This window comes from Caretta caretta, chromosome 6, assembly GCF_965140235.1.
Source record: "Caretta caretta isolate rCarCar2 chromosome 6, rCarCar1.hap1, whole genome shotgun sequence".
NCBI lineage: Eukaryota > Metazoa > Chordata > Testudines > Cheloniidae > Caretta > Caretta caretta.
In genome coordinates, this window is record NC_134211.1 from 8,653,847 (window position 1) to 8,935,170 (window position 281,324).

The following is a 281,324-nucleotide window of genomic DNA, read 5'->3' on the forward strand; positions in this document are numbered from 1 at the left end:
GTGCCATGTTCATTTGATGCCAAGCCAGATGGGGCCCTTGGTTTGCTCCAGCCTGGCAATGACTTTGTGTTTGTAAGGACCCCTTTTCACATAGGCACTAGTCCAGTGGTTTTCAAACTGCGGGTTGCGACCCAGCACCGGGTCGCAAAATGTAAGGCACTGGGTCACGGTGGCTCTGGTCAGCACCGCCAACCGGGCTGTTAAAAGTCCCGTGGGTGGTGCTGCCCGGCTAAGGCAGGCTAGTCCCTACCTGTTCTGATGCTGCGCTGTGCCCTGGAAGCAGCCAGCAGCAGGTCCGGCTCTGAGGCGGCATGGCCACGGTTCCCGGCCAATGGGAGCTAGGGGGTTGGGGGTGGTGCCTGCAGGCGAGAGCCGCGCAGAGCCGCTTGCGTGCCTCTGTCTAGGAGTCGGACTTGCTTCTGGCAGCTTCTGGGGCACAGTGCGGTCCACGGTGCCTGTCTTAGCTCCCCTACTGAGCTGCTGACTGGGATCCGCCCGAAGTCAGCCCATGCCCCAACCCCACACCCCTATTCCCTGCCCCAGCCCTGAGCCCCCCCCAAACCTGGAGCCCCTTCCTGCACCCCAAACCCATCATCCCCGGCCACACTCCAGAGCCTGCACCCCCAGCCCAGAGCCCTGACCCCCTCCTGCACCCCAACTCCCTGCCCCAGCCCAGAGCCCCCTCTCACATCCTGAACCCCTCATTCCTGGCCCCACCCCACAGTCCTCACCCCTGCACCCCAACCCTCTGCCCCAGCCCTGAGCCCCTCCCACACCCCAAACCCCTCATCCCCAGCTCTGTTGGGTCATGGGCATCAACAGTTTTGTTCAACTGCGTCGCCAGAAAAAAAGTTTGAAAACCACTGCACTAGTCTGACTATCACTGTGATGGGATATCTGTGCTGTTCCTAAGCCCCCACTGCCCGTGTGTAGGGGGGAATCCCTCTCCTACAGAGAGTACAGGCCATCTTCCCCCAGGCATCTCGTTACCCGAAAGGATCCCTGTGAACATTTTCCCTTTGCTTGGATCCCACATCACCCAGACTGAGAATAGGGCTGGGGTTAAAATCAGGGCACATTCTCTGTACAGAATTCTTTGGGGGAGATTTCACTAAGCGCCACCTTGCCTGTTTCCTTCCCATGAGCAGGATTCCCTGTCCCTGACCCAGCTATAATCTCCCAGATGGAGCGAAGGGAAGAGCCGAGCATCTCAGATCTCCAGGGCTCCAAGGAAAGGGAGATCCTGAGAGGATCCCACACAGATAAGGAAAGAGTGACACCATCTCAAAGACTGTCTGGGACTGAAAGGAAAAGCTGGGACCCCAGTAAGGCCACCAGGAGCCCCCCAGTTCTGTCTCATCTCGCTCAGTATCATTCCCAGCAGGTTCCTGTTCTCATGGCAGGCGTCACTCCTGGATCCCACCCCTGGCAGGAGCCCTCCCATCTCCCAGCCTTTCTCTGAGGCCTTTCCTGGGCTCTTGGGACAGACCCGGCCCTTCCTTTCCCCTCAGGGAAGGGTTTGGGGGGATTCGTTTCCTGCCCATCAAGTTTTCTGCTCAGTGACAAACCCCTTTGCTGCCCCCTCTCTCCCCAGCACAGGGAATGAGCCCTGGCTGGATTCTTTCTGCCTCCCAGCAGGTGCCAGGATGGAGGAGAATCACCAGCAGGAAGGGCCTGCAAGAGCAGAGCTGCATGGAATATCCCAGAGCCCTGAGCTAAAGATGCAAGCGAGTCAGGACAAGATGGACCCCAGGCCAGGGGAGGAAAATCTTGCTTAGAAGGAGAGAGAGAACATGAAGAGATGTTCAGAGAATAAATCTCGTGAAACACCAACACACCCACATGGGTGATCACCCTGACTGATGCCCCGACCTTGGGAAGGGCTTTGGCGGGAGTGTGATGCTGGCTCTGCACCACGTGGCTCTCACTGGGAAGAGATTCCAGGCATGTCCTGAGTGTGGGTGGTGGTCCAGGCAGCGATAATCCCCCTCCAAGCACCAAAGTGCCCATGCAGTGAGGAGACCCCATCAACATCCTGATTGCGGGAAGGGCTTTGGTGTCTGCTCCATCACTGCCAGACCCACCCCTACAAGTGTCCTGACTGTGGGAGGGGCTTCAGCTCCAGCTCCAGCCTGGCCACCCACTGGTCATCCCCGCCGGAGAGGAGCCCTACAAGGGCACCAAATAAGGGAGGAGCTTTGCTGAGAACTCCCATGCCCTGCAACACCAGCATACCCCCCTGAAGAGTGGCCCTCCTAGTGTGGCTGTGGTGACAAGGCTTCTGGTTGGCCTTGCATTTCACTCAACACTAGAGGACACAGCGGGTGCTGGAGCAGCACTACAAGTGTCCCGAGTGTGGGAAGGGCTTCAGGGAGAGTGATGGGCCAGTTGAGCATCAGTGCACCCACATCGGGGAGTGGCCATAAAGGTGTCTTTACTGCAGGAGGGGCTCCCTGCAGAGATCCAACCTCCAGGAACACAAGCGCACCCACCTCAGAGGCAGATGCCTCCTCTACCCTGACTGCAAGAGGAGCTTTGGCACCGGGACCACCCTGATCCAGCACCACCAGACCCACACAAGGGAGAGACCCTACCCATACCCCCAGTGCAGGAGGGACTTCCACCTGAGATACTCCTTCACTTTCCACTGGAGGATCCACACCAGGGAGAAACTGTCCTGATGCTCTGAGTGTGAGGAGGCCTTCAGCCTTAGCCCCCAGCTCACAAGGCACCAGAGGAACCACTGGGGAAAGGAACTGGGGGTGGGGCTGTGCCAGGCTGCAGGGATTGGAAAATCCCAGCACGGAGAATTCTACTTCAGCAGAACTCCCCTCACCACCTGCAGCTGACCAGGGACACAAGCCAAAGGCCATTGACATCAATGAAGTTGTTCAGCTGTTGATGTCAATGGAACATCCCTTACCATCTGCAGCTGACCAGGGGCATGGTGAGCCAAAGGCCATTGTTGGTCGCTGGTGTGAGCGGAGGTCTGGCCATTGACATCTGTGAAACTTCTCTCACCATCTTCTCTCACCATGCAGCTAACCAGGGGCACAAACCAAAGACTGGTAACATCAGTGGAGGCCTGGCCATTGACATCAGTGGAATTGGCTTCACCGACTGCAACTGACCAAAGGCATCTTCCAAGATTCTGAGGAAGGAGTGACCCAGACTCTGGGAGGCACCATTCCTTCCAGGGCTGGGGAATCAGGCCAGCAACCTGGTTCCATTTTAGCTTAATCCACTTCCAGAGCAAAAGGATCTAAACTGGTTTAAGCTAAACTAGATCAAGGCCCTCTTATACTGTACTAGAATGGAGCATTCGCCTGGGGAGTTATTGTGGAATAGCTATCCCCAGTCAATTTCCTCCTGTACGTGGCCATAACACAGTGCTAAGATATCATCCAGACCCCTCCTTAGGCTTCAGACCTTGAGCTCCAGTCCAGGCTGCAACTTCAAAGTGCTGTCTACACAATATTTCAAAGTACTAGCCCAAGCCCTGTTAACCTGAGTCTGTTGAACCAGGCTGGGAGGCTCACTGCGGCAGGCTTACATTGCCGTAATACAGATCACAATTAATAATAATAGTCTTCATCTTCCTTAATTTAGCAGGTGCTCCAGTGCCATTGTTTTCCCTGCACAAGAGTTTTAGAAAGCGTTGATTAGATGGAGCTAAAGTCACACCTTTCAATCCCAGACATGGCCAAAGATTAGAACCAGGGTCCGGGCATCTCTCAGATGTTGTTTGCCAAATATTGAAAATGACCATTTCTGGATCAATCTACTTCCCTCTTGTTTTGTCTGGTCCTTATCCAAACATCCCCTTTTGCCATGCAAAGTTTCCAACATGTTTCCAAAAGTGTGATGCTTCTGCATAAAAAGAACTAAATCTCTTAGACCTTGCCTTCATGGAAAAAGTTGTAAGTGGTATACTAGTAAAGGGGCACAGCCCACCCCCGTGCTTATGGGCATTATAGCTTAGGATCCTGCACCTGAATCTGAGAAACAACCACCTCTATTTCTATTATTAGCCAATATCATATACATTTTAGAAGGCTTTGTACGTATGCTAAGTTGCATAACCATGAATCAGACTCCCCAAATGCCACGCACTTATGCTAAGCTTTATTGTGGAAACTTCTTAACAGGTGAAATGTATGTCGGCTTGACAGAATCAGATTTTTATTTTTTTAATCATTTCCATGGATAATATTGATGGTGGTTTTAAAGCATTCCTCCCCTCCCCCCATTTTTATCAGTTTACAGTTGTGCAAAATTCTGTTTTAAGCATTTTTTTCTCCTTTTGTCAATTTAAATGTCCACAGTTGCAGGAAACTGGAGAGAGGGCAGACAATGGGGATGGGCAGACAATAATTATTTAACGACAGATGTTGAGATTCACAATGTTACAGCTTTATAACTAAAACACAAATTGCCAGGATCACATGTCATACTATACAAAGTAAATATCCTTGGATCGAACTTTTCTTTCTTAAGCAGTGTTTTTCTTCTTTTGCATATCTGTACATTTTGATGGTTATCCATGGAAATAGCTTTTCATCAGTTTGGGTGTGTACGGCTAAATCAACATTTACCAATAAAAATGTCATCCTTCCAAGCCTGACTGTATGTGACCTCTGTTGTCTGTGTATGCAGAACCTGTCAGAAGCAATAGCAAATATAAACAGAGTGCCAGGCATGGCTGGTTATCTTTTAGGGATAATTGGTGCAGGGGTCTTTAACTAGATACAAGCTAGAAATAATCGGAGCAGGTGGCCTTTGAACTTGAAAAATGGGTACAGAACTAGATAGGAAAAAGGGATGGAAGGTTTGTGTTGATACAGGGGAATTTGGGAAATGTTGTATCTGCTGTACACAAAAGGGTTATGAATATGGGCAGAAGTGAGCTCATGCTTTTGGGACAATTTAATGCAGTGATACTCAGACTGAGGCTCGCGACCACAAGTGGCTCTTTAATGTGTCTCCTGCGGCTTTTTGCAGCACAGGATACTAAAACACTCTGTGATTTCATTATTAATCAAGGAGGAAGCTTCTACTATGTTATTAACCAATTGTAGTTGATAAAATAATAATACTGGGTCAGTTATTTTGCGGTAAGAATTATATATACATATATACAGAGAGAGAATGAAACAATGAATTCAGACTCCTGTGGCTCTTTGGGGTAATGTTGATCGCGAATTTGGCTCCTGTTCAGGACTGAGTATCGCTGGTTTAACGGCTCTTCCCTGCAGGGGGGTAAGGTCTGAACACCTCTGTCTGTGCTGATTTCTCACTGTTTAGTGAACTGATGGAGCTGAGTTATTTGCTATCTTATCAATAAGGGAATTAAGCCACCAACACTATAAAGGTAGGGGACTAGCTGCACTGGTATAAGATATTTTTATGTTGGTGTAACTACCTCTATGCTAGCGGTTGTGCTGCTATATTGATTTTAACATCACACCGCACACTGACATAGTAATATCTTGATAAAAAGTGTGTGCAGAGCAAACCTAGTGGACAAAGCACTAGGGTGGGACTCTGGAGATCTGGGTTCTATTCCTAGGTCTGCCAGTGGGTGACCTTGAGCAAATCACTTCATTTCCCCGTGGCTGTTTCCCCATCTGTAAAATGGGGATTGTGATGGATTGTACCCCTAGGGTGCACTCTGGGAGCCATTGGAACCACTGTGCCCCCCCTAACCATTCAGCTGGGTCGGCCTCTCTCACACTGCTCTGTTGGTGACTCAGCCAGCCTCTCCAGGCCCTGTTAACACCCCACAGAACAGCAGGTGGTGCAACATGCCTACCTGAGTGCTTTACCTAAGCCACTCATGGATCAACAATGGCAGCGCCAGCCAGCTCCCCAGCTTTGCACCCCTGCTGGAGTATTCACCCAGAATTAGACCATCTTGCACTGCACAGGGATCTGTACAATCCAAGCTCATTAATATAGTTCGCTTCCCCCTCGATGTGGAAAAGATTTGCACCATGCCTTTGATAGCTGAGCTGAGATTTTCCCCACTCACTTCACTGAAAAACACACGGGTTATGATAAAATATAAAACAAGTTTATTAACTACAGAGAGATAGATTTTAAGTGATAGCAAACAGATCAAAGTAGATTACCTTGTAAATAAACAAAATCGCAAACTAAGTCTTATACAAACTAGATTGGATTTGAATCAGCAATATCTCACCCTGTCTGATGATACAAGCAGGCTTACAGATTCTTGAGGCACAAGCTGCACCTGCCTTGCAGCTTGGATTCCCCTCCCCCATTCAGAGTCCTTTGTCTTCCAGAGCTTCTTTCAGGTGTTGAGTTGTGGGGGAGTGAAGACCAAGTCATGGTGTCACTCCTCATCATTTATAGGTTCTTCCAGCTTGCCGGAAAGTCTATGCATGTGACATGGGGAGTCTGCTGCATTGGCCAAACATTCTCCATTGCCTACGTGCTCCCTCCGAGGAAACTTCCTTATACAGAGTTCCTGTGCTAGTGGATTCTTCCCTGGATGGGTGTTGATGACAGCAGTTAACACTGTCTGGCTACTCCATCGCTGTACCTGAAAGGCTAGTTGTGGGTGTTTTCAACTTCACAAAATCTTTCAGTAACACATACAATGACACGTACAATCCAACAGGATATTAATGTTTGACAGATCAAGACTTTTAGAAGGATACCTCACAAGGCATGCATTGTACAAAACATATTAAAATTATAGGACAGTGGTGAATATGGGGGTGCCAGGGTGTCACAGGGATAATGATACTGCCCTCTCTTGTAAAGTGACCTGAGATTTACAAATGAAAATAACAGCTAGGAATTATTATTACTATCATAATAAAAATCTTGGTCTTGCCAGGCCTGGAGTCTTCAAAACTCATGAAATATATCCTAAAAAAAAAATAATAAAATTGGTTTAAAAATCAGGAGAGATCTCTGTATAAACAGCCCTCATGCCCCATACCAGAGGTGGCTGCATCTCAGATTCAGGTGCAGGATCCTATAGAAATAGCTCCCACATTCCACCTCAGAGGTGGCTGCATCTCAACAATGGGTGAGGTATCCCTGTATAGACAGCCCCGCACCCCACTCCGAGGTGGCTACATCTTAGCATCAGGTGAGGGATCCTGTATAAACAGCCCTGCACCCCACCTAAGAGGCAGCTGCATCTTAGGGTTAGGTAAGGGATCCCTATATAAACAGTCCCCACACTCCACCCCAGAAACAGCTGCAGGGTGAGGGATCCATGCAAAACAATACAAACAGAAACACCAGCAAGGAGCGCTTAGAGCCTCACAAGCTTGTCCGATAATGTGGTCTCACATTATTCATAACTGGGGCCCTCCCAAATTCACGGCCATGAAAAACATGTCATGGACTGTGAAATCTGGTGTCCCCCCCTGAAATCTGTATGGTATACAGTAAAAGCACACAAAATACCAGATTTTAGGGAGGGAGACCAGTGTTTCTCAAACTGGCAGGGCCGCCACCAGCAGCACAAAAGGGTATTGGTACCGCAACCGCCTCCCACCCCCAACACACAATAACTTTGGGCCCCCCACTCCTTTTTGGGTCAGGATCCCTACAACACCATGAAATTTCAGATTTAAATATCTGAAATAATGAAATTTACTATTTTAAAAATCCTATGACTGTGAAATTGACCAAAATGGACTGTGAATTTGGTAGGGCCCTACTCATAATTTCTCCTCTTGTATCTGGATAGCACAGGTGTAAGGAAGCTCTGTTACATACTCTCGGCCCATTGAACGTCTTAACTACAGAGGGTTATTGTGTATATTCATCACCTTTCCTGGATCTCTTTTGTCACCATCTGCATGTCTCACATTGTTGTGTGGTAGTTTTGAGGAGTCTTCTGCCTATATAAGAATTGAAGCAGTGGGTCAGGACTCCTGGGCTCTAACTTCTATCGGCAGGTCTGGGGGGAAAGGAGTGGGGTCCAGTGGGTTAGTGTGGGGTCTGGGAGTCAGGACTCCCGGGTTCTACTTCTATCCCTAGCTCTCCGGGGAAGGGAGTGGGGCCTAGGGGGATAGTGTGGGGTCTGGGAGTCAGGACTCCCGGGTTCTACTTCTATCCCTAGCTCTCCGGGGAAGGGAGTGGGGTCTAGGGGGATAGTGTGGGGTCTGGGAGTCAGGACTCCCGGGTTCTACTTCTTTCCCTAGCTCTCGGGGGAAGGGAGTGGGGTCTAGGGGGATAGTGTGGGGTCTGGGAGTCAGGACTCCCGGGTTCTACTTCTTTCCCTAGCTCTCGGGGGAAGGGAGTGGGGCCTAGGGGGGTCAGGGCTCCTGGGTCCTGGTCCCAGCTAGGACAAGCGTGCGAGCTAACCACTGTAGAGAGGCGGGGGGATCGGAAGTGCCTCTAACCAGCGGTGGCTCCGCAAGGCCCGGAGAAGAACGGGTTAAACCCACCGCTCTCCTGAACCTTCCGCTTCCCAGGGAGCTGCCAGCCGCGGGGCCGGAGCAGCGCCGGGACCTTCCTGTCCAGCCCCCCCGGAGCCCGGCTCCTGGCCCCGCCGGGTGTGCGCAGGGCTGCGTGCCCGGCTCGGGGGGCAGATTTCACCGAGCAGCGCTCCCCGGCCCGGGCGCGATCCCCCGCATGGAGCCAGGGGAAGAGCCCAGGGTCCCGGATCTCCCGGGCGCCCAGGAACGGGAGACCCCCAGAGGCGCCCCCCCAGGTGAGGAATGAGCGACACCGGCTGGGAGTGAGGGGGGAAGCTGCGGTCCCAGCCAAGCCAGCGGGAGCCCCCCCCAGTTCTGTCTCCACTCGCTCAGTAGCGCCCCCAGCCGGCGCCAAGGGGTGTCCCTATTTCTGGCCCTTCTCCCCAGGGGACAAGGGCACCATCTCTTGAGAGCGTTTGGCTTCCAGGCCCCACGGGAGTCCTTGGCTTCTGGAGATCTAGCCAGCTGCAGGCTCCTTCATTTAGCCTTGGCCAGGTGATCCGGCCGCTCGCCACCCATAGGGGTTTTCCTCGGGTGCTCAGCCTGGCTGGTAACCTCCCCACTTCGCAGGGAGGATGCTGGCTAAGCCCTTGAGCGCCCTTAGTCCCCTGCTGCCTTCCCACGATCCCCATGTGCCCAGAAGGCCAGACGGCGTCTCCCACGGTGCTCTGGGAAAGAATCACACAGCAAGCTCAGCTGAGTGTAGCACAAAGCATTGTGGGATGTGCCCCCCAGAAGCCCTGGCATTGCAGCCCACCTGCAGGGGGAAAGGCAGCACCAGAGGGTGCAGTGACTTGGGGGGCTGCTCACACTGGAGCAGACATACCCCCACTCATCCCCCACATCGCTGCCTCGATAACTAGACTTGGTGGCCTTGGTCTGGATGGGGGCACTAGATAAACTGGGCCAGGGGAGTATTCGGAAAGGCTTGTGGCAGGCTGATTAGTGTCATGGACTGGAAAATCAGAGGGACCATCCATAGATCCCTAGATGGTTTGCCAAAAGTAACCCCAATGGTTGTCCAGCCTGCACTTCCTGCGTAGCCCAGGCTGCAGAGCATCACCATGGGACTCTCATAGAGGTGGGCTCCTTTCCCCTGTTTTACAGATGGGAAAACTGAGGTACAGAGAGGGAAATGGACTGCCCAAGGCCTCCCAGTAGCAGAGCCAGGAATAGAACCCAGGACTCCTAGTGTTCTATCCAGTAGCCACACTGTCTCCCTAAAGAAAGACAACCCAGTCTCCATGTAATGGAAAATCCATCACATCCCTTGGTAAGGCTGGTCCACTGACTAAATCCCCTCACTGTTAAGAATCAATATCTTATTTCCAGTTTGAATTACTCCAGCTTCAATTCCCAGCTGTTGGGTCTCGTTCTCCCTTTGTCCAGTAGATTAAAAAGCTCTCCTGTCTCAAAGATACCAGAGAGAGCTGTATCCTGGGAAGGAGTGACTCTGAAAAGGACTAGGGGAGGGGGTAATGATAGACAGCTCATCTTCACTTGGTTCCCAGACATGCTGTAGTGAAGCGAGCTAATATGATCCTTGGGTGTATGAGCTAGGGAATGAGGACGTGATATTAGCTCTGTATACAGCACTGGTGATGCCATTACTGTCCAGTTCTTGGGTCCACACTTCAAGAAGGATGTTGATAAATTAGAGAGGGGTCAAAGAAAAGCCACGAGAATGATTAAAGGATTAGACAACCTGCCTTAGAATGACAGACTCCAGGAGATCAATCTCTTGAGCTTAATAAAGGGAAGGTTAAGGGGTGATTTGAGCACAGTCTGTAACTACATATGTGGGGAACAAACTTTTAGTAGTGGGCTCTTCAGTCTAGCAGACAAAGATCTAACAGGACCCAAAGGCTAGAATTTGAAGCTAGACAAATTCATACTGGAAACAAGGTGAAAATGTTTGATGGTGAGGGCAATTTACCATTGTAACAACTGACGAAGGATTATAGTGGATTCTCTATCAGGGGCAATTTGAAAAATCAAGATTGGGTGGGGTTGTTTTTTTTAGAAGACCTGCTCTGGTTCAAACAGGAATTATCAGGGGGGATGTTCTCTGGCCTGTGTTGCACAGGAAGTCAGACTAGATGGTCCCTCCTGGCCCTAGATTCTATGATATTGTCTTCCAGTGACCGTGATCAAGTCACTTCCATTTCTTTGTTTGCTATAAGGCAGGTTATCCAGAACGGACAAATCATTCTTGTTGCTCTTCTCTGAGCCTTCTCCAATTTGTTAACACCTTTTTTGAAGTTGTGGACACCAGAACTAGACCCAGGTTTTGGACGATGTGATAAGGGAGGATTCATAGATTAGGATGAGTAGACACAACACTTAGGTTAGGTGACTTTCTCCCTTCCCCAGTCCTTCATAACCAGATTAAACTTTTCAGACATATTAATAGGTGAATGCCAAATTCCTTTGCTGGCCCCTCATCTCCCCTCTGGGAAGGATTTGAGGGGGGTTTTGCTTCCTGCCCATCGGGTTTTCTGTTTGGTGACAAACCCCTTTGCTGCCCCCTTTCTCCCTGTCACAGGGAACTGGATTTTCTCTTTCTCCCAGCAGGTGTCAGGAAGGAGGAGGAGAATCCCCAGCGGGAGCCACACAGGCCTTCGCAGAGCCCCGAGCAGGGAGAGGCCAACAGGGTGGGATGGCAGGGGGAAGAACTCCAAGGGGTGGAAAATGGATTTGGGCTTCTCAGTAGCATGTCTGTACCCCAGAGATTGACCATCTGTGGGCAATGTGGGAAGAGCTTTAGCCAGTATTCGGACCTTATTAAGCACCAGCGGATCCACACGGGGGAGAGACCTTACAGCTGCTCCCAGTGCGGGAAGAGCTTCAGCCAGAGCTCCCACCTCACCAAGCATCAGCGGATCCACACGGGTGAGAGACCCTACAAATGCCCTGACTGCGGGAAGGGCTTCAACGACAGCTCCTACCTCCTGCAGCACCGCCGCACCCACACGGGCGAGCGGCCTTATGAATGCCCGGACTGCGGGAAAAGCTTCGGAGACAAGTCAGGCCTTACCCGGCACCAGAAGGTGCATCACGGCGAAAGACCCTACAAATGCCCTGACTGCGGGAAGAGCTTCAGCGACAGCTCCTACCTCATCCAGCACCAGCGCATCCACACGGGCGAGCGGCCCTACAAATGCACCGAGTGCGGGAAGAGCTTCAGCCGGAACTCGCACCTGGTCCAGCACCAGCGGGTCCACACAGGGGAACGCCCCTACAAATGCGCTGATTGCGGGATGAGCTTCAGCCACAGCTCCACCCTGATCGGGCACCAGAGGACCCACCGTGGCGATAAGCCCTACAAATGCCCCCAGTGCAGGAAGAGCTTCCGGCACAAGTCAACCCTGGTGAAGCACCAGCGGACCCACACCGGGGAGCGGCCCTACAGCTGCCCCAAGTGTGGGAAGAGCTTCAGCTGGGGCTCGGCTTTCATCAAACACCAGCGCACACACACCGGGGAGCGGCCCTACCAATGCACCCAGTGTGGGAAGGGCTTTGGGGACAGCTCAGCCCTGATCCAGCACCAGCGCACCCACACCGGTGAGCGGCCCTACAAGTGCCTCGAGTGCGGGAAGGGCTTTGGCGACAGCTCCACCCTGGATCAGCACCAGCGCACCCATTTGGCAGAGAAACCCTACAAATGCCCAGAGTGCGGGAGGAGCTTCATCCTCAGCTCCCACCTTGTCCGGCACCAGAGGGTCCATGTGGCCTAGAGTCCCCATGCGAGGACAGTTCTATTAACTGTTCACACCTCTTTAGGAACCTTAGAAACCAGGCCTCCTGAGAGACCAGAGACCAGGCCTCTTTAGGGACCAGGCCTCCTTAGAAACCAAGGAACTTGGAGACCTGGGACCAGGCCTCCTTAGAAACCAAGGACCTTGGAGACCTGGGACCAGGCCTCCTTAGAGACCAGAGACCAGGCCTCTTTGGGGAGCAGGCCTCCTTAGAGACCAAGGGCCTTGGAGACCTGGGACCAGGCCTCTTTAGGGAGAAGGAAGCAAGCTCCTTAGGAATCACATCAGCCCAGAGACCTGACATAGTTTTTCCCCTGGGGCGAGGCACAGCCCGTCCGACTCCAGACTAGTGATGTACCACGTAGGCATTGCGATATGGGTGCAGTGTGTGTATGGGTGGAAGGGGGGGACGGGAATGACTGAGGGGCCCACAGGTGGAAATTAGTTGAAGTGGGGAAGGAAGTGAATGTGGGGGTCCCTTCTGCCCCAATCAAGATGGGGCTATTAGAAATGCTTAGAGGCCACAAGGCAGGGTTCTCAGCCTGGGATCGCTGCCCCTCAAAGGGGGTCATGGTAACCCTACCCCTTTCTTGTTGCTAAGAGGGAGGGTTCCTGGCTATATGGCAGTGGGATCCTGGTAGGGAAAAGGTGAGAATCCCCACAGTAGTGAGGTAGTGATCTCTGAAGGACATGGGGCTGTGCCTGCTCCTGGGTGGGGTGGGGGGGACCTGTTCCTTCGTTCCCCTGGAACTCCACAGCTCTGGACCTCACTCTTTGCTCCTTTCCCTCTCCCAGGGGCTGGGGAAGGGAAGTATTGGGAACCATGGGGAGGGGTACGTGAGGCTGCTGGAAACTGGAGGGGGCTGCTCTCAGAGGCCAGACAGACGTATGCTCCCAGATGGCTGGGCGGGGGGTGAGGGAGCGTCTAATCTCCTTCCTGGTGGCATCTCCAGTGCCTGGCTCCTCTCTCCACGGTGCACAGACCTGCTAGCTCAGGAGCCCAGTGGCACCTGGGGAACGTCCGTTCCTGAGCTTGGGGCAGCTGGCATCCCGCCAGCCCCACCCTTGGCTCTCGGTTCCCAGCAGGCACCTGGATCCCACCCCCCGCCTGGTTTTGATGATGATCCAGTCTGCTGTTGTGTTAGTCAACTGTATCTGTTGGAAATAAACTTCCCCACCGGGATCTGCTTCCCCCCGTCTCCGTGCTGAGGGCCCTGTCTCAGAGCTCAGCGTGGCCTTGGACATGTTGTTCTCGCCTGCAGGGAAGCTCAGAAGCTGGCTTGGGCTCCCAGTTATCACGATTTGCCGCTCTGATCCTGACGTAAACCCCAGCAGAACGCTGTCTCGTCTTGCTCAGTATCATCTTCATGGTAGGTGTGGCTCTCAGTTCCCTCCTGCCTTGCCTGACCCCTGGCAGGAGCCCTCCCCTCCCCCAGGCTTTCTCTGAGGGCTCAGAGAGTCATAGAGATGTAGGGCTGGAAGGGTCTTCGAGAGGTCATCAGGTCCAGCCCCCGGTGCAAAGGCAGGTCCAAGTAACCCTAGACCACCCCTGAAAGGTTTTTGTCCAACCTGTTCTTAAAAACCTGCAATATTGCAGCTTCCACAACCTCCCTAGGAAACCTCTGACCTATCCTACATCTCCCTTGCTGCAGATTAAGCCCATTGCTTCTGGTCCTGCCTTCAGTGGACATGGCGAACAATTGATCACTGTCCTCTTTGTAACAGCCCTGAACATATTTGAAGGCTGTTATCAGGTCCCCCTTCAGCCTTCTTTTCTCAAGACTAAACATGCCTGTTTTTTTTTAACCTTTCTTCATAGGTTCTCTAAAGCTTTTTATTATTTTTGTTCCTCTCCTCTGGACATTCCAGTTTGTCCACATCTTTCTTAAAGCTCGGTGCCCAGAATTGGGCACACTTCTCCAGCTGAGGCCTGGGTTGAGTGCCGTTGGACCAGCCCCTGAGAAATGATCACAGAAGGGATGCCTTACCCATTGCTCCCACTCAACTCTCATTTCCGACTGCCACCGAACCCTCCTGGCTTCAACCTTCATGAACCCAACGTTCCATCTGCCACAACTGCCATGGAACCTTCATGAACCCAATGTTCCATCTGCTACAACTTCCATGGAACCTTCATGAATCCAATGTTCCATCCACCATAATTGCCATGGAACCTTCATAAAGCCAATGTTCTGTCCACCTCAACCACCATGGAGCCTTTATAAACCTAATGTTCCATCTGCCTCAGCTTCCATAGAACCCTCCTGGGCTCAACAATTCATCTGCCATGGAACTTTCTGGGCACCCCTATATTCATCAACAACCTTTTCCCATCTCGTGACCTACATCCTCATTGCAGGGGCAGAGTCTGTATTGGCCCCATGTACGTCATCTTGCAAAGAAACAGCCAAGCCCTCACCTGTGTGTCTAATGCAGATGGCAGCAACCTCAAGCTGGTCACCTGCTGGCCCTATGGGATTCCCCCACCAATACTCCACCAACTGATGCATTTTCCCCTGGGAGAGTTTAGAATCCATCACCCCCTATCTGCCTCCAGAAGTCTATAAGTTCTTTAGAGCGGGGACTGTCTTTTTGTTCTGTGTTTGTACAGCACCTGGTGTAGTGAGGTCCTGCCTCTTAACTGAGGCTCCGAGGCTCTGCTGTAATACACCTAACAAATAATTCAAAGGGGTTTGGTCCATGACTGGATAACTATCTATCCAACTACTCCAGTCCTTCTTGCTTCTGAGAGCTTTTTTCCTAATGCCTGGGAAGATAAACCCACCGATGCCCCCCAACACACCCTGGGCTCTGAGCTGTTCCCATGTGAGCTCCAATTTATAGTACAAACTTCCTTTCCACTGAATGCATCCGATGAAGTGAGCTGTAGACTAACACGGCTGCTACTCTGAAACCTTTTGTAACACTTGCTCAACATGGGTCTACAGCTGCCCAAGGGTGGCCTATTGTCCTGCATCCCAGAGAGCTGCCCCACACAGGGAAGGGCTTGACACTTGCTGAAGGACCATCCAGGACACAGCAATCTGCAGCTACCAACTCTGAATGTCTGTTAACTACTGGCCCTATGGAGCATGGGGGCACAAGTAATCCAGATGTGCAGGGGAAGGAGAGGGCAAGAGGGACCCTCACCAGCCTGAAACACGGACAAACTCCCAGCTGGGGCCAGCTCAGAGCAGGGGACTGGGAGTGCTTTGTGCTTGTTTTCAAAGCTCTGTAACTCTCAAGGGCTTTAATAGTAAAGTCACTGGCGTTAGGAAACCCCTTTGCTCAGCTCGTGTTTTTTTGCTTTCTGTAAGGGTCCGTGACCGTCCCTCCCCATCAGTCTCAGAGGGAGGCCATGCCCCTGCATTAGCGAGTCTGAAAGGGGGAACTAGCATTCTCAAGGCTCTGACTCTTTGGGTAGGGCAGGGCAACAAACCGTCTATAATGACAGGGTTCAGAGTAGCAGCCGTGTCAGTCTGTATCCACAAAAAGAAAAGGAGGACTTGTGGCACCTTAGAGACGAACAAATTTATTTGAGCATAAGCTTTCGTGAGCTAGAGCTCACTTCATCGAATGCAACAGTCTGTAAGGCGCTGGCCCTCCGGGACAGGCAGAGCAGTCAGCAGTGTATGAGGCCCTCTGGCTGGGCTGAATGACAGTCTAGAGGGCTCTGGCCGTCTGGGAGGGGCAGGGCCACAGTCTAAAGGGGCTCCAGTTGTCTGGCAGGGAAGAGGAGCAAGGGATCTAGGGGCCTCTGGGCAGGGCAGAGCAATAAGCAATCTCAGGTTCTGGCCTCCTAGCTCAGGCAGATGACAGACAAATGCAGGCCTCTAGGCCTAAGGTGGGTAGGCGGCTACCCCAGGGGTGGGGTGGCTGCAGGAGGTAGGGGGACCTGGGTCCACTCTACTCCACTGGGTCCCAACCCAGGGCCCTGCCAATGGTGCAGGGCCCGCCTTTTAAACGTCCTGTCCCACCTCTCTGTTTCCGGTGGGGCGGGTGCGGCTGGCACGGCTCCGCCCACCAAGAGTGAATGGTGCCTCCTCCCTATCAGTCTCCAAGGGAGGCTATGGCCCCTCTCTACAGTTTCCCACCCCCTTGTCCATGAAAGGGTTAAACTAGAAGCCTAGAGGGCCCACAGCCAGAGTGCCCATGGCCTTGGCAACTGGGGGTGGGGGGGAGAGACTCAGAAGGCCTTTCAGGCTCTAGGACGGCTGGATGGTGGAGTCCCATGTCCCAAGGACAGGCTCAGGCAAGAGGTGTGAGCCTGGGCATGTGCCCCATAGATCCAGAGCTGGAAACAGGGACTACACCCTGCCCAGAGCCAGAGCCAGGGGACTTGAGAGCACATGGGACCCAACGACGGGGGCCCACTGGCAATAGATGGGTGTCCATACAGAGGGGGACTGGGCCGGGTTAGAATGGATCTCTGACCTGTAGAGGGAGCACAGAGTTGGACTGCTCTGACACACATGGATGGACTGATTGATTGGACAGACAGACAGATGGACCAATCGCTAGCTGAGGGAAGTGAGACGCCAACCCCAACGTGGTGGCATGAGACACAAAATTGATTCCAGATCTCCAGGGAATGTTCTCCCCATTGCAGATCAGACCCCTGGGGATTTTGGAAAAGATAAGAAAACCAGACTCGGGGGATGGGGGGGTGGGTGGAGGGACGCAGAGCCCCTAACGTCTGGTTAGCGAAGCCTGCAGCTTCAGCCAGGCCTGCCATGGTTTGGCTAGAGATGGAAGACAGGGCTGATGGCAGTCATGGCTGCCTTCCAGCCTCGCAACATTCCCCCAGGCCAGCTGGGCCCAGCAGCCCAATGGAGCGTGGCAGGTGGCCACCCCATGTGACTGAGCCCTCAGACGAGCAGGCAAGAACGAATGTACAAAATTAGAAATTGCCGTGGAGGGAGCCTCTGGTGAGAGCAACGAGCTCAGCTGATAGGAGCAATGAGCACTGGGGGCAAAGACACCAGGGACATGGGGGGCATGCAGAGACCCTGGCAGAGGGAAGGGTTTGTGGGGGAGGGGTTGCAGGGAGTCCCTGAAATGGTGGGGGGGACACACCGGGAGTTTGTGGGGTTCTAATCGGCGGCGTGGGCCCCTAGGTGCTGCTGCACTGCACATAAGGAATAATATAACTGAGGGCGTGGGGTGGGTGTGGCCGCCTGCCCTCTATGTGCTCCTGTGTTGTGCCCCATGGTGCAGTGCACAGGCATGGGAGGGGGAAAAGGGAGGGAGCCCAAATTGGGAAGGGGTAACTCTCCCCTCCCCCATCTCTGTCTTCCTCCCTTTCCCAGGCAGAGCCCGTCTCATGGCCCTGCCCAGGGATCTTCCTGCCCCAGCGCCCCAGTCGCCTGGGTCCTGCGTGTGCGCCGGAGCAAGTCTCCCTCTGCAGGCTGCAGCCCCAGGGCGGTGAGTAGGGCACCGGGCGAAGCAAGTCACAGCCTGAAGCCCAGGGAGGGAGAGACACAGCAACCGAGGCAGGAAATCGCTGCCCGGAGGAAGTGGCGGCAGGGCCAGGGGGATTGGTACTGAACTGGGACCGGAGAGACCCCCCCCCTCCCCAGCCAGCTCCAGGGCAGCCCAGGGGTCTGTGCTGTTGAGCCAGGCAGGGACCCCCAACCCAGCCCGCCGGGCCTTCAGGGCAGCCCAGGCCCCTCCTCTCCCCCGTGGGGCAGAGGTTGGGGGGTTCACTCCTGCCTGTCAGGGTTTCCCTCCCTTTGCCACCCCGCTCTCCTGGTGCAGGGAAGGGGCCTGGCTGGATTCCATCCGCCAGCGGCCACTAGGATGCAGGAGGGGAGTCCCCGGGAGCAGGGCTTCCTGCCCAAGATGCCCCAGCGGATCCATACCAGAGAGTGGCCCTACCCCTGCCCCGACTGCGGGCATCGCTTCCGGCAGAGCTCCCCCCTCACCCACCACCGGGCCACCCACACCGGAGAGTGGCCTTACCAGTGCCACGACTGTGGGTGCAGCTACACCACCAACGGCAGCCTGCGGCGGCACCGGGCCAGCCACGCCCTGGGCTACGGGGTGCAGCCGGCTCGGCCCATGGCGGCTAGAGGAGAGTGGTGCCCTGCCAGCCCTGAGGCTATCACTGGGTGCCAGGACCCTGTCATGGACTTGCACAGCAGTTCTCAATCAGGGGGCCAGGGCCCTCTGGGGGGGGCACGAGCAGGTTTCCGGGGGTCCGCCAAGCAGGGCCAGCGTTAGACTCGCTGGAGCTCAGGGCGGAAAGCTGAAACCCCACAACCCGGGGCAGAAGCCCGGAGCCCCACCACGTGTGGCTGAAGCCAAAGCCCGAGCAACTTAGCTTCACAGGGCTCCCTGTGCTGTGCGACCCTAGGCAGTTGCCCTGCTTGCTACCCCCGAACACCAGCCCTGGATTTCATATGCAGAAAAACATTTGTTGTGGCACAGACGGGCCGCGGAATTTTTATAGCCTGTTGAGGGGGGCCACAGAAAGAAAAAGTTTGAGAACCCCTGGACTAGCAGGCTCTTGGGGAGGCTGCTGCATTTGGGGAGTCCCTGGCCACAGGGCCTTCTTCTCCCCTTTCCTATAGGTCTCCCTCGTCAGACTACATTTCCCCTGTTGCATCATGGGCATAGGACTCCCAGGATGCACCTCCCCTTCTCACCTAAGACAGACCAAAGTGCATCCTGGGAGTCCCAGAGCCACTGGCATTATTAGAGTTGTTGGTTTCTCATGCTCCCCTTCTCTATAGGCTGGGCTCCCTGGTCGGACTACATCTCCCATGGTGTATCTGGAGACTGGAGACATGAGGCAATCGAACTATAAATCCCCTACGGCACTGTGGTGGCAGATCCAAATTGAAATATTTCTGTTTTCAAACATTTGGGTTTTTTTGACAAGATATGGACATTTTCCATGGAAAGCAGCAGGTGCTTTTCATCTAGTCAAAAACTCAATTTTCTGTAGTAAAACAGTTTTGACGGAAAGTTTGTCACCACCTCTTCTTGTTGGGAGTGCGTCAGACCAGCCATCCTCAGTCGGCGCTGGCATCTGATAAGCCCCCGGGGTGACACCGAACAGTTAGACTTAACCAAAACCGTAAATGGTTTGGGGGTCTGCTACCAGGGAGATGGGCTCTTTCCTGCCAACTTACCACCCCAGGTCTTGGTTAGCTCAATGTCAGAACTGGAGGTGGGCAAACGGTTTCATCTGAACCATTTTTCCCCCATGAAAAGTGCAGATTTTGCACCATGGCAACATTTTGCAAATTCACATTAGTTTCACCAAATTGTTGATTTACAAAAAATAAAATCTGAAAAATCCAAATGTAAAGTTTTGACATTTTCTAAATGGAACATTTTTTGATTTTTTTGGTTCAAAACAACTTTTGGATTCCGAATTTCCTTCAATTTCATTAAATTCCAATTCAAAAAGATTTTTTTAAAAATGCTCAAAATTGAAACAAAAAAATGTACATTGACCCAAAACTAATCCCCCTCCCCCACTTTTTGATTTGCTGAAAATGTGGTTTTCAGCTTGACCCCAAATGATTTCTTTTCTCTTGTTTTCAGAATTGCCGGTGAATCAAAAAATTCGTTATTCACCCAGCTCTAGCTGGAATGTGCCCTACCGTTCTCAGCACCACCCAGGCCAGATCCTCTGGGCATGGACGGGATCTGTGCTCTGCTCCAGCTTTTAAACAGTCTCTTGGGGGAACCTTTTTACAGTTAGGTTCCCACAGAGTCTGACACTTCCTTCAGGTTAGGCCGTGCAGCCTCGCCACCTCCGAGACAGCTCCAGAACTCCTGTTTCACATTGCAAGCTCTCCTCAGTGAATCCAACTGAAACAGACTCCTGGTTAGAGACTTGTACACTCCCCAGGGGCAACAGGGGATGGATCGCTTGATAATCACCTGTTCTGTTCATTCCCTCTGAAGCACCCAGCATTGACCACTGTCGGAAGACAGGATACTGGGCTAGATGGGCCTTTGGTCTGACCCAGTACGGCCGTTCTTAATGTACCTCAGCCAGTATTTGCAGCGACCCCAAGCGTTTTCAAGACAGAGCAGCCTGTATTAGCCAACGGGAACACAGCACTGGAAGTTGTTAGATTAGCATCTGCATACACAACACTTCTTAAAAATCTTTGGGCCCTATAAGGGCCTGGCATAAGGTCAGCAGGGCAAATTTGGGGTCATTCGGACAAGGGGTTGCTGAGCAGAATAAAGCACCGGTTGGTAACATTTCCGTTCTTATTACGCTGGGTTTTTTTTGCTACACACCTGTGGGCTCAAATTCTTGCTGTGATCACCCCGCACCGATCTCACTCGATCTGGTCTGATCTCTGCTCGCGTCTAGCACCCACTCACTCCGCCTTTGGGGGAGCAAGAGTTAAAGAAGTACGAGGGCTGTGCTGTGGCTTGCTGAAGTGGCATGCACCTGGGAAGGTTTGCTGGTGTACCCTGAGACGGGGATGAATGAGCCTATGAAGCAGCAGCCCGAATAATAGAGTTGCTCAGGAGCTTAAGGGTTGACTCCAAGCACCTCCCCTGTGTCATGAGTTCAAGTTGAGCTGTTGGCAAATTCCCCAGCCTAGATGACCGCTCTCTGGTTGTGGCAAACGAGCCCTAAACCCAGAGCTTTTTGCTTAAGAACCAATAGTTCAAAGTGCTTGGAAACCTACGTGCCTAATCAGATTGTCTTGAAAATTGCTACCCATCCTCAGTACCAGGAGGACAGAAAATGGTACTAGTTTGGGGTCATTTGGTCAAGGGTTTCCTCTGACAGAGCACCCCAATCAGCGTCTGACTTTAACAGTCAAGGTGCTCAGAAACCCACGTGCAATAGAATCATAGAGTCTAAGCCCAGAAGGGACAATTGCGGGTCACTTGGTTAAGGAGTTCCCCACATGCAGCCCCACCAGAAAGAGCAGCTTTGAACATTTGCAGATTTGTATCATGTGTTTGGCCCAGAGCTTAGGCTCCGACCCTCAGGCAAGGAATAATGGGTGAGTTGCCAATTTCAGCTGGATGCATTCCAGGAGCTTTCATCACGTGACATAATCTTTAATTAAAGATTCAGCTTTAATGCCTGAAGTCTCCAAAACAATCCTGGGGGGTTGGCAACAATGCACTACAAAAGCTTTCAGGCTAGGTCCACAAAGGGATAACTGCACTTAGGGTGACGCAATGTCCCGATTTTATAGGGACAGTCCCGATATTTGAGGCTTTGTCGTATATAGGTGCCTATTACACCCCCCCCCAACCTCCGTCCCAATTTTTCACCCTTGCTATCTGGTCACCCTAAGTGCACTTTAGGCACCTAAATCCAACATTTAGATCCTCAAAATCCCTTCTCAGCTGCTGCCTAACCCTGTGAGCACTGACAGCCTCTAGGTGCGTGAATTTCCATTGACAAAGTCTCTTTAGCACCTAAAGATTTGCCAGTGGGAAACCACACTGCCACCTAAAGTCCTTGCTCCAGGGGCCTGTCTCACACCTAAACCCCATCTAGGTGTTCCCCCACCTATTGGGCCTGAGCCAGGCTGTGATCTCAGACATCCTATACGAATCACTCCAGCGGGGCTGGAGTTACACTCGATGACGCTGGCGGTCCCTTCCAGCCCGATGGTTCTATGTTCCTCTGAACCCATCACAGGCACCGAAAAGCTAGGCCTTGCAATGCTGAGGCTAAGGCCCCTTGGTGGAGACGGCCCTTTGGACCTCTGCTGACGTCCCTTCACCCCCCTGCGAGCTGTTGTTTGCTTGCCCAAGGGATTAAGGCAACAAGTGCTGCCCCTGAAAGGCAAGGGCAAGGAGGCAAAATCTTCAGGGCGGGCCACTCTGTGCCATAGGCGTTCGCTCTCACCCTGCCTTTTGCGTAGCCTCTGGGGCTCCTTTTGGACACGCGAGGGGTATGGGCACTGGACTCCAGCACTGGGTCTGTGCCAGGCGCTGGGGACGGGCATGCTCAGTTCCGGGCGCACGCGCACACCCGCTGGGATGAATGGAGCAGTACACACCTCTCCCAGCGATTGTTGCAGGCGGTAGTCGTCTCCCTGGGGTGTTCTCATTGCCCTGAGATGAATGGGCCACTTCACACCTCTCCCTGGATGTGTGTATCTGGGGAAGGCATTTGGCATCTCCACTCCCCTGCCCCCATCTGGGCTGTGCCCCACACAGCCCCACCAGCTCCCCTCCTCTCTTACCAACGCATGGGGCAGCATGGAGGAGGGGGGAGGCAGCAGTTGAATGGTGAAGTGTGCCCACGATGCCCCTTTGCACACACAGATTCCCCTAATCCCACCCCCTCACTGCTACCAGCACTTCCTCAATAACAAACAAGGGAAATCCCCTGCCAGAAAATTAATGCAGTGTTACTGTAGCCTGCAGCTGACGGATGGGGGCTAAAATGCAAACTCTGAAAGGCAAGGAATAGCTTTCTGGGAAGCAATTTTTAATTGACCTGCCAGGGACCCAGAGGCCTGGATGCATTTTTAAAATGTCGGTATAAATAACAGAGCCCCCAGTTACAGGCCCCTCCCCAACCTGCGTGGCCTAAACCAGCCTCAACAAACAGCAAAGTTTCATGGATGGTTGAGGCCATTAGCTCATTTAATCTGACTTCCCATAGGTCACAGGCCATTACTATTCAGCCCAAAGCCTTTAGTTAGACCAAAGCATTTCAGCCCTGTTGTGAGCAACGGGCAGAGAACACGAGAAACCAGTGAGCCGCCAATGCCTGACGGTCCCTGCACTGGCAGGGAATTGATTGGGTGAGCCCATACTCAGCGAGTAGTTATCAATGGTTTGCTGTCAAACTGGCAGTGGCCATCTAGTGCCGTCCTGTAGGAGTCAGTCCTAAGTCCAGTACTAGCCAAGATTTTCATGAATGACTTGGATAATGGAGTGGAGAGTACAATTATAAAACTTTCAGACGACACCAAGCTGGGAGGGGTTGCAAGCTCTTTGGAGGACAGGAGCAGAATTCAGAATGAGCGTGACAAATTGGAGAATTGGGCGGAAATCAACAGGATGAAATTCAGTACCGAGAAGTGCAAAGTTCTTTATTTAGGAGGGAAAAATCAAAAGAACAACTACAAAATGGGGAACTGGCTAGGTGGCAATGCTGCTGAAAAGGATGTGAGGGTTACAGTGGGTCACAAATTGACTATGAGTCAACCATGGGATGCCTCTGCAAAAAAGGCTAGTATCATTCTGGGGTGTATTACCAGGAATGCTGTATGTAAGGCATGGAAGGTAAATGTCCTGCTCTCCTCAGCACTGATGAGATCTCAGCTGGAGCACTGTGTCCAGCTCTGGGCACCGCACTTCAGGAAAGATGTGGCCAAATTGGAGAGAGTCCAGAGGAGAGGAACAAAAATGATAAAAGATTCAGAGAACCTGACCTAGGAGGAAAAGTTAAAAAAAAACAAAAAAAAAAAACAGGCATGTTACTCTTGGGAAAAGAAGACAGAGGGGGGACCTGGTAACAGTCTTCAAATATGTTAAGGGCTGTGATAAGGAGGACAGGGATCAATCGTTTTTCATGTCCACCGGAAGTAGGACACGAAATAATGGGCTCATTCTGCAGCCAGGGAGATGTAGGTTAGTGATAAGGAAAAACTTCCTAATTCTCAGGGTAGTGAAGTGCGAGAACAGGTTTGCCCCGGGAAGTTGTGGAATCCCCGTCACTGGAGGTTTTCAAGAGTAGGTTACACAGACACCTGTCAGGGATGGTCTTGGTCCCGCATCAGCACAGGCGGCTAGTCTTGATGACCTCTTGAGGTCCCTTTCAGCCCTACAACTCTATAATTCTATGCCCAGATGTTCAACAGCTGGCCACCTGCACCCCTTGCTGCATGGGAAGTTGACAACCACCCCGCCCACGGCCCCAGCCAATCTGTCCTGGGGGGGAAAATTCCTTCCTGACCCCTAATCGGTCATTCCTCAGCATGCGAGCAAGACCCACCGGCCAGGCAGCTAGAAAGAAGATTCTCTGGACCACCCTAGAACATTGGTCCACCCCGCCTGGGGTCCAGATGGGGGCAGATCTGTGCTGCTTCAGGCTCATGCTGCTCTCTTCCCAAGGGACTGACTGATTCAGGATTAATCTGGGGCAAGGTATCGTGCCCATACCCTGTAACCTTCCGGCCTGAGCTCTTAGCCAATAGCCAGGGCCTTGCAAGGCTGTTCCTCTGTGGACAGCACCTCGCTGAGACAAGGCAGGTCTATTCCAGGTGTGATGGTGTTTATTTACAAAGAATGCCCACAGGACCCTGTTTCCCTATACGCCGCAGAAAAGAAACAGTCGGCAGTTTCCCCGCAGCACAATCCCCACCTTTGCCCCTCCAGTGGGCTCTGTGACCAAGAATCTCTGCCTCTGCTCCCTCTCAGGGTCATGCTCCCACCTCCTTCTCTTGACTTGCCGACTCCAACCCAGGCCGATCTCCTAGGGCTCGGTGCTTGCAACCAGCTCAGCTCTGACCCGCCATGTCTCCTGGCAGTCGCTTCCTTTCTCGGCGGCTCTCTCTACTCCCTAAGTGGCGCTAAGGAGGTCTGTCATTGTCACCTGATACCTGCCACCAGGGCCTACCAACATTGCATCCCCTGCTGGCACAATTTGTGGGTCAGCTGATTGTTCTATTGAGCCCCAGAACACAGATCTGCATCTAAGAACAGACAGACACACTCACGCTCTATTTCAAGGTGCTTGGAAAAATACACGCACACTTCAGATCATTTTGAAAACCTCATCTTCGGGACCAGGAGCGGAAGATGGAGCGGAGCTGCTTTTCACAGTCTAACAGGTATGACCCAGCTCTAGACCTGTATGACCCATCGATCCCTCCCTGTGTTCCTTCTCTCTCCTGGAACGAGCCCCCTATAACCCGTCCCTAGCTCTCTTCCCCAGTACAAGCCATCCAGCAAACAGCCAGAAAGGCCATGCCTAGAGGCAGAAAGATGCAGCCCCTTGCCCAGGAGGGTGCCCCTGGGCCGAGCCAGCTGCAGCCCTAGCCCAGGCCGTGGCTGGCCCGGTGCCGCCGCAGGCTGCCGTTGGTGGTGTAGCTGCGCCCACAGTCGTGGCACTGGTAGGGCCGCTCCCCGGTGTGGGTACGGTAGTGCAGGTAGAGCTCCGAGCTGCAGGGAAAGGCGTCCCCGCAGCGGCTGCAGCGGTAGGGCCGCTCCCCGGTGTGGGTGGCCCGGTGGTGGGTGAGGTGGGAGCTCTGCCGGAAGCGGCGCCCGCAGTCGGGGCAGGGGTAGGGCCGCTCCCCGGTGTGGATCCGCCGGTGCGTCTTGAGCAGGAAGTTGCGGGAGAATCCTTTCCCGCAGTCGGGGCAGCGGTGGGGTTTGCCGCCCGCATGGCTGCGCCGGTGATGCAGGAACCGCGTGCGGAGCCGGAAGCCCTCCCCACACTGGGGGCACCGGTAGGGGGGCTCCCCGCCTGGATCCCCGTGGGTCCTCTGGTGAGCGGTGCAGTGGGAGCGGATGGCAAAGCTCTTCCCGCAGTCGGGGCACTGGTAGGGTCTCTCCCCGGTGTGGGTGCGCTGGTGGGTGACCAGAGCCGAGCGCTGGCTGAACCCCCGTCCGCACTGGGCGCAGCCGTAGGGGCGCTCCCCGGTGTGGGTGCGCTGGTGGGCCAGGAGGGAGGCGCTGAGGGCGAAGGCCTTGCCGCAGTCGGGGCACCGGTAGGGCCTCTCGCCCGTGTGGGTGCGGCGGTGCCGGATGAGGCTGGAGCGCTGGGAGAAGCCCCGGCCGCACTGGGCGCAGCTGTAGGGCCGCTCCCCGGTGTGGACGCGCCGGTGGGTGACCAGGTACGAGTGCTGGCGGAAGCTCTTCCCGCAGTCGGGGCAGATGGTCAGAGCGTCGCCCATGGGGGCTCCCCGGGCGTGTCCCCCCCCTCACCGCCCCTGGGGGCTCCCCTCCTGCGTCCTGGCGGCTGCCGGGATCCAGCCGGGCCCCTTCCCTGCGCCCGGCAAAGGGAGGGAGACCCCCGAGGGGCAGCAGCGAACCCCCCAACCCCTGCCCCTCTCCCGCGGGGGAGAGCAGGGCCGGGGCTGCCCCGAAGGCCCGGCGGGCTGGGTGGGGGGGACCCTGCCGGGCTCAGCTGCACAGACCCCCGGAGCTGGCTGGGGGGGGGGGTCTCTCCGGTCCCAGCTGGGCCCCGATCCCCCGGCCCCGGCCCCGCGGCCGCTTCCTCCGGGCGGCGATTTCCTGCCTCGGCTGCGGCGAGTCTCTCTCGCGGCGCCGCCCCCGCGCCCCACCCGGCCGGGGCTGCAGCCGGGGCCGGGCCCTGCGCCCGGGCGGGCCGGGCCGGGAAGGTCCCGGCGTTATCACAGCCCGGCCCCATGTGCTCTGGGGCGGGGCAATGCCTCGGCTTAACCCTTCCCTTGCCGGCACGCTCCCTCCTGGCTCTGGTCGCCTCCTCCCCCCCCCCCCCCCGGGTCAGGCGGGGTTGAGTCCCCCCGCTGCAAAACACTTGGGGATCCCCGGTGCTTTGAATCCTTCCCCCCCGCCGCAGGGTGCAATGTTACAAACCGCTGCCCTCACCGGGGGGGGGGGGGGGGGGTTGTGCTACCCTGGCGCAGTTTGCTGCCCACCCCCTTCATCATCTGGTCCAGGGGTAGCAAGGTGGGCCGGGGGGGGGGGTAGGCAGGGCCCAAGTTTGCTACCTCCCCCATCTCCCGGGAGCCCTTTGTGATGGTGAGAGGTGCCGCTTCATCCCTGGGAAATCTCTGCCTTAAATGGGGACACCCATAAAGAAAAAGAGTAATCCCTAAGGTGCCCCAAGTCCTCCTTTTCTTTTTGCGGATACGGACGAACAGGGCTGCTCCTCTGACACCCCTAAAGAAAGGTATTTGTCTAATTTGCAAAAGCATGCTACAGCACTCCAGGGCCGGGCTGTTGCCTCTAAAACCAGCGAACAGAGGAAGGGGTTGCAATATTTCTGTATTCGGTCTCTTCCCTTTGTAGAAAGTTTCTATAGTAAACAAACATTTACTGTACACAGAACACTGCAACTAGCCTAACACAGGGGGAACAGTACATCCAGCTTATGAATACCTTTTAAACACAAGCTCCTAGACCAGGGGTGGCCGACCTGTGGCTCCGGAGACATAGAATATCAGGGTTGGAAGGGACCTCTGGAGGTCATCTAGTCCAACCCCCTGCTCAAAGCAGGGCCAATCCCCACCTAAATCATCCCAGCCAGGGCTTTGTCAAGCCTGACCTTAAAAACCTCTAAGGAAGGAGATTCTTCCACTTTCTAGGTAACGCATTCCAGTGCTTCACCACCCTCCTAGTGAAAAAGTTTTTCCTAATATCCAAACTAAACCTCCCCCACTGCAACTTGAGACCATTACTCCTCGTTCTGTCATCTGCTACCACTGAGAACAGTCTAGAGCCATCCTCTTTAGAACCCCCCTTCAGGTAGTTGAAAGCAGCAAATCCCCCCTCATTCTTCTCTTCTGCAGACTAAACAATCCCAGTTCCTCAGCCTCTCCTCATAAGTCATGTGCCCCAGCCCCCTAATCATTTTTGTTGCCCTTCGCTGAACTCTTTCCAATTTTTCCACATCCTTCTTGTAGTGTGGGGCCCAAAACTGGACACAGTACTCCCGATGAGGCCTCACCAATGTCAAATAGAGGGGGACGATTATGTCCCTCGATCTGCTGGCAATGCCCCTACTTATACATCCCAAAATGCCATTGGCCTTCTTGGCAACAAGGGCACACTGCTGACTCCTATCCAGCTTCTCGTCCACTGTAAGCCCTGCACTCAAGAAAGGGCTAAGTATGATGATTAGTAGTGCTATGATGGCCCTGAAAGCTGTTGTCAAAACTAAGGTCACTTCACTTCTGAACGAGAGTGTCTACACAGGGGTTTAAGGCACTTTATGTGCATCGGTTTCACACCTTTAATGTCACACGGTACTATCTTAATAAGGGAAGGGAAATTGAGGGGAGACAAACCTGTTATTTCCTCCAGTTTAAAAACGTTTTCATTGGTTTTCCATGACACCCACACAAATGGGGGGCTGCAAACATTCAGACACAAATACCTCTGACGGTGAAGGAGCAGGGCTAGCCACGCAAGCAGTACCAGACCGGTCAAGCTATGGATAATAATGGTTCATTTAACGTCTGAGGCAGCAGCATAGTCTGGAAAAGATGTGGTTTTGGAGTGTGATATGGCCAACATGCATTAGCTATCTCCCTGTGAAGACACAATGGTGACAAGGCTGTTTAGTTTCGCCAAACGGCAAACCAGGTGAGGTCAGCACTGTGCTCCGGCCCAATCAATGCAAAGGAGTATCAGGCTAATTCACTTTAAAAAATCCCGGATTTTGGCAGCACAGAACAGTAAATTTGTCAGAATGAAGAATGTCACTGGAATGTATCGTCACAAAATATGTAGCGTACATCTTAAAGGCTATGCAATTAAAATATGCAATTAGAAGCATATACAATTCAATTAAAAAATCAATATTTACAAATTGACATATCTACAATGCAACAAAGAAAGTAATAGAAAGAAGGAAGTCTGCACTTCGGTGTTTGCAGGATGGGGGATTACTTACAGAAATAAGGATCTTTAATAAGTTTTCAATTATGACAGGAGGGGAGACTCACATGTTACTGGAGGTCCAAAACAGTATTGAATGTTAAAGGCATGTACAACTGTTTTAGGTAGATGCAGTCTTTGGGAGAGGAAACAGAAAAAGTATGAAGCTAGTGCACCCTAGAAGCTCAGAAACAAAAAGACAAAATAAAAGACCCCCAAATGTATGTATTTATTTAAATGGCATGATTTTCAGGTGTAAAACCCATGATTTTTGAATGCTTGTGGTTGTCAATCTATCTCAGAGTTGTATACCTATATTCAGTAAAAATTACCATAGAAATTGGCTTCTGAAAAGGATTTCATATAAGATAGTATAGTGCCTTAAGAGCCAGATTTGTAAGTGTATTAAGGGGACTAGCAGAATTTTCAATAGCATCTAGGTATTTTCAACACTTAAAAATCTGGCCTGGGATGACTATTTGGGATTGAAGTTTGACACACAAGTGAGGTGAAAAAGGAGGACGGTGCTGGTTAGAGAGGCAAAACAACAGTAGCAGTGGGCAATCCCCGTAGGAGGATCAAAGGAAACCGAAATAGTTTTGACATGAAACCAGGAAATCAGTCAGCCTAAAAGTCACATGACCCCAAAGAATAAGCTTGGGTATTAAAAAAAAAAAAGCCCCCCGGCTCCCCAATTTAGAATTAAAATCTAATGTTGCAGGAGAAACAGGAAGTGCTATACTAGAAACACAGAAGTGTAATTGCTGAAATGACTAACAATTAGCAATAATCATTCAAAATATTAATATTAAAATATCAGTCACATAGCACAATCCAGCTGCACAGCGTTAATGCAGGTAAACAATGAAGTGCTAAGAGCAATCCAAATAACATTTTTAAAAGTAAATAGTTTCCAGGAGTGAAACTCCATTGCCAGTGGATTCCAAGGAAAGCACAGGCCAGACCAGGCAATGAAAAGAGCAGCAAAATTGTCTTATGTAGCACCAAAAGGCTCCAATCCCACGTGCTAAGCATTGTGCAGAAACAGTGAGACCATCCCTAACAGGACGAGCTTATGATCTAAATAGAGGGAGGGGAAACTGACTAGGGCAAGGTCACACAGTGGGTCAGTGGCAGAGCCAGGAATACAGTTCAGGACCCTGGAGTCCCAAGTCCACCTCCATTGGGCAGGTACACAGGGCAATCTCAGTCATGCGTTGGACAACAACCCTCCAGGCGCTACAGTAGTACGCCTAGTAACAAGTCATAGGGATGTGATCTTTGTTGCCGTGATGATGCATTTGTGCATGAATAGGAAATTGATCCTTAAGCTTACTTCTCATCACACACACACACACACACGTAGAAGAGGGGCTGGGAGCCCAGACTCTTGGATTCTAGCCCAGCTCTGGGAGGTGAGTGGGGTCTAGCGGGTTAGAGCAGGGGGGCTGGCAGTCAGTTATGAGTATGTCAGACCCCCACCAGCTCCTGATGCCCAAGGGGCAGCGGTGCTTCACCCAGCGAGATCAGAGACTGATAATTCTCCTGCAAGATGTCCCTGTAGAGCTGCCTCTGCCCTTCCGCCGTGAGCCCCCACTCCTCCCGGGAGAAACACACGGCCAATCCCTCCCCACAGCACCTGGAACCCCAAGGGACCCCGCAACACTGTCCCAGTCCCCAGCAGGAACTAAGAAGAGTGGGAAGGGACGGGTCTGGGGTCCTGTCCTGTTTTTTGTGCACGCCCCCTTTGCAAGGGCCTCTGGGAAATGGAGTCTGCCTTTGCAAGGCAGCATGAGCAGGGTTGGCTCTCTCTTTACTGATCCTTTTGCCTTGCCCACTCCATTCATATTCATCCAGGGGAGTTGTGATCCACCCCACTCTAGCCTGGAAGAGGGTGGCTCCGACCATGATCCTCCCTTGGGTCAGTCCATGGTTCCTCTTCTCTGCATCCTTCCCTGGGCTGAATTAAAGCAATCCATGGCCATAGGTACACCCCACTGGGAGCACATGTTAGGGGCTTATTCCTTCACCTGCTTACTTCCCTGATCCTTCTCGCATGACCAGAGAGCAACAATACCCGAAGGCCAAAGGTGCAAACAATTCAATGTTTATTGGGGTGAACTTCCGGCAAGCATGATTCCAGTTTCCTTCCTTAGTGTCCCCCTTCCCAGCTCTGACACCACAGAGCCTTACACCTATGTCCCTGTTCCCATTCCTGCCCTTAGCCAAACATGATTCCAATTTCCTCACCCTCAGTCCCTGTTCCCATTTCCCCTCCTCACACCCACCCACTCACTCCCTGATTGACTTCAGGCTATATAGTAGAACTTCAGTTCTGCTTAGCTATACCTTAACCAATCACTTCTGATGAAGTGAGCTGTAGCTCACGAAAGCTCATGCTCAAATAAATTGGTTAGTCTCTAAGGTGCCACAAGTACTCCTTTTCTTTTTTCAATCATTTTCCTGAAATTTAACTAACCAATCCTAACATATTGTAACATGATTATTTAACCAATTATGTCCCACCACCTTAATTAGTTTACACCCAGCAAAATTCATTATACAGCAGACAGAAACAATCACAGAACCAGACAGAGATTATACAGACAAACAATAGCAAAGTGGGAACTATAATGACAGAACAATACAGAAGTGAGGATTTCACATCCCAGCTATTGATAAGTGAGTTCTTGCCAGACAGGATGCTATCAAACTAAGTTTTCTTTTACATCTTTTAGGCACTTCCCTTTCTCTGGAGGTGATGGGCACTATCAGGACAGGATTGTATTCCTAACAGCCCAATAGCACCTTATTTCAATGTGACTAGTTTGGAATGTGAGGAGGTGACCGGTCGCTTCCCAGCTTATGGCTGCCTCTGCTGCTTAGCCAAAGGCCTTAGCCTAAGAACAGGGCCTCAGACTGTCACAGTAAGAGAAAGACCTTACACCCGCAGGCAGTGATTTTGATTCTCTCTTTTATATCTCTTTAACTAGCCAAGTGATAAGAATACACCTAAATTCTTAGCGTACAGGCCTTTACAGACAGGCCTGAATATCTGTATCTTAACAGGTTTCAGAGTAACAGCCGTGTTAGTCTGTATTCGCAAAAAGAAAAGGAGTACTTGTGGCACCTTAGAGACTAACCAATTTATTTGAGCATAAGCTTTCGTGAGCTACAGCTCACTTCATCAGATGCATCCGATGAAGTGAGCTGTAGCTCACGAAAGCTTATGCTCAAATAAATTGGTTAGTCTCTAAGGTGCCACAAGTCCTCCTTTTCTTTTTGTATCTTAACACTCCACCCCCTTTTTTTTTTTCCTTTTGGGATCCTCCTGCCCAGGTATCCCTGGAAAAGCATAGGACATATGGCGACACATTTCCTGATAGGGCCAGGCATCAAGGTGGACAGTGTCAATAGTCCATTTGTCCCACTGCCCCTTGTGTAGTATAGTGCCCTGCACCTTCTCTCGTCCGGGCATACCACACCTATTCCAATTAGTGTTCCAGACTTCCCATTATAGTGGGCCAGAGAAGGTTGTGTCCGGGTTGTCTAATACACTGCGGGGTTTGGAGGGCTTATTACTTATAGGTTATCTCCATATGCAATGTAACACAAGTACAGTTAACAATACAAAATCCACAGCAACACCGAGTCCTGACCACTGCAGTATGGTCCAACATCCGAGACACCCCCAAAACACTGCCTCTCCTCCTTTGACAGGGTCACGATCTTATGTATCCAGTTGCTGGCAGTTGCAACAAGCTGCCCCTACAGGTTTTGCTTGCTTTTGTCCATATCATAAGTCCATTGAACGTTTACAGAGAAATGTGATATTGTCCAAACCAGCCTGACCACTTGTTATGGAATCAGGCAGTATGCCCTGGTTTGATTATTCACAGCAATAAGATTCACAGATCCATTTGTGCACCAAAGTCCAGATAGCAGCGTATAGATGGGTGTAGTTTGGTTATGGGCTGGTGTAATTGTGCCCCCAGTAATATGTACATTCCCAGCAAAACAAATTATACATAGTACACCCAATTGTCCACCCCTTGCATAGACCATTGATCCTGCTCCTCCATAGTCACAGGAGAGGGGCACATCTAAACATCTTCTGTTGATTTACACTATTTTACACACCTCCATTGATTCCCAGTGAGCTCCTCCCCTTCTCATTATTCCATACGGCTCGTGGGAACCACCTGAGCTGCCATTCCATTTCCAGGTACCACGGTAGCTATTACACAGGTGCTGGCCTCCTAGTTGAGCATTTTGCATTCCCATACACATCTGCCCCCCAAGGTCAGCCTTCTGAAGCCATCCCCCACCCATATCATGAGATTTTTTGTTCATTGAAGCACAGCAATGCTAGCAACAAGACAAACAACACAGACAAACACAAAACACAGATCCATGGTATTCTGAGTTATTTTCCCCGCTGGCGCCAGCTTGTAGAGTGTCTGAAAAACAAAAGAAATAATTTCCACCCCCCTGGTGGGGACAGATTATTGCTTAATAATAATAATAATAATAATAATAATATCACTTTCTTTTACAAATTTCCTTGTTAATTGCAGGAAAAACAGAAGAATTACCTCCAGGCTGTCCTTATTTTGTTTTATAGTCAGGCTAGTGAATTACCCCACTCGCTGGTCATTTATGAAATTCATGAGGTTGTATACCTCAGTTTCCCCTCTTGTACAACAGGCCATGTTTGCAATAGTTTCTCTGCTGTACCAAGCTTTAAGTTTATTCTCAGGTAATAGCTGAGACATAGCTTCAGATTTTAGCACTGTACACATCCTGGGAAAATGCACATTCCTTCCAGTTAGTTTAACCTTCATAATATGTTAGCCATATTAATGTTACACAAGGTGTAACTGCCTCCCATGCCCACAGAGTTTTCATGCACACCCACCAAAGCAACAATCTGATCCCCCAGAGCCACCCCAAGGCTCAGTGTTCCCATCATTCCTCCCCTTTTCCTTTTACTTGTGCGCACATACAAAATTCCTTTTTGGCTAACATTTCTTGCACTGTGATTACTCTTTTACACAACTGTACCCCAATTACACTTTCATCTTGTACAACTAGACAACCAGGGGCAGCCAAGTTAAGTTCCAGTAGAAACCCCTTACATCCTTTAGTGATTTTGATTACATTACCCAATAGTCAAATAATTTTGATCAGATTCTCTCTCTGCCTGCAGCAGTCCCTTATAGACTATTTCTGTGGGAAAAGGGCCCATTTTCCCTCAGAATAACTGTAAAGGTTTCTGGGGACAGAAGCCTAGTGGTGGTAGTAGCCACTCTACCTGACCCCCTTGGATAATTTAATTACCAAGCTTCCATCCAATGTGACTGCACAGAGTTGCACAAAGTTACATTTATAGAACTGGGTTTTATCATTAAACAAAAACTTCCTTCTTGACATCTCACATAAGTATCAGAAGTACTCTTCATTAAAACTTCAGAAAAACAAAAGTGTGGAAAGGCAGGGGGAGAGGTGGAAAGAAACCAATTAAGCCTGCCAGGTCAGTTTAAAGTATAGGCTACCAGCAGCAAATTAAGTAAACTGAGGAAAAGAAGAAAAGGACATAGTTAGCTTTGATCCAAGAGTATGCTCCCTGGGTTGAAACAGTTGGGAACCCTTATCCTCAGGTTCTCATTCTGGCTCTGGGAGAAGAGTGGGGGTTGTTACCTGCTCCTGCAAACCCTGCCACTCCCCCCCCCACCCCTTCTTTCTCTCCACTCCCCCAGGAGCTAGTCCCAGCTCCAGTCTCTAAAGATTGTCTGTTAACTCTGCTTTTGACTTTAAACCCTGCTGTGCCAAATCATCTTTAACCATCCCTAACTAATTTACAACCCTTCAGCAGCCCTTGCTGAAGCAGCACCAAACTTGAAAGATTCCTGGCAGCTTCCCATAATGCTGCCCTTACTTCAAACCTCTCACAAGTTGACTGAAGAGCCTCCTTTCCCCGGAAGGCATTCAGTCCCCATGGGCAGGGACCTTCTTCCACTACCGTATACCAAGGAGGGTGGGCTCCTCAGCCACCCCCCATCCCTCTGGGTCCCCTAACACTTCCTCCATTTCCTTGTTAATCTCATCCCAGGTTGACCCCTGCACGTGGTATGGGCCCTGGTTCTTCCTTATCCATTTATCCAAAAAATCCTTTACCCTGGCTTGACAGAACTGGCAACTACTATCACGAGAGTTCGCAATACCCCCTCCAAGCAGCTGCGCAGACTGTTGGGGAGGGGGACTTACAGGCTGCCACTCACCTATCCAATACAATGCATCCGAGTCACCAGCACCAAGATGTTAGGGGGCTTATTCCTTCACCCACTTACTTCCCTGGTCCTTCTCGCATGACAAGAGAGCAACAATACCCGAAGGCCAAAGGTGCAAACAATTCAATGTTTATTGGGGTGAACTTCCAGCAAGCATGATTCCAATTTCCTTCCTTAGTATCCTCCTTCCCAGCTCTGACACCACAGAGCCTTACACCTGTGTCCCTGTTCCCATTCCTGCCCTTAGCCAAACATGATTCCAATTTCCCCATTCCCTGTTCCCATTTCCCCTCCTCACACCCACCCACTCACTCCCTGATTGACTTCAGGCTATACAGTAGAACTTCAGTTCTGCTTAGCTATACCTTAACCAATCATTTTCCTGAAATTTAACTAACCAATCCTAACATATTGTAACATGATTATGTAACCAATTATGTCCCACCACCTTAATTAGTTTACACCCAGCAAAATTCATTGTACAGCAGACAGGAACAATCACAGAACCAGACAGAGATTATACAGACAAACAATAGCAAAGTGGGAACTATAATGACAAAACAATACAGAAGTGAGGATTTCACATCCCAGCTATTGATAAGTGAGTTCTTGCCAGACAAGATGCTATCAACCTACGTTTCCTTTTACATCTTCTAGGCACTTCCCTTTCTCTGGAGGTGATAAGCATTATCAGGACAGGATTGTATTCCTAACAGCCCAATAGCACCTTCTTTCAATGGTGCTAGTTTGCAATGGGAGGATGTGATCAGTCGCTTCCCAGCTTATGGCTGCCTCTGTTGCTTAGCCAAAGGCCTTAGTTTAAGAACAGGGCCTCAGACTGTCACAGTAAGAGAAGGCCCTTACACCGGCACACAGTGATTTTGATTCTTTCTTTTATACCTCTAGAACTAGCCAAGTGATAAGAATACACCTAAATTCTTAGAGTACAGACCTTTACAGACAGGCCTGAATATCTATATCCTAACAGCACACTTCCCATTCCCCTCCCTCTGCTATGGCCCCCTCCCTTCCACGGTCTCCCCACACCACTGTTCCCTGCCTTCCATGGGGCTGTGTAATGGTCCTCACTCAAGATCTGGTTGGGGAGCATGGCTTAGTGGTCAGAGTCACAACCCCTGACTGCCATGGGCTTGAGGGACGGGGAGCCCAGGTCCTCCCACTCTACCAGGCTCTGACCCAGGGCCCTTTGGGCTACCAGTAGGCTGGCAACCAAAGCTGTCCTCCCTGGGCCTCTTCCTCCCCTCATCCCTCTGGGTCAGTTTAGTTCACAATAAACAAGAGGGGGTTACCAATGTCCAAAGGATTCGTCCCTCTCTGGGTGGGTCCTCCTTTCCGGGCAGCTATCACAGCCTTCAGGCTTCCCACTGCACTATGCAGGTTTTCTCACCTCTCGCTCTACAACCCAAAGGAGCGAATTCCCTGTCTCTTAATTCCTCCAGCAGATGGAGCATTTGCTGCAGGTGGGGCAGGGCAGAGCTGGCTGAGCCCAAAATAATCCCTTAACCTCTTGTTGCATAGCGCGGCAACCCCATCACAGGCTGGCTGGGAAGTCAGCTCCAATCCAACCCAGCAGCAAAATCTGTGTCTGGGGCCTTGGGGCTTTCCTCTCTGCCTCTGTGTCCTGTCCTGTTACCAGAGTAACAGGTTTCAGAGCTAAGATGCATAGGGCACTTCCCCCACCCCTTCAGAGAGTGTTCGGCTCAGGCTCTTTGTAGACTCAGGCAGCATTGCTGCACTGATTACAATCAGGGCAGTTCACACCCCTCTGAGCAATAGGCTCAGGCTCTCTGCAGACTCAGGCAGCATTGGTTCCATTTGGGAAAGTTCCCACCTCTGAGTGATGAGTTCAGCTCACAGCCAAGAGACATTTTGAAACGTTTCTTTGCAACCTTGAGCGTTAGAGGTTTTGTTTTTAATGAAAACGGGGATTCTAATAAAAACTTGCAACTCCAGAAGCCAGGGCCCTGAGAATGGAACTAAACCCAGCCCCAATTCATTATCCAAACCTCTAAGGCCTCCCCAATAACCACACTCACCCCCAACACAACCCTTCCTTTCAATACCTCCATAACGACAACACTGACTTCCAAACTGTCACCTGTGAAGGTTGTCTTTATTACATGCAGCCTGGTAGAACACAGAGGTTGTGATCAGTGTCTCTTGTTGGTCAAGGAGTACTGACCGTGGAGGAAGTCCCTACCTCAAAGACTTTACAGTCTGTTCAGCGGATACAGAGCTGAGATTCTCCCTGGAGCCCCAGGGCTTTGGAAACGCGATCCACATTACAATGTGTGGGGATCAGACATCGAAAGGTGCCTAGATTCATAGAGTCCAAGGCCAGAAGGGACCCTTGTGATCATCTAGTCCAGTGGTTTTTAAACTTTTTTTCTGGCCACCCAGTTGAAAAAAATTGTTGATGCCCACTGGAGCTGGGGATGAGGGGTTTGGGTGTGGGAGGGGCTCAGGGCTGGGGGTTGAGGTGCAGGGGTGAGGGCTGTGGGGTGGGCCCAGAATGAGGGGTTCAGGGTATAGTAGGGGGCTCTGGGCTGGGGCAGGGGGTTAGGGTGCAGGATGGGAGCAGGGCTCTGGGCTGGGGGTGCAGGTTCTAGGGTGGTGCCAGGGATGAGGGTTTTGGGGTGCAGGAGGAAGCTCCAGGTTTGGGGGAGGGCTCAGGCTAGGGCAGGGGATTGGGGCACAGGCTTACCTCGGATGGCTCCTGGTTAGCAGCGGAGCGGGGGTGCCAAGGCAGACTTCCTGCCTGTCCTGGCACAGCGCCGTGCCCTGGTAGCGGCCAGCAGCAGATCTGGCTCCTAGGTGGAGGCACGCAAGAAGTTCTGCGTGGCTGTCACCCGCAGGCACCGCCCCCCGCTCCCATTGGCTGAGAACCAGCCAATGGGAGTGCGGAGCTGGTGCTCGGGGCAGCGCACGGAGCCCCATGGCCCCCCGACCTAGGAGCTGGACCTGCTGCTGGCCATTTCCGGGGCACAGTGCGGTGTCGGAGCAGATAGGATCTAGCCTGCCTTAGCCGGGCAGCACCGCCGATGGGACTATTAACGGCACGGTCGGCGGTGCTGATTAGAGCCGTCACGACCCAGCGTCTGACATTCCGCGACCCAGTACTGGGTCACAACAAACAGCTTGAAAACCACTGATCTAGTCTGACCTCCTGTATAGCACAGGCCAGAGAACTCCCTCCAAATAATTCCTAGAGCAGAGCTTGTAGGAAAGCCTCCACTCCTGATTTAAAAATTGCCAGGGATGGACAATCCACCATGACCCATGGTAAATTGTTCCATTGGTTAATTACTCTGTTAAAAATGTATGCCTTATTGCCACCTTTTCTGCCTAAGGGATGGGGCGATCCAATCCCCATTAAAATTAATAAAGGGGGCATCTGAACCCCGTGGTTATCTCTGAACACCCCCCCCCGCCCCCGTGCATCAAAAAGGCAATATGAGTTTGGCTAGAAATCAAGGGATTAAATCCAAGGGGTTATTTGAAATAAGTGAGGTCCCTAAAACTGTTTAGCTCACCTTAGCTGTACCCCTGCACAGGAGGGAGCATGTACGAAGGGAGACACATGTATGGGTTTTATGGGGCGCTATAAGGGATGAACCTTGGCTAATACACACCCCAGGGCTGGGACGTGTAGGGGGAGGCATGCATGGCATTCTATGCTATATGGGTTCTCCGGTGCGTAATAAGGTGCGAGCTCCGAACAAAGCTCTTCCCACACTGGGGGCATTTGAAGGGTCTCTCCCCAGTGTGGATCTGCAGGTGGCTGGCCAGCGTGGATGCCTGAGTGAAGCATTTCCCGCAGATGGGACATTTGTATGGTTTCTCCCCTGTGTGAACCGACTGGTGCCGGATCAGCTGGGAGCTGCGGACAAAACCCCTCCCGCAGGGGCACCTGTAGGGCCGCTCCCCCGTGTGGGTGCGCTGGTGCTGCAGGAGGTGGCAGCTCTGAGCAAAGCCCTTCCCGCACTCGGGGCATTTGTAGGGCCGCTCCCCCGTGTGGGTGCGCTGGTGCCGGTTCAGGTTGCGGATCTCGCTGAAGCCCTTCCCGCACTCAGGGCATTTATAGGGTCTCTCTCCCGTGTGGGTCCGGCAGTGCAGGGTGAGCTGGGAGCGCCGCAGGAAGCCCCTCCCGCAGTCGGGGCACTGGTAGGGGCGCTCCCCCGTGTGGGTTTGCTGGTGGCAGATCAGGTGGGAGCTCAGGCCAAAACTCTTCCCGCACACACCGCAGCTGAAAGGGCGCTCCCCGGTGTGAGTCCGCTGGTGCTGGATCAGGCCCGAGCTCTCGACGAAGCCCTTCCCACAGTCAGGGCACTGGTAGGGGCGCTCCCCGGTGTGGGATCTCCGGTGTCGGAGGAGCCGGGAGCTCCAAGGAAAGCTTTTCCCACACTCGGGGCACGTATTCGCTCTCTCCCTGGCCTGGGTTCCCCGAGACACCATGTCATATTCAGCTTCGACACCAGCTCTGGATTGACTCAGTTTCCCTGCCGGGGGGGCAGAATGGCAATGGAGAGCCTCATCAGTATCCTCCGGCTTGGGGCTCTGGGAGGTCCTGGGCAGCTCCGCTCCCACAGTCCCTTCCCGCTGGGGGATCTCCTCAAAGTTCCCACTCGCCATCCCGGCACCTGCTGGGAGAGAGAGAGAGAATCCAGGTGGGGCTCGGTCCCTGCGCCGGGGTGAAGGGGGGGGCAGCAAAGGGGTTTGTCGCTGAGCGGAAAACCTGATGGGCAGGACGTGAATCCCCCAAACCCTTCCCTGAGGGCAGAGGGGGGCCGGGGCTGCCCCAACAGCCCAGCTGAGCCCCCAGGGAAAGGCTGGGGGAGGGGAGGGCTCCTGCCGGGGGGATCCGGGAGTGACACCTGCCGTGAGGACAGGGACCTGCTGGGGACGATACTGGGAGGAGACAGAACTGGGGGCTCCCGGCGGCTTTGCTGGGGTCCCAGCTGGTCCCTTCCCTCCCGGACGGTCTCCGAGCCGGTGTCGCTCATCCCTCACCTGGGTGGGCGCCTCTCGGGCTCTCCCCGTCCTCGGAGCCCGGGAGATCCTGGTAATTCTCCTGCGGCGCGTCCCGCAGCGCTGCCTCTGCCCGTCCGCCGGGAGCCCCCGCCCCGCGGGAGCCTCCTCCAGCCCCGCCGGGAGCCACCGGGGCGGGCACCCCGCGCCGCACCTGCCCCTGGGGCCAGCGTCCCCCGCACTCGGGCTGGGGCGGGAGCGACTTTCGGACGGGGCGGGGGCGGCTTTCAGCGCGGCCCACTTGGCCAAGGTCTCTGGGAAATGGAGTCTCCCTTGGCCATGCCCCGGGGGGGCTGGTTGTGTGGGGCGGGCTGGAGGTTTCCGCCCCAGCCCCGCCCCCTGTTGAATATTCATGAAGGGGCGGGGAGCCGGCGCCTTTGTTCAAGGCTGTCCCTGTTGCCGAGAGATCCGCTCTGGCTGAAGCGGGAATTCATTCCGGGCAGGGCTCGGACCCGTGTTCCAGGGGAGGTCAGACACGAGGATCCCAGCGGTGCTTTGTGGCTTGAAGAGCTACGAATCTCCCCGTGGCCTGGCAGGCGCAGGGAGGCCCGGGGGCAGGGCTGGGGCAGGAGAAGGATGAGCCGGCAGGACAGACGGTCCTCTGGAGTGAGGCTGGAGAGCCAGGGGCTGGTTAGCCCAGAGAGGGGGGGAGGGAGAGGGGACCGGAGCGAGGAGCGAGGTGGAGACAGGAGCTTAGGATCTTCTGTGCCACAAAACCCACAGGGGGCGTTCAGTGGACTTGAAAGGCAACAGATTACAGAGGAAGAACTTTAGGGCAGCAGTCCCAGCCACGAGCCAGGCCTGCCCAAGGCAGACCCAAGGCGGGAGAGGGAAAGAGGCTCAGAGAAGGGAATGGTTTCAGAGTGGCAGCCGTGTTCGTCTGTATTCGCAGAAAGAAAAGGAGGACTTTTGGCACCAGAGAGTCTAACCAATTTATTTGAGCATAAACTTTCGTAAGCTACAGCTCACTTCATCGGATGCATTCTGTGGAAAATGCAGTGAGGAGATTGATATACACACAGAACATGAAACAATGGGTGTTTTTCATGCACACTGTAAGGAGAGTGATCACTTAAGATGAGCTATTACCAGCAGGAGAGCGCGGGGGTGGGGTGGGGAGGGCTAAAGAAAACCTTTTGTAGTGATAATCAAGGTGGGCCCTTTCCAGCAGTTAAGAAGAATGTCTGAGGAACAGTGGGGAGTGGGGGTGGGGGAGGGGAGATAAACATAGGGAAATAGTTTTGCCTTGTGTAATGACTCATCCACTCCCAGTCTCTATTCAAGCCTAAAATAATTGTATCCAGTTTGCAAATTAATTCCAATTCAGCAGCCTCTCGTTGGAGTCTGTTTTTGAAGGCTTTTTGTTGTAATATTGCAACTTTTAGGACAGAGATCGAGTGACCAGAGAGATTGAAGTGTTCTCCGACTGGTTTATGAATGTTATAATTCTTGACGTCTGATTTGTGTCCATTTATTTTTTTACGTAGAGACTGTCCAGTTTGACCAATGGACATGGCAGAGGGGCATTGCTGGCACATGATGGCATATATCACATTGGTAGATGTGCAGGTGAATGAGCCTCTGATAACGTGGCTGATTGGATTAGGCCCTATGATGGTGTCCCCTGAATAGATACGTGTGCACAGTTGGCAACGGGCTTTGTTGCCAGGATAGGTTCCTGGGTTAGTGGTTCTGTGGTGTGGTGTGTGGTTGCTGGTGAGTATTTGCTTCAGGTTGGGGGGCTGGCTGTAGGCAAGGACTGGCCTGTCTCCCAAGATCTGTGAGAGTGATGGGTCGTCCTTCAGGATAGGTTGTAGATCCTTGAGGATGCGTTGGAGGGGTTTTGTTGAGGGCTGGTTGGCTTGTGGCATTCTGTTATTTTCCTTGTTGGGCCTGTCCTGTAGTAGGTGATTTCTGGGTACTCTTCTGGCTCTGTCAATGTGTTTCTTCACTTCAGCAGGTGGGTATTGTAGTTGTAAGAATGCTTGATAGAGATCTTGTATGTGTTTGTCTCTGTCTGAGGGGTTGGAGCAAATGCGGTTGTATCGTAGAGGTTGGCTGTAGACAATGGATCGTGTGGTGTGGTCAGGGTGAAAGCTGGAGGCATGTAGGTAGGAATAGCGGTCAGTAGGTTTCCGGTATAGGGTGGTGTTTATGTGACCATCGCTTATTAGCACCGTAGTGTCCAGGAAGTGGATCTCTTGTGTGGACTGGTCCAGGCTGAGGTTGATGGTGGGATGGAAATTGTTGAAATCATGGTGGAATTCCTCAAGGGCTTCTTTTCCATGGGTCCAGATGATGAAGATGTCATCAATAGAGCGCAAGTAGAGTAGGGGCATTAGGGGACGAGAGCTGAGAAACCGTTGTTCTAAGTCAGCCATAAAAATGCTATCGTGTCATGTGCCAGCAATGCCCCTCTGCCATGTACATTGGTCAAACTGGACAGTCTCTACGTAAAAGAATAAATGGACACAAATCAGATGTCAAGAATTATAACATTCAAAAACCAGTCGGAGAACACTTCAATCTCTCTGGTCACTCGATCTCTGACCTAAAAGTCGCAATATTACAACAAAAAGGCTTCAAAAACAGACTCCAACGAGAGACTGCTGAATTGGAATTAATTTGCAAACTGGATACCATTATTTTAGGCTTGAAGAGAGACTGGGAGCGGATGAGTCATTACACAAAGTAAATGTATTTCCCCATGTTTAATCCCCCCCCCCCCCCCCGTGGAACTGTTCCTCAGACATTCTTAACTGCTGGAAAGGGCCCACCTTGATTATCACTACAAAAGGTTTTCTTTAACCCCCCCGCACCCCTCCCCGCTATCCTGCTGGTAATAGCTTATCTGAAGTGATCACTCTCCTTACAGTATGCATGATAAACACCCATTTTTTCATGTTCTGTGTGTATATAAATCTCCTCACTGCATTTTCCACTGAATGCATCCAATAAAGTGAGCTGTAGCTCAGGAAAGCTTCTGCTCAAATAAATTGGTTAGTCTCTCAGGTGCCACAAGTACTCTTTTTCTTTTTAGAGAAGGGAATGACTCCTTCAAGGTCCAGGAATACCTAGTCCAATGCTAGTACCTTCTCCACCAAAAGATTGCACACGTCTGTTTCTCTAGTAGTCCCTACTCAGTGCACACACCAGGGGCTCACGCTTTCCTTCCATTCAAGTTCCGTGTGCCACCATCCCAACCCCTCTATTTCAGGGACTCCCTCCTTCTCCCTCAGGCCAGGGGCAATGGAGGGCCTCAGCAGTATCTTCCCGCTTCCGCTCCTGGTGGGAAAAGCTAAACCACATTAAATAAGAGGGGATTACCAATGTCCAAAGGATACGTCCCTCTCTGGGTGGGTCCTCCTTTCTGGGCAGCTATCACAGCCTTCAGGCTTCCCACTCTGCAGGTCTTCTCACCTCTCGCTCTACAACCCAAAGGAGCGAATTCCCTGTCTCTTAATTCCTCCAGCAGATGGAGCATTTGCTGCAGATGGGGCAGGGCAGAGCTGGCTGAGCCCAAAATAATCCCTTAAACCCTTGTTGCATAGTGCGGCAACCCCATCACAGGCTGGCTGGGAACTCAGCTCCAATCCAATCCAGCACCAAAATCTGTGTCTGGGGCCTTCCTCTCTGCCTCCGTGTCCTGTCCTGTCACCAGAGTAACAGGTTTCAGAGCTAAGATGCATAGGGTACTTCCCCCACCCCTTCAGAGAGTGTTCGGCTCAGGCTCTCTGCAGACTCAGGCAGCATTCGTTCCATTCAGGAAAGTTCCCACCTCTCAGAGCGATGAGTTCAGCTCCCAGCCAAGAGACATTTTGAAACTTTTCTTTGCAACCTTGAGGGTTAGAGATTTTGTTTTTAATGAAAATGGGGTTTCTGATAAAAACTTGCAACTCCAGAAGCCAGAGTCCGGAGAATGGAACTAAACCCAGCCCCAATTCATTATCCAAACCTCTAAGGCCTCCCCAATAACCACACTCACCCCCAACACAACCCTTCCTTTCAATACCTCCATAACGACAACACTGACTTCCAAACTGTCACCTGTGAAGGTTGTCTTTATTACATGCAGCCTGATAGAACACAGAGGTTGTGATCCATGTCCCTTGTTGGTCAAGGAATACTGACCGTGGAGGAAGTCCCTACCTCAAAGACTTTACAGTCTGTTCAGCGGATACAGAGGTGAAATTCTCCCTGGAGCCCCAGGGCTTTGGAAACGCGATCCACATTACAATGTGTGGGGATCAGACATCGAAAGGTGCCTAGATTCATAGATCCCAAGGTCAGAAGGGACCCTTGTGATCATCTAGTCCAGTGGTTTTTAAACTTTTTTTCTGGCCACCCAGTTGAAAAATATTGTTGATGCCCATGACCCACCGGAGCTGGGGATGAGGGGTTTGGGTGTGGGAGGGGCTCAGGGCTGGGGGTTGAGGTGCAGGAGTGAGGGCTGTGGGGTGGGCCAGGAATGAGGGGTTCAGGGTGTAGTAGGGGGCTCTGGGCTGGGGCAGGGGGTTAGGGTGCGGGATGGGGGCAGGGCTCTGGGCTGGGGGTGCCGGCTATGGGGTGGTGCCAGGGATGAGAGGTTTGGGGTGCAGGAGGAAGCTCCAGGTTTGGGGGAGGGCTCAGGCTAGGGCAGGGGATTGGGGCACAGGCTTACCTCGGATGGCTCCTGGTTAGCAGCGGAGCGGGGGTGCCAAGGCAGACTTCCTGCCGGTCCCGGCACAGCGCCGTGCCCTGGAAGCAGCCAGCAGCAGATCTGGCTCCTAGGTGGAGGCACGCAAGAAGCTCTGCACGGCTCTCAGCCACAGGTACCGCCCCCCGCTCCCATTGGCTGGGGAGCACGGAGCTGGTGCTCGGGGCAGCGCACGGAGCCCCATGGCCCCCCGACCTAGGAGCTGGACCTGCTGCTGGCCATTTCCGGGGCACAGTGCGGTGTCGGAGCAGATAGGATCTAGCCTGCCTTAGCCGGGCAGCACCGCCGATGGGACTATGAACAGCACGGTCGGCGGTGCTGATTAGAGCCGTCACGACCCAGCGTCTGACATTCCGCGACCCAGTACTGGGTCACAACAAACAGCTTGAAAACCACTGATCTAGTCTGACCTCCTGTATAGCACAGGCCAGAGAACTCCCTCCAAATAATTCCTAGAGCAGAGCTTGTAGGAAAGCCTCCACTCCTGATTTAAAAATTGCCAGGGATGGACAATCCACCATGACCCATGGTAAATTGTTCCATTGGTTAATTACTCTGTTAAAAATGTATGCCTTATTGCCACCTTTTGTGCCTAAGGGATGGGGCGATCCAATCCCCATTAAAATTAATAAAGGGGGTATCTGAACCCCATGGTTATCTCTGAACACTCCCCCCACCCCCGTGCATCAAAAAGGCACTATGAGTTTGGCTAGAAATCAAGGGATTAAATCCAAGGGGTTATTTGAAATAAGTGAGGTCCCTAAAACTATTTAGCTCGCCTCAGCTGTACCCCTGCACAGGAGGGAGCATGTACGAAGGGAGACACATGTATGGGTTTTATGGGGCGCTATAAGGGATGAACCTTGGCTAATACACACCCCAGGGCTGGGACGTGTAGGGGGAGGCATGCATGGCATTCTATGCTATATGGGTTCTCTGGTGCATAATAAGGTGCGAGCTCCGAACAAAGCTCTTCCCACACTGGGGGCATTTGAAGGGTCTCTCCCCAGTGTGGATCCGCAGGTGGCTGGCCAGCGTGGATGCCTGAGTGAAGCATTTTCTGCAGATGGGACATTTGTATGGTTTCTCCCCTGTGTGAACCGACTGGTGCCGGATCAGCTGGGAGCTGCGGACAAAACCCCTCCCGCAGGGGCACCTGTAGGGCCGCTCCCCCGTGTGGGTGCGCTGGTGCTGCAGGAGGTGGCAGCTCTGAGCAAAGCCCTTCCCGCACTCGGGGCATTTGTAGGGCCGCTCCCCCGTGTGGGTGCGCTGGTGCCGGTTCAGGTTGCGGATCTCGCTGAAGCCCTTCCCGCACTCAGGGCATTTATAGGGTCTCTCTCCCGTGTGGGTCCGGCAGTGCAGGGTGAGCTGGGAGCGCCGCAGGAAGCCCCTCCCGCAGTCGGGGCACTGGTAGGGGCGCTCCCCCGTGTGGGTTTGCTGGTGGCAGATCAGGTGGGAGCTCAGGCCAAAACTCTTCCCGCACACACCGCAGCTGAAAGGGCGCTCCCCGGTGTGAGTCCGCTGGTGCTGGATCAGGCCCGAGCTCTCGACGAAGCCCTTCCCACAGTCAGGGCACTGGTAGGGGCGCTCCCCGGTGTGGGATCTCCGGTGTCGGAGGAGCCGGGAGCTCCAAGGGAAGCTTTTCCCACACTCGGGGCACGTATTCGCTCTCTCCCTGGCCTGGGTTCCCCGAGACACCATGTCATATTCAGCTTCGACACCAGCTCTGGATTGACTCAGTTTCCCTGCCGGGGGGGGCAGAATGGCAATGGAGAGCCTCATCAGTATCCTCCGGCTTGGGGCTCTGGGAGGTCCTGGGCAGCTCCGCTCCCACAGTCCCTTCCCGCTGGGGGATCTCCTCAAAGTTCCCACTCGCCATCCCGGCACCTGCTGGGAGAGAGAGAGAGAATCCAGGTGGGGCTCGGTCCCTGCGCCGGGGTGAAGGGGGGGGCAGCAAAGGGGTTTGTCGCTGAGCGGAAAACCTGATGGGCAGGACGTGAATCCCCCAAACCCTTCCCTGAGGGCAGAGGGGGGCCGGGGCTGCCCCAACAGCCCAGCTGAGCCCCCAGGGAAAGGCTGGGGGAGGGGAGGGCTCCTGCCGGGGGGATCCGGGAGTGACACCTGCCCTGAGGACAGGGACCTGCTGGGGACGATACTGGGAGGAGACAGAACTGGGGGCTCCCGGCGGCTTTGCTGGGGTCCCAGCTGGTCCCTTCCCGCCCGGACGGTCTCCGAGCCGGTGTCGCTCATCCCTCACCTGGGTGGGCGCCTCTCGGGCTCTCCCCGTCCTCGGAGCCCGGGAGATCCTGGTAATTCTCCTGCGGCGCGTCCCGCAGCGCTGCCTCTGCCCGTCCGCCGGGAGCCCCCGCCCCGCGGGAGCCTCCTCCAGCCCCGCCGGGAGCCACCGGGGCGGGCACCCCGCGCCGCACCTGCCCCTGGGGCCAGCGTCCCCCGCACTCGGGCTGGGGCGGGAGCGACTTTCGGACGGGGCGGGGGCGGCTTTCAGCGCGGCCCACTTGGCCAAGGTCTCTGGGAAATGGAGTCTCCCTTGGCCATGCCCCGGGGGGGCTGGTTGTGTGGGGCGGGCTGGAGGTTTCCGCCCCAGCCCCGCCCCCTGTTGAATATTCATGAAGGGGCGGGGAGCCGGCGCCTTTGTTCAAGGCTGTCCCTGTTGCCGAGAGATCCGCTCTGGCTGAAGCGGGAATTCATTCCGGGCAGGGCTCGGACCCGTGTTCCAGGGGAGGTCAGACACGAGGATCCCAGCGGTGCTTTGTGGCTTGAAGAGCTACGAATCTCCCCGTGGCCTGGCAGGCGCAGGGAGGCCCGGGGGCAGGGCTGGGGCAGGAGAAGGATGAGCCGGCAGGACAGACGGTCCTCTGGAGTGAGGCTGGAGAGCCAGGGGCTGGTTAGCCCAGAGAGGGGGGGAGGGAGAGGGGACCGGAGCGAGGAGCGAGGTGGAGACAGGAGCTTAGGATCTTCTGTGCCACAAAACCCACAGGGGGCGTTCAGTGGACTTGAAAGGCAACAGATTACAGAGGAAGAACTTTAGGGCAGCAGTCCCAGCCACGAGCCAGGCCTGCCCAAGGCAGACCCAAGGAGGGAGAGGGAAAGAGGCTCAGAGAAGGGAATGGTTTCAGAGTGGCAGCCGTGTTCGTCTGTATTCGCAGAAAGAAAAGGAGGACTTTTGGCACCAGAGAGTCTAACCAATTTATTTGAGCATAAACTTTCGTAAGCTACAGCTCACTTCATCGGATGCATTCTGTGGAAAATGCAGTGAGGAGATTGATATACACACAGAACATGAAACAATGGGTGTTTTTCATGCACACTGTAAGGAGAGTGATCACTTAAGATGAGCTATTACCAGCAGGAGAGCGCGGGGGTGGGGTGGGGAGGGCTAAAGAAAACCTTTTGTAGTGATAATCAAGGTGGGCCCTTTCCAGCAGTTAAGAAGAATGTCTGAGGAACAGTGGGGAGTGGGGGTGGGGGAGGGGAGATAAACATAGGGAAATAGTTTTGCCTTGTGTAATGACTCATCCACTCCCAGTCTCTATTCAAGCCTAAAATAATTGTATCCAGTTTGCAAATTAATTCCAATTCAGCAGCCTCTCGTTGGAGTCTGTTTTTGAAGGCTTTTTGTTGTAATATTGCAACTTTTAGGACAGAGATCGAGTGACCAGAGAGATTGAAGTGTTCTCCGACTGGTTTATGAATGTTATAATTCTTGACATCTGATGTGTGTCCATTTATTTTTTTACGTAGAGACTGTCCAGTTTGACCAATGGACATGGCAGAGGGGCATTGCTGGCACATGATGGCATATATCACATTGGTAGATGTGCAGGTGAATGAGCCTCTGATAACGTGGCTGATTGGATTAGGCCCTATGATGGTGTCCCCTGAATAGATACGTGGGCACAGTTGGCAACGGGCTTTGTTGCCAGGATAGGTTCCTGGGTTAGTGGTTCTGTGGTGTGGTGTGTGGTTGCTGGTGAGTATTTGCTTCAGGTTGGGGGGCTGGCTGTAGGCAAGGACTGGCCTGTCTCCCAAGATCTGTGAGAGTGATGGGTCGTCCTTCAGGATAGGTTGTAGATCCTTGAGGATGCGTTGGAGGGGTTTTGTTGAGGGCTGGTTGGCTTGTGGCATTCTGTTATTTTCCTTGTTGGGCCTGTCCTGTAGTAGGTGATTTCTGGGTACTCTTCTGGCTCTGTCAATGTGTTTCTTCACTTCAGCAGGTGGGTATTGTAGTTGTAAGAATGCTTGATAGAGATCTTGTATGTGTTTGTCTCTGTCTGAGGGGTTGGAGCAAATGCGGTTGTATCGTAGAGGTTGGCTGTAGACAATGGATCGTGTGGTGTGGTCAGGGTGAAAGCTGGAGGCATGTAGGTAGGAATAGCGGTCAGTAGGTTTCCGGTATAGGGTGGTGTTTATGTGACCATCGCTTATTAGCACCGTAGTGTCCAGGAAGTGGATCTCTTGTGTGGACTGGTCCAGGCTGAGGTTGATGGTGGGATGGAAATTGTTGAAATCATGGTGGAATTCCTCAAGGGCTTCTTTTCCATGGGTCCAGATGATGAAGATGTCATCAATAGAGCGCAAGTAGAGTAGGGGCATTAGGGGACGAGAGCTGAGAAAGCGTTGTTCTAAGTCAGCCATAAAAATGGTATCGTGTCATGTGCCAGCAATGCCCCTCTGCCATGTACATTGGTCAAACTGGACAGTCTCTACGTAAAAGAATAAATGGACACAAATCAGATGTCAAGAATTATAACATTCAAAAACCAGTCGGAGAACACTTCAATCTCTCTGGTCACTCGATCTCTGACCTAAAAGTCACAATATTACAACAAAAAGGCTTCAAAAACAGACTCCAACGAGAGACTGCTGAATTGGAATTAATTTGCAAACTGGATACCATTATTTTAGGCTTGAAGAGAGACTGGGAGCGGATGAGTCATTACACAAAGTAAATGTATTTCCCCATGTTTAATCCCCCCCCCCCCGGAACTGTTCCTCAGACATTCTTAACTGCTGGAAAGGGCCCACCTTGATTATCACTACAAAAGGTTTTCTTTAACCCCCCCCCACCCCTCCCCGCTATCCTGCTGGTAATAGCTTATCTGAAGTGATCACTCTCCTTACAGTATGCATGATAAACACCCATTTTTTCATGTTCTGTGTGTATATAAATCTCCTCACTGCATTTTCCACTGAATGCATCCAATTAAAGTGAGCTGTAGCTCAGGAAAGCTTCTGCTCAAATAAATTGGTTAGTCTCTCAGGTGCCACAAGTACTCTTTTTCTTTTTAGAGAAGGGAATGACTCCTTCAAGGTCCAGGAATACCTAGTCCAATGCTAGTACCTTCTCCACCAAAAGATTGCACACGTCTGTTTCTCTAGTAGTCCCTACTCAGTGCACACACCAGGGGCTCACGCTTTCCTTCCATTCAAGTTCCCTGTGTGCCACCATCCCAACCCCTCTATTTCAGGGACTCCCTCCTTCTCCCTCAGGCCAGGGGCAATGGAGGGCCTCAGCAGTATCTTCCCGCTTCCGCTCCTGGTGGGAAAAGCTAAACCACATTAAATAAGAGGGGATTACCAATGTCCAAAGGATACGTCCCTCTCTGGGTGGGTCCTCCTTTCTGGGCAGCTATCACAGCCTTCAGGCTTCCCACTCTGCAGGTCTTCTCACCTCTCGCTCTACAACCCAAAGGAGCGAATTCCCTGTCTCTTAATTCCTCCAGCAGATGGAGCATTTGCTGCAGATGGGGCAGGGCAGAGCTGGCTGAGCCCAAAATAATCCCTTAACCCCTTGTTGCATAGTGCGGCAACCCCATCACAGGCTGGCTGGGAACTCAGCTCCAATCCAATCCAGCAGCAAAATCTGTGTCTGGGGCCTTCCTCTCTGCCTCCGTGTCCTGTCCTGTCACCAGAGTAACAGGTTTCAGAGCTAAGATGCATAGGGTACTTCCCCCACCCCTTCAGAGAGTGTTCGGCTCAGGCTCTCTGCAGACTCAGGCAGCATTCGTTCCATTCAGGAAAGTTCCCACCTCTCAGAGCGATGAGTTCAGCTCCCAGCCAAGAGACATTTTGAAACTTTTCTTTGCAACCTTGAGGGTTAGAGATTTTGTTTTTAATGAAAATGGGGTTTCTGATAAAAACTTGCAACTCCAGATGCCAGAGTCCGGAGAATGGAACTAAACCCAGCCCCAATTCATTATCCAAACCTCTAAGGCCTCCCCAATAACCACACTCACCCCCAACACAACCCTTCCTTTCAATACCTCCATAACGACAACACTGACTTCCAAACTGTCACCTGTGAAGGTTGTCTTTATTACATGCAGCCTGATAGAACACAGAGGTTGTGATCCATGTCCCTTGTTGGTCAAGGAATACTGACCGTGGAGGAAGTCCCTACCTCAAAGACTTTACAGTCTGTTCAGCGGATACAGAGGTGAAATTCTCCCTGGAGCCCCAGGGCTTTGGAAACGCGATCCACATTACAATGTGTGGGGATCAGACATCGAAAGGTGCCTAGATTCATAGATCCCAAGGTCAGAAGGGACCCTTGTGATCATCTAGTCCAGTGGTTTTTAAACTTTTTTTCTGGCCACCCAGTTGAAAAATATTGTTGATGCCCATGACCCACCGGAGCTGGGGATGAGGGGTTTGGGTGTGGGAGGGGCTCAGGGCTGGGGGTTGAGGTGCAGGAGTGAGGGCTGTGGGGTGGGCCAGGAATGAGGGGTTCAGGGTGTAGTAGGGGGCTCTGGGCTGGGGCAGGGGGTTAGGGTACGGGATGGGGGCAGGGCTCTGGGCTGGGGGTGCAGGTTCTAGGGTGGTGCCAGGGATGAGAGGTTTGGGGTGCAGGAGGAAGATCCAGGTTTGGGGGAGGGCTCAGGCTAGGGCAGGGGATTGGGGCACAGGCTTACCTCGGATGGCTCCTGGTTAGCAGTGGAGCGGGGGTGCCAAGGCAGACTTCCTGCCGGTCCCGGCACAGCGCCGTGCCCTGGAAGCGGCCAGCAGCAGATCTGGCTCCTAGGTGGAGGCACGCAAGAAGCTCTGCACGGCTCTCAGCCACAGGTACCGCCCCCCGCTCCCATTGGCTGGGGAGCACGGAGCTGGTGCTCGGGGCAGCGCACGGAGCCCTATGGCCCCCCGACCTAGGAGCTGGACCTGCTGCTGGCCATTTCCGGGGCACAGTGCGGTGTCGGAGCAGATAGGATCTAGCCTGCCTTAGCCGGGCAGCACCGCCGATGGGACTATGAACAGCACGGTCGGCGGTGCTGATTAGAGCTGTCACGACCCAGCGTCTGACATTCCGCGACCCAGTACTGGGTCACAACAAACAGCTTGAAAACCACTGATCTAGTCTGACCTCCTGTATAGCACAGGCCAGAGAACTCCCTCCAAATAATTCCTAGAGCAGAGCTTGTAGGAAAGCCTCCACTCCTGATTTAAAAATTGCCAGGGATGGACAATCCACCATGACCCATGGTAAATTGTTCCATTGGTTAATTACTCTGTTAAAAATGTATGCCTTATTGCCACCTTTTCTGCCTAAGGGATGGGGCGATCCAATCCCCATTAAAATTAATAAAGGGGGTATCTGAACCCCATGGTTATCTCTGAACACTCCCCCCACCCCCGTGCATCAAAAAGGCACTATGAGTTTGGCTAGAAATCAAGGGATTAAATCCAAGGGGTTATTTGAAATAAGTGAGGTCCCTAAAACTATTTAGCTCGCCTCAGCTGTACCCCTGCACAGGAGGGAGCATGTACGAAGGGAGACACATGTATGGGTTTTATGGGGCGCTATAAGGGATGAACCTTGGCTAATACACACCCCAGGGCTGGGACGTGTAGGGGGAGGCATGCATGGCATTCTATGCTATATGGGTTCTCTGGTGCATAATAAGGTGCGAGCTCCGAACAAAGCTCTTCCCACACTGGGGGCATTTGAAGGGTCTCTCCCCAGTGTGGATCCGCAGGTGGCTGGCCAGCGTGGATGCCTGAGTGAAGCATTTTCTGCAGATGGGACATTTGTATGGTTTCTCCCCTGTGTGAACCGACTGGTGCCGGATCAGCTGGGAGCTGCGGACAAAACCCCTCCCGCAGGGGCACCTGTAGGGCCGCTCCCCCGTGTGGGTGCGCTGGTGCTGCAGGAGGTGGCAGCTCTGAGCAAAGCCCTTCCCGCACTCGGGGCATTTGTAGGGCCGCTCCCCCGTGTGGGTGCGCTGGTGCCGGTTCAGGTTGCGGATCTCGCTGAAGCCCTTCCCGCACTCAGGGCATTTATAGGGTCTCTCTCCCGTGTGGGTCCGGCAGTGCAGGGTGAGCTGGGAGCGCCGCAGGAAGCCCCTCCCGCAGTCGGGGCACTGGTAGGGGCGCTCCCCCGTGTGGGTTTGCTGGTGGCAGATCAGGTGGGAGCTCAGGCCAAAACTCTTCCCGCACACACCGCAGCTGAAAGGGCGCTCCCCGGTGTGAGTCCGCTGGTGCTGGATCAGGCCCGAGCTCTCGACGAAGCCCTTCCCACAGTCAGGGCACTGGTAGGGGCGCTCCCCGGTGTGGGATCTCCGGTGTCGGAGGAGCCGGGAGCTCCAAGGGAAGCTTTTCCCACACTCGGGGCACGTATTCGCTCTCTCCCTGGCCTGGGTTCCCCGAGACACCATGTCATATTCAGCTTCGACACCAGCTCTGGATTGACTCAGTTTCCCTGCCGGGGGGGGCAGAATGGCAATGGAGAGCCTCATCAGTATCCTCCGGCTTGGGGCTCTGGGAGGTCCTGGGCAGCTCCGCTCCCACAGTCCCTTCCCGCTGGGGGATCTCCTCAAAGTTCCCACTCGCCATCCCGGCACCTGCTGGGAGAGAGAGAGAGAATCCAGGTGGGGCTCGGTCCCTGCGCCGGGGTGAAGGGGGGGGCAGCAAAGGGGTTTGTCGCTGAGCGGAAAACCTGATGGGCAGGACGTGAATCCCCCAAACCCTTCCCTGAGGGCAGAGGGGGGCCGGGGCTGCCCCAACAGCCCAGCTGAGCCCCCAGGGAAAGGCTGGGGGAGGGGAGGGCTCCTGCCGGGGGGATCCGGGAGTGACACCTGCCCTGAGGACAGGGACCTGCTGGGGACGATACTGGGAGGAGACAGAACTGGGGGCTCCCGGCGGCTTTGCTGGGGTCCCAGCTGGTCCCTTCCCGCCCGGACGGTCTCCGAGCCGGTGTCGCTCATCCCTCACCTGGGTGGGCGCCTCTCGGGCTCTCCCCGTCCTCGGAGCCCGGGAGATCCTGGTAATTCTCCTGCGGCGCGTCCCGCAGCGCTGCCTCTGCCCGTCCGCCGGGAGCCCCCGCCCCGCGGGAGCCTCCTCCAGCCCCGCCGGGAGCCACCGGGGCGGGCACCCCGCGCCGCACCTGCCCCTGGGGCCAGCGTCCCCCGCACTCGGGCTGGGGCGGGAGCGACTTTCGGACGGGGCGGGGGCGGGGGCGGGGGCGGCTTTCAGCGCGGCCCACTTGGCCAAGGTCTCTGGGAAATGGAGTCTCCCTTGGCCATGCCCCGGGGGGGCTGGTTGTGTGGGGCGGGCTGGAGGTTTCCGCCCCAGCCCCGCCCCCTGTTGAATATTCATGAAGGGGCGGGGAGCCGGCGCCTTTGTTCAAGGCTGTCCCTGTTGCCGAGAGATCCGCTCTGGCTGAAGCGGGAATTCATTCCGGGCAGGGCTCGGACCCGTGTTCCAGGGGAGGTCAGACACGAGGATCCCAGCGGTGCTTTGTGGCTTGAAGAGCTACGAATCTCCCCGTGGCCTGGCAGGCGCAGGGAGGCCCGGGGGCAGGGCTGGGGCAGGAGAAGGATGAGCCGGCAGGACAGACGGTCCTCTGGAGTGAGGCTGGAGAGCCAGGGGCTGGTTAGCCCAGAGAGGGGGGGAGGGAGAGGGGACCGGAGCGAGGAGCGAGGTGGAGACAGGAGCTTAGGATCTTCTGTGCCACAAAACCCACAGGGGGCGTTCAGTGGACTTGAAAGGCAACAGATTACAGAGGAAGAACTTTAGGGCAGCAGTCCCAGCCACGAGCCAGGCCTGCCCAAGGCAGACCCAAGGAGGGAGAGGGAAAGAGGCTCAGAGAAGGGAATGGTTTCAGAGTGGCAGCCGTGTTCGTCTGTATTCGCAGAAAGAAAAGGAGGACTTTTGGCACCAGAGAGTCTAACCAATTTATTTGAGCATAAACTTTCGTAAGCTACAGCTCACTTCATCGGATGCATTCTGTGGAAAATGCAGTGAGGAGATTGATATACACACAGAACATGAAACAATGGGTGTTTTTCATGCACACTGTAAGGAGAGTGATCACTTAAGATGAGCTATTACCAGCAGGAGAGCGCGGGGGTGGGGTGGGGAGGGCTAAAGAAAACCTTTTGTAGTGATAATCAAGGTGGGCCCTTTCCAGCAGTTAAGAAGAATGTCTGAGGAACAGTGGGGAGTGGGGGTGGGGGAGGGGAGATAAACATAGGGAAATAGTTTTGCCTTGTGTAATGACTCATCCACTCCCAGTCTCTATTCAAGCCTAAAATAATTGTATCCAGTTTGCAAATTAATTCCAATTCAGCAGCCTCTCGTTGGAGTCTGTTTTTGAAGGCTTTTTGTTGTAATATTGCAACTTTTAGGACAGAGATCGAGTGACCAGAGAGATTGAAGTGTTCTCCGACTGGTTTATGAATGTTATAATTCTTGACATCTGATGTGTGTCCATTTATTTTTTTACGTAGAGACTGTCCAGTTTGACCAATGGACATGGCAGAGGGGCATTGCTGGCACATGATGGCATATATCACATTGGTAGATGTGCAGGTGAATGAGCCTCTGATAACGTGGCTGATTGGATTAGGCCCTATGATGGTGTCCCCTGAATAGATACGTGGGCACAGTTGGCAACGGGCTTTGTTGCCAGGATAGGTTCCTGGGTTAGTGGTTCTGTGGTGTGGTGTGTGGTTGCTGGTGAGTATTTGCTTCAGGTTGGGGGGCTGGCTGTAGGCAAGGACTGGCCTGTCTCCCAAGATCTGTGAGAGTGATGGGTCGTCCTTCAGGATAGGTTGTAGATCCTTGAGGATGCGTTGGAGGGGTTTTGTTGAGGGCTGGTTGGCTTGTGGCATTCTGTTATTTTCCTTGTTGGGCCTGTCCTGTAGTAGGTGATTTCTGGGTACTCTTCTGGCTCTGTCAATGTGTTTCTTCACTTCAGCAGGTGGGTATTGTAGTTGTAAGAATGCTTGATAGAGATCTTGTATGTGTTTGTCTCTGTCTGAGGGGTTGGAGCAAATGCGGTTGTATCGTAGAGGTTGGCTGTAGACAATGGATCGTGTGGTGTGGTCAGGGTGAAAGCTGGAGGCATGTAGGTAGGAATAGCGGTCAGTAGGTTTCCGGTATAGGGTGGTGTTTATGTGACCATCGCTTATTAGCACCGTAGTGTCCAGGAAGTGGATCTCTTGTGTGGACTGGTCCAGGCTGAGGTTGATGGTGGGATGGAAATTGTTGAAATCATGGTGGAATTCCTCAAGGGCTTCTTTTCCATGGGTCCAGATGATGAAGATGTCATCAATAGAGCGCAAGTAGAGTAGGGGCATTAGGGGACGAGAGCTGAGAAAGCGTTGTTCTAAGTCAGCCATAAAAATGGTATCGTGTCATGTGCCAGCAATGCCCCTCTGCCATGTACATTGGTCAAACTGGACAGTCTCTACGTAAAAGAATAAATGGACACAAATCAGATGTCAAGAATTATAACATTCAAAAACCAGTCGGAGAACACTTCAATCTCTCTGGTCACTCGATCTCTGACCTAAAAGTCACAATATTACAACAAAAAGGCTTCAAAAACAGACTCCAACGAGAGACTGCTGAATTGGAATTAATTTGCAAACTGGATACCATTATTTTAGGCTTGAAGAGAGACTGGGAGCGGATGAGTCATTACACAAAGTAAATGTATTTCCCCATGTTTAATCCCCCCCCCCCCGGAACTGTTCCTCAGACATTCTTAACTGCTGGAAAGGGCCCACCTTGATTATCACTACAAAAGGTTTTCTTTAACCCCCCCCCACCCCTCCCCGCTATCCTGCTGGTAATAGCTTATCTGAAGTGATCACTCTCCTTACAGTATGCATGATAAACACCCATTTTTTCATGTTCTGTGTGTATATAAATCTCCTCACTGCATTTTCCACTGAATGCATCCAATTAAAGTGAGCTGTAGCTCAGGAAAGCTTCTGCTCAAATAAATTGGTTAGTCTCTCAGGTGCCACAAGTACTCTTTTTCTTTTTAGAGAAGGGAATGACTCCTTCAAGGTCCAGGAATACCTAGTCCAATGCTAGTACCTTCTCCACCAAAAGATTGCACACGTCTGTTTCTCTAGTAGTCCCTACTCAGTGCACACACCAGGGGCTCACGCTTTCCTTCCATTCAAGTTCCCTGTGTGCCACCATCCCAACCCCTCTATTTCAGGGACTCCCTCCTTCTCCCTCAGGCCAGGGGCAATGGAGGGCCTCAGCAGTATCTTCCCGCTTCCGCTCCTGGTGGGAAAAGCTAAACCACATTAAATAAGAGGGGATTACCAATGTCCAAAGGATACGTCCCTCTCTGGGTGGGTCCTCCTTTCTGGGCAGCTATCACAGCCTTCAGGCTTCCCACTCTGCAGGTCTTCTCACCTCTCGCTCTACAACCCAAAGGAGCGAATTCCCTGTCTCTTAATTCCTCCAGCAGATGGAGCATTTGCTGCAGATGGGGCAGGGCAGAGCTGGCTGAGCCCAAAATAATCCCTTAACCCCTTGTTGCATAGTGCGGCAACCCCATCACAGGCTGGCTGGGAACTCAGCTCCAATCCAATCCAGCAGCAAAATCTGTGTCTGGGGCCTTCCTCTCTGCCTCCGTGTCCTGTCCTGTCACCAGAGTAACAGGTTTCAGAGCTAAGATGCATAGGGTACTTCCCCCACCCCTTCAGAGAGTGTTCGGCTCAGGCTCTCTGCAGACTCAGGCAGCATTCGTTCCATTCAGGAAAGTTCCCACCTCTCAGAGCGATGAGTTCAGCTCCCAGCCAAGAGACATTTTGAAACTTTTCTTTGCAACCTTGAGGGTTAGAGATTTTGTTTTTAATGAAAATGGGGTTTCTGATAAAAACTTGCAACTCCAGATGCCAGAGTCCGGAGAATGGAACTAAACCCAGCCCCAATTCATTATCCAAACCTCTAAGGCCTCCCCAATAACCACACTCACCCCCAACACAACCCTTCCTTTCAATACCTCCATAACGACAACACTGACTTCCAAACTGTCACCTGTGAAGGTTGTCTTTATTACATGCAGCCTGATAGAACACAGAGGTTGTGATCCATGTCCCTTGTTGGTCAAGGAATACTGACCGTGGAGGAAGTCCCTACCTCAAAGACTTTACAGTCTGTTCAGCGGATACAGAGGTGAAATTCTCCCTGGAGCCCCAGGGCTTTGGAAACGCGATCCACATTACAATGTGTGGGGATCAGACATCGAAAGGTGCCTAGATTCATAGATCCCAAGGTCAGAAGGGACCCTTGTGATCATCTAGTCCAGTGGTTTTTAAACTTTTTTTCTGGCCACCCAGTTGAAAAATATTGTTGATGCCCATGACCCACCGGAGCTGGGGATGAGGGGTTTGGGTGTGGGAGGGGCTCAGGGCTGGGGGTTGAGGTGCAGGAGTGAGGGCTGTGGGGTGGGCCAGGAATGAGGGGTTCAGGGTGTAGTAGGGGGCTCTGGGCTGGGGCAGGGGGTTAGGGTACGGGATGGGGGCAGGGCTCTGGGCTGGGGGTGCAGGTTCTAGGGTGGTGCCAGGGATGAGAGGTTTGGGGTGCAGGAGGAAGATCCAGGTTTGGGGGAGGGCTCAGGCTAGGGCAGGGGATTGGGGCACAGGCTTACCTCGGATGGCTCCTGGTTAGCAGTGGAGCGGGGGTGCCAAGGCAGACTTCCTGCCGGTCCCGGCACAGCGCCGTGCCCTGGAAGCGGCCAGCAGCAGATCTGGCTCCTAGGTGGAGGCACGCAAGAAGCTCTGCACGGCTCTCAGCCACAGGTACCGCCCCCCGCTCCCATTGGCTGGGGAGCACGGAGCTGGTGCTCGGGGCAGCGCACGGAGCCCTATGGCCCCCCGACCTAGGAGCTGGACCTGCTGCTGGCCATTTCCGGGGCACAGTGCGGTGTCGGAGCAGATAGGATCTAGCCTGCCTTAGCCGGGCAGCACCGCCGATGGGACTATGAACAGCACGGTCGGCGGTGCTGATTAGAGCTGTCACGACCCAGCGTCTGACATTCCGCGACCCAGTACTGGGTCACAACAAACAGCTTGAAAACCACTGATCTAGTCTGACCTCCTGTATAGCACAGGCCAGAGAACTCCCTCCAAATAATTCCTAGAGCAGAGCTTGTAGGAAAGCCTCCACTCCTGATTTAAAAATTGCCAGGGATGGACAATCCACCATGACCCATGGTAAATTGTTCCATTGGTTAATTACTCTGTTAAAAATGTATGCCTTATTGCCACCTTTTCTGCCTAAGGGATGGGGCGATCCAATCCCCATTAAAATTAATAAAGGGGGTATCTGAACCCCATGGTTATCTCTGAACACTCCCCCCACCCCCGTGCATCAAAAAGGCACTATGAGTTTGGCTAGAAATCAAGGGATTAAATCCAAGGGGTTATTTGAAATAAGTGAGGTCCCTAAAACTATTTAGCTCGCCTCAGCTGTACCCCTGCACAGGAGGGAGCATGTACGAAGGGAGACACATGTATGGGTTTTATGGGGCGCTATAAGGGATGAACCTTGGCTAATACACACCCCAGGGCTGGGACGTGTAGGGGGAGGCATGCATGGCATTCTATGCTATATGGGTTCTCTGGTGCATAATAAGGTGCGAGCTCCGAACAAAGCTCTTCCCACACTGGGGGCATTTGAAGGGTCTCTCCCCAGTGTGGATCCGCAGGTGGCTGGCCAGCGTGGATGCCTGAGTGAAGCATTTTCTGCAGATGGGACATTTGTATGGTTTCTCCCCTGTGTGAACCGACTGGTGCCGGATCAGCTGGGAGCTGCGGACAAAACCCCTCCCGCAGGGGCACCTGTAGGGCCGCTCCCCCGTGTGGGTGCGCTGGTGCTGCAGGAGGTGGCAGCTCTGAGCAAAGCCCTTCCCGCACTCGGGGCATTTGTAGGGCCGCTCCCCCGTGTGGGTGCGCTGGTGCCGGTTCAGGTTGCGGATCTCGCTGAAGCCCTTCCCGCACTCAGGGCATTTATAGGGTCTCTCTCCCGTGTGGGTCCGGCAGTGCAGGGTGAGCTGGGAGCGCCGCAGGAAGCCTCTCCCGCAGTCGGGGCACTGGTAGGGGCGCTCCCCCGTGTGGATGTGCTGGTGGCGGATCAGGTGGGAGCTCAGGCCAAAACTCTTCCCGCACACACCGCAGCTGAAAGGGCGCTCCCCGGTGTGAGTCCGCTGGTGCTGGATCAGGCCCGAGCTCTCGACGAAGCCCTTCCCACAGTCAGGGCACTGGTAGGGGCGCTCCCCGGTGTGGGATCTCCGGTGTCGGAGGAGCCGGGAGCTCCAAGGAAAGCTTTTCCCACACTCGGGGCACGTATTCGCTCTCTCCCTGGCCTGGGTTCCCCGAGACACCATGTCATATTCAGCTTCGACACCAGCTCTGGATTGACTCAGTTTCCCTGCCGGGGGGGCAGAATGGCAATGGAGAGCCTCATCAGTATCCTCCGGCTTGGGGCTCTGGGAGGTCCTGGGCAGCTCCGCTCCCACAGTCCCTTCCCGCTGGGGGATCTCCTCAAAGTTCCCACTCGCCATCCCGGCACCTGCTGGGAGAGAGAGAGAGAATCCAGGTGGGGCTCGGTCCCTGCGCCGGGGTGAAGGGGGGGGCAGCAAAGGGGTTTGTCGCTGAGCGGAAAACCTGATGGGCAGGACGTGAATCCCCCAAACCCTTCCCTGAGGGCAGAGGGGGGCCGGGGCTGCCCCAACAGCCCAGCTGAGCCCCCAGGGAAAGGCTGGGGGAGGGGAGGGCTCCTGCCGGGGGGATCCGGGAGTGACACCTGCCGTGAGGACAGGGACCTGCTGGGGACGATACTGGGAGGAGACAGAACGGGGGGCTCCCGGCGGCTTTGCTGGGGTCCCAGCTGGTCCCTTCCCGCCCGGACGGTCTCCGAGCCGGTGTCGCTCATCCCTCACCTGGGTGGGCGCCTCTCGGGCTCTCCCCGTCCTCGGAGCCCGGGAGATCCTGGTAATTCTCCTGCGGCGCGTCCCGCAGCGCTGCCTCTGCCCGTCCGCCGGGAGCCCCCGCCCCGCGGGAGCCTCCTCCAGCCCCGCCGGGAGCCACCGGGGCGGGCACCCCGCGCCGCACCTGCCCCTGGGGCCAGCGTCCCCCGCACTCGGGCTGGGGCGGGAGCGACTTTCGGACGGGGCGGGGGCGGCTTTCAGCGCGGCCCACTTGGCCAAGGTCTCTGGGAAATGGAGTCTCCCTTGGCCATGCCCCGGGGGGGCTGGTTGTGTGGGGCGGGCTGGAGGTTTCCGCCCCAGCCCCGCCCCCTGTTGAATATTCATGAAGGGGCGGGGAGCCGGCGCCTTTGTTCAAGGCTGTCCCTGTTGCCGAGAGATCCGCTCTGGCTGAAGCGGGAATTCATTCCGGGCAGGGCTCGGACCCGTGTTCCAGGGGAGGTCAGACACGAGGATCCCAGCGGTGCTTTGTGGCTTGAAGAGCTACGAATCTCCCCGTGGCCTGGCAGGCGCAGGGAGGCCCGGGGGCAGGGCTGGGGCAGGAGAAGGATGAGCCGGCAGGACAGACGGTCCTCTGGAGTGAGGCTGGAGAGCCAGGGGCTGGTTAGCCCAGAGAGGGGGGGAGGGAGAGGGGACCGGAGCGAGGAGCGAGGTGGAGACAGGAGCTTAGGATCTTCTGTGCCACAAAACCCACAGGGGGCGTTCAGTGGACTTGAAAGGCAACAGATTACAGAGGAAGAACTTTAGGGCAGCAGTCCCAGCCACGAGCCAGGCCTGCCCAAGGCAGACCCAAGGAGGGAGAGGGAAAGAGGCTCAGAGAAGGGAATGACTCCCTCAAGGTCCAGGAATACCGAGTCCCTTGCTAGTACCTTCTCCACCAAAAGATTGCACATGTCTCTTTCTCCAGCAGGCCCTACTCAGTGCACACACCAGGGGCTCACGATTTCCTGCCATTCAAGTTCCCTGTGTGCCAGCATCCCAACCCCTCTATTTCACGGACTCCCTCCTTCTCCCTCAGGCCAGAGGCAATGGAGAGCCTCGTCAGTATCTTCCTGCTTCCGGCTCCTGGTGGGGAAAGCCAAACCACAATAAATAAGAGGGGGTTACCAATGTGCAAAGGATACGTCCCTCTCTGGGTGGGTCCTTCTTTCCGGGCAGTTATCACAGCCTTCAAGCTTCCCACTGCATTCTGCAGGTCTTCTCACCTCTCGCTCTGCAACCCAAATGAGTGAATTCCCAGTCTTTTAAGTCCTCCAGCAGATGGAGCATTTGCTGCAGGTGGGGCAGGGCAGAGCTGGCTGAGCCCAAAATAATCCCTTAACCCTTGTTGCCCAGTGTGGCAACCCCATCACAGGCTGGCTGGGAACTCAGCTCCAATCCAACCCAGCAACAAAATCTGTGTCTGGGACTTTGGGGCTTTCCTCTCTGCCTCCGTGTCCTGTCCTGTCCCCAGAGTAACAGGTTTCAGAGCTAAGATGCAGAGGGCACTTCCCCCACCCCTTCAGAGAGTGTTCGGCTCAGGCTTTACTCAGTGCACACACCAGGGGCTCACGCTTTCCTTCCATTCAAGTTCCCTGTGTGCCACCATCCCAACCGCTCTATTTCAGAGACCCCCCCTCCTTCTCCCTCAGGCCAGGGGCTCTGTGTGTCCCCCATTTCCTCCCATGCCAGCAGGTCCCACACATTTCCAGTCGTGTGTGCTGCTCCAGGACAGGCCTGGCTCTACAATGGTTGAGTTCGAATGTTATTCCCGCAGCCTCTCGCCACTTTCTGGAGGAACCCAAGTGAGAGAAAAGAATTGGTGACTGGTAACAACTGATATCTCAGCCAAACTGGAGCAGACCTTCCAGGACAAAGAAAAGGCACTTCTCCAGCCCAAGGGCTTTCCCTCTGCTTAATTTCAGAACCCTGCTACAAATGAGAGAGGTGTTAGAGCTTCTCAAAGAAAGGCTGCAAAAACATTTCATAAATCAAAACATGGACATTTTTGTTATTTTAATGTTTCCAGCCTGGTTATACCCAGAGGGACCAATCAAGTGTGGGATCCCAATGTGCTAGGCATTGTACATATTGAAGAGACAGGCCCTGTCCCAAAGAGCTTATATGTATATATTGTGACAAAGTTCCTCCTCTGCCTTGGTGGGTCCTGCACTTATTGGTGGATTTGATCGCCTCAGAGATTCACGGCAGCCCTCAGATTGGCTACTTTTGCTAGTGCCTCAAACCCGCTGTTCATTCATATTACCTCATCACTAGCCAGCATGGGGAAAGGGAGGAGATCAATCCCAGCAGCCTCTGCTCACCCACCTAGTGGGTTGGGGGATAGGCCAGGGACCTTCCCCTCTGGTGGGACCCACAGTCCATGTCACCTCCTCTTGTATCAAATAGGGAGTTGAGAAGGATGAGGGGGAACCCAGGTCCACCCTCTACTCTGGGTTCCAGCCCAGGGCCCTGTGGATTGCAGCTGTCTACAGTGTCTCCTGTAACAACTGCATGACAGCTACAACTACCTGGGCTACTTCCCCATGGCCTCCTCCCAGCTCCTTCTTTATCCTCACCACAGGACCTTCCTTCTGATGTCTGATAACGCTTGTACTCCTCCATCCTCCAGCAGTACACCTTCTCACTCTCAGCTTCTTGCACGCCTCTTGCTCCCAGCTCCTTGCATGTGCCTCACTAACTGAAGGAAGGTCCTTTTTAAAACCAGGTGCCCTGATTAGCCTGCCTGTCCTAATTGATTCTGGTAGCTTCTTAATTGGTTCCAGGTGTCCTAATTAGCCTGCCTTAATTGGTTCCAGCAACTTCCTGATTGTTCTGGAACAGCCCATTATTTTACTCAGGGTAAAGGCACCTGCTTAATCTGGGGCTAATATATCTACCTTTGATCACTCTGCTGTAGCCATCTGGCCTGATCCTGTCACAATATATATATAAATATATATAATAAAACTAGGTTTGGCAGAATTTTTAGAAATAATTTCAACAGTTAATACCAAAGTTTATTTTTTTTTAATCTCTTTACATTTTCACAGTCGCTGGAAATTAAGTCGGGAGGGTCAGATAATTATTTAATGATAGCAGATGTTGAGATTCAAAAAATTCTAGTTTTATAAACCATTAAAACCAAATTGTCAACTTCACATGTCAAAATATACAAAGTCAATATCCTGACATCATCAAATCCTACCTATTTTACTATTCATTCACTAGTGGATTTGTAATAAGTTTATTTCCAGTCACTGGATTTTGACTCCAAGAAGTTCTAAAGCAGCATTTTTCTTACTTTGCCTATCTGTAAATTTTGATTATCACTGGAAATATTTTGTCACTGGTTTGTGTGTGCACGGTGAAATTGACATTTACCAACTAAAAATCTATTCCTGACAAGGTTTTATGTAGATTCACAGATTCTAAAGCCATTGTGGTCATCTAGTCTGACCTCCTGTATCTCATAGTCCATAGAGCTTCCCCAAAATAATTCCTAGAGCAGAGCTTTCAAAAAAACATCCCATCTTGATTTAAAAATTGTCAGAGATGGAGATCCACTACAGCCCTTGGTCAGTTCTCCAATGGTTAATTACTCTGACCATTAAAAAATTATGCCTTATTTCCAGTCTGAATTTGTCTGACTTCAACTTCCAGCCACTGGATTGTGTTAGATCTTTCTCTGCTAGACTGAGGAGTTCATTATTAAACATTTTTTTCCTGTGGAGTTACTTATAGACTGTGATCAAGTCATCTCATAATCTTCTCTTTGTTCAGCGAAATAGATTGAGCTCCTTGAGTCTGCCACCATAAGGCATGCTTTCTAATCCTTTAATCATTCTTGTGGCTATTTTCTGACCTCTCTCCAATTTATCAACATTCTTCTTGAATTGTAGGTACCAGAACTGGACACAATATTCCAGCAGTGGTTGCAAAAGTGCCAAATACAAAGGTAAAATAACTTCTCTACTCCCACTTGAGAGTCCCCTGTTTATGCATCCCAGGATTGCTTTAGATCTTTTGGCTATAGCATTGCAGGGAGAGCTCGTGTTCAGCTGATTATCCACCATAACTTCCAAATCTTTTCCAGAGTCCCTGCTTCCCAGGACAGTCCCCCATCCTGTAAGTCTGGCCAACACTCTTTGTTCCCAGATGTATACATTTACATTTAGCTGTATTAAACACAGGGTGTAATACAGGATGAACAAGGCACTAGGCGGGTTGGAAATAAGAGGCTACATGGGAGCCAAGTGATCAAATAAATAACCCTCCCAAAATGTTTAATGCCAACATTCAAAATCCCCTTAACCACATCCCTGAGTAGGAGTGAAGGAACGGGTGTGGATTCTCTGATGGGCAATAAGGTTTGAGCTCCGGCTGAAGCTCTTCCCACATTCAGGGCAGTTATAGGGGCGCTCCCCCGTGTGGGTGCGCTGGTGTTTATTAAGATCAGAACTGCCAACAAAGCTTTTCCCGCAGTCGGGGCATTTATAGGGTCTCTCTCCCGTATGGGTTCTTTGGTGGGTGATAAGGTACGAGCTCCGACCAAAGCTCTTCCCACATTCAGGGCAGGTATAGGGTCGCTCCCCAGTGTGAATCCTCTGGTGCTTAATAAGAGCGGAGCTGTCGACGAAGCCACTCCCACAGTTGGGGCATTTATAAGGTCTCTCTCCCGTGTGGGTTCTCAGGTGCCTGTCGAGCCTGGAGCTTAGGCTAAACTTCTTCCCACACTCAGTGCAGACGTAGGGTTTATCCTCTGTGTGGACTATCCGGTGCCGGATGAGGTGAGAGCTCAGCGAGAAGCTTCTCCCGCAGTCGGAGCATTTATAGGGTCGCTCTCCCGTGTGGGTGACTTGGTGTCTAATAAGGTGTGAGCTCACACGGAAGCATTTTCCACACTGGGGACACTTATAGGGTCTCTCTACTTTATGGATCTCCTGGGGTGGGCTCAGAGAGCGGCTTTCTCCATGGTCAGGGCGTCTGTAGGGTCGCTCCCCTGTGTGGATTCGCTGGTGCTGCTTCAGGTTCGACTTCTGGTTGAAGCTCTTCCCACAGTCAGGGCATTTGTAAGGCCGCTCTCCAGTATGCACCATTTGATGCTGGAGCAGGCGGGAGCTCAGAGAGAAACTCTTCCCACAGTCAGTGCATTTATAGGGTCGCTCCCCTGTGTGGATCCTCTGATGCTGCATGTGATTGGACCTCTGACTAAAACTCTTCCCACAGACAGAGCATGTGTAGGGTTTTTCTCCCGTGTGGGATCTCTCATGGCGGATGAGCATAGAGCTCTGGGTGAAGCTTTTCCCGCATTCAGGGCATTTATAGGGTCTCTCTGCTGTGCAGGTTCTTTGCAAGCCAAGGAGCTTCTTAGAACATTCTTCATCAGTGGGTTCTCCCTCTGTGTCTCCCTGCTGCCGTCCTCTCCTTCCCTGGCTATAACCATTGTCTCCCTGCTCAGGGCTCTGGGGCATCCCTTGCAGGTCTGCGCCCGCAGGCTCATCTTGATGGGGATTCCACTTCTTGGTCCTGGAACCTGCTGGGAGAGAGAGAGAATCCAGCTGGGACTTGTTCCCTGCTGGGCAGAGAAGGGGCAGCAAAGGGGTTTGTCACTGAGCAGAAAACCTGATGGGCAGGAAGTGAAACCCCTGGCAGGGCAGATCCTGGCTATGCCCAGTGAATCATCGGTGTTGTTATAGGCCTGGGCATCAGTGGAAAGTATCTACTCTGCCCAGAAGCAACATTTATACCACCCTCCCACTCTCCAGCTGCCCCTTCACTGTGATGTCGTGGCTGCAGACTCAGAAATCTGGAGGGTTTATGCAAATGAGCCAATCCCCTAATTTCCATATAATTATGCAAACAAGACTATGAATATAATATCCCCTCAATAATAATAATAAGTTTAAAAAGGGATTCTCCCCATTCTCTCTAGTCTCCTCTTGAGGTTTCCCTGAGTTCACTCCCAATCTTGCTCCCCACCTATGCTGTAACCATAGAGAACACGTCTCTCTAGCCCGCCTGTAACCACAGAGATGGGCCTAGAAGAATGCACGTCTCTTTGGCCCACCTGTAACCAAAGAGTGAGGGCTTAGACTCCATATTCCCAACCCCACCCCCCAGTAAATAGCGATGAGACTCAGAGCACAAATCTCCCTGGCCTGCCAGTAACATAGAGACCCAGCGTAGAGTGTGCATCTTCCAGGCTCAACCATAATCATAGAGACTATATCTAGAGTGTGCACTTCCCTGGCTCCCCTGTATCCAAAGAGATGGGGCCTAGAATGTGCATTTCCCCATGCCTGCATGTAACCATAGAGTAGGGCCAAGCATGCACATCTCCCCAGCTCTGCTGAAACCGTAGAGATGGAGCCTAGAGTGCGCATCTCTCCAATTCCGCTCTAACCATAGAGATGGGGCCTTGAGTACACATCTCCCCAATTCCGCTCTAACCATAGAGATGGGGCCTCGAGTGCGCATCTCTCCAATTCCGCTCTAACCATAGAGATGGGGCCTCGAGTGCGCATCTCCCCAATTCCGCTCTAACCATAGAGATGGGGCCTCGAGTGCGCATCTCTCCAATTCCGCTGTAACCATAGAGATGGGGCCTCGAGTGCGCATCTCCCCAATTCCGCTCTAACCATAGAGATGGGGCCTCGAGTGCGCATCTCTCCAATTCCGCTGTAACCATAGAGATGGGGCCTCGAGTGCGCATCTCCCCAATTCCGCTCTAACCATAGAGATGGGGCCTCGAGTGCGCATCTCTCCAATTCCGCTGTAACCATAGAGATGGGGCCTTGAGTGCGCATCTCCCCAATTCCGCTCTAACCATAGAGATGGGGCCTCAAGTGCGCATCTCCCCAATTCCGCTCTAACCATAGAGATGGGGCCTCGAGTGCGCATCTCCCCAATTCCGCTCTAACCATAGAGATGGGGCCTCGAGTGCGCATCTCTCCAATTCCGCTGTAACCATAGAGATGGGGCCTCGAGTGCGCATCTCCCCAATTCCGCTCTAACCATAGAGATGGGGCCTCGAGTGCGCATCTCTCCAATTCCGCTGTAACCATAGAGATGGGGCCTTGAGTGCGCATCTCCCCAATTCCGCTCTAACCATAGAGATGGGGCCTCGAGTGCGCATCTCTCCAATTCCGCTGTAACCATAGAGATGGGGCCTCGAGTGCGCATCTCCCCAATTCCGCTCTAACCATAGAGATGGGGCCTCGAGTGCGCATCTCTCCAATTCTGCTGTAACCATAGAGATGGGGCCTCGAGTGCGCATCTCCCCAATTCCGCTGTAACCATAGAGATGGGGCCTCCAGTGCGCATCTCCCCAATTCTGCTGTAACCATAACAACGGAGCCTAGAGTGCCTGTTCCCCCATCGGGGGTGACTGGCCCCTTTAAGGGGAAATGGGCCCAGCTCCACCTGTGCCATAATTAATGGCATCCCAGCCTGAGGCTGCGGGAATAATGGGGTTGGATCTTAGTATGGTGAACACCTGGGCCTCATAATAGAAAGGCTTAAGAGAACACAGTGAGGGGCTTGATGTAGAGCAGAGGTGACGACCCATGCCATGCCATGCCATGCCATGCCATGCAAGTTCACTTCCATTCTATTCCTGTGGTGGGGCCCTAGAATGAGGGGCCAGGCTCCAGAGATGCCGTCCTGTGGCCAGCATTCCACAAGAGAAACAGGGAACTGACAAGGAGTCCTGGAGGAATGAGAGGCCCAAGCGTGGAGAGGGCTGAGAAATGCTTTGGGAGTGTTTAATTTTGTTTGTCGTTTTGAGTTCTATGGAGAAGCCCTGGGATTTGCTACTCTGTGAAAGAAGCTTGTGATTTTGCTAGGTTCTGTTTAATTTGGAAGGACTTTGGGGTGTATTAACAGGAGTGTTGTGTGTAAGACACAAGAGGTAATTGTCCCGCTCTACTCAGCACTGGGAAACACCCCAGCTGGAGAACGGTGTCGCAGTCTGGGCACCACATTTTAGGAAAGATGCTAAAGAGAGTCCAGAGAACAGCAACATAAACAATAAAAGGTTCAGAAAACCTGACCTCTGAGGAAAGGTTAAAAAACCCAGGGCATGTTCAGTCTTGAGAAAAGAAGACTGAGGGGGGGACCTGATAACAATCTAAAAATAAGCCAAGTGATCAACTGAAGGCAGGACAAGAAGCAATCAGGCTTAATCTGCAGCAAGGGAGCTTTAGGTTAGATATTAAGAAAACTTTGCAAAAAGAAAAGGAGGACTTGTGGCACCTTAGAGACTAACCAATTTATTTGAGCATAAGCTTTCGTGAGCTACAGCTCACTTCATCGGATGCATAAAGTGGAAAGTACAGTGAGGAGACTTTCCACTTTAAGCATCCGATGAAGTGAGCTGTAGCTCACGAAAGCTTACGCTCAAATAAATTTGTTCGTCTCTAAGGTGCCACAAGTCCTCCTTTTCTTTTTGCGAATACAGACTAACACGGCTGCTACTCTGAAACCTAAGAAAACTTTCTAACTCTATGGATAGTTCAGAGGCAACATGTTCCAGGGCTGGAGGTTGTGGAGTCCCCGTCATTGGAGGTTTTTAAGAACAGGCTGGACAAACCACTGCCAGGGATGGTCTAGGTTTACTTGGTCCCACCTTAGCACAGGGAGATGGACTTACATTTTTATGATTTTGCAGTGGGACCAGGGGGGAGGTGGGTGAAGGGACTGTGAAGAGGCCAGCGTGGGGTTTGACCAGTTACAGCTGGACTTGGATACCCCAGAAGGGCACTGAACTTGAAGTGTGACCTGTCTTGAAGGCTGAGTCACCCAGAAAAAAACCACAGCAAAGCCAGATCAGCCGACAAAAGGGGGTGCTGAAGCTGGACGAATCCCTGTCGTGTCCTGACCGAGAGAGGGTGCTTGGGTGGTGAGTGCACCCCCATAACACTCCCCGTAGCCACAGAGATGGGGTCTAGCAGCACCTCTCCCATCCTTCTCTGCACATGCACACCTGGCCCTTCCCCACTTGCACACGTGTGTGCACCCCCCCTCCCCATGCACACCCATCCTCTCACCCTGCCACCTGCACACACTTCCTCCGCTCCCTGGGTGGATGGAAAGGGAACCTGAGTGATGTGTGTGTGGGGGGGAGGGGGGCAGTGTTCAGGGAGATGCTGCTGCTCAGGGAGGGCAGGGGACTGCGGAGGATTTAGGGTTCTCTTGGGGGGGGGGTCTCCAGCTGTTGCTGATGGGGACGGAGAAGCAGAGTCAGCACTTGGGGATGTGGAAGGGGCAGCTGGCCCCGTGGGGGGGTGACCCCCTCTATCTATGGGGTGGTGAGGTTCCAGGGGCGGTTCCCTCAGGAATCTAACGGGGCGGGGAGGAGTCCTGGACCGAAGCCCCCCCCCGGGGCACCTCCGAGCCCCCCGAGCCCCGGGGGGGGGGGCAGCTGCTCCTCACCCAGCGAGGTCAAGGTCTTGTCATTCTCCTGCATGACGTCCCTGCAGAGCGGCCTCGGAGCCTCCCCCAGAAGCCCCCACTCCGCCCGGGAGAACCACCAGGGAGCCGCCGGCTGCTGCTGGGGCAGGAGCTAAGGGGGTGGGAAGGGGCTGGGGCTGGGAGCCTGTCCACGTTGAGTGCCCTCCCCCCTGCACGGGGCTCTGGGAAATGGAGTCTCCCTTTGCAATGCACCCTGGGCAACGGGGGCGTGCTGGAGATTATTTCAGCGCCACCTTCTTTTGCATAGTTATGATGGGGGCGGGGAGCTGTACCCTCCCCTGTGGGCGCATGGCAGGGCGAGGGAGCCCCAGAGAGCTGGCAGGGGACGGGAAGGATCAGCAGGCAGCCGAGACTGGAAAGGCAGGGCGGGGACTGCTTAGTGTAGGGCAGTGGTCTCCAACCTTTTTACACCCAAGATCACTTTTTGAAAGTAAGGGCAACCCAGGAGCTATTCCCGCCCCTTCCCCAAGGCCCCGCCCCACTCACTCCACCCCCCCCCCCCAACAGTCGCTCTCCCCCACCCTCACTCATTTTCACGGGGCTGGGGCAGGGGGTTGGGGTACAGGAGGGGGCTCTGGGCTGAGCCTGGGGCAGGGGTGTAGGAGAGGGTGAGAGGTGCAAGCTCTGGGAGGGAGTTTGGGTGCAGGAGGGGGCTCTGGGCTGGGGCAGAGTGCTGGGGTGCAGAAGAGGGTGCGGGCTGTGGGCTCTGGGAGAGAGGGTCAGGGCTGGGGCAGGAGGCTGGGTTGCAGGAGAGGGTGGGTGTGCTGGCTCTGGGAGGGGGGTCAGGGCTGGGGTTTGGGGTACAGGAGGGGGTTCAGGGTGCTGGGTCCAGGAGGGGGCTCAGGGTTGGGGTGCAGCCTCCCGCCGGGCAGCATTTACCTCTGGCGGCTCCCAGTTGGTGGTGTAGCGTGGCTGCCGCTAAGGCTGTGCTTTGGATGATTTTGTTAGCTGTTTAAAAAAAGGCAGAAAAACTGAGAGATGAGAAAGAACTGGGGGGCTCTCAGCAGCTTTTCTGGGGTCCCAGCTTCCCCCTTTGCTCCCAGATGGTCTCTGAGCCGGTGTTGCTCATTCCTCACCTGTGTGGGCGCCTCTGGGGATCTCCCTCCCCTCAGAGCCCTGGAGATCCAGGACCCTCGGCTCTTCCCCTCTCTCCATCTGGGAGATCTCAGGGATGGGGAAGGAAACTGATGAGACAGTGCTTTGTTAAATCTCCCCTGAAGGGCTCAATATCCTGACCCTGTTCTCTGATGGGGGCACATGGGTGCTGCACTGTAGGGGTGACAGTCTCTGTGCTGCTGGGTTTGGGAGCTGCAGGGCCTGATCTCCCAGAAATGTAAGGGTTTGAGGAAGAGCCCTGGGCTCCATCCCCAGCTCGGGGAGGGGAGTGGGGTCTAGTGGGTTAAAGTGGGAGGGTGGGGGCTGGGAGTCAAACCCAGGTATGTCAAAGTCCTACAGCTCCTAATCCCTGAGCAGCAGTAGCTCCTCACCCAGCGAGATGAGAGTCTGGTAGTTCTCCTGCATGACGTCCCTGTAGAGCTGCCTCTGCCCTTCGTCCAGGAGCTCCCGCTCCACCTGGGAGAAATACACGGCCACCTCTTCAAACAGCACCTAGAACCGCAAGGGACCCTACTCAGCACCAGCTGGTCCCCAGTGCCGGGGCAGGAACTAAGGGGGTGGGAATAGGCTGCGGCTAGGATTCTGTCCCACAATTAGTGCAGCCCCCATTGCAAGGGACTCCGGGAAATGGAGCTTCTCTTTGCAGTGCATGGTAGGGCAGGGTTGGCCATTGGTTCCGGGCCTGCTGGAGATTTCAGATCCAGCTCCTCTTGCATATTTATGACGGGGTGAAAAGCTGTAACTCTCTACTCCTCATGTCACAGACGCTGCCCAGGACTCCTGGGTTCCAGCCCCAACTCTGCAGTGCTTAATTTGTGCCAGGGCTGAGCCCCGGCACCTCTAGGCTTGGGCAGTTCAGAGCCCCAGCACCTCTGGGCTTGCTGCATCAGTTATGAATGTAAAAAAACCAAACAAACCAAAAACAATTGCTTGAGCCCTGGCACCTCTTTCATTACAATTTGAGCACTGCAACTCTGAGAGGGGCATGGGGTGAGTGGATTAGAGGAGGGGGTGACCAGAGAGGACAGTCCTTGGGTGACACTGGGCTCCTGAGCTCGCAGTCAGCCAGCTAATGGTGGGTGATATGGAAAAGCATTGCCTTCGACTGATTTTACAAGTACCAGGAATGGAAGAGAGAACAGAGCTAGATAGCGACCAGCATACTTGAAATATTCCACATCGTAATATCTTGGGGCCCCGGTAGAATCTGCCCGAGGAACATTCACTCATGTAGGCCCGGTACACACGTATTTTATAGATGGGGAAACTGAGGCACAGAGCAGGGAAGAGACTGGTATACAGTCATATAGTGAGACAGTGCTGGCAACAGCTATCTAGCTAAGATACATCAGTGGGGACCAGAGAAGTAGTATCTGAGTGCCTCACTATTTGTAATGTATTTATCCTCACAACACCCGCTGCGAGGCGGGGCAGAGCTATTATCCCCATACTACAGATGGGGAAACTGAGGCACCGAGCAACTAAGAGCCAGCTCCTCAAAGGTTTTTAGGTGCCTAAAGATGCAGAGAGGTGCCTAGTCTTGAATTAAGTAGGCGCCTAAATACCTTTGAGGATCTGGCTGTGATGACTTGCCAAAGGCCACATAGACAGTCTGCGGTGAAGCAGGGAATTGGAATCAGTCAGTGGGCCATCCTTCTTCTCTTAGAAAATAGAACCCAGGAGTCCTGAGGCTTACTGATGCTTCCCCCATATGATTCTCCCCACATCCTGTGTTGGTGCAGCACCTGCATAATGCGGTCCTGGCTCATGACTGGGGCTTCTAGGTGCTACCATAATACCTCAGTGACACTACGCCCCATATTCGTCATAGAGATATTGTAGTATGAATATGGCATAACTAAGATATGTTTTATGCAAGATGGGTCATGTGCAGTATCATTGGAAAGGTGATGAACTGAGTATGATTATCTTATTTGTATGCATGTATCATTTCTGTATCTGAAGTTTTGATTATTGACTATGTAACAATTACAACTGTGTTTACACTTGGAGAATGCCCACTCGACAGTAGGCAATCAGCCTGGACAGGCCATTAGGGCGAACAATAGGACTCTGAAGATGCTAATCTCCTACCTTCCTGGGATGCTGCTTTGACACTGCAGGGTCATGTGATCATGTCACCTGGTACTGGACCCCATCTTGGCCTACTAGTATTTTTCCACTAATCGGGGGTGGGGACCAAACTAGGAAACAAAGGATTCCCGCCATATATAAATCCTATTTAGGGCAGGGAAGTGAGTTAATCTTGGTTGGTTCTTCACTGAATCCCCGCCCAGGATGACTGCTGAAAACACCTAAGAGTGATTGGGGGAAGAAAGGACAGGACCCAGGCTAGAAGGTGTCTGGCCTGTGGATGGAATATCTGGCCGTTCTAAGCTGCAAGAAAGAGAAGTTTGTCTTCAAGAAACTCTGCAACCTGCTTAAAACAACATTTAGGGTGAGAAGTTACTACTTGTAGACAGTTTCTTTAGTGTTAGTTAGTTTGCGTGTTTTATTTGCTCAGTAATCTGCTTTGATCTGATAGCTATCCCTTATAATCGCTTAAAATCTATCCTTTGTAGTTAATAAACTCGTTTTGTTTTCTCTAAACCAGTTTGTGCAATTCATAACTGGGGCCAAAAAGCTTTGCATATCTTCCTCCACATTGAAGTAGGGGGCGATTTCCATGAGCTTACGCTGTACAGACTTCTGAGTGGTGCAAGACAATACAATTTTGGGTTTACAGTCCAGAGGGGATGTGCTCTTGAGTGCTGGGAAATTCCCGAGCTGAGTCGTCCCACACAGAGCTGATCTCAGTGTCTGTCTTTCTGCAGCTGAGTGTGGCCCTACCTGTGTGTGTGCTAGAGGAGGCTTGAGGGCCTGGTTTAGCAGGACAGGGTGCGGGAGCCCAAGCCGGTGGAACAGGTGGGCTCAACGGTACTGCAGTAAAATCAGATGGCACCCTGGAAGCGGGGGGCAACCCATCACAACACCTAATAAATAACATACAGTATCAAACACAGTGCAGTCCTGGTGCCTGACCTGTGCTCCTAGGTGTTACCATAATCCACCTAATAAATAATGTACAGTATCCACCATGGTGTGGTCCTGGAGCCTGACTGAGGCTCCTAGGTGTTCCAATAATATGTGCTACCTCTGATTGGTCCCTCTTCTGTATGGACCCTCTGATGTATCCTCCATACGGTCCAGTACCCGAGCACTATGCGAGCACTGTGCTTCTCCCTCCAACTCTCTCTCACACACACACTTACTTCTTCCATGTAATGAAAGACGATCCACTCAATTTATTGTGAGCTGATGGCTCATATTGATGCCACCAGTGGCGGGGGGGTGGGGGGGAGGGGAAAGTATCAGTGCTTGTTTTCACCTCTCAGCCCAGCTGAATGGGACCTGAGTCAAAGAGAGAACATAGGGCAGTAGAAAGCCAGAGGTTATGGGTTTGAGCCCCATGAATAGACCAACCAAGGGAGTATGGGTACATAATCCAGTGACCCTCAGGCTAGCTGTAACCTGTGCTAACAGGGTGCCTATGTCCCTCCCTAACAGGTAAATGATGGGCTTGTCAGTGCCTCTTAGGCAACACGTCCTTTATTGCTGACAGGAGGGAGGCATAGGTCTAGAAACAGAGTTACTAGGCTCAACCCCCGGTGGGGAGAGGTGAGACACAATGTAGTGATGTGCCCCATGGGAGCCACCAGGCCAGGATCCCAGCTGGCTGCAGTGGGAACTGGCTCCACGATCTGCTACTGCAGACCCTCAGCCTGATGGGGTGGCACATCCCTCCAAAGGCCACTGAGGTTTGATCAGTGACCCCTATCCTATAGGGCTGTGGTTTCCAAACTTTTTTTCTGGTGACCCAGTTGAAGAAAATTGTTGATGCCCATGACCTAACAGAGCTGGGGATGAGGGTTTTGGGATGTGGGAGGGGCTCAGGGCTGGGGCAGAGGGTTGGGGTGTGGGAGGGGATCAGGGCTCTGGGCAGGGGGTGCAGGCTCTAGGGTGGGGCCGGGGATGAGGGGTTTGAGGTGCAGGAGGGGGCTCTGGGTGGACGCAGGGCTGGGGCAGGGGATTGGGGTGCGGGCTTACCTCGGTCAGCTCCCGGTCAGCGGTGCAGTGGGGGTGCTAACGCAGGCTTCCTGCCTGTCTTGGTACTGCGGACCGCGCTGCGCCCCAGAAGCGGCCATCAGCAGATCTGGCTCCTAGGCGGAGGCATGCAAGTGGCTCCATGTGGCTCTCGTTCACAGGCACCACCCCCCAGCTCCCATTAGCTGGTTTCTGGCCAACGGGAGTGCGGAGCCGGTGATTGGGGCAGGGGCAGTGCGTACAGCCGCACGGTCCCCCCGCCTAGGAGCTGGACCTACTGCTGGCCACTTCTGCGGCGCAGCGTGGTGTCAGAACAGGCAGGGACTAGCCTGCCCTAGCCGGGCAGCACCACCAATGGGACTTTTAACGGCCCGCTTGGCGGTGCTGATCAGAGCCGCCGAGACCCAGAGCCTTACATTCCATGACCCAGTAGCGGGTCGCGACCCGCAGTTTGAAAACCACTGCTACAGGGCCACTCAGCCAGGGCCACAGGGAGATGGCAGACCTTTATCCTGAGGCAGTGGCATGTCCCCTCTGCATTCCACTGGCACAGGACCCCAGCCAGATCAGTGACATGTATCCCCTGGGTTCTCCAGGCCAGGACCCCAGCTGAATGCAGTGGGATGTGGCTGCATGATCCACCACTGGAAACCCTCAGCCAGATGCAGTGGTATGTCCCCCCCGTGGGTTAATGGGGCAGGACCCCAGGGAGACATGTCTCCATCAGTCACCTTTTCAGACTCTCAACTTGATGCAATAGCTGAGGCTCCCGGGACAGGACCCCAGCTGGAGACAGCAGCAGGTTCTCCCCATCCAAAGGAGCGTGAGTGTTTGCAGCAGCCTCCCTGCCCTGCATCAAGTCCTCCTGCAGCCAATGAAGGGGAAGCAGTGCTCGCTGGTGTGGGCCCCCTGGTGCCGGGCCAATGTGGAGCTCTGGGCGAAGGCCTTCCCACAGTCGGGGCACTTGTAGGGGCGCTCGCCGGTGTGGGTGCGCGAGTGTTCATAGAGGTAGGAGCTCTGGCTGAAGCCCTTCCCACACTGGCTGCACAGGAAGGGGCGCTCGCCCTTGTGGATCCGTTTGTGCTGCAGCAGGTTGGAGCCACGGCTGAAGCTCTTCCCACAGTCGGGGCAGCGGTAGGGCCGCTCGCCTGTGTGAGTGCTCTGGTGCTGGATCAGAGCCGAACTCCAGCTGAAGCTCTTGCCGCACTCCCCACACTGGTAGGGGTGCTCCACAGTGTGGATGCGTTGGTGCTCCAGCAGGTGGGAGCGCCAGCTGAAGGCCTTCCCGCAATCAGGGCATTCGTACGGGCTCTCCCCCATGTGTGCTCGCCGGTGGGTTAGGAGGTTTGTGCTCTGGCTGAATCCCTTTCCGCGGTCGGGGCAGTGGTAGGCTTGCTCCCCCCGCTGCATCCCCACTGGGACCCCGAGTGCCTACAAGCCTCTTCCCTCCTGGAGATCTCACTGCTGCCACCCTGCCCCGCTGGCATTTCCCAACTTGGCACTCCGGGATTTCAGTGAGGCTCTGCTTCCACAGGCCCTTCCTGCCGGGGATTCTCCTCACCTGCTGTCCTGGCATCTGCTGGGAGTGAGAGAACATACACAGATGCGAAGGCCAGAAGGGACCATGGTGATCACCTAGTCTGACCTCCTGTGTAACTCAGGCTGGAGCAGTTCAGTCAGTGACTCCTGCACCTGAGGTCTCTTCCAACCCTGATATTCTAGGATTCTGTACAGAGGTGATAACCCCTCCTGGCCACTGCTGGATTATCTCCCTGTTCATGGGTCCATGGATCGTCTTACCCTCCTAGCCAGAGGATTGCACCTGGAGCTCAGGCTTTCACTAGGTTTCCATCGAGGCCCCTAGGTTCTTTACAGGGTCACCGCTTCCCAGGATACAACCCCGCTCCCCATCTCCACGGGTCTCTGGTGTCTCTCACCTGTGGGGGCGCCTCTGGGGATCTCCCTTTCCTGGGAGCCCTGGAGATCCGGGACCCTCGGCTCTTCCCCTGGCTCCGTGCGGGGGATCGTGGCCGGGCCAGGGAATCCTGCTCGGGGGAAAGAAAGGGGAGAGACGGGGCTCGGTGAAACCTCCCCCCGGGGCTCGGTGCAGAGAACGCGCCCGGGCTCTACCGAACTCAACTGCACAGAAAACTCCTTCCCCCGCTGCACCGACCCCCAGCCCACCCCGCCTCCCAGAGGGCTGGCGGGTCTCTCCAGCCCCAGCTGGGGGTCAGCGCCCATCCCCCTGTCGCTGCGGCCGCTTCCTCCCGGCAGCGATCTCCTGCCTCTGCCTCTCCCCTGCCTCCGGGGTCCCCACTCAACGCCCGGCCGGGGCGAGTCCCGCCTGGGCGCTGTGGGGCGGCAGCCGGCGACTGGCCCCTGCGCGCACAGGGGCTGGGGAGCCCGGGAGGCTGGGACAGGAAGGTCCCTGCGCGATCACAGCCCCGCTCATCCTGGCTCCGCTCTAGTCCGGGGTGCATCCGATCTCTATGTTTTTAACCCAGGGAGATGCCGGATACAGTGTTAGGAAAAGGCTCCTGACATGGAGAGAGTGGGGTGGTCAGATCTCGAGCCCCTGGGGAAGACACTACAAACTAGACCAGCGTGGGGACAAATGGGGTGCCCTCTCCACAGGGGATGTGCCCAGGGAGAGGTACCAGGCAGTAGATTTCCCTCTGGGTGCTCTCTAGGGATTGGAGAAGAAACACATGGGATCAGAAGTACGGGCTCCCTTAAGGGCTCAGAGTCCTGTGTCCCAGTTAATGTGCCCTTGTCCCACCGTGCCAACCACCACCCATGAGCCCATTCTCCAGGGACAGATGGAGAACAGAACAGGTGGAGAAGCATCCCAGCAGATGTGGAAAGTTCCTCTTCATAACGGTGTTCTTGATCTCAAATTAAACCCCAGCCCCGATCAGTCTCCTCTTCTGTAGTCCTGCTGGAGACCTCCTGGGAGGCCCCAGGGATGTGGGGTGGGAGCTGGGAGTGAAGGGCTCTGACCTATCGCTACTTTCAGCTCCTGAAGTGACCTACATTCTGTGCTAGAGGGTCCCACACTTTGTTTCTTCTGTTCGCCAAGTTCTTTGCACCCACCAGGGCTTCCTCATAGATTCCAAGGCCAGAAGGGACCAGTGTGATCATCTCGTCTGACCTCCTGGATAACACAGGCCAGAGAACGGCTCCAAAAGAATTCCTAGAGCAGAGCTTTTAGAAATACATCCAATCTCGATTTAAAAATGGTCAGTGATGGAGACTCCAGCGCAACTCTTGGTAAATTGTTCCAGTGGTTAATTACGCTCAGTGTCAAAAATTTACACCTTATTTCCAGTCTGAATTTGTCTAGTTTCAACTTCCAGCCATTGGATCATGCCAGACCTTTCTCTGCTAGATTGAAGAGCCCATTATTGAATATTTGTTCTTCGTGTAGGCACTTACAGACTATGTTCAAGTCACCCCCTAATCTTCTCTTTGGACAGTTAAATAGATTGAGCTCCTTGAGTCTGTCACTATTAAGGCCAGTTTTCTAATCCTTTCATCATTCTTGTGGCTCTTCTCTGACCCCTCTCCAATTTATCAACATCCTTCTTGAATTGTGGGTTCCAGCACTGGAACCGCTGCCAAATGCAGAGATAAAATAACCTCTTTACTCCTATTCAAGATTCCTCTGTTTGTGCATCCCTCCACATCCCCCACAAGCTCCCAGTGTACCACCCTCCCAGCCCCCTCTATTTCAGGGATTACCTGAACCCTGGCCCTATCCCAGGAGCTCTGTGTCCCCCCTGGTTGCCCCCTCTTCCCCATGCCAGGGGCTCTGTTCCCCCCCCATCACTCCCATGTCAGGGGCTCTATGTGTCTCCCCCATCTCCCTCTTTTCCCCATGCCAGGAGCTCTGTGTGTCCCCCATTTACCCCCTACTGGTTGTCCAATTGATGCCCTGGAGTTAAGGGTAAGATCTCATTTTGCTCAGTCAACAGGCTTGGGTTGTGGGACGCCACTTCCACCAGGGATAAAGCAGCACAAGGAGGAGGTGACAGAATCATTTATAAATGATGCGAAAGCTTCTTACTTGGTTAGTTATTTCTATTACAACCACACTCACAGGCCCACCCCAGATCAGGGCCCCATTGTGCTGGACGCAGCACACACCCAGAGCAAGAACAGTCCCTGCCCCAAAGGACATACAAGGGAAAACAGAAAGGGCAGGAGGGTAAACTGAGGCACAGAGAGGGGAAGGGACTTGCTTAAGGACACACAGCCAGTCAGTAGCCGAGGCAGGAATACAACCCAGATCTGCTGACTTTGAGGACCATGTGGTCTCTTAGTCTTAGTTCTGCCTGCCTTGATATGTTTATGTGAATCCTTCATTTTGTGTCTCTATCACTCTCTGCCTCCCACAGCTAGGTCGACAGGGGTGAGGGATTTGTAGTTTATAGCCAGAAGGGACCATTCTGACCACCCGGCCTGACCTCCTGCATAACCCTGGCCAACGAACCTCACCGTGTGATTCCTGTAGCCAGCCCAGAACTTCTGGTGGCTCTAGAGTGGAACTTTTACAGACAGTCATCCAGTCTTGGTGTAAAGACTCCAAGTGATGGGGAATCCACCACACCCCTTGGTGAGTTGTTCCAGAGGTTAATTCCCCCCACTGCTAGAAATTCACACCTTATTTCCAGTCTGAATTTGTCTCCCTTCAGCTTCCTGCCATTGGATCTCATTTAGCCTTTGACTGCTACACTGAAGACCTTTCTGCTATCAGCATTCTCCTCCCCATGTAGGTACTGGGATCCAGTCATCGACTCATCTTCTCTTGGATAAGCTAAATAGATCAAACTTCTTTAGTGGCTCACTACAAGGAAGGTTTCCCAGACCTCACACTGTTTTTGTGGCTCTTTTCTGAACGTTTCCTAATTTGTCAACATCCCTTCTGAAGGGTGCATTCCAGAACTGGACGCAGTCTCCTACAATGCTCTCCCCAATGCCGCATACAGAGGTGTTACCCACTCTCCATTGCTACTCGATATTCCCCGGTTTATAGAACCAAGGATCACGTTACTCTCTTAGCTAGAGCATCACACTGGGAGCTGATGGTCAGCTGGTTATCCGCCAGGACCCGTAAGTCCTTTTCAGAGTCACTGTGTCCCAGGATACAGTCCTTCACCCAGTAAATGCAAAATACATTCTCATAGTTCCTGAATGTACAGCATTGCATTTGGCTGTGTTAAAACACATCTTGTTGAGACAATCCCAATTATCCAAGTGATCCCAGTCAGTCTGTATAACTGCTATGGCCCAGGTCCAGCGGGATACCAGAGAGCCATCAACCACTGCCCCCTACCTGGTGTGGACTCTCTGGTGTCTCTTCAGCTGGGAGCTCCGTAGGAAGCTCTTCCAGCACTGGGAGCATCTGTAGGGTCGCTCCCCCGTGTGGATCCGCTGGTGCCGGATCAGGAGGGAGCTCTGGTTGAAGCACTTTCCACACTCAGGGCATTTGTATGGTCGTTCCCCCGTATGGCTGATTTGGTGGCGGCTGAGGCTTGAGCTCTGGCTGAAGCTCCTCCCACATTCAGGGCATTTAAAAGGTTTCTCGTCCCAGTGGATCCTGCGATGGGTGAAGAGGTTGGAGCTAAGGTTGAAGCTCTTCCCGCAAACCAGACACTTGTAAGGCCTCTCACCCGTGTGGATCCGCTGGTGCCGGATCAGGGCCGAGCTCACCCCAAAAGCCTTCCCGCACTCCCCACACTTGTAGGGTCTCTCGTCCATGTGGATGCGCTGGTGCCGGGCCAGGTGGGAGCTGTGGCCAAAGCTCTTCCCGCAGTTGGCACAGCTGTAGGGTCGCTCCACCCAGTGGATGCGCTGGTGCTGGAGAAGGTTGGAGCTCACACCAAAGCTCTTCCCGCAGTCGGGGCATTTGTAGGGTCGCTCCCCAGTGTGGCTGATCTGGTGCTGGACAAGCTGGGAGCTGAAGTGGAAGCTCTTCCCACATTGGGCACATCTGTGGGCTCTCTCCCCCGTGTGGATCCTGCGATGGCGGCTCAGGTTCGAGCTCAGGCTGTAGCTCTTGTTGCACTCGTGGCATTTGTAGGGTTTCTCTGCTGGGGTGGAGGCCAGCGGGGCGAGATCACTAGGTCTCTGCCCCGGGGGGGCTCCCTGCTGTTGTCCTGCCCCACAGGCATCATCTCCCTGCTTGAAACAGTGGGACATCCCATGCAGCTTTGCTCCTGCCAGGCCTTCCTGCTTGGGGTTGTCCTTGTCTGTCCTGGCAGCTGCTGGGACAGAGCGTGAATCCAGCCGGGGCTCGTTCCCTGCGCCCGGGTGAGAAGGGATAACAAAGGGGTTTGTCACTGAGCAGGAAACATGAGGGTAAGAAGCACCCCACGCCCGCAAATCCTTCCCTGAGGGGAGGGGGGGGGCCGGGGCTGCCCCAGCATCCCAGCTGAGCCCTCAGAGAAAGGCTGGGGGAGGAGAGGGCTCCTGCCGGGGGGGGATCCGGGAGTGACACCTGCCATGAGGACTGGGACCTGCTGGGGACGATACTGACCAGACAGAACTGGGGGGGCTCCCGCTGGCTTGGCTGGGACCCCAGCTTCCCCCCTCACTCCCAGCCGGTGTGGCTCATTCCTCACCTGGGGGGGCGCCTCTGGGGGTCCCCCGTTCCTGGGCGCCCGGGAGATCCGGGACCCTCGGCTCTTCCCCTGGCTCCATGCGGGGGATCGCGCCCGGGCCGGGGAGCGCTGCAGCCGGGGGCTCGGGACCCAGGTGTCCAGGGCTGGGACAGGAAGGTCCCTGCGCGATCGCAGCCCCGCTCCTCCGGGCTCCGCTCTAGTCCGGGGCGCTGCCGATCTCTATGTTTTTAACCCGGTGACTCGCCGGAGGCCGGGGAAAACGGAGCGCGCCCGGGGTGGGCAGAGCTCGAGCCCCCGGGGAAGGCACCGCAGAGACTAGACCAGCGTGGGGAGCGGTGGGGTGCGCTCCCCCCACGGCACGTGCCCCGGGAGGGGTAGCAGGCGGTAGAGTTCCCTGTGGGTGCTCGCTAGAGATTGGAGAGGGAGCGGATGGAATCCGAATTATGGGCTCCCTGGGGATCGGGGGTCCCGGGTCTCAGTCAAAGTGCTCTTCTCCCACCGCGGGGTGAAGCCCAGCTGGAGCGAGCAGCTCCTCCGGCTCCTCGCGGCCTGACGCCCCCACAGGGTAACTGCAGCAGGAGGAGACAGGGGGAGGGGCCATTTCAGATGGAATGTTGGGGTCTGTCCGTTCCATGGCGGTGGGGGGGGGGGGGGGGAGTTTGGGCTCTGGAGGTTCTGTGGCAGTTGGGTGGAATGTTGGGCTCTGGAGGTTCTGTGGCAGTTGGGTGGAATGTTGGGGTCTGGATGTTCTGTGGCAGTCGGGTGGGGGGTGCTGGGGTCTGGATGTTCTGTGGCAGTCGGGTGGGGTGGGGGGAATGTTGGGATCTGGAGGTTCTGTGGCAGTTGGGTGGAATGTTGGGGTCTGGAGGTTCTGTGGCAGTTGAGTGGGGGATGCTGGGGTCTGGAGGTTCTGTGGCAGTCGGGTGGGGGGAATGTTGGGCTCTGGAGGTTCTGTGGCAGTTGGGTGGAATGTTGGGGTCTGGATGTTCTGTGGCAGTTGGGTGGAATGTTGGGGTCTGGAGGTTCTGTGGCAGTTGAGTGGGGGATGCTGGGGTCTGGAGGTTCTGTGGCAGTCGGGTGGGGGGAATGTTGGGCTCTGGAGGTTCTGTGGCAGTTGGGTGGAATGTTGGGGTCTGGATGTTCTGTGGCAGTCGGGTGGGGGGTGCTGGGGTCTGGAGGTTCTGTGGCAGTCGGGTGGGGGTGGGGGGAATGTTCGGATCTGGAGGTTCTGTGGCAGTTGGGTGGAATGTTGGGGTCTGGATGTTCTGTGGCAGTCGGGTGGGGGGTGTTGGGGTCTGGAGGTTCTTTGGCAGTGGGGGGTGGGTATAATAATTGATACAGAAGGCATCACAGAAACCTGGTGGAGTGAGGACAATCAATGGGACACAATCATTCTGGGGTACAAAATATATCGGAAGGACAGAACAGATGGGGGGGGGAGGAGTAGCACTATGTGTGAAAGAAAATGTAGAATCAAATGAAGTAAAAATCTTAAATAAATCCTCATGTTTCATAGAATCTCTATGGATAGTAATTCCATGCTCTAATAAGAATATAACAGTAGGGATCTATTATTGACCATCTGACCAGGACAGTGATAGTGACAATGAAATGCTAAGGGAGATTAGAGAGGCTATCAAAATCAAGAACTCAATAATAGTGGGGGATTTCAGTTATCCCGATATTGACTGGGTACATGTCACCTTAGGATGAAATGCAGAGACAACATTTCTTGATACTTTAAATGACTGTTTCTTGGAGCAGTTGGTACAGGAACTCACAAGGGGAGAGGCAACTCTCGATTTTGTCCTGAGTGGAGCGCAGGATCTGGTCCAAGAGGTAACTATAACAGGACCGCTTGGAAATAGTTATCATTGTATAATAACATTTAACATTCCTGTGGTGGGAAGAACACCTCAACAGCCCAACACTGTGGCATTTAATTTCAGAAAGGGGAACTATGCAAAAATGAGGAGGTTAGTTAAACAGAAATTAAAAGGTACAATGACTAGGGTGAAATCCCTGCAAGCTGCATGGACCCTTTTCAAAGACACCATAATAGAGGCCCAATTTAAACATATACCCCAAATTAAAAAACACAGTCAAAGAACTAAAAAAGAGCCACCGCGGCTTAACAACCATGTCAAAGAAGCAGTGAGAGATAAAAAGGCATCTTTTAGAAAGTGGAAGTCAAATCCTAGTGAGGTAAATAGAAAGGAGCATAAACACTGCCAAATTAAGTGTAAAAATGTAATTAGATAAGCCAAAAAGGAGTTTGAAGAACAGCTAGCCAAAAACTCAGAATGTAATAAAAAAATGTTTTTTAAGTACATCAGAAGCAGGAAGCTCACTAAATCACCAGTGGGGCCCCTGGACAATCGAGATACAAAAGGAGCACTTAAAGACAATAAAGTCATTGCGGAGAAACTAAATGAATTCTTTGCTTCAGTCTTCATGGCTGAGGATGATAGGGAGATTCCCAAACCTGAGCCGTCTTTTGTAGGCGACAAATCTGAGGAATTGTCACAGATTGAAATGTCACTTGAGGAGGTTTTGGAATTAATTGATAAACTGAACAGGAACAAGTCACCGGGACCAGATGGCATTCACCCAAGAGTTCTGAAAGAACTCAAATGCGAAATTGCAGAACTATTAACTATATAGTTTGTAACGTGTCCTTTAAATCAGCTGCTGTACCCAATGACTGGAAGATAGCTAATGTAACGCCAATATTTAAAAAGGGCTCTAGAGGTGATCCTGGCAATTGCAGACTGGTAAGGTCAGTACTGGGCAAATTAGTTGAAACAATAGTAAAGAATAAAATGGTCAAACACATAGAAGAACATAAATTGGGAAAAAGTCAACATGGTTTCTGTAAAGGGAGATCATGTCTTACTAATCTATTCGAGTTCTTTGAAGGGATCAACAAACATGTGGATAAGGCGGATCCAGTGGACATAGTGTACTTAGATTTCCAGAAAGCCTTTGACAAGGTCCCTCACCAAAGGCTCTTATGGAAATTAAGTTGTCATGGGATAAGAGGGAAGATCCTTTCATGGATTGAGAACTGGTTAAAAGACAGGGAACAAAGGGTAGGAATAAATGGTAAATTTTCAGAATGGAGAGGGGTAATTGATGGTATTCCCCAAGGGTCAGTCCTAGGACCAATCCTATTCAATTTATTCATAAATGATCTGGAGAAGGGGGTAAACAGTGAGGTGGCAAAGTTTGCAGATGATACTAAATTTTTCAAGATAGTTAAGACAAAAGCAGACTGTGAAGAACTTCAAAAAGATCTCACAAAACTAAGTGATTGGGCAACAAAATGGCAAATGAATTTTAATGTGGATAAATATAAAGTAATGCACATTGGAAAAAATAACCCCAACTATACATACAATATGATGGGAGCTAATTTAGCTACAGCTAATGAAGAAAGATCTTAGAGTCATCGTGGATAGTTCTCTGAAGACATCCACACAGTGTGCAGCGGCAGTCAAAAAAGCAAACAGGATGTTAGGAATCATTAAAAAAGGGATAGAGAATAAGATGAAGAATATTTTATTGCCCTTATGTAAATCCATGGTACGCCTACTTCTTGAATACTGAGTACAGATGTGGTCTCCCCATCTCAAAAAAGATACACTGGCATTAGAAAAGGTTCAGGGAAGGGCAACTAAAATGATTAGGGGTTTGGAATGGGTCCCATATGAGGAGAGATTAAAGAGGCTAGGACTTTTCAGCTTGGAAAAGAGGAGGCTAATGGGGGATATGATAGAGGTATATAAAATCATGAGTGAGTGGAGAAAGTAAATAAGGAAAAGTTATTTACTTGTTCCCATAATATAAGAACTAGGGGCCATCAAATGAAATTAATGGGCAGCAGGTTTAAAACAAATAAAAGGAAGTTCTTCACAAGTGCACTGTCAATCTGTGGAACTCCTTGCCTGAGGAGGTTGTGAAGGCTAGGATCATAACAGGGTTTAAAAGAGAACTGGATAAATTTGTGGAGGTTAAGTCCATTAATGGCTATTAGCCAGGATGGGTAAGGAATGGTGTCCCTAGCTTCTGTTTGTCAGAGGGTGGAGATGGATGGCAGGAGAGAGATCACTTGATCATTACCTGTTAGGTTCACTCCCTCTGGGGCACTTGGCATTGGCCACTGTCGGTAGACGGGATACTGGGCTGGATGGACCTTTGGTCTGACGCAGTAGGGCCATTCTTATGTTCTTATGGGGTGCTGGGGTCTGGAGGTTCTGTGGCAGTCGGATGGGGGAGGCTGGGATCTGGAGGTTCTGTGGCAGTTGAGGGAGGAGGATATTGGGGTCTGGAGGTTCTGTGGCAGTCGGCTGGGGGTGGGGAGAATGTTGGGGTCTGGAGGTTCTGTGGCAGTCGGGTGGGGGGTGCTGGGGTCTGGAGGTTCTGTGGCAGTTGGGTGGGAGGTGCTGGAATCTAGAGGTTCTGTGGCAGTCGGGTGGGGGATACTGGGATCTGGAGGTTCTGTGGCAGTTGGGAGAGGGGGATACTGGGATCTGGAGGTTCTGTGGCAGTTGGGTCAGGGGTGCTGGGATCTGGAGGTTCGGTGGGAGGTGCTGGGGTCTGGAGGTTCTGTGGCAGTGGGGTGGGGGATATTGGGATCTGGAGGTTCTGTGGCAGTTGGGTGGGGGGTGCTGGGGTCTGGAGGTTCTGTGGCAGTGGGGTGGGGGATATTGGGATCTGGAGGTTCTGTGGCAGTGGGGTGGGGGGTGCTGGGATCTGGAGGTTCTGTGGCAGTCGGGGGTGGGGGGGAGTGTTGGTCTCTGGAGGTTCCATGGCAGTTGGGCATGTTGTGGTTTGGTGTCTCTAGGGCAGTTGGGTGGGGGGCTGGGGCCTGAGGTGGACAGGGGGTCACAGGCGTGAGGTAAATACCTCAGTCACAAACCCTGGGGGGAGCTGAGGAGGCAGAAATGTCTCAGGGATTCATGGCCCCTGCTGTCACTGAGCCCACCATTTTGTGGGGACAGTGGTCAAGCGCACACCTGTCTGTTCCTATCTGGGCTGAGACCCAACTTTTTTCACACTAGGCCTAATGAACACAGCAAACGAGATTCACACACTAAGGTCCTGGCCTGTATCCCATTCCCTGCCCCCCTGAGCGAGCCAGTCCCCTGCCCTGGGGCTGGATCAGAGCCAGTGCCCCCTAGAGGGGAAGGTCCCATATCCCATTCCCCCTAACCCCCTCACCCTCCGAGCCACCCACTCCCCTGCTCTGAGGCTGCTCGAAGCCCCTAGAGGGGAAAGGCTGCAGTCCCATTCCCAGACCTGAGAACAGAGGGGATAGTCCCTGTCTGTATAAACCCAGGGAGGCTCCTTTTGATTCATCTCTGGGTCCCTCAATCCTGGAGAGATATAGACAGATTGCAGGGAGCCTAGGGCAAAGCAACAGACATGATCAGAGGCTGTGGGGACCAGTTTACAAGGGGAGATGAAAGGAGTCAGCTCAGCAGGGGTTGAGTGTGGGATATACAAAAGGGGGTGGTGCTGGGATCTGAGGGTTTGAATCCCAGTCTGGGGCCCTTTGCCTGCCTTGGTTCAGGAACAGTGGAAATTCCCAGCTCCCTGGTCACGACAGCTGCAAAGAAAGCTCCAAGTCCGGACGCTTCTGTTGTCAAAAGAAGTTAAGAGATGAGCTAAAAATCCCTCCTCTACCCCCAGATCATCCCCATTGAGCCCCATCCCACTTTTCATGGCCTCTTGTACAAAAATGCCACAGACTCAGTAAGGTTAAGGCCAGAGGCTGGAGAGCGGAGAGATGTGTAAACTACGTTTTTTAGCTACTTCAGTGGAAAGAGCATGGTTTAAAATGATAACACACAGTCCTTTCCTCTCAGGTGTGCCTTAAGCATCAGAGTTTATTGGAAAGAGACAAATGCAAAAACAACAACCAACCCTGCCCCAGCTCACCTGCGCCTCTGCTCCACCTCCTCCGCGAGCGCGCCGCGTGCCCGCTTTTTCCCCCTCCCTCCCACGCTTGCTGCCGTGAAACAGCTGTTTTGCGCGGCAAGCGCTGGGAGGGATGGGGGAGGAGGGGGAACGCAGCACGCTCAGGGGAGGAGGTGGGGCCAGGATGGGGATTTGGGGAGGGGTCCAATGGGGCAGGGAGGGGGCGGAGTTGGGGCGGGGACTTTGGGGGAAGGGGTTGGAATGGGGGGGGACTGCGAGCACCCACCGGTGCCATGAGAAGTTGGCATTTATGTTGGGCTAGATGGACCATTGGTCTGACCTAGTATGGGTATTCTTATGTAGAGGTGGCTGAAACTGGGAAACTGCCAGGAGCAGGGGTGCCCAAGACCCCCGGGGTGGGGTGGCCCTGAAGCCTGGGGCCAAGATTGAGTTAAGGCTGTTTCCTGTTCTGTGTGCTAACCTCTGTCAAAGAAATAGACCTCCTTGAAAAGACTGGGTGTGGCAGGGCACGCTTTAGAGTTGGGGACAACGCCAGCAAGGTGACACGCTGGCAAACCTTGAACAAGGAAGCCTTCTCCAAAGTGTCTGTGATGAACATGAGAATGTTGGTAAATACTTCTATGATTGATATGCATGCATGCCTCAGTTTCCAGCATATGAGATACTGTCAGAGGGTCCCCCTGCAATCACGTCAATTTCCCCTCCCCTAAAGTCCCTCCCCGCAGTTGGGTTGCCTCTGCTTGGTGTGGGTCCGCTGGTGCTTCATGAGGGCGGAGCTGTCTCTGAAGCCCTTCCCGCAGTCGGTGCATTTGTAGGGCCGCTCACCTGTGTGGATCCGCCGGTGCTTGTTGAGCTTGGAGCTGTCGATGAAGCGCTTTCCGCACTCGGTGCACTCGTAGGGCCGCTCGCCCCGGTGGATCCGCCGGTGCTGCATGAGCGACGAGCTCTGGTTGAAGGTCTTGCCGCACTCGGGGCAGCTGTAGGGTCTCTCTCCAGTGTGGATGCGCCGGTGCTTGATGAGGTTGGAGCTCTGGCTGAAGCTTTTCCCGCAGTGGCCACAGCTGTAGGGTTTCTCTCCGGTGTGGATGCGCCGATGCTGGATCAAGTTGGAACTGCTGCTGAAGCTCTCGCCGCACTCGGCACAGGTGTAGGGCTTTTCACCCGTGTGCGTGCGGACATGCTGGGCGAAGGATCCCAGGCTGAAGCTCTTCCCGCACTTGCTGCAGATGAAGGGCTGCTCCCCGACGTGGGTGTGGTAATGCTTCACCAGGGTGTAGTTGCGGTTGAAGCTCTTCCCACACTTGGTGCATTGGTAGGGCCGCTCGCCCGTGTGGATGCGCTGGTGCTGGAAGAGGTGGGAACTCCGGATGAAGCTCTTCCCGCACTGGCCGCACTTGTAGGGGCGCTCCCCGGTGTGGATGCGCTGGTGATCGATGAGGTTGTAGCTGAGGACAAAGCTCTTCCCGCACTCGGTGCACTTGTAGGGCTTCTGGCCCGTGTGGATGCGCTGGTGCTGGACCAGGTGGGAGCTCTGGCTGAAGCTCTTCCCACAGTCCGAGCAGCTGTAGGGACGTGCCTCAGCCTGGGCTTGGTTGTGCTCTGTCACCACCCTGATGTCCATCTCATCCGGAGATATCGCCTCCGTCTCCTGCTGCCGTCCAACCCCGCTGGCCTCTCCCTGCTCGGTGCTTCGAGACATCCCACAAGGCTCCCTTCCTGCAGGCCCTTCCTGCTCAGGATTATCCTCCTCCATCCCAGCACCTACTGGGAGAGAGGGAGAATCCAGGCAGGGCTTGTTCCCTGTGCCAGGGAGAGACAGGGCACAAAAGGGGGCAGAAAATCTAAAAAGCAGGAAATGAATCCCACGCAAACCCTTCCCCAGAGGAGAGCGGAGGGGCTGGTTCTGCCCCAATGGCCTGGCTGAGCCCCCAGAGAATGGCTGGGGGAGGGCAGGGGACAGGGACCTGCTGGAGATGACACTGAGCGAGACCAGACAGAACCCGGAGGGCTCCAGGCGGCTTTGCGGGGATCTCTTCACTCCCGTAAATTGCCAAACTAACCCAAGTTATTCGATGCCAGTTTTGCCACTTCCAGGCTCCCCCAGCTTTGTGGATCACTGACACCAGCCCTACGGGTTTGGGGTGCGGTTCTCTGGCCTGGGCTTGGCAGGATGTCAGAGTAGCCCACCAGAATGGCCCCTTCTGGCCTCCCCCATCTATATGGCTGTAGCATGGCACCCCGGGGTGCTGACTGTTAGTTCATGGAGACTCCCCAAGCCCTCGTCACTCCTTTGTCACCTGTGCAAGTGACGGCCAGGGTCTCCCTTTCCTCGGCGCCCTGGAGATCCCGGGCACAGGGCTCGCCCCGGCGCTCCGTCCCGGAGATCCCGGGGTCAGGGACCAGGAATCCTGCCTGCAGGGGAGGAAAGAGGGGGGAGTCCTGCTTTGATGAATTACCATTAAACCCTTCAAAACTTCCCCAGGCGCTGGCTGCGTTGGAGGGACTCTGCTGGGCTCAGCGGCACAGACCCCCCCGCGCTGCCCGGGGGTGTCTCTGGTCCCAGCTGCAGTTCGGGGAGCCCCGATCCCCTCCTCCCTGCAGCCCCTTCCTCCAGGCAGCGATTTCCTGCCCCCTGCTGCCCTTTCTCTCCCTCCCCTGCGTCCCCACTCGCCCCCCGGCCGAGCCATCCCCTCGGCCCTCAGCAGGGACTCACCCCTGGGCACGCAGGGGGACGGGGGAAGCCGGCCTGGGAGGGACCCAGGTGTCCGGGGGCTGGGACAGGAAGGTCCCTGCGCTATTGCAGCCCTACCTAAGCCGGCCCCGGCTCCGCTCTGGGAAGCTGGGCTTGAATTTCTCTATTATATTAACACTGAAATCTCCAGTCAGCAGGAAATGATTTTTCTTCCGCTCCTTCCATCCCTGTTTCCGCAGTGGCTCAGAGAACAGTTCAGCGACTTGCCTGAGGAGATCCGGCCATGGAACCCAGGAGTCCTGGCGCCCAGCCCCGCCCCCGCGGCAACGCACTCGGCCCCACTCTTCTCCCGCCGGGCGGGCTACAACCCGGAGCCCTGGCGCCCAGCCCCTGCTCTGCCCGCTCAGCGCCCAGAACTGCGATCAGAACCAGGAGTCCCGAGCGCGGGCCGGTGTCCTGCGGGCTCCCCAGGCGGGAGAAATGCCCCTTTCAGGTGAAGCCTGTTCAATGGGAGGCTCCCCAAGCCTGCTCTTCGCCCGTCACCTGGATAGCCCCGGGAGTGCTGCAGGCACAGGTGCCGGGTCGGTGCAGACAGGGGAGGAGATAGCAGGGGCTGCGGGTCGGGACTGGGGGGCGCCGGCAGGGCTGTGCGGGCGGGGGGAGCCCAGGGCTGGGCTAGCAGGGGCGGGATTGGGGGGCACTGGGGGGCGGCTGGGCTAGCAGGGGTTGTGGGTCGGGATTGGGGGGCACTGGCAGGGCTGTGGGGGCGGGGGGAGCCCAGGGCTGGGCTAGCAGGGGCGGGATTGGGGGGCACTGGGGGGCGGCTGGGCTAGCAGGGGCTGCGGGTCGGGACTGGGGGGCGCTGGCAGGGCTGTGGGGGCGGGGGGAGTCCAGGGCTGGGCTAGCAGGGGCGGGATTGGGGGGCGCTGGGGGGCGGCTGGGCGAGCAGGGGCTGTGGGTCGGGATTGGGGGGCGCTGGGGGGGCGGCTGGGCTAGCAGGGGCGGGATTGGGGGGCACTGGGGGGCGGCTGGGCTAGCAGGGGCGGGATTGGGGGGCACTGGGGGGCGGCTGGGCTAGCAGGGGCTGCGGGTCGGGACTGGGGGGCGCTGGCAGGGCTGTGGGGGCGGGGGGAGCCCAGGGCTGGGCTAGCAGGGGCGGGATTGGGGGGCGCTGGGGGGCGGCTGGGCTAGCAGGGGCTGTGGGTCGGGATTGGGGAGCGCTGGGGGGCGGCTGGGCTAGCAGGGGCTGTGGGTCGGGATTGGGGAGCGCTGGGGGGCGGCTGGGCTAGCAGGGGCTGCGGCTGGGGACTGGGGGGCGCCGGTGGCAGATGCACGGGTACCAGCCCCTTCATTCAGTCCCTGCCTCTGACATAAGCGGATTGGCTCCGGGTGACACACGTGGGGACGTGACGCCGGCAGACGGGACAGGCTCTCAGGCCCGATGGATCCCCCGCGCTCCCAGCTGGAGCCCGGTCCCTGCCCTGGTTCCCAGCCGGGGGGCGGAGGCCGGCGGCTCCCCCGGGGCTCCCCGGACCAGCCGCTGCCGGAGCCCCGCGGGCGGCAGGACGTGGGTACGGCGGGGCTGGGCGGCGGGGCGCGAACCGGGTCCGGCAGGGCTGAAATCGGGAGTCGCTGGAGCTGCAGAGCTGGGCTCCGTGTGTGCGGCTGGAACAGACTCGGCGAGTGTTTGTGTCTCGTGCCCCCGGGGCTGCCCGCAGGGTTCACGTGCCCCAGATCATGGGGGAGCAGCAGAGAGATGGCTCCGTGGGGCTGGGAGCTGTGCCAAGGGGGCTGGCGATCCCAGCAGCCGCCCATGTGCCCCAGGATGAGCATGACCCCAGCAGGGCCCCCTGGATGTTGTGCCAGCCACGGGTCTCCAGCAGAGCGGTTTGCTCCATAGGGGGCCATGCACACGTCCCCGTGGGGCTGTGCCCTGGCCTCTCACCTCCCTGTCCTCCCCACAGATCGGCCTGCCCTGGGCGAGGAGGGGAGCGGCCTGGCACAGGAGCTGGTGGTCGCTGCGGCTGGCTACCAGGTGAGATGCGCAGCGGGATGTGCTATCGGACAGTGAGCACTGCACCTTCCCCCTGGATCCTGCTCCACAGACTCCCCCTTTGGGCTCTCCCAGCTGTGCCCCTCGCTGCCCGCCCTCCGATCCAGCGCTGGGGGCCGTGGCTGGAGCGTCAGGTGCTGAGCGGGGTCCCTTCTGGTTCCAGGCGCCGGTGGGGTTCGAGGAGGTGGCCGTGTATTTCTCCCGGGCGGAGTGGGGCCTCCTGGACGAAGGGCAGAGGCAGCTCTACAGGGACGTCATGCAGGAGAACTACCAGACTCTCATCTCACTGGGTGAGGCGCCGTTGCCCCTCGGGGATCAGGAGCTGATGTAGTGGGGAGCCCCGGATAGCTTCGTCTCAGGGCTCTTCCCTGGCCCTGTAGATTTCTGGGGGATTGGCCCCTGCCCCCAACCCCACAGGAGAGACTGTCACCCCCACAGCCCCTCATTGGAAGGGGATTCACATGGGGTAGTTTGATCCCCTCCCCCAGGGCTCTCCAGGGCACAGGTGGCTGCATGTCCTTGCTCCAGTTCACACAGGCACTGAATCCCTGTATCCCCCTCCCAAGGCAGCTCCGTGCCCAGCAGGGGTTCTGCTCTCTCTGCCGGGCTAGGAATGGCCCAGCGACTCCCTGAGCCATTCGGGCCTCTCACTGTGTGTTGAGATCCCTGACTCCCTTATGGGGGGCACAGCCCATTTCCCCCAGGCATCACCCTGTCCCAAGGGTCCCTGTAAACATATCCTCCCCCACGCCCCCCAGCAGAGAATGGGGCCGGGGTTAAAATGAGAGCGTGTTCTTTGCACCAAGACCTCCAGGGAGACTTCACGAAGTGTCATCTTGCCTGTTTCCTTCCCCTGAGCAGGATTCCCTGTCCCGGCCGTGATCCCCAGGATGGAGCGAAGGGAAGAGCCGAGAGTCCCTGATCTCCAGGGCTCCCAGGAAAGGGAGAACCTGATGGTCATTTGCACAGGTGAGAAAGGAGTGACGCTGGCCCAGAGACCCGCCACGAACTAACGGCCAGCACCCCAGGGTGCCAGGCTAGAGCCATAGATGGGGAAGGTCAGAAGGGACTGTTCTGGTCAGCAAGCCTGACGTCGCACCCCAAACGCATAGGGCTAGTGTCAGTGGTCCACAAGCTGCGGGAGCCTTGAAGTGGCAAAATTGGCATCAAATAATTTAGGTTAGTTTGGCAATTTACAGGAGTGAGGGGATCCCAGCAAAGCCGCCTGGAGCCCTCCACAGGTCTCGCTCAATGTCATCTCCAGCAGGTCCCTGTCCTCCTGACACATGTCACTCCCGGCTCTCGCCCACCCTGCCTGACCCCTGGGAAGAACCCTGCCCTCCCCCAGCCATTCTCTGTGGGCTCATGCAAGACCATTGGGGCAGAACCAGCCCCTCCGCTCTCCTCTGGGGAAGGGTTTGCAGGGGATTCGTTTCCTGCTTTTCAGATTTTCTGCCTCCTTTTGTGCCCTGTCTCTCCCTGGCACAGGGAACAAGCCCTGCCTGGATTCTCCCTCTCTCCCAGTAGGTGCTGGGATGGAGGAGGATAATCCTGAGCAGGAAGGGCCTGCAGGAAGGGAGCCTTGTGGGATGTCTCGAAGCACCGAGCAGGGAGAGGCCAGCGGGGTTGGACGGCAGCAGGAGATGGAGGCGATATCTCCGGATGAGATGGACATCAGGGTGGTGACAGAGCACAACCAAGCCCAGGCTGAGGCACGTCCCTACAGCTGCTCGGACTGTGGGAAGAGCTTCAGCCAGAGCTCCCACCTGGTCCAGCACCAGCGCATCCACACGGGCCAGAAGCCCTACAAGTGCACCGAGTGCGGGAAGAGCTTTGTCCTCAGATATAACCTCATCGATCACCAGCGCATCCACACCGGGGAGCGCCCCTACAAGTGCGGCCAGTGCGGGAAGAGCTTCATCCGGAGTTCCCACCTCTTCCAGCACCAGCGCATCCACACGGGCGAGCGGCCCTACCAATGCACCAAGTGTGGGAAGAGCTTCAAATGCAACTACACCCTGGTGAAGCATTACCACACCCATGCTGCAGAGCAGCCTTGCTTCTGCAGCGAGTGCGGGAAGAGCTTCAGCCTGGGATCCTTCGCCAAGCACGTCCGCACGCACACGGGCGAAAAGCCCTACACCTGTGCCGAGTGCGGCGAGAGCTTCAGCAGCAGTTCCAACTTGATCCAGCATCGGCGCATCCACACCGGAGAGAAACCCTACAGCTGTGGCCACTGCGGGAAAAGTTTCAGCCAGAGCGCCAATCTCATCAAACACCGGCGCATCCACACCGGAGAGAGACCCTACAGCTGCCCCGAGTGCGGCAAGACCTTCAGCCAGAGCTCGTCGCTCATGCGGCACCGGCAGATCCACCGCAGAGACCGGCCTTACGAGTGCACCGAGTGCGGGAAGCGCTTTCGCTGCAACTCATCCCTGATGAACCACCAGCGCATCCACACCGGGGAGCGGCCCTACAAGTGCCCCGAGTGCGGGAAGGGTTTCATCAATAGGTCTAGGCTGACCAACCACCGGCGCACCCATACTGGAGAGCGGCCCTACAAATGCACCGACTGCGGGAAGGGCTTTGGAGACAGCTCCGCCCTTATGAAGCACCTGAGGATGCACACCAAGTAGACACCCAGCAGATGGAGAGGGGGGGCACTGGTGGCCCTCTAGAGAGTGAAATTGACATGTCCTGGGGAACAGGGGCCACTACAGAGGGGGACATTAATGTGCCTTCCGGGGGCGCTGGGAGGGACAAGGGCACCTTTATAGAGAGTAAATTGGCTTCCTCTCTTCCCACCCCCACTGCTCAGCAAGACATACCAATCCATCTCGGAAGCCTTGGCTCCTACCTGCAATGCATGCCAGTGCACTAGAAGCCCCCTTTTCCCCCCTCCAGTGGATCAAGGTGCTGATGGCCTCTGTGAAGATCCCAAAATGGCAGGAAGAGCGAAGGTAACTTGTTCAGCTTTGATGTGTAGATTTGTAGAGAGGAAATAAGCAAACATAGTGAGGTATAGTGATTAGGGCTGGGGGTCAGGACTCCTGGGTTTGGTCCTTAGAGAGGGGAATGGGGTCTAGGGGTGATATCAGAGGGGGCTGGGAGAATCAGGACTCCTGGGTTCCAGCCCCAGCTCTGTCACTTGACCTCTCTGGGCCTCTCTTTGTACAATGGGAATAATGATACCCATATTATTCTTTATTTGGTGACAGGTTTCAGAGTAACAGCCATGTTAGTCTGTGTTCGCAAAAAGAAAAGGAGTACTTGTGGCACCTTAGAGACTAACCAATTTATTTGAGCATAAGCTTTCGTGAGCTACAGCTCACTTCATCGGATGCATACTGTGGAAAGTGCAGAAGATCTTTTTATACACACAAAGCATGAAAAGATACCTCCCCCCACCCCACTCTCCTGCTGGTAAAGCTTATCTAAAGTGATCATTCTCCTTACAATGTGTATGATAATCAAGTTGGGCCATTTCCAGCACAAATCCAGGTCCCCCCCACAAATCTCTCTCCACACAAGTGATCCACTTCCTGGACACTACAGTGCTAATAAACGATGGTCACATAAACACCACCCTATACCGGAAACCTACTGACCGCTATTCCTACCTACATGCCTCCAGCTTTCACCCTGACCACACCACACGATCCATTGTCTATAGCCAACCTCTACGATACAACCGCATTTGCTCCAACCCCTCAGACAGAGACAAACACCTACAAGATCTCTATCAAGCATTCTTAAAACTACAGTACCCACCTGCGGAAGTGAAGAAACAGATTGATAGAGCCAGAAGAGTTCCCAGAAGTCACCTATTACAGGACAGGCCTAACAAAGAAAATAACAGAACGCCACTAGCCGTCACCTTCAGCCCCCAACTAAAACCCCTCCAACGCATTATTAAGGATCTACAACCTATCCTGAAGGATGACCCAACACTCTCACAAATCTTGGGAGACAGGCCAGTCCTTGCCTACAGCCAGCCCCCCAACCTGAAGCAAATACTCACCAGCAACCACACACCACACCACAGAACCACTAACCCAGGAACCTATCCTTGCAACAAAGCCCGTTGCCAACTGTGCCCACATATCTATTCAGGGGACACCATCACAGGGCCTAATAACATCAGCCACACTATCAGAGGCTCATTCACCTGCACATCCACCAATGTGATATATGCCATCATGTGCCAGCAATGCCCCTCTGCCATGTCCATTGGTCAAACTGGACAGTCTTTACGTAAAAGAATAAATGGACACAAATCAGATGTCAAGAATTATAACATTCATAAACCAGTCGGAGAACACTTCAATCTCTCTGGTCACACGATTACAGACATGAAAGTTGCAATATTACAACAAAAAAACTTCAAATCCAGACTCCAGCGAGAGACTGCTGAATTGGAATTCATTTGCAAATTGGATACAATTTAACTTATGCTTGAATAGAGATTGGGAGTGGCTAAGTCATTATGCAAGGTAACCTATTTCCCCTTGTTTTTTCCCACCCCACCCCCCAGACGTTCTTGTTAAACCCTGGATTTGTGCTGGAAATGGCCCACCTTGATTATCATACACATTGTAAGGAGAGTGGTCACTTTAGATAAGCTATTACCAGCAGGAGAGTGGGGTGGGGGAAGGTATTTTTTCATACTTTGTGTGTATAAAAAGATCTACACTTTCCACAGTATGCATCCGATGAAGTGAGCTGTAGCTCACGAAAGCTTATGCTCAAATAAATTGGTTAGTCTCTAAGGTGCCACAAGTACTCCTTTTCTTTATTTGATGAGTAATTCTCTAAGCAGAAGTGGCTCTCAACTGACCTGTTTTGTTTATGCTCTGAGTTGGCTGCAGAGCATAGATCTCTCGGTCTTTTCTTAGTCTGGTTTGCAGTAATTAAGATCCACAATTGATCTCTCATTTCTCTCAACCAACCAGGAGAAGAAATTTAAAGGCGTCCTGGAAAGGGAAATAAAACTGGGGATTGTGCCCCTCAATTTTGCTACTTTATGATGCACAAAGCAAAGCCTGGGGAAGGGGCAGAGGGAATCGACCTGCTTGGGGCTTGTACATTAGACATTTGGGAGTTGTATAACTTGGAAGTCTCTTGGGAAGACTGGAGAACTGGGTCTGATCAGTTAAACCTGACTGAATTTGGAGAATGGCTTTAAAACATAAGTTAAGAGTTTTCAGTAGCAATCTCAAAGGACCTCCATTGTGTGAGATATTTTGGAGGCCTAATTTTCAGGTGGAAGTGCTCAGCATTGTCTCAAAATTGGGCCCCCTTAACCATTAACAGTTGGGCACCGCCTGTCACCATGGAAAGTTTTGATATAAATTTTTAACAATGAGGATTTTTCTCCAATATGCTCCTGGGATAACTGAGTTAGATAAGTGTCAACAAAGGGAGCCTGTAAGACTCGTTGCCTGTGTTAATATTTATGTAACTCAAATGCCTGTATCAAGGCATCATGGAGTGCTCTGCTCACCACTGGAGCACCTTGTGGCCACAGCTGGGGAATACTCTGCCAGTCTGACGCCCCTTCCTGACGTGCTCACTCCGTCTCTCTCTCGGGACTCAATGGCTCCCTCTTGGTGACTTCGCCCTTTGGCCAGGTCACTGTAGTTTTCCCCTTCTGGGGGGTGGGGGGTTTGTGTATCCAAGTCTCTCTGTACCAGTCATCCCAGGCAGTCTTCCAGTTCACTGCCCATCAATGGGGCCATTTCCCCAGTGGGTGGTAGGGGAACCTAGGCCTGGCCTCTTCTCTGGGTTCCAGCCCAGGGACCCTACATCCAGTGGCTAAGACCTGCACTGTCCCCCACCTGACTTCTGTTTCTCTGGTCTGCTTCCTACATTGTCTCTGTCCAGCTTCTTTTCCATCCTCCTCCGGGTTTGCCTTTCCCTCTGGGCCAAGCTCCCTGTTCTCCCAAGCCCCAGAGTGGCTACAGACCTCGTCCCTGCAGCCCCTTTCTGCCCTCAGCTACCTGGCTTTCTACAAGCCCTTCCTATTCCTGTCCAGGTGAGCTTCATCCTTTGATTAGCCCTCTTTGCTCCCTGGTTCCCTGTACAGGTGCAGCCTTGGTGGTTAATTAATCCAACTAGCCACGTTAAGCCCTTCAGAGGTGGTGTGGGGTGAACACCCCATCAGACATGGGTTTACCAGGTCTGTGCTGCATCCTGGCCTTTAAACAGTCTCCCTTTCAGTGTGGCAGACCTCAGGGGGCCACACTGTTCCACCAGGGTAGGCCATACAGCCTTCCTGATTCCAGGATTGGGCCTTCAGGCTCCAGCACCCCTGTTTGCCACCAGGAGCTCCTACAGCGAGTCCAGCTGAGATCAGACTTCTGCGGAGACATTCTTGTCTCAGGGAGCGATGCAGCCCATTGTGTATTACCTTAACCAATCATTTTCCTGAAATTTAACTAACCAATCCTAACATATTGTAACATGACTATGTAATCAATTATATCCCACCACCTTAATTAGTTTACACCCAGCAAAATGAATTATACAGTAGACAGAAACAATCACAGAACCAGACAGAGATTATACAGACAAACAATGGGGAAATGGGGACTACAGTGATAGAACAAACACAGAAATGAGGATTTCACATCCCACTTACTGATAAGTGAGTTCTTGCCAGACAGGATGCTATCAAACTAAGTTTCCTTTTACATTTTCTAGGCATTTCCCTTTCTCTGGAGGCCATGGGCACTATCAGGACAGGATTGTATTCCTAACAGCCCAATAGCACCTTCTTTCAATGTGACTAGTTTGGAATGTGAGGATGTGACCGGTTGCTTCCCAGCTTATGGCTGCCTCTGTTGCTTAGCCAAAGGCCTAAGCCTAAGAACAGGGCCTCAGACTGTCACAGTAAGAGAAGGCCCTTACACCGGCACACAGTGATTTTGATTCTTTCTTTTATACCTCTAGAACTAGCCAAGTGATAAGAATACACCTAAATTCTTAGAGTACAGGCCTTTACAGACAGGCCTGAATATCTATATCCTAACATTCTGTTAAATTCTCGAGCATCCTCACCTGATGCTTCACAGGGAAATAAAATAAGATCACACATTCCTAGTGGTTCTAAGGTTTAAAGAATAAATCCCAGAGCTTCCCCCAGCCCTGTTGTATTTCTACAGGCAAAGCTGTCATTGGAGTTTGGTGGAGTTATGTCTGCAAGGCAGAATTCTTCATAAAAAACCCAGCAGCCCAGTGGAACTATCTATGCATAAGTAAAGGCAGAAAAGGTGATTCGTCTGGTCTTGGAGCTGTGTAGATTAAAGAAGGGATACAAGTCAGGACTTCTGGGTTTTCTTCCCACCTCTGGTAGAGGAAAAGTGTAGCGTGGATTAGAACGGGGGAGGCTGGGAGTCAGAATGCCTGGGCTGTATCCATGGCTCTTGGAGGGAAGTGGGGTCTATTGGTTGCAGCAGAGGAGGCCATGGAAATCTAGATTTCTGTGTTCTGTTCTTTGCAAAAGAATGGCACTCTGGCCCTTTGCCAAGTGCCCTCAACACCAGACACTTGCCCGGCACAGGTTGTGCACGGCAACTAGCAGCAGGCACCCAACCCTAGGCAGGGGCTAAGTCTGCGACAGGGCTGCATGGAGAATTTACACCAGAACTTTTTAGAATCCTGAGCTAGCATCAAGATGTGGCATGGAAAAGCTGTGATTGAAGAAAGGGGTGAGAGAGGGGGAAGAAGGAGAGAAAGAAAATGGCTAAGATTTTTTCTAAACTGGCTAATTATTTTGAGGGTGCTCAGTCTGAGTCTGATTTTTCAGAGGGTGATCACTCAGTGCTTTCTGGGGAATCACTTTCCTTGTAAGGGGGTCTCCCCCAATTTGAGTCCCCTAAAAACTGAGACACTGAATCACTCGCTGCGTTTGACAGTGGTGGCCACTGAATCGTCAAAGTAACTAGCTAGAATCCCTGCTGTCTCCTTAGCCAGGTCTTCCACCCACCCTCTCTTAAGTCAATTGTTTGCTCTTTTGATTCTCGTGGGGAAGTGTCTTCTAAAACCAAAGGAAACCCAGATGGTTTTAGAGAAGTGACTGCTGTTAAAATGCCCTTTTAAAGTGATTTTTTTGTGAGCCTCTTTTTTTTGTTGTGTTTTTTTCTTTTTGAGGGAGAGTGTGCATATTTGAATTTGGGAATTTTTATAAACATGGGGAGGGGGGAAGTTGAGGGATTGGCATGATTTCATTTTAGCAGGAAAGAGAGAGCTTTTTCCTGCAACTTCACAGGACGCTATAATCCAGAGATATTTCTCCTGCAGCTTCATCAGCTGTCATAGCACAGAGATCTCGTTCCACTTATTTCAATCAATGTTATTATGAGTTGAGAGAGACTTAATGAAGGAAATCTACTCATGGAAGGATTGGGGTCGTCTCACTATGTAGCTTTTAAGGGAGAGGTGTTAGATTAATTCAAATATTTTTCTGTAGGGCTGATTTTAATTCTTTATCCATTTTTTTTAACTAGTGATATTTTTCTGTTCATGTAGTGAGCTTCCTGTAGTTAGATCTAAGAAGAGAAAATAAATATTTGGATCTAAATGATGGAGAGTGTGTGTGTGTGTGTGTGTGTGTGTGTGTGTGTGTGTGTGTTTGTTTCCTTTGTGGTCTATGGAATCCAGAAAACCACGGCTGTGTGGAAATAAGAAGTCTGGGGGGGGGGTAGGGATTCTGTGCGGGTGAACTGAGCTAAGAGGGGTCACAGGAAGGGAGTTCAGAGGCCTGTGTGAAGGATTTGAATCCCAGTGCCTGGATTGCTGCAGGGTAAGAGATGGTGTGATACCGGAGAGATTCTCCAGGCTCCGTTTTGTGTCCCTAGCTTGCATTTTGAATATGCTGAGGTCATTCCACCATGAGAAGTTGCAGGTCACATGATACTTCATTGCTGAAAGTAGGCCAAAAAGTTAAAAGTTCAGCGGAAGGGGAAAAAAAATATGTCGAAAGCTCTGCAGGTCGAAAGTTCAGTGGGGAAAAAGCCCCCAGAGAAAACCACCGAACTGGCAGAAAGAGGTGCAGCATAACTCTGTGGTAAACAACTTGTGATCAGCATGTGTTGTAAAGATCTGCGAGCTGACAGGACAGTATAAAAGGCAGATAGAACGGTTGAGAGAGGAATTAGGAGACCAGCTGCTGGCAAAAGGGGGCCAGCGAGGTAGCCAGAATGGGGAAATTAATAGGAATCCTAACAAAGAACAGCAGAAATCCTGGAGAAACGTAGTGTGGAAGCGGCTGTTACAATATGAAAGCAGAGACCAAACTGACTGCAGAGCTGCTCTGAAGGTTACTAACGTATGAGGAAACTGTACCTACATCTCCCCCACCCCTCCACGCAGACAGCATAGGGAGGCTGGGCACTTCCCGTTTCCCCAGTGTCAGCATATGATCCTGCTGACTTAGTGACCCATTTAGATCAGGGTACCTGGGGAAGAACCACAATCTAAATTCCCTCTAAGCTGTGTGGCTGTGCAGCCACCTATTAAGCCCAGCGCAGGGGCTCAGGGCTGCGACGGGGAGAGAGGCTTCTCCCCGCTGGCCCCAGCATGGACCTGCTGCAGCAGGGAGAGGCACCCCTCCCCACCGGCCATAGCGCAGACCTGTCCCGGACTTGCTGCGGCTGGAGGAGAGGAGCCCCTCCCTAGGCCCGGCCCAGGCCTGCCGGATTTTCCGGGGAGAGATGCCTCTCTCCAGGCCCCGAGCTGCTGCGGCGAGAGAGGGCTGGGGGGAGTCCTCTGTCCCGACCACAGCCCTGGGGCAGCCTGCACCCCAAACCTCTCTGACCCAGCCCTGAGCCCCCTCCCGCACCTCAAATCCCTCATCCCCGACCCTACCCCAGAGATCGCGTCCCCAGGCAGAGCCCTCATCCCCCCCACATCCCAGCCCTGCGCCCCCTCCCACACTCCGAACCCCTTGGCCCCACCCCCACCACATGAATGTTATGTGAACCAATATGAAGGTGATGTGTTGCACATCACCTCCATATTGGTGCCCATAACAAAATTCGTTCCACACACGGACATAAAAAATTAGAGGGAACACTGCTCACAATGTATGTGGAGTTTAATAAGGGAGCGCTTGGACAAAATATGTTTAGTACAAGGAAACCAGATCTGCTGCATACTGGCCATGTGTAGCCAAACACAATCGCTTAGGACAATTTGAACTGTATGCTATTATAGTTTGAATGCTCTTTAGCTTGTGATAAGTTATTTGTGTGTTGTTTGCTTTTCGATTAGTACTCTGTTCCGGGTTAGTACGTACACGAATAAAAAGTGCCTGGCTGCCTGTCCTTCAAGTGTTTCCCTCACTGGAGACCCATGCCTCGGGAAGGAGAGATTAAGGGGGGTGATAGGCAGGTTATTCAAGAGGTGCCCCAAAGCCAGTTTTTCAGGGTAATAGGTGGAGCATTCTGTATCTCTCGGTCATGCCTGGGTGGTGCTCTGGTTCCTGGAAAAGATTAAAAGGAAACAAAGAAAATGATGGGGAGTCTTTAATAGAGCTCCATTTCTGTAATCCCTGGTTGCATCAGAATCAGGGCCACATTCTGATCTTGGTGACGCTGATGTAAATCCGGAGGGACCCCTGCCGTCCATGGAGTCAGGCCTGCGATTCTGATTGTTCTTATTAGCAAATAGGCTCAAGAGTTCTGGTCTCTTGTTTGTTCCTTTAAGATCTAGAGCCATGTTCAATTTTTGGATAACACACACAGGTTTTGCCGAGAACAGGGGTGGGCAAACATTTTGGCCCAAGGGCCACAACTGGGTATGGAAATTGTATGGTGGGTTATGAATGTTCACAAAATTGGGGGTTGGGGTGCAGGAGGGGGTGAGGGCTCTGGCTGGGGGTACGGGCTCTGGGGTGAGGCCAGAAATGAGGAGTTCAGGGTGCAGGAAGGGGCTCCTGGCTGGGGCAGGGGGTTGGGGTGTGGGGGGTAAGGGGAGGGGGAAGGCTCTGGCTGGAGGTGTGGGCTCTGGACTGGGGATGAGGGATTTGGGCTGTAGGAGGGTGGTCCAGGCTGGGACCAAGGGGTTAGGAGGATGGGAGGGGGATCAGGGTTGGGGCAGGGGGTTAGGGCATGGTGGGGGGTGAGGATTTCGCCTGGGGTGCGGGCTCTGGGGCGGGGCCAGAAATGAGCAGTTCAGGGTGTATGAGGGGGCTCCAGGGTGGGGTAGGGGTGTGGGAGGGGGTCAGGGGTGCAGGCTCTGGGCCGTGCTTACCTCAAGCAGCTCCTGGAAGCAAGCGGCATGTCCTCACTCTGGTTCCTATGCGGAGGTGTGGCCAGGAGACTCTACGCGCTGCCCCGTCTGCAGGCACCACCCCTGCAGCTCCCATTAGTCGCAGTTCCTGGCCAATGGGAGCTGCAGGGGTGACGCCTGGGGCGGGGCTAGCACACGGAGCCCCCTGGCTGCCCTTAAATGTAGGAGCCATAGGGGGGACATGCCGCTGCTTCCAGGAGCCTCAGCACACGCGTGGAGCGGCCTCCGATCCTTCTCCCTGGCGGGAGCAGGGCAAGCCCCAGACCCCACTCCCCAGTAAGAGCTCGAGGGTCGGATTAAACCGTCTGGAAGGCTGGATGTGGCCCACGGGCTGTAGTTTGCCCACCCCTGTTCGAGAGGGATACTATTATTTGATTGTAGCACAATAATGAATGACAAAGCACAATATGATAATAACAGTAATAATGATAATTACTCCAGCCAGGACAGGTTCAGCGTTTTAGAACTCACTACTTAAAGAATTCAATGTCAGCATGAGAGAGAAATAAAATTATGAAATGCACAGACCAGTCAAAAAACTAAAATTACAGCACTGTGAAAGAATAAAATTTATTTATAAAATTTAAAATTTAAAATAAAAGAATATATGTGCATTGCAGGAAGTACCAAGAAGTAACAACAAACAACAACAACAATATAAGTATGTGCTGGGAGGTGAGTGTGAAAGAGAGTGGGTATGAGCTGGGGGAGTGTGAGAGACCGCGCACTGCCCCTTTAAGAGAAGGCACTCACCAGTCTAAATAAAAAGCTCCTTTCGACACAGTAGCAGGTGCCAGCAGCCCTGTCCCTCTCTTGGTGAGCCCTATCCCCACCCCCGACTCCGCTCTGCAGAGATAGGGTACATGGCAGGGGGCATCAGTGGCGCCCTTCTTCCCCAGCTGCGGGGGGAAGGGAGGGGGTTCCAAGGAGCTGCGGGGCTGCAGACGCCAGCAGAGCGGCAGGGGCACCGCAGATCCAGAGGCACCCCGTTTATAATGGCGCCCCCGGCCTTCGCTCAGTTCGCCCCTGTGTAAAGCCGGCCCCGTGTGTGGTCATACTGGTGAAAGAACGGAAGCGTGCTTTAGAAGGCATAGATGAAGCTTCCAACTTCCGTCCCATTGAGTTCTGGTGAAGAGAAGGAGGCTACACACAGTGTCCATGGTGCTTGGGAGGAGCAGGGGAAGCGTGGGGTTTGGGAGGAGACCGGGCCAAACAGGAGCACTGAATTTGTGCACCCACCAGCTTTCCTGGTATTTCAAGTTCTAGACTCCAACCTGGTTGGAAGGCGGCTGTTCAGAACCATCCATAAGTCACGTTTAATTGGGCTGCGAAGTTTCACAGACACAAGGTCATGCTCCCAGAGTTCAAATAAATTGGAAAACCAGCATTGTACATTACAAGTAGAACCCTGGGCTGGCAAACAGGAGGGAACATGGCAGGTACCGTTGCTGGAGCAGGGATGCTGCAGGCCGGGGACCAAGTCATGCTCTTTGCCACACTGTTACAGCCCCTTGGGAATCAATGATGAGAATGATGGGGTCTAAATTAGCTGGTACTATTCAAGAAAGAGAAATCTTGGAGTCATGGTGGATAGTTCTCTGAAAACATCCACTCAGTGTGCAGCAGCAGTCAAAAAAGCAAACAGAATGCTGGGATAATTAAGAAAGGGATAGATAATAGGACAGAAACTATCATCTTTCCTCTATAAATCCATGGTATGCCCACATCTTGAATACTGTGTACAGATGTGGTTGCCCCATCTCAAAAAAGATATATTGGAATTGGAAAAGGTTCAGAAAAGGGCAACAAAAATGATTAGGGGTATGGAACAGCTTCCATATGAGGAGAGATTAATAAGACTGGGGCTTTTCAGCTTGCAAAAGAGACAGTTAAGGGGAGATATGATTGAGGCCTATAAAATCATGACTGGTGTAGAGAAAGTAGATAAGGAAGTGTTGTTTACTACTTCTCATAACACAAGAACTAGGGGTCACCAAATGAAATTAATAGGTAGCAGGTTTAAAATAAAAGGAAGTATTTCTTCACAGAACGCACAGTCAACCTGTGGAACTCCTTGCCAGAGGATATTGTGAAGGCCAAGACTATAACAGGGTTCAAAAAAGAACTAGATAAATTCATGGAGGATAGGTCCATCAATGGCTATTAGCCAGGATGGGCAGGGATGGTGTCCCTAGCCTCTGTTTGCCAGAAGCTGGGAATGAGCGACAAGGGATGGATCACTTGATGATTACTTGTTCTGTTCATTCCCTCTGGGGCACCTGGCACTGGCCACTGTCGGAAGACAGGATACTGGGCTAGATGGACCTTTGGTCTGACCCAGTATGGCCGTTCTTATGTTCTTACGTAATGATGTTAAACCTACTCAGGGCCATTACACCAGCACAGTATAGCCACAAAATGGTGCAGTCCGGCCTCACCCTGTCACAGTTGGGCCCTGATTTTCTTCAAATGCTTTCACTTCTTTCCACAGCTCTATTCCATAGCTTGGCTCTCTTCCTTTTAATGGTCGTTTCTGAATCAGACAGTGGATCGTTTTCAAAGCATCTGGCCTATGGAATCCTTCATGTCTCAATCCAGAATTGAGGATATTTGCCACAGAGGAGGAAAGGAAGGGGCAGGCCTTTGGGAATTCATATGAAACAAATTTCTTATTAATTCAACACCCCTCCCTTCTATCTCCTTTTCATGCAAAAATGCCCTGTGCTATGAATGTCAGGTGTGGTACCTACTAGAAAGGACATACACACACCACACCAAAGGCATCCCGATGGCTCAGTTATAGGAATGTTCTTATTGATAATGGTAACCATTTTCTACCTCTGTTTGAGCCACATCACTGGACTCTTCCTGATGGGTGACATCTTATTCCTGCAGTAGTGAATGGGACAGCTCATGTGAATCAGCATTCACCAACATAAGTAAGGTATTTGCGATGTATCTAAAGCACATATATGGCTCCAGCTACTGCAACAATTGAGTATCTCACAACCTTTTAACGTATGTGTTCTCAGAACACCTCTGTGAAATAAGGAAGTGCTATTAGCCCTATTTTACAGAAAGGCAAATGAGGGGCTAAGTGACTTGTCCAAGGTCACATAGCAAATCTGTGGCAGAGACAGGAATTTAACTCCTCTTCCAAATTCCAGGCTAGCACCGAGAGTGCCGGCCCTTCCTTCCTGTTTGGCCTTTTGCTCTCAGTATTGATCAAAGTATTCATTCACCTGCTGCAACACTAGATACGCTCTTGGGTGTAAACCTATTGATGATAATATGGTATATTGGGAATATGTAAATGCCAGCGTCTGAAGATATATCTTGAACGTCAGTTGCAACGGGCATTGTTAGCAGAGAAGTAGATTTGCGTGTGTGTCGAAGATCACTTTCTGCTCCTTAACCCTTTTGCTGCTGTTCTTTGGGAACTCTTTTCTTGCAGCCAGTGAGATTGCCACTCCAACCCAAAGAGAGCCTTGCTTTGTATCAGAGCATCTTGGCAAGACACCCAATTCCCGGCTCAGGATGGGTGGGGATATAGCGAGAGATGCCTCTTCCCAACAAGAAAGAGTTCAGTAGTGCATCAGCTTCTATGCCTTGAGCTGTAGCCCACTAGTCCATGGAAAAGCTGTCACTGAGTTCAGCGCCTTTGGATCCAGCTTTTCTACCATTGTTCAATCTGGGAAGTTATTCCAGATTTATACGTGCACTAGGCTTTGGCTCAGTGGCTCCACTTCCACACTGCTATGTCTCAGGGGACCGTTGGCCCCTTACTAAAACTCAGTGGGGGTGTCTTGGTTGGCTAGGGCCCAGCACCAAAAGGAAGGGGAGGAGTCGGTGGGAAACCAGGACCCGGAGACTGACAGTCCCCGGGGGCAATGGGGAGAGGCCAATGCTCCAGCGCAGCCTGATTGACAGGGCGGGCAGGCCAATGAGGGAGTCAGGGGATCAGGAAGGTCCCGTCCTCCGTGTGAGCTGGAGTCGCCCTGGGTCAGGCAGACAGAGTGGGGCCGAGCTAAGGAGAGAGCAGGCCCTGTGCTGGGGGCAGGGCCGGCGGGGGGCCAGAGAAGCAGCAGCCGGGCTGAGGCAAAGTGGAGCCTCTGGTTCCAGCTCACAGGGAGGACGGGGCCTTTCTGACCCCCTGTCTCCCTGATTAGCCTGGCCCCCCTGTCAAGCAGGCCCGACCTGGAGCATTGGCCTGTCCCCATTGTCCCTGGGGACTGTCAGCCTCAGGGGCCTGGTTTCCCACCGACCCTTCCCCTTCCTTTTGGTACTGGGCCCTAGCCAACCAAAACACCCGCACTGAGTTTTAGTAAGGGGCCAACAGACCCCTGACATATGGAATATGCCAATAGCTGCTGAGATAAACGTCAAATTCTGAACAGAGATAACAGGGTTATTTTTACGTATCCTCATAAGTCAGAGATCAGGATGTGTTGGGAAGACTTAAAGAGACTCATCAATTCCTAGATTTTTTTAAAGTGACTTAAACATGTTGAAAGGACCAGTATCTTTATCTGGTTGAACTTCCTTCATAACACAGGCACAAGACCCAGTAATTTGTCCATCGAGTCCATGAATTCTGTTCAAGCTACAGCATATGATTTAGGAAGACAGCGTGCCTTGATTTTAAGACATTACATGATGGAACATCCACCGCAGTAATAGGTAATTTTTTCCAATAATTAATTACCCTCACGAAGAAAAAGGTGCACCTCGTATCTTGATGGAGTTTATTTAGCTTCCAGCCACTGAATCTTATGCCTCTGTGTGCAGAAAGAAAGATCTTTACCCGATTGGAAATCTTTGTCCCACACAAGCACGTATACAGCATGTTTAAGTCACTTCTTGACCTTCCCTTGGATAAACTAACTAATAAAAATAAGATGAATCAGTAGAACTCCTTATTTTCAGGGCCAGATCCTCATTTGCTGTCATTCGTGCAGCTCCATTGACTTCAAGTGAGTTCAACGAAATTATACAACAACCTAGGGTCTGGAACTCAGTTCCTAAAACACAAGCCAATACTTGAGGTGCTAAAGAAGAATTTCTCTCAACTGTCAGCAGTTGAGCTGTGCGGAGGACAGTGATTACCAGGGGATTAGCCAAGATGGTCAGGGATGCAACCCCATGCTCTGGGTGTCCCAAAACTTATGACTGCCAGAAGCTGGGAGCGGATGACAGGGTGTGGATCACTTGATAATTGTCCTGTTCTGTTCATTCTCTCTAAAACATCTGATATTGGCCTTTGTGGAAGACAGGAAGGACGCTGGCCTAGATGGACCATTGGTCTGACCCAGTATGACCATTCTTATATTCTTAGGTGATGGGCTGGGTGATGCTTTCTGTGAAGATGGCTGATGCTGATATCTGGGCGTGGCTCTATTCTTTTTCCCCCTTCCTCTGCCTGCACAGTTCTCAGCTCTAGGATACCGCTGCTTCTGTAGGCCATGCAGGAGGCTCTCCAGCCTTTAGAATTGATTTTTCCCCTCCCCTGGGCTATATTCTGGGCAGGGGAGCAAGATAAAAACTCCACTGTGTTTGGGTGAGGACAGAAAGGGGGCGGCAGCAGCAGGATGCAGAAGGGAGCAAATTGCATGAAAAAGAGGGGAAATGTTTGACTGGGCGTCATGGGTCTGAAAGGCAGCGGGCCTACGGGTTAGGCTGTGATTCCTCAGACCTTTTCAGACAGATGCAATCTTAATTCTTTCCCCTTCTGCATATGCATTATTAGATTTCAGGTAGTTTGAAGTCAATTGAAGTTTTGGCACTTGTGTTTAATAAGATCAGGATTTAGTGCAAAATATAGACATATATGCAACTGCCATGAACATTATCGATATATTTCTAACCAATAAAGCAGAACTAAATGACAAACTAACTTTTCTGCAACACTGAAAAAAATGTCCATGTGGCTCCAAGTACAAACTATTTACTGTATAGCATAGTGCCACAGATAAGGTTGAGTTTGCTTCCACTTAATTAGAGATCCACTGTGGTGTCTGAGGTCACTGCCTTTCATGCTGACCATATTAACTCCTTGTTTCCTTGTACTCCCCTATTAATCTGCCTGTGTCCAGTTGTTGCCTCTTGACGTATTTAAACTATGTCCTCCTCCTATTTACAGCACTACACCCTGCCTAAAGAATGAATTTTCTGAGAATTTGCTAGTGCATCTGTTAATTAATTTCTGAGTTAAAATGAATTAAAAAATACGTCCTTTAAAAGTGTAACACAGTGTTAAACCATTTGTTTCTCCCCAAATAACCCAACCCAGGTCCTCCCTATTTCAGTGGAAATTACCAAAGAACTAAGTCTTGGGTGGAACTGGGGCAGTGGGTGGTTTCTGAAAATAACTTTTTGGGTCTTTTTCCCTGTTATTTTACTTAACTGAAAATGTCCCCTTCACAGGAAGATGTATTAACAAAACACTATTGATAGCGTCATAGTCTTTGAAACAGTTCACATAGTAATTTATTTCTAAATCACCGTCCATGAAAGCTCATTTTCATTAGTACTCTGCGGTATTATATTTCACATGCTCAATGTTGAACTGGATGGTGCACCCATACTCCTGACCCCTACTGGGTAGAATCAGTGTTGTGTTCACAGCATACAAATAGAGGCATTAGATGAAAGCCTAAAATACACTTTTGGAAGGTTGCAACATAACACTTTTATTTCTTTAGAATTCAGAACAATAACATACAAGAACCTTGAAACAGAGAGAGACAAAGCAGGCTGCTCCCTAAGGCTGTGTCTACACTGCACACTCCTTAGGGTGGCATGTAAATCCCCTGACCTGGCATGCTTCCTAGCACCAGTATACATAGCAGTGTAGATCATGAGGCGTTGCTTAGATGAGTAAAGACACACCTGAACCCGTAAGGTACGTACCCTGCATGGTTCTGCACATGCCCAACCAGCACCTCCTCCATCTACACTGCTATTTATAGCAATGTAGTGTCACTCTATGTCACGCCTCCTCACTGCCAGAGGCTTTCACTTCCACATCTAGCTACACACTGCAGTGTGGACAAAATCTGCTTTTCACTGCAATGTGTACCTACGCATACCCTACACATCACCAACAGTGGTGTGCAGTGTAGACATACCTTAAGTCAGAGCGGCAAAACTCACCCCACCTTGTTCTAAGTTAGCTCTCTGCAGAACGACTCAGATCATAAGTTTCCTTACAGAGCCTCCTAGGCTGCAGGCAGGGCCAGGAAAACTTGAAATTTAAAAGGATCGGTTACAACAGTAATAGTTATCAATATGCCACAATCAACACTGCACAAACATGTTATAGGCCACTATGCTGCTCATGGCTAACAGAGAGGATTAGTCCAATTTGAAGGGGTATTTTGAAACACTTCTCTGCCCATGATTGTTGTCCATGTCTGAGTGGCCACGGTGTGCAGCACAAAGACAGCCATACAAATCTGAGCTGGCCATGTTCGTTCCAATAGAATCATAGAACTGGAAGGGACCTCATGAGTCATCTAGTCCAGTCCCCTGCACTCATGGCAGGGCTAAGTATTATCTAGACCATGCTGTGAATTGCGTTTGACTCATTAGCTTTGAATCATTTGGAGTAACGAACAAAGATGGACACAGCAAAGCCAATTTGCAGATAACTCATGAAAAGAAAAAGGGTTTAAGGAATTGTCCTCTGACCATATCTTTGCCAGCTCTGGTAGAGATCTGTAAGTGTCTCCACGCATAGCTTCAGGAACTAGGGAAAGAAGAATAGCAATGAGTTATATATGACCAGGTGGGAGAATGTGAAGATGTCACAGATTTGCAGTTTGTTCTATGCTCTGGCCTTTAAATAGTCTCCTGGGAGTCAAGGTTTAGTTTGCCAGACTCTAGGGCCACCACTTTTCCCAAGGGCCTCAATTGCTCTGGGACTGGGTGGTGGAGCTCCAGCACCCTCTGTGTCCCATTGTGAGCTCCGATAGCAACTCCACCTTAGTTCACACCCCCGTGGAGATTTTACCTTCCTATGGAGTGATGCAACCCTGCAAGAGTTTACAGTGACACGGGTCAGCCTTTTCAAAGCAAGGTAGCATCTCATAGTCACCTGGAGTATTGCATGAGCAAGTCCTGAGGCTAGCAGAGGAAAACCAAGCTTAAGAGAAAGTCCAAGTGTAAAAATATAATCAGGCAGGCCATAAAAGGATTTGAAGAGCAATTAGCAAAAGACACAAAAACAGAAAGTTTTTTTTAAGTACCTCAGCAGCAGGAAGCCTGTTAAACAACCAGTGGGGCCACTGGACCATTGAGGTGCTAAAGGAGCACTCAAGGAAGATAAGGCCATTGTGAAGAATTTCAATGAATTTCTTGCATCAGGCTTTACTGCAGGACCAGATGGTATTCAACCATGAGTTCGAAAGGAACTCAGATATGAAATTAGCACAACTACTAACTGTGGTATGTAACCTATCACTGAAATGAGCCTCTGTACCAGATGACTGCAGAAAGTTAATATAACCCTGGTTTTCAAGAAATGATACAGAGATGATCCTGGCAATTACAACAGTAAACTTAATTTCATTACTAGGCAAATTGGTTGAAACTATAGTAAAGAACAGAATTATCAGATACATAGATGAACATGATTTGTTAGGGAAAAGTCAACATGGTTTTTGTAAAGGTAAATCATGCCTCACCAATCTATTAGAATTCTTGGAGGGGGTCAACAAACATGTAGACAAGGGTGATCCAATGGATATAGTGTACCTGGACTTTCAGAAAACTTTTGACGAAGTCCATCACCAAAGGCTCTTAAGCAAACTAAGTAGTCATGGGATGAGAGAGAGGGTTCTGTCATGAATCAGTAACTGGTTAAAAGACAGGAAACAAAGGGTAGGAATAAATGGTCAGCTTTCACAATGGAGAGAGGTAAACAACAGGGTTCCATAAGGAACTGTATTCAACATATTCATAAATTATCTGGAAAAAGGGGTAAACAGTGAGGTGGCAAAGCTCGCAGATGATACAAAACTACTCAAGATAGTTAAGTCCAAAGTTGACTGCAAAAGAGTTACAAAGGGATCTCACAAAACTGGGTGTTCGGGCAAGGAAATGACAGATGAAATTCAGTGTTGATAGTGCAAAGTAATGCACATTAGAAAACATAATCCTAACTATACATACAAAATGATGGGGTCTAAATAAGCTGCTACCACTCAAGAAAGAGATCTTGGACTCATTGAGGATAGTTCTCTGAAAACTGTGTGCAGTGGTGGTTCAAAAAGTGAACAATATTAGGAACCATTAGGAAAGAGATAAATAATAAGACAGAAAATATCATATTGCCTGTATATAAATACATGGTATGCTCACACCCTGAATACTTTGTGCAGTTCTGGTTACCCTATCTCCAAAAAAAAAAAAAAAAAAAAAAAAAAGATATATTAGAATTGAAAAAGTCCAGAGAAGAGCAACAAAAATATCCAGAGTTCAAGCTTTAATTTTTTTGAGAAAAAGCTGAAATTTTCTGCTAAAACTGTTAATTCATAAGAATTTGTGTGTATGTGTGTGAAAGCGCCATATGCCAGGGGAACATTTTCCAAAAGTTTTAATGGTGAATAACTTTCTTTTTCAGAGAACTGCGACTTTTCAAAATGGCCACCAGCTCTCATCATTGTCAACAGGAATGAGGCTAAAACTGCCTTGAAGCAAAGAGGTCCTCTTTCAATATGAACACCACCTGCCATTATTTCCAACAGCAGGAAAGTCAAGCTGCCCTCACAGAAGCTGGTGGCCCATGTCTCCAGCACAGAGAGTCTTATCTTTCAAAGGTCATATGCACCTTGCTGTCCTTGAGAACAATATAAGATGCAAGCTGTTTTGAAAGAGGGCAGTTTCTCTTGGTATCGTCTGAAGAACAACTTTTACTCTGGAAATATTTTGATTCAAATTGGGGGCTAGGGACAGGGCATCTTTTGGGCAGAGAGAGTCACCAGCCTTGCAACTCGCTTCTGCTTTGGTCCATAATCCTTTGGATGTGTTAACTTTCTGGAAATGCTGTCAAGCACATCTTTTTTCCCAGGCTAGATTTGGGATGATGTGTGGATGGGCTGTTGCCTCCAGCATGTCTGTGGTTGAAACTTGTAGGTTACTTTTATAGTTACAAAAGACAATTCTCTAACCTAGGATTTGTCTCTCAGATCTTCAGTTTTTATGTATGTGTTTCAAATTAGGAAGAGCACCTACAGCCTCTGATATGGGGTGGGGTGGAGGGCGGATGGAGAAATCTAATTTGAAAGTTAATGTGTAGAACTGGTTGACAAAATTTTGACTAAACTACTTTCTTTTGAAAAATGCCAGTCAGTCTAAACTGAAATGTTTCTTGGAAATATATTGGTTTGACAAACTTTTTTGTCATATGTGACTCAAAGATGTATGTTCCCACTCTGTCACCATTCCTGCTGCTTTTTGAAAAATGCCCCCTGAGGCCACATTTAATTCAGGTATCATTTTATGTGTCTGTTTTGTAAAGAGGAACTGCACATCTTGAATGACATTCATACCATCTATCTTTGAATGCCCTCCCAAGCTTTCCTTCTGCACCGACATGAGCTAGGTCTCCATATTTCTCTCGCTGAGCAGGGATCTCTGGTGAGATGCTAATGCCGATAGTGACGCTCTCTTTATTGTGTTTACAGGTGAGGGGAAACTGCTGGGGAAAGGTGCCTCTGACCAAAGAGGAGACCCTCTTAGCTCAGAGAGCGCAGACCCCAGCCCTTGAGGAAAAGGGGGCAGGGAAGGACTCAGTGCTGGAAGGGGGCAACACAGGGTAACAACCCCAAAAAGTGAGCTGGATTTTTTGCATATGTAGAGTCCTGGGGCTGGGAGACAGCTCCCCAGAGGGCCAGCCAATATGCACGGCCATTGGTGAGCAAATGTAGCCTGAATCAGAAAGTAATAAGAAGTTGCCCAGGAGAGGCAGTTTGAGCAAAAGACACATCCCAGGAGAAATGAGAGAATATCCATGCACATAGATTGTTCAGCAGGTATTTTCTTTATTTATCAAAGACTTAAAACAAAATATGCACTCAAAGTATTAAAGTGCTTGATTTACAGATCCTCAAGCTATTCCAGTTTATACCACCTCTGGATCTAGCTCCACCAGTTCTGATTACAAGAGATCTACATTTTTTGCAGGAGTACTTGTGGCACCTTAGAGACTAACAAATTTATTTGAGCATAAGCTTTCATGAGCTACAGCTCACTTCATCGGATGCATTCAGTGGAATGAAACCTATCTTTTGCAGGAGATCAGATGAGGGTACATGTGTGTCCGGATGTGTTTTGTGTTGGCTGAGTTGGCCACTGCACTTTCTTTTGCTGTTTTGTTGTGGATTGTGTTTCTGCTCATCTGTAGAGCTGTGTTTCTACTCATCTAAAGCTGGCACAGGTGTCTTTTAGGTCTTTAAAGTCTTAAGACAATGAATAACTGATGGGAGGCACAGGGCACTGCAGTGGAAGAAGCCTTAACTAGGACGAGGATATTCAGAGGAGGGTAAGGGAGTCAGGCTTAAGGATGTTCCCATGGCTGAGGTGCTAATTCTGGATTTGGTAGACCCAGATTCAGCTACTTGTTCTGCCAAAGACTTCCTGAGTTACCTTCAGAACTTGCTTTATCTCATTGTGCCTCAGTTCCCCAGTTGTGAAATGGGGATGGTCATAATTCCCGACCTCACAGGGATGTAGTGAGGCTAAATACATAGAAGGTTGTGAGGTGCGCAGTTGTCATGCTACTAAGGAGTATGTGAATGCTGTGGATCAGTACATCTAACATTCAAAAATTCCTCTGAAAAGACCAGATTAGATGATTCAAACAGCAGCTCCATGCTGGCCTGAATGCACTGGATTTTACCTAGAGTTTAAACACAAAGCAGACCTGGACTAGGGCAGAGGTTGGCTTATTAGTTAATATAAATACTTTATTTTTACAAGATCACCTCCTGTTTAATTTGCTGGTCGTCTGCAGTCCAATAGGACCTTAGTTCTCCAACACTGGATAATGTGATGTGTCTTTCCACAGTGAGTCAAATCCTACGCAAAAGGCACAGCCATTTCTTACACTGCCTCACCTGTGAAGTTGTGAAAACGTGGCTGAACGGGGTAGGGCTTTAGGTTAAAAATCCATCTTTTCCCTATAAGGGTTTGTGCGTATGCTAGCACTGATCTTCTGCCTGACTGGAACAAGGGGGCTCTCAAGTAGCTAGATATCTGGCTTCCTTTAACTGCAAACATGAAAACGGTAGGGACAAACAGGGAGGACAGGTTTTTAACTATTTGGATCAGTGCATCTATCATGTTCCATTTTTGCACCCTAGGTTGCTGCGTGAGCACATTGAGCACTGATCCTGTGGGCACAGAGCACCTAACTTCCATTGAGGTCAGCCAGGGAGGCTGGATGTGCACATTACAGGAAATAGATTGTCGAGACAGCACAATCCACTGAAAAACCGCATAGTGCTCATTGCAGCCCAGGCTCTCCCTGTGTGGCTCTTTGCCCTGCCTCTGTTGGCTAGAGCATGAGCAGAGCTTTATGAGATGGCTGCTGCTGCTGTGGCCAGCCATCTAAGCGAGTTTCCCATCGTCTCTCTTCTGGCTGTGGATGCTTGACTGCAGCAGCTCCGCGGAGGTCCCAGCCTCGCTCTTTAATGTCCATTCTCCCCTGGCTTGGATGGCGCTTCATGTACCATTGGTGGGCTAATGAAAACATCCCAGTTCTCTGTGGACACAGGCACCAGCAACCGATTCTCCAAGCCAAAGTCCCCTTCGCAATCCAGGGAAACTTGGCCTGTGTTGTCTGGAGCGCAGGGTTTGGCCCATGGTGACTGCAGACACTGCACCTGCTGCACAGCTGCGCGGTGACTCCGGCGACCCCTCTAGCCCATCAGCACTCGGCTCTCCCGCATTCTGCTGAGCGGCTGAGATCTGGGGGAACAGAAACCCTTTGTTAGAGACGGAAAATCTCCTCACAGGAACACTCTGTCAATGGCTGCCAGAGGCCTTCCCTGTGAAACCCCAAATGTGCCGCCCCTCGGATTCCCACAGGGGAGATCTCTGCTCATTCACTTGTCACCCGTGGCTGCAGTCTCTGAGAGGGGAAATGTAGAGGGGGTCCACCAGGGGGATGAGGTGGATGAGGCTTTCTTCCGGCAACTCGCAGAAGCTACTAGATCGCATGCCCTGGTTCTCATGGGTGACTTTAATCTTCCTGATATCTGCTGGGAGAGCAATACAGCGCTGCATAGACAATCCAGGAAGTTTTTGGAAAGCGTAGGGGACAATTTCCTGGTGCAAGTGCTAGAGGAGCCAACTAGGGGGGAGCTTTTCTTGACCTGCTGCTCACAAACAGGGAAGAATTAGTGGGGGAAGCAAAAGTGGACGGGAATCTGGGAGGCAGTGACCATGAGTTGGTTGAGTTCAGGATCCTGACACAGGGAAGAAAGGTAAGCAGCAGGATACGGACCCTGGACTTCAGGAAAGCAGACTTCGACTCCCTCAGGGAACGGATGGGTAGGATCCCCTGGGGGACTAATATGAAGGGGAAAGGAGTCCAGGAGAGCTGGCTGTATTTCAAGGAATCCCTGTTGAGGTTACAGGGACAAACCATCCCGATGAGTCAAAAGAATAGTAAATATGGCAGGTGACAAGCTTGGCTTAACGGTGAAATCCTAGCGGATCTTAAACATAAAAAAGAAGCTCACAAGAAGTGGAACGTTGGACATATGACCAAGGAAGAGTATAAAAATGTTGCTCGGGCATGTAGGAATGAAATCAGGAGGGCCAAATCGCACCTGGAGCTGCAGCTAGCAAGAGATGTCAAGAGTAACAAGAAGGGTTTCTTCAGGTATGTTGGCAACAAGAAGAAAGCCAAGGAAAGTGTGGGCCCCTTACTGAATGAGCGAGGCAACCTAGTGACAGAGGATTTGGAAAAAGCTAATGTGCTCAATGCTTTTTTTGCCTCTGTCTTCACTAACAAGGACAGCTCCCAGACTGCTGCACTGGGCATCACAACATGGGGAGTAGATGGCCAGCCCTCTGTGGAGAAAGAGATGGTTAGGGACTATTTAGAAAAGCTGGACGTGCACAAATCCATGGGGCTGGACGAGTTGCATCCGAGAGTGCTAAAGGTATTGGCGGCTGTGATTGCAGAGCCATTGGCCATTATCTTTGAAGACTCGTGGCGAACGGGGGAAGTCCCAGATGACTGGAAAAAGGCTAATGTAGTGCCAATCTTTAAAAAAGGGAAGAAGGAAGATCCTGGGAACTACAGGCCAGTCTGCCTCACCTCAGTCCCCGGAAAAATCATGGAGCAGGTCCTCAAGGAATCAATCCTGAAGCACTTACATGAGAGGAAAGTGATCAGGAACAGTCAGCATGGATTCACCAAGGGAAGGTCATGCTTGACTAATCTAATCGCCTTCTATGATGAGATTACTGGTTCTGTGGATGAAGGCAAAGCAGTGGATGTATTGTTTCTTGACTTTAGCAAAGCTTTTGACACGGTCTCCCACAGTATTCTTGTCAGCAAGTTAAAGAAGTACGGGCTGGATGAATGCACTATAAGGTGGGTAGAAAGTTGGTTAGATTGTCGGGCTCAATGGGTAGTGATCAATGGCTCCATGTCTAGTTGGCAGCCGGTGTCAAGTGGAGTGCCCCAGGGGTTGGTCCTGGGGCCGGTTTTGTTCAATATCTTCATAAATGATCATAAAGGAGGATGGTGTGGATTGCACTCTCAGCAAATTTGCGGATGATACTAAACTGGGAGGAGTGGTTGATACGCTGGAGGGCAGGGATAGGATACAGAGGGACCTAGACAAATTAGAGCATTGGGCCAAAAGAAATCTGATGAGGTTCAATAAGGATAAGTGCAGGGTCCTGCACTTAGGACGGAAGAACCCAATGCACAGCTACAGACTAGGGACCGAATGGCTAGGCAGCAGTTCTGCGGAAAAGGACCTAGGGGTGACAGTGGACGAGAAGCTGGATATGAGTCAGCAGTGTGCCCTTGTTGCCAAGAAGGCCAATGGCATTTTGGGATGTATAAGTAGGGGCATAGCGAGCAGATCAAGGGACGTGATCGTTCCCCTCTGTTTGACATTGGTGAGGCCTCATCTGGAGTACTGTGTCCAGTTTTGGGCCCCACACTACAAGAAGGATGTGGATAAATTGGAGAGAGTCCAGCGAAGGGCAACAAAAATGATTAGGGGTCTGGAACACATGAGTTATGAGGAGAGGCTGAGGGAACTGGGATTGTTTAGTCTGCAGAAGAGAAGAATGAGAGGGGATTTGATAGCTGCTTTCAACTACCTGAGGTGGTTCCAGAGAGGATGGTTCTAGACTATTCTCACTGGTAGAAGAGGACAGGATAAGGAGTAATGGTCTCAAGTTGCAGTGGGGGAGGTTTAGGTTGGATATTAGGAAAAACTTCTTCACTAGGAGGGTGGTGAAACACTGGAATGCATTACCTAGGGATGTGGTAGAATCTCCTTCCTTAGAAGTTTTTAAGGTCAGGCTTGACAAAGCCCTGGCTGGGATGATTTAATTGGGGATTGGTCCTGCTTTGAGCAGAGGGTTGGACTAGATGACCTCCTGAGGTCCCTTCCAACCCTGATATTCTATGATTCTATGATTCTTGCAGACGGTCTCTTCTATAGCTCCCTTAATGGGAGGAGGTTTGGCCTTGTGATGTGAGGCATGAGTCTCAGAATCAAGGCTCCTGGGTTCTGCGGCTCTGGAAGGGGGCGTGGTCTAGTGGGTGGAGCAGGACTGGTTGACACTGAGTGAGAGGGGCTTGTGCTGAAGGGCCCTGGTTCAATCCCCAGCAATTCCTGTGATGTCTACATGTGGCCATGATTTTACTTACCTATCAGTGTAGGTTGTTTAGCCTATTCCTGGACACGTGGAACATCTGCTGCTGGCCATCTCTGAGATGTAGGACTTTCATCCACACAAGGACATGGCACATCAAGATCAATCCAGCAGCTCCCATCCGGTCTTCACCTCCACAATGGATGGCGAGACTTAGCCTGACCAGAGAAAGGCAGGGTGGTGTTCTTCAGGGGAATCTGCTGGAGCTCCCGTATCCCCTGCTTCACCTCACACCCCTGTTCGCGAAGGGTTTTCCAAAGATACTGCTAATCTCGGATACACAAAGCAGCTCAGATGAGGTCAGTGTGGGTGGATTTACTGGGCAGACTGGTTCTAAAAGAACAGTTTTCTCCCCTGCTCTAGGGAGATTCCCAAAGGAAAAGTATCTGATGGCGGGGGTGAGGGCAATGCAAGCCCCCAGCCCCTTGAATGGCAGGAAATCAGGACTCGGGGAGTTAAGGGGTGTCTCTGTCCTGCTGCAGGGAGCAGGTCTGGAAAGCAGAAAGGGCACTAGTGGCGTTGTAGGAAAGACAGTGACTTCTTCCTGTGAAGGTGGCTGAAGCTTCTTGCAGGCAACTGAGTCCAGGATCTTTATACCTTGTTTGGGGATCCTTTTCCTAGGAATAAAATATGGACACCACACAGAGAATGACATCTGTATCCCAGGTCTGGGATCCAGGGGATAAGGGATGCTCCAAGCCAGACTAGGTACCAGGAACTTGATCTTTATCCCCAAGAGCCACAATTACCCAGATGAGGTTTTCTTCCCCATTTGCTTTCAGGTTATTTACTCACAGTATTCATTTGTTTGCTTTGCTGTGTTTCCACTCTCTGCATCAGTTCATTGGTTTAAGTAACATTCTTTTAGTTTTTTGCTTCTGTTTCCTCTCATTACAGTGTAGCACCTGCTTAGCACTTTAAAAAAATCAATTAAATACAAAATCCTGATCCTACATTGAAGAGGAAAGTTTCTGAGAATTTGGCTGCAGAACTTTAGTGTCTGCATATTTCATTCACTATTATTTATTCCTGTGCTGGTCTGATGCAATTTGCACACCCAAGAATGCCCGTATGAAGCATGGGGTGCCCTTAGAATACCTGTTAAAAAGAAGAAGAGAGTAGATTAAAAGGGGGAAAAATCCACCAGTGCATGAGCACTTTTTTGTAACATTGAAGCACCAGTCCCGGGAGCAATACAGGTTAAAAATCCCCATAGTTCTTTCCCACTAGACAGACATCCAAAAAGAAAAAGGCCTTCAGCCAATTATTTTCTTACACTCTGAATGGGTGAAATTCAGCCCGGGGCAGACAGCCAGGGCAAGGTCTGTGCATCACAGCGAGTTTAAGTGGCACTTCACTGCCCAGGTGCTGTGAGACATCAGTGGCATAGTTTTCATCCTGGATTGGAACAGCCAACTGGAATCCTGTGCGGTACAGAGCAGAGAGAGGTTTGAGTCACAACGTTCACCTCAGAGGCTGAGCTTCTGCAGACTTTTGGTACGTTCCCATCTGAGGAGGATGATTTTGGCTGCCCTACTTCAGAGCTTTCAGTCACCTCAACCGGTGATTCTCTGGTACTATTGATCTAAAGTAGTTGAACTTTTCAGGCCTTGCCCCCATCTCCGACACCCCTTGTACCTCACCATTGTCCTCTAACAGCCCCTGTCCCTTCTCTTGAGCCCAGCCAAGTCCAAATACAGAGCCTAGCTCACGCTCCTCCTCTCTTAGACCCTCTCCTTACACAATCCTCCCCTACCTTTGACAAACTGATCACTGTGCCCTTCCCCAGCTCCTGGAGGAATCATGGCTCCTCAGGGCAACCTGGGAATGGGTGATTCCTACCTCTGTGTGGGGTGAGTGGTTTTCCATCTAAGCATCCCTGAGAGCCAGTACTTCTCGATTTCACAGGATGAGGTCATGGGTCCCCAAGCCGGGCCAGCTGCAGGCTGCATTGCTGTAGGTGAGGTGGACAGATCCCAGAGGCTGGAAGACAGAGGGGGGGAGGAATCCGCTGCTCATTTCCCATTCAGAGCCCCCTTTGAAGACGGGCCAAGAGGGGGGGAGAGAACGAAGGGCAGAAAGTGAAGTTGCCCCTGTGGAAAGGGCACTCCTGTAGAACCCAGTCCAGTTCCCAGCTCTCCCCCACATTTCCAGACATGACCTTGGAGAGGTCACTTCCTCACCTTCAATCCCTGTCTGTAAAATGGGGGTACAAGTCCCCCCAACAAGGAGGAGAGGGGAGGACAGTCCCATTGTCTGTGAGGGGCTCAGATATTCTGGGCACAGATTGTGTCAGAGTGAGGGAAGGGACCCAGAGTTTGCTCCCCTACTGAAAAGACTAGCCCCTCTTGAAATCAGCAATCCACATATTATCTGAAGTCCTTCCTAGTGTCTTCAAGAGGCTCCCTTCTTTCTTCTTGAATGTGGTGGATTCGTTGAACCAGGTTGATGGCCAGGAAGTATGGAGAGGCCATTGGTTGTGTGGCATGGAATCGGGGGGGAATCTATAGTAATCAAAATAAAGGTGTCATCGGCATTTTGGGTTTGGGAATTCAGAGCTAATCTGTCCTCTCAGCCCAAGGTATGAAGTGCGCCATCTTGGTCAGGTGATCTATGAGAGTCAGTTCCACCCTGTGGCCATTTGATTCAGGGAGTTCAACAGTGAAATTCCTGGCAATGGCTGCCCATGGCTGGGACAAAGTCTCCAGAGGCCTGAAATGCCAAGAAGTTTGGTGCGTGGTGCATTGGTGCAAGGGCAGAAGTCACGTGAGTCTGAATTTCAGCCCACTTCTGGCACCACCAAACTAAGTGGGCCCTGATGGTCATAGTAGATGCGTCTACTTCCACGATGAATGCTGCGTGTGAGAACAGGGGCAGTCGTGCAGGCAGTTCTGAGCTGTGTGAGGGCTTGTTGGGCCTTGGGCGACCACACGAACATGGCCGTCTTGAGGAGGAGAGCTCTCCTGGGGGTTACCGGCTCTGAGAACCCTGGGCTGAAGCCATGGTAAAACTTGTGAAGCTGAGGAAGCACTGCTCTTCTTGAGGACTTCAAACTTCCTCCCAGTTGTGAATGGCTTCCCCCTTCTTTGGATCAATCGTGACACCTTCCGGGGAGAGGCTGTACCCCAAAAACTCTGTGGAGAGTTGGCTGGAGGTTCACTTTTCCAATTCTGTGTAGAGAGCATGCTGCCCAAACCTCTCCAGGTTCGGGTGTGGTTCACGTGCTGCTCTGGGTTCTCCAAAAAGAGAAGTCTGTCACCTGAAGAGATGACACTGTATGGATCCACAATGGCCCCAAATACATAACTGAGGAAGTGTTGCAAGGACAGAGGACCGCTAGTGAGCCCAAATAGCATACCAGACAGTTAAAATGTCCAGAGCGTGTTTTGAAATCTGACTTCCATTTGTCCCCTGCCCAAATGAGTGTTAGATTATAAATCCTTGCAGATCTAGTTTGATGGAAACTTTTGCAGATTTCCTGTGAGCCAGCAATTGTGGGATTCACAGCTGGGGGTTATGGTTCCAAACTAGCACTTTGTTCAGGGGCCGATTGTCTAACCAGAAGCGTAGTAGAGTCCCACATTTCTTCTTCCCAAAAAGGGCCTGAGCACCCGTGGGAAAAGCTTGGTAGCTAAGAAAGCCTTTGGACTGGTTTTCATGCCTGTACACAGGGAGAGCCACAAATTCTTGTTCTGACAATGTGTAAATACAGCCGAAGGCAACTTTCAACCAAGGTTGGAGGTCAAGAGGGCAGTCATAGCCCCGGTGCAGCGGCAACGAATCCACATTTCTTTCAAAGGTATCCATGTAACCCTGGCTTTTATCAGGAATGCCGGGTGTCCGAGTCAAGAACAGTGGAGTAGGTCCAGGGGCGGAGGCTGGTTAAAGGAACCCCGACATTTTCAGTCATTTCCATTGCACAGCTCCAGAAGGGGCATCCCCGGGCCAGGCTCATGTAGTGAGGCCCTGGTTCACACCTTGTTGTGTGATGTGTCCTTTGTTGCATACGGGCCACTTACTTGAGGAGAGCCCGGTTTTCTGTAAAAAGTTGCAATCACCCTTATTGGCTCAGTGCTGTGGGCTCTATGGCCCCTCCCCCCATCACAAGCAGTGATGACATGAGAGGGGCTCCAAGTTGGGCCACCCCTCCCAGACTGCAATGGCAATTAGGGAGATGAGTGTGAATCATCACCTAAGCTGGGGTCGGTCTCAGAGGAGGGGGCTTCTTTCTGTAGGGTCCCATTGCCCAGCAAGTGGGGGGCCCCCAAAGCCCCGGGGACTTGTTTCTCTTGGGGTCCCTCTGCCCCTCTGCAGTTGGTCTAAAAGGAGAGGCCTTAGTTGTAAAGGCGTCCCAATGGCCAGCTGTAGCTAGTCTCCAAGGGGCTTGCTTCTATGGTGTCCCATTGTCCAGCTGGGTTTCTTACCCCTCTTCTGCAGCAGGAGGCTGTACAGCCAATAAACCCCGCCCCTGGCTTGCCAGCTGATGTCGGCTGGGTCCGATATGTAGAGACCCAGCTGCAGCACAAAGTCGCCCGCCTTGGGGAAGTCAGAGGAGCTCTGGTGGAAGGAGGAGGAGAGGGGAATCCATCAACAGTCTCCCTTCAGCTCTCCAGCTCCCCTGGGCCAGAGCTCTGCTCCCATCCATCTGTAGGAGGCGCTGGGGGAGCTTGGAGGAAAGGAACCAGGGCAAGGGCCCTGGATGAGCTCTCGCTGCCGAGCTGCTCCAGAATAAAGAGGGCCCTGAAGCCAGGCACGGCAGTGCCAGCCAGTGGCCTATGGAACGCGGCTGTCCCTTACGGACGCAGGGGGAACCATGTAGCCAGGGGATGAGGAACTTGACTCAAGCATAATTGAGGCTCAGTTCTGACTCTGCCTTCCCACGGGGGCCCTCTCTATTTACAACCCTGCAGCGGCTCGTCCCACAGCCTTTCAGAGCCAGCCCTGCCTATGTAGATGTTGGGGTCAAAGGTCACTTACGGCAAATCCGGGGAGGGTGGTGGCGAATCAGAGCAGGGCAGCGCTGCTCCGTATGGCCCTAGCTCTCTCCTGGGTCATTTTGGAGTGGAGCCAGAAATGCTGCAGGAGAAGGAGGCAGGGGAGAGTCAGCACGCAGGCGTATATGCTCTACAAACGAGCCTCTCCCCCTCCCCAAGGGGCTGAGACCATGTGCTCAGGGGGTCATAGCTGACCGCTGCTTGCAGGGTTTGAAAAGGGGGTTCATGACACTGCCCACATCTTGCTGGGCACAAGCTGTCATCGTCTCTCCAGGCTGGGACAAGGTTCGGCCTTGGGGCTGGTCTACTTGCTCTGAACCCCTGATCCATGAACAGCACATCAGGATCAAGGCACATGCCCTGGACCCCCAGACCCGAGCTGCAGAGGCCTTGGTAGGATGGATGGAGCGGCCGTGAGGACAATCCCTCCAGGAACTGCCGTGTCCCTAGGACAGAAGAGCTGATTCCCTGAGGCTCCTCCTGTATCTCAGGGTCTCCCTCGAAAGGAGCCAGTAACTTTTCTCATGTCCTACATCTCACAGGGGTTTCAGTCTCTGGTGCTCACTGTTAGTGTTTAATGCAACCATGCAGAGCTCTGGCTGACAGTCCCAGTTCCTTCCCTCTGCACTGACGGCTCTGGGAACGTGCGGCCGGCAGGGTCCAAGCAGGGAGGACACAATGGAAACATGGCTCTTCTAGTCTCTCCTTTGCAGCCCTCCCACAGGGTTCAGGGGAAATTTCGCCCCAGACCCTCCCATTCTGCTCACCTCCAAGAGGTGCTGCAGCTTGTCCATGGTGGGGGTCTCTGTCAGCAGGCCCCTGAACATGGTGTCCAGGCTCTGCGAATAGGTCTTGTGCAGAGCCTGCAAAAAGAGGGAGCACCCTCAACCATGGGATCTGGGGCTACCCCAGAGAGGGGACAATCGGGGTGGGGTTTCTCCGGGGAGCCCTGGCAAGAGCCAAAAGGCACCTCCTGGCCTCTCCCATTCACCTCACTGCAGGGACACTGAGCAAGAGTTCATGGCCGGATGCCTGCTGGCTCCTCAATCCTTGCCCTTAGCTGTTCTCTGTGCAGAGCCTGGTACCCAGCAGAGTATGGAGCAGCCAAACCGCAATGGGTGGGAGGTAGGATCCCCGGGTGGGAGAGTCCGGGCAGCAGAGCAGAGAGTGAGGAGAAGAGGGAAGTCTGGGATCAGCCACAAGGGCTAACGCAATCCCCTCTGGAGGGAAGGGGCCCTCCCTGACAGTTTGTGTCCGCCCCCCTCCCCCGCGCCTCCTGGGCCTGTTCCCAGCTCTGCTCACCCCTCCCCTATTCTCAGCAGCTCCATCAAACCGAGGGAGCAGGGACCAGAGGCCGCTCTTGCTCCTGGGACAGAGAAGTAGGATCAGGACCTACCGGAAGTGGGTGGTGCCCTGTCCCGTGCCCGTAGTGAAGACGCCTGGAGAACAGCCCGCAGGAGGCAGGATTCCAGCTCCAGGGCAAGTGGTGGCTTCAGTTTGCTGGCGGGAGAGAGGAGCCCGTGTTACACTTTGCAGGACGAGAGGGGTGCTGGCACTGCCATGGACACGACCCCCCTCCCCTGCAGTGATCCCCTCCCTACGGCCACTCGAACGTTACTGGAGTGAAATCACCCCCCAGCCAGGAAAGAGGGGACGTTCCCGCCTCCTCTGCTGGGGGATGCGAACAGCCAGAGCTTGGGGTAACGCAGGCCGGGGAGGATTTGTGACTCCCAGCTCTGGCCCGATCAGCACCAGGGTTAGGGCAGCTGGATGGGAGGGTCCTGGTACCTGAGGCTGCAAACCGCGGCCATGGAGCTGGAGACGATGGAGGTTGGCTCGGACTCCACGGGGAGATTTTCAATCACCTCCTGAGAGACCCCAAGGAGACAAAACCGCACGTGAGATTCAGGCCCCGCAGACCCACAGGCGCTTCCCAGGGAGGAGGCCAAAGTGCTCTGTAGAAACAGCCAGTGTCACCCCCACCCCAACCAGCTGGGCCCCCCATTCCTCCCATCCATCAAACTTACTCCTTCCAGGGGCGGAAGCTGGTTAAAGGAACCCCGATATTTTCAGTCATTTCCAGTGCACAGCTCCAGTAGGGGTATCCCCAGGCCAGGCTGATGTAGTGAGGCCCTGGTTCACACCTTGTTGTGTGATGCGTCCCTTGTTGCATACGGGCCACTTACTTGTGGAGAGCCTGCTTTTCTGCCAGAAGTTGTATCACTTGATGTCACATGCTACATCTGAGAATTAGGCCCAGTGTTTGGAGCGCAGGGAAGTGCAGGATTGTGTCTAGGCTGAGAGTGGTGCTAGAATCAAGGTCCAGGGATGCACCAGGGTCAAAAGCGAGGTCAGAGTCCATCGACAAAGCAGAATCAGAGCCAGAGTCCAAGTCCATGCCAGAGGTGGTAGCCGGGTAGGCAGGGACCAAAGATCAGCCAAATCGATGTCATTGTCAAGCCAGAGTGCGGATACAGGCCGAAGGTCAAAGCTGGGTAGTCAACATCGGAGGGCTTGGGGAAGATCAGGAGGAGGAGGCAATGCTGGAGTGGGTCGGTGGAGGGCCTAGAGCGAGGCTAGAGAAGGGCAAGGAGAATACGGCATCAGGGTGGGTAGCCAACATCTGGAGCCAATAAGGGTCATGGCAAAGTCATAACCCCAGAGTCAAGCCAGAGTCAATAGCGAGGAACTGGAGGGCAGGGCAGGGCCGGGTGGTGCATGCAGGCGGGAACCAGGATGATTTATTGGTACTCCTAGGCACTGCCCACCTGGAGCCCTAGAGACCCCTCATCGAGGGACTCCCATCCTAGGAATAAAAGAAGGAGAGCAGGATGACAAAGAGGTCACTGACGGTGGGCTCCAAGCCAAGGGGAGCTCCCACCCAGGCTATGTGCCAGGACCCCATCACCCTCCTGTTCATTTCACACTCACAGACCCCCTAGCAGGAGGGGAGAATAAAGGGCAGAAAGCGAAGGTGCCACTGGGGGAAAGGCCTGGGACCCCGTCCAGTTCCCAGATCTACCCCCAGGATTGTGTGACCAGGATCACAGCTCTTCCTCTGTGTCTCAGTCCCCACCTGCCAGATGGGGAGGATCCTTCCCTGCCCCAGGGTGCTAGCAGGGAGTTTCATTCCTGGCTGGGAAGGGTTCAGATACCAGGTGGTCAGACATTCACTGCGTCGGGGTGACACGGGCCATGGGGAGGTCTAAGCAGTGATGACATGAGAGGGGCTCCAAGTCGGGCCACCCTTCCCAGACTGCAATGGCTACTGACGATAAACCCTGGCTCTGCGGATGCTCTCATTTCTTGCCAGACCCTGATGCTTCTGAAACTGGCCTCTGGGCATGGGGGCAGGGACCGTATCTGGCCTGGCCCCAGTTCCAGGGGTCGGGGTGGGGCAGGGTGGTGAGAGCGAGGTGCTCGGCCTGGGTTTCTCTCAGTGCTGTGGGCTCTATGGACTCTCCCCCAGCCCGTCTCCCCCAGGCCCAGCGAGAAAGAGCAGTACCTGCGGCAGGGAGTGGGAGCTTCTGGGCATGGGAAGGGGGGGCCCTTCAAGGCTGTCCCACGGAGCACAGCCCCTGCAGCGCTTTGGGCACCTGGCGCAAGCACCGGATGTAGATCGTCGCTGTCACGTCCTCCTGCTGCAAGGGAACAAGGATCAGTCAGAGACTCGGACACCCATGGCAACGAAGGGCATGAACGGCACTGGGAGCCAGCAAAATTTCCACCCCAACCCTCCCCACGTCCGAGGGACGGATTCCCCCACCCGTCCACCAAGATGAAATCTTGTCTCCTCTCTAGTGACCTCCAACCCCACTCCCACCATTGTGAAATGAACTCCTGCCCCCTTCCTCTCAATCCCCCCGTGAGAGCTGTTCTACCTCCCCACCCAGCCAGGGATTCAGCTCCGCTCCCCAGAATCCCTCAGCCACCCTCGCCCCCTTCAGATGAGGGGTTGGGAGCCTTTGGGCAGAAGTGCCGTGGGGTGAGAAGAAGTGGACACCTTTCCCCAAGGGACCCTCCCCGTCCTTAAGGTGACGCCATGGACAGTAGCTCTGGGGAATGAGGCACTTGAGCAGCCTCTGCTGACTGATTCCTCCAGTTCTCCCAGAGCAGGTGGTGGCTGGGATAACATGATACCAGAGCACTAGGAGCCGTCCTGAGCCCCGGAGGGGGATGAAAGGCTCACAGAGGTGGCTAGGGAAGTTGGCAGTCCCTAGCATGAGCATGGCAGCGTGTCATGTTGATGTGACGCCTATTAGGAAATAGCCTTTCTGGAGAGCTGGGTCTCCTCTGCTTTGAGCTTCTCAAGGGACAAGCTGGCACCTACCAATGGCACCTCCTTGGGTTCATCGTCCCCTTGCTCCCTGGTCAGCGAATGGGTTGGGAGTGACTTTCTATGGCCCGGAGGTGAAAGGACCTGGGGATCCCTCCCCAGTTGATCCTTCTTCGGTTACCTCGTCCCCTATCAGCTGGCTGGCTTCTCCCAGGATGGAATATGTGAGCACCAGCCCAGCCTGGCTGACATGGATCAGGGGGTCGTGTATGGCCAGAAGCGCCGCCTGGAGGAAAATTCTTTGGCATCCAGTGAAGATGTGTCCAAAGACCTAAAACAAAGAGGACCAGAGCCCCTGGCAATTGCCCAGAACCAGGCTCCAAATCCCTCTAGCATCTCACCAGGGGGATACGAGTCCTGGGGCAGCCAACCTTTGGAGTCCCATGGACCAAGGAACCCCCTTCAGTTAGAGATTGCAGGCACTGAGGTCTCGAATCGCTCTTTCTGGAGCCGGATTCCCCGCAGGTGCCATGACAGGCTGGGAACGTGTCTGCGCGCTCTGGAACCCAGCTCACAAAGACAACAAAGGTCCCCTACTGCTCCCAGCAGCGCTATCTCCTGCAGCTCACCCGCTGGAGGTTAGGGGCCTTTTAGATCTGCTTCCGTTCCCGCTCCTCACCCCACTGACAATCCCACGAGCCTCACATACAGTGCAGTGACTCCGCCCAGGAACGGAGCTCGGTGTCCCTCACCCAATGCCCAGGGTAGCGGCAGGTTCTGCTCCTGGACTCACCACGGTACTGGGCAAACCCCACACCCTGCCTGTGCTTCCAGGGGGGTGCAGGGAATCCAATGAGGATCTGGTCTGGCACTAGCTGGTGTGAGCTTCCCAACTCACTGACACCAGGGTGTCACTCGGGGGGACAGTGAGCGGAGCCGGATCCCTGGAGATACACTTCTCCATTAACGCAACCTCCAAGGGGATCCCTTTTATGCCACAGAGCCATGGATCCATGCAACACACACAAGCCGGGGCCATTAGCAAGCTCCAAGCCAGGATCCTCAGCCTCTCACAGCCGAACGCTGTCAGCTGGAAATAAGTAGCAGGCTCTAGCCCTGTATCCATGACACTCACTGCAGGGGGAGACAGCTCCACACCTGAGCTGCTGCCATGCACTGGTAGAGAGTCCTTACCTCCCCCACCCTGGCCATGTTCCTGTAGCCCAGGCACTCAGTGTCCTGGAGCCCGTCCCGACACCACAGCTCGCTCGCCTCTCTGATGTTCAGCCCTGGGGGTAGAAAGACACAGCCATTGGGGAGGTTTGGTCTCCGGTTTCCGTGCCTGTTTCCTTCGGTTCCCTTTGCTGGGTGAACACTGGCCGGGATCCTTGTGGCACCCATGGCCCAGTGGACTCGCAGGTTCCCCACCAGGCGGTTTAGTACCTGAAGCGGAATTTGTCTCATTCATCACAGTAATCATGTGACCCTTACGGTCATTGTGCTCTGGGAGTGGGCGCCTGTTAATGGTGGCGTCTAATACTGAGAAATCCCCCCGCCCCCTCCACTGAAGTCAGGATCTGACCCTAGCTACCCAGCTGGTGACATCGTACAAGTTTTGCAAAAAGAAAAGGAGTACTTGGGGCACCTTAGAGACGAACAAATTTATTTACATTATTTATTTGCTCCAGCTCACTTCATTGGATGCATTCAAGTTTTGTGTCCATCCCCTGTGGTTCCTGCCCCTGCCCTCATGATGGGCTCTTTCCCTCCATGTGTCTCAATAGCTCCATTCCTGACCCCTCACCAGTTGGCAGCCCCGTGGGTGGGCTGATTACCCTGGGGTGGGGAACAGAGCTGGGCTCTGAGATAAAGCAGCCAATTTCCTGGGCACTTTATTTCTCTTCCCCTCTCCCTGAATTGGGGAGATGAGTGTGAATCATCACCTAAGCTGGGGTCGGTCTCAGAGGAGGGGGCTTCTTTCTGTAGGGTCCCATTGCCCAGCAAGTGGGGGGCCCCCAAAGCCCCGGGGACTTGTTTCTCTTGGGGTCCCTCTGCCCCTCTGCAGTTGGTCTAAAAGGAGAGGCCTTAATTGTAAAGGCGTCCCAATGGCCAGCTGTAGCTAGTCTCCAAGGGGCTTGCTTCTATGGTGTCCCATTGTCCAGCTGGGTTTCTTACCCCTCTTCTGCAGCAGGAGGCTGTACAGCCAATAAACCCCACCCCTGGCTTGCCCGCTGATGTCGTCGGCTGGGTCCGATATGTAAACCGAGGGAGCAGGGACCAGTGGCTGCTCTTGCTCCTGGGACAGAGAAGTAGGATCAGGACCTACCGGAAGTGGGTCGTGTCCTGCCCCGTGCCCATGGTGAAGACGCCTGGAGAACAGCCCGCAGGAGGCAGGATTCCAGCTCCAGGGCAAGCGGCGGCTTCAGTTTGCTGGCGGGAGAGAGGAGCCCGTGTTACACCTTGCAGGACGAGAGGGGTGCTGGAACTGCCATGGACACGACCCCCCTCCCCTGCAGTGATCCCCTCCCTACGGCCACTCGAACATTACTGGAGTGAAATCACCCCCCAGCCAGGAAAGAGGGGACGTTCCCACCTCCTCTGCTGGGGGATGCGAACAGCCAGAGCTTGGGGTAATGCAGGCTGGGGAGGATCTGTGACTCCCAGCTCTGGGCCCGATCAGCACCAGGGTTAGGGCAGCTGGAAGGGAGGGTCCTGGTACCTGAGGCTGCAAACCGCGGCCATGGAGCTGAAGACGATGGAGGCTGGCTCGGACTCCACGGGGAGATTTTCAGTCAGCTCCTGGGAGACCCCAAGGAGACAAATCCGCATGTGAGATTCAGGCCCTGCAGACCCACAGGCGCTTCTCAGGGAGGAGGCCAAAGTGCTCTGCAGAAACAGCCAGTGTCACCCCCACCCCAACCAGCTGGGCCCCCATTCCTCCCATCCATCAAACTTCCTCCTTCCTTCCCCCTTTCCCACCCAATTCCTCCCTCCCCTCAGCCTCAGCTGCCCCTCTGGCCTCACAATTCCCCCACTGCCAGCTCCCCATCAGTGTCAAAATTTCCCCCTTCCCTGTTCCCCAGCCCACAGCCCCAGGAAGCCCTGTCCTCTGCTCCCCCCTCCGGCCCCACTAACTCGTCCTGCCATGTCTGGCTCCCTCGCCCCAGGGGCCGGGCACGAGGTCCCACTCACCGCAGTGTTCTCCACCAGGGCCCCTTTGGAGAAGTGCAGCTCCAGAGTGTATCACCCCTGCTTCTGTGTGGAGAAGCACAGACTCGAGACAGCATGGAGGAAACGGAGCTGTTTGGCCCTGTCCTGCACCCACTAGGAGTGGGGTGGGGGAAGAGAGAGAGAGAGAGCCTGTTAGGTAGGGACCTCCCTGTCCCACCCAAACCAGCTCCAGGGCTCAGGATTTCCATGGGGTTGGACAGGGAAAGCCCCCCATCTTCCCGAAACCACAGTGTCGCCCTGCACAGACAGGGGTTGTAACTGGGACTGTGTCACCAGGGAGCGGACACCTTGGTCTGTGTGGGACAAACACCTCCACTTTGGGGTACAGGATAACAGAGGAGAAGTGCCCCCCATTGGGGTGATGGATTCTCTGGGACAAGACCCCCTTGCATGGGTGGGGATGGAACAAGGGGCAGGACAGACTCGGGGGCAGCGCAGCTGGGGGAGTTTTGTACCTCAGCTCTGCCCCGGAGGTGCTGCTGGATGACCCTGATGGTGGCTTGTTCAGGGGACACATCCTCCTCCTCCATCTCCTCCAGCTGGGCACTGGGGGTCTCTGCACCAGGGAGGGAAGGAGAAAGGATCATTTATGCTGCTGCTGGGGGGATGCAGTGGAGAGAAAAGGCTCCATGTTCCTCCTCCTCTGCAAGGAGCCCGATGGCAGAGAGGGCCCCACCCTGCCCCTCCCAGAGACACCCTCAGCCCCATCAGCCACAGGGACCCGTGGCAGTCAGCCCCCACCCCCATCATCAGCTCCCCGACTCCGCCCAGCATCCCCTGCCGCAGGGTGTCAGTGGGGCTCCCGTGGCTCAGTCCTGGTGCCTTGGCGAGCCCCCCACTGCCTCCGTCCTCCTCCCGTTCCCCTGGGTCTCCCCTCACCTGCACAGAGGGAGCCTTCAGCCTCAGGGCTGTCAGACCCCACGGAGGGGCTGCTGGCCCTTTGGGAGTAGGCAGAGCAGCTGGTGTTGGTGCCAGAGTTGCCCAGCTCCTGCTCTGGGCCAGCTGGGGGCTGCTCAATGGCCAGGCTGGTGGGTGGCTCCTGCTGGGTCCTGGGGCACGGCTCCTGGCTCCTCTGTTTCCTGCGAAGGAAGCCCCAGAGCCGTCTTGCCTGGCTCCCGCCTGCTCCTGGGTCCCTCCAGCATAGCATCACCCTAGGCCACCTCCGTTTGGGCCCGAAGAGGACTCACGGCCTGTTATGGGAGCTGGTGTCTTCCTCCTCCTCCAGAAAGCCAGGGAGCTCCTCCTCCTCATCTGGCCACTGGCCTCTTCCCCGCCCGCGGGGACAGAGGGGCTGCTCTCCTCCTGGGCAAGCCGGCCACTTCTTCCCACTGGCTCTGGAGCCACCTGCCCAGCCTTCCTCCTCAGCATCCGCTTCAGCCGCTGCATCCTGGGACTGAGTGGGGAGCAGCCATGAGTCTGGGCTCAAGGCAGCTGCTCATTAACAGGCCGGCCTGATCCCGTGCCCATGTCCCCTCCGCTGAGGCAATTCCTCCTCATCGCACACCCCACCCCAGGGCATGGGGGCTGCCGTCCACACCCACTGGCAGCAGCTCACAGCACAGGCTGCTCCCAATGCTCCCCCTCACCACTGGGGCCCTGTGACACCGGGGGAGTCTCGTCCTTTCAGAGCAGTGGGGCTCTCCGTTAGTTTGGACAAGCAGCTCCCTCTACCCCTCCAGGCCCCGCTCCCTCCCAGGCCAGGGAAAGAGCAGCACCTGGATAGTCTCCAGCAAAAGTTCACTAGGGGCGAATCCGAGGAGGCAGGAGTTGCCCTGAGTTCCCACTGATTTCACTGATTGGGGGTGGGGGTGTTCAGCTCCTGGCAGGTTCTGCCCTCTCCAAAGACTCTTGACGTAGGGAACCATCTCCGACAAGGGAAGGGCTGGGAGCCCTGTTGCTGGGCCATTCCCCCCACACTGGGGATGGCTCTGGAGAACTCCACTCACTTGCTCTAGATGGGATGGAGCTGGGTGGCAGATGCTCACTGATGGTCCGTAATTTGCCCTCCTCCTCGATCTCCCACACCCAGGTGGGCTGGAAAGGGTGCTGCACAATGCCCTGCCAGCAGGGCAGGGGGTAGAAGCCAGGAGATGGAAAGTGGCTGTGAAAACAAGACGATGTTTTATTGCCAGGGGATGGATGGATCAGCCCCACTGATGGAAACAGAGGCCTGGGCAGGAGAAGCCACTGCCTCAGGGACACACTGGGAGTCAGGGATAGAGCCGGGGATGGAGCCCAGGAGTCCTTTGTCCAGGCTTCCGCACTAACCACTAGAGGAACACTCCCTTCCAGCGCTGGGACGTGCCAGCGGGCCATGATTCCCAGTCTCCCTGGCTCTGAGTGTGACCTGTTGTAGTGACTGAAGCAGGGGTTGGGAATCAGGACTCCTGGCTTTCATTGGTGGTTTTCCTCTATTCCCAGTCTCCCTGGCTCTGAGTGTGACCTATGGAGGGGACGGAATCATAGAATCATAGAATCATAGAATATCAGGGTTGGAAGGGACCCCTGAAGGTCATCTAGTCCAACCCCCTGCTCAAAGCAGGACCAACCCCAACTAAATAATCCCAACCAGGGCTTTGTCAAGCCGGGCCTTAAAAACTTCTAAGGAAGGAGATTCTACCACCTCCCTAGGTAACGCATTCCAGTGTTTCACCACCCTCTTAGTGAAAAAGTTTTTCCTAATATCCAATCTAAACCTCCCCCACTGCAACTTGAGACCATTACTCCTCGTTCTGTCATCTGCTACTATTGAGAACAGTCTAGAGCCATCCTCTTTGGAACCCCCTTTCAGGTAGTTGAAAGCAGCTATCAAATCCCCCCTCATTCTTCTCTTCTGCAGGCTAAACAATCCCAGCTCCCTCAGCCTCTCCTCATAAGTCATGTGTTCTAGACCCCTAATCATTTTTGTTGCCCTTCGCTGGACTCTCTCCAATTTATCCACATCCTTCTTGTAGTGTGGGGCCCAAAACTGGACACAGTACTCCAGATGAGGCCTCACCAATGTCGAATAGAGGGGAACGATCACGTCCCTCGATCTGCTCGCTATGCCCCTACTTATACATCCCAAAATGCCATTGGCCTTCTTGGCAACAAGGGCACACTGCTGACTCATATCCAGCTTCTCGTCCACTGTCACCCCTAGGTCCTTTTCCGCAGAACTGCTGCCTAGCCATTCAGTCCCTAGTCTGTAGCGGTGCATTGGATTCTTCCATCCTAAGTGCAGGACCCTGCACTTATCCTTATTGAACCTCATCAGATTTCTTTTGGCCCAATCCTCCAATTTGTCTAGGTCCTTCTGTATCCTATCCCTCCCCTCCAGCATATCTACCACTCCTCCCAGTTTAGTATCATCCGCAAATTTGCTGAGAGTGCAATCCACACCATCCTCCAGATCATTTATGAAGATATTGAACAAAACCGGCCCCAGGACCGACCCTTGGGGCACTCCACTTGATACCGGCTGCCAACTAGACATGGAGCCGTTGATCACTACCTGTTGAGCCCGACAATCTAGCCAGGAATCTTCATCCTTAGAGATTTGTAAGGCCTATCTTGACCAAAAAAAAATCATCTATTTAAAATTAAATTTGAAATTGACAACCTTTGTTAAGGGTGAAATTTATGACAATCTCAAAAATAACATTAAGTGGAACATGTTTACTGCCGAGTTTTTAGACAGTCACACCACTGACGTGATATCTAAGGCCCTGGAAGCAAAGTTAGCTGAAATGCTAACCCAGCTTTGGACAGCAGTAGCTTCCTTGAAAGGTGCAGAAAATATTTTCTTCATTTCAGTTTATTCAAATAGTTCAGTTAAAAAACAAAACAAAACCCAAAAACTGTTTTTAAATTTACATTTTAAAAATCCAGTTTAAATTTTAAAAAAATCCCTTTGGGGGGTTTTTGGTTTTGAAACAGCCATTGATAGGTTTTCACCTTGATTTTAGACCTACTTCAATCGAGAGAATCATAAACTGCTCATATTCTATTAAAGGAGAGATGGCAGCTAAATTCATCATACCAGTAATTTGTTGTGCCTTTTTGCTCAATCTTAAACAAACAAGTGTCTGAAACTCTAGTTAGTCTCTTTTATGAAGGCCGAGCTCAGAGGTGGTGGGAGGGGCAGGAATGCTGTCTCCCTCCCTGAACCAGTATTAATTGCACAGGATATTGCCACAAAACCTACATTTTATTGACAAATCATCTCAGCCATTCCTCTTCTGCGCTTCCTGTTTTATAAGTTTCAAATCTACAAAACCTTCCCCTTGACAGTCACTGCCCAGGGGTTGCTGCAGGCAGAGGAACCTGAGCAGTAACACTGTGACATCAGAGGTAACTCAGCCACCTGTCGCTCACTGACTCCACAAACGCTGAGCGTAGACCCTGACCCTGCGGCCTGCCTTGGGCATCGCTCCCACTGAAACCTGCAGGCTCATTTGCTGACTTATGCAAATCGCCCGTGGAGAGTCAGCACTGACTGGCTGAATTAACTCCCAAGTCACAACGCCCTTCAGCTTCCAGCACCAATGTAAGGGGCACAGTGTGGAAATCAAGCTTTTCTGGCGGTGTTATTTTCCAACTGTCACCAAAATGAACAAGGTTCTTCCCACTGATGCCTAGAAATTCCCTTAAATTTTGGAATGAATTGGATGTAGCCTTCCAAAATTATGGCCTTCCAGACAGACAAAGAAATGCCGTTGAATTGAGCCTTAGGCCTCACTGCACTCAGCTAAGAGTGCCTGAGTCTCCTCCCTATTAACTCAGCAATAGCCCCCCACTTGGCTGATCAGTGTGGAGACTCTCAGGCCTGGAGGCCGAGCATTCTCTACAGAGGGGCAAAAGCCAGCACTAGTCACCACAGGAGAGCACAATGGTGGAGATCACTATCAACGCAGAGTGCCAGCCCCACCTCTTTGTGAGGGTCTCCTACAATGACAGCTGGAGCACAGCCCCACCCTCCCCAGGAAGAAGAGCAGCAGAAAGAAATGGAAGAGGAGCAAAGCCAAGAAGACACGACTTGATGAGACAAGAGGGAAGGAGGAAGAGAGAAGCAAAAAGGGACAAATTCCAAACGCCCCCAGCGAGTCTCAGATTCATAAATACGAAGCCCAGATGGAACCTCTCTGCTCTGACTTTCTGTTTCATAGCAGCCATAGAACGTCCCTCAAAATAATTCCCACAGAAATTAGAGCAGATTTTTTTTAGAAAAACACCTAATCTTGATTTAAAAAAGGCCATTTGTGGAGGATCCAGCACAACCCTTGGTGAATTGCTCCAAATCCTGAGGTTAAAAATGCTTGCCTTATTTCTATTGTGAATTGGTCTAGCTTCAACTTCCAGCCACTGTCTGCTTATAACCATTATCTGCTAAAGTGAAGAGCCCATTAGTACATATTTGTTCCCTTAGGCTCATCCTTAACCTTGTCTTTGATTGAGCTCCTGTAGTCTGTCAGCACAAGGCATGTGTTCTAATCCTTTCATCGTTCATGTGGCTCTTCTGAGGACCCTCTCCAATTGATCAGTATCTGTCTCAAATTGTGGACACCAGAAATGGACACAATATTCCAGGAGTGGCTGCACCAGTGCCCAGTACAGAGAGATATGGAACCTCTCTGCTTCTACCTGAGAAGCTGCTAGGATAGAGTCCCCCATCTTGTACAGAGAGCCTGTATTTTTTCTTACCTTCTACACAGATGATGATTTCTTTCAACAAAATCCACACAGAAATGCAAAAACTCCCAAAGAATCTCCTCCACCCCAATCCTCTCCTTGTCCTCACCGAGAGACCGGGAGATGGAGGCTTGCTGCAGCAAGGCTACAGGGGTCTCTGAGGTTCCCCCTGCCCCGTATCCCTGTCCTGCCGGGCTGTTGTCAAGGGAGCTCTGTGAGGTCACAGCCGCCTCATCGCTTTTGCCCAATAGGCTGAGTTCCTGCCAAAGGCCTGTGTGAAGTCACTGACACACTCTCCTTTCCCTTGCAGGCCTGATGTCTGCCCCTGGCCAGCCCGGCTGGATGTTTGAGCTGCACCCTGGATCACCCCACTTGCTCATTATTGATTCTGGGGAGCAAGCAGGCCACCCAATAAAACAGCAGAGCCTGCTCCTCACCCCACCCTGAGTTTTCCATACAGACATAGATTGTGAAACAATTCAATCTCCTAATCCGGCCTCTATTTCAGCGGCTATGAAATGTCACACACTTACCACCATATTAAGCCCAATTGCTTGAAATTCACTAAAAGGCACCTTCCAGAATGGTAACCAGTTGTGATGTGAGGATACCAGGAAACAGAGAATCCACCTCTTCCCTGGGTAATTTATTCCAGTCGTTAGTCTCCCTCACTGTCAAAAATGTGTGCCTTACTTCTCATTTGAATTTCTCTGGCTTCAACTGACAGCCCTTGGTTCTTGTGCCTTTCTTGGCTAGATCGAATTAGCCCTGCCCCGTGAAAACCGATCTCCCTGTCGTGGTGGGAGCTCCCAGCCAGGAGCACCCCAGCAGGGGCCTCCTAGCTGTTTGTCTGCCGGGTTGGGGACATCAGATGTACCAGAGGCATGCAGGTGTGACTGCACTGCATCAACCCGGCATTGGGCTCAGGGGTTTGGCTTTGACAACTTGTGCTCCAGCCACGTCTCTGGGTGCCCGGGCTCAGGGCTTCTAACCCCTGTGGCTGCAGCCAGGGCTGGGGTGATGAGCTCAGAACTTTCATGCCCCTCCCCACTGCTGTCTGCACTCTGGGTGCCTGGGCTTAGGGCTTCTGCCCAGCATCTGCAGCAGGGGCTCGGGGCTTCCCTTGCAGTTCCTTTTGGGGCTCAGGGGTCCATTTTTCTGGATGCCCCCAAATTGGTCCTTGCGTTAATTTGCCAGGGGATTAGTAGGTAGGAGCCCCCAGCTGAGGTGCTCTCAGCAGCAGGGACCCACCTGCACATCTTCAAACCTCCTCTAACTTCAGAAAGATTGTTGGCTGCTGCCCTCAGAGCCCAGGTCTAAAGGCAACACAGAAGTGAGCTGGCAATGCTGTGACCCCCCTACAACAACCTCTGAACTCCCCCACGATCCCATTTTGGTCGGAACCCCCACCAAACGAAATGTCATTGAGACGGATGTGTTCCCAAGGGATGTGTCATTTTAAAGGAATCAACATTTCCCAGCTGAAAAAAATGTTCTGCTGGAAAACGTTCAATGGTTTTCAGAGGGGTGGCCGCGTTCGTCTGTATCAGCAAAATGACGGGGAGCCCTTGGAGCACCTTAGAGACTAACACATTGATTTGGGCATAAGCTTCCGTGGGCCAGAACCCACTTCATCAGATGCATGGAGTGGCAAATACAGTAGCAGGTATAAAGACACAGCACAGGAAAGGATGGGCGTGGCCTTACCAAGTGGGAGGTCAGTCTAACGAGACAATTCAGTTAGGAGTAGGATACCAAGGGAGGAAAAAATCACTTTTCTTGTGGTAATGAGGGTGGCCCATTTCAAACAGTTGACAAGAAGCTGTGAGTAACAGTAGGGGGAAATTAGACAGGAGGAAGTTAGGACTTTTGGCTTCAGAATTTTATTTTGTTTTTTTATGAGATTGTGTCTTTTATGTTTTGTGGCACACAAGCAGAGAAGTTAGAGAAAACATAAAATATTCTTGCTGGAAGTTTGCAATGTCTCGCTAATTTGTTTCTTAAGACCAGAACAATAACAAATAAGAACCCAAAAATCGGAGAGAATGTAAGCTACTGCCTGTAACAGAGAGGCACAATTCACTGGGTACCTGCTGACTGACTGCTGCTAAGCCCCCACTGAGCTACCTAGCATGCAAGTAGGTCCAGGAACCGTGCCCCAAATTTAAAGTCACAGTATTCAATCTTAACACAACCACAAATACACCAGAGCCTCCAAATTTTCTGTTTTACAAGGTCTCTCCTTGTTTTGGAACACTGGTTTCGAAACATGCCATGGGGAATTTGAATCAAATTTCAGCTACTAATTAGCATGTGTTTGGAACAATCACTCGTGCATTCGATGTTATGTTGTTGGTTTCTTTAGGAAATTTGGGGAAACGGGAGCACTGGGAAAGCCTATTTCCCCCCCCCCCACAGTGCACATTTGCTACCCACTGGTGCTGCCCGAGCAGTAGCATTGTGACATCAGAGATTACTCACCACTCAGCACTCCTTCCCTCCAGCTCCTTGTCATACCTGGGGAGAATGACTAGCCCCCTGGCTGCCATGGCAACAGCTACCTTTGACAACTGATTGCCCCCTTCTTACCAGAACATCCTCACAGAAAGGAAGTTTGTAATGAAACAGGACCAGATTGAGAGAAGCTGGTAGCCTCCTGCTGGGCTCATTTGGGTTTGTACTGTGGTACGGTACAGTGTTTCTTTTCAAAGAGCAACTGTTTGCTACTTTCCTTAGTAAGGGCTAGGTGAAAATAAGATGGAAAATTCCTGCTCTTTTTCTTGGATATTGTTTATCTGCTTCTTACACATTGAGGTTTAGAGCTTAGAACTTTCACTGAAACTGAAGTTGCATAAAATGTGTTTTGTTTTAATACAGTTTAATTTAATTACTTTCACTACTGTGTTCAACACAGCATTGAGTGGTGAAAAGGGACCTGCACAAAGATAAGAATAGCAATAAAATATATACTGAAAACAACAGATGATTAAGAGCTTCCTTGTTTAAACGGCACATATACAATAGATTTTCTTTCTATTCAAAAAAAGTAAGGAAATTAACAAACCAAAAACCCTTCATTTAAAGTTTCTTAAGTTAGCTTTCATCAATATATTAAACCATGAAATAATTAGGAAATACAAAGTCAAGGTTTTAAAATGGATTAAAAGGTTACAAAGTTTTGCATTCTCAGGTTCGCAAATGTCCAAATAAGTGTTGCTCTGGCACCCTTAATTCAGTCCTTTTGTGCATTTGCATGATGATGCAGACTTTAATTACATGATCCCATGTTATTTTTTTTCCACAGGACCCCTGCTTTACTCAATGCACAGGATTTTCTGCTCTGGGGCTGTGTATTGAAGGAGTCTGTTGTCTGTAGGATCCCTGCCTCCTTTATTGCAGAGTTAATGTTGCCTGAGCAATGCTCATTCTGGTATTTCCTAACTTGAGAGTGCTTGACTTTGCAGTCTTTTAGTCCTTTGTGCATTTCCTAATTTTTATGGCTTACTTTACTGAGGAGACCAATCTTTATGACAAAGGTTTATTTTTTGTTTGTGATGTAATAATAAACATTATTTATCTGTTCAGTGTCAATAGTGCGTGCTTTACCCGACAGAAAAAGTAAAGACACTCCCTAATACAAAGACCTTATGATCTAAGGAAGACGGACACATACAAAGAAAGCAGGATATGTAAGAACTAGGAATTTCTTTCTTTCTTTCAGTTGATGAATAGTCATTTATTAATTATTAATTAATTTACTATTATTAATTATTATTATTATTAAAGAAAGGGTGGTGCGTTGGGGAACTTGCGTGGTGAGGATGTTCCATGTAGAGGGAGCAATTTGAAAATACCCAAAAAACGGAATGGGAGAAAGAAACACACATGTCATTAGTGCTAGCTGTACTGGTGAAGCAGAGAGGGTGGGAGGTGATGTGGAAAAGGACTAGATTTTTGATGATGGCCTGTCCCTGTAAATAGCTCTGTAATGGGGTGGCTTGGCATTTTAAGGACTGGAGGCCTGAGCTCAGCCAACCCTAGCGGCTAAGAAGGCCCACCCGAACAGGGATCAGCTGATTCTCTTACTGATCAGCGGGGAGCAGAAGAGGAAGTGGCTGAGGGAGTTGCAGGAGCTGCAGAGAAAGGAAGGAGCAGCAAGGACGGCTAGAGACAGAGAGTTTGGCAATAACCTTGGAGGAAAGACCCCGAGAGCAGAGACTAAGGCCAGCAGCAAAATTGCCTTATGCTGTTCTTCTCCTTTTGGTTCGTTGTCTCTTGGAAAAGAAATAAAACCCGGCTGGAAGGGCCGGTGAGACTGATCTGTTGTGAGTGCAGCCGTGGAGCCCGGAGGAGGGAGAGATGGACAGCAGGGTGCTGCAGAACCACTCAGGCCACCAGGGGGTGCTTGGGAGGAGGTCATGAGCAGGGCAGGAGTGGGTTTGGAAAGAGACTGCTCTACAGGCGGGCCAAACGGGAACCCTGAATTTGTGCACGCACCAGCTTTCCTGGTATTTCAAGTTCTAGACTCCAACCTGATTGGAAGGTGGCTGTTCAGAACCATCCATAAGTCACGTTTAATTGGGCTGCGAAGATTCACAGGCACAAGGTCATGTTCGCAGAGTTCAAATACACTGGAAAACCAGCATCGTACATTGCAAGTGGCACCCTGGGCCGGCAAACAAGACGGAACATGACAGGTACCGTTGCTGGACCAGGCTTGCTGCATGCCAGGGACCAAGTCATGCTCTCCGCCGCACTTTTACAGCCCCTTGGGAATCAGTGATGAGAATGATGTTAAACCTACTCAGGGCCATTACACCAGCAAAGTATAATCACAAAATAATGCAGTCTGGCCAGACCCTGTCCTTCCCCTGGATTGCTCCAACCTGCCTCCTATAGCAGGCCCTGGGTGGGGGAGGCAGGGGATGGGTTCTACATCAGCCACAGAGCCCATATCCCCGCAGTGGCAAAAACCTTTGCAAAACCTTTAATGCATCTGCATGTGATTATCCCCTGTCCCCCAGAGAAATACGGTGTATTTTAATGAGTCTGCCCGTGCTTGTCTTGATGATCAGAACTCAACAGTGCTACAGGGATCCTCTCCCAAAATGATGCTATGCCAAACATAAACATACTTCCATCCTGTACTTCGAAATCAAGAAAGACAACATCTCTCGGAAGGTAGGAGTGAACACTATTTCCATTACAATAGAACTGAAATCTCCCTTTGTGAGTTACATCAGGAAATAGCTCTTTTCGGGCCACCTTGCCCAAGGCAGGAATTTGCAGAAGTCAACTAGTCATTTGTATCTGAAATGCAGCCATGTCTGTTTCAGGATAAAATTATACTCTTCAAGGGGCAAGGCTCTCTGGTGAGGACACCAGAAGATGTGGGAACAGAAAGGAGTTTGTTCTGAGTCTTTCACATGACGTCTCTCTCAGAGCAGGGTGGGAGGAAGCGATAAATATTTGTACAGTGCGGCCGAGTGGGTCCATCTCTCCCCTTCCTAACTGCAACACAAGGTTCCTGCATGCCTAGCTCGGAGGTTGGGGCGGGAGGCTGTAAGTGCTGCATCTGCACCATGGCCTTTGTTCTGTGGCTCGGAGGCCTTGAGTCTGCCTGGCTGGATGGCTGCTTGGCTTCTCTCTGGTTACAGCTTCCAAAGCCCTGTGACCTATGAGGGATGGTAGGGCACCACCCATAGCTCAAGTCTGTGGACACAAAAGGCTTGAGGGATCTATGCTTTAGGCTATAACACTATGGTTAGAGTCCTCCCAGCTGGGTCTCTATGGAAAGAGTCCTCTAGCTCAGGGGCTCTCAACCTTGGGCCGCGGCTTGTTCAGGGTAAGTCCCTGGCGGGCCGCGAGACGCTTTGTTAACCTGAGTGTCTGCAGGTTCGGACGATCGCAGCTCCCATTGGCTGGGAACGGCGAACCGCGGCCTGAACAAGCCGCGAACCAAGGTTGAGAACCCCTGCTCTAGCTCATGACACACTAGAAAGAATGGATGTAGGTGTAAACATCATTTCTTTTTCTCACGGCACAATTCATCTGAGGGCAATTATTCTGCAGCCAAAACAAAGATCTAGGATGGGAATCTTAATTGCTTAGTTTGAGGAAGTTTGAGAGTAGGAGCGATGTTTGGAGCTTTCAGGTGACTTGCCTTGAAAGACAGATACAAGCCATATATATACAAGCCCTTTTTCCCCTCCCCTTCCTTCAATGTGGATCCTCTGGAGTCTTTCTGTAAGTTGGTCCCTTTTTTCCAGCAAGTAGGGTTCACGGACTAGAGACAGCCAGAGAATGAAAATTCTTTTTTGTGACAATCTTCAAGGTTTCAAAATTTGTCTCCATTCCACAGTGGAACGAAAATAAAACCTTCCAAAAGGCTTCACAAAATTGAATTGTGTTAAAATGTCCGTTGGATGATCAAAAAGGTCAGATTTTCAATTGTCTTTTCTCTCTTTCTCCTTCTCTCTCTGGAGTTGACCAGAAAGTGCACCCGACACCTCAGAAAACTTCTGGCCGAAAACTCCACCAAAATCAACCCATCAACATTTTTGTGTCAATGACACCGCATTCTCTGGCTAACAAAAGATAATTGCGTGAAAAACGTTCTGACTAGATCTAGTATGGCCCAAACTGGGATAAATACTGAGATAAATGTTCTATTTTCTGCAGGGGGAAATATTTAGGGCCAGATTCTTAGCTGGTGTTCTCCCGGGTGCGGTGCCGATTTACACCAGCTGTATCACTGGCCTGAAGTATCTTCACTTTATATTTGATTTTAGTTTGGAAGAAGGAATGTGAAAAGTAATTCTTGCCAATGTGATCTGAAGAGTTTGAAGTAGGTAGTGCTACATGTTAGGACAACACATATTATTTTAAATGTAAAATTAGTGAAATGGGAGAAATATTTTTGCAGACTAATTTATTCATGGCACTGCAAGTGCTCTGGGCCCCAAATGATCAAAAATTAATGTGTTTATGTCCGACCTACATAATCTTCCACCTGTAATATTAAGCCTCTGAAAATGATGACTGCTGTCTCGTTGTTGCCTTGTCCTCCCCATTTCTGTGGCTGTATCCACCTGCTATCTCTTGGTTTTCTTGGTAAGCATTTTGTCATTTTGCTCTGTGTTTGTACAGCGCCTGGCACAATTGAGTCCTGACCCATGACTAGGCATGTTGGTGCTAGCACAATACAAAAAATAAGTAATAATAATAGTGGCCTACACTGTGGCACATTTATAAAATTTGAGTGATATTTTACTGTGATCCTGGTGCTAATTTTAAGCATTTGGATGATCCCATTAATTTAGAACTACCTGTCTGGTTAAAGTAAGGCACATGCTTAAGTATCTTCCTCATCTGGGGTCTTTCAGAATAACTTCATTGATCCTAAAATGACTTTTCCATACAGTACTATCGATGTGAATAAAAGGAATACAGAGGGACCTTATGTAAGTAAACGAGCTCATGAGCCCTTTTACGGCCACTTTCTTCTGGATACGGTGAGATCTGTGTGATGTTTGGATGAAACAGAGGGAGTATGAGAGACACGTCACCACATTTATTTATCCATTTAGCCTCACCTCAGTGAGGGTGCTGCTTTCTCTACCCAGATTGCCAGTGCCTGGGAGGCTGTTGGGTGATCCAGTGACTTAGGGACTGCTGACGAAGCTGGCCTGGGTTTGACAGTAAGTTCCAATCTCTCTCTCTCTCCCATGGGTCTGCAGCAGTTGAGGGACACCTGGGTTGTTTACAGGTGCTGTGGGTTAGAGATAAGTGATGGCCTGTTGGGAGCAGGGAACTTAAAAAGACAGACACCAGTTTTAATCTTTATATTGTTGCTTTAATAAAAGCCAGGACGCTATTGTGCACATTGTGCAGCTGATGCCGAAATTCGGAAGGTTTTGGAATCGTGGCCAACACCTAGAGGGCAGTAACCAGCTGACTGGAGCTGGCCGCCAGCCCGTAGCACTAGGCCAACAAACATCAGTTATTATAGGGTTAGGTGATATCCTGTGCCCACTGCCTATCATGGTTGCCTGTGCTCCCCTGATCTGTCTTTCTGTAAACATCTGTTGTCTTTTGTCTTGTAAATACATGGTAAGCTCTTTAGGACGGAGACCATCCTTTTGTTCTGTGTTTGTACAGCACCTAGCACCACCAGGTCCTGGTCAGCAACTGGGGCCCCCTGGTGCGAAAGCAATAGAAATAATACATAATATTTATTATCCCAGCAGCTAAGAATCAAGCTAAGGCAATGGCTGGAAACAATGACACAAGGGTGACTAGGTTGGTTTTCATCGGACTAACAAATCCTCCAGTGCTCATCGTCCATGCTTTTTGTAGTGTTTTTACTAATCTATTTTTTCACCCTGCTGGGGAATTTAGGGATGATCTTGGTAATTCAGATCAACTCCCATCTCCACAAACTCATGTGCTTCTTCCTCAGCAACCTGTCGTTCCTAGACACCTGCTATTTCTCCACCATTGCTCCCAATATCCTGGTCAATTTCGTAGTGGAGAGCAAAGCCATTTCTTAGAGCAGGTTCATTACGCAATATGGCTTCTTTGCTGTAGTTGCCACCACTGAGATCTTCCTCATAGCTGCCATGGCGGACGATCGTTATATGGTCATCTGAAACCCACTGCTCTACATGGTCAGCATGACCAAGAAGGTCTGCCTGATGCTGGTCACTGGGTCCTACTTCTGGGGCTTTGTGAATGCTTTGATACACACAAGTGGTTTGTTGAGATTATCCTTTTGTGACTCCAATGTCATCAATCACTTTTTCTGTGACCTCACCCCTCTCCTGAAACTCTCCTGCAGCAGCATTCATAGGAATTTGATGCTGGTTTTTGTCTTTGGTAGTTTGTTTGAAATGAGCACTTTTCTGATCATCGTTTCATACATTATCATCATCATAGCCGTGCTGAGGATCCGCTCTGCTGAGGGCAGGCGCAAGGCCTTCTCCACCTGCGCCTCCCATCTGACAGCTGTTGCCAAATTCCACGGGACGATTCTCTTCATGTATTTCCAATCGAGTGCCAGCTACTCGCTGGATACAGATAAAATGGCATGGCAGGGACCTCCGCGGAGCTGCTGCAATCGAGCATCCACAGCCAGAAGAGAGACAATGGGAAACGTGCTGAGATGGCTGTCCACAGCAGCAGCAGCCGTCTCATAAAGCTCTGCTCATGCTCTAGCCAACAGGTTTTGAATTACAGTGTAGACATACCCAGAGATTGCATCCAAAAGCATCCCCTGGTTGTTCTCTACTATTAGAGATAGTAAGTGGAATATTTACTCCTACCTTGCAACGCTCTGGGGAACAGAGTTAGTGATCAGAACAAGATGCACTGTGGAAATTTAGAAAATTCAGAGCCCGTGTCTAAAGGCATGACATCAATGGGGATGAAAACAGATACACCAAGTTAGGCATCTGCTTAAATGCTGTGCTGAACAAGGATTTCCTGATGAATCAGCGTTTTAGTAATATGACTGACATCTAGGATCTTACAGCATTCAATGTACCTAGGGCATTGAATAGGGACAGCCAACAAATATTGTGACAGGGTCAGGCCAGATGGCTACAGGAAAGTGATAGAAGGCAGATATATTAGCCCCAGGTTAAGTAGGTCCCTTTTCCCTGGGTGAGGTAACAGGGAAGGTTCCAGAACAATCAGGAACCTTCTGGAGATAATTAAGACAGACAGGCTGATTAGAACACCTGCAGCCAATCAAGAAGCTGCTAGAATCAATTAAGGCAGGCTAATCAGGGCACCTGGGTTTAAAAAGGAGCTCATTTCAGTTTGTGGTGCGCATGTAAGGAGCTGGGAGCAAGGGGCACTAGGAGCTGAGAGTGAGAACGCGGACTGTTGGAGGACTGAGGTGTACAAGCATTATCAGACACCAGGAGGAAGGTCCTATGGTGAGGATAAAGAAGGTGTTGGGAGGAGGCCATGGGGAAGTAGCCCAGGGAGTTGTTGCTGTCACACAGCTGTTCCAGGAGGCACTCTAGACAGCTGCATTCCACAGGGAACCCGGAGTAGAGGGTGGGCCCGTGTTCCCCCCAAACCTCCCAACTCCTGGTCAGACACAGGAGGAGTTGACCTGCTGGACTGTGGGTTCACGAAAGCGGCCAAACCGAGGGCTGCCGTGAAGCTCCAAGACGAGCAAATCCGCCAATAAGTGCAAGACCCACCAAGGTAGAGGAGGAACTTTGTCACAATATATAACTCAGGTGATACTTTTCACGTCTTTGGGCAAATGCCCTGGCTTCCCATCCCATAGCAATGGTGGGATTCCAATCTCCTACCACCCTTCCCCGTTAGTTACTCTGAATTACACTATGATAGGAATTCACGGAGTAAACGTTTTCCTCTCTGTCATTTTCATTACTGTATATTTCACATCCTTGTTCCTTAGGCTTTAGATCAGGGGGTTCATGTCTACATGTGGCCATGATTTTACTTACCCATTAGTGTAGGTTGTTTAGCCTGTTCCTGGACACATGTGGTAGATCTGCTGCTGGCCATCTCTGAGATGTAGGTCCTTCATCCACACAAGGACATGGCACATCAAGGTCAATCCAGCAGCTCCCATCCGGTCTTCACCTCCAGAATGGACAGTGAGCCCTAGCCTGACTAGAGAAAGGCAGGGTGGTGTTTTTCAGGGGAATCTGCTGGAGCTCACGTCTCCCCTGCTCCACCTCACACCCCCTAAGGGTTTTCCAAAAATACCACTAATCTCGGATAAACAAAGCAGCTCAGATGAGGTCAATGTCGGTGGATTTACGGAGCAGAGAAGAGAAGAAGAGATTTCTGCCCTGCTCTAGGGAGATTCCCACAGGAAAAGTATCTGATGGGGGTGGGGGTGTGGGCAATGGAAACCCCCAACCCCTTGAATGGCAGGAAATCAGGACTCGAGGAGTTAAGGGGTGTCTCTGTTCTGCTGCAGGGAGCAGGCCTGGAGAGCAGAAAGGGCAGTAGTGGCATTGTAGGAAAGACAGTGACTTCTACCTGTGAAGGTGGCTGAAGCTTCTTGCAGACATTAGAGTCGAAGATCCTCACACCTCCTTTGGGGATCCTTTTCCCTAGGAATAAAATAAGAACACCACACAGAGAATGACAGCTGTATCCCAGGTCTGGGATCCAGGGATAAGGGATGCTCTCAGCCAGGCTAGGTACCAGGAACCTGATCATTGCCCATTGTGATGGGCAATCACAATTACCCAGATGTGCCAATCCAAGGAGGCAGGAGTCGCCCTCAGTTCCCACTGATTTGGGGTGGGGGTGTTCAGCACGTGGCAGGTTCTGCTCTCCCGAAAGACTCTCAACATGGGGAACAATCTCCGACAAGGGAAGGGCTGGGAGCCCTGTTGCTGGGCCATTCCCCCCACACTGGGGATGGCTCTGGAGAACTCCACTCACTTGCTCTACATGGGATGGAGCTGGGTGGCAGATGCTCACTGATGGTCCGTAATTTGCCCTCCTCCTCGATCTCCCACACCCAGGTGGGCTGGAAAGGGTGCTGCCCAATGCCCTGCCAGCAGGGCAGGGGATAGAAGCCAGGAGATCGAAAGGGGCTGTGAAAACAAGATGATGTTTTATTGCAAGGGGATGGATGAACCCAGGCTAGCAGCCGGGGGTTCAGAACACTGACCTACGGCCAGCAGCACACCTCCATCTCCAGGTCTCCTTGTACCTCACACACATTCCTGAAGCGTGATGACCCATGGGCTGTAGGGGAGTGTCCCCAGCCCCACTGATGGAGACAGAGGCCTGGGCAGGAGAAGCCACTGCCTCAGGGTCGCACTGGGAGTCAGAGATAGAGCCGGGGATGGAGCCCAGGAGTCCTTTGTCCAGGCTCCCGCACTAACCACTAGAGGAACACTCCCTTCCAGCGCTGGGACGTGCCAGCGGGCCTCGATTCCCAGTCTCCCTGGCTCTGAGTGTGACCTGTTGTAGTGACTGAGGCAGGAGTTGGGAGTCAGGACTCCTGGCTTTCATTGGTGGTTTTCCTCTATTCCCAGTCTCTCTGGCTCTGAGTGTGACCAATGGAGGTGGTGGAATCTTCATCCTTAGAGATTTGTAAAGCCCAGCTTGAATTAAATTTGAAATTGACAACCTTTATTTAGGGCGAAATCTATGACAATCTCTTAAATAATTTAAATAGAAGAGAAAAAATAACATGAAGGGGAACATATCCACTCCCAACTTTTAAAGACAGTCACACCACTGACATGATAGTTAAGGCCCTGGAAGCAAAGTTAGCTGAAATGCTAACCCAGCTTTGGACAGCAGTAGCTTCCTCTTTTATGGAGGCCCGGCTCTGAGGTGGTGGGAGGGGCAGGAATGCTGTCTCCCTCCCTGAACCAGTATTAATTGCACAGGATATTGCCACAAAACCTACATTTTATTGACAAATCATCTCAGCCATTCCTCTTCTGCGCTTCCTGTTTTATAAGTTTCAAATCTACAAAACCTTCCCCTTGACAGTCACTGCCCAGGGGTTGCTGCAGGCAGAGGAACCTGAGCAGTAACACTGTGACATCAGAGGTAACTCAGCCACCTGTCGCTCACTGACTCCACAAACGCTGAGCGTAGACCCTGACCCTGCGGCCTGCCTTGGGCATCGCTCCCACTGAAACCTGCAGGCTCATTTGCTGACTTATGCAAATCGCCCGTGGAGAGTCAGCACTGACTGGCTGAATTAACTCCCAAGTCACAACGCCCTTCAGCTTCCAGCACCAATGTAAGTGGCACAGTGTGGAAATCAGACTTTTCTGGCGGTGTTGTTTTCCAATTGTCACCAAAATCAACAATGTTCTTCCCACTGATGCCTAGAAATTCCCTGAAATATTGGAATGAATTGGATGTAGCCTTCCAAAATTATGGCCTTCCAGACAGACAAAGAAATGCTGTTGAATTGAGCCTTGGGCCTCACTGCACTCAGCCAAGAGTGCCTGAGTCTCCTCCCTATTAACTCATCAATAGCCCCCCTCTTGGCAGATCAGTGTGGAGACTCTCAGGCCTGGAGGCCGAGCATTCTCAACTAGTCACCACAGGAGATCACTATAGTGGAGATCACCATCAGCGCACAATTCCAGTCCCACCTCTTTGTGAGGGTCTCCTACAATGACAGCTGGAGCACAGCCCCACCCTCCCCAGGAAGAAGAGCAGCAGAGAAAAGAGAAGAAGAGACAAGAGGGAAGGAGGAAGAGAGAAGCAAAAAGGGACAAATTCCAACGCCCCCAGCGAATCTCAGATTCATAAATTCCAAGCCCAGAAGGAACCACTCTGCTCTGACTTTCTGTTTCACATCGGCCATAGAACGTCCCTCAAAATAATTTCCATAGGAATTAGAGCAGATTTTTTTTAGAAAAACACCTAATCTTGATTTTAAAAAAGGCCAGTTGAGAGGATTCAGCACATCCCTCGGTGAATTGCTCCAAACGCTGAGGTTAAAAATGCTCTTCTTATTTCCAATGTGAATTGGTCTAGCTTCAGCTTCCAGCCACTATCTGCTCATAACCTTTATCTGCTGAAGTGAAGAGCCCATTAGTAAATATTTGTTCTCTTAGGCTCATCCTTAACCTTGTCTTTGATTGAGCTCCTGTAGTCTGTCAGCACAAGGCATGTGTTCTAATCCTTTCATCGTTCATGTGGCTCTTCTGTGGACCCTCTCCAACTGATCAGCATCTGTCTCAAATTGTGGACACCAGAAATGGACACAATATTCCAGGAGTGGCTGCACCAGTGCCCAGTACCGAGAGATATAGAACCTCTCTCCTTCTACCTGAGAAGCTGCTAGGATAGAGTCCCCCATCTTGTACAGAGAGCCTGTATTTTTTCTTACCTTCTACACAGATGATGATTTCTTTCAACAAAATCCACACAGAAATGCAAAAACTCCCAAAGAATCTCCTCCACCCCAATCCGCTCCTGGTCCTCACCGAGAGACTGCGAGATGGAGGCTTGCTGCAGCAAGGCTACAGGGGTCTCTGAGGTTCCCCCTGCCCCGCATCCCTGTCCTGCCGGGCTGTTGTCAAGGGAGCTCTGTGAGGTCACAGCCGCCTCATCGCTTTTGCCCAATAGGCTGAGTTCCTGCCAAAGGCCTGTGTGAAGTCACTGCCACGCTCACCTTTCCCTTGAAGTCCTGATGTCTGCCCCTGGCCAGCCCGGCTGGATGTTTGAGCTGTACCCCGGATCACCTCACTTGCTCATTATTGATTCTGGGGAGCAAGCAGGCCACCCAGTAAAACACAGAGCCTGTTCCTCACCCCACCCTGTGAAACACAGGGTGCCCAGGCACAGGGCCCCCCAGTCAGAGGGGGCCCCAGGGCTGGGCAGCTGCGGGGGCAGAAGTTTGATCCTGCCAGCTCCTGGGGTTCCTGCTGCAGGCTCCGCCCCAAACCAGCAACTAAGCTCCCCTCCCCGCCTCCTCCCCCAAACATGCCGCGTTCCCGCCCCTTCCTCTCCCGCTCCCTCCCAGTGCTTCCCCTGCTGCCGAACAGCTGTTTGCCGGCGTTCAGGTCGCTCCGGGAGGGAGGGGGAGGAGCAGGGCCGCAGGGCGCTGGGAACGGAGGCGGAGAAGAGGCGGAGGCGGGGCCTTGGGGAAGGGGGTGGAATCGGGGCAGGGCAGAGGAAAGGTAGGGCCCCCGTACTCCCCCTACACATACCCCACCCAGCCCCCTGCCATGAGCCACTCAGGGCAGGGGGCTGGGAGCACCCCCACAACCTCAGCCCACACCCGCAGCCCCCTGCCCTGACTCTGCACCCCCTCACGAATCCCCAACCCCCTGCCCTCTCTGACTGCTGCAGCCCCCCACATACCCAGGCCCCCCACCCCATGCCCTGAATCCTGCACCCCCCTACATCCCCACCCCTAACCTGAGCACCAAATGGGGACTCCAGCACTCCCTCACACACTCCCAGCCCTGACTCCTGCAGCCCCCTCATACATCCCCTGCCTCCTGCCCACCCTGACTCCTGCCGCCCCCCCCCACATCCCCACCTGCACCCCTCGCACCAAACGGGAGCTGCCCCAGGTCAGCACTCCACACCCCAACCTCCTTCCCCAACCCTGAGCCCCCCTCCCGCACCCTAACTCCTGGTTAGACCCTGCACCCCAACCCTCAGCCTGCACCTGCAGCCTAACTCCCTCCCAGACCCTGCACCCCCAGCCCTGAGCCTCCTCCTGCACCCTAAGTCCTGGCCAGACCCTGCACCCCAAAGTTTTTTTACATTTTCTTTTCATAAAGTGCTTTTATCAAAAGTGCTTTACAGTAGTTAGCTAACGGTAGAAACAATATTTGGAAAGGTCATTAAGTGTTCCGCCGAGACCCTCAGCAATCCTCAAGTGGTCTGTGGAAAAATAAGTTAGACTACAAAAACAGTCAAGTACCTCACTTTATTTTCATTTACTTCCTGTGACTTATAGAAGGAGGATGAAGAAAAAGAAAGAATGAAAAACGGGATCCTGGGGGGAAAGATAAGAGAGAATGTTCTTTTTCTTGGCTGGGTCCCAAGGAGGGGCCCCAATAATGAAGCTGGGCACAGGGCCCCAATAACTCTAAATCCGCCACTGCCCCCAGCCTCTCCCGCCCGCCGGTGGGCCCCGGAGATCGGCACCTGCCCCTCCCTGCCGCAATCAGCTGTTTCGCGGCATGCAGGGAGGCCGGGAGGGAGGAGTAAGGACGCGGCGCGCTCGAGGGAGGAGGTGGAATTGGGTGGGAAGAGGCGGGGCGGGGACAGAGCCTGGGGTAGAGCTGGGGGTCGAGCACCCACCAGCACTTTGAAAAGTCGGCACCTGTGGCTAAACCTGCTTGCAATGGGTTCCATGCTCCCTGGCTCTTCCGCAGCTGCCGCCTGTGGGGTTAATAGGCCTCCAGCAAGGGGACTGTTGGCTCCTGACTGAAACTCAGTGGGGCTTTTGGTTGCCATCTCCCTGTGCCAAAAGAAATGGGAACGGTCAATGAGTAGGGCTCTACCAAGTTCACGGCCGTGAAAAACGCATCACAGACCGTGAAATCTGGTCTTTTATGTGCCCTGTACTGTACAGATTTCACAGGGGAGACCAGCGTTTCTCAAATTGGGGGTCCTGACCCAAAAGGGAGTTGCAGGGAGGTCACAAGGTTATTTTAGGGGGATCAGGGTAGTGCCACCCTTCCTTCTGTGCTACCTTCTGAGCTGGGTGGCTGGAGAGCGATGGCTGTTGGCTGGGCACCCAGCTCTGAAGGCCGCACCCTGCCACCAGCAGCGCAGAACTAAGGGTGGCCATACCATACCATGCCACCCTTACTCCTGCATTGCTGCCTTCACAGCTGGGCGGCCAGAGGGTGGCGGCTGCTGACCGAGGGCCCAGGGCTGCAGGCAGCAGCGCAGAAATAAGAATAGCCTGGTATGGTATTGCCACCCTGACTTCTTCGCTGCTGCTGGCGGCGGCTCTGCCTTCTGAGCTGGGCTCCCCGCCAGCAGCCGCTGCTCTCCAGCTCCCAGCTCTGAAGGCAGGGCCGCCACCAGCAGCTGCACAGAAGTAAGGGCAGCAGGACCGCAACCCCCCCTACAATAACCTTGTGACCCCTCCCCACAACTCCTTTCTGGGTCAGGACCCCTACATTGACACCACCGTGAAATTGCAGATTTAAATAGCCGAAATCATTTAAATTTGATTTTTAAAATCCTATGACTATGAAATTGACCAAAATGGACCATGAATTTGGTAGGGCCCTACCAATGAGAAATCAAGGTCCCCAGGGCCAATGGGGAGAAGCCACGGCTCCAGCTCGGCCTGATTGACAGGGCAAGCAGGCTAATGAGGGAGTCAGGAGCCCAGGGCCTGTCCTCAGGGTGAGCTGGAGCTGACGGAGGCGGAGCAGAGCTGAGCTGGGGGCAGAGCTGCCCAGCAGCCAGAACCAGAGGGGCCAGAGAAGCAGCCCAGGGGAGCTCAGGGGAGCTGAGCCAGAGCCGAACAAGAGCAGCGCTGAGGCAGGTGGAGATGGAGCAGCCACGTGGACGGGGAGCCAGGGCTGAGCTACAGCGGGGAGCTACGGACCCAGAGCTGGGGAGCAGACGCCGGCCATGAGCCGCTGGGAAGTGCGAGTGGAGGCCCTGGGCAGGGAGATGCCACCAGACAAAAGGACTTGCAGGCCGGACTTCAGGGGCACCATTTAGGGAGGGCAGCAGGGGCACCTGCTTTCCCTGCCCCTGAGTTTTGTACCACATTTGGTGAAGTCTGCAGCAGGAGGGAAGATGCTGACCCCCATTCCCCCGCCCCGCTGCTGCCCTATTCCACTGCTGTCTGCAGCTGCCACGCTGCCCCCGCTCCCCCACCATGGAGCCACTGCTGGCCAAGCTGCTCAGGACCGGGAGCCTGCCTCCTGATCTGCTGCACAGAGCTAGGTGGGGGCTGATGTCAGGGTGTCCCCCTGCCCATGTAACCAGTCTCCATTGAGCTGGGGTGCGGGGACGGAGCCTGTCTTGGCTGGTGCCTCTGGCTCTGATGTGGGAGTTGCTGCTGTACTGAACAAGCTTTCAGGCTCCTGAGTGCTCGGCTTAAAGAGACAGCTGGCTGACACACTCACTCAGGCACATGCTCACTCCCCCCGCAACACACACCCAGTCTCCCTCGCACTCCCCGCCCAACAAACACACACTCACACGCAGTCTCCCTCACATGCGTCCCACAACAGACACGCTTTCTCTCTTTCTCACACACACTTGTAGTGGTGCTATTATTACATCTGGATACTTCCTGTCAAAACGTACATATGTTCTCTGCCATTTTATTTTGTCAACGTTCGCTAAGGATTACAGTGCTGTTACTTTACAGTTTTTTGCCTGGTCTGTGCATTTCACAATTTTATTTCTCTCTTATGATTAAATTTAATTCTGAGCAGTGAGTTCTAAAATGCCGAACCTGTCCTGGCTGGAGTAATTATCCTTATTACTTTTATTACCAAATTATGCTTTTGTCATTCATTGATTAAAGTGGTACAATCAAATAATAATATCCTTCTAGAATGTAAATTTATCTTGTACTCGCCTTAGCAGAGCCAGTTTAAAACAACATTAGCTAAACACAGAACCTTAGACGCTGCAGATGAAGGTCGCTTATTTTCAAATTGTATTTTTAGTTATCTCTGTAAAATAACTTAAAATTTGTACAAAAATTAATGTGGTTCCAAGTAATGATGGAGTCAAATGTTAGTGAGTTACGTACATGATTTACATTGGTAAACATAAATGCCAAAATAATTAGAAAAATAAATTTGTTTCCTTAATAAAAGAGGGGAAAAAACTTAACCACGCATGTTAAAATTAAATACGTTTTTAGTGGAGTGAAAAACAGATGACTAAAATGGAGTGGATAATGGCCGTAACACAGAGTGTGTCTGTTAGAGAAAGTAAGCAGATTTTATTTATCTCTACTAAAGATAGTGTACAAAGTATCAAACTTGTGTTTCTGATATCTGTGTCAAGGCTCCAAAACCGATACCTCAAGCTTTGGGATTGGGACTATCTTGCTGTGTTATCTCCTGATTGATTTAAATTTGCAAAAAAATATATACAAACACCAATTAAAGCCATATTTTAAGTTTATATTAGGGCTGTCAATTAATCGCCATTAATTCACGCGATTAAACTCAAAAAATTAATCGCAATTTAAAAAATGTATCGCAATTAATCGCCGTTTTATTAAATATTTTGGATATATTTTCATATATACTGTATTTTGTGTTGTAATTGAAATCAAAGTGTATCTTATTTTTGATTACAAATATTTGCACTGTAAAAATGATAAACAAAATAAAATTGACAAACAAATTTGTTTAAACAAATAAACAAACATTAATGAAGATATTGAACAAAACCGGCCCCAGGACTGACCCTTGGGGCACATCGCTTGATACCAGCTGCCAACTAGACATGGAGCCATTGATCACTACCCGTTGAGCCCGACAATCTAGCCAGCTTTCTATCCACCTTATAGTACATGGCAGAGGGGCATTGCTGGCACATGATGGCATATATCACATTGGTAGATGTGCAGGTGAACGAGCCCCTGATGGCGTGGCTGATGTGATGACCTGTGAGAGGAACTTCAGCCACAGCTCCAAACTCATGATCCACCAGAGGACCCATAGCAGAGAGCGGCCGTACAGTTGCCACCTGTGTGGGAAGAGCTTTGTGAGCAGTTTGCACCTGCTCAGCCATCAGCAGGTCCACACAGGTGAGCAGCCCTACAGGTGCGAGGAGTGTGGGAAAAGGTTCCTCTGGAACTCCAAGCTGATCAGCCACCAGAAGACCCACACAGGGGTCAAACTCCATCGCTGCTCCCAATGTGGAAAAAGGTTCAGCCAGAGCTCGACTCTGATGAGACACCAGAAGATCCACACAGGACAGAAGCCCTACAAGTGTCCCCATTGCGGGAAGAGCTTCGGTGAGCGGTCCAACCTGCTCACCCATCAGAAGACCCACCTGGGTTACAGATCCTACTTCTGCCCTGAGTGTGGACAGAGCTTCAGACAGAGCTCCAACCTGATCCGGCACCAGCGCATCCACACTGGGGAGCAGCCTTACAAATGCTCTGACTGCGGGAAAGGCTTCAACCAGAACTCGGACCTCATGAAACACTGGAGGATCCACATGTCAGAGAGGCCCTATAGTTGCCCCCAGTGTGGGAAGAGCTTCAGCCAGAGCTCAACCCTGATTCAGCACCAGAAAACCCACATAGGAGAGAGACCTCATAAATGCCCTAAGTGTGGGAAGAGCTTTAGCCAGAACTCAGCCCTGATCAAACACCAGAGGAGCCACATGGGAGAGAGACCCTATAAATGCCCCGAGTGCGGGAAGAGCTTTGGTCAGTGCTAAATTCTCACTCAGCACCAGGAGACCCACACTGGGGAGAGATCCTATAAATGCCCCATGTGCCAGAGACGGTTCAGCCGGAGCTCCAACTTCATCGAGCACCAGAGAGTCCACTTGGGCAAGAGACCCTATAAATGCCTGGAATGTGGGAAATCCTTCAGCCAGAGCTCCCACCTTGTCCAGCATCAGAGAATCCATGTGCAGGAGGAGCCAACCATGGATCTGCCTTACATTAGTAGGGCCCTACCAAATTCACGGCCATGAAAAATGTATCAGGAACCGTGAAATCTGATTTCCTCTGTGAAATCTAGCGATTGTAGGGGCAGGGCTGGCCTTACAGGTGGACAAATGGGCAACCGCCAAGGGCCCCATGGTCGGGGGGTGCCAGGGTAACCCCCCACCCCACACACAGCCAGCCCAAGCAGCTGGAGCCCTTTAACTCCCAAGCGCTAGGCTCCAACTGCTAGGCCTGGATGGACTGGAGAGGGACAGGACTTCCTCTTCCTCTGCACAGGCTGCTCCCAAGGTCGGGTCAGACCTGTCTCTGGGAACCTCCCCTGGCTGCAGGAAGCTCCGTGGCCGCTGGCTGGGAGTTCAGCGCTGCAGGCAGTGTGGCCACTGGCAGCAGCGCACCCGTGAGTGCGGCACGGCACAGCGTGGTACTGCCACCACCCGTCGGTCTGTGCTGCTGCTAGCAGCGGCGCTGCCTTCAGAGCTGGGTGCCCGGCCAGCAGCTGCCCTCTGGCTGCCCAGCTCTGAAGGCAGCAGTACAGAAGTAAGAGTGGCAATATCATGACCCCCCTACAACAACCTTCGAACCCTCCCCCCCGAACCCTGGTTTGGGTTGGGACCCCCAAGGTTACAACACCGTGAAATTTCAGGTTTAAATATCTGAAACCGTGAAATGTATTACGTTTAAAATCCTGTGACCATAAAATTGACGGAAATGGACCGTGAATTTGGTAGGGCCCCATACATTAGGCATGACTCATGTTAAAGACACTGTATTATTACAATAGCACCTGGACGCCCCAGCTGAGATCAGCGTCCCCATTATGCCAGGTGCCGCACAGATCCTGACTGGGAGCAGGTTCCCAGGTGCCAGGTGCCGCACAGATCCTGACTGGGAGCAGGTTTCCCAGGTGCCAGGTGCCGCTCAGATGCTGACTGGGAGCAGGTTTCCCAGGTGCCAGGTGCCACTCAGATCCTGACTGGGAGCAGGTTCCCAGGTGCCAGCTGCCGCACAGATCCTGACTGGGAGCAGGTTCCCAGGTGCCAGGTGCCGCACAGATCCTGACTGGGAGCAGGTTCCCAGGTGCCAGGTGCCGCACGGATCCTGACTGGGAGCAGGTTCCCAGGTGCCAGGTGCCGCACAGATCCTGACTGGGAGCAGGTTTCCCAGGTGCCAGGTGCCGCACGGATCCTGACTGGGAGCAGGTTTCCCAGGTGCCAGGCCGCACGGATCCTGACTGGGAGCAGGTTTCCCAGGTGCCAGGTGCCGCACGGATCCTGACTGGGAGCAGGTTCCCAGGTGCCGCACGGATCCTGACTGGGAGCAGGTTCCCAGGTGCCAGGTGCCGCACGGATCCTGACTGGGAGCAGGTTCCCAGGTGCCAGGTGCCACACAGATCCTGACTGGGAGCAGGTTCCCAGGTGCCAGGTGCCGCACAGATCCTGACTGGGAGCAGGTTCCCAGGTGCCGCACAGATCCTGACTGGGAGCAGGTTCCCAGGTGCCAGGTGCCGCACAGATCCTGACTGGGAGCAGGTTTCCAGGTGCCGCACAGATCCTGACTGAGAGCAGGTTCCCAGGTGCCAGGCACTGCACGGACCCTTTCTGAGATAAAGGCCTCCATTGTACCAGGCCCTACACAGACCCTGACTGAAATCAGTGTCCCCACGGTGCACTGCACAAACACACAATAAGTCAGTCCCTGCCCCAAAGAGCTCACAGCCTAAATAGACGAGACAGGGAAAGTGAGGACTGTTTCCTCCATTTTATAATAGAGAGACAGAAAGACTAAGGGTAACATTTGTAAAAGCAGCTAAGAGACTTAGGAGCCTAAGGCCTGGTCTACACTACAAAGTTTTGTTGGCCTTGCTGTGTCATCTGGGATTGTGAAAAAAATCCGTGCCTGGATCAGCTGATATAGCTGTGCCAGCAGAACCCCTGGTGTAGACACAACTATCCTGATAGAAGAGGGCTTCTGTTGGCATGTTCGGGTAGATGGTGTAGCTATTCTTCCGACAGCTTACACCGTGTTTCCACTAGGGGGCGCTGCTGGTATAGCTATACTAGCCAAGGCTCTGTGGTGTAGACAAGCCTTAAGTCCCATGTCAAAAGTGAATTAGGCACCTAAGTCTCATTGAAAGGCTCCTAAGGGTATGTCTACACTACGAAATTAAGTCGAATTTATAGAAGTCGTTTTTTTAGAAATCGGTTTTATATATTCGAGTGTGTGTGTCCCCACAGAAAATGCTCTAAGTGCATTAAGTGCATTAACTCGGCGGAGCGCTTCCACAGTACCGAGGCAAGCGTCGACTTCCGGAGCGTTGCACTGTGGGTAGCTATCCCACAGTTCCCGCAGTCTCCGCTGCCCATTGGAATTCTGGGTTGAGATCCCAATGCCTGATGGGGCTAAAACATTGTCGCAGGTGGTTATTGGGTACATATCGTCAGCCCCCCGTTCCCTCCCTCCCCCCCCCGTGAAAGCAAGGGCAGACAATCATTTCGCGCCTTTTTTCCTGAGTTACCTGTGCAGACGCCATACCACGGCAAGCATGGAGCCCGCTCAGCTCACTTTGGCAATTAGGAGCACATTAACCACCACACGCATTATTCAGCAGTATATGCAGCACCAGAACATGGCAACGCGATACCGGGCGAGGAGGCGACGTCAGCGCGGTCCCGTGAGTGATCAGGACATGGACACAGATTTCTCTGAAAGCATGGGCCCTGACAATGCATGCATCATGGTGCTAATGGGGCAGGTTCATGCTGTGGAACGCCGATTCTGGGCTCAGGAAACAAGCACAGACTGGTGGGACCGCATAGTGTTGCAGGTCTGGGACGATTCCCAGTGGCTGCGAAACTTTCGCATGCGTAAGGGCACTTTCATGGAACTTTGTGACTTGCTTTCCCCTGCCCTGAAGCGCATGAATACCAAGATGAGAGCAGCCCTCACAGTTGAGAAGCGAGTGGCGATAGCCCTGTGGAAGCTTGCAACGCCAGACAGCTACCGGTCAGTTGGGAATCAATTTGGAGTGGGCAAATCTACTGTGGGGGCTGCTGTGATGCAAGTAGCCCACGCAATCAAAGATCTGCTGATATCAAGGGTAGTGACCCTGGGAAATGTGCAGGTCATAGTGGATGGCTTTGCTGCAATGGGATTCCCTAACTGTGGTGGGGCTATAGACGGAACCCATATCCCTATATTGGCACCGGAGCACCAAGCCGCCGAGTACATAAACCGCAAGGGGTACTTTTCGATAGTGCTGCAAGCTCTGGTGGATCACAAGGGACGTTTCACCAACATCAACGTGGGATGGCCGGGAAAGGTGCATGATGCTCGCATCTTCAGGAACTCTGGTCTGTTTCAAAAGCTGCAGGAAGGGACTTTATTCCCAGACCAGAAAATAACTGTTGGGGATGTTGAAATGCCTATATGTATCCTTGGGGACCCAGCCTACCCCTTAATGCCATGGCTCATGAAGCCATACACAGGCAGCCTGGACAGTGGTCAGGAGCTGTTCAACTACAGGCTGAGCAAGTGCAGAATGGTGGTAGAATGTGCATTTGGACGTTTAAAGGCGCGCTGGCGCAGTTTACTGACTCGCTTAGACCTCAGCGAAACCAATATTCCCACTGTTATTACTGCTTGCTGTGTGCTCCACAATATCTGTGAGAGTAAGGGGGAGACGTTTATGGCGGGGTGGGAGGTTGAGGCAAATCGCCTAGCTGCTGGTTACGCGCAGCCAGACACCAGGGCGGTTAGAAGAGCACAGGAGGGCGCGGTACGCATCAGAGAAGCTTTGAAAACCAGTTTCATGACTGGCCAGGCTACGGTGTGAAAGTTCTGTTTGTTTCTCCTTGATGAACCCCCCCGCCCCTTGGTTCACTCTACTTCCCTGTAAGCTAACCACCCTCCCCTCCTCCCTTTAATCATTGCTTGCAGAGACAATAAAGTCATTGCTGCTTCACAGTCATGCATTCGTTATTCATTCATCACACAAATAGGGGGATGACTACCAAGGTATCCCAGGAGGGGTGGTGGAGGAGGGAAGGAAAATGCCACACAGCACTTTAAGCACAGCACTTTAAAAGTTTACAACTTTAAAATTTATTGAATGACAGCCTTCTTTTTTTTGGGCAATCCTCTGTGGTGGAGTGGCTGGTTGGCCGGAGGCCCCCCCACCGCGTTCTTGGGCGTCTGGGTGTGGAGGCTATGGAACTTGGGGAGGAGGGCGGTTGGTTACAGAGGGGCTGCAGTGGCAGTCTGTGCTCCAGCTGCCTTTGCTGCAGCTCAACCATACACTGGAGCATACTGGTTTGGTCCTGCAGCAGCCTCAGCATTGAATCCTGCCTCCTCTCATCACGCTGCCGCCACCTTTGAGCTTCAGCCCTGTCTTCAGCCCGCCACTTACTCTCTTCAGCCCGCCACTTACTCTCTTCAGCCCGCCACCTCTCCTCCCGGTCATTTTGTGCTTTCCTGCACTCTGACATTATTTGCCTCCACGCATTCGTCTGTGCTCTGTCAGTGTGGGAGGACAGCATGAGCTCGGAGAACATTTCATCGCGAGTGCGTTTTTTTTTCTTTCTAAGCTTCACTAGCCTCTGGGAAGGAGAAGATCCTGTTATCATTGAAACACATGCAGCTGGTGGAGAAAAAAAAAGGGACAGCGGTATTTAAAAAGACACATTTTATAAAACAGTCGCTACACTCTTTCAGGGTAAACCTTGCTGTTAACATTACATACATAGCACATGTGCTTTCGTTACAAGGTCACATTTTGCCTCCTCCCACCGCGTGAACGGATTTTGGTTGAATGCCAGCAAACATACACTGCAATGCTTTGTTCTACAGTGATTCCCGAGTACGTGTTACTGGCCTGGAGTGGTAAAGTGTCCTACCATGAAGGACGAAATAAGGCTGCCCTCCCCAGAAACCTTTTGCAAAGGCAGAACCGCAAATGCCAGGGCAAAGTAATCCTTTCACATGCTTGCTTTTAAACCATGTATAGCATTTTAAAAGGTACACTCACCAGAGGTCCCTTCTCCGCCTGCTGAGTCCAGGAGGCAGCCTTGGGTGGGTTCGGGGGGTACTGGCTCCAGGTCTAGGGTGAGAAACAGTTCCTGGCTGTCGGGAAAACCGGTTTCTCCGCTTGCTTGCTGTGAGCTATCTACAACCTCCTCATCATCATCTTCTTCGTCCCCAAAACCTACTTCCGTATTGCCTCCATCTCCATTGAAGGAGTCAAACAACACGGCTGGGGTAGTGGTGGCTGAACCCCCTAAAATGGCATGCAGCTCATCATAGAAGCGGCATGTTTGGGGCTCTGACCCAGAGCGGCTGTTCGCCTCTCTGGTTTTCTGGTAGGCTTGCCTCAGCTCCTTCAGTTTCACGCGGCACTGCTTCGGGTCCCTGTTATGGCCTCTGTCCTTCATGCCCTGGGAGATTTTCAGAAAGGTTTTGGCATTTTGAAAACTGGAACGGAGTTCTGATAGCACGGATTCCTCTCCCCAAACAGCGATCAGATCCCGTACCTCCCGTTCGGTCCATGCTGGAGCTCTTTTGCGATTCTGGGACTCCATCATGGTCACCTGTGCTGATGAGCTCTGCATGGTCACCTGCAGCTTGCCACGCTGGCCAAACAGGAAATGAGATTCAAAAGTTCGCGGTTCTTTTCCTGTCTACCTGGCCAGTGCATCTGAGTTGAGAGTGCTGTCCAGAGCGGTCATAATGGAGCACTCTGGGATAGCTCCCGGAGGCCAATACCATCGAATTGTGTCCACAGTACCCCAAATTCGAGCCGGCAACGTCGATTTAAGCGCTAATCCACTTGTCAGGGGTGGAGTAAGGAAATCGATTTTAAGAGCCCTTTAAGTCGAAATAAAGGGCTTCATTGTGTGGACGGGTGCAGGTTTAAATCGATTTAACGCTGCTAAATTCGACCTAAAGTCCTAGTGTAGACCAGGGCCTAGTGTCTCATCCGCTTTTGAAACTGTGATTTAGGCTCCTCAGTCACTTTTCAAGCATTTACCCCAGGAATCGATCCCAGCTCTCCTGAGTCCCGGTACAATACCTTTCTCTACAAGGTCATCCTGCTTCGCTTCCTTTTCTGAGCGGACAGAGCCACTAGTGTTGATGGGACCGAAAGCACACTCCCACGCTGAGCTCAGGGGGGTGAGAGGCAGGTTCCATACTGTCAGAGCACTGGCTACGATAAAGGCTGAATGCTCGGGTAAAAAAGGCCCAGTGCAGGGCTTGGCATCCAAGTACAGACTCCAAAGAGACACAAGACTGTTGGTTGATTCCTGAGATTCAGGGCCTGATCCAATTCCCATCACAATCAGTGGGCCAGAGCCTCAGCTGGTGTCAACTGGCATCGCCCCATTGATTCCGGTGGATCTACAGCCCATTCTAGGGTGACCAGATGTCCCAATTTTATAGGAACAGTCCCGATATTTGAGGCTTTTTCTTATATAGAAGCCTATTACCCCCCCCACCCCTGTCCCGATTTTTCACAGATGCTGTCTGGTCACCCTGGCCTATTCACACCAGCTGGGGACCTGGGCCAATGAGAACCTTTCCACTAATTCCAATGGGTGTTGGAACAGCCCTGTAAGTAACACACCCTCCCCCTGTGACAGAAAAATGCAGGCCTGGCCCTGTTTGAAAGCAGCTGTTGAATTCTGTTTTGTTCATGATTCTTGGATTCTCTGTCTTCTTGTGCGATCGGGGAGCTGTATCCTTTCCCCTCCTAGCCCCACCACAGATCCACGTGATCAGCAAGACATCTGACTGGCCAATGGCGTTAGTATCTTCTGAGACTCCAATCAGGGACACAAATGGCCCCATGCTCTGCTGTAATGACTTTGGACGAGAGGCCGGTTGTATCTGTCGTTTGCAAAGACCCCAATAAATAAAATCTGGTTTTATTTCATATGGAAAATGCTTCGTTTCAAGATTGGGAGACTAGCGGAAAGACTAATTAATTACTCTTATTATTGTTAACCTTAACAGATCTTAATGGCCTCCTGTAAGATCAGGGCTCCATTGTGCCAGGTGGGACGCAGACACAGAATAAGAGATAATGGAGGCCCTAAAGAGGTTAATATGAGATAGCAAAGGGCAGGAGCAGGGTGACCAGATGTCCCGATTTTATAGGGACAATCCCGATTTTGGGGTCTTTTTCTCACATAGGCACCTATTACCCCCACCTCCTGTCCCAATTTTTGACACTCGCTGTCTGCTCAGCCTCGGCAGGAGGGAAACACCCACAAAGAGAGGAATGATTTGCCCAAGGTCTCCCAATAGTTGAGCGGTAGAGACAGGTACGCAGGAACCTCCCAGACCAAGGGTGGCCAACCTGAGCTCGAGAAGGAGCCAGAATTTACCAATGTACATTGCCAAAGAGCCACAGTTATACATCAGCAGCCCCAGATCCGCTCCCCCACCCCACTCCCAGCGCCTCCCGCCCACCTGCAGCCCCGCCGATCAGCGCCTCCCCCTCCCTCCGGCACCTCTCAATCAGCTGTTTTGTGGCGTGCAGGAGGCTCTGGGGGGGAGGAGCGAGGTCACGGCAGGCTCAGGGGAGGGGGCGGGAAGGGGTAGAGTGGGGACAGGGCCTGTGGCCGAGCCAGGGGCTGAGCAGTGAGCATCCCCCGGCACATTGGAAAGATGGCGCCCGTAGCTCCAGCCTACGCTGACCGGACATCCCGATTTTGGGGTCTTTTTCTTACATAGGCTCCTATTGCCCCTCACCCCGTGTCCCAATTGTTGACACTTGCTATCTGGCCACCCTACTCCAGCCCCAGAGTCGGTGCCTGTACAAGGAGCCGCATCTTCACTTCTGAAGAGCCGCATGCGGCTCCAGAGCCAGAGGTTGGCCACCCCCGGCCCGGACAATAAACCCAGCCAGCTTTGCTACATTGATAATAAAGGGACATCCGTTGTGTGCGGCACACGGACCCTGCCTCGGCGTTTACAACCTTTGGAACCAAGAGTGGGGAGCTGAGAAGAGCCGTGCTCCCCCCCAGAGGTGGTTGCTGGGAAGGGATTTGCCAGGTAAACAGCCCCTGCGCCCCACCCCAGGGGCCACTGCAATTCAGCACCCGGCGAGGGATCCCTGAATACCCAGCCCCCACCCCAGGGGCCGCTGCATTTCAGCACCCGGCGAGGGATCCCTGAATACCCAGCCCCCACCCCAGAGGTGGCTGCATCTTCAGCCAAGACCTAGGTAGGATTTGCAAGGCGTCCAAAAGGCTCTTCTGTGGCAGACGTTGAAGACATACGGGAGGCTCTTGGACTGGGATCTCTGCAGTGATGGGACAGGGCCCCCCCGCATCATCCCCCACCCCAGGGTGAGCTCTCGCCCCTCTTCCCTGGGAAAAGCTGCCCCCCAGCCGCAACCAGCGGAGCTCCTCAGGCCGCGGGCTCCTCGCAAGGACTCGGAAGTTGCCGCCAAGGGGTCTGAATAACGCAGGGACCTTCCTGTTCCCAGCTGCCCCCTCGGAAAGCGGCGGCGGCGGCGGGGTCCCAGCGCGGGGCCAGCGCGCCCGGCCCCCGGGGGAGCCCCGCCAGCGGCGCGCCGGGCAGGGGAACCCGCAGGGCCGGGCTGGGGGATCGGAGCCAAATGGGGGCTAGAGAGACCCCCCCCCCCAGCCGGGATGCTGCGGGATAAACCCAGGGAGCTTTGTGTGTAGCCAATAGCCGCTGTTTCCTTCCCCCCGCATGGAGCCAGGGGACGAGCCGGGGCTCCCGGATCGCCAGGGCTCCCCGGGAAGGGGGATCCCCAGAGGCGCCCGCACCGGTGAGGAATGAGCGAAGGGGGGAGCCCCAGTTCCGCCAGCGGCTGGGTTACACTCGCCCCCCGTCCTTCCCCGGAGCTGGGGGGTCCTGCCGGCCGGCCGGGCTTGTCCAGCCTGGGGCAGACCCGGGAGCTTGGGAAGGGGCCGCAGAGAAGAGGACGCGCAGGGGGGCGATCGCTGCTGCTCTCCGAAGCCGGGCCGGACGCCTGGGTTCTATTCCCTCGCCCCCCCCCTCCCCCCAACTCCGCCTCTGGCCTCGGCTGCGGGGCCCTGGGGAGCCGCCTGCCCGCTCTGGGCCTCCCTTTCCCCGTCACTTCTTGGCTCTCTAGGTTGTGAGGGCAGGGACTGTTTCTCGGGGGGGTGGGAGTGCAGTACCTGGCAGGAGGGGGCCCTGACTTTAGCCGGAGTCTGTGCAGTGCAAGGCCTAAATGGGGCCCCAGATCTGAGTCAGGGTCTGTGCAGCGCCTGGCAGGAGGGGGCCGTGATTTTAGCCGGAGTCTGTGCAGTGCGCGGCGTAATGGGGCCCCAGATCTCAGTCAGGGTCTGTGCAGCGCCTGGCGTAATGGGGCTCTGGTCTCAGTCTCATCTCTGAGCAGCACTGAGCAGGACGAAGCACGTCAGAGCAGGGTCTGGGGGGCTCTGGCTGTGGGATTGGTACAAATGTTGATTTCTTTGTAGCCAAGCCCTTTGCCATCCCCTCTCCCGGGCACAGCCCTGTCTGGACTCTCTCGCTCTCTTCCAGCAGGTGCCGGGACAGAGGAGGAGAATCCCCAGCCGGAAGGACCTGCAGGAACGGAGTCTCGCGGGATGTCCCAGAGCCCTGCCTGGGGAGACACCATTTGCGTGGGACAGCAGCCGGGAGATCCCGCAGGGGAGACCGCTGAAGGGTCAGAGGGCCCCGAGCTGCTTCCCAAACCCCTCAAGGGGCAGAAATCCACCCTCTGCCCCGACTGCGGGAAGAGCTTCGGGAACAGCTCGCACCTGGCCCGCCACCGCCGCACGCACACGGGGGAAAAGCCCTACGCCTGCCCCGAGTGCGGCAAGAGGTACCGGCAGGACTCGCACCTGGCCCAGCACCGGCGCTCCCACACCGGTGAGCGCCCCTACCAGTGCACCGAGTGCGGCAAGGCCTTCGCCCAGAGCTCCAACCTCATCATCCACCAGCGCACCCACACGGGCGAGCGCCCCTACACCTGCGGGGAGTGCGGGCGCAGCTTCGGGCACAGCTCGGACCTGGCCCAGCACCGGCGGGTTCACACGGGGGAGAAGCCCTTCCCCTGCCCGCAGTGCGGCAAGCGTTTCGCCCAGAGCTCCAAGGTGGCCCAGCACCAGCGCTTCCACACCGGCGAGCGCCCCTTCGGCTGCCCGGACTGCGGCAAGGCCTTCCGGCTCAGCGCCGACCTGCTGCGGCACCGGCGTGCCCACACCGGCGAGAAGCCCTACGGCTGCGCCCAGTGCGGCAAGCGCTTTGTGGAGAGCTCCCACCTCCTCCGGCACCAGCGCACCCACATGGGCGAGCGGCCCTACCGCTGCCCGCAGTGCGGCCAGGGCTTCAGCCAGAGCTCCAACCTCGCCCAGCACCAGCGCACCCACCGGGGCGAGCGGCCCTACGTCTGCGGCGACTGCGGCAAGGCCTTCGGCGTCAGCTCGGCGCTGCTGCAGCACCACCGCACCCACACCGGCGAGCGGCCCTACCGCTGCCCCCAGTGCGGCAAGAGCTTCCGCGTCTCCTCCACCTACAACGTCCACCGGCGCACCCACACCGGGCTCAAGCCCTACGCCTGCGCCGACTGCGGCAAGGCCTTCAGCCGCAGCTCTGCCCTGCTCCAGCACCAGAGCACCCACACCGGCGAGCGGCCCTACCGCTGCAGCCACTGCGGGAAGGGCTTCGGGCAGAAGGCGGCCATGGCCCAGCACCAGAGGACTCACCTGGGCCAGGAGCCGACTGGAGTGATCCCGCTGGGGGACTGGGGCGCGTCCCAGCTCGGACAGAGCCAGCAGGAGGAGGCGGAGGAGGAGGAGGAGGGTGATGAGGCAGGAAGCAAGGAGAGCACCGGGCTGGGGTGACTGGGACCAGGGCACCAGGAAGGGAATATGTACCTGGCGGGGCAACGAAGGGAAAAGTGGAAGCTGCAGTGGACGCTGAGGGGATTGGTAGTAGGAGGATCACTGTGATGGTTCGAGGCGGCCTGGTTCAAGCTCCCGGGTAGAAGGGGAGGGGACTACGTGTCTGTGGGGAACGGGTGGCAGGGGACAGGAAGGGCCGCACGTGTCTGGGGGGAATGGGAAGGGCCATACGTGTCTGGGGGGAACATAAGAATATAAGAACGGCCCTACTGGGTCAGACCAAAGGTCCATCTAGCCCAGCGTCCTGTCTACCGACAGTGACCAATGCCAGGTGCCCCAGCGGGAATGCACAGAACAGGCAATCATTGAGTGATCCATCCCCTGTCGCTCATTCCCAGCTTCTGGCAAACAGAGGCTAGGGACACCATCCCTGTCCATCTTGGCTAATAGCCATTGATGGACCTGTCCTCCATGAATTTATCTAGTTCTTTTTTGAACCCTGTTATTGTCTTGATCTTCACAACATCATCTGGCAAGGAGTCCCACAGGTTGACCGTGCATTGTGTGAAGAAATACTTCCTTTTGTTTGTTTTAAACCTGCTGCCTATTAATTTCATTTGGTGACCCCTAGCTCTTGTGTTATGAGAAGTAGTAAACAACGCTTCCTTATCTACTTTCTCTACACCTGTCATGATTTTATAGACCTCAATCATATCTCCCCTTAGCCATCTCTTTTCCAAGCTGAAAAGTCCCAGTCTTATTAATCTCTCCTCATATGGAATCCGTTCCAAACCCCTAATAATTTTTGTTGCCCTTTTCTGAACCTTTTCCAATTCCAATATATCTTTTTTGAGATGGGGCGACCACATCTGCACACAGTATTCAAGATGTGGGCTTACCATGGATTTATATAGAGGCAATATGATATTTTCTGTCCTGTTATCTATCCCTTTCTTAATGATTCCCAACGTTCTGTTCGCTTTTTTGACTGCCACTGCACATTGAGTGGATGTTTTCAGAGAACTATCCACAATGACTCAATGGTCTCTTTCTTGAGTGGTAACAGCTAATGTAGACCCCATCATTTTATATGCATGGTTGGGATTGTGCTTTCCATTGTGCATTACTTTGCATTTATCAACATTAAATTTCATCTGCCATTTTGTTGCCCAGTCACCCAGTTTTGTGATATCCTTTTGTAGTTCTTCACAGTCTGCCTGGGTCTTAACTATCTTCAGTAATTTTGTATCATCTGCAAATTTTGCCACCTCACTGTTTACCCCTTTTTCCAGATCGTTTATGAATATGTTGCATAGGACTGGTCCCAGTACAGACCCCTGGGGGACATCACTGTTTACCTCTCTCCATTCTGAAAACTGACCATTTATACCTACCCTTTGCTTCCTATCTTTTATCCAGTTACCAATCCGTGAGAGCACCTTCCCTCTTATCCTGTGGCAACTTACTTTGCATAAGAGCCTTTGGTGAGAGACCTTGTCAAAGGCTTTCTGAAAATCTAAGTACACTGTATCCACTGGATCCCTTGGTCCACATGCTTCTTGACCCCCTCAAAGAATTCTAGTAGATTGGTGAGGCATGATTTCCCTTTACGAAAACCATGTTGACTCCTTCTCAACAAATTATGTTCATCGATATGTCTGACAATATTGTTCTTTACTATAGTTTCAACCAGTTTGCCTGGTCCTGAAGTCAGGCTTACAGGCCTGTAATTGCCGGGATCACCTCTGGAGCCCTTTTAAAAAATTGGCATCACATTAGTTATCCTCCAGTCATCTGGTAGAGAAGCTGATTTAAATGATAGGTTACCTACCACAGTTAGTAGTTCCACAATTTCACATTTGAGTTCCTTCAGAACTCTTGGGTGATACCATCTGGTCCTGGTGACTTATTGCTGTTTAATTTATCAATTTGTTCCAAAACCTCCTCTAACGATACCTCAGTCTGGGACAGTTCCTCAGATCTGTCACCTAAAAAGAATGGCTCAGGCTTGGGAATCTCCCTCACATCCTCAGCCATGAAGACCGATGCAAAGAATTCATTTAGTTTCTCCACCCTCCTCCGATGGGAACAGGCGGCGGGGGTCGGGAAGGGCAGTACGTGTCTGGCGGGATTGGGATGGGCAGTACCTGTCTTGGGAGAATGGGCGGAGGGGCATGGGAAGGGCGGTATGTGTCTGGGAGGACTGGGTGGCACGGGTCGGGAAGGGCCATACGTGTCTGGGGGGAAGTTGCGAGGGTCGGGAAGGTCAGTACGTGTCTGTGGGGAACAGGCGGTGGGGGATGGGAAGGGCCGTACATGTCTGAGGGGAATGGGAGGAGGGGGACAGGAAGGGCCATGTCTGGGGGGGGAATGTGCGTGGGGAGACAGGAAGGACGGTACGTGTCTGGGGGGGACGGGAAGGGCGGTATGTATCTGGGGGGAATGGGCGGCGGGGGATGGGACGGGTGGTACGTGTCTGGGGGGGACAGGAAGGACGGTACGTGTCTGGCGGGGAAGGGAAGGACGGTACGTGTCTGGCGGGGACGGGAAGGACGATAAGTGTCTGGCGGGGACGGGAAGGACGGTACGTGTCTGGGGGGGACGGGAAGGACGGTACGTGTCTGGCGGGGACGGGAAGGACGATAAGTGTCTGGCGGGGACGGGAAGGACGGTATGTGTCTGGGGGGGACGGGAAGGACGGTACGTGTCGGGGGGGAACGTGCAGCGGGGGATGGGAAGGATGGCACGTGTCGGTGGGATGGGCGGTGGGGGACGGGAAGGACGGTATGTGTCTGTGGGGGATGGGTGGAGGGGGACGGGAAGGATGGTACGTGTCTGGCGGGGTCGGGAAGGGAGGTACGTGTCTGGCGGGGACGGGAAGGGCGGTACGTGTCTGGCGGGGACGGGAAGGGCGGTGAGAGCAGCGCTCTTTCCCCCACGAGCAGCGGCCAGGGCCGTGGCACTCAGAGCATGGGGTCTTGTGCCTTAAGATCCAGGGGTCTTATGTTCAAGTCCTGCTGCTGCCAGCCCCGCCCCAGCCTCTCTCGTCTGAGGCCTGGCTTCGCGGCTGAAATAACCCAGCCTCTTGCTTGGAGCCCTGGCTTGAGCAGCGGGTGCTCTCCCCATGTCGTCCGTGCTGGCCCCCCGCTGTGCTGCAGGGAGCAGGGCGGGGGCCCCGTAGGGGATGTTTTCCCCCTCCAGTCAGTGCTGACCTCAGAGCCCTGCCAGGGGGCGCGGAGCTGCTGTTTCTCAGGTGAGACATCAAACTGAGATCCTGACTCGTTTGCAGCCATTAAGAATCCCCAGCATCAGGACATCAACCTCCCCTCACCCCCCCCCCCCCCCCCCGCAGTCTCAGTGACATACGGGATTCTCCACTTCCTGGCCCAAACCGTTGCTGTGCTCTGTTAATATTGCTTTTTGCAACACCCTACCCCAGAGGTGGCTGCATTTCGCTGGAGATGTGAAGGGAAACCCCTCTTGGATCTGGAGCTCGACACTAACAGGGGGGTTGTAGAACGTACCTGATGGCTGTTTGAGAGCATTAACTACGTGAGTGGAAAGCGTTATAATCACTAGTATTTTATTAGCCCAGTAAGAACTGGGCTCAGCGTACGATTGCCACATTTAAAGAGACGAGCCGGGGAGGCTTTTTGTGTCCAACACACTTTCCAGACCCTTTCTCCTGATTTCCTAGTAATTTGTATTACTCGCTAGTTCCTGGCTAGGTGATCAGTGTCACCCTGTTGGGGCCCCTCTTCCCACCTCCCCAATCCCAATGCTCTGCATTCACCCAGCTCTGGCCCTGGAGTCCCCATTGCCGGGGCAGGGGTTATAACTATGGCCCTACCTAAATTAATGGCCACGAAAAACGTGTCACGGACTGTGAAATCTGGGCTTATGTGAACTTTTACCCTATGCTATAAAAGTATCCTATAGTACAGGGTGACTGTATACAGAAGTACACAGTGCTTCTCAAACTGGGGTTCCCTACCCAAAAGGGGGGCGCAAGGCTATTGTAGAGGGGTCACAGTATTGCCACCCTTACTTCTGCACTGCTGCTGGCTGCAGCGCTGCCTTCAGAGCTGGACACCTGGCCAGCAGCCGCTGCTCTCCAGCCACCCAGCTGTGAAGGCAGCACAGAAGTAAGGGTGGCAATACTGTGACCCCCTACAATAGCCTTGGGGACCCCCCTTTTGGACCGGGACCCCCGGTTTGAGAAACACTGAGTCTTAAGGGCTTTGCATGTTTATCTTTTGCTGTTTTTAAATGCACATTCATGTTTTGGTCCAACACCATGAAATTTAAGATTTAAATATCTGAAACCGGGACAGTCAAGATTTTTAAAATGCCATGACTGTGAAATTTACGAAAATAGACCGTGAATTTGGTAGGGCCCTAGTTATAACAGCCCCGTATGTGTCAAAGAAACAGCCTGGCTTGGGGGTTTCCACAGTTTGTAGACAAGAGATTTACCTCACTTGGAAATTGGTATTGACCCATGTGGGTTAAAGATCAGCCCCCTCGCAATGGAAATTTAGTGTGTGCCTGAGAGAGACACCCACATGATCCCAGAATGGCTCTTATTCCCCTCTAGTGGACTGAGTATTGAGGTCCTTTAGCTCAGGCACCAGAGATGGGTGCTTATAGGTGCCAGGGTTCAACCCTGCCAGCGGACGGAGCAGTCGTTGCTTGGGTGTCAAAGCAAGGGCCCTGCTCCCATGAAATTCCACCAAAGTTGGGGTACTCTGGAGGTGGATGTACAAAGAGATGTAGGGCTTTGGATGCTCAAAAGCACACCTAACCTGCACAAAGGACACCTGGGGGGAGCTTAGGACTGGTCGCTCATTAGCAGCCCACTGGTTAGAGCACTCCCATGGGATGTAGGAGACCAAGGTTGGAATCCCCACTCTCCCTGATCTGCAGCAATGACCTTAAACCACATCTTCCCAGGGGAGTTCCCTAGCCACTGGGCTATAGGGTATTCTAGTGTGGGAATCCCTCCCACTGAAGCTTTTCACTTGGTTTAAATAGTTATGGGAGCAGGGGTTTGAACTGGGGGGGCTTCTACATCCCAGGTGGCTGCTGGCTATCATGGGGTGATCATTCTCTGGGTTTTCATTAGAAAGGGCTCACCTGGCTGAGGCACCTAACAAAAGGAAGATCAGCTTTCCTTCCCTGTATCAGGAAATTCTTGATCCTCACCCTGCCACTGCAAGATGGATTCATAGATTCCAAGGCCAGAAGGAACCATTGTGATCATCTCGTCTGACCTGTGAAATCACAGGGGTGGGGGGTTGGGGGGGGGAAACAGGTCAGAGACCTTCCCCGAAATAATTCCTGGTCAAACTAGAGAAGATCTTTTTTTAAAAAAAAATCCAATCTTGATTTAAAAGTTGGCAGGGTAGAGAATCCATCACAGCCCTTGGCAAATTGGTCCAATGTTTAATTGCTCTCACTGTTAAAAACTGACACCTTATTTCCAGTCTGAAGTTGTCTAGCTTCAACTTCTGGCCTTTGGAACTTGTTATACCTTCTTCTGCTAGATGGAAGAGCCCACTAACAAATAGTTGTTCCCACTTATAGACTGTGATCAAGTCACCCCTTAACCCTCTCTTTGTTTGAGCTCCTGAAGTCTCTCACTGTAAGGCAGGTTTTCTAATCCTTTACTCATTCTCGTGGCTCTTCTTTGAACCCTCTCCAATTTATCAACATCCTTCTGGAATTGTGGGCACAGGATTCCAGCTGTGGTCGCCCCAGTGCCGAATACAGAGGTAAAACCACCTCTCTACTCAGAGGCCTCTGAGAGCAAGAGCAACTTCAAGCGAAGAACAGGGAAAGCGAAAATCCACGAGGCGATGGAAGCATCAGCATCCAGTGTTGCATACTCGCAGAAGACAGATACATCAGTAAGTGCGCGAGGTGATAAATAGATGAGCATTCTAGTCGGCTCCAGGAACGGAGAGTTCACGAGTGTGGGGGCTGGGCCTAGATTAATAGTCGACAGTCACTATTAAAGCCGTGTTCCCAGTCACCTGTTGAAGTTGATGTGGCTCCACAAATGCTTTCTTACATGCCATGTCTGGCTGCCCAGAACCACTGGCCCTTGGTGAGCGTGGTGCTAATCCAGGGACGTGCTGCTCACCTGACTGCAGACGCTGTTCACATCTCACGGGGATTTTTTTCCCCCTCTTCGTCACTGAGGTGGATGGGGCAGCTGCTGAGGAGAGGCGCTGGCCGGGAGGCCTGGAGAAACGATGTCCTTCCCTGAGCGCAGGGGGAGCTGCCCAACACATGCTGCCCCCGTGCCTCGCCTTAGCCTGGGGGAGAGTATCCATGGCCCGCTCTGCCCCCCGGTCTCTGAGCTGTGGCTGACGGCGAGGGGGGCTCAGGTCCTGGGGACACCCATTCCACCAGGAGCAGGATGGAGCCACCCCCGCCACAAGGACAGGGATAGACATGAGTCTGCAAAGGCATAGCTGCTGTGATCCTCCTTCGGGCCACTGGGGGCACTGGCAAGGGCAGGGCCCCGGCTGAGCATGAGGCAGTCCTAGGGGCAGGTGGGGATGGAGGGAAGAGAAGGAGGTCTCGGATTCATGGTCCAGGGGGTGGGAGGGTCTGGTCATTCACTGGGAGCATCGATGGTGAGTGCCTCCTTACAATCTTCACCTGCCTTTCCCTCATTGCTGACCTCTGCAGGTGCCGCCCCGTTCCCAGCCGCTGGCTCATAGTCCATCATGTCCTTGTAATTACGCTTGAAGAAACCACACTGCCAGGAAAAGGAAAAACCACCACTGATTGACTAGGTGACTAGAGAAACTCTCTCTGACCCATGCTGGGGTTGAATTGGAGCTGGTGCCCACCCTAGAGGGGAAAGGCCCTGTGTCCCATTCCCTGCCCCCCTGAGCCAACCATCTCCCGTGCCCTGGGGTTGGATTGGAGCCAGTGCCCCTGAGAGGGGAAAGGCCCCATGTCATGGAATATCAGGGTTGGAAGGGACCTCAGGAGGTCATCTAGTCCAACCCCCTGCTCAAAGCAGGGCCAATCCCCAATTTTTGCCCCAGGTCCCTAAATGGCCCCCTCAAGGATTGAACTCACAACCCTGGGTTTAGCAGGCTAATGCTCAAACCACTGAGCTATCCCTCCCCCACCCCCCCGCCAAGCGGAGGCCCCATTCTCTCCTCTCTGTGACAGCCAGGTCCTCACTGTGGTTTCAACTGGGACATGGGATTCTTTTTCAGTTCATCCCCTTTGCTGTTGGAGAGCGTTGCCTCCACCCCAGAGGTGGATGCATCTCCGGATGAGTGCTAAGGAGGTGACGCGGTTCCTCCAATGTCTGCCTGGGGCTTTGGGATCCCCTGGGGGAAATGTTGCTGGAGAAAGATTAAGCGATTTTATTGGCTGCTTCAGCAGGGAAATTCAGCGCCCGGCGGGCTCCAGTGCACCACTTCTGAGTGAGCCGGAGTCCTATCGCCCAGCCAGTCCCTGCCGATCTCACCTTGTACAGGATGACGATGATCAGGATCAGTAGAAGCAGCCCCCCTACCCCGCTGCCTATGTAGACGTAGAGGTAATTCATCACGTGCAACAGCTCCACCTCCGTGGTGACCTGCAGGGAAATGCAGATGGGGCTGTAAGGGGGAAACCCCACCTGCCTCTGGGGAGGGAGGACTCTCTATGTGGGCTGAGCAGCCCTCGGGGAGGAGCCGAGCCCAACAAGACAGTTTGGGCTGGGTGGTGGGCACCGAATCCCAGACACAGGTGGGGAGCAGGGCAGTGAAGTTCCAGCTGTTCGCTGCGGGGGGGATTTCACGCCCAAGATTATTACCTGGGATTGTGTGAATTCGTCGCTGTACTGGCTGACATATTTGCTGGTGTTGAAGCTGAACCACAGGGCAGTGCAGAACCGGGACCGGGAGGAAGTCTGGAGGGAGAGCAGGACACCAGGCCTCAGACACCCTGGCCCCCCACCTGTAATCTCATGGCAGGGGGGCAGAGCATGAGATGGGTCGATCCTGCCTCCATAGGGCAGCCTCACTGGCGCTCTCTGCCTTTCTTGGCACCTCTGGGGGGCATGAAGGCATCACACTAATACTGGAGGGCGCTCAGTCCCCCACCAGGGGCCACGCTATGGACAGGGCTCGAGGTTTGACCTGTGAGATCAAGAAGCTTAATCTCTACAGCAGCTCCCAACTGAGAGCCCCCTTACCCAGGGGGGCCCAGCGGAAGAGCAGGAAACTCAGCCCTGCCCCCAACAGAGACATCAGGCCAGGGTGAGGGGCTCAGTCTCTTTGCTGAGGGGGTAGCGTAGGGCTTTGGATTCCCTCCCCTGCCCCGAGCCAGCCAGTCTCTCCACCTGGGACTGGAGCAGACCTGGCGCCCCCTAGAGGAGAAAGGCCCCGAGTCCCATTCTCTGCCCCCATGAGCCAACCTGGCCTGGGGCTGGCTCAGTGATGGTGCCCCCTGGAGGAGAAAGGCCCTATATCTTCGCACAGAGCCCTGACCTCAATTTTGCCAGTAACCGACAACTGCCCGATGATGGTGATGTTGAAGGGAGCATATATCCGGCCCAGGTTGCACTGGTAGATTTGCCAGTCTCCGGGTGAGCAGTGCTAGGAAGAAACACACCAGCACAAGGTGGGGAGAGGGTTCTCCGGAGAGCCGACGCGCGGGAGCATGGGCACACAAAGGGACCCGAGAGGTTCCTGGGGCCAGTGAGGGGTGGGGACCTGGCTCAGGGAGAGGAACGGGGCTGTTGGCTCCAACGGGCCTGGCAGGTGGGGACCCGGGCAGGTTTCACACACAATGTAGAGCAGGCTGGGTTAGTGCAGGGATGGGAGACAGCATGAAAACCCAAGAAGCGGGTTGGAGGGTCAACAGGAGGCATGCGCCCCTTTCAGTCAGTGCTGGCCCCTATGCCCCAGCATGGTGCTAGGGGGCGCTGTGCTGCAGGGAGCAGGGTGGGGGACTCAGTAGAGGGTACTGCCCCCTCACAATCGGAGCTGACCCCAGTGTGGTGCTGCTGAAGGTCTTTCAAAGTCAGCGCTAGTGTGAGATCCTGGGCATTAAAGATTCCCTGACACTTTCCCCCAAGGGTGGGGCTGTTAACCTTGGTGTCCTGGCCACATTACAGTCTGCATGCTGCACCGCACCCTGCCCCAGAGGTGGCTGCATCGCAGCGTCAGGCGAGGGATCCCTGTATAAACAGCCCCCATGCCCTGCCCCAGAGGTGGCTGAACCTCCGCACCGGGCGAGGGATCCCTGTAAAGGTCTTTGGGCTGAGATGTGTCTTACACGTCACTCAGGACAGAGACGCCTACCTTGAGAGTGTGGAAGGGGACACTGGTGGCGTCTGTCTCTTTCGTTTTCCCGTCCGTGGCAATAGGATTGCAGATCACATTGGGGTCCTGGGGGAGCAGGGGAGACCCAGGAGATTCCACCACATGTAACGGAGCTTGTAGAGTATCTGACTGACAGCCCCTGCCGGTGTCCTGTGTCCTAGCCCGCTGCTACGGGGTGCTGTGCCCCGGTGGGTCCTAGCCATGGCCCATCTCCTGTCCTGGCACTGGGGTGCTGTGTCGTGGGGCCTCCCGGCTGTCTCCCGCCTCCCCCCCGGCACTAGGGGTGCTGTGCCGTGGGGGCCCCTGGCTGTGTCCCACCTCCCCCCCCAGCACTAGGGGTGCTGTGTGCCCCGTCTCCACTCCTTCACGCTGTCCTCACCGTGTGCACGCCCGGCAGCTCCCAGGCGAGCCCGGCTGGGAACTCCCGCGGCACCATCACAAAGGCCGTCACCTCTGGCTGTTGGAAAGTCCCTGGCAGCAGGTTCTCCACCTGCCAAAGAGAAGCGCCGAGAGCAATGGGGACGAAGCCGCGGACCGGGCCCTTGTGGCCAGGCCATGACCCGGGCCACAGGGCACGAGGGGAGGGCGGGGGATTCACGTCGGGCGCGGAGGGGAGTCCGGCGTGTGGGAGGCGGGCGACGCAGGAGGTGGGGAAGGGAGCTGTGGAGAGAGGGCTGGGGCAGTCTGGGGGCAGTGTCATGGGGCTGGAGGGGAGGGCGCCCCCTGTCAGATCCCAGCCAGCACGGCGCCCCCCGCCCCTTGCCCAGCCCCTCACCTGGTACACGTGCTGCACCGTCTGGCTCTCTGGGTTCAGGGAGCTGAAGCTGACGTACTGGGTGGACCTGTCCGCTCTGTGAGGGGGAGGGAGGGACATTGGTGAACAGAGAGAGCAGGGCTGGCCCCGACCCACAGGTCAGGGGGCGCAGAGAGGGGAAGAGGGAGCTTAAGGCACGAGGAGCCAGGACTCCTGGGTTCTAGCCCCAGCTCTGGGAGGGGAGAGGGGGCCGGTGTCTTACCCCTTGGTGATGATGTTTATGGGGTATAGGACGGGGATCCTCAGCGAGTCTCTGTTATTCGCAAGGGTCCCGTTCATCTCATTGTCACTGGGGGGGTGGGTGGGGGGGAGAGGCGGATGGACAAGAAGGAAACACATTATAGCCCCCTGCAGCCACCCCTGGTCCCGAATGAGTCCCCGCCCCATACGCCAGCGACATCCTCCTGGCAGGCACCGCTATTGATAGTACCTGAGACCACAGACATCCCCAAGTGCTTTACAGGCTCCAGCCCTTGCTCAGCGCTGAGATGCGGACGCCTCTGGGGCGAGGCGTGGGGGGTGTTTATACCGGGATCCCTCGCCCGGCGCTGAGATGAGGCCCCCTCTGGGGCAAGGCGTGGGGGCTGTTTATACAGGGATCCCTCGCCCGGCGCTGAGATGCAGCTGCCTCTGGGGCGAGGCATGGGGGCTGTTTATACAGGGATCCCTCGCCCGGCGCTGAGATGAGGCCACCTCTGGGGCGAGGCGTGGGGGGGTGTTTATACCGGGATCCCTCGCCCGGCGCTGAGATGCGGCCGCCTCTGGGGCGAGGCGTGGGGGGGTGTTTATACCGGGATCCCTCGCCCGGCGCTGAGATGAGGCCACCTCTGGGGCGAGGCGTGGGGGGGTGTTTATACCGGGATCCCTCGCCCGGCGCTGAGATGCGGCCGCCTCTGGGGCGAGGCGTGGGGGGGTGTTTATACAGAGATCCCTCGCCCGGCGCTGAGATGTGGCCACCTCTGGGGTAGGGTGCAAGGACACAACCCAGCTTGCTTCGGGTGGTACAGCTGGGGAACAGCTATGCTCCCCGTGACACAGGACACAACCCCCGACCTCTCAATGTCCAAGCTAGGGGGGGCTGTGGCCCGTGCAGCTGCGGGGGGTGCCTGTGGCCTGTGTTGTGGGGCTGTGGCCCATGCAGCCAGGATCACAGGGATGGCCCCGGAGGCAGCTCGGTCCCGGTTCTTAAGAGGCTAGTCCAGAGCGCCGCGCCCACCTGCTGGCCGTGACGTCCAGCTCCAGCGAGTCGCCCCAGGAGCTGTTGGTGAGAACGTCAAACAGCAGCTGGAGCAGAACCTGCGCAGGGCGAGGGAGAACAGTCAGCGCTGACCGCAAGGGGAGAGCGCCCCCTACTGGGCGCCCCCCGCTCCCTGCAGCACAGCGCCCCCTACTGAGCGCCCCCATCCCTGCAGCACAGCGCCCCCTGCTGAGCACTGCCCCTTCCCCCGCTCCCTGCAGCACAGCACCCCCTACTGAACGCCACCCCCTTCCCTGCAGCACAGCACCCCCTACTGAGCACTGCCCCTTCCCCCGCTCCCTGCAGCACAGCACCCCCTACTGAACGCCACCCCCTTCCCTGCAGCACAGCACCCCCTACTGAGCACTGCCCCTTCCCCCGCTCCCTGCAGCACGGCGCCCCCTACTGAACGCCACCCCCTTCCCTGCAGCACAGCACCCCCTGCTGAGCACTGCCCCTTCCCCCGCTCCCTGCAGCACAGCACCCCCTACTGAACGCCACCCCCTTCCCTGCAGCACAGCACCCCCTACTGAGCACTGCCCCTTCCCCCGCTCCCTGCAGCACAGCACCCCCTACTGAACGCCACCCCCTTCCCTGCAGCACAGCACCCCCTGCTGAGCACTGCCCCTTCCCCCGCTCCCTGCAGCACAGCACCCCCTACTGAACGCCACCCCCTTCCCTGCAGCACAGCACCCCCTACTGAGCACTGCCCCTTCCCCCGCTCCCTGCAGCACGGCGCCCCCTACTGAACGCCACCCCCTTCCCTGCAGCACAGCGCCCCCTGCTGAGTCCCCACCCCACTCTCTGCAGCACTGCGCCCCCTAGCACCCGTATGGGCCATGGGGGCGGCGCTGACTCACCCGGCTGTTCGCCCAGTAGATCGGGTGGCTGACGTTACACGAGAGGTTCCTGAAGTTAATGTCTGGAGTCTCCAGGCCATTGCAGCTCACGCTGGCCTGGATGCTGGACTGTGGGGGGGAAACACCAATGAGAAGTAAGCGGGGCGGGGGGAGGAGGAAGGACCCCAATCCTGGCCAGCAGTGCTTGCGAGACCAGTCAGGAAACAACACCCCTCCCAGAGACAGCCAGTCCCCGGACACCCTGGGGCCGGGTCGGAGTTGGCACCCCAAGATGTGAAAGGCACCATGGCCCATTCCCCACCTGCCTGAGCCAGCCGGTCCCCTGCCCTGGGGCCCAATCAGCGACGGTGCCCCTTGGCGGGGAAAGGCCCCAAGGCCTGTTCCCCTGTCCCACAAGGCAACCAGGCCACCCTGAGCTTGGTCCAGCTTAAAGCCGTCCCAAGTGTCACCAACGCCGGGGTGTCTGCCTGAGTCTGCTGAGAGCCTGAGCCCCCTCCTACCTCCAGCACCAAGGCCTTGCGGAAGGACAGTCCTGGCAGTTGGGGCAGGTGGACAGCTGTGTGGTAAGCGTCTTCCCTGCAATTGGTGAGCTCCACCACGACCCGCAGCTGGGTGGAGGGCGACACCAACAGCTGCTGCGACCTACCGGAAGAGGGCAGGGGTGAGAGACCCAGTTAGCAGCAATTCCCCGCACTGGGCACCAAATAATGTGAGGGGCAGGGGCTTGCAAAGGACCCAGGTGCCCGGGGAATGAGCGGTCCATGGGAGCAGACCCCGCCCCTCCGTCCCATGACTGGATTTGCCGCCCCTTCCCCAGATCCGTGAGCAGGATGAGCGGGGAGCAGGGCAGGGGGCAGCGGGGGAGGAGGACGTAGTCGGTGGGAGCAGGGTGAGGGGAGCTCTCAGTCCCTCCACAGTGATTAAAGGGTTAATAGAGCCATGGGGTGAAGGGGGAAGTATTAGGGGAAAGCGCCAATACTGGGGCATTGGGGTCATCAATGACTGCAGGGGGAGTGTGCCCCCTGCCGAGCCCCCGCCCTCCCCCTGCAGCCCAGGGCCCCCTGCCGAGCCCCCGCCCTCCTTCTGCAGCCCAGCGCCCCCTGCTGAGCCACCCGCTCCCTGCAGCTCAGCACCCCCCGCCGAGCCCCCTTCTCCCTGCAGCCCAGCGCCCCCCGCCGAGCCCCCGCCCTCCCCCTGCAGCCCAGCGCCCCCGCCGGGCCCCCTTCTCCCTGCAGCCCAGCGCCCCCTGCCAAGCCCCCGCCCTCCCCCTGCAGCCCAGTGCTCCCTGCTGAGCCCCCGCCCCGCTCCCTGCAGAACGGTTCCCCCTGCTGTACATATTCTGGTGGAAGCGGATTTCCAGATCGGCGTTGCACACCCCATCCTCCCCACAGTTCTTCTCGAAGGGGATCTGCAACACAGAACAGAGCCTGAAAGTTAATACCAGATCAGCTGGACTGGGCTGGCCGCCTCCCAGATCAGCCCCAGAGCCCAGCCAGCCCCACAGAGCTGAGCAACGCCAGTCTGGGCTCCCCTCACCTCTGTCACTGACGAGTTGTACAAGGGGTTCAGCACCGGGCTCGGGGTCCTGCTCAGGCCACCGTCCTCTTGGAGGGCAAAGTGCAGCGAGATCTTGATTGCCGTGACGTAATCCTCAATGCAGTTCTGAACAGAGAGTGATCGCTGTGTAAACGCTCCACCCCAGAGGCTGCTGCAGCTCAGCGCCAGGCAAGGGATCCCTGTCTAACCAGTCCCTGCACCCCACCCCAGAGGTGGGCAAGGGATCCCTGTCTAACCAGTCCCCGCACCCCACCCACATTGCGGCACTGGGCAAGGGATCCCTCGTATAAACAGCCACCGTGACCCGCTCCCAAGGCAGCTGCGCTATTATCCCAATGGGTTAGCCAGTCCCCGCTGCGGGCCACGGAGTGGGACCTTACTGATATCTGGATCATCTCTTTTTCGCAGTGCTCCCGCTCCGAGATCTCCATGGTCCCAGACGTGTTCCTCTGCCCATTCCCAAACACCCCTCGGCTCCTCATGCGATTGGCGTCAATCTCCAGCCAGTAGGTGAGGTTGGCAGAGAGAGGCTCTGGCGGGAGAGAAGCGGGGGAATGCATAAAGGTTGGAGTACGGGTGAGTGGGTTAGAGCAGGAAGAGCTGGGAGCCAGGACTCCAGCTCTGGGAGAGGAGTGGGACCTAATGGGTTAGAGGACGTGGTTCAGTCCCTGTCTCTGACCTTGGTAGCGCTTGGTGGCTTGGCTGGCACTGAAGCAGACGACGAGGTTACTCTGGACACCCTGCCGGGAGGAAACGCTCCCTGAACACTCCACCTGCTTTACCGGGATTTCCTTTGGCGAGAACGACATTGTGGGGACCACCGTCAGGATGGGCCGGGAGCTGGGGAAACAATGGACAGTGTCAGCCAGCACTCCCTAGAGGAGAAAGGTCTGGTGGCCCATTCCCCACCCCTTGATCCAGCCAGTCCCCCTTCCCTCAGGCCAGACGGGACCCAGCAACCCCTAGAGGGGAAAGGCCCCGTGTCCCACTCTCTAGGAAGAGAACCCAGGAGTCCGGGAAACAGCTTCACCTCAGCATGATCACCTCTCCTAGAGCCCCAACGGTGAGGTCTGATAGCCCGTCCCCACTGAGGTCCATCTGTCCATGAATGGATTGGCCAAAGTATTTCACACCAGGAGAGAGTGTTGCGCCCTCAATTCTCTGTGGAACACGGAGCGGGGGGGAAATCACGACAGTATGAGAATGTGAATGCTGGATTCTTGCAGCACAGGGCCCCCATAGTGCCAGGAGATGGTACATGGCCAGGACTCCCCATATTACAGCACCCCCTAGTGCCAGGCTGGGAGACAGGCCATGACTGGGACCTCCCTCATGGCACAGCGCCCCCTAGTGCCAGGCTGGGAGATAGGACATGACTGGGACCTCCCCCATGGCACAGCGCCCCCTAGTGCCAGGCTGGGAGATAGGACACGACTGGGACCTCCCCCATGGCACAGCGCCCCCTAGTGCCCAACTGGAAGACATGGCATGGCTGGGAAATCCCACAGCACAGCATCCCCTAGTGCCCAGCTGGGAGATGGGACATGACTGGGACTTCCCCCATGACACAGCGCCCCCTAGTGCCAGGCTGGGAGATGGGACATGGCTGGGACCCCCATGACACAGCGCCCCCTAGTGCCAGGCTGGGAGATGGGACATGGCTGGGACCCCCATGACACAGCGCCCCTTAGTGCCAGGCTGGGAGACAGGGCATGGCCAGGACCCCCTGCGGCACAGCGACCCCTAGTACCAGGCTGGGAGACGGGACATAGCCAGGACCCCGCACAGCACAGCGCCCCCTAGTACCAGGCTGGGACATGGGGCACAGCACCCCCTACTGCCGCTCCTGACCTGGCTGTAGTGTGTGTTGATCTCCCTGTGGTGGCCGTTGTATATATAGACAGCGCCCCGCTCCTCGCTCTCCAGCGGTGCCCCCACGGCTACGTCAGCCCAGCCGTCCCCGTTCAGGTCAGCCAGTGCTGTGACGGCTGCACCGAAGCGGCCCAGGGGGTTCCCCGTGGCTCCCTGGAGCACGGCAGTGCTGGTGAGCCCGGCCTGGGGAGTGAGCACGGAAAGGTTAGATACAGAGTCAGTGTCCTCCCAGCACTGCCCTGGGAACCCCTTAGGGAGACCCTCCTGCTGGGGAGACCCCCCCATCCTCCACGCTCCTAGCCCCAGGGTCCCCCTTACTCACCTGGTCCAAGCGATAGATGTGGACCCTGCCCCCACTCCTCTCCTCATAGTACAGGGGGGCCCCCACAAGGAGCACGTCCGTGTCCCCATCCCCGTCCACGTCCACCGAGCACAGAACTGACCCGAAATAGGAGCCAATCTGCAAACCAAACAGCGGGTGGGGGTCAGAGAGGTAGGGAGCAACCACAGCGCCCCCTAGTGAGCCTCTCACTGCACCCAGAAGCCCAGCGCCCCCTGCCGAGCCCCCGCCCGCTCCCTGCAGCCCGGTGCCCCCTGCCGAGCCCCCGCCCGCTCCCTGCAGCCTGGCGCCCCCTGCCGAGCCCCCGCCCGCTCCCTGCAGCCCGGCCGTCTCGTTCTCACTTGTTTGCCCATGATGTGCTGAGTGTCTGTCCAGCTGGAGGTGCGGGGGTCGATTTCAAACACGATGACCTCCCCAACGTGCTGATAGCGGGGGGCTCCCGCGGCGCAGAGAGTTCTGTTCTGGTGCTGCATGGATTTCACCGCGTAGCCTGGGGGGCAGGAAACCTCTCCGGATGAGAGGGGGATGGGCAGGCCTCTCTAGTCCTGCCCATGGGGGTGCAGAGGGGCAGCAGGGTGCGCCCCCATCAGCTCTCCAAAGCTTCAGGAGCCGTAGAGCCACACAGCTGCAGAGGCCCTCGCCCCAGGGCTGTATGCACAACCCAGGGATTCCCCCCTGTGAGAACCGGGTGAGGGATCCCTGTAAAAATGGCCCCCCCGCCCCACCCCGCCCCACCCCACAGATGGGGGATGCTGGGGCAGGCTGGGAGGCTCTAGGGGCTGGGGGTAACATACCCAGATAGGCGTCCTTTATCTGCTCACTGGCTGAGGGGCTGCCGATGAAGGTCTCCAGCGGCGGGTTGCTCCGCAGCTCAATCAGGCCCCCCGCCCAATCATCTGCCCCCACGGCCCCCAGCACCACCCGTTCCTGCAGGGGGAGAGAGACACGCCATGGGGCAAAGGGGAGGGCAGAGGGAATGGGGAGCCCCACAACTCCCATGCCTGGGTCCCTCCCTGACACCCCCCCCTCAAACTCCCATAGCCCATTCGCCCCCATAGTCCAGGTCCCTCCCCTCCTGAACCCCTATAGTCCTGGACCCTCTATGACTCTTCTGAACCCCCAGCCTCCCCACCCTCCCAAATCCCTGTAGCCCCAGCTCATTCCTGAACTCCCACAGCCCAGGCCCCTCCCCAACCCCCCCAAGCTCCCAAAAGCCATCCCCCCACCTCTGAACCCCACAGCCCTCCCCCACCCCCCTGAACCTCAATAGCTCAGACCCCTCCCCCATCCCAAATCACTATAGCCCAGGCCCCCTCCTTGTGGCTCACTTTGTCCAGGTCCACACTGAATCCACTGGATGAGAGCTCCAGGTGGAAGGAGCTGCGGCTGCTGGTACCTGCAAGACAGACAGGGGTGGGAGCTCAGAGCAGTGACCCCTGTATGAAGAGCCCCCACGCCTCACCCCAGAGACAGCTGCATCTCGGTGACAGCTGACAGAATGGATGGTTAGAGCAGGGGGGCGGGGAGTCGGGACTCCTGGGTCCTATCCCGGGCTCTGGGAAGGAAGTGGGGGCTCTAGTGGATTAGAGAAGTGGGGGGTGGGGGGAGTCAGGCCTCCTGGGTTCGGATTATGTGCCTCAGCTTTTCAGCCATAGGGGAATTGCTAGTTCTGTGTCCAGCGTGTGCTCTGGGCTGCTGTCCATGTCCAGTACATCCACTGGGGGAGCTGCGCATGTCCAGTGCATGCACCAGGGGGCACTAGGGACTGTGCATGTCCAGTGCATGCACCAGAGGGTGTTGGGGGGGGCTGTTCATGTCCAGTGCATGCACCAAGCGGTGTTGGGGGGCTGCGCAATGTCCAGTGCATGCTCCAGGGGGCGCTGGGGGCTGCGCAATGTCCAGTTCATGCACCAGGGGGCGCTAGGGGGCTGCGCAATGTCCAGTGCATGCACCGGGGGGCGCTAGGGGGCTGCGCAATGTCCAGTGCATGCACCGGGGGGCGCTAGGGGGCTGCGCAATGTCCAGTGCATGCACCAGGGGGCATTGGGGGCTGCGCAATGTCCAGTGCATGCACCGGGGGGCGCTAGGGGGCTGCGCAATGTCCAGTGCATGCACCAGGGGGCGCTGGGGGCTGCGCAATGTCCAGTGCATGGACCGGGGGCGCTAGGGGGCTGCGCAATGTCCAGTGCATGCACCGGGGGGCGCTAGGGGGCTACGCAATGTCCAGTGCATGCACCGGGGGGCGCTGGGGGGCTGCGCAATGTCCAGTGCATGCACCGGGGGGCGCTAGGGGGCTGCGCAATGTCCAGTGCATGCACCGGGGGGGCGCTAGGGGCTGCGCAATGTCCAGTGCATGCTCCGGGGGGCGCTAGGGGGCTGCAGATGTCCAGTGCATGCACCAGGGGGTGCTGCCAAGCTGTGTCCGCCACAATCCAGGCCACACTCCAGGGGGCGCCGGTACCTTCGATGGCGTAGATCTTGGCCTGCAGCTCACTGAAGAGGCCTTTGAGCTTTTCGAAGTTGTCCAGCACCTTGACAAACTGGCTTGTGGGCTCTGAGGCGAACTGTGTCAAGAAGGCCTGGGACTCGTTCCGGTGAAAGTTATTGCCAATCTGGAGAGAGCAAGAGGGGACGTTGGCGCCCGTGTCAGTCCCAATGGGCCAGAACGCCTGGGTTCTCTCCTGAGCTCTGGGAGGGGAGTGGGTTAGAGCAGTGGGGGGCTGGGAGCCAGGACTCCTGGGTTCCTTACCCCGATGATGTAGCGAACAATTTTCTTATTTTTGGCAGCGGTCACATTCCCTCTGTCACTGGGATCTCCGTCCGTGATAATGATCATCACGCGCGTCACATCTTCCCGGGCGCCATGCTCTGGGGTGAAAACCTTGTCTCTGCAGGACACAGCGAAAGGGTGCAGACGAACTCAGAAGTAGCCACTTCCAGAGCTGGGCACAGGAGCTGTTTCTACAAGGATCCCTCCCCCAGCACTGAGATGCAGCCACCTCTGGGGTGGGGCGTGGGGAGCTGGTTGTCATGGGTCCATCTCTCCCTACCACCCCTGGTTACTCACGCAACATAGTTGATGGCTTCGAAGGTGTTTGTCAGGCTTTTCATGTGCATCACATTTTTCAGGAGTTCCCGGGGATTTCGGTTTCGTTTGTAATTGTTAAAGTCAAATTCTGTCTTCACCTCCAGGGAAAACTGCACTGCGGCAAACTGGCGGGGAAGAGGGGTTGTCAGAACAGCACCCCCTCACCCCCCATGCCGGTAGACAGGGCAGGGCTGGGATCCCTGCTGTACAGCACTCCTTAGAGCCAGGCTGAGAGATAGGGATTGGCCAGGACCACCCCAAGTGCCAAGCTGGGAGATGGGGCATGGCCAGGACCCCCCTGCAACACAGCGCCCCTAGTGCCAAGCTGGGAGATGGGGCATGGCCAGCACCCCCCCCGTAACACAGCACCCCCTAGTGCCAAGCTGGGAGATGGGGCATGGCTGGGAGATGGAAAGCAGAGTCCTGTAGCACCCATCTGGGGAGATGGGGCCCGGCCAGTGTCACCAGGAGGGGCAGGAGTCAAACACATACATGTATTGTGGAGTTTCCCAGCTTCTCCATCACGTCGACCATGAAGTCCTTGATGGCATTGAACTGGGCAGTGTTCATGCTGCCTGATCCATCGAAGAGAAACACCAGATCCACATTCCCCTTCAGGCATTCTGTGGGGAACCACCAGAGAGGGTTGGAGTGTGGGGTAGGGGGCGGGAGCCAGGACTCCTGGGTTCTATTCCCAGCTCGGGGAGGGGAGTGAGGTCTAGTGGTTACAGCAGCGGGGCTCAGAGTCAGGACATCTGGGTTCTATCCCTGGCTCTCGGAGGGGAGTGGGGTCTGGTGGGTTAGAGCGGGGAGCCAGGACTCCTGAAACAGGGTCTCAGTGCTTTGAGTTTGTCAGTTCCTTACTTTCAAATCCTGGCGTCATCTCCTTGGGCTGCTCCAGGTGTTCCTTGAAGAGGTAGCAGACCCCACTCAGGTACTGGTTTCCATCACACGTTCGGTTCAACCCAGAGCCGCAGGCCTACGGGGGGCACCGAGCAGGGCAGTTACCAGCCATGTATGGGATTGGCGGGGGAAGCACATAGGACTGGAAATCAGAGTGTCTATGACTGAGCCAAACCCGACCGGAAAGGGAGATGGGGCTGGGGCCTGGGTCTCCAGGTATGAGCCCAACAGCAGGAGAATCCAAGAGGGGACGGCAGAGAGGGAGACGCCCCATCTAGCCTCTCCCCACCTGAGGCAGGAGCTTCCCCAACTGTCTATTCCCCAGCAGAGCTGGAGACGTCCCATCAGGACCTGTCCCGCAGCCAATGCCCCCCCCCTATCCCCGCACACTCACAATCAGCTGGGCGTCTGAGCCACTGCTCGCCAGTGCCATGCCGAGATGCGCCATTTGAGCACTCTCTGCAAGAAGAGGGAAATGAGGTCAGTGCTTCGCCCTGTCCAGTGCCCCGTGCCCCCTGCCGCCCTGATTTCTCCCCAGACCCACCCGGCAATGGGATGACCTGGCAGGAGCCTTTCTTCACAGCACACTGGTACAACTGCCCTGTGGAGTTCTGGTCACCTGGCGCTCCCACGATGATGCTGTAAAACAAGGCAGATCAGACGCCGGGGGTGGGAAATACCTGCTTGCCAGGGACCCCACAGAGGGTGGGGATAGAACCCAGGTGTCCTGACTCCCAGCCCCCTCCCTGCTCTAACACATGATGAGACCCCACCTCCTTCCTGATTTCTGTGTTCCAGTTAGTCCTTCATTGGGTCACCCCACCCCAGTGCTGCCTGCTGTGGCCCCCTGACATACTCTCACTTCCCAATTAGCCCTGGTGGATGCAGCATGCATTCGGGTAGTGAAAGGGGAAGAGGGAGTCAGCATCATGGTTTGTGCATGACCCAGTAGGGATCATACACAAGCTGGGGGGGAATCCCACCAGGAAAGAGTGGGCAGGGGCCTGGCAATCCCCACAGTCTGGAGTCCTGACTCCCCGCCCCCTGCTCTGGCCCCACTGCCCTCCCAGAGCTGGGGATAGAACCCAGGAGTCCTGATTCCCAGCCCCCTTTAACTCTGGGTCTTTCTTGCAGTGCAGGGTGGGTCTCTTACCTTGCATCTTTGAACTGCAGCACCTGGTACCCGAAAGTCCTACTGGCCTTGGGGGCGAGCACCTCCGGGTGGACGGTGTCAATGTTGTACCCCAGGGTGGGGGCTGGCCCTACAGCGGAGTGGGGTATTGAAGGAAACTGGATCAGAGCATCCTCCTGCACAGCCACCTCCCCATCCAGAGTGGGGACACCGCTACTCAACCCCTCAAACCCTAACCCTGCCCTTAACCCCTTTGATCCCTTCATCCCCCGAAGAGGTGACGCCTAGCTGCCAAGAACCCTGACCTATTGCCATATTCTTTCGCTCTGCCTTTCATGCTCGCACAGGAACCCTGCCTTGGTTATGTCATCTGCACCGTGTGGTTTGTGACTTGTGGGCTGAGGCCAGCCCCACTCCCAGCCTAGTCCCCCCGGTGTCATTTAACACCTCTCCACCCTGCTTGCATCATGTTGCAGTCAGTGTGCAACTAGCTGACAGGAGACCTCCCAGTGCCTAGGTTGGGGGGCCCGGGGAGAGCCCCCACTTGATGGGAGGTCGGTCTCTGTACTCCGTCCAGCCCTCAGGGAGCAAGGGGGACTGGTTAGTGAAACTTGCAGGACAGGGGAAATTTGTGCTGAGACCCAGTAAACTCACCTCACACAGGGAACCACTGAACAGGTGCCCAGTCAGAATGTCCCTGCCCCCCTGAGCCAGCTAGTCCCCCCACCTTGGAGCCTAGAGGGTCCCATTCCCTGTCCCCAAGAGCCAGCCTGGGGCGCCATGTCCCATGCCCCCATCCTGTGAGTAGGGTAGTTTTTCACCCCAGATGGGACTTGAACCCAAAATCTCTGGCTTAGGAAGCCAAGGCCTTATCCATTAGGCCACTAGGGCTGCCCATTGGGACTGATTGTGCCATTGTCTGTACATGCTCTGTGCTATGGCCAGCTGGATTGGCTGGGCAGGTGGGCTGCACTGTCCTAGGAGGAGAGGGGCATCTGTCCCCAGGGTGATCAGGGACGCCTTGTTCCTGGGCTGATCTATGTGGTTTGTGGTGGGCGGGGAACGCAGTTGCCTCTTCTTGCTGTGGGGATGAGAAGATAGGTGACCATGCACTGCAAGGCCGGGGGGAGTGAAGGGGAGCTTCCAGAGGCTCCAGAGGTTGGGGCTGTTCCCTAAGCCTGCCCTGAAGGTGGCTCAGCGAGGACACGCTCTGTGTCCCCACAGTGCTCTGTCCCAGCTGGGAGGAGAGCGGCACCACATCTGCCCGGGGCGAGTTGGGGCATCGCTCCTTGGGGGCAGAGTTAAGGTTACATTCCGGGGGGGTGGCGTATCCCTTACTGCTGCATGTCCCATTTGCAGAGGGTTACATTTAGCTGCTCTCCACTTCTGGGAAGGGCACAGGGGCAACCAGAACTCTGCCTTAACCAAGTAGATGGGGAGGAATTTCCCAGGTTTTTGACTTGAGGAAGTGGTTGGTAGGGTGTGGACACCAGGGATCACAGCACGGCCGCTTGGTTACCAACTCGAGTCCTCTCCTGGCCCCTACACACCCCCAGTGGGGTCATTTCTCTAGAATTTGGCATTCCTGTCGGATCTCCTTTCCCCTGGAACTGTAGGGGTGAAACTGATCAGTGGTGTGGATAGGGGGACTAGATGTCCCGATTTTATAGGGACAGTCCTGATATTCAGGGCTTTTTCTTATATCAAGTCGGTATCAAGTGGAGTGCCCCAAGGGTCGGTCCTGGGGCCAGTTTTGTTCAATATCTTCATAAATGATCTGGAGGATGGTGTGGATTGTACCCTCAGCAAGTTTGTGGATGACACTAAACTGGGAGGAGTGGTAGATACGCTGGAGGGTAGGGATAGGATACAGAGCGACCTAGACAAATTGGAGGATTGGGCCAAAAGAAATCTGATGAGGTTCAACAAGGACAAGTGCAGAGTCCTGCACTTAGGACAGAAGAATCCAATGCACAGCTACAGACTAGGGACCGAATGGCTAGGCAGCAGTTTGGCAGAAAAGGACCTAGGGGTGACAGTGGACGAGAAGCTGGATATGAGTCAGCAGTGTGCCCTTGTTGCCAAGAAGGCCAATGGCATTTTGGGCTGTATAAGTAGGGGCATTGCCAGCAGATCGAGGGACGTGATCGTTCCCCTCTATTCGACATTGGTGAGGCCTCCTCTGGAGTACTGTGTCCAGTTTTGGGCCCCACACTACAAGAAGGATGTGGAAAAATTGGAAAGAGTCCAGCGGAGGGCAACAAAAATGATTAGGGGGCTGGAACACATGAGTTATGAGGAGAGGCTGAGGGAACTGGGATTGTTTAGTCTGCAGAAGAGAAGAATGAGGGGGGATTTGATAGCTGCTTTCATCTACCTGAAAGGGGGTTCCAAAGAGGATGGCTCTAGACTGTTCTCAGTGGTAGCAGATGACAGAACGAGGAGTAATGGTCTCAAGTTGCAGTGGGGGAGATTTAGGTTGGATATTAGGAAAAACTTTTTCACTCGGAAGGTGGTGAAACGCTGGAATGCGTTACCAAGGGAGGTGGTGGAATCTCCTTCCTTAGAAGTTTTTAAGGTCAGGCTTGACAAAGTCCTGGCTGGGATGATTTACTTGGGGATTGGTCCTGCTTTGAGCAGGGGGTTGGACTAGATGACCTCCTGAAGTCCCTTCCAACCCTGATATTCTATGATTCTATGATATAGGGGCCTATTACCTCCCACCCCCTGTCCCAATTTGTCACATTTACTGTCTGGTCACCCTACTACTGCATGAGATCCCTCTGCCCCTACAGGGAATCCAAATGGGATCTGAAACAGAGTTTGGCACTTTCGATGGGAGTGTGCCTAACAGCTGTGAACCAATCGGATTCCACGGGCAGAAAGACTTGTGAAGAGGCTTGTCAGAGAGAAATTAGTCCCAGGCCCTGATTGGCCCCCGGGGGACCTGCTAAGGTCACTGATCTCCTGCCCTGTGCCCCGGCCCTATAGCGTCACACCGGACCCTTGGCAAGAAGCTGAACTGCAGGCGGGTAGCCCCTGTCCACGGGCTGTTGTCAGTTTGGGTACCGGCACTCTTGAGTTCAGCAGGGGCTCACATTTTTTTATTATTTTTTTTAAAGAAAAAGATGAACTATGTGAATGTTTGCTGGGAGGGGAGGGGGACATAGTGGTAAAGTCATGGGGAGGAGGGGCTGTGGCAAGGAGTGGGGGGATTATGGGAAGGGGACCACAAGGGGTTGGGGAAGGGGGTGAGGACTGGAGAAGTGACATAGGGCTGGGTGGCAGAGTGAGTGGAGGGATTACAGGAGGGGGGCGCCTGCCCCATATTCTCCTCTCCTGTTTGGGGTCTGGGGGTGTCTGAGCCATTCTAGGGTGTCTGAAGCGCTTTCTCTCCCCGCCCCCATGAGCTGCCATCCGAGGAAGCTCTGGTCTACCATGGAAGTCTGAGCCCCTCTCCTTGATACTCCCATAGGAACCAGCCTCTGGAGCAGCCCTGCCCCTCTGGGTGGGAGCTGAGAACAGGCATATAGGGACCTGGCACCAAGACCACGCTGCTGACAGCCAACAGGCAACGCAAGTAGCTGCAGTGGGCGACTCACGGGGGTGGGAGCTACATTTCAGTGTAGACACTTACAGAGTTAGGTTGACATCAGCCGCCCTATGCCCCCCTCACGCTGTAGTGTCGACCAGGCCTGAGGCTGGCGTGAGGAGTTGAGAACAGGCATGCTCGATGCATATCACAGGCTCCCCAGCAGTGTGTGTGTGTGTGTGAGGGATGGGAACACCCACTGAGGTGAATGGAGCAGTTCACACTCCATCTGAGACGCCACTTGGCACCTCTCTGGGGTGTGCACAGCCCCTTTCCTCCAGCCGTCCCCCTTTCAACATTATCCTGGGCTGGGGATCTGGACACAACAAAGCACTTGCTGATGACTAATTTCATACAGTATTTGGGGCACGGCCCATGTCTGAGGTTTCTCTCACCCGCCCTGTTAGCAGCTACACACTGCAAACATTTCAAAGCAGGATCCTTAACCCCAGCGCTCCACGCAGGGCCAGATTAATCTTTTATGGGCCCAGGCACCCAGATGATGGCCCTGCCCCCTGCTCCGCCCATGCCCCGCCCTGAAACCCTGCCCCCCACTCGGCCTCTTCCCCGCAAGGGTCCCCCCCAAGACCCTGCCCCCTGCTCGGCCTCTTCCCCCCAAGGCCCTGGGGGAGGGAGTGGAGCAGAGCAAGTGGTGGGCGGGGCCTCAGGGGGAAGAGGCCGAGTGTGGGCGGGGCCTTATGGCGCAGCATGGGTGGAGTGGGGTGGGGGGCGGGGCCACAGTCCGGGTGCCAGAGCCCCTTCTGAGTGTGGGCCCGGCACCCTGGTGCCATTGTAAACCCAGGACTGCCCCCACAACAAAACATACAGGGGGGATGCAGGGGTGGGAATCACATAGCAACTCTGTGGCTGTGCAGTGAGACCCGTGGGAATCAGGAGTCACGGGGTCCAGTCCTGGCTTGGCTGCTGATAGACCTTGACCAAGTCTCTTCACCTCTTTGGCCCTCAATTTCCCCCACCTCTAATATTGGGCTAAAGATATTTACCTCCTTTCTCAATGTACTGAGCCAAAGCACCGTGCGCGAGTAGGTGGTGTCATTACATTCATTAACCACAGTAGCATTACAACTGCCTAAATGACCACCAATTCCCACGAATAACGCTTCTTTCTGTTCAAAAATCTTCATAAACACAGAGGGAAGGCTGCCTGAGGCTCTCTTGGGTCCTCCCATAACGTTGTGTTCAGCAAAACTTGAACCTCTGCAAACCAGGAAATATAAAGTGAAGGCAAATGCTCCGGTAACCTTAACTATGCCCCCCGGGGCTGGCAAGAGCCCCAGGAAATTATCGGCATGCACTGCAGCTGCAGTCCCTGTACTGGGAGTAGCTATGCTGAATGATGGCGGGATTAGTTGGAGCAGCTTGGCAGAGCTGTGATTGTATAAGCTGATTGGGGCGGGGGGGGGGAGTTGTGAGCCCCTCTCCCTGACCCCGTGTATGTGATCAAAGAGGCGCACGTGTGCAGGGCTGCCCAGAGGGGGCGGGAGGCAAGTGGGGCAATTTGCCCCAGGCCCCGGGCCCCTCAGGGGCCCCCATGAGAGTTTTCAGGGGCCCCCAGGAGAATTTTCGGTGGCACTTCAGCAGCGGGTCCTTCGGTGCCACCGAACACACCCGGAGTGAAGGACCCGCCGCCGCTTCTTCAGCGAAGTGCCCCGAAGACCCGGAGCGGAAGGACCCCCGCTGCCGAAGACTCCAGGCCCCCTGAATCCTCTGGGCGGCCCTGCACGTGTGTCTTGGGAGATCCAGTCATTACAGCCCTGTGTAGTGTAGGGTGTGTCAGTAGCAGGGCACAGGGGTCTTCTTGCCCGGGGGCTTGTCAGCCATGAGGTGGGAGGTGAGCGTGCTCTGTGGGTTGAAAGGAGGGTAAGTGAAAGCAGAGTGCCGGACAGCACCGGGCGCATGAAGGTGACGGGGGTGCTAAAGGGGATGCAAAATTTAGCTGATGGGGGGGTTCTTTCTGTGGACCAGGCTAAGTGAGTGTAGGGCAGGTGTAGGGCGCGCCTGTTCAGTATGGCACAAAGGCGGAGGGTCAGTGTGTGTGTTATGGGCACGTTGGGCATGGGTGATGGGTGAATGTCCCCTGTCCCCTCCCTGTCCCCTCCCCCTCTGCCCAAGGCCCCGCCCCTCCTATCCTCCCTGCCCCGCTGGAGCCAGGAGCACCCCCACACACAGCCGCTGCCCCCCCGCAACACGCCCCCAGCCCTGGAGTGCCGGGTGGGTGGCGCGGCCAGAGCACCCCCAACCCCAAACCCGGAGCTCCCCAGCCCTGGGCTTTGTGTGCACCAGCCCCAGCCTGCCGGCCCCAGCCTCTCGGCCACAGAAGAGGGCCGGCGGGAAGGGAACTGAAGCAGGCAGGAGGGAGTCTGAGGGACGAGTGTGGGCGGGGCCATGCCATGCTGTTTGGGGAGGCACAGCCTTCCCCTGCCTATGCTACCCGCTGCCCATGACGTTGGGACATCACTCAAAGAGGGCAGAGTTAAGGTTATGTGGGCGTTTACCTTAACTCTATATTTCCTGGTTTTCGGAGGTTGTGCTTTGCTGAACTCAGCATTCTGGAAGGGCATGAGACAGCCCCGGGACACCTTAACTCTGAGCTAACGAAGGTGGCTGTCAGTGAATTTACTGGAATAAAATATGAATCTGCTTGTGGACTTTGAAATACCGAAGCCAAACTTCCATTAGGAGCCCTCCGCAGCCTGAGAACAGCTAGGTCACACAACACACGATGCTCAGACTGCTCCCCCAGGCCCGACTCAGGCTACGGCTACCCGAGAGAGCTCACAAAGCCACGCAGCTCCACCGCCATTATCTCTCTAATCAAGCTGCCCTAAACTGACGGGAGAGAGCTTTCCCGTCAGCTTCACTGCTCCAGCCCCCGCGTGTCACATAAGTTACACCGACACACGCTGCAGTGTACAAAGAGCCTCCGACTCACAGCCCGTGGGTGGTGCTTAGTTTCAAAAGCCACAAGGCAGCAAGTGCCTTGTATCGCTGGTCTCAAGGGATTAAAGAGCCAGCTTTGACCCCGGATCACAGCTCCATGGGCAATCAGTTTGCGGAGCGTTCGAGCCTCCGAAACATTAGAAACTCCCCTCCCCTCACATCTGGACCATTATCCCTACCCCGCAGCCCTCAGGCCAGAGCAGTTTTCAAGCCAAATCCAGTCGGTGTGGGGATTTTAGAGCATTTAGAGAAATCCGCTGTCAAGCTGCAGGCTCTCTGAGCCTTAGCTAGGGTGCTCCTAGCACCCCACTATAATCTGTCTTTCTCACCCCCCTACGCGCCCTCGCGTTTCTAAGTGCTTGCCCCTGCGTTAACCGCCTGCCCCCAGCCCCAGCTGGTTTCCTAGCTGCAGGTGATGATAACTGAAAGAGGAAGAGGCCCTGCTGTGTTGAAAGCCCGCATGTGAAATAAGCAACGGGGCTAGTCTGTGGTAGAAGCGCTGTCTACACTAAGCCTCTGTTGGCATAACTTATGTAACTGAGGGGTGGGACTCTGCCGCTTGTAGAAGTGGGCTTTTCATGACAAGGGGACAGTGGTTCTCAGCCGGGGAACGCATACCCCTGAGGGTACGCAGAGGTCTTCCAGGGGGTACATCACCTCGTCTGGATTTCACAAGAGGCTACATAAAAAACACTAGCGAAGTCAGTACAAACTAAAATTTCATGTAGCCAATGACTTGTCTAGACCGCTCCATACCCTGAAATGTAAATGCAATATTTATATCCCAGTGGCTTTATTTGATAATTATATGGTAACGATGAGCCAGGCAGCCGTTGTTCAGTACTAGTGTGGCTACGACCCTTTTGTATGTTTATGTCTGGTTTTGTAAGCCAGTCGTTTTTAGGTGGAGGTGAAACTTGGGGGTACGCAAGATAAATCTGACTCCTGAGAGGGGTCCAGTCACCTGGAAAGGTTGAGAGCCGCTGGGATTGTTATTACCGCGCAGCTGCACGGATAGATGTGGCCTTGCGGGCCGTGAAAGGCATTTTCATTCCATCGCAGGCCAACGGGAGACAAAGCAGGGGTAGAACCCAGGCGCCCTGACTCCCAGCCCTCCCCGGCTACAACCCACTAGACCCCACTCCCCTTCCGGAGCTGGGGACTGAACCCAGGACTCCTGGCTCCCAGCCCCAACCTGTTAGCCCTCCCACCCAGTTTGCCCCCCCCCCCCGCTGTTACAGGAAGTCAGTGTGGAGAAAGCAAAGGTTCAGCTTGTGCGCTTTCTTCACACACGCCAAACCACACGCCACAAGGAAATAGCTGTTTTTGATATCCTAGTACAAGCTGACAGAAAGCCGGGGTGGTTTTTTTGTTTTAACCTCTAGGGTCCCGCTGCAGGATTGCCATTCCCAAGCATTCAAAAATCATACACCAGGTCCCCTGAAATCATAAGATTGGCTTAAAGTGTCTTGGGTGGGGTTGTTTTTTTTCACAATGATAAATCTGTGGTTTTCCTTATTTGACTTCTGAGCCGCCAAGGGTCACTCTTGCTCGTGTCTTTCCCCAAGACAAGGGCTGGAGAGGTGCGCTGTGTTTTACAATACAAAAGACACGATTCGCATCTAAAACACGACGCAAGCAGCTGGGGCTTTATGTGAAATGCCAAATATGGTGACTTGACAACACTGCATCGCTCTCGGCCCGAGGGCACGAAGAACCCAGGTGTCCTGAAGGCTGGAGAGGTAAGATTCTTAGGGCTTGTCTCCTCTGGCGCTGTTCAGCGCTGCAACTTTCTCACTTGGGGGGGGTGGGGGGGTGAAAGCCCCCTCCTCCCCCAGGGCTGCAGGTTTGAGCGCTGTAAAATGCCAGTGGAGACAGTAGCTACGCCCCTCGTGGAGGTGGGTTTCTTCAGAGCGCAGGTGGTGAACTGCGACTACACAAGCTACAGGAACGGGGAGGGATCACAGACTGGGGAGCTAGTTCGGGTGGTAGGGGAGGGCTGTCTGCAATGGGGAGGGATCACAGATTAGGGGTGCTGGTGGGGGGGACAGGGGACGGATTCCTGCAATGGGGAGGGATCACAGATTAGGGGTGCTAGTTAGGGGGCAGGAGGAGGGGTTCCCACAATGCGGAGGGAGCACCGGTGGGGGCACTGGTGTGAGCAGGATTGGGGGTGAACGCCGTGCAGCAGGGAGGCCAGTGGGGATTGCGGCAGGCAGGAGAGCTAGGCAGGGGCTGGACCTTTCAGAAGAGGAGTCCATTCATCGTCTTAACCCGCTGGCTCCCCAGGGTAGACTCGGGGTGTGGGAAGGATTTGCCCTTGTGCCCCACGATCCCTGGGGTTCACAGGCTTCTCAGGGCCGGGCACCCCTGCAGAGAGGGAGCCGCAAGCACTCAGAGGCCTGAGACACATCCAGCCTGAGATCTGAGCTGTCCCCAGGTGCTGCTGTTTCCCCTCTGAACAGCCACCGTGGCTCAGCTGGAGGTTTCACTGGCAGGAGGGGAGGCCCCCCCCGCACTAAACACACACTGAAAAGGACTGAAAGGTTGGGCAGTGTTTAGGGAAAAACTGATTGGGTACAATGACAAAGTTGCAGGTGTCCAGCCTGGGGCATCACTAACGATTGAGGGCATCTAGTCCAGGATGGCTGAAATTAATAAAGGCATCTGGCCTAGGGTGTCGCTAAGAATCAAGGGTGTCCAGGCTGGTGTATCTCTATTGACCTAGGGCATCCAGTTTGGGGCAACGCTGATGACTGAGGGCATCTGGCTGGGGGCTGTGACAGAATGTACCCCTATGCCCACCCCCTACACCTCTATTGTGACAATCTTTTACAAAGTTTGCCTTGTGAGATATCATTTGAAAAGTCAAAATTTGCTGGTCAATACTGTCCTGATAAAATAGGTCTGGCAGCATTGTATGGGAAGTTATAAGATTTTGGTGTTAATAGCAGATATTCCAAACTGAGGTTGGCAAACAGGCCCTGTCTCAAACAAAGGAAAGGGTGCTCTGCTTAATTTGCATTTATGCCGTAAAGAGAGACATCAAGCAGGAAGAGAAACAAAAGAAGCTCCAACAGGTAAGGAAAAGCAGCAGGGAGCTCTTTCTCTCTCACAGAGAGAGAGAGAGAGAAAGAGAGAGAGAACTGGAGAATGGGTCCTGACCTAAGAAGTTTGACCAGCAAGACTGCTGAGAACATGTAGTGAGAAAACTTTGCTTTGAATTTAACATAGTGTGTGAAGTTCGGCACCAGCTGCATTTTAGATTTGTTTCTTGTAACCATTTCTGATGTTCATGCCTCATTACTCGGGCCCTACCAAATTCACAGCTATGAAAAATGCATCCTGGACCATGAAATCTGGTCTCACCCCGTGAAATCTGTTTTTTTGTGTACTATACAGATTTCACGTGGAAGACCAGCGTTTCTCAAATTGGGGGTCCTGACCCAAACGGGTGTTGCAGGGGGGTCACACGGTTATTTCTGGGTGGGTTGCGGTTTTGCCACCCTTACTTCTATGCTGCTGCCTTCAGAGCTGGGCTCCGAGTCAGCAGCTGCTGCTCTCCGGACACCCAGCTCTGAAGGCAGCACCGCCGCCGCCAGCCGCGCAGAAGTAAGGGTGGTTGTACCGGAACCCCCGTTAGAATAATCTTGCGACCCCCCCACCCACACACACACACACACACACACACAACTCCTTTTTTGGTCAGGACTCCTACAATTACCACACTGTGAAATTTCAGTTTTAAATATCTGAAATCATGAAATTTCCGGTTTTTAAAATCCTGTGATCGTGAAATTGACCAAAATGGACCGTGAATTTGGTAGGGCCCTACTCATTACTTATACTCACTTAAAATCTCTCTCTTTTTAGTTAATAAACTTGTTTTGCTGCTTTATCTAATCCAGTGTGTTTAAAGTGAAGTGTCAGGGAAACTCCATTTGGGGTAACAAGGTGTGTGCATATTATTTCTATTGATGAAATGACAGACTTTATATAAACTTGTAGTGTCCACGAGAGGGCTGGGCAATACAGGACATAGATTTCTGGAGGGAAATCTGAGACTGGGAGTGAATTGGGATCACCCTGCAGTATAACCAAGGCTGGTAAGAGCCAGGGTGTGGCTGGCTGGCTGCAGATCACACAGAGATAGCTGGGAGTGAATTGCATGCTGGAAACTCTTTGTGAGCAGTGTCCAGGCTAGAGGCTACAGCATCAAGGCATTGTAAAGGGCACCCCGGATTACAGGGCAGGGGTGACACAGCTACTCATTAGTCTGGATTGTACCCTGGGTCGGTCACAGGGGCATTGCTAAGGACAGAGGGCATCTGATCTGGGGTGACAATGACAACTGAGGGCATCTGGCTCGGGACATTGCTTATGGCCGAAGGCACCCAGTCCTGGGCAACTCTAACGACCAAGGGGCTCCAGGCTGGGGCTTGTCTAACAACTGGAGCATGGCCTAAACTCCACTGCCCTCCCTTTATAGACACACCAGATGCTGCCCGGCTGCCATGACATTTCTAATGAGTCTGCTTCTCTCTCGTCACCCCTTCCTTTTCAATCGGTGCAGCCCACCCCCCTGGCCCTGAGGCCAGCTGCTGCAGTGAGAGGAACCCACAAACCAACTGCAGTGCCCAGGGTTGGTTCTTCCCATCCCCATCCCCGTTTTCCCCAAACCTGGGGCTGGTGCCAAACCAACCTCTCCGCCCTGCTGCCTCCCCATTCAATCCGCTGCCCCACCAGGTGCTTTCAGTTCAGACACCCTCCATCCCATGGGCCTTCCACATGCACCCGGAAGGGGGCTCAGACTGACCGAACCTGGCTCCCTCAATTCAACCCACCTTTGAGAGGCAGCCCGAGCAACAGCAACAGCAGAGGGAAGGCACCTGGGGTCCTGGCCATGTCAGGATCTGGAGCGTGATGGATCCCCGGGGATCTGGGGAGTTAGATGACGCAGGGCATGATGGCAAAGGGAGAAATCCGGCCGGGCGGGCTCACCTGCCCGTTGTGCAGACAGTGTCTGGGCACAGGCGGAGGGGGAAGAAGCCAGCTTGAGGTGCTGGAAACAGAGTTTGGGGGAAATGATTACGCAGATTTCTATCACCCGCTTTTCCCACGGATGTGGGAGGGGGAGAGGAGTGCAGAAGCATCTGCAGAGTGAGAGCACTTCCTTCCGCTCTTCACGCTGATTTCCAGTGACAAAATTCGAAACATCTCATGGGGAAGGTGGGGGAGTGTCAAAAAATCCTGCCTTGTTTGGGTCAGGTGTCCCCGAGCAGCAGGTTTGGGGAGGGGGTGTCATGTCAGGGGACCCCAACTGGAAAAACAGGACTACGTGTAAACTGTGGTCCTGGGGTGCCCTTGCTTTGGGAGTAGGGGTTGTGCCCTTTGGCTCCAAGAGATGCCACTGTGATGGGCTGAATGGAAGAAACTGAGCTCAGATCTTTCCCCCCAGCATCGGGGCGTGACCCCGCAGCTTGCTGGCAGAACCAGGAGGGGGCCAGGGCCTTGGTTAAGGTGCTGTGCTGGAGACCTGCGTTCAATTCCTGGCTCTGCTATTAGCTCCTGGGTCAGGTCCCCGAGCCCCTGAGCCTTGGTGTCCCCATCTGAAAAACGCTCTACCTAGATCGGGGTCTCAAACTCCATTTCCCTTCGGGCCAGGGCCAGTCCTCAAATCCTCCCAGCGGGCCAATAATGTCACTGAAGATGGTGTGTAGAAAAGAAAATGTTTCTAGTGTATTTTTTCTTTCGAATGTCTTGGAAAGAATACCGCTGTCGTACCACTTGATACAATGCTTCGCCTGCCAGAGAGCTTTTCGTGTTTGCCAGACACCTGGCAATGCTTCAGTTCTGCCAGTTTGTTGATGTTTGGCCTCAGGGAACTGAGCCGTTGAAACCTTCAGGATTGCAGCCAGGTGGGCACCAGAGAGTTGTGTTTGCTACGTTGACTTGTTTATGTTCATTGTGGAAAAAAGTGACTTGGCCTCCAGAGCTGACTCCGCCCAGCAACCAATGATGCAACCGCCACGGCTGACTCTGCCCGGCGACTGGTGATGGTATCTCCGTCCCTCTCCCCCAGCCAGTGGGAGCTGCGGGGGGAGGCACCTGCAGCAGACAGAGCCGGCAGCGGGGCTGCATCTCTCCTGCCTGCTCCCCTCCCCCAGGGAGGGATGAAAGAAGTTTTAAAAAAGTTTCTGCGGGCCGCAGCGGGGAGGTTCTCGGGCCGCAGATGGCCCGTGGGCCGGCACTTTGAGACCCCTGACCTAGAGGCTTTAAGTTCCTGGGGGCAGGGACTGTCTCATTGTGTGTCGGGGCAGCAGCTCGCACAATGGGGTTCTGACCTCAGTTCAAGCCTCTGGCTGCTACTGTAATACAAACAGCAATAAAAATAGCATCCCAGTTGGGTAATTCCATTTCATTTCCCTCTACCCGCCATGCCCCCCAGTTGTGGCTTCAACTGACTGCAGGATTCTCTTTCACTTCCCTCCTAAAGCACTGTTCCTGTTAATCACCCCCACATTCCACTCCAGAAGCGGCCGCATCTCAGCGCCAAGTGAGAGATCCTTGTTTAAACAGCCCCCATACCCTCCACCCCCACCAGCTGCATCTCACGAGGAATCTACTGTAGACTTCAAGTTACGAAGCTCCTAACCCCCTCACTTCCCCAGAGCGGGCCTGTAACAGCGTGGAGACCTTCCTGCCACCAGCCCCACCAACAGCACCTGCTGCTGGATTGACCCCCGCCCCCCCTCCAACCCCAAGGGAATAATTCCCTACCCCCACTGTATTGCCACAGAGGGCCAGTGGAATGATTGAATCTAACAGAAGACATCTCTGCTACAGAAGCATGGACGGAGTAGACGCCTAAACCCCTCCCCATGTGGTCTAGCCACACAGAGTTGGGTCTCGTCTACACTAGAAAGAGTCTGCCGTGTAGCTTATGCCGTGTTGTTGCAGCCAGGCTGGTCCCAGGATATCAGAGGCAAGGTGGGTGAGGTACTCTAGTATCTTTTACTGGACCAGCTTCTGTTGGTAAGAGAGACGCGCTTACACAGAGCTTTGCTTCGGGTTTGGGAAACGTGTAGTTTATAGCACAGAGTTCCTCAAACTGGGGGCCCTGGCCCAAAAGGGGGTCACAAGACTATTGTAGGGGGGTCGCGAGAGCAGTGGCTGCAGGCCAGGCGCCCAGCTCTGGAGGCAGCGCTGTTGCCAGCAGCAGCGCAGAAGTAAGGATGGCATGGGAGGGGGGAGCATCACAGCCTGAACTATTTTCAAAGGGGGTCCCCATCCCAGCAAAAAAGGTTTGAGAACCCCGGTTAGAGCTATACTAGCAAGCCCCCTTGCGGAGACCTAGCTTATGCCACCAACAGAATTCCTTTAGCTTGGCTTCTATCGGTTCCCCAGGCAGAATAAGCTATTCCAGCAACACGGCCTTTTTCACCGGTATCATTGGGTCTCCCCTACGTCTTTTTCCAGCAGAGCTTTGGTGGTCGGGGTGTGATTTATTATTTTTTTTTTAACTGATACAGTTACATTGCATAACAAGATCTAAGAGCTGGAGGTTGAAGCTAGACAATTTCAGACTGGAAATAAGGGGCAAAGTTTCGTGAGAATAATAATTAAGCATAAGAACAACTCTCCACGGGTCACGGTAGACTCTCCATCACTGGCCATTTTTCAATCCAGTTTGGACTGACCTTTTAAAACCAGACCCTTTGCGCTTTCTCCCATGCTGAACTCTCATGCCGGGGAGGGGCTCCCCCTTAAACATCCTCCTCCTTCAAATCCCTCCTATGCCATCAGTCCTACAAAAAACTTGACAGTGTTTAGACCGCTGGTGCTGAGACCACGGTCAGTCATGCTGACCAGCAGTGTCCCATTGTTTCCTTGTACTCCACCATCATTCCGTCTGTATCCATCTGTTGTCTCTTGTTCTAGACTTTGATTGTACAATTTCTGGGACAGGGACTGACGTCTCGTTCCGTGTCTGTACAGCACCAAGCACCGTGGGGTTTTGGTCCACACCAAGGATTCCGAAGCACTACAGTAAATAGAAATGAATAGCAATAATAAAAAAAGTCCCTTCATAACAGAATAACTGAGCCCACACTATGGGGGCTGCACCCCTTTAACTAGACCGGTGTAGTGAAACAGCTACAAATGAGTGTAGACACAACTTTACTGTGGGACACACCCAAACCAAGCAGAATTTAAAAAAAAATAAAACGGCCAGAATTTTTTCATAAAAGATCAAGAAAAGGGGCTCAAACCCAGCCTTAACTTTCCCCCCCTCTGCAGGTCACTTTAAACACTGACATTTGGTCCATTTGCATGGCAGAAATGATGGGTTCTTGTTTTGGGGATTGCTGTTTCACCTTGTTAAATACCACGTCAAACAGCCTTGGAAAAGACAATTCGTACAGAGACAGGAAAGTTCAATTACCACTGACCAGACTCCACACCTCCGCCACACACTGCCGAGAATGTCAGTATATCACTGTGCTAGGCATAAGGACAGGCTGGGTGATTGTAATGGTCCCTTCTGGCCTTCCACATCTATGGTTGGGATTTCCAAGGGGGGATTTCAAACCTGGTCACTTGACACCTTTAGGGTCATTTGAAAATTCCAGTCAATTTATCTGTGATAGTCCAGCCATGTTCTCACACCAAAACCACGTTGACATTGGCCAATGGTTGATCTTCTCCTCAGGTTGATTAATCTACAATAATCCAGCCACATTCTCACACGAAAACCATGTTGACATTGGCCAGTGGTTGACCTTCTCCTCCGGTTGATTAATTTATGATAATCCAGACACAAATGCACAACAACACCATAGTGATATTGGTCAATAGCTGATGCTCTCCTCCAGCCAATTAATCTACGATGTTCCAGCCATGCTGTCATGCCAATGCCACATTGACTTTGGCCAATGGTTGATGTTCTCCTCCCGCCAATGAATCCATAATATTCCAAGCACCTGCTCCGGCCGACACCACACTGATACTGGCCAATGGTTGACTTCCAACGGATGCACTCCCCTAGTGGCCTCTGTCACGTGTGACTTCTCTGATGCTGGATCAGGGCCGAGCTCTCGATGAAGCTTTTCCCACACTGGGGACACTTGTAGGGCCTTTCGCCTGTGTGGATCCTCCGGTGTCGGAAGAGGGTGGAGCTCTGGCTGAAGCTCTTCCCGCACTCAGGGCAGGTGTAGGGCCGCTCCCCGGTGTGAATCCTCTGATGCCTAATGAGGGTGGCGCTCTGGCTGAAACCCTTCCCACACTGGGTGCACTGGTATGTCTTGGCTTTCAGGTGGGACCCCTCGTGCTGAGCCAGACCCGAGCCATCCCGGAAGCTCCTCCCACACTGGGGGCACTTGAAAGGCTGCTCCCTGGCATGGATGCGCTGATGCCGGAGGAGGTTGGAGCTGCGGCTGAAGCTGCGCCCGCACTCGGGGCACCTGTAGGGTTTCTCTCCGGTGTGGATGCGCTGGTGGATGATCAGCGAGGAACTGTCCAAGAAGCTCTTCCCACAGTCAGGGCACTGGAAGGGCCTGACGCCCAGGTGAACCCGGCAGTGGGCGGAGAGCTGGGAGCTCTGGTGGAAGCTCCTCCCGCAATCGGAGCACGTGTAGGGCCGCTCCCCCAGGTGGGTGCGGCGGTGGGCCAGGAGGGCGGAGCGGTGGCGGAAGCTCTTCCCGCAGTCAGGGCAGAGGTAGGGGCGCTCGCCTGCATGGGAATGTCGGTGCTGCAGGAAGCAGGAGGCCTCAGCGAAGTTCTTCCCGCAATCGGGGCACTGGTGGGGCCGCAGTTCTCGGTGGGTGCGCTGGTGCCGGATCAGGTTGGAGCTGCGGCTGAAGTGCCGGCCACAGTCGGCACAACGGTAGGGCTGCTCCCCGGAGTGGACACGCCGGTGTGTGAGCAAGGCCGAGCTGGCCACAAAGCTCTTCCCACACTCGTCGCACTTGAAGGGTTTTTCACGGACGTGGGTCCGCTGGTGCCGCAGGAACTGGGTGCTCAGTCTGTAGCTCTTCCCGCACTGGCTGCAGATGGTCAGCGGCTCCCCCAGCTCGGGTGGCAAGAGGGACATTTGGGGGGTTCCTGCCACACCTCTTCCTGAGAAGGTCCCAGCTCCTCCTCGTTCTCACGCCCGTCCCGGCACCTGCTGGGAGAGAGTGAATGAACCTCAAACACTATGACTCAGGTCCAAGCTCTGATCTCCCCTGGAGCTGTCTGGTTGGCAGGGAGGGACCTGCCCTGCCCTGCCACCTGCCACCTGCCGGCTCTGGGACCTCCCCTGCCACTCTGCTCCTGCAGCCCGTTCCAGCTGGGAGAGAGAGAGAATCCAGCCGGGGCTCGTTCCCTGCGCTGGGGAGGGAGGAGGGGCAAGGGGTTTGTCGCTGATCTCGGTCAGGGCCTATGCAGCCCCTGCCACAATGGGGGACCCTGATCTTAGTAGGGGTCTGTGTGGTGTCTGGTACAATGGGGCTTGATCTCAGCCTGGGTCTGTGCAGGGCCTGGCACAATGGGGGCCCAGATCTTAGTCAGGATCTGTGCATCACCCAGTACAATTCACAGATTCCAAGGCCAAAAGAGGCCGTTGTGATCATCTGTTGTGAACTCCTGCTTAACACAGGCCAACGAACTTTCCTAAAATAATTCCTAGAGCGGATCTTTTAGACAAAAACATCCCCTCGATTTTAAAATTGCTAATGACGGAGAATCCACCACGACCCTTGGTAAAATCTTCCAGTTGTTATTACCCTCACTGTAAAAACATATGTCTTATTTCCAGTCTGAATTTGTCTAGCTTCAGCTTGCACTCATGGGATTGTCTTATATATTTGTCTGCTACATTGAAAAGCCCATTATCAAATATTTGTTCCCCCTGCAGGTGCTTAAAGATTGTAATCAAGTCACCCCTTAACCTTCTCTTTGTTAAACTAAATAGATTGAGTTCCTTGAATCTATCACTATAAAGCCTGTTTTCTAATCCTTCTAATCCTTTAAAAAGAAAAGGAGTACTTGTGGCACCTTAGAGACTAACCAATTTATTTGAGCATGAGCTTTCGTGAGCTACAGCTCACTTCATCACTTCATGTAGCTCACGAAAGCTCATGCTCAAATAAATTGGTTAGTCTCTAAGGTGCCACAAGTACTCCTTTTCTTTTTGCGAATACAGACTAACACGGCTGTTCCTCTGAAATCTAATCCTTTAATCGGTCTTGGGGCTCTTTTCTGAACCCTCTCACCAATGTAGCAACATCCTTCTCTAATTGTGGACACAAGAATGGAACCCACAGTACTCCGGCAGTGGTCACATCAGTGCCAAATATAGAAGTAAAATAACCATCCTACTCCTACTCAAGATACTGCTGTGTATGCATCCGCTTATGCATAGAATCAGAGAAGATCAGGGTTGGAAGGGACCTCAGGAGGTCATCTAGTCCAACCCCCTGCTCAAAGCAGGACCAACACCAACTAAATCATGTCTCATCCCTTTTGGCCACAGCATCACATGGGGAGCTCATGGTCAGCTGATTATCCGCCATGACCTCCAAGTCTTCAGAGGCATTGCTTCTCAGGTTAAAGTTGTAAGCATCATCTACATCCTTTGTTTCTATAGTCACATTTAGCCAGGGGTGAAAGTAAGCTGGTACGGGCCTGTACGGTGTATTGGTAAAAGGTGGCCTTCGGTACCGGCCCGTATGGAGCCAACGTGAAAGCACTGCTGTGGCAAAGGACCCTGCTTTGAGGGCAAAAGGAGCAGCTGCCCCAGGGCCGGTGATTTAAATTGCCCCAGGCGGCGCGGGCCAGGCAGCGTGGCTGGGGGACGCTGACCCCCCCAGCCCCGCCCCTTCCACCCAAGGCCCCGCCTCTTACTCCGGTAAGTGTTGAATGTTACTTTCACCCCTGCATTTAGCCATATTAAAACACAGATTGTTTGCTTGCACCCAGTCTACCAAGCAATCCAGATCGCTCCGTATCAGTGACTTGTCCTCCTCATAATCCATCGCTCCTCCCATTTTGTGTGTTGCCAGTAAACTTTATCAGTGGCGATTTTATGTTTTCTGCCAGGTCATCGATAAAAATGTTAAATAGTGGGGGTGCCATGAACTGATCCCCGTGGGACCCCGCTAGAAATACACCCACTTGGTGATGATTTTACAGTTACATTTTCAGACCTATCACTTCGCCAGCTTTTGGTCCCTCTCATGTGCGCCAGGTTAATTTTACATCGTTCTAGTTTTTTTTCAAAATGTCATTCAGTAGCAATGCCAACACCTTACAGAAGTCTATCTTACATCAACACTATTGCCTCTGTCAACTACATTTATAATCTCATCCGAAAAAACCCCCCACCCAAGTTCTAGCACAGTGGGGCCCCCTGGGCTGTAGGGGAACCCCACTCGAGGGCTGTTAAGTTACTGATCTGATCTATGACACAGGGAAGAGGTGTTTTGACGAATGAGTCACACTTAGCAGTAGAAGTCATTTTGCAAACATCACCTAAGGGCCTTGAAACCACACAGTGTGTTAACCCTTTTCATGCCACGCCAGAGCTGCAAAAAGCAGCCTAAACGTGCCGAGGTGCAGGAGCTAGGGAGTGGTTTCCAGCAGATCCAGGGTTGACAGTTTGGTTCAATGGCTCTCACGCGAATTGCTGGGGGGGGGGGGGGGGGGGGAGATCTCAGCACACGACTCCCCTTCATTGCCTGGGGTCAGTAACTTTGCTCCAAGGAAGTGGTACAAACCACAACCTCCAGTGGGGTCCCGGGGGCTCGCTGCTGGGCTGGGGTGGGAATGGGGGGGACAGCCTGCTGGGCTCAGCTGCACAGACCCACCTCTCCCAGCACCGCCCTAAAGCTGTGTGTGTGGGGGGGTGCTCTCCGGTCCCAGCCCCCCCTTCGGCTCCGACCCCCCCGGCCCTGCGGCCGCTTCGTCCAAGCAACGATTTCCTGCCCCGGCCGCTGTTTCTCTCCCTCCCCGGAGCCGCCGCCCCTGCGCCCCCACTCACCGCCCGGCTGCAGCGCACGGGGTGGGGGGGTTACTGGTTGGTCCCCTGGGGCGCGCGGGGGGGGGGGGCTCATTGCAGACAGGGGGTCCGGCCCCTTGGGCAGCGGATGCTGCCTGAGTCCCCGGCCCAGGGTGCAGGCAGGGGGGTTGGACAGGAAGGTCCCTGCGCTATTGCAACCCCGCGGTCGGCTCGGGCGGCTCCGCTCCGGGAAGATCCGCTTTGGATAGCCCGGCCTGGCGGCCCCAGGAGCCGGGAAAGGCTCTGCACGGGGCGGAAGGATGCAGGGTCCCGCCCGGGGGGCTGGGCTGGAGAGAGGGGGGGATAGATCCCTCCTGTGGAGGATGCACCAGTTCCCCACACCTTCAGGAGAGACCCCCTATCCCTGGCGTACCCACATCCGTTGGCTCCTCTTGCCCCATCTCCGATGCCCCGGTCTCGCCGGGACGGTGGCCCTGCCCAGCTGCCCCAGTGCCCGTCCATGCCCGCCCTGGCACCAGGTCTTGGTTTGGGGGTTCAGCTGGGACCCCGAGGAGCCGGCGTTGGGGGAGCTCAGCGGACTGGTGCAGATTCCCTGGGGCGGATAACACAGACCCCCTAGCTAGGGCTGTGTGGGGCAGGGGATCTGGACCCTTGCAGGCTCACAGTCCCAGAGCGAACTCACAGCAGGAGCAGATATTGGGGGACCCATTATGGACCTGGCTGGACTTTAATGCAGCGCCCCACAAAATCCGGGAATTCCGCCCCTCACAGGATGGTTCTAAAGAGGGAACCATTCTCCCTCCCAAAGAGCCCCCAGGGAAACCCCAGGGGGCTCTTTCTCTGATGTATCCAAGGCCATTATAACTGGGGCTCCAGGACCAGAGCCAGGAGAGTGCAAAGCATTGGGGCAGGGGGTCATTCCCCAGGCGCCACAGTGATCACAGCCAGCTGGGAACTAGGGCCTCACTGGGGAGCCAGGTCTGGACACCTGCTGGGAATGGATAGTTTGGGGCAGGGCCCCAGAATGCCTGGGAACCTCCAGCATCTCCAGGCCCGGGAGGGGACTGTCTTTTGTAAGGAACAGGCCAAAACACTGTGTTCCCCTATGATCTGATCTGTAACCACTGCTCTAGACTCCACGCCCCTCCCAGCACTGCAGACAGAACCCAGGAGTCCTGCTCTACCCCACATCCCTCCCAGAGCTAGAGAGAGAACTCAGGAAAGCTGATCCTACGTTCAGTGCTTGTCGACCAGTTAATTGTGTGGCTTGTGGGCTAAAAGCTTAGCCACATCCCCCTCTGGGGGCTGGTCCACAGAACAAAAGGGGCTCAGGCCACGCCAGTCACCTATGAGATAAGATTCTTAGAGTCGCACATGATGGGATTGTTTTTCCTAGTTTCCTTTAAAAAAAAAAAATCCTTGTTTATTGAAGTCACACAGTGAGAAACCGCCCTGCAAAGACCAGGTTTGACTGTGAAAAGCCCATTGGAATCTGACAATTCATGGGTTCCTGCCCCCACATCACCCATTTTAGGTCAAGGAGATGGGGTGTGGCCAGATACCTGGGAGCTTCTCGGGCTGCTCTGGGCCCAGGAGAACTAGGAGCTTGGTAAGCGCTGTGGAGAGAGGAGCTGGGTGCCCCCCACCTGGGAACATCCATCTGTCTGGCTTCTCAGGGAGCAGCCCCTCCTGTTCCCAGCAGCCTATTGTGTTCACGCACTCCATGGCTCCCGAATGTGGCTGGGGGCACTCTGCTGCACTGATCTCCTGTGCTGCCCTGAAACTTGCTGCGGGGGCAAAGGGGGGAACCTTCTGGCCTCAGCTGCACAGACCCCGCCTCCCTCCATGCAGCTCCCAGGGCTGGCTGGGGGGAATCTCTCTGGTCCCAGCTGTGGTTCAGGCTCCCAACCCCTTGTCCCTGTGGCCACTTCCTCCAGGCAGGGGATTTCCTGTCTCAGCCGCTGTTTCTCTCCCTCCCCCGGAGCCGCCTCTCACTGAGGCTCTTCTCTGCATCTCCCCTGTGCCCGGCACCCCCACTCACTGCTCCAGCTAGGAGGGGTCTGTGGCAGTTGGAACTTTGAGGCTCAGGAGGTTCCAGGGTCAGTGGAACATTGGGGCCTGGAACCTGGGCTAGATGGAATCTTGGGGTCAGGAACGTTCCATAGCCATGGGGGCAGATGGAACACTAAGGCTTGGAAAGTTCCGTGACTGCTGTACATGGGAGCAGACTGGGTGCAGTTGGGATGGGGTTGTGTCCTTTGGGGTCCGCTGAGGAGAGGGAGAGACCCTAGCTGGCTTTCCCCACCACCACCCTAGAGATAGAGGCATTCGCCTCTCTCGGATACTTTTTTGAGATCCTCACTGAGGTGAGATGGGACTGATGCCAGCCGTTGCAGACTGAAGTCCCCTCACCCCGGGCAAGGGAGATCAGCAACCAGAGAATGCTGGGAGAGATGGGGTTAAACCACAGGAACCTCCCACTAAGCAAAGGAAATCTTGCTGCAACCTTACACCCCTTCAACTTGCCCTGGTTATCCAGCATCTTCCACTGGCTGGGTGTGACACAGCCATAGGAGGACTCTTACCCTCTGGACCATAATTCCTGAGTTGGCTGGGCAGGGTCGGGAGGGATCCTGATGGGTTTGGCTGAACTGACCTGTCCTTTAGACATAGCCCAGGGAGTGACACACCTTATAGAAAATGGTCACTTCGCTTCAACCCTTTAGATAATAATTCACAAGCCGAGTTAGGTCCCATTCAGCCACCCATCCTGAAAGGTTGATGGCTCATTTATCCTTCTGGGAAATTCCTGAGAGTCCAAGTCAACGTGGATCTTACTGAAACAAGATTTGTTAGGAAAAACAAGGAGACATCCACATAAAGGTATCCAAGACCAAGGTGTCCAAATTAGCCAGGTCTAAGGCATCCCACCCTTGCCCAAACTGGGCCACACAACTCTGTCATGGTAGTAAAGAAATAGTAAGGTCTCACACTCCCATTTCTTTGTTTGCATTACATAGCATCTCGGGGCCCCGTTCTGCTGGGCGTTGCACAGAAACACACTCAGAAACACCTCCTGGCCTGAAGAAATTACCAATTAAACAGAGAAAAAGACAGATAGGGAAATTGAGACAGAGATGCCCACAATCTCATGAAGAGGCTGGGGCAGTCACGGAACCAGATTTGTAGAGCTCTAGCCCAGTGACTTACATGTAAAACACTGCCTCCGAGTGCCCGGAGAACTCATTCCCAGGCTCACCCTGGGGGACCCTGTTCTTCTGTAGTCACATCTTGCAGCTCTACCAGTCCATTTCCTGCGGGGTTCCAATGATCACACCAGTTAGCCCCACAAACTGCCTCACAGCAATTGATCTCCTTGAGTCTATCTATTTAGCTTGACAAAGAGAAGGTTATAGACTTGATCACAGTCTAAGTACCTACAGGGGAAACAAATATGTGATAGTGGGCTCTTACATCTAGCAGAAGAAGGTATAACAAGTTCCAAAGGCCAGAAGTTAAAGCTAGACAAATTCAGACTAGAAATAAGGTGTCAGTTTTTAACATTGAGAGTAATTAACCTTTGGAACAATTTACGAAGTGATGGATTCTGCGTCACTGGCAATTTTTAATCAAGATTGTTTGTTTTTCAAAAAGCTCTGCTCTTGGAATTTTTGGGGGGAAGTTCTATGGCCTGTGTTCTGCAGGAGGTCAGATAGGCTGATGACAATGGTCGTTCTGGCCTTGGAATCTATGAATGTTACTTTATCATTTTGACTTTTACTTTATATTAAAATTTATAATATAATACTGCCACGCTCTTATACACAGTGCTTTTCCTCAAGTAGATCTCAAAAAGTGCTTTACAAAGGTCAAGTATCATCACCTCCATTTTACAGATGGGGAAACTGAGGCACAGAGGGGTGACATGACCTGCCCAAGGTCACCCAGCAGGCCAGTGGCAGAGCTGGGAATAGAATCCATGTCTCAGTGCAGTGTGCGATCCACTAGACCAGGGGATCTCACAACAAATTTTTTGGGGGCCTCAGAGTGCGGCCACCAACTCTTGCTGGTGGCCGCGCTGACAAGTTTTCCTAAAATAGTTAATTAACTTTAGGAAAAACATATAAATATGCACATATGTCCAAATCATTGTAATTTATGTAGGGTTTTTTCAGACTCGGTAATAAAAATAATTTACAGCTGTCTCTATTTGTTACTGGACATAAACAGAATAGAAACACAAATAAGGTGCTTCCCGTGTTCTTGTCTTTTTTGTGGTTTCTTTTGCTTTTTTGGTTGCGCTTTTTCTTCCCCCCCTAAGACTTGCTAGCTGATAAGTTTTCTGCTGTGAAAGTGATCTTTGTATGTTTGCTAATATCACTTTTCACAGCAGACTTACTCAGCCCCGGCAAGCCCTGGGACAGATTAAGCCCTGGTTGGAGAGGTGGGCAGGGAGGCAGCGGGGCCCAGGGACAATAGGGGTGTGCATAGGGGATGGTGAGCCTGGGGCTGGAGCCTGAACCAGAGCCGCCACTGCGTGGATGGAGACCGAAGCCCCATAGCTGAAGCCTGCCCACCTTACCCCGGGAAAGTGGGGAATTTACCTGCTGCCTGCACCTGCAGCGTGTCTGTCTCCAGAGGGGGGCAGAGACCAACCACTGCTGGCGGCCCTGGGACAGGGGCCACTGCTGTGTGCCCCTCTGCCCCCATCACAGCCCAGGAGGCTGTTGCCACAAGAAAAGGCCCTGGTGGCGAAACACTGCCCTAGACCACACTGCCTCTCAGATAACAGAAGACATAATTAGTCAAAACAATAAATAAAATGAAATATTTTCCCCAATAATATTTTGTGAAAAATTATGAGCTTTCAACAAATCGGGGTGAAAATCAAATTTTTAAAATCTCTGACATTCAAAGTTTTCGTCCCATGGGAAATTCAATCAGTTTAGGGGTTAGCAGCAGACTCACAGAGTCATAGAAATGGAGGGCTGGAAGCGTCCTTGAGAAGTCATCTAGTCCTCTCCTCCACACTGAGGCAGGATCAAATATACCTAGACCCTCAATGAGAGGTGGGAGCTGTCCGAGATCCGGAACTGTTCTTAAAAACCTCCAGGGCCACAAATTCCACATAAATTCTGATACACGCTCCAGTCACCAGAGGGAAGACAAGAGGACATCTCTGTGCAAGCAGGGGGTGCATACCCACTCCAGAAATGTACCCACAATGCCCCTTGTGACGAAGTGGGGGATTTTCTTGTTTTTTCCAATGGTTTGCATGCAGAGGGGGTGGGACTCAGTTTCCCTGTGTGTTACTGGTTTAACGAGGTGATGGGAGAGGGAATTTGTTGTTACAGAGGACCGGCGAGGGAACTTGGGACCCCAGCCAATGGCCTGGAGAATGGATACCCCAGCAACTGGTGACCTGGCGACCCGGAGGCTCAGCTCAGGAGTCGCCCTGAGAGTTTCCTATGCTGTGTTCAAACGCTCAATAAACCCTCCTGTTTTACGTTGGCCGAGAGTCGCTCCGGTCTAGAGAACAGGGTGGCATTATTCCCTTTGGGAGTGGAGGCCCCGGAGGTCCAGAGCAAGTGGACTCCCTGAGGGGGCCGATGGCGAGAAACAGGTGTACTAAGGCTCAGAGAGGTGCGGCTCCAGGAGGTGGAGGGGTTTAACCCCCGAGACAGAGTGGACCCCCGAGAAGGGCTGTCACACTGAAGGGGGTTCCCCCCACGGACCGCACGGGGCTATGAGTGGGCACGCCTTGTGAGTGCGAGACACCCCTGTGCGGGCAGGGCAGGTCCCCCGCTGGCGTCCCTAGGCCGTGTGCATTTTCTGGTGCTTGGCGAGGTAGGAGCTGAGGCTGAAGCTCTTGCAGCAGTCGGGGCATTTGTAGGGTTTCTCTTCCGAGTGGATCTTCTGGTGCTGGATGAGGGTGCAGCTCTCGCGGAAGCCCTTCCCGCAGTCCGAGCAGCGGAAGGGCCGCTCCTCCGAGTGGGTCCGGCGGTGCTTGTTGAACGCGGAGCTCCAGTTGAAGCTCTTGCCGCACTGGGCACAGTGGTAGGGCCGCTCCCCGGTGTGGGTGCGCTGGTGCTTGATGAGGGTGGAGCGGTGGCTGAAGCTGCGCCCGCAGGCAGGGCACCCGTAGGGCCGCTCCCCCGTGTGGACGCGCCGGTGCTGAGCCAGCTGGAAGCTGTGGCTGAAGCCCTTCCCGCAGTCAGGGCAGGGGTGGGGTTTCTCCCCGGTGTGGACGTGCTGGTGGGAGCGGAGGTGGGAGCTGCGGCCGAAGCTCTGCCCGCAGTCGGGGCAGCGGTAGGGCCGCTCCCCGGTGTGGATCCGCTGGTGTTGGATGAGCAGCCGGCTGAGCTTGAAGCTCTTCCCGCACTCAGCACACTCATAGGGCCGCTCCTCGCTGTGCACCGTCTGATGCCGGCTCAGGGCCAGTTTGGTGCCAAAGCTCTTCCCGCACTGGGGGCACGGGTGAGGCCTGTCCTCTGCACCCATCTCACCGCCCACGCCAGGGCGTTCCCCGGTGTGGGCGTGCTGGTGCTGGATCAGGTAGGAGCTGTCCCCAAAGCTCTTCCCACAGGCCGCACACCTATAGGGCCGCTCCCCGGTGTGGGTGCGCTGGTGCTTGGCCAGGTGGGAGCTCTGGCTGAAGCCCTTCCCGCAGTCGGGGCATTTGTAGGGCCGCTCCCCGGTGTGGACCCGCTGGTGGACAACTAGGTGGGAGCTGACCCCAAAGCCCTTCCCGCAGTCGGGGCACTGGAAGGGTCTCTCGCCCGTGTGGGTGCGCTGGTGCTGGAGGAGGTGGGAACTGCAGGTGAAACCCTTCCCGCAGTCAGGGCATTGATGGGGCCTCTCCTCTCTGTGGGATCTCTGGTGCTCAGCGAGGTCTTTGTATTGAGAGAAGCTCTCCCCACACTGCCCACATATGGCCAGTCTCCCCTCCGGACACCCAGAGGAGTCTTGGAGCTGCCAGGGATCTCCCTCTCGCTCAGCAGAGCTCTCCCTTGGGAGGTTTCCTCCCTGCCGTCCCGCCCCACCGACGTCTCCCTGCTCGGGGCTCCAGGACGGCGCGTGTCGCTCAGGTTCTGCAGGCCCTTCTTGCTGGGGATTCTCCTCCTCGTTCTCACTGGCTGCCCCGGCACCTGCTGGGAGAGCGAGAGAGAGAATCCAGCCAGGGCTCGTTCCCTGTGCTGGCGAGGGGAGGCCAAGTAGTTGGTCACGGAGTGGAAAACCTGATGGGCAGGAAGCGAAATCCCACAAACCCTTCCCTGAAGAGAGAGAGGAGGGGCGGGGTCTGCTCCAGCGGCCCAGCTGAGTCCCCAGAGAAAGACTGAAGGGAGGGAGGGCTCCTGCCAGGCATCAGGCAGGACAAGTGGGAGCTGGGAGTGACACCTCCCATGAGGACAGGGCACCTGCTGAGTGAGACGAGATGATTAGGGAATTATTTATATTTGTATGTGATACGAAGGCTAGGACCGAAAACTCAGAGCCTTGAATAACGAGGATATATCTGAAACTCATATTGCAACGCTCATTTAATCTTTTATAACAAGGACGAAGGAAGCGGGGAGTACCAGCTGGTATTTAAGGTGGGGATCAGGCTAGATCCCACCCTTGTGTAAATGGGCATCACTACACTGGAGTCAATGGGCCAGATCCCAGCTGGTGCGAATCAACGAGCAACACGGATTGACATTAGCTGTGGATCTGGCCATACATTGCTAGAGCCCGATACACGGAGCTGTGTCGGGCCAAACCCTTGTACGTTGCATCCCTTTCCCGCCTAGCACCCTTTGCCTGCCTTTGCCTCTTAAGGGTGAAAGCTCTTTGGGTCAGACACTAGGTCTCTGTGTTTATGCAGCACCTGGCACCGCGGGGCAAGGCGTGTACGTGCTGCCACACTAGCGGAGACAGAACTGGGGGCTCCCGGTGGCTTTGCTGGGATCCCAGCGTTTCCCTTCCCTCCTGGAGGGTCTCCGAGCCGGTGTGGCTCATTCCTCACCTGGGTGGGCGCCTCTCGGGGTCTCTCTTTCCTCGGAGCCCTGGAGATCCAGGGCCCTCGGCTCTTCCCCTGGCTCCATGTGGGGGATCCCGGCCGGGTTGGGGTCGGGGAATCCTGTTTAGGAGAAGAAACCGGTGAGATGCGCCTGGGGGGTGAGGGGGGGATGTTCCCATGGGCTCTTTGAGGCAGGGAGACCCCTGGGGGCAGATGGGCCGCGCCCCCTGCAGGGGAATCAGGGATCTCCAGGCACACGGGGCCGGGGGGGGGGCAGCAGCTGGCCCCTTGTAGCGATGGGTCCGGGCACGGCCCCATGGAGGAGCTGCCGCTGGGATCTAAGCACGGGGGGTTTATTGAACATGCACGGGGAGGGCAGGGCTGGAACAGGGACCCTGCCGGCCTCAGCTGCACAGACCCCCGGAGCTGGATGGGGGGGTCTCTCCGGTCCCAGTTCGGCTCCGATCCGCCTCCCGGGCAGCCATGTCCTGCCTCTGCGGCTGGCTCTCCCCGCTCCCGCCGCACGTGGCCTGGGACCGCGCCGGCCCCTCCCTTCCGGCCCGGGGCTCGGCGGCTCTCGGAGCTCGCTGGTTTTAACTCTGAGCTCGCCAGAGCACCGGCAATCGAGAGACCCCCCCCGCCCCGAACAGGCACCAAAGACCCCGGCGCGGAGCAGTGTCTAACCCCCGCCCCAGGGCAGGTGGGGGATACTCTGCACCCCACTTGCAATGGGGGATCCTCGCACCCTCCCTCAGAGACCCCCCCCGGGAACCCTGCACCCCCCCGGGGCCGGACCCTGGCTCTGACATATCCTGGGCTGTTGTAACCCCTGCCCCTGTAGTGGGGGCTCCAGGCAGGGCCAGATTGACACCTTACGCGCCCCTAGGCACAGCGTCTTCAGTGCCCCCCCAGCTGACCTTGGTGTTTTCCATTCAAAAATGAAACTTTTAACCCACTATTAACTTTTAGGCACCCCTAGAACGCTGCCAGCACCCCTGGGCATGTGCCTCCTGGGCCTAACTGGGAATCTGGCCCTGGCTCCAGGAACTAGCGTGTGGGAGTGGGATCTGGGTACCCACTGGGAACTGATATTAGCGGTGGGGATGGTCGGAAGTCTGGGAGCCTCCAGGGCAGTGCTGGCCACAGAGGGGACTTTCCCCAGATGTCCCTGGCTCCTGAACGAGCAGCTCCCTGCAACTTGGAGAGAGGAGCCAGGCGCTGGAGAGGGCAGGAGGCCATGGGCCTCTCAGGGACCTCCGGTTTCTAGCGGCCTTTGGGACTTTCACCCCAACCCGAAGAATAACCCACACCGGGTGACTTGTGTGTCCCCATCTAGTGGCCAGACTATTTCTGGACGTTTATGAGCTTCCTGCAGCCTCTCAGCTGAGGGCTCTGATCCCATCACTCAGGCAGCCATGCCTTGAGCTTTCAGATCCAGAGCTCCTAGGTTCAATCCAGGCAGACGTCCCGGCCAGAGGCATCATTACAAGAGGCTGCAAGATCCAGCAGAGCAAAGAGCCCGCAGCATTTGGATTCCAAATCCCAAAGCGGAGAATGGGCGATAGGGAATGGATCACTTCATCCTGTTCTGTTCATTCCCTCTGGGGCACCTGGCATTGGCCACAGTCGGAAGACAGGATACTGGGCTAGCTGGACCTTTGGTCTGACCCAGTAGGGCCGTTCTTATGTTCTTAATTCGGGACAGGCATAGATATATAGGGTACAGGCTGGGCCTGGGGGTTAATGTTTCCTGCTGAGCAGGGGAAGGGAAAGTAACTCACTCTGATGCAGATACTTCCAGTATTCAGTTCCCTTTCAGCCTGGCTGAGAGAACCTTGTCTCCAGAACAGATTGCCAACTAATATCAGCCCGTCCCTTGCCATATCAGCCCGTCCCCTGGCTGATATGGCAGGGGACGGGCTGATATTATTTGGCACCCCGCACATGAAGATTACAAGACATCTTAATGAGCAAGGGCACTGGATCCTACCCCATATGGAAGAAATTGGAGAAGACTCAATGCGGTCAGACTCTCAGCTGGTGTAAAGTGGCATCGCTCCAGTGATTTCAATGAGGCTCTCTAGCCCATTATGTCAAGGCTCTGAACCTTCTCCCCAACCCACCATGTAATTCAGGGACAGGGTCTCTCTCAACATGGTTTTCCTGGCATCTGATAAGATTCAAGCTCCCACCAAAGCATCTCCACACACATCATTACACTCAACTTTGATGACATTTCTCTGTTGGTCTGTAATGCGATCACTTTTGAATGCCCTGGCTGATCAATTCCGCAATTTCAGGCCCTGTTCTAGGTGTCAAGGGGCAGAACCCCATGGATCTGGCAAAAAACAGGAAAAAAACACCCAGAAAACCGGAATGGCGAAATGTGGGGTGCACCCAGCCCTTGGTCTTTGGCTAGCAAAGCTACAGCTTCCACCACCTCCATAATTGTCCGTAGCTCAAAGGAGAGGCTGATGACACCTTCCTGTGTCCCAGCCCCCCCATCTCAGTTTGAAAGGCTGACATCCTGCATGACTTAAAACATAACATGACATAAAAAGGAAGCTTACAAGAAGTGGAAGGTTGGACATATGACCAGGGAAGAGTATAAAAATATTGCTAGGGCATGTAGGAATGTTATCAGGAGGGCCAAATCGCACCTGGAGCTGCAGCTAGCCAGAGATGTCAAGAGTAACAAGAAGGGTTTCTTCAGGTATGTTGGCAACAAGAAGAAAGCCAAGGAATGTGTGGGCCCCTTACTGAATGAGGGAGGCAAACTAGTGACAGAGGATGTGGAAAAAGCTAATGTACTCAATGCTTTTTTTGCCTCTGTTTTCACTAACAAGGTCAGCTCCCAGACTGCTACGCTGGGCATCACAAAATGGGGAAGAGATGGCCAGCCCTCTGTGGAGATAGAGGTGGTTAGGGACTTTTTAGAAAAGCTGGACGTGCACAAGTCCATGGGGCCGGACGAGTTGCATCCGAGAGTGCTGAAGGAACTGGCGGCTGTGATTGCAGAGCCATTGGCCATTATCTTTGAAAACTCGTGGCGAACCGGGGAAGTCCCGGATGACTGGAAAAAGGCTAATGTAGTGCCAATCTTTAAAAAAGGGAAGAAGGAGGATCCTGGGAACTACAGGCCAGTCAGCCTCACTTCAGTCCCTGGAAAAATCATGGAGCAGGTCCTCAAAGAATCAATCCTGAAGCACTTGCATGAGAGGAAAGTGATCAGGAACAGCCAGCATGGATTCACCAAGGGAAGGTCATGCCTGACTAATCTAATCGCCTTCTATGATGAGATTACTGGTTCTGTGGATGAAGGGAAAGCAATGGATGTATTGTTTCTTGACTTTAGCAAAGCTTTTGACACGGTCTCCCACAGTATTCTTGTCAGCAAGTTAAGGAAGTATGGGCTGGATGAATGCACTATAAGGTGGGTAGAAAGCTGGCTAGATTGTCGGGCTCAACGGGTAGTGATCAATGGCTCCATGTCTAGTTGGCAGCCGGTATCAAGTGGAGTGCCCCAAGGGTCGGTCCTGGGGCCGGTTTTGTTCAATATCTTCATAAATGATCTGGAGGATGGTGTGGATTGCACTCTCAGCAAATTTGCGGATGATACTAAACTGGGAGGAGTGGTTGATACGCTGGAGGGCAGGGATAGGATACAGAAGGACCTAGACAAATTGGAGGATTGGGCCAAAAGAAATCTGATGAGGTTCAATAAGGATAAGTGCAGGGTCCTGCACTTAGGACGGAAGAACCCAATGCACAGCTACAGACTAGGGACCGAATGGCTAGGCAGCAGTTCTGCGGAAAAGGACCTAGGGGTGACAGTGGACGAGAAGCTGGATATGAGTCAGCAGTGTGCCCTTGTTGCCAAGAAGGCCAATGGCATTTTGGGATGTATAAGTAGGGGCATAGCGAGCAGATCGAGGGACGTGATCGTTCCCCTCTATTCGACATTGGTGAGGCCTCATCTGGAGTACTGTGTCCAGTTTTGGGCCCCACACTTCAAGAAGGATGTGGATAAATTGGAGAGAGTCCAGCGAAGGGCAACAAAAATGATTAGGGGTCTGGAACATATGAGTTATGAGGAGAGGCTGAGGGAGCTGGGATTGTTTAGCCTGCAGAAGAGAAGAATGAGGGGGGATTTGATAGCTGTTTTCAACTACCTGAAAGGGGGTTCCAAAGAGGATGGCTCTAGACTGTTCTCAATGGTATCAGAAGACAGAACGAGGAGTAATGGTCTCAAGTTACAGTGGGGGAGGTTTAGATTGGATATTAGGAAAAACTTTTTCACTATGAGGGTGGTGAAACACTGGAATGCGTTACCTCGGGAGGTGGTAGAATCTCCTTCCTTAGAGGTTTTTAAGGTCAGGCTTGACAAGGCCCTGGCTGGGATGATTTAACTGGGAATTGGTCCTGCTTTGAGCAGGGGGTTGGACTAGATGACCTTCTGGGGTCCCTTCCAACCCTTATATTCTATGACTTAGCTCCCAGATAGAAAGAAAATAAAAACCGGGGGAAGGGGCAAAGCAGGGTGTGAGGGGGCGTACAGAGCCCCTGGCATGAGCAGGAGAATGGGTGACCCTGGTACAGGGGGAATAGGAGCACAGAGACCCTGGCATGGGGGAATGGGGGCATAGAGAACCGCTGCTAGAGGGAAAATGAGGGACCCTGATATGGGGGAAGGGGGAATACATAGGGAGAAGGGGGGAATAGGGGATGGGGAGGCAGATAGAGCCTCAGGAATGGGAGGTGAACAGGGGATAATTGTATGGCAGATGGAGCCATATGGGGGACGGAGGATGGAGCCATATGTATGGGGTATTGTATGGGGGATGGAGCCATATGTGCTGAGGAGGGGAGTCCCAGAAATAGAAAGGGATGAGAGGGTGGCCCACAGGAGCTAGTAGGGGAAGTAGAAGAATGCAAGGAGCCCCTGGCTTGTGCAACGGGCTCAGCCTGCAGAAGCAACCAAGTGTGAAACTCTCTCGTTTAAAGGTGATTTGAGGGCCAGAAGGGTCCATTGGGATCATCTAGTTTGATCTCTGTAACGCAGGCCAGAGACTCACCCTGTGATCTCTGCATGAAGCCCACAGCTCGTGGCAGAGCGACAGCATGTCTTCGAGGATACCCTGCCAGTCGCCCTCTAAAGACCCCAAGGGAAGGAGAATCCACCATGTCCCTTGGTAAGGCTGCCCCAGTGTCTGTCAAAAATGTGCACCTTCTCTCCGGTCTGCCGCAGCTCCCAGCTGTGGATCTCGTTCAGACTTTGTTGATGACAGAGCCATCTGCCATCAGGAACCTCCTTCCCATGCAGGGGTGTGTAAACCCAAATCAAGTTACCTCTGAGCCTTCCCTTGGAGAAACCAAAGAGACGGAGCTTCTTCTGTCTTTCACTACAAGGAAGGTTTTTCCAGACCTGGAATCATTCTTGTGGCCTGCACTTCAGGCCACTCTGCTCCCTTGCAGTCCAGGCTGAGGCCTAACGTGGGGGGCGGAATACCCCACACGTGCTACTGTAGGGTTCTCACACCTTTCTCTGCAGCAACTGGGACACTGTCCGAGTTGGCATACAGCACTAGATGGTGCTAGGATCTGAGCCAGTCTTGCAATGCCTATGAACCCACTCCAGATGCTGGGAGTGGGCAACAGGGGATGGATCACACAACGATTACCTGTTCTGCTCATTCTCTCGGAAGCACCTGGCATTGGCCACTGTCGGAAGACAGGATACTGGGCTAGATGGACCTTTGGTCTGACCCAGCATGGCCGTCCTTATGTACCCTCCGGTTTGAACTGTGGGCACCAGAACTGCGTATAGTCTCTGGGGATGGTCTCCTGGTTCCTATTCGACGCTCCCCTGCTCATACAGCCTAGGATCCTGGCCAGCCTTCATAGCCACCGCAGCACTCTGGGAACTCACTTGATGGCAGAGGCTGACCTACCAGGTCAGCTTCTTTCCCACACAGCCTGTGGGTCAATGGCAGGCGCTTTCCTGGATGGGAATTCCCTGGTGCTGAATCATGACTGAACCCCTCTCCCTGAGGTGGGTCCATGGCCGGGCCCCTCTGAGCTGATTTCCTGGTGTCTAGCTGTAGTCAATCTTCCAACCAAACTTCCCACCCTTCTCCCGCCCCATGTCACTGGATGGCAGGGGTCCCCTCGCTGTGGATCCTCTGGTGCCGGATCAGGTTGGAGCTGCGGCTCAAGCCCTTCCCGCAGCTGGCACAGCAGAAGGGCCGCTCCCCGGTGTGGGTGCGTTGGTGATGGAGCAGGCTGGAGCTGCGGCTGAAGCGTTTGAGGCACTGGGTGCACTGGTAGAGTTTCTCCCCCGGGCCGGCTTCATTCTCCTCCAGGGGCTCTCCCTGCTGCTGTCCTGCCCCGCCTGGGCTCTCGCTGGCTCCTCCCTGTGTCCTGTGCAGCTCTGTTCCCGCCGACCCTTCCTGCTGGGGATTCACCTCCTCGTTCTCACTCGCTGTCCTGGCACCTTCTGGGGGAGAGCGAGAGAAAGAGAGGCAGCTGATGGGCAGGAAGTGAATCCCCCCAAAGCTGGGGGAGGCCAGGGGTCAGGCAGGGCAGGTGGGAGCCGGGAGTGATGCCTGCCCTGAGGACAGGGGACAAGACAAGACAGACTGGAGAGCTCCCAATGGCTTTGCTGGGATCCCAGCTTTCCCCTGCTCTCTGAGCCGGCGTCACTCACTCCTCACCTCTCAGGCTCTCCCTTTCCTTGGAGTCCTGGAGAATCAGGATGCTGGGCTCCTCCCCGCGCTCCATCCGGGAGATCATGGCAGGTTTGGCTGAGGGCGTGAAAGCCGAGAGGAGATGTAGCACAGCATTGCCACAACTGGCCCCTGAATCCAGCGGATCGAGAATTTTCCATGGAGATTTGCTCAGGGTCGTGGGGAGAGATTGGTAGACGCTCATAGAGTCTAGTCGGATCTCCTGCACAACGCAGGCCGGGGAAACCAGCGTAGATCTGGGTGAATAACTGAGGTGTTTTTGTTCAGTGGGTGACCTGAGCCTGACTGGGGCTTTCAGTGCTGCTCTCCTACCGACAATAGGAAGTGGCTCTGATTCACCCAGTGAGACCCCATACTGCACTCCTGACACACAAAATTAAATATTGTGCAAATGTTCTCCCGGCTGTTGAGCTCAGCCCTGCCCAGCTGCCTGGGTGGGTTCCCTCTGGCCTCAGCCACAGGTCAGCTGGGCTCCCTTTGTCCTGGCAGCCTGTTCCTCCCAGCAGCAATTTCCTGCCTCTGCCTGTTTCTGTCCCTCCCCTGGGCCGCCTCTCGCTGTAATTCCCCTTTAGCCCAGAGACTCGCCGCTTGGAAGCCTTATTCCCAAAGGTGTTCCCAGGAGAGCTCATCAATTGGATCCAACCCCTCAGTGCACAAGGTGCTGAGAGAGTCCAGCCTGATACTTCCAGAGGAAACAGCTGAGAGCAGGAAGTTCCTGTCTTTATTAAAAAAAAAAGAAAAGGAGTACTTGTGGCACCTTAAAGACTAACCAATTTATTTGAGCATGAGGTTTCGTGAGCTACAGCTCACTTCATCAGATGCATACCGTGGAAAGACCTAAGTCTGCTGCAGTTTCCACGGTATGCATCTGATGAAGTGAGCTGTAGCTCACGAAAGCTCATGCTCAAATAAATTGGTTAGTCTCTAAGGTGCCACAAGTACTCCTTTTCTTTTTGCGAATACAGACTAACACGGCTGTTCCTCTGAAACCTGTCTTTATTAAGTTCCCCTTACAGCATAGCCTGGCCCTCTCTGGAACTGGGGAAGGCTTAGGAGCTCTACGGTTATTTCTTTCAGTTCCCCAGATACATGGAAAGGAGCACTATAATCAACGTATTAAATGCAAAGTGCATCCCTCTGCGCCTGGACTGGTCTAAGAAATTAACCATGCAAAGGTTATAAATAAAATCCACCTAGTGAATCGTTTCAGAGTAGCAGCCGTGTTAGTCTGTATTCGCAAAAAGAAAAGGAGGACTTGTGGCACCTTAGAGACTAACCAATTTATTTGAGCATAAGCTAGTGAATGTTTGCACAGCCACGGCATTTCCCCCCCGTTTCACACAGGTGTTTGGTTGCAGGTTAGGCTCCTAAATGTCGGAGTCAGAGTTCATCAAATGGTTCATAGTCGATTTCTGGGCCGGCACCCTGCAAATCCACTTGTAGGGCAAACTCCTCAGCTGCTGAATGCACAGAGTGTGGGAATTTCAAAAGCACACGGCGCCGGACTGGTTCTTCTCCCATTGAAATCAAAGGTAACCTCCCCTTGACTTCAAAGGCTATTTCTACACTACACAGCTGTACCGCTGCACCTGCTGTAAGGTCTTCCATGTACCTGCTCTAGGCCAGCGGTACCTCTATCAGAATTCGCTACCTCTCCCCTTTCAGTCTCTGGCCCAGGGGTAGCAACTTCTGCCAGAGCATCACCCATCAGTTGCAGTTACCTACCTCTGGCCTGGAGGATGACAAAGTTGAGAGGTAGCAAACCGTGATGGGAATTTGCTACCGGTTTGAAATCTCCATTGTAAATGTGGACACAAATAAACACGGGTATTTTTCAAAATGTAAAAAGACTTTATTATTGTAGCAAGGTATAGAAACAAGGACAGCTTACTTTTCATTTCAAGAGTTTTTCAAAAACAAGCATCTAAACGTATTTACAGATACAGAGTTAACATCACAATTTTTGTTCTTAACTGAGATGTACATTAAAATTAAACTTCTCTATTACTGGTTTATATTCCAGCTGTGTTATTCCAAGAAAACCAAAATATTTCTCTTTACAAAACAATGCCACAATGTACATTTTTTATAAACAACTGAACGAGGCACATTTTGTGCAGCTGCACTTTTTCTCCTCATCCGTTACATTTTCTTCATTGATTTCCTCTGGCAGGCAGGGCACATGTGCCCACCTCTCACAAGAGTCACACTGGACCTTTGATAAGTAAGAGATGAGAACACGAAATCACAGAATTAATCGTGCTAAATATAATTTCAATTAATTTATACAATTTATAAAAACTTATAACATAACATTAATTTCAATTAACTTATAAAATAATATTCCTTGAACATATAATCATTAGTCAGATATGACTATCAACAGCCTTGCCAGAGGATGTTGTGAAGGCCAAGATATGACAAAATTCAAAAAAGAACTAGATAAATTCATGGAAGATAGCTATTAGCCAGGGATGGTGCCCCTAGCCTTTGTTTGCCAGAGGCTGAGAATGGGTGACAGGGGACGGATCACTTGATGATCACCTGTTCTGTTCATTCCCTCTGGGGCACCTGGCATTGGTCACTATTAGAAGACAGTGGGCTAAATGGACGTTTGGTCTGACCCAGTTTGGCCATTCTTACGGAAATATTTACTTCTGTGGAATTATTACAAGAATCCTGCCTCTTTGGCAGGTTATTACGCTGGGTCTATATGTAATTGGCTAGATGTTGGGTCATGACTTTTGTTCCTGTACTATAAACAATCATATTCTGCTTCCTTATCTGCTCCAACACATGGTGTGTGTTTCTCATACATTTACTGTTTCTTACCATCATGCAATCTTCACTTTCTTTTTTGCAAGTGACCAAGTTGGAGTACACGCAGTACTCCTCCACGCTCTCTGAAAAATCAATGCGCTGTACTCAAATGGTGATTACATTGTGACCAAACCTCTAAACAGAAATCTTGATTAATGTCAATTATATCAAGTAATTAAACTGGTTTGCGAACATTTTTTTTATTTTTTTGGGTCGGGGGGTGTCCTATTTTAGATGATATTTTGTACCCCAGTCTAGGGGTTTCAAACTTTTAGTTTAATGCAGGTGGGTAGAACAATATCCAATTACATTTCACTGCTCGATCCATAGTAACCACTCAAACCCTCCACATTTTTCACGACTTGAAGAAATTATTCATACAGAGTCACCATTCGAGACCCAAACTTGTGACATACCCCACTGTAGATGTATTAAGGTAACTGTTTGTGATATGACATTATTCCACTTTTCCTATTATCTTCCCATATCCTATGGGCTGACTTGGTAATATGTAACAAAGCTCTTACCTGCCTCTTCCATCAAAAGAATTGCTATTTTTCTTCTGCACGTAGTGAGAGCCTCTTGTGTGGTTTCTACAGCACTGATGTCTTTATGCTGTAAATACGTTTCTGCAAACTAAAAAGAAGTCTAATTAGAAAAACACAGGATAATTAAGGCTGCGTGTCTGTCACGGAGGTCACGGATTTTGTGACTTCTGCAGCAGCTGGTTCCAGAGCTACCCGAGCAGATCATGCAGCCCCTGGTCCAGAAGCACCAGCCGCTGCTGGGGCAGTTGGGGTGTGGGAGGGGGCTAAGGGCTGTGGCAGGGGGTTGGGGTGCGGGGCGGTGCTGACCTCAGGGGGCTCCCCAGAAGTGGCCAGCATGTCCCTGCAGCTCCTAGGCGGAGAGTCTTACGCTCATATCACTTGATTTGCTATGGCCTGTGTTGCTAATAACACCGTCTCACTCACACTAAATGCTAGTGTTTTGTGCCCACGGCCAATGAAGTAGTTAGTCACACTCAAATCGCACATGTTCACCCAGTGTCCATTATTAAGTACAGCGGGTACAAGTATATGCTATTTCCATTTTTCTTTGTAGCTATCAGGAAGCTATTCTCCTCACTGTTGTTACACTGATTAAACATAAAAGGAGTACTTGTGGCACCTTAGAGACTAACCAATTTATTTGAGCATGAGCTTTCGTGAGCTACAGCTCACTTCATCAGATGTGTACCGTGGAAACTGCAGCAGACTTTATATACACACAGAGAATATGAAACAATACCTCCTCCCACCCCACTGTCCTGCTGGTAATAGCTTATCTAAAGTGATCAACAGGTGGGCCATTTCCAGCACAAATCCAGGTTTTCTCACCCTCCACCCCCCCACACAAATTCACTCTCCTGCTGGTGATAGCCCATCCAAAGTGACAACTCTTTACATAATCAAGTCGGGCTATTTCCTGCATAGATCCAGGTTTTCTCACATCCCCCCCACCCCCATACACACACAAACTCACTCTCCTGCTGGTAATAGCTCATCTAAACTGACCACTCTGATGAAGTGAGCTGTAGCTCACGAAAGCTCATGCTCAAATAAATTGGTTAGTCTCTAAGGTGCCACAAGTACTCCTTTTCTTTTTGCAAATACAGACTAACACGGCTGTTCCTCTGAAACCTGATTAAACATAGTTTCACACTAACACTACATGTAAACTGTGAAAATAAGTATCTAAAGAATCACCTCCAAGTCCTCAGGAAGGTTCTTTCATATCTCGTCTCATCACCCAAGGGGTCAATTATTAATACTTCTTTTGTTTCCATTAATGTGATCTGTAAGTGTTAATACATATACATACGTTATTGGTAATACAATAATTTCAACAATTGTGTAATGATTTTTCAAAACACTGCCTGCAGATATTCTCATTTGTAACATCTGACTAACACATAAGAGAAAATCGTATTGTGAATGCCTTGATTCAAACACTACAGATGATATTCTTTACATATACGTTACCAACAACACATTCTTCACACTAGGATTTTATTTTTTAAACGGCCATCCTCTGAATTTCAAGACTTACATTGAAGTTCCATTTTCATTTGTGTGTATTAAACTTATTGAAAACCCACAATACAAAGGAAATTATATCACTGCTACATAACTGTGTTTGAAATGTCGTATGTAGTACTTAGGACTGTCAAGCGATTAAAAAAATTAATCATGATTAATTGTGCTGTTAATAATAGAATACAATTTTTTAAAATATTTGTGGATGTTTTCTACATTTTCAAATACATTGATTTCAATTACAACACAGGATACAAAGTGTACGGTGCTCACTTTATATTTATTTTTGATTACAAATATTTGAACCTTAAAAAAACAAAATAAATAGTATTTTTCAATTCACCTAATACAAGTACTGTAGTGCAATCTCTTTATCATGAAAGTTGAACTTACAAATGCAGAATTATGTACCAAAAAACCCTGCATTCAAAAATAGAACAATGTAAAACTTTAGAGCCTACAAGTCCAATCAGTCCTACTTCTTGTTCAGCCAATCGCTCAGACCAATAACTTTGTTTACATTTGCGGACGATAATGCTTCCTGCTTCTTGTTTACAATGTCACCTGAAATAGAGATCATGGCACTGTTGTAGCCGGCGTTGCAAGATATTTACGTGCCAGATGCAATAAAGATTCATATGTCCCTTCATGCTTCAATTACCATTCCAGAGGACAGCGTCCATGTTGGATAACGGGTTCTCCTTGATAACAATCCAAAGCAGTGCGGACTGACACACGTTCATTTTCATCATCTGAGTCACATGCCACCAGCAGAAGGTTGATTTTCTTTTTTGGTGGTTCAGGTTCTGTAGTTTCTGCATCGGAGTGTTGCTTTTCAGACTTCTGAAAGCATGCTCCACACCCCGTCCCTCTCAGATTTTGGAAGGCACTTCAGATTCTTAAACCTTGGGTTGAGTCCTGTAGTTATCCTTAGAAATTTCACATTGGTATCTTTGCATATTGTCAAATTTGCAGTGAAAGTGTTCTTAAAATAAACAACATGAGCTGGGTCATCATCTGAGACTGATATAACATGAAATACATGGTAGAATGCCAGTAAATCAGAGCAGGAGACTTACAGATCTCCCACAAGGAGTTCAATCACAAATTTAATCAAAGCTTTTTTTTTAAACGAGCGTCATCAGCATGGAAGCATGTTCTTTGGAACGGTGGCCAAAGCATGAAAAGGCATATGATTCTTTAGCACATCTGGCATGTAAATATCTTGTGACACCAGCTACAACAGTGCCATGCGAACACCTGTTCTCACTTTCAGGTGACACTGTAATTAAGAAGTGGGCAGCATTATCTTCTGCAAATGTAAACAAACTTGTTGGTCTGAGCGATTGACTGAACAAGAAGTAGGACTGATCGGACTTGTAGGCACATCAATGTAGCCCAAGTAGAGTAGGGGCGTTAGGGGAAAATAGCTGAGGAAGCGTTGTTCTAAGTCAGCCATATGGAACAACGCTTCCACAGCTCTCATCCCCTAACTCTACTTGGGCTAAATTGATGACATCTTCATCATCTGGACCCATGGAAAAGAAGCCCTTGAAGAATTCCAACATGATTTCAACAATTTCCATCCCACCATCAACCTCAGCCTGGACCAGTCCACACAAGAGATCCACTTCCTGGACACTAACCCAGGAACCTACCCTTGCAACAAAGCCCATTGCCAACTGTGTCCACATATCTATTCAGGGGACACCATCATAGGACCTAATCACATCAGCCACACTATCAGAGGCTCATTCACCTGCACATCTACCAATGTGATATATGCCATCATGTGCCAGCAATGCCCCTCTGCCATGTACATTGGCCAAGCCAGACCGTCTCTACATAAAAGAATAAATGGACACAAATCAGACGTCAAGAATTATAACATTCAAAAACCACTTGGAGAACACTTCAATCTCCCTGGTCACTTGATTACAGACCTAAAAGTTGCAATATTACAACAAAAAAACTTTAAAAACAGACTCCAACGAGAGATGCTGAATTGGAATTAATTTGCAAACTGGACACCTTTAAATTAGGCTTGAATAAAGACTGGGAGTGGATGTGTCATTACACAAAGTAAAACTATTTCCCCATGCTTATTTCGCCCCCCCCCCCACTGTCACTCACACCATCTTGTCAACTGTTGGAAATGGGCCATCCTGATTATCACTACAAAAAGTTTTTCTCTCCTGCTGATAATAGCTCACCTTAATTGATCACTGTCCTTATAGTGGGTATGGCAACACCCTTTTTTTCATGGTCTGTGTATATGTATCTTCCTACTGTATTTTCCACTGCATGCATCGGATGAAGTGGTTTTTAGCCCATGAAAGCTTATGCTCAAATAATTTTATTAGTCTCTAAGGTGCCACAAGTACTCCTCCTTCTTTTTAAAATAATTTTTACACTGCAAATATTTGTAATAAAAATAATATAAAGTGAGCACTGTACACTTGTTCTGTGTTATAATTGAAATCAATATATTTGAAAATGTAGAAAAACCTCCAAAATATTTAATACATTTCAATTGGTATTCTATTGTTTAACAGTGTGATTGTGATTCATTTTTTTAATCATGATTCATTTTTTTGAGTTAATTGTGTGAGTTCACTGCGATTAACCGACAGCCCTACATTTAGTGCAGGCAATCCCAAAGTATAACAGCAGAAAACATCTTACCACAAGAACCCAGTGCTTTGGTGCGTTGAAAGGAAGCAATAAGAGATCACTTTGCATGATTCCACTCTGTGTTGATTGAAAAAAGAATGAAAAATGCAGTTATGCTGGTCAGTGAAGCAAACCATGCAATGTAGATTATAGTGGATTTCCCAGTTTCAGTACATTTCCTTCCCCAACACAGCACTGTGTTTGCACTTAACCACCTTTATGAAAATGTGCTTTGCCCCTGTGGGGCATGAGAGCGTGTGAACATTTACCTTCTCCAGTTTCAGTTTTGCTCGGCCTGACAGAATGCTAGTGGACGTGACTGACGAAACGGCTTGTATCTGTTGACACGCAAGCAAGTTTTTAATGGGGGAGGGATAGCTCAGAGGTTTGCGCATTGGCCTGCTAAACCCAGGGTTGTGAGTTCAGTCCTTGAGGGGGCCATTTAGGGACATGGGGCAAAAATCTGTTGGATGATTAAATTGGGGATTGGTCCTGCTTTCAGCAGGGGGTTGGATTAGATGATCTCCTGAGGTCCCTTCCAACCCTGATATTCTATGATCATGGCACACACAGACCATAATGTAGTTCATAAACACATATATGGAAGGGATCCTTACTGTTACAAATAAGTGAAGTAAAATGGATTACAAACCTTTTCTGTAAGCCCCCATGTGCTCTGTCTTCCTTTAAAAACTGACTAACCAGTGCATGTACCGGTGTTGAAGTCGCAGCCCCACAGACCACCTGCAACGGATGAAAGAATAGTTCACATTTTAAAAAAAGGGTTGATGAATCCATCCAGTCGCCAGCAACGTTTACTGCTATTTAAATGTACCTCAACACCCAGCCAGCTTCTGGGCTTCAGGTTATAAAATGAAGTGTCATACAAATGGATTTCTATCACTTTGGCCTCCAGTCTCTGTGTAACCTTGTGGGTCTGTACAAATTTTACTAGAAAAAAAAACATGGAACATATATGACATGCCTGGTAATACAGTTTCCTTTTTCTCTGTTTTACCATTGTGCATGCTGCCCTTTTGACATGAAAACTTTTAACCAATTGTTTAAAAAAAAAAAAAAGTGTGGTAAGCAATTACCTTTGAGCAGCCATTCTCTGTCTTCCCCCATCCTCCACAAGCATATCACCAACATCACTGCATGCAACTTCTTCCACGACACACTCCTCTTCTGCCATGGGAGCTCCACCTTGATCACTCGGCTCTCAGGAGGCTCGTGAGATATATTGCCACCCATTTGCCCAATCTCTTCCGAGGGCACTGTTTTTTCAATCTCATCCACAGACGTTTCCATTTCTGTGTTTGCCTCTGATTTGTTTTCAGCCCCTAACGTTGGTGGCTCTTTAAATGGTTTTAAGTGGGAGATACTGTACTTAGACCCTAACAGTTTCCCCGAGGTGGTTTCCAATTTAACTCTTTTACCCGCAACAGTAGTAACTTTGTATGGGCCACAATAGGTAGGTTGCAGCAGCCCTCCCTTTCTTGTTTTCCTTCTCGTATTCAATAACATAACACAGTCCCCAAACTCGAATGTTATTTCCCCATATTCAGAACTCTTTCTTTTGGCATGCTGGTTTTGTTGTTTTTCTTGTGCTTTGGCAATATTACTAAGAGCCAGTGCAATGTCAGCATCCTTTCTCAATTTCAAATTTATGCTGTACTCTTTGTAGAATTGTTCATCGAGTTCCTCGAAATTTGGTGGCTTTAAAACAAACAGAGAAGGGGTTGGATTTGTGAAATGAAGATTCACAGAATAAGACATTGACATGAAAGCTGATGGTACTTAAATACACTTACTGCATAATCCTCCGAGACTTGGATTGGAAATCTTGCTTCAAAGCCATACAGTAGTCGAAAGGGGGACATTTTGGTGGTCATGTTCACGTGAGATCACAAAGAAAATAAAATATCACCAAGAAATTCATCCCAGTTACTCCCAGTGTCATCAACCAACTTCTGCAATGCTCTGTAACAAATGGTGATTGATTAGTTTGTGGGGAAAAGAGTAAACGACCGAGACAGATCATATGGAATCAAAAAGGCACTAGAAGGAGGTCATCACAGAGCATTGCTATGATTATTTTTCATTTCACATGTGATATGGTAAAAAGACTTGCAATGTAATAAATTGACTTGCAAGATTTAGAAGCAATTTGCAGCTTCTGGCATGGTGCATTCTACTAGCCTTTAGTACTGTAATTTTCCCACCCCTAAAATTACCTTTTGATGGATTTGGTAGTGCTATGGGCAAATGTATTGGTCAGTGGGTGGCATGGGCTGGTGAAGATATGTTCTATTCCCCATACTTTGCACATTTCCAGATCACAATGAAAAAAAATTACACCATAAATTTTGCTTTGGACAGGTCTGTATTTATGTTTCTTCCCCTATTTGCCATTGATTTTGTGTGTGATTACTGTGGATTACTTTTAGTTTTACTACCTGGAACTATCCTGTAGATTTTACTACTTGGAATAATATGATGGGGGTTATTTTGGTGGGTAAGCACACATGCACGTATACACACCCACGTTATAGTGACCCTGATGGGGTGACCAACTACACTATTTGCAAAAACAGGGTGGGTGTTCAGAAAAACTTGTCATCAACAATTTACATTAAAAAAAATAAAAACTCACAAGGGAATGAAACCCATGCTCACTATCAACTATCCATGACTTGACAGTGTGAATGAAGAAATAGTAAAAATAACCTCAAAAATAAATCTTTACCTCATTATTGAATTCAGGATCGCCATCTGTCAGTATCCTCTGTACATATCCATATTTAATAATAATGCTGTATATTTTCTTTGCTACCTCATAGGCTGACTTAGTTCGAAGTGGAAATGCATCCACCCATCTTGTAAGATAATCCGTGGCTGTCAGTATGTACTGGTATCCCTTCTTCGTTGCTGGTAGTGGCCCTATTAAATCCATTCCCACCAGTTCCCAGGGCTGACTGACCTATATGCAGGGGTACAGGTTGCAGTCATACTTTGGATCTTTCTTATTAAATGGTCTCAATAAGCGCATATGTAGGAAGTAGAGGAAACGCTATAATGTGGTTTCCACAACCACACAAGCAGAATCTAATTTCCTTTTTTAAAAAACAGAACAAAAAGAAATAAAGAAGCAAACACATGAAAAAGAAATATAAGAATAGGGGTAGGAAAAATGATACAAGAATAAACCTGCAGAAATAGACCATGCCAGCGCAAAGAGCAAGAGAGGTCATTGTTGCACTCCATTGTGCCACTCAGGTAAATTCAAAGCCTCATTGTGTAGCAATAATAAAAATGGATAATGATAAACAATTATCTTTGATTCTGTCTTTCAAAGATTTCTTACTGTTTTTGAAGGAAGTGAATAAGACTGTATATCATGTACATGCAGTCTGCACTAAGAACATTCCTCATGCATTGACAATGGAAAGGCTTTAAAAGAAGATATGTAGTAGATGTCTCAGAGTCCAAAATGTACCTTTATGTTTTTCAAGGTGGTATCTTCATAAATGATCTGGAGGATGGTGTGGATTGCACTCTCAGCAAATTTGCGGATGATACTAAACTGGGAGGAGTGGTAGATACGCTGGAGGGGAGGGATAGGATACAGAAGGACCTAGACAAATTGGAGGATTGGGCCAAAAGAAATCTGATGAGGTTCAATAAGGATAAGTGCAGGGTCCTGCACTTAGGACGGAAGAACCCAATGCACAGCTACAGACTAGGGACCGAATGGCTAGGCAGCAGTTCTGCGGAAAAGGACCTAGGGGTGACAGTGGACGAGAAGCTGGATATGAGTCAGCAGTGTGCCCTTGTTGCCAAGAAGGCCAATGGCATTTTGGGATGTATAAGTAGGGGCATAGCGAGCAGATCGAGGGACGTGATCGTTCCCCTCTATTCGACATTGGTGAGGCCTCATCTGGAGTACTGTGTCCAGTTTTGGGCCCCACACTTCAAGAAGGATGTGGATAAATTGGAGAGAGTCCAGCGAAGGGCAACAAAAATGATTAGGGGACTGGAACACATGAGTTATGAGGAGAGGCTGAGGGAGCTGGGATTGTTTAGCCTGCAGAAGAGAAGAATGAGGGGGGATTTGATAGCTGCTTTCAACTACCTGAAAGGGGGTTCCAAAGAGGATGGCTCTAGACTGTTCTCAATGGTAGCAGATGACAGAACGAGGAGTAATGGTCTCAAGCTGCAGTGGGGGAGGTTTAGATTGGATATTAGGAAAAACTTTTTCACTAAGAGGGTGGTGAAACACTGGAATGCGCTACCTAGGGAGGTGGTAGAATCTCCTTCCTTAGAGGTTTTTAAGGTCAGTCTTGACAAAGCCCTGGCTGGGATGATTTAACTGGGAATTGGTCCTGCTTCGAGCAGGGGGTTGGACTAGATGACCTTCTGGGGTCCCTTCCAACCCTTATATTCTATGATCTAGATTTAATTCCTTTCCTGCTTTCCGGCAATGCAGACATCGCTCAACCTAGTTTGGACGGCATTAACATTCTTGTATGAAAACATTACTGCAAGGGAACGGAGTTTACACTTTCACACCAAATGTATTAATATCGTTCTTTGCACTGTACATTTCAAATCTGTATTTAAATTTTAAATCACCTATTTCAGGATTTTGTTTCATTCCTTTACATACCCAGCCTGTGATGTCCTTTGTCATCCCTGGCCAATAGTATTTTGAGGTCAGTGCAATTCTCATTTTGACTTTTCCTTGATGTTCACCCTGGGGACTGGCATGAACCTGTTTAAAGCGTTGTAGGGCTTGTTTCATGGTATGCACAACGACAACCTTTCTTCCTTTGGCGGAAGAGAAAAGTGTCCCCTCTGCAAATCAAAGCAGATGGAGACGTGATGATGACATCAAGCGTTGCACTTAAGCAATTATCAGATATTTTCAAAGTCACGGATTCATTAGAAGGCATATGCTTATAAAAGATACCTGTCTGCATATAGGTCATCTTAACTTGAGTACAAGGGGGGAATTCCACTATATGGTTACAATTAGATTTTGATTTTTAAAAACTAGAAGTCATTGTTCAGTGAACATATATGGATCGTTGTTGCTGTTTGTAGGATACACTGTAGGATGCACTGGATAACATACTCGTTGCATCCGACGAAGTGGGTATTCACCCACGAAAGCTTATGCTCCGATAGGTCTGTTAGTCTATAAGGTGCTACAGGACTCTTTGCCGCTTGTACTTGAAAAATAAAGTTAAATCATAGGGGTTTTGGTAATATTTATACTTTATACTCATTTGTCATGTCACTGACATATAGGTTTGTCACAGTGCCTATATATGGAGCAAGGAGATTTTCTGGGAAATTTGACGAAAACTAGTGATCCTAATCATGGTCCCATTGAAGGTAAGGTTAACACTCTTATATGCTCAAGATTCCACTGTATTCTGTGTCTTTATTACGTAAAAAAACAAGCACGGCTTGCCTTCCAAAGAAAAGTTGGCAGAAAATCGACCCAGGTTACGTCTGTCTGTTTTATTCATTCCTTCAGGATACACGTTACTCCTCTTATATGCCAAAACGTGTGCAGTTTTTTCCTCCAAAGATGTTCCCGAGTATTGTTCACAGAAGAAAACATTTCATACTGTTAACGTTCACATCATTGCAAACATGAAGTATCTACCTGCATAACAATCAGGTGTTATTTTGTAGGTGAGGTGTGACATGTAAACTGCAGACATATAAGCAAGGGAAGCCAAACTCAACAATGCAGCAGTCATAGGCCAATCACAAGACTGACATAAGTAAATCTGAACTATGTGCATAAGTTTGAAGTATTTGTGGCTTGCTCAAATACAGCCAGATTTTGTAATGAGATCAAATTTCATTTGAAATAATTAGATCACATCGATCAGATTTTAACCATGTAAGATCATACTGTGACGTAGTTAGGATTTTCCCTGGTTATGTTGCATGTGAGCCTATGTGAATCTTACTGTTTTGCATGAATCTTGTGTGTGCCTCAGTTTCCAAGTGTATTGCACCAATGTCTAGGTGGTGGGAATAAGGGGGTGTGACTTTTGTGGGGGCTGCCCAGCTGCCTGCACAGATGCTATGGCCACCCCATCATAACCTGAGACCCAGGAAGAGGATGCGACCAGGTGACTCTTGGTCTGGGAAGAGAGACAAAGGCCAGAGGAGGAGCAACGGGCAGGGCAGGGGCCAGGCAGCTGGAAGCGAGTCCATCTCGGCTGGCTTGGGGCGCAGGGGGAGGGCCAGAGCCCTGGCTCTGGGCTCCCCTCCCCCCAGGATAGACTTGGCTGAAAGTCACTGATTTCTGTGCTAACAAGTTCTGTCCTACGCTGTGTTCTGTTGACTAATAAACCTTCTGTTTTACCGGCTGGCTGAGAGTCATGTCTGACTATGGAGTTGGGGTGCAGGGCCCTCTGGCTTCCCCAGGAGCCCTGCCTGGGCGGACTCGCTGCAGGAAGTGCCTGGTGTGGAAGGGGATGCTGAATGCTCCGAGGTCAGACCCAGGAAGGTCAAACCTGTGTAAGCTTCTTGCCCTGGCTACAGTATGCTCAGAGAGGAGGCTCCCCCAGAGTCCTGGCTGGCTTCGTATGGAGTAGTTCCAGAGCATTGGCATGGTGACTCCGTGACACATAGTCACTCAGGACAGGAAATGTAACAGCACCAAAATGTGAATTGCAAAAAAAGCACAAGCAAGGGTGTTTGAAGATACTGTATAATATATTCAGAAAACAACAAAATATGTATGGAAAGGAAACCCTCTCTTTACCTGCCATACTGATGTATATTACAGTGGATTTTTTGCCTAGTACAGCTTTTTTCGGGGGGAAAAGAGTTTTCTGTAATTCTGAAGAATCTGAAATAAGAAAACCCATATAACATACACATTTCAGTATCAGGATGATCACAGGCACGAACAAACATTTTAAAAGCACAAAGTGACTTGAGAGTTTTTGCGAAGGTCCTTGACTATCATACACTCAGCCAGGAGCCCCTAAATCTTTGGGTGGTCAGACTTCTATTGAAGGGTGCAAAGTGCTGAAGGATAAGTGGTCATGGCAGGATAGTTATTATCTCTCTGGAGAATGAGAAGTGGAGACACTTGAGGTGTTTACCACAAGTAAGCAAGATCAGTAGGTACACTCTTGTATGGGTTCACCAACCCTGTGTTATCTCCTAGTAAAACTAACCTTATGTCCATGATGCTTATAGCTCAAAAACCGTAGGTCATACTTTAGCTTTATAACAAGGTGCCTAGGCAAGATCATCACAACACCTGCTAGAAAACATTTGATAAAAAACCACTCTTGGGAGCAGAGAGGACCCAGCCCACATTTCCGTGTATCCAGGACTTTTTAGAAAGCATTTTGCAGAGTTGAATTTCAGGACTATTCATAGAATCATAGAATATCAGGCTTGGAAGGGACCTCAGGAGGTCATCTAGTCCAACCCCCTGCTCAAAGCAGGACCAATCCCCAGCTAAATCATCCCAGCCAGGGCTTTGTCAAGCCTGACCTTAAAAACCTCAAAAGGGAGGAGATTCTACCACCTCCCTAGGTAACGCATTCCAGTGTTTCACCACCCTCCTAGTGAAAAAGTTTTTCCTAATATCTAACCTAAACCTCCCCCACTGCAACTTGAGACCATTACTCCTTGTTCTGGCATCTGCTACCACTGAGAACAGTCTAGATCCATCCTCTTTGGAACCCCCTTTCAGGTAGTTGAAAGCAGCTATCAAATCCCCCTAACAGTTCTCGTCTGCAGACTAAAACTATTATATGTAAAACCTTGAATGAAAGTCTGAGTAGTTCTTTATTAGCGCCTTTCCACTGCAGAGTAGGTCACACAGTGTATTAGTAAAGAAACACTAAATGCCCACAAAACACTGAAAATAGTGTAAGCCACTGGAAATAGTATTGGAAATACTTATGAATCTCCTTTTGAAAACAAGCTACTAGGCAGAAAACCTACCTCTGTGTTTTATACAGACTCCCCCCTTTTGTCGTTGTTACACAGACTGAGCAACAAGGCTTCAACACAAAAATGACACTTCTGTCCCAAGGCACACGTCAGCACATTGCTCTCCCCTCTTATTTTAAAGACGTTCTCTTGAGCCTTTTCCCGCACTGCGAAAAGGCAAGTGCCTTGTCCTCCTTGTGTTGCGACTTCAGAATGGCTCAAACCCCCTTGTTACTGCAAGGTGGCAAAAACCAAACTTGTTTAGCAGTGAGGAAAAGGCCTAGATCTATATAATGGGGGCATAAGATCTACTGTACACACCTGTCTTCTTCAGTTGCTGTTAACAGCACCAGCTCCACCTTCTTTTCAAAATACCTCCCTGGGGCCACCAAGTGCAGCTCTCACAGCACACACCTACTTGCTCCTGCAGGGAAGAAGAGCCACTAATGGGACAGGGCTCTGTTCAGATGACTTATCTAGAACAGGTTTCAGAGTAGCAGCCGTGTTAATCTGTATTCGCAAAAAGAAAAGGAGGACTTGTGGCACCTTAGAGACTAACCAATTTATTTGAGCATAAGCTTTTGTGAGCTACAGTCACTTCATCAGATGCATAAAGTGAAAAATACAGTGAGGAGGTTTTTATACACACAGACCATGAAAAAATGGGTGTTTATCACTTCAAAAGGTTTTCTCTCCCCCTACCCTACTCTCCTGTTGGTAATAGCTTATCTAAAGTGATCACTCTCCTTACAATGTGTATGATAATCAAGGTGGGCCATTTCCAGTACAAATGGACATCGTACCAAAAGGACTGAAGGTAAAAAATCCATTACAATCTACATACCACACAGACTATGCTGACAGCTTGTGCCACACGCTCTCAAAGAAACTGCGGAATCACCTGATCAACATCCTCTACAGCAAACAGGGAAAGATTAAGAATGAGCTCTCAAACATGGATACTCTCATAAAAAAACAACCTTCCACACGAACTTCCTCGTGGCTGGACTTTACTAAAACTAGACAAGCCATTTACAACACACACTTTGCTTCTCTACAAAAGAAAAAGGACACTAAACTTTCTAAACTACTATATGCCACAAGGGGCCACAGCAATGGTTCACTCAACCCACCCAGCAATATTGTTAATCTATCCAACTATACTCTTAGCCCAGCAGAAGAAGCTGTCCTATCTTGGGGCCTCTCCTTCTGCCCCTCCACCCCCATGAACATGATACAGTTCTGTGCTGACTTAAAATCCTATTTTTGACGTCTCAAGGAATATTTCCAACACGCCTCTGAACAACATACTAATCCACAGAGACCTCCCTACCAACACTACAAAAAGAAGGATTCTAGATGGACTCCTCCTGAAGGTCGAGACAACAGACTGGACTTCTATATAGAGTGCTTCCGCCGACGTGCACGGGCTGAAATTGTGGAAAAGCAGCATCACTTGTCCCACAACCTCAGCCGTGCGGAACACAATGCCATCCACAGCCTCAGAAACAACTCTGACATCATAATCAAAAAGGCTGACAAAGGAGGTGCTGTCGTCATCATGAATAGGTTGGAATATGAACAAGAGGCTGCTTGGCAGCTCTCCAACACCACTTTCTACAAGCCCTTACCCTCTGATCCCACTGAGGGTTACCAAAAGAAACTACACCATCTGCTCAAGAAACTCCCTGAAAAAGCACAAGATCAAATCCGCACAGTCACACCCCTGGAACCCCGACCTGGGATATTCTATCTACTACCCAAGATCCATAAACCTGGAAATCCTGGGCGCCCCATCATCTCAGGCATTGGCACCCTGACAGCAGGATTGTCTGGCTATGTAGACTCCCTCCTCAGGCCCTACGCTACCAGCACTCCCAGCTATCTTCGAGACACCACTGACTTCCTGAGGAAACTACAATCCATCGGTGATCTTCCTGAAAACACCATCCTGGCCACGATGGATGTAGAAGCCCTCTACACCAACATTCCACACAAAGATGGACTACAAGCCGTCAGGAATCATAGAATCATAGAATCATAGAATATCAGGGTTGGAAGGGACCCCTGAAGGTCATCTAGTCCAACCCCCTGCTCAAAGCAGGACCAATTCCCAGTTAAATCATCCCAGCCAGGGCTTTGTCAAGCCTGACCTTAAAAACCTCTAAGGAAGGAGATTCTACCACCTCCCTAGGTAACGCATTCCAGTGTTTCACCACCCTCTTAGTGAAAAAGTTTTTCCTAATATCCAATCTAAACCTCCCCCACTGCAACTTGAGACCATTACTCCTCGTTCTGTCATCTGCTACCATTGAGAACAGTCTAGAGCCATCCTCTTTGGAACCCCCTTTCAGGTAGTTGAAAGCAGCTATCAAATCCCCCCTCATTCTTCTCTTCTGCAGGCTAAACAATCCCAGCTCCCTCAGCCTCTCCTCATAAGTCATGTGTTCTAGACCCCTAATCATTTTTGTTGCCCTTCGCTGGACTCTCTCCAATTTATCCACATCCTTCTTGTAGTGTGGGGCCCAAAACTGGACACAGTACTCCAGATGAGGCCTCACCAATGTCGAATAGAGGGGAACGATCACGTCCCTCGATCTGCTGGCAATGCCCCTACTTATACATCCCAAAATGCCATTGGCCTTCTTGGCAACAAGGGCACACTGCTGACTCATATCCAGCTTCTCGTCCACTGTCACCCCTAGGTCCTTTTCCGCAGAACTGCTGCCTAGCCATTCGGTCCCTAGTCTGTAGCGGTGCATTGGGTTCTTCCGTCCTAAGTGCAGGACCCTGCACTTATCCTTATTGAACCTCATCAGATTTCTTTTGGCCCAATCCTCCAATTTGTCTAGGTCCTTCTGTATCCTATCCCTCCCCTCCAGCATATCTACCACTCCTCCCAGTTTAGTATCATCTGCAAATTTGCTGAGAGTACAATCCACACCATCCTCCAGATCATTTATCAAGATATTGAACAAAACCGGCCCCAGGACCGACCCTTGGGGCACTCCACTTGATACCGGCTGCCAACTAGACATGGAGCCATTGATCACTACCCGTTGAACACTATCCCCGATAATGTCACGGCAAACCTGGTGGCTGAACTTTGTGACTTTGTCCTCACCCACAACTATTTCACATTTGGGGACAATGTATACCTTCAAATCAGCGGCACTGCTATGGGTACCCGCATGGCCCCACAGTATGCCAACATTTTTCTGGCTGACTTAGAACAACGCTTCCTCAGCTCTCGTCCCCTATTGCCCCTCCTCTACTTGCGCTATATTGATGACATCTTCATCATCTGGACCCATGGAAAAGAAGCCCTTGAGGGATTCCACCATGATTTCAACAATTTCCATCCCACCATCAACTTCAGCCTGGACCAGTCCACACAAGAGATCCACTTCCTGGACACTACAGTGCTAATAAGCGATGGTCACATAAACACCACCCTATACCGGAAACCTACTGACCGCTATTTCTACCTACATGCCTCCAGCTTTCACCCAGACCACACCACACGATCCATTGTCTACAGCCAAGCTCTACGATACAACCGCATTTGCTCCAATCCCTCAGACAGAGACAAACACCTACAAGATCTCTATCAAGCATTCTTACAACTACAATACCCACCTGCTGAAGTGAAGAAACACATTGACAGAGCCAGAAGAGTACCCAGAAGTCACCTACTACAGGACAGGCCCAACAAAGAAAATAACAGAACGCCACAAGCCATCACCTTCAGCCCCCAACTAGAACCTCTCCAACGCATTATCAAGGATCTACAACCTATCCTGAAGGACGACCCATCACTCTCACAAATCTTGGGAGACAGGCCAGTCCTTGCCTACATACAGCCCCCCAACCTGAGGCAAATACTCACCAGCAACCACACACCACACAACAGAACCACTAACCCAGGAACCTATCCTTGCAACAAAGCCCATTGCCAACTGTGCCCACGTATCTATTCAGGGGACACCATCATAGGGCCTAATCCAATCAGCCACACTATCAGAGGCTCGTTCACCTACACATCTACCAATGTGATATATGCCATCATGTGCCAGCAATGCCCCTCTGCCATGTACATTGGCCAAACTGGACAGTCTCTATGTAAAAGAATAAATGGACACAAATCAGACATCAAGAATTATAACATTCAAAAACCACTTGGAGAACACTTCAATCTCTCTGGTCACTTGATTACAGACCTAAAAGTGGCAATTCTTCAACAAAAAAACTTCAAAAACAGATGAGAAACGGCTGAATTGGAATTAATTTGCAAACTGGATACAATTAACTTAGGCTTGAATAAAGACTGGGAGTGGATGTGTCATTACACAACCCCCCCCCCCCCCCCCGTTCCTCACATGTTCTTGTCAACTGCTGGAAATGTCCCACCTTGATTATCACTACAAAAGGTCTGTCGTCCCTCCCCTGCTCTCCTGCTGGTAATAGCTCACCTTACCTGATCACTCTTGTTACAATGTGTGTGGTAACACCCATTGTTTCACGTTCTCTGTGTATATAAAATCTTCCCACTGTATCTTCCACTACATGCATCCGATGAAGTGAGCTGTAGCTCACGAAAGCTCATGCTCAAATAAATTAGTCTCTAAGGTGTCGCAAGTCCTCCTTTTCTTTTTGTGGATACAGACTAACATGGCTGCAACTCTGAAACATGGTTTACAGTTTCGTTAGCTGGCTTTCCACCCCTGCACTATAAAAAGTGTTCCAATGCCATGGGGCTTGTTTCAGTGACAGATTACATATTACAGATAGTAGTTCTGCCATTTCATATTAGAGTTCCTTCCAAACTCTTTGGCGAATACCCGCTGGCCCTGGTGACTTATTGCTGTTTAACTTCTCAGTTTGTTCTAAAACCTCTTCTATGGACACATCATGGTGGGTCAGTACTTCAGATGTGTCACCCACATCAGAGCTGTTCTTTTGGGGTGTCTCCCCATATCCTGCGCAGCGAACACCGATGCAAAGAATTCATTGAGCTTCTCTGCAGTGGCCTTGTCTTCCTGGAGTGCTCCTTTAGAATCTTTTTTTACCCCACGAAAGCTTATGCTCACATAAATCTGTTAGTCTGTATCCACAAAAACAACAAGGAATCTGGTGGCACCTTAAAGACTAACACTGCTCCCCCCGGATACTTTAGAATCTTTGTCATCTAGTGCCCCGCTGGCTATTCCGCAGGCTTCCTGCTTCCCCACGAATGTAAAAAACCTTCTTATTGGTACGTTTTGAATCTTTAGCAAATTGCTTCTCAAATTATTTCTTGGCCTGCCCAATTATACTGTTACACTTCACCTGCCAGTATTTGTCCTCCTTCCCGTTATCCTCACTCCGTTTTGACTTCCAAATTTTAAAGGTTTTACTTTGCTTTGTTTTTGTTTGTGGGAGGGGTCGTTTGTTTGTTTGTTTTGCCTCTAACCGCCTCCATTACTCTGCTGTGTAGCCATGGTGACATTCTTGTCTTTTCTGATTTGGGGTATACATTTAATCTGAACCTCTGTTATGGTGTTTTTAAATCGTCCCCAGGCAGTTTGCGGGCATTTAACCCTTGTGACGGCTCCTTTTAATTGCTTTCTAACAAGAGTCCTCATTTGTTTGCAGTTTCCCTTTTTGAAGTTACATGTTACCACAGTGGGGTTTTTGGTATTTCTCCCCCTACAAGGACGTTACATTTAATTACATTATCGTCACTATTATTGAATGTTTCATCTAGTTACTGCTTTGACCATCCAGTCGGGATGTGAAAAGTATCAAAAGATGGAAAATCTACCACTTCCCTTGGTAGTTTGTCCTAACAGTTAATCAGCCTCTTTGCTAAACAAAAGTGCTTTATTTCTAATTTGAATCTGTCTGGCTTTGACTTCCAGCCATTGGTTCTTCTTATGCCTGTCTCCACTACATTAAAAAGAGCCCTTTAGTACCTGGTATTTTCTCCCCATGAATGTTCTTAGACTAGGGCTTGGTCTACACTACAGTCATAGGTTGATATAAGGCAGCTTTTCAGTGTACACACTACAGCCTTTCTCCCACCGATCTACTACACCGACATAATAACTCCATCTCCACAAGAGGCGTACGGCTTATGTCAGTGTAGTTAGGGTGATGGAGTGTTCATGTGGACGCTGCGTGTTACTTCCATTGGCTGTTGGCTGTCATACTGGCTAATTTCATGGGCTCCTGGCTCCCTGTTCCCCCTGGGAAGCCTGGCTGCATCGAGTCTCCTCAAGCATTGGGAGCTGCCCAGCCAGGAAGCAGACATGAGTTTAGGTGCTGGGTTTGTTAAAATAATTTGTGTCGTTCTGGAGATGGGAGCCTTTAACCCTAGAGGTACCGAAACATTCCATTGTGGGCATTATGGGCTGCAGCTGGGACAGATGACTGGAGTCAGGACTGCACTTTGGAGGCCCTGGTTTCTCCCAGGCTGTTTGCTCACTGCGGCTCCCATCCTCTCGGGCTCCACAAATGGAATTAATTGTTTTATTTCTTTTGGGATTTTTCTGTTTGGAAAAAGGAAAAATGGGCAAAGATTCTGGCAAAGAGATTGAAAAGGAACTTCCGTCTCCTGAGTTAATGACAAGCTGTGACATCCCCTGTGTGCCCCTCATTGTACTGAATCAAAAGGAAGGGTGCTTTGATTTGGCTTTGAGATAAAGTTATGAAGCAAACTGTCCTGATAGTTGGCTGAATGCATAATAATAGTTGAGCCTGTCAGACAGTAAAATCATACACAACATTTCTTAGAAAACAGCGACATCAGGTGGTGTGTGACTGTACTTTGGTTTGATGCTGCATTTCTTGGTGGATAGACGAGTCAGATTTCCATCCCCTAGTCTCTCCGAATCAGCTCTCACGTCCTCCTCGGAATCATCATATTAACGGAAAGATCCTTCTTCATTACAACAGGATACACTGTGGTGACAGGTGGTTTAACTTGCATCTCTACCCACTGGGGCTTCTTCAGCTCCCCATCCTGTTCCTGTGGGGCTCAAGAACAAACAGGACATGCCGTTTGGTTATGGGCTGCCTTCTTTATCATCTTGATGGTAGATGCAAACGCTTGACGTCTCCGGATGCTGCTGCCATGATGGAGTGACGAGATCACTTACCCAATATCTAATTCATTGTTTGTGCCATCAGAAGCCATACGCCAGAAAAACGCCAGGGGCAGGGGTGAGGGATTGGTACATTCGAGATGTCAGTCGCTTCCTGTTATAATGGCTTTTTAAAAAATAATTCGAGCTGTGTCCCCGGAAGAGTAAGTGGCCCTTTAATGCCCACGTAGGGCTTGTCTACACTAGAACTGATCACTTACCAGAAGACTCATCCATGTCCCTGAGCGATGTAAAATATACTAACCTAAGTGTTGGGGTAGACCGAGCTATGTTGGCGGGGGAGCTTCTCCCACCAACATAGCTACCGCCTCAAATAGAGGTGGAGGTGTTATGCTGACAGGCGAGCTCTCTCCCGTCAGCGTAGAGTGTCTTGAATGCTATCAGGAGCTGTAGCACTTCGAGTGTAGATTACCCCTAACACTGGATCTCAGCCGTGACACCAAGTGGCAACGAGTGCTGGAAAATCTCTCTGGGCAACTTTGCTCCGCGTTGCAGGCTGGGACTCATGTTTGCTGCTAGTTGTAGGTGTTTTCCGTGAACAACTTGTGGAGTTGCAGTCCCAGCCCAGAGTGTGACATGGGTATGAAACAGCCAGGGGTCACGGGGCAGGGACAGAGATGGGATCCTGCATGGGAACAGGCAGCCCAGAGAGCATTGTTTGAGGAGAGAGAGGGAGACTCCTAAATAGACAGGGTTTAGGAGCAACATCAACAAATCAAACCGATCAGCAGCACAGGGCCAGTGTCTCCCCGTTCCTCAAGCTGGGGAAATTCGTGGCCAGGCCTCTCTATCAGAGGGCGATGATGAGATGGGACTTTATCTCACTATTGGAATAGCCTTCCGAGGGAAGTAGTGGGGGCAAAAGATCTATCTTGCTTTAAGATTAAACTCGATAAGTTTATGGAGGAGATGGTATGATGGGATAACATGGTTTTGGTAATTAAATGTTCATGGTAAATAGGCCCAATGGCCTGTGATGGGTTTTTAGATGGGGTAAGATCCAAGTTACCCGGGAAAGAATTTTCTGTAGTATCTGGCTGATGAATCTTGCCCATATGCTCAGGGTTTAGCTGATCGCCATATTTGGGGTCGGGAAGGAATTTTCCTCCAGGGTAGATTGGAAGGCCCTGGAGGTTTTTCGCCTTCCTCTGTAGCATGGGGCACGGGTCACTTGCTGGAGGATTCTCTGCTCCTTGAGGTCTTCAAACTACAATTTGAGGACTTCAATAGCACAGATATAGGTGTGAGGTTTTTTTTAGGAGTGGTGGGTGAAATTCTGTGGCCTGCATTGTGCAGGAGGTCAGACTAGATGATCATAATGGTCCCTTCTGGCCTAAATATCTATGAATCTATGAATCTATTGTCTCATCATTCCTGGAGAGAATGACATAATACAATAGAATTATGGGTCTGAAATGGCTGCACTGCTGTGTGTGTAAGTGAAGGCCTGCAATCTTCCTTGCGGTGCTGACTTTGCCATGTCCCAGTCACTCTTGGGAGATGATATTGGGGAGAAGCAGCCATCTTGCCTTTCTTTCTGGAGCTGGTTATGTCAGCTGCAGTTCAGCTGAGTTGTAATCTGGTTTTAACCATTATTCCCACTCAAGAAATGGGGGTGTTAGAACTTCAAACTAGTTAAAATCTCCTAGAATACTCTGTGCTCGTGCTAAGCTTTATTGTGCAAATTTACTAGTGGTTAAATTGTTCTACCCTTTGTTCATTGTTGTCAGGGTTCCTTCCCCACTCTGAATTCTAGGGTACAGATGTGGGGACCCGCATGAAAGACCCCCCAAGCTTATTTTTATCAGCTTAGGTTAAAAACTTTCCCAAGGCACAAACTTCACTTTGTCTTTGAACAGTATGCTGCCACCACCAAGTGATTTAGACAAAGAACAGAGAAAGGACCACTTGGAGTTCCTATTTCCCCAAAATATCCCCCCAAGCCCTTACACCCCCTTTCCTGGGGAGGCTTGAGAATAAACAAGATGAGCATAGACCAGCCTTGGATTTTTAACATCCAAAAAACCCAATCAGATTCTTAAAAAACAGAACTTTATTAGAACAACAACAACAACAAAAAAAGATAAGAGAACAACTCTGTAAGATCAGAATGGAAGATAATCTTACAGGCAGTCAGATTCAAAACAGAGAATCCCTCTAGGCAAAACCTTAAGTTACAAAAAGACACAAAAACAGGAATACACATTTCCTCCAGCACAGTGAATTTCACAAGCCAAAACAAAGAAAACCTAACATATTTTCTAGCTAGATTACTTACTAACTTTAGAGGAGTTGGAGGGCTTGCATCCTTGATCTGTTCCAGGCAAAGGTATCACACAGACAGAAAAAAGCCTTCCCCCCCCCCTAGATCTGAAAGTATCTTGTCCCCTCATTAGTCATTTTGGGTCAGGTGCCAGCCAGGTTACCTGAGCTTCTTAACCCTTTACAGGTAAAAGGACTTTGCCTCTGGCCAGGAGGGATTTTATAGCACTGTATACAGAAAGGTGGTTACCCTTCCCTTTATATTTATGACAATTATGTATGCAGAATCTGTGAGACACAAGATGTATGCTCTGTTAAGGTTTGACAAATATGAACTGTGTGCTAGGTACAGTGAGTGCAAATATTTCTTTGGTTTTATGCTCCTTGTGTGCTATGGTCTACCGCCAGCTAAACTGTTGTGTGCATAATTAGATAAGAAAAGGTGTGTAAGGTCTGTGGAATCTGGAATTTTCTGTCTTCTAAATGAGGACAAATATGAGCAAAACTGAGTTCATAGTTCGGAACAGAGTGAAGATGTAACTGCTGCAAGATAATTGCTCCAGGAATGGCATATTCTTGTCTCACCACAGTGGCACTTAGGCTGCCCAGAAAACGTATTTTATCACTCACAGCCACTCTGATTCCAGATCCAGATTTGAATAATTATTAAATAATGTATTAATTTGCTAATAGACAGTGTCATGACTCTCAACCCATATTTATTCTGGTGAAATGTTTGAAAAGGCGTCGCTCACCCTGATGAATTACTAAGAAATGGTCTTTGCACCGGGGGCCTGGAAATCAGGGTGCTGGGGGTGCAGGTGCAGCAGCACCCCCCGGTTGAAGTGGTTTCCATCCTACACAGGGCGCCCAGCCCCCCACTGTAACATTGGTGCAATACCCGCCTTTGCACAAGGGATGGGAGCCACCAACCCACAGGGAAGCGACTTCACCCCGTCTCCCCTAGTGGCTCCCCCTGCAACTCGCTTCCCCGACCGAGATGATTAAGGGTTAAACCCACAGAGCTCGGGGTCCTCCACAGCCTAGACAGGCCCAGGCATGACTGCGCGAGGGGGCGGGCGAAGGGAGGGACCTTCTCGTGCCCGCCGCGGAGACCCGGGGGCCGAGCCCGGCCCGAGCGGCGCGTGCGGGAGCGAGCCCCCTCTGCAGGCTGCAGCCCCGGCGCGCGGGGCGGTGAGCGGGGCCCGGGGAGGCGCCGCCAGAGGCGGCCGCGGAGGGAGGGAGGCGGCCGCGGAGGCTGCGAATCGCTGCCCGGGGAGGAGGCTGCTGCGCGGGTCGGAATAGAACCGCGCCTGAGGCCGGAGAGACCCACCCCCGAGAGCCCGACCGACCCCCCCCCCCCCGCTCGTTGTTGGGGCTGCCGGGTTCTGACCCCTCCCCGCAGAGCAGGCACCGGCCGGGGCTGGGGGGCGGCTCCGGTCGGTCGGTTCCCCTGTCCTGTGCCACGGGCGCTGGGACCGGCCCGCTCGGGACACCGGGCTCGGCGCCGGGCCGGGGCCGCTGCACACACCGGCGATGGGAGCGCGGGGGGAGGCTGCGCTGGGTCCGTGGGTACCGCGGGGGGAAGGTTCCTTCTGTGAGCGCCCCATCGGGCAGCGTGCTGGGGATTCAGCCCGGGGCCTCCAGCGCTACCAGCCTGGGCTGCTCCTGCTTGAGCTGCAGGCTCCCAGGGTCTGTGCAGATGGCAACTGAAACCTGCAGCCGGGCTGTGCCAGCTGATGGAGCTCAGCCTAGGGGCAGTTTAATAGCAGTGCAAACATTTGGGCTCCTGCTGGAGCCTGGGCTTTGGGACCCTGCTCTGTGTAGCTCAAGCACTTCTCTCTTTCATCAACAGAAGTTGGTCCAGCAAGAGAGATTCCCTCCACCACCTTGTCTCTCTAATATCCTGGGACCGACAAGGCTACAACACTGTAACCCTAATTCCTGCCCCATAGAGAGGGCAAGCCCAGGGGGGAGCGACTGGAGAGCGAACCCACCCTGTGCTCACCCCACAGTGCAGCTCCAGCAGCTCCTGTGTTCTGTACGGCTGAGTCCAGTGCCCCACTCTCACCCCGCAGCAGTGGCTCCAGCAGGGTCTTGAGGGGCTGGGCCCGGTGTCCTGTTCTGGGCATTGCATCATGGCATGTGAGGTTGCAGTGCTGCCCAGGTTTGGTCTGCCCAGCCCCCCAGCATGGTGACAGAGGGTCGGGTGTGCCGGCTAAATGTAAGTGGGGCTGTGTCCTGGTGCTCTGGGTTGCAGCAACACTCACTGAAGTTTGGCCTGTCTGCCCCTTCATGACAGAGAGTCAGGAGGACTAACCCTCAGCAGTGCTGTAATCCTTTGTGCCAGAATACAACACCCACAGCCAGGGGCTGGGCTCACTGTGGGGTGAGTCACAGACAGAAAAAAAGTCAGAGGAAAGGACTGTCCCTTACTTTTTTCACACTGTGGCAAACCTGCACCATTGGGTACGAACTTTCAAACCCTCCAGGGCCCTCCCAGTTGCGTGGACCACTGTACGTCTGCCTCACCTGCAACAGCTCTTCCTCTACCCGTGTGTAAACTTTGCCATGCTGAGTTGGGTTGTTTGTCCTTTCAGATGTCGGTGACGTTTGAGGATGTGGCCATGTATTTCTCCCCAGCGGAGTGGGCCCTGCTGGGCGAGCAGCAAAGGCAACTTTACAGACACGTCATGTGGGAAAATTACCAGACTCTGGTCTCGTTAGGTGAGGAGCTGTGTCTGTGAGATCAGGGCCGCAGAGCACTGGGTGCTGCACAGAGACACCGTAACTGAGATGGAGCATTGGTGTGAGTGGTTGGGTGGAGAGGTGTCTATGGGGTTGGAAGGAGGGGTGCATGGGTGTGGATGGATAGAGGCATGTTTAATGGAGCAGAGCAGCCCTTTCAGGGGGAGACAAGGTGAGTGTGAGAAAGAAGCTTTTGAGCCACCCAGAGCTCTTCTTCAGGTCTGGGAAAGGAAAGCTTCTCTCTCACCAACAGAAGTTGGTCCAGTAAAGATATTACCTCACCCACCTGGTCTCTCCAATATCTTTGAACTGATATGGCTACAACTACACTGCATATCTTCAAAGGGAGGCACTTCCACCCATGGTCACTAGGGCTCCACAGTTCAAGGTAAGAGAATTCTGGCTCTTGAAGTTCCCCAGACAGAGCACACGAGCAGAAAAGGGCCGTGTGTTCTGCAGGCTACAGGATGAAAGGCCACCAACACCACAGTTAAGGTGAAAGACAGACTGGGTTCATCTGTGCTGGAATAAAAGACCCACGGCACGGCTGTGGTTGAGCTGGGTCAGTTGACTCAGGACATGGGGCTCAGGCTGCGGGGCTAAAATTGCAGTGTAGATATCTCGCCACTGCCATGTGCAGGCAGTATTGACCATAAGCTGCAGTTCATGTTTCCATGGAAAACAAATGCAGATCCGTAGATTAGCTCATTGCCTAATTGGCACCTTGCATATGGAGCTGCGGAAAGTGCAGCAGTTCCGTGGCTAGAAGTGCTTAGCTTAGATCTAACGGGGCGGTGATGCTTTTCTCTAAGCAGGAATCCAAACCCGCAAGCCAGTGGTGATCTCCAGCATAGAGCAAGGGGAAGAGCTGTGTGTCCAGTATCCCACAGAAGATGGAGATGGGGACATCCTGAGTGGCACCCGGCCAGGTGAGGAAGGAGTTAAAGTGATGTGCAGGGATCAAATGAGTAGCTTGAAGGCAGCTGAAATCCTGTTGCATTTTGGCCAAATTGACAATACATCCCAGAACAGGGGTGGGCAAACTTTTTGGTCCGAGGGCCACATCGGGGTGCGAAACTGTATGGAGGGCTGGGTAGGGAAGGCTGTGCCTCCCTAAACAGCCTGGCCCTCACCCCCATCCATCCCCTCCCACTTCCTGCCCCCTGACTGCCCCTCTCAGAATCCCTGATCCATCCAACCCCCCCTTGCTTCTTTTCTCCTAACCGCCCCCTCTGGGACCCCCCCACCCCAGGACTCTACCCCCTATCCAACCCCCCGTCCCCTGACCGCCCTGCCCCATCTAACCGCTCCCTGTCCCGTGACTGCCCCTGCGAACCTCTTATCCCTTATCCAACACCCCTCCCGCCCCCACTCCCTTACCATGCTGCTCAGAGCAGCAGGAGCTCACAGCCACGCCGCCCGCACTGCCCGGCAGGAGGGGACAGCGGGGGAGGGGCTGGGGGCTAGCCTCCCCAACCGGGAGCTCAGGGGCCGGGTAGGACGGTCCCATGGGCTGCAGTTTGCCCACCTCTGTCCCAGAATGTTAGTGTTTTAGTCTAATGTAGTTAGGCTTTTTTGCAACGGTATCACATTGTCGGCTCTCATTCAATTCATGATCCACTATAACCACCACGTGCTTTTCTGCTGTACTGCTGCCAAGCCAGTTATCCCCCATTTTCTAGTTGTGCATCTGATATTTTCTTCCTAAGCGAGCTACTTTTGTACTTGTTTCTTGAATTTCATCTTGTTGATTTCGGACCAATTCTCCACCTTGTAAAGATCATTTTGAATTCTAATCCTGTCCACCAGAGTGTTTGTCACCCCTCCCTGGTTGTCGGAATCATTGGCCGAGCAGCACTTGGGAATCTCCCTTCCCACATCAGGCCCAGTTTTGTAGAGACCCAACATCGTTCCATCGCTTTTGTGGGCTCTCAGTTGACATTAATAAGGGATTTCCTTATTACTCCCCAGGACTGCTTGGGAGGCAACATCATCTTGTGGGAGTGAGGAGACCTGGACTCTATTCCTCACTCTGCCACTGAGCTGCTGGCTGACCTTGGACAATGTTGTATTAATTCATATAGACTACATGGGCCCAGAGAGACAAAGGCGTTAATGTGACACTGTCATGGCCAGTATTATAGAGGGTTAAATAAGCTTTGGGGTTTGGAATACAGAGACTGTAGCCTGTTTAGCATCATGGAAAACACCATGACGCATTCTTTCTAACCTTTTATTAATGATACAGAAAAAGAAAGGAAAAGAGTTAAGGCATCTGAAATGTCAAGTATTAGGTGTGACTTTTATTTTGACAGTGTCCCTTGTTTCCTTGCCCTTTAGCTGGAGAGAGTCTTTAGACAAAAGGCCTCTGTTTGAAAGTCTTTTCGATGATATTAAAGATGGTAATAACTGTTCTTTTGGGGAGGAGAGAAGCAGTTAGCTGAAATGAGCTGGAGCTGAATCCTGGCTGGAGAAACACAGGCATAGCACATGGTCTGATCAGCCAATTGGAGGCCTACCTGGCAAACGTGTACCAGCGTTGGGCTGTTCTGGGCAGTGCTTTTGGCTGCCTCTTTGATCACAGGCTTACAGCAATGTTGCAAACTATGGCAGTTTTGTCCAGCTAAGCCAGACTCTTGTTTAATATAAAGCAAAGGGAGAAGAATAGGAAAGAGAAGAAATAAGCTGAGGAATGAAAAGAACTCACGGTGCTTGGGGGAGAAGGGGACAAAGTCTCACATTCCAGGTGATTTGGGGGAGTTAGCCAGAACTGGTAATGGTGGCTGTATACTCCAGCTCCCTCTCTCTGGTCCAGTCTTGTTAGCACATTTCTTAGGATAAGGATGAAGAAGATCTGGGGTCCCAAAAGAAGTTCAGGGTGGCAACATGATGATATCGCTCCCTGCAGCAGTTGTTGGCACGCACCTGCTGTTGCTGCGTCTTTCAAGGGTTGCATTCAGTTCCCCTCCTTTATTTCCCTCCCAAGTGTTTTCTTTTGAAAAACCAAGAAAGGAAGTAATGGGCAAAATAGCCCAGCCCTTCATTGAGTTTTCCTCTAGTTAGGCCTAAATTCTGACACATTCATTTTGGTTCATTAATTTCCAGTTCCACACTTCTTGTTTACCAGCCATAATTTTAACACTGTCCTTGAATTGCATGATAGGCCTTTTCTGTTTGGACTAATTCCATCTTCTTTTTTATATTTTGCACCTTTGCCCATCGACATTTATTGTTGTAGGATATTGTAACACTGTATAACCTTTCTCACAGTTTTTACAATTAAACGGCCAATTAGGGTAAATTTATGGGCCCAATTATTACAACAGCAAGTTACTGCTTTGGCTCAGGTTCCCTTTGTGTATTTAGTGTATAAGCTCTTCAACATCAGGACAATCTCTCTGTGCAGCGCCTGGTGCTATGCAGACACAAACTCAGTTGTGCTACCACAATACAAATTGAAAATCAAGCCCCAAATAACCTCCCATCTTGTGCATCATTTATGATGGTGGGGAAAGGGCTTCTCTCAGTGATATTCATTTGGTCCATGTGCTGGCAACCAAAGACTTTTTGTCTTGGTGCAGATTTTCCAGATGCAGAGGAGACCTGGGACTGGTTGGCAATTGAAAGCTCCTTGGGCTTCTTCCTCACACAAAGCTCTTCCTCTGGAACGGGTAGGGAACCAGCTCTGCCCTTTCCACCAGTGGGAGCCAGAGAGCTCATTTCAGGAATCGTCCATCAGCTGGAAACTCTCCCCTCCCAGAGCATTACAATAGGGATTGAAGCCCAAACATGAGAAGTGCTACAGTTCCTCACCCAGACAGCCCCCTAGAAACTCCATCTCTCCCCTTACGCAGATTCTCCCAGTCTCTCCCCCTCCCCCATTTTCCATAGAACACGGAGCCGTTGGGATCCCATCACAGTGTGAGTGTTCTGTGTGTGTCCCTCGGGAGAGGGGTCCTCAGTGCTGGTGTGTGGTGATGCTGTTCTCCCCACTGAGATGGGCCTCAGAGTAGGGAGAGAATCATGGGGGCTGATTCTCATGTTCATTGACTTGGGGGACTATTAGCAGGGTCTGTGGGACATTGACCTTCTCCTCCTTCCCCAGCACTGGGGCTCCTGGGAGTTTGGCCTCCTGCACTCAAGTGTCGAGGGCCAGCCCTGCTCTGAGGGGAGGGGAGGGGCATGGGGCTGACTCAGGCTCAGGCTCATCCCCCTGCTAGGAATATTAGTGGTTTCCCCTTGTCAGCAGCATGGAAAATAACATCTGGATTCTCTTCCCCACCAAGCAGGGGCGAGGAACCAGAGCAGAGCTGAGGGGCAGACTCCTGAGGAAGGGCCTGGCAACCTGAAGCCACCCAGGCCTTTCCCAGGGACATCAGGGAAGAATCATTCCAAGAAATCTGAGCGAGGAAGGCACCAGAAGAGGCTGGGCAGGCCACAAAGGCAGAGGAAGAACCTGGCCAGGAAGGAGCCAGCAACCCCAAAAAGCCATCAGAGGAGATCCAGGCCACATCTAAAGCCTCCTGCAGAGGGTCAATCTGAGCCCAGAAAGAGCCTATATACCTGCCGTGTGTGCAGGGAAGAATTCAAGGTGCAGAGAGACCTGATAAGCCACCACTGGATGGTTCATAGGAGACAGAATCTCTATCAATGTAGCGAGTGTGGGGAGAGCTTCAGGAGAAAAAAGGCATTCAAAGCACATGGGAAAATCCACAGAAAGGAGAGAGCCCATCCCTGTTCTGAGTGTGGGAAAATATTCAACCGGGCATCCCATCTCATTGCTCACCAGAGAATCCACACCGGCGAGAGACCCTATTGCTGTGCTGAGTGTGGGAAAAGATTCTTCCAAATATCAGCTCTTACCATGCACAAGAGAATCCACTCAGGAGAGAGACCCTATGCCTGCGCTGAGTGCGGGAAGTGCTTTATGTATTCGTCTACCCTTAACAGACACCAGAGAATCCACTCAGAAAAGCGGCCCCATCGCTGTACCCAGTGTGGGAAAGGCTTCAAACTTACATCAAGTCTTACTAGACACCTGAGAATCCACAGTGGAGAGAGACCCTTCCTGTGCCACGAGTGTGGGAAAAGATTCAACCTACAAGAACATCTCATTAGACACCAGACAACACACACTGGGGAGCGACCCCATCGCTGCGCTGAGTGTGGGAAAAGTTTCAGTCTCCTTCAAAGTCTCCGGAGACACCAGAGAGTCCACCGTGGGGGGACTCCTCATCACTGCGCCGAGTGCGGGAAAACATTCAGTTGTCTGGAAAATCTCACTAGACACCAGCGAGTCCACACGGGGGAGAAACTCCATCGCTGCGCTGACTGTGGGAAAGGCTTTGTCCGTCTGCATCATCTCACTAGCCACCAGAGGATCCACACTGGGGAGAGACCCCATTGTTGCACTGAGTGCGGGAAAAGATTCACCCAGTTGTCTGGCCTCACCACCCACCTGAGAATCCACACGGGAGAGCGACCCTATCCCTGCACGCAGTGCGAGAAGCGCTTTGCTCACTCGTTGTCTCTTGCTAAACACCAGCGAACCCATGGGGCGGGGACTCCTGACCCTTGAGTTTGATGGGGGGGAACCTCTGCCCGCTCTCACCTCGCCCTTCTCCCCACAGCCAGTGCACAGAAGGGAGACCCTTCCTCCCACCTCCCCGTTAACCAGGTACTAGATGAGAGTTTTATTAGAATGGTTTGTGTAGCCCCCAGGATGGGAGTGTGAACCGAGCAGCCACCTAAACTTCCCCGTTATGGGCGTTATGGGCTGCAGCTGGACAGAGGAGATGACAGGAGTCAGGGCTGCACTTTGGAGGCCCTGGTTTCTGCCAGGCCATTCACTCAGCGTCTCTTGGCTGGAAGGGATTATTTTATTATGGACAGTGAAAAATGGGCAACACTTCTGGCAGAGACTGAAGAGGAGTTTCCTCTTCCTGAGTAACCAAAAGGCTGCGGTGCCCCATCCGTGCCCCTCACTGCACTGATCACATGGAAGGGGAGGGATGAGGGATTGTTACAGGGGTCAGGGAGCTGTTTCCTGTTCTAATGGCTCTTTTTCTGAAGAACTTGAGTCTCAGTTTCTGGAGGAGGAAGGGGCACTTAATGTTACAAACACTGAGATGTCTGTAGGGCGCAGCCCTGATCCCCAGCAGCAAGGAGTAGGGGTGCGTTGTCTCTCGGCACCTTTTGGGGCTGAGACTCGTGGTTTCTGCTAGTTGTAAGTGTTCTCTGCAAACATCCCTTGGAGTCACAGGGCCTGCCCAGAGCGTGACGCTGGTATGAAATGGTCAGGGGTAGCATGGGAGGGACAGATCTGGGATCCTGTGTGGGAGCGGGCAATCAGGAGAGTGGTGTTTCAGAAAAGAGAGTGACTTGCAGATACACAGAGAAACCAGTCCCCAAAGCACTCAGCAGCAGCCCTGGCCAGTGTCTCCCTGTTTCCCCGGCCCAGCGGGCCTCTGTGGCCCTGTCTCTGACTGGCACATCTTACCATCCCCTTCAGACACAGAGGGAGCTCTCATTGCAAGGGGGCAGGAGTCTGTGAACACCCGCTGGCCGCAAGGAACATTCTGCATAGGGGGACGGTTGGGTGAGATTGAACAACCCCTATCGTGGGGGAGTGTGTCAGTCTGTCCAGTGATTTAAGAGGACATCGCCCCTTTTCGACCTGAGCGGCTAGTCAAAATTTTGGGCTCTGGGGATGTTCCATTTAGAAGCAGAAATTGGGGACAGTTGGTATTTCTTTGATGCAGCTTCATTTATTTATAAAGAATGTACCAAGTCCTGTGTCTCTGAACGCAGAAGGACCCAAGAACGAAAGGAGCCGTTTCTTAGCGTCCAGCCTCCGAGACTCTTCAGCCAGCACTAGACCCAAAAGCTCTGACTAGCCTTTTCCAAGGCCACGCTGTACTTACAGCCTCCTGCTTGGCTTTTCTGCCTCTTTCTCTGCCTGCCTCTCGCTATGACCTCAGTATCTGTGTGTTCTCTCACACTCCAAAATCTTTCAGTTCCTGTTCAGATGTTTTAGCAAGCACCAGGATATCATCTAGGTATAACAGCCTATGATGGTTGAGGATATTTCAGTTTTCCCAGAGGTGGTTCTGGACTTAACTGAAACCCAAAAAGGAAGTGTTCCTAAGCTTGTGTGTGGTAACCTGCATACTGCCAGTGAGGAAAGCTGCAGAGGGAGGGTGCCTCCAACCTGGCTTTCACCATGGAATGTAGCCGTTTGCCGGAAAGGGGGTTATGTGAAAATCCTCTTAATCTTCCAGGGATGATTCTGGGTGTAAGTGAAACTCAGAAGGAGTTTGTTGTGGCTCCACAGAGCAACGCTTCTGTAGAGCAGAAAAAAGCGGGGTTGTTGCTTAGAGAAGCTCCTAGGGAGAAGGTTCCTCATGGCAGTTTTCCCAAACAGTTTGCTGCCACTGATGGGTGTAAAAGTGATTTGCGTGAGTTCACTGAGGGTGAATCACTATATAGAGAAAGCAACAGTTTGTTTGGGAGACTGGTTTCAGTTCCTAACTGCCAGCGTCTTTCTGAGGTGTCAACATCCACTGACTTTGCTTTAGAAAGATCCAGAGTGAATAGCCTAGAGGAGGTTTCAGATTGGGGGCTGGGGCCGGGGAATTGTTAGAGAAATTGAGCAGCCCTGTAGCCAAGTGGCTGGGCTTGGCCAGCATGTTCCCCATGCTGATTCTTTGAGTAAGTAGCCTGTGCCTCGGGGTCTGAGGAAAGATTGGGTTACTGGTTTTTCAGAACAGGACAGCCTTATGACTGAACCCACAAGGATGCAGGGGAGAGCAGGCAAACTCTCACCCTGAGACACTTTGGATTTGTTTGGTATCTTTAAAGCAGAGTCCAGTCTCTAAGCTGGTGGTGGATCCAGAAGCAAGCATGCAGGAGGGTGTCTGTGTAGATGTTGATAGCACAGAGGGGCTGCAGTTGGTGAACACACCTAGCCAGCAAAAGGATCCCTGTGAACAGGGAGGTTCAGTTTTCAGCCTTCTAGGAGAAAGGGGGTGGGGGGGGGGGGAAGGGGAGGACCCAATCCTGCCGAGGGGGAGAATGAGGGTCCAGACTTGAAATTGGTAGCGGATGAGAATTTGGAAGCTGGTGTCTGAGTTGATACAATCTACCTGGCTAACAAGGGACAGGGAAGATTTGCCCATAGCTGGTAGCACTGAGGACACACCTGGCCAGGCAAGGGATTCAGTGAGACAAGAGGCATGGTATGACCAAGATACTTATAAACACTGACTTGTAACAGATTTGGTGGTACTGTTAAGGTTTAGCTTTCTAATGTATTTGATTTTGACGTCAACCCTGGTAAAATAGTACAATGTGTATGACTTTGATAAAAAGCCTGTAAACATATTGGGGATAATACCTAAAAACACGCTGTATGCTAGAGAGCTGTAGAATAGTGAAATGTTACAACTGGTACCTGTAAGTAATCGTAAAGTTTGGCACAGCAGAGAAACCTTTACAAATCTAGTCTGCTATACAGAAAGGGAAACTGAGGCACACTACCACATTGCTGTCATGGCTAAATGCCAAGGTAATTACACCCTTGAGAGCATTAATGTCTATATTAAAGTAACATCGGATGAGAAGACTTTCAGAAAGTGAAGGTAGCTATATATAAAGAGCCTGATTTAGTCAGACATGATTTTGATAAACTAGTTCTTTTTTACACTAATGCTTGTGATGTAAACCAGAAGTGTAATGATATAGGACCAAGAATGGAAAATTCGTGTGATGCATTCAGCAGTGTCTAGGAACACCCCTTTCCGCATCAATTTTGTGTCGGGGGTGTGACGCTGCATGGAATGTAGGGGACACTTGAGGATATTATGAATATCAATAGTGTAGAATGGCAATGAATTATACCAGATATGCCATGCCTATGAACGGAACTGGACTTTCAAGCCATGTGCTGGGCAGCTTGTGTTTGGAACAAAGGAAGCACAGGCTGCATGGCAAGAGACTATAAAAGGCAGCTGCATCTTGTTCATTTCGTCTTCAGTCCCTGCTTCTTACCTCTGGAGGAACCTTGCTACAAACTGAAGCTCTGAACAAGGATTGAATGATCCACACAAGCCAGCAAACTCACCAGTACTGCTAAGAACCTGATATATGGATTTTGAAGTCTTTGTATGTATGTGACTGTTTTACCATTTAACATCTCTCTTCTTGTTCTTTCTTTTCTCTTTATAATAAACCTTTAGTTTTAGATTCTAAAGGATTGGCTGGCAGTATGGTATTTTGAGTAAGATCCAAACCTATACTGACCTGGTGATGTGGCTCACCCTTTGGGGTCAGAAGAACATTTTGTATATGTGAGCAGAGTTTTAAATAACTTCTCACTGTACCAGACCTAAGTGCTGACTGGGAGCCAGATGCTGGAATGCAATAAAGGGGCTGTGTGATTTCTTTTTTTTGCTTCTTGATAACCAGTGCGGGGGATCAGAAGCACAGTTTGTGACTGGTTGGGAGGTTTAACTTCAGTGTTACCCACCAGTCTTGGGAGTATCTGCTCTCCCTTTTGCAGCCTGCCCTGCCCTTGGCATTTCCAGTGAGGGCTGCCCCGGGCACCCCCGGTCACAATGGCAAAAAATAATTCAAGGTTGTTGGTGCAGGCACCGGCTTCCTCTTTGCCCTGGGGGTGCTCAACCCCTGCTCCACCACAGGCCCTGCCCCCACTCCACCCCTTTCCCCAGGTCCCCACCCCTGCCCTGGCTCTTGCCAACCAGTTCCGCCCCCTTCCCCCGAGCGCGCCCAGTCCCAGGGGGAGGAGTTGATTGGCAGGGCTGCTGGTGGGTGGGAGATGCTGGTGGGTGGCAGGGGGAGGAGCTGGCTCCGGTGGGTGCTGAACACCCCTTCATTTTTTTATCATGGGTGCTCCAGGGTGCTTCAGATTGTATGCACTTCCATAGGGGCGGGGGAACCACTCGGAAGAGCAGGGGCTGATTAATCACATTGTAACTCCTCCTAGGAGGCCGACCACCTGGAAAGACTGGCATATACTGGTTCAAACTCGATTCTCCTAGGATCAACCGAGAAAGAAAGGACTTTTGGTTAAATAGCCTGAGTTTAAACTGACTCAAGGCCTCCTTTCTTATCCAGCAAATGGACAGGACCTCTGGTCCACAGAAGGCTCCAGTCCTTAGGGAAGGACTGGATAAGACTGTGTCCTTGTGCGGAGCAAAGGGTGTTACCATTTTGGAACTACAGAAGAGCTCCTGTGTGGGGTTTTGAATGATTGCTCACCTGGCAGAGTCCATGTCGGAGCTGAAGTGATCTCCAGTTTGCCTATTTTCTCAAGATTAAACGTCTATTTTTTTTTAAACTTTCCTCGTAGGCCAGGTTTTCTAAACCTTTTATCGTTTCTGTTGTTGTCCCCTGGACTCTTTCCAATTTGTCAACATCTTTCTTTGTGCGGTGCCCAAAACTGGACACAGAACTCCAGGTGAGGGCTCACCAGGGCTGAGCAGAGCGGGACAATTACATCCTATGTCGTACATACAACACTCCTATTCATACACCCCAGAACGATATTAGCCTTTCACATCTGCATCACATGGCTGGCTCATATTCAAGTTATGATCCAGTATAACCCCCAGCACTATAACCACACCAGTTATTCCCAATTCTATATTTGTATGTTTGATTTTTTCTTCCTAAGGAAAGTATTTTGCACTTGTCTTTATTGAATTTCATCTTGTTGTTTTCAGACCAATTCTCCAATTTATCAACATGCTCATTTCCTTTTCATCACACGCCCCATGGGAGCAGCACCGTTGGTCAGGAGCAACAAACACTGTTACACCATTCTTGTCCAACCACCCTGTTCTCCCTTCCTTGTGGGAAGCATTGGGATAGGCCCCTGGCAGGCCGTGCTGAGCGCACAGGGACGGCTCCCTCCTGCAAAACAATCTGCCCTATTTCCGCTTTAAGCAGGTCACTTTAATTCAGGGGTCTCAAACTCGTGGCCCGCGGGGTTCTCTTCTGCGGCCCGCAAGCTCCCTGTGCCCCCCTGCAGCGTTTACCTAGAGCAGCTCTAGCCCGGTCCGCACCAGGGGCAGGGCAGGCTCCCTGCCCTGCCCTCGGCCAGAACCTGCGGGAGGGGGCACCAGGGTCTGTGTGTTTCCCTGGCCTCTCCTCCAGGTACCTCCCCCGAAGCTCCCATTGGCTGCGGTTCCCCGTTCCTGGCCAATGGGAGCTGCTAGGGGCGGTGCCTGGAAGGAACGAGCAAAGGTGGGGGGGGCAGGGCAGGTAGGCAGGGAGCCTGCCCTGCCCCCAGTGCACCCTGGGCCGGAGCTGCTCTAGGTAAATGCAGGGGGGAGGAAGGGGGGCTGCAGGTTCCCCCCTGCAGCCGAACCCACTGTCCTGAGCCCCCTGCCATCCCCTGCACCCCTCCTGCACCCTGACCCCTGCCCTGAGCCCCCTGCACACCTCCTGCATCTCAACTCCCTACCTGAGCCCCCGCCACACCCCACATGCCTCCTGCACCCCCTGGAGGCAGGGAGGGGGCAGAGTTGGGGTGGGGATTTCAGGGAAGGGGTTGGAATGGGAGCAGGGAAGAGAAGGGGCCTCATGGAAGGGATGGAGTAGTTCTTTGGCCAGCTTCCTGCCTGGAGAATCAGCCCTGGAGCAGGGAAGGAACTACATTTCCCAGCATTCCCTTGGCTGCTATCAACAGGGGATAGAGGGGGGAAGATGCCAAGGCTGGTGAGACCTTGTCAAGGTTCCTTCCCCACTCAGAACTCTAGGGTACAGATATGGGGACCTGCATGAAAACCTCCGAAGCTTACTTTTACCAGCTTAGGTTAAAACTTCCCCAAGGTACAAACTATTTTACCTTTTGCCCTTGGACTTTCGCTGCCAGCACCAAACGTCTAACACCAGTTACTGGGAAAGAGTTCGTTTGGAAACGTCTTTCCCACAAAAATCCTCCCAAATCTTACCCCCCTTTTTCTGGGGAAGGGTTGATAAAAATCCTCACCAATTTGCATAGGTGACCACAGACCCAAACCATTGGATCTTAAGAGCAATGAAAAAAGCATTCAGTTTCTTAAAAGAAGATTTTTTAATTAAAGAAAACGTAAAAGAATAACCTCTGTAAAATCAGGATGGAAAATACCTTACAGGGTAATTAGATTCAAAACATAGAGAATCCCTCTAGGCAAAACCTTAAGTTACAAAAAGACACAAAAACAGGAATCTACATTCCATTCAGCCCAGCTTATTTTCTCAGCCATTTAAAGAAAACAGAATCTAACGCATACCTAGCTAGATTACTTACTAAGTTCTAAGACTCCATTCCTGTTCTGTCCCCGGCAAAAACATCACACAGACAGACACAGACCCTTTGTTTCTTCCCCCCTCCAGCTTTGAAAGTATCTTGTCTCCTCATTGGTCATTGTGGTCAGGTGCCAGCGAGGTTATCCTAGCTTCTTAACCATTTACAGGTGAAAGGGTTTTTCCTCTGGCCAGGAGGGATTTTAAAGGTGTTTACCCTTCCCTTTATATTTATGACAGACCTGATGCATCTGCTTGTTGTGAATGGGGAGATGGCGGGTAGAAGGGGGTGGTACTGTGAATGGGGCACATGTATGCACAAGGAGTAGAAGACTTTGACCCAGACATCACCCTCAGAAGACTTCCTTGGCTGGCAGCTCCGAAAGAAGGAATTGGGTGGAGTGAATGGAGAATGTGCCTCTATCTGAAGCCTAGTAAAGGAGGTATGTGGACCCCACTAGGAGAAGTTAAAATGATAAGTAAGAGAGGGAAGGCTCTACTAGAGGACCTGGGCAGCTTTAGGTACAGTACCAGGCACATAGGAGGATGTGACTCAATTTCCACTTCTGAAACATAGAAGCAGAAATTGGCTTTTCCTTTCCAGATTTATCTCATATCCAGAAAGGGAATCTCGCACCTGTCTTCCAGATTTGAACACCCTTAAAGTTCAGGAGCACTCAAGTTCCATTTGGGCCGCTCTCTGTTACTTCATTTCTCCCAAATCAAATATTGATCCACCGTAATTTACTGAAGAAAAAGTAGGATAAAATTGAGCAACAAATGCTGGCATCTTCCCAATGTTAACTAGGACTGGAATTGCTATTTTCAACAACCATTGCCCTTTTTTATTTTAGTTTTGTTTGTTTAAAAAGAAGATGACAGTCAATATTGCATTGGCAAGTTCCCCACAGAAACTAAGAGTGGAACAAAAGAACACCAAAGGCATCTCAGCTTTTCCTCATTATGTGGGACAGTCTTACAATATGGATCCAGATATCCTCTAATCATACAAACTGAAAATTGTTCCACTTTACTGCAGTTCTGTAACCATGCAGGAACCAGTCCTGCATTCTATGCCCATCCAAAATTCCTACTGAATGCAGAAGTACCTTGCTTTTGTAACCATACCACCTGATAGTTTCAAACGCTGTAAGCGAAGCAGGTTTACGTTTAGTAATTGGGCGGGAGGCCTGTCAGAAAAAGGTAAGTGCTGCAGGAAATGTTGCTTATTCACTAGGTCATGTGAGTCCCTCCTGTTTACAACAGTAAACCAGTACAGCATAGTTTTCGAATGCACTGTACTCCTGGAGTCTAGAATTAGTTCCTTTGCTTCTATACACAGCCCATTAAAGACATTGAAAAGACTCCCACTGACTTCAGCAGGCTTTGGGTGGAAACATGGGGTAACTCCACTGTCTTCATAGGGTACCGATCCCACAGTGGAGGGGGGTGGTGTGAGCTTGTTGCAGAGCTGCTGCTCAGGGATGGGGAATCTCCTGGCGCCCCAGCCTCAGAAATCATCCAGGCTGCACCTTCTTCACTACTATGTGTTAGCTGTTGCGTGCAGAGGAATTGGGGGCCCCTTCTGCATGTGATGTGCATCTCAGGTACTTAAAGCCTTGGCCTGGAATAGGGAAGCACCTAACTGCAGAGTCTACAGCTGCCTAAGGCCAGCGCTGCGGATTGAGAGTCCCTCGTGCTGCCGTTGCAAGGTTCAAGCATGCTCAGCCTTGGAATTGTCACCCCTCCCGCAGTTAGTAGGTGCAGCTGTCTAAGGCTGGCCTCTGGCAATTGGGCCTGTCGCTGTAGCCAGAGAAGCTGCAGGTGGCTCTCTGACTACTGGGGGGCCATTAAGCTCGGAGCAGATAAAGAAACTGAAGTTAACCTCAATGAACAGAGGTCACCAGTAGGAAAGGAATGTCAAGGGGAGCAGGGAAAGCAGGAGCAGATCAGGTTTGCAGGGGGAGAATAGGACCAGCTGTCTGGGGAGCACGTCCAAGGTAGAAGGGAAACAAGCCTGGGGAGAGGTGGTGGTGACCAGGTAGTGGAATAGAACGTAGATGGGAGCAGAGAGAAAAAGAAGGCTGCAGGTTCCCAGGGGCTAAGTGCTCACTGAGCCAGGGTTGGAGAAATGATGTTTGCAAGTGGCAGGATGGGTGCTGGGGGAGGAATTTGTCAGAACTGATCAGGTATCTGTTGGCTGTGGAACTTTATTGAGCTGAGGCCAGGATCACACACCGTGACTGGTGAAATAGGGTGGTACTGGAGACATGGCTATACAATGTCTGAATGAGGAAGGAGATAAATCTGTGGGGGGGTTTCCCTGATCCTTATGAAAGTTCTGCTCACTGTGGACACTGGTAAACCCACATGGGTACAGCTCAATGAGAAAAACTGAGGGCTGAGGAAGCTGGGTATGGCAAAACATATAGTTAAGCAGAGGTGTGTGATCAAAATTGAAGGGCTAAAATCCATATGCTGCTTATGTTACAACCTGATATATAGACTGTGTCAGCTCTTTTTAGAGGCCCAAAATCCAGAGTTTGGTCAAGACAACAGAGGCCGAGCAAATAGTGAACAATATCAGCTAAGAAGCAGAACAAACAAAAGACAACCTTGCTTTTTGCTAAGATAAGCTTGGTCAGCAAGAAGCCAGGTGGAAATTATAATTGGGGGCTTTATCTCAGTTGCAAACAGACCTAAGGAATGAAAGGGGCCCTGTTTCTTCTGTAGAAGAGGTGCCTTCCTACACACCAGCCTTGAGTTTATGGAAGAGGTTCAAACATCTCAGTATGAGATACGATATCCTCCCTCTCACAGATGTGCACCTCTCCTCCAAGCCATTGCCAGTGCCTGCCTTAGCCCTGGTCTACACTAGGACTTTAGGTCGAATTTAGCAGCATTAAATCGATGTAAACCTGCACCCGTCCACATGATGAAGCCCTTTTTATCGACTTAAAGGGCTCTTAAAATCGATTTCCTTACTCCACCCCTGACAAGTGGATTAGCGCTTAAATCGGCCTTGCCGGGTCAAATTTGGGGTACTGTGGACACAATTCGATGGTATTGGCCTCCGGGAGCTATCTCAGAGTGCTCCATTGTGACTGCTCTGGACAGCACTCCCAACTCAGATGCACTGGCCAGGTAGACAGGAAAAGAACCGCGAACTTTTGAATCTCATTTCCTGTTTGACCAGTGTGGCAAGCTGCAGGTGACCATGCAGAGCTCATCAGCAGAGGTGACCATGATGGAGTCCCAGAATCGCAAAAGAGCTCCAGCATGGACTAAACAGGAGGTACGGGATCTGATCGCTGTATGGGGAGAGGAATCCATGCTATCAGAATTCCGTTCCAGTTTTCGAAATGCCAAAACCTTTGTCAAAATCTCCCAGGGCATGAAGGACAGAGGCCATAACAGGGACCCGAAGCAGTGCCGCGTGAAACTTAAGGAGCTGAGGCAAGCCTACCAGAAAACCAGAGAGAAGAACGGCCGCTTTGGGTCAGAGCCCCAAGCATGCCGCTTCTATGATGAGCTGCATGCCATTTTAGGGGGTTCAGCCACCACTACCCCAGCCGTGTTGTTTGACTCCTTCAATGGAGATGGAGGCAACACGGAAGCAGGTTTTGGGGACGAAGAAGATAGCTCACAGCAAGCAAGCGGAGAAACCGGTTTACCCGACAGCCAGGAACTGTTTCTCACCCTGGACCTGGAGCCAGTACCCCCCGAACCCACCCAAGGCTGCCTCCTGGACCCGGCAGGCGGAGAAGGGACCTCCGGTGAGTGTACCTTTTAAAATACTATACATGGTTTAAAAGCAAGCATGTGAAAGGATTAATTTGCCCTGGCATTCGTGGGTCTCCTGGATGTACTCCCAAAGCCTTTTCAAAAGGTTTCTGGGGAGGGCAGCCTTATTGCGTCCTCCAAGGTAGGACACTTTACCACTCCAGGCCAGTAGCACATACTTGGAAATCATTGTACAACAAAGCATTGCAGTGTATGTTTGCTGGCGTTCAAACAACATCCGTTCTTTATCTCTCTGTGTTATCCTCAGGAGAGTGAGATATCATTCATGGTCACCTGGTTGAAATAGGGTGCTTTTCTTCAGGGGACACTCAGAGGTGCCCATTCCTGCTGGGCTGTTTGCCTGTGGCTGAACAGAAATGTTCCCCACTGTTAGCCACGGGGAGTGGGGAGGGTTGAGGGGGTAGCCACGCGGTGGGGGGAGCAAAATGCGACCTTGTAACGAAAGCACATGTGCTATGTATGTAATGTTAACAGCAAGGTTTACCCTGAAAGAGTGTTGCCATTGTTTTATAAAATGTGTCTTTTTAAATACCGCTGTCCCTTTTTTTTATTCACCAGCTGCATGTGTTTCAAGGATCACAGGATCTTCTCCTTCCCAGAGGCTAGTGAAGATTAGAAAGAGAAAAAAACGCACTCGTGATGAAATGTTCTCTGAGCTCATGCTGTCCTCCCACACTGACAGAGCACAGATGAATGCATGGAGGCAAATAATGTCAGAGTGCAGGAAAGCACAAAATGACCGGGAGGAGAGGTGGCGGGCTGAAGAGAGGGCTGAAGCTCAAATGTGGCAGCAGCGTGATGAGAGGAGGCAGGATTCAATGCTGAGGCTGCTGGAGGATCAAACCAATATGCTCCAGTGTATGGTTGAGCTGCAGCAAAGGCAGCTGGAGCACAGACCACTGCTACAGCCCCTGTGTAACCAACCACCCTCCTCCCCAAGCTCCATAGCCTCCTCACCCAGACGCCCAAGAACGTGGTGGGGGGGCCTCCGGCCAACCAGCCACTCCACCACAGAGGATTGCCCAAGCAACAGAAGGCTGGCATTCAATAAATTTTAAAGTTGTAAACTTTTAAAGTGCTGTGTGGCATTTTCCTTCCCTCCTCCACCACCCCTCCTGGGCTACCTTGGTAGTCATCCCCCTATTTGTGTGATGAATGAATAAAGAATGCATGAATGTGAAGCAACAATGACTTTATTGCCTCTGTAAGCGGTGATCAAAGGGAGGAGGGGAGGGTGGTTAGCTTACAGGGAAGTAGAGTGAACCAAGGGGCAGGGGATTTCATCGAGAAACAAACAGAACTTTCACACCGTAGCCTGTCCAGTCATGAAACTGGTTTTCAAAGCTTCTCTGATGCGTACCGCACTCTCCTGTGCTCTTCTAACCGCCCTGGTGTCTGGCTGTGCGTAACCAGCAGCCAGGCAATTTGCCTCAACCTCCCACCCCGTCATAAACATCTCCCCCTTACTCTCACAGATATTGTGGAATACACAGCAAGCAGTAATAACAGTGGGAATATTGGTTTTGCTGAGGTCTAAGTGAGTCAGTAAACTGCGCCAGCGCGCGTTTAAACGTCCAAATGCACATTCTACCACCATTCTGCACTTGCTCAGCCTGTAGTTGAACAGCTCCTGACTACTGTCCAGGCTGCCTGTGTACGGCTTCATGAGCCATGGCATTAAGGGGTAGGCTGGGTCCCCAAGGATAACTATAGGCATTTCAACATCCCCAACGGTTATTTTCTGGTCTCGGAATAAAGTCCCTTCCTGCAGCTTTTGAAACAGACCAGAGTTCCTGAAGATGTGAGCGTCATGTACCTTTCCCGGCCGTCCCATGTTGATGTTGGTAAAATGTCCCTTGTGATCCACCAGAGCTTGCAGCACTATTGAAAAGTACCCCTTGCGGTTTATGTACTCGCCGGCTTGGTGCTCCGGTGCCAAGATAGGGATATGGGTTCCGCCTATGGCCCCACCACAGTTAGGGAATCCCATTGCAGCAAAGCCATCCACTATGACCTGCACATTTCCCAGACTCACTACCGTTGATATCAGCAGATCTTTGATTGCGTGGGCTACTTGCATCACAGCAGCCCCCACAGTAGATTTGCCCACTCCAAATTGATTCCCGACTGACCGGTAGCTGTCTGGCGTTGCAAGCTTCCACAGGGCTATCGCCACTTGCTTCTCAACTGTGAGGGCTGCTCTCATCTTGGTATTCATGCGCTTCAGGGCAGGAGAAAGCAAGTCACAAAGTTCCATGAAAGTGCCCTTACGCATGCAAAAGTTTTGCAGCTACTGGGAATTGTCCCAGACCTGCAACACTATGCGGTCCCACCAGTCTGTGCTTGTTTCCCGAGCCCAGAATCGGCGTTCCACCACATGAACCTGCCCCATTAGCACCATGATGCATGCATTGGCAGGGCCCGTGCTTTGAGAGAAGTCTGTGTCCATGTCCTCATCACTCACGTCACCGCGCTGACGTTGCCTCCTCGCCCGGTATCGCTCTGCCAGGTTCTGGTGCTGCATATACTGCTGGATAATGTGTGTGGTGTTTAATGTGCTCCTAATTGCCAAAGTGAGCTGAGTGGCGTCCATGCTTGCCGTGGTATGGCGTCCGCACAGAAAAAAGGCGCGGAACGATTGTTTGCCATTGCTCTGACAGAGGGAGGGGTGACTGATGACATGGCTTACAGGGTTGGCTTACAGGGAATTAAAATCAACAAAGGGGGTGGCTTTACATCAAGGAGTATTTCAGGCAGGACTTCATGGAGGGTTCCAATAAGAAATGGTGCACCTAAGTAATTGTTCTTATTGGCACAAGCAGGTTGGTCTGGCCTCTGATTGATACATGGCTAGATTTATCTCGCTGCACCTTCCCTGTGAGTGACTGCAGTGTGACCTAGAGGAATGAGTCCCCTAGATGGGGCGGGGGGGGGAAGCAAATGAGTACAAAACAAATCTGGTCTATTTCTTGTTTTGATCCACTCCATCTATCTTTTACATCTTTGGCTGGCAGCAGATGGTGCAGAAGGACTGCAAGCCATCCACATCTCATGGCTGCTCGGCAGAAGATGATATAATAGGACTGCTAGCCATCCGTATCACCTGCCTGCTCACCATAAGATGGTTCAATAGGACTGACTGCAGGACTAAAGAGAATGACCTGGCCAAGTCACTTGTAATGTAGTCCCTGCATCCATGTCTGCTCAGGCTCTCCTGGCTGATGTGGCCAGGAGCACCTCGGACATGACGATGACGGCTACCAGTCCTATTGTACCATCTGCTGCCACAAGGCAATGGGTTGCTACTGCTGTGTAGCAATGCAGTACCGCGTCTGCCAGCACCCAGGAGACATACAGTGACCGTGAGCTGAGCGGGCTCCATGCTTGCCGTGGTATGGCGTCTGCACAGGTAACTCAGGAAAAAAGGCATGAAACGATTGTCTGCTGCTGCTTTTACAGAGGGAGGGAGGGAACGGGGGCCTGATGATATGTACCCAATAACCACCTGCGACAATGTTTTAGCCCCATCAGGCATTGGGATCTCAACCCAGAATTCCAATGGGCAGCGGAGACTGTGGGAACTGTGGGATAGCTACCCACAGTGCAACACTCCGGAAGTCGACGCTAGCCTCGGTACTGTGGAAGCACTCCGCCGAGTTAATGCACTTAATGCACTTAGAGCATTTTCTTTGGGGACACACACACTCGAATATATAAAAACGATTTTGAAAAAAACGACTTCTATAAATTCGACCTAATTTTATAGTGTAAACATACCCTTGGAAACACAAATGAACAACTAAAAGACAATCTTTATTGCTATATACTTTTCATTTGTCCTTTTGCTTTAGCTCCTAGGTGTGTACCTGTCAGACAATCGGGGAGCTACTTCATTCCTATGGATCCCAAATCAGAATTCAACATATATATTTTATACTAACACACTCTATATATTGTTTAAAGGAAAACACCTGTGTACTAATTAAGTGTCGTGTGTTAACCTGAAACCATGGGCGGAGACATTATGTAACCTTTTGACCATTGGCTACTGTGCTTATCTTGTCTTGCTGCTAAACCTATCCAGGGGTTTGGGACTGCCTACCCCGTCATTTCCCTCCGCCCATGGAAAATCCATATAATCTATTGTAATCAATTGTTTGGCAGGTTTCAGAGTAACAGCCGTGTTAGTCTGTATTTGCAAAAAGAAAAGGCGTACTTGTGGCACCTTAGAGACTAACCAATTTATTTGAGCATGAGCTTTCGTGTCTCTGAGCTTAATAAGCAAGGTGACACTCTGCCAGCGCTGTGCGTAATAAACCCACATGCTTAATTCTACACCGTGTCCGTATTTTGTTCCTTCAAAAATGAAAAATGTCTCTGAGATTCAGTCCTGGGTATACTATGGTGCTGCCACTCGAGGCCCACACTCAGAAGGGGCCCATGATGACTACATGGGGATCCACAAAAGGTTAATTCGGTCCTGCCTCTGGGAGCGTCTGAGCTTCCCTACACCTGCTGCACCACTAACTAAAATAAGCATGAAGCCACAAGGGGGCTGCAGATGGTGCCAACTGTGGGACAGGCTCTGAGTGGCCGCAGTGTTCAGGCACTTCCCCCAGATAACAACTGATGCTAGGTGGCAGAGACACAGAGTAATAGCAACAGAGTGCAGTCAGGTGTCTTCTGGCTTGACTACACCACTGCTCCCATCCTGATTCCCCTGCTCCATCCCGTCCCCCATATACTTCAAATTTCCTTCCTCCCCCTGCTGGGTGTCTGAATTTCCTAAATGGCAACAGACACCTGGTCATTGCAGCTTGCTTGGTCCTTTATATAAGGGTCTCCATTTAATTTAGCTGGTGACCTCAGGCTCCTCTATTTGGGAAATAGGGCCTGGATGAATAGACTCATAGACTTTAAGGTCAGAAGGGACCATTATGATCATCTAGTCTGACCTCCTGCACAACGCAGGCCACAGGATCTCACCCATCCATTCTTGTAATAAACCTCTATCCTATTTCTGAGCTATTGAAGTCCTCAAATAGTGGTTTAAAGACTTTAAGGTGCAGAGAATCCTCCAGCAAGTGACCTGTGCCCCACGCTGCAGAGGAAGGCGAAAAAACCCCAGGGCCTCTTCCAATCTGCCCTGGAGGAAAATTCCTTCCTGACCCCAAATATGGCGATCAGCTAAACCCTGAGCATGTGGGCAAGACTCACCAGCCAGACACCCAGGAAAGAATTCTCTGTAGTAACTCAGGTCCCACCCCATCTAACATCCCATCCCAGGCCATTGGGCATATCTACTGCCAATAGTCAGAGATCAATTAATTGCCTAAATTAGGCTATCCCATCATGCCATCTCCTCCATAAACTTATCAAGCTTAGTCTTGAAGCCAGATATGTGTTTTGCCCCCACTGCTTCCCTTGGAAGGCTGTTCCAGAACTTCACTCCTCTGATGGTTAGAAACCTTCGTCTAATTTCAAGTCTAAACTTCCTTATGGCCAGTTTATATCCATTTGTTCTTGTGTCCACAATGGTACCGAGCTTAAATAATTCATCTCCCTCTCCGGTATTTATCCCTCTGATATATTTATAAAGAGCAGTCATATCTCCCCTCAGCCTTCTTTTGTTTAGGCTAAACAAGCCAAGCTCTTTGAGTCTCCTTTCATAAGACAGGTTTCCATTCCTCGGATCATCCTAGTAGCCCTTCTCTGTACCTGTTCCAGTTTGAATTCATCCTTCTTAAACATGACAGGTTTCAGAGTAACAGCCGTGTTAGTCTGTATTCGCAAAAAGAAAAGGAGTATTTGTGGCACCTTAGAGACTAACCAATTTATTTGAGCATAAGCTTTCGTGAGCTACAGTGAGCTGTAGCTCACGAAAGCCTTTGCTCAAATAAATTGGTTAGTCTCTAAGGTGCCACAAGTACTCCTTTTCTTTTTTCTTAAACATGGGAGACCAGAACTGCACACAGTATTCCAGGTGAGGTCTCACCAGTGCCTTGTATAACAGTACTAACACCTCCTTATCTCGACTGGAAATACCTCGCCTGATGCATCCCAAGACCACATTAGCTTTTTTCACGGCTATATAACATTGGTGGCTGTGAAAGTAAAATGAATTATATTGAAATATAACTCATTAAAGAAATGCTGCTTGAAGGGTTTGTTGAAATATAGTTGTCAGGAAGAGAAACATTAAGGAGTGTGAGACAATGGGTCCTCAAACTAATTAACTTAGAGCTCCTACTGAGCTAGGAGATTGGTAAACGTTAGTACGCAAATAAGATATGTATGTATATTTGTCAGTTTCTCTTCCTTTTGTCTCTTATGTTAAATTGGCTTTGGCTTATCTGTATAAATAAGTTAGCTTGAGCTTTTGGAGGGGGCTCACATATCTGGGTGCATTAGCAAAGCGCTTTGCTAATAAACAGAGTGGTCTGACAAAATTCAGTGAGTCCTGAATCTGACTTTGACACGGCTCATAGTCATCCTGTGGTCAACCAATACTCCAAGGTCTTTCTCCTCCTCTGTTACTTCCAATTGATACGTCCCCAGCATATAACTAAAATTCTTGTTATTAATCCCTAAATGCATGACCTTGCACTTTTCACTATTAAATTTCATCCTATTACTATTACTCCAGTTTGCAAAGTCATCCAGATCTTCCTGTATGATATCCCAGTCCTTCTCGGTATTGGCAATACCTCCCAGCTTTGTGTCATCTGCAAACTTTATTAGCACACTCCCACTTTTTGTGCCGAGGTCAGTAATAAAAAGTTTAAATAAGATTGGTCCCAAAACCAATCCTTGAGGAACTCCACTACTAACCTCTCTAGAGCCTGACAGTTCACCTTTCAGTAGGACCCGTTGTAGTCTCCCCTTTAACAAATTCCTTATCCACCTTTCAATTTCCATATTGATCCCCATCTTTTCCAATTTAACTAATAATTCCCCATGTGGAACCGTATCAAATGCCTTACTGAAATCAAGGTAAATTAGATCCACTGCGTTTCCTTTGTCTAATAAATCTGTTACCTTCTCAAAGAAGGAGATCAGGTTGGTTTGGCACGATCTACCTTTTGTAAAACCATGTTGTATTTTATTCCAATTACCATTGACCTAAATGTCCTTAACTACTTTTGCCTTCAAATTTTTTTCCAAGACCTTGCATACTACAGATGTCAAACTAACAGGCCTGTAATTACTCGGATCACTTTTTTTCCCTTTCTTAAAGATAGGTACTATGTTAGCAATTCTCCAGTCATACGGTACAACCCCTGAGTCTAGAGATTCAGTAAAAATTCTTGCTAATGGGCTTGCAATTTCATGTGCCAGTTCCTTTAATATTCTTGGATGAAGATTATCTGGGCCCCCCAATTTAATCCCATTAAGCTGTTCAAGTTTGGCTTCTATCTCAGATGTGTTATCTACCTCCATATCCTCATTCCCATTTGTCATCCTACCATTATCTTTAAGTTCCTCATTAGCCTAATTAAAAACTGAAGCAAAGTATTTGTTTAGATATTGGGCCATGCCAAGATTATCCTTAACCTCCACTCCATCCTCAGTGTTTAGCGGTCGCACTTCTTCTTCCTTTGTTTTCTTCCTATTTATATGTCTACAGAATCTTTTACTATTGGTTTTAACTCCCTTTACAAGGTCCAACTCTACATGGCTTTTAGCCTTTCTTACTTTATCCCTACATATTCTGACCTGAATAAGGTAGCTTTCCTTGCTGATCCCTCCCATCTTCCACTCCCTGTATGCTTTCTGCTTTTTCTTAATCACCTCTCTGAGATGCTTGCTCATCCAGCTTGGTCTACAACTGCTGCCGATGAATTTTTCCCCCTTTTCTTGGGATGCAGGCTTCTGATAGCTTCTGTAGCTTTGATTTAAAGTAATCCCAGGCCTCCTCTGCCTTTAGATCCATAAATTCTTCAGTCCAATCCACTTCCCTAACCAATTTCCTTAATTTTTGAAAGTCAGCCCTTTTGAAATAAAAAACCCTAGTTGCAGATTTATTTTTGTTTTTCCTTCCATTCAGTTTGAACTGAATTAGCTCATGATCACTCGAACCAAGATTATCCCCTACAACCATTTCTTCTATGAGGTCCTCACTACTCACCAAAACCAAATGTAAAATGGCATCCCCTCTAGTCGGTTCAGCAACTACTTGATGAAGGAATCCATCAGCTATCGCATCTAGGAAAATCTGAGCCTTATTATTATTACTAGGACTTGTCCTCCAGGCTATATATGGGAAGTTAAAATCTCCCATGATCACACAATTCCCATTAGTATTTACTTCATTAAAAACATTAAAGAGGGTTCTATCCATATCCAAATTAGATCCTGGCGGTCTATAGCACACCCCAAGCACTATCCCAGGGGAGGCTGTAGTAGCTTTCTTCCCCAATGTGATTTTTGGCCAGACAGACTCTGTCTTATCCATTCCATCGCTTCTTATTTCTTTATAGTCTACCTCATCATTGATATACAATGCTACTCCACCACCTTTACCTTTATTTTGTGTCTTTCCTAAACAGCACGTACCCTTCCATACCTGTACTCCAGTCATGACTCCTATTCCACCATGTTTCTGTTATCCCTACAATATCTGGTTTCACTTCCTGCACCAATAGCTCTAGTTCCTCCATTTTGTTACCTAGGCTCCTCGCATTAGTGTACAAGCATCTTAATTTTTGCTGTTTGGCCTCGCTCACATTCTGTACCCAATTGGGCACAGACATTCTACCGCCGGTATGACCTATTAGACTGGTATCCACACTGCCCTTCCTCCTTATGTCCATTCTCCTACCCAGTTCTAGGCAGGAGGTAGGTGTCCAGACACCTAGAGTGGAGCAGCAACACAGGCACTGAGGGAACGTTACTGCAAACACTTAGGTGCTGAGTGAGTTTGGGTGCCTACAGAATTCAGGGGATTGGGGTGAGGGTGTTTTGTGTTGCAGTGGAGCCTAAAATTGGCACTTAGCTGCCCCAACTCCCTTTGTACATCCATGCCTGAGTATTTAATACACATGCTGAGCCTTCCTATATCTCTATTTTTCCATTGACTAAGTTCCTCAGCCTATTTCCTCCCTCCTCCCTCAATGGCTTGGTTGATACTTGTTTTTAGGAAAGAATTCTCGGAGATTAAAGGTTAATAGCATTCCAGCAGACTATGGTGCTGGCCCATGGCCTGTGTTGCCCATGCTTTTCCCCTCTAGATTCAAAGAGGGACCTTTCTATGGACAACAGGAATATCAGACTTTTCATAAATAAGACAAACCTTTGGGAGAGACATTAAACTTCCTGCTTCCTGCCTCCCATCTGCTACTACGGGTTCTTACACCTTCCTCTGCAGCATCCCATGCTGGGCACTGTCAGAGACAGGAGACTGGGCTAGAAAGACCTCGGCACGAATCCAGTCTGGCACAGTCCATGTTATTCTATGAAAATCATGGCTAAATCCATCAGAACAAATCCATTTTCCTTGACATGTATTATTTCTGTCCTGCCACATGTATGTCTCATGTATGTCCTGCCTGAAGAGACTGGTTTTTGGAAAGCCTGAAGGTGACTGGACAGGGTGTTTAGAAGACATGATATATATTGAGCAGTTTCTTACTTTTGTTGTGGAATAGCTGTGTAATATAGCTTGGGCTTCAAAGTGCAGATTGGTTTATTACTCTGCCCCTTCTAGTGTTTTTGGAAGGATGCATGGTTAGATTTGGAGTTATACTTCCCGGGCAGAGGACCACTTCAGACCTCAGAATAGAACTTAGTGGGTCGTAAGCAGTGCCTGGGGCTTGCACAGACCCCAATGCACAGGGGGAACATTGCTCTGTCATGCTTTCTAGCCTGGTCAGGCAGCCAACAGTATCTTCTTTGTGAGTATGCTGCAGCCCCTGCACTTCAGGAACCCAGAGAGAGACCAGGGATATAAAGTTTAAACCACAACAATATCATGGAGATCACAAGTTGGCTCTGCTTCTGAGCTGTAGCCGTGGAGCGTGACTGCCTCATGTGAGAGACTCCTCTCGCTGGGAGGCCCTTTGATGATTCAAATTACGCTATGTCTATACCACAAAGATAAGTCAACCTATGTTAGATCAGCTTACAGCCACCACATTAATTCCTGCGGTGGATGATGTCCACATTACCATCCTTGGATTGAATGGTGCATGTCCTCACCAGGAGCGCTTCCACCAATCTTAAGGGGGCAGTGTGGGGAGCTGAGAGCCAGGTCTCTCAGCTTCGCTGCAGCTCCTTTCTGGGAGCCTGGCTGCCACAAAGGCTCCTGGGCTCCCAGCGGGCTGCCGCCCCCTGCCCCCTAGTTTCCTGCAATTGCCTGGGCCCTACACAGCAGGGCTCGGGCTTAGGCTTCAGCCCCAGGCAGCAGGACCCAGCATGGATGGTGGGTGACCCGGGGTGTTGGTGAGGCTAGCCCGTGGCCAGCCTGACCCTTCTGCCCTGGGGCCCCCACCCCTGCTGGCCACTTGAGTGCCCATCCCGGGTGGGTGGAGGGACCCAGGCTCCGCACAGCTGCCTGCACAGGTCGCCCCAACCTGACTCCGGCCGGGGTGGATGGATTCAGAGCCACAGCCTGGCCATGATAAGAGCCAGGCAGGCAGCTGTGGAGAGCCACGGTGGACCCTCTACCTGCCCATGGTGCTCCAGGCATCCTCCCTGCCCCGCAGACTCCCCACCCAGGGCAGGAGGAGGGTCTGTGACTCCACAGCTCCTCACAGCTGCCCGCCCAGCTCTTACCATGGCGAGGCTGTAGCTCCGAGGCCCTCTCCCAGGCAGGAGCCAGGCTGGGGAGAGCCATGCAGGCAGCTGTGGGGAGCTGTGCTCCCTTCTCCTGCTCAGGATGGCCAGGGAGCAGGGACATGGGCCAGGGCCTGCTCAGGCCGCTGCACCACGGCCTGATGGAAGGTCTACCGTGGTTCCCCTCAGCTGCCCAGGCTCCCTGGCCGGGCTCCACACTGGTCCCTGTCTGGGAGTGGGGCTTTGGGGGGAAGGGAAGGAGGAGGGCTCTGCCTGGGTGAAAACTGAATGGGCCAGGCAGGGCCACACAGGCAGTGTGGGCAGACTTAGCCTTCCTGTGCCTTCGATACCTGCCGCCCATGGGGCTCGGGCTTTGGCTTCAGAAACTGCAGAAATCCAGTGTGTGAGCAGGTAATGCAGATGGGGTGGGGCCCACTCCTTAGTTCCTGCTCTGGGCCCCAGCGAGTCTAACGCTGGCCCTGCTGCCTTCAGACTTTCTGCTTGCTTCTGACTGCTTCTCCCACTGTCCCAGAGACACACACCGCTCCACCAATTAAGCCTAGCCCTTGTATTTGTGTCCACATGGCCCAGACCCTGCCCAGGGTTTTCATGCAGTCTAGTCTTTGGGCGGCTTTCCTCGCCTGCTCCTGGTGGGGAACAGGGAGGTGAGAAGGCCTGGGCAGCTGCTCATTCCCCTAACCCCCAGTCCCAACTGGATTGTCTTGTCCATTGAAATGGACAAGCCTGCCTGGCTCTTGATGTGGCAGCTAGACCCTGCGACTGGACTGGGAGACAACAAGAGAAGCACCGATAGCATGGAGGTGGGAGAAAGCCAAGAGAAACAGCTTTTTAGACAGAGTGCTGGAAAGGCAGACTTGGAATAGTGATCAAAGAAACTGTCCCCTGTTGTTTAGCCCTACTTTGTTTAGGAGGAAAGGACTTTGTGTATATTCTGTGTTAATAAACAGAATTGCATCAGAGACTCATTCCATCAGATTCTCCACCTAATTGAAACATCCTGCAAAATTCAAGATATTGTCTAACTGCTCATGCCAACAGGAAGGAGCAATATCAACCCACAGACCTCACACACTTCCCCCAAATTCCCTGAAAATTGATTGGCCTTGCAGAGTGTGCAGAAAGTTGAGAGGTTTAGGCTATTTTTGGACCAAAAAGATAAGTGAACTCTAAAGTTGTAGAACATAAGACATTGGACTGGAAGGGACCTCCTGGGCCATCAAGTCCTGAAGGCAATCCTGTCATATAATCCCTTTCATAAACATACCTAACTGTATCTTAATACTAATCAGAGTGTTTGCCCCCATTCCTCCTATTGGGAGGCTGTTCTAGAACCTCGCTTCTTTGATGTTTAGAACCCTTCTCTTTTTCAGACTAAATTTATTCATGGCCAGATTATCTCCATGTGTTCTTGTGCTAATATTGTCCTTCAGCTTCAGTGGCTCTTCCCCCTCCCTAATGTTAACCCCTTATGTATTTATAGAGAGCTGTCAGATACTCCTCAGCCTTTGTTCTGCTAGGCTAAACAAGCCAACCTCTTCCAGTCTCCTCTTGTAAGATCGGCCTGTGATGTTTCACTCCATATTCTTTATGAAAATATGCTTATGATATGAATGATATAACCGAGATGTATTTTATTTTATTTTAACCGAGATGGGTCTTTATAACATTAGAAAGGTTATAATTTACTGAATGTGATTATCCAGTTCGCATGCCTTTATCATTTCTGTATCTGAAGTTAGGAATATTGACTATGTCTCTATATTTTGACTATGGTACTTTGGGTGATGCCCCCTGCTAACACTTCTGGTACAACAATGAAAAGCCAGACAGGGCGGGTGGCCCATCAGCGAGGACGATAGAATGGACTGTGAAAA

General features: G+C 52.2%; 10 protein-coding genes, 3 long non-coding RNA genes and 1 pseudogene across 30 annotated transcripts; 4 read left to right on the forward strand and 10 right to left on the reverse strand.

Moving 5' to 3' along the window:
- Window positions 1-6,051: 6,051 nt before the first annotated feature.
- On the reverse strand, window positions 6,052-8,337 carry LOC142072640 (uncharacterized). The gene is made up of 2 exons (XR_012669141.1): window positions 7,815-8,337; window positions 6,052-6,897 (listed from the first exon to the last, which is right to left on the reverse strand). It is a non-coding gene; the product is annotated as an uncharacterized LOC142072640 (long non-coding RNA).
- Window positions 8,338-8,585: 248 nt separating this feature from the next.
- On the forward strand, window positions 8,586-20,449 carry LOC125638542 (uncharacterized). Of its 9 annotated transcripts, none has more exons than XM_048854455.2 (6): window positions 8,613-8,701; window positions 9,573-9,738; window positions 11,037-12,029; window positions 13,486-13,593; window positions 17,533-17,647; window positions 19,778-20,449. In XM_048854455.2, the coding sequence occupies exons 3-6, from the start codon at window positions 11,180-11,182 to the stop codon at window positions 19,818-19,820; spliced, it is 1,116 nt and encodes a 371-aa protein (XP_048710412.2). In that variant the 5' UTR covers window positions 8,613-8,701; window positions 9,573-9,738; window positions 11,037-11,179; the 3' UTR covers window positions 19,821-20,449. The 9 variants fall into 9 exon arrangements, with proteins under 9 accessions (XP_048710406.2, XP_048710412.2, XP_048710411.2 ...); XM_048854454.2 differs by having other exon boundaries at window positions 11,040-12,029; XM_048854449.2 differs by lacking the exon at window positions 9,573-9,738 and having other exon boundaries at window positions 8,586-8,701; window positions 11,040-12,029.
- A 2,801-nt stretch (window positions 20,450-23,250) lies between these two features.
- Window positions 23,251-43,596, reverse strand: LOC125638546 (uncharacterized). The gene is made up of 3 exons (XM_048854461.2): window positions 43,435-43,596; window positions 38,761-39,722; window positions 23,251-25,995 (listed from the first exon to the last, which is right to left on the reverse strand). Exons 1-3 carry the CDS (start codon window positions 43,589-43,591, stop codon window positions 25,219-25,221), a joined length of 1,896 nt encoding a protein of 631 aa, XP_048710418.2. The 5' UTR covers window positions 43,592-43,596; the 3' UTR covers window positions 23,251-25,218.
- A 554-nt stretch (window positions 43,597-44,150) lies between these two features.
- Window positions 44,151-47,291, reverse strand: LOC125638545 (uncharacterized). Its single transcript, XM_075130128.1, has 2 exons — window positions 47,061-47,291; window positions 44,151-46,690 (listed from the first exon to the last, which is right to left on the reverse strand). Exon 2 carries the CDS (start codon window positions 46,583-46,585, stop codon window positions 45,722-45,724), a length of 864 nt encoding a protein of 287 aa, XP_074986229.1. The 5' UTR covers window positions 46,586-46,690; window positions 47,061-47,291; the 3' UTR covers window positions 44,151-45,721.
- Window positions 47,292-51,118: 3,827 nt separating this feature from the next.
- On the reverse strand, window positions 51,119-61,238 carry LOC125637952 (uncharacterized). 3 transcript variants are annotated; one of them, XM_075130115.1, is made up of 3 exons: window positions 61,008-61,238; window positions 59,827-60,640; window positions 51,119-53,431 (listed from the first exon to the last, which is right to left on the reverse strand). In XM_075130115.1, the coding sequence occupies exons 2-3, from the start codon at window positions 60,627-60,629 to the stop codon at window positions 52,690-52,692; spliced, it is 1,545 nt and encodes a 514-aa protein (XP_074986216.1). In that variant the 5' UTR covers window positions 60,630-60,640; window positions 61,008-61,238; the 3' UTR covers window positions 51,119-52,689. The 3 variants fall into 3 exon arrangements, with proteins under 3 accessions (XP_074986216.1, XP_074986215.1, XP_048709004.2); XM_075130114.1 differs by lacking the exons at window positions 59,827-60,640; window positions 61,008-61,238 and adding an exon at window positions 54,029-54,595 and having other exon boundaries at window positions 51,119-53,658; XM_048853047.2 differs by lacking the exons at window positions 59,827-60,640; window positions 61,008-61,238 and adding an exon at window positions 54,029-54,593 and having other exon boundaries at window positions 51,119-53,661.
- A 2,791-nt stretch (window positions 61,239-64,029) lies between these two features.
- On the reverse strand, window positions 64,030-91,674 carry LOC125638559 (uncharacterized). Its single transcript, XM_075129075.1, has 10 exons — window positions 91,247-91,674; window positions 90,589-90,699; window positions 89,004-90,091; window positions 82,349-82,544; window positions 81,061-82,027; window positions 80,779-80,914; window positions 77,663-77,770; window positions 76,622-77,156; window positions 66,016-66,369; window positions 64,030-65,958 (listed from the first exon to the last, which is right to left on the reverse strand). The coding sequence occupies exons 1-10, from the start codon at window positions 91,266-91,268 to the stop codon at window positions 65,342-65,344; spliced, it is 4,134 nt and encodes a 1,377-aa protein (XP_074985176.1). The 5' UTR covers window positions 91,269-91,674; the 3' UTR covers window positions 64,030-65,341.
- A 615-nt stretch (window positions 91,675-92,289) lies between these two features.
- On the forward strand, window positions 92,290-170,568 carry LOC125638523 (uncharacterized). Its single transcript, XM_075130067.1, is given in 8 exon segments — window positions 92,290-92,554; window positions 92,948-93,018; window positions 93,200-93,326; window positions 93,898-94,005; window positions 94,525-95,668; window positions 157,575-158,493; window positions 164,815-164,817; window positions 168,250-170,568. Coding segments are annotated over 8 exon segments (3,645 nt in total). The 5' UTR covers window positions 92,290-92,424; the 3' UTR covers window positions 169,393-170,568.
- LOC142072645 (uncharacterized) lies at window positions 115,351-120,654 on the reverse strand. The gene is made up of 2 exons (XR_012669154.1): window positions 120,236-120,654; window positions 115,351-117,297 (listed from the first exon to the last, which is right to left on the reverse strand). It is a non-coding gene; the product is annotated as an uncharacterized LOC142072645 (long non-coding RNA).
- Window positions 124,666-127,102, reverse strand: LOC125638562 (uncharacterized). The gene is made up of 4 exons (XR_012669153.1): window positions 127,023-127,102; window positions 126,631-126,734; window positions 125,218-125,316; window positions 124,666-124,797 (listed from the first exon to the last, which is right to left on the reverse strand). It is a non-coding gene; the product is annotated as an uncharacterized LOC125638562 (long non-coding RNA).
- On the forward strand, window positions 146,681-147,608 carry LOC125638556 (olfactory receptor 5J3-like; annotated as a pseudogene).
- Window positions 162,537-164,955, reverse strand: LOC142072632 (uncharacterized). Its single transcript, XM_075130120.1, has 2 exons — window positions 163,557-164,955; window positions 162,537-163,169 (listed from the first exon to the last, which is right to left on the reverse strand). The coding sequence occupies exons 1-2, from the start codon at window positions 164,134-164,136 to the stop codon at window positions 162,628-162,630; spliced, it is 1,122 nt and encodes a 373-aa protein (XP_074986221.1). The 5' UTR covers window positions 164,137-164,955; the 3' UTR covers window positions 162,537-162,627.
- A 2,390-nt stretch (window positions 170,569-172,958) lies between the features above and the next one.
- LOC125638525 (integrin alpha-L) lies at window positions 172,959-202,252 on the reverse strand. Its single transcript, XM_048854412.2, has 30 exons — window positions 201,934-202,252; window positions 190,558-190,666; window positions 189,949-190,043; window positions 189,799-189,863; window positions 189,366-189,480; window positions 188,994-189,124; window positions 188,481-188,626; window positions 188,163-188,301; window positions 187,875-188,025; window positions 186,742-186,809; window positions 186,208-186,340; window positions 185,755-185,903; window positions 185,396-185,533; window positions 185,053-185,256; window positions 184,232-184,362; window positions 183,881-184,041; window positions 183,582-183,733; window positions 183,181-183,306; window positions 182,979-183,052; window positions 182,145-182,286; window positions 181,645-181,752; window positions 180,764-180,843; window positions 179,750-179,836; window positions 179,509-179,584; window positions 179,113-179,223; window positions 178,713-178,799; window positions 177,897-178,004; window positions 177,221-177,316; window positions 176,891-177,001; window positions 172,959-176,161 (listed from the first exon to the last, which is right to left on the reverse strand). The coding sequence occupies exons 1-30, from the start codon at window positions 201,992-201,994 to the stop codon at window positions 176,015-176,017; spliced, it is 3,501 nt and encodes a 1,166-aa protein (XP_048710369.2). The 5' UTR covers window positions 201,995-202,252; the 3' UTR covers window positions 172,959-176,014.
- Window positions 202,037-218,618, reverse strand: LOC125638558 (uncharacterized). The gene is given in 6 exon segments (XM_075129076.1): window positions 202,037-202,112; window positions 206,074-207,235; window positions 215,584-215,686; window positions 215,910-217,240; window positions 218,098-218,211; window positions 218,510-218,618. Coding segments are annotated over 6 exon segments (2,853 nt in total). The 5' UTR covers window positions 218,577-218,618.
- Window positions 218,619-250,653: 32,035 nt separating this feature from the next.
- LOC125638537 (uncharacterized) lies at window positions 250,654-261,793 on the forward strand. 8 transcript variants are annotated; one of them, XM_048854438.2, is made up of 5 exons: window positions 250,657-250,989; window positions 252,396-252,522; window positions 253,356-253,472; window positions 256,125-256,214; window positions 256,833-261,793. In XM_048854438.2, the coding sequence occupies exons 1-5, from the start codon at window positions 250,855-250,857 to the stop codon at window positions 258,119-258,121; spliced, it is 1,758 nt and encodes a 585-aa protein (XP_048710395.2). In that variant the 5' UTR covers window positions 250,657-250,854; the 3' UTR covers window positions 258,122-261,793. The 8 variants fall into 8 exon arrangements, with proteins under 8 accessions (XP_048710396.2, XP_048710398.2, XP_048710395.2 ...); XM_048854436.2 differs by having other exon boundaries at window positions 250,659-250,989; window positions 256,830-261,793; XM_075130106.1 differs by having other exon boundaries at window positions 250,660-250,989; window positions 253,359-253,472.
- The last annotated feature ends 19,531 nt before the right edge of the window (window positions 261,794-281,324 follow it).

Excerpts from the sequence above, each read along its gene's own strand:
- LOC125637952 (XM_075130115.1), bottom strand. The coding sequence starts at position 60,629 with ATGGCGAGTGGGAACTTTGAGGAGATCCCCCAGCGGGAAGGGACTGTG. Across the intron at positions 53,432-59,826 it reads ACAGGGGAGAAACCATACAA|GTGCCCCGAGTGTGGGAAAA; the intron begins ATGTCCCATCTG and ends GAGAGCGAATAC.
- LOC125638537 (XM_048854436.2), top strand. The coding sequence starts at position 250,855 with ATGACTGCGCGAGGGGGCGGGCGAAGGGAGGGACCTTCTCGTGCCCGC. Across the intron at positions 253,473-256,124 it reads CCTGAGTGGCACCCGGCCAG|ATTTTCCAGATGCAGAGGAG; the intron begins GTGAGGAAGGAG and ends GTCTTGGTGCAG. Across the intron at positions 256,215-256,829 it reads AAGCTCTTCCTCTGGAACGG|CAGGGGCGAGGAACCAGAGC; the intron begins GTAGGGAACCAG and ends TTCCCCACCAAG.
- LOC125638545 (XM_075130128.1), bottom strand. The coding sequence starts at position 46,585 with ATGAGGCTCTCCATTGCCATTCTGCCCCCCCCGGCAGGGAAACTGAGT.
- LOC125638559 (XM_075129075.1), bottom strand. The coding sequence starts at position 91,268 with ATGGCCGGATCTCCTCAGGCAA. Across the intron at positions 77,771-80,778 it reads GTGATGCTCTAGCTAAGAGA|GATTCCCTGGCCCGGCCACG; the intron begins GTAACGTGATCC and ends TCCCCCGAGCAG. Across the intron at positions 65,959-66,015 it reads AGGGGAGCGACCCTACAGAC|AGAGACCCTATAAGTGTCCC; the intron begins GCCCTGACCATG and ends TCCATAAAGTAG.
- LOC125638525 (XM_048854412.2), bottom strand. The coding sequence starts at position 201,994 with ATGGCCAGGACCCCAGGTGCCTTCCCTCTGCTGTTGCTGTTGCTCGGG. Across the intron at positions 186,810-187,874 it reads CAAGATCTACGCCATCGAAG|GTACCAGCAGCCGCAGCTCC; the intron begins GTACCGGCGCCC and ends TCTGTCTTGCAG. Across the intron at positions 178,800-179,112 it reads AGCTGCCGGGCGTGCACACG|GACCCCAATGTGATCTGCAA; the intron begins GTGAGGACAGCG and ends CTGCTCCCCCAG.
- LOC125638542 (XM_048854448.2), top strand. The coding sequence starts at position 8,623 with ATGGAGCCAGGGGAAGAGCCCAGGGTCCCGGATCTCCCGGGCGCCCAG. Across the intron at positions 12,030-13,485 it reads GCACCAGCGCACCCACACCG|GGAAGCTCAGAAGCTGGCTT; the intron begins GTGAGCGGCCCT and ends TCTCGCCTGCAG. Across the intron at positions 13,594-17,532 it reads TGCTCAGTATCATCTTCATG|GCAGAGCCCGTCTCATGGCC; the intron begins GTAGGTGTGGCT and ends TCCCTTTCCCAG.
- LOC125638546 (XM_048854461.2), bottom strand. The coding sequence starts at position 43,591 with ATGCTCCATCTGCTGGAGGAATTAAGAGACAGGGAATTCGCTCCTTTG. Across the intron at positions 39,723-43,434 it reads GACGTATCCTTTGGACATTG|CAGGTGCCGGGATGGCGAGT; the intron begins GTAATCCCCTCT and ends TCTCTCTCCCAG. Across the intron at positions 25,996-38,760 it reads TTACGCACCGGAGAACCCAT|ACCGGGGAGCGGCCCTACAG; the intron begins ATAGCATAGAAT and ends CGGCGCGTCCAC.
- LOC142072632 (XM_075130120.1), bottom strand. The coding sequence starts at position 164,136 with ATGCAGAGCTCATCAGCACAGGTGACCATGATGGAGTCCCAGAATCGC. Across the intron at positions 163,170-163,556 it reads AGGCGGAGAAGGGACCTCTG|CTGCATGTGTTTCAATGATA; the intron begins GTGAGTGTACCT and ends TTTCTCCACCAG.